This window comes from Delphinus delphis, chromosome 16 (genome assembly GCF_949987515.2).
Source record: "Delphinus delphis chromosome 16, mDelDel1.2, whole genome shotgun sequence".
Lineage (NCBI taxonomy): Eukaryota > Metazoa > Chordata > Mammalia > Artiodactyla > Delphinidae > Delphinus > Delphinus delphis.
The window spans coordinates 15,570,943-15,832,386 of record NC_082698.1 but is presented as its reverse complement, the minus strand read 5'-3'; the positions used below and the strand labels follow the sequence as shown (position 1 = coordinate 15,832,386).

The 261,444-nt window shown below is 43.4% G+C and overlaps 1 protein-coding gene across 3 annotated transcripts; it reads right to left on the bottom strand.

Annotated features, from left to right (window-relative positions):
* Window positions 1-19,743: 19,743 nt before the first annotated feature.
* ABLIM1 (actin binding LIM protein 1) lies at window positions 19,744-248,912 on the bottom strand. 3 transcript variants are annotated; one of them, XM_069541505.1, is made up of 23 exons: window positions 247,722-248,912; window positions 174,354-174,488; window positions 142,643-142,826; window positions 138,347-138,456; window positions 120,698-120,824; window positions 119,067-119,160; window positions 73,036-73,123; window positions 69,272-69,330; window positions 56,742-56,819; window positions 55,544-55,699; window positions 52,249-52,284; window positions 49,770-49,899; window positions 39,613-39,717; window positions 37,885-37,932; window positions 34,744-34,890; window positions 32,021-32,112; window positions 30,705-30,816; window positions 28,898-28,962; window positions 28,198-28,258; window positions 27,428-27,435; window positions 26,514-26,588; window positions 25,389-25,469; window positions 19,744-24,274 (listed from the first exon to the last, which is right to left on the bottom strand). In XM_069541505.1, the coding sequence occupies exons 1-23, from the start codon at window positions 247,777-247,779 to the stop codon at window positions 24,161-24,163; spliced, it is 2,163 nt and encodes a 720-aa protein (XP_069397606.1). In that variant the 5' UTR covers window positions 247,780-248,912; the 3' UTR covers window positions 19,744-24,160. The 3 variants fall into 3 exon arrangements, with proteins under 3 accessions (XP_069397606.1, XP_059890002.1, XP_059890003.1); XM_060034019.1 differs by lacking the exon at window positions 247,722-248,912 and adding an exon at window positions 223,858-224,603 and having other exon boundaries at window positions 34,744-34,884; XM_060034020.1 differs by lacking the exons at window positions 39,613-39,717; window positions 247,722-248,912 and adding an exon at window positions 223,858-224,603 and having other exon boundaries at window positions 34,744-34,884.
* Between the last annotated feature and the right edge of the window lie 12,532 nt (window positions 248,913-261,444).

Here is a 261,444-nt window from a genome sequence, read left to right as displayed (position 1 = left end):
GGCTCACGGGGGTTCAAAAAATAGGAAAAGTGAAGGTTGCAGCAAGAATGCAAGCATCTCAGGGGACCAGGGGACAGGAAAGAGTGTTCAGGGGGCCTTGGGAAGCTGGGACAGGGAACCGGGTCGGGACGGAGGGTGCTCTTGCTTTTTTGTGTTCTCCCTCGTCCTTCCCTTTCCCCATCTTGCAAATGGCCAGGCCTGGTGCCCACCCTCCCATGTACGATGTCCATCGCTGGGTCCCGGGTTTCCTTTCAAGTTCTCAAGAAGAATCTGATCGTGCAGCTCGTTGTTTTGAAACCAGCCTCAAGTCTGGTGGCTGGTCACTCTTGGGCAGATTTCAGCTCCAGCTGTCAGCTGGGGCCAGCGGGGAGAGGTTACATGGTCCAGCCCCACTCAGCAGGGCCTTTGTTCCAGCTGGCCCTCCCAGAGGAATAAGAGCAGGGTTGGCTCTGACTGAGGTCACTAAGTATAAAAGGTGGGGTTAAACTACCTCCATCCTGTGAATGAGAGGAGTTAGGGCCTCACCAAAGTCACCAAGTTAGGTAATCTCTCTTTCAGAACTCAAAACTCAGGTTTCCTGATTCCAAACCCTGTGCTGTGTCACACCCCTGAGTTCCGGCTTTCCTGGGGCTCTAACTGGACAGGGCTTTACCCCAGCCAGTCCTCTGGTAGCTGTCTCTGTAAGCACTTCCTGTAATGGCAACCCCTCTCTGCAGGCTGGGGAGGGGGAGGCTCGATATCCCTATCATGCCTACTCCCTCCCCACCCCACCCCTACCCACCCCCTGGCTCCAGCCCGTTAATTACCTCTTCCTAAATCCTCTCTAGTTTATCACGGAAACTTGGCAAATCCCAGAGCCCCTAGACAAACAGAAATCAATCGGAAATGTATGCAGAGTGAATTTAAAATGGGACTTCACTGCCCTTTGCAAGAATGAAACCGAAACACTACTTCAAACCATCAGTAGGAATCAGGCCTCTGGAAAGCTCAGTACTGTGTCCCCCTCTCTCCAAGTCCTGGGTGTGGTTTAACCCTGTGTCTTCAGTCACTTCGCAACTTCCACAAAGGAGCCACTCACATTCAAATTATAATTCATTGAGTTTCTGGCCTCTGGGATCAGACAAGCTGGTTTCCTTCTCAGCCTTCTGAGGGCTATGACCGACCCCACCCCATACCATAGGATCCCAAATGGGCTGTTCTGTTGCAGGCAGTCCTAAAACCAAACTGAGTACCCCCAGCCTGGAGTGTAGGTGGTGGGTGGGTGTGGGGTGGAGGTGCACCGGGCCGTCTGGGTGTGCAGGTGGAAGTGTCGGCGACACAGATGACTGAAGGGCTGCTTCTCCCTTAATTCCTAAACCAATTCTCGGCACCAGACAGCTTTCTTCAACCGCAGAGGGGTTGAGGCTGTTGCCAGCTGGGGCAATGAAGAGGGGAGCCCAGTTTTACAAGATTTTTCCTGTTTGATTCTCACAACCATCCAGGCAGCACATACTATTTCCCCTTATTTCACACATGGAGAACCTAAGTAACTTGCCCAAGGTCACCACTGGGCAGGACCCAAGCCAGTCCCATTTGAACAGCGTCTCTGACCCAACTACCGAGGAGTAGAAATGCTGCATCGTACGGTACTTCTGTGTTTAACTTTTTGAGGAACCCCCAAAATATTTCCCCCAGTGTCTCCACCATTTTACATTCCCACCAGCGATGCACACGTGCTGCAATTTCTTCACCTCCTCACCAACACTTATTTTCCATTTTTTAAAATTACTCCCATCCTAGTGGGTTTCTTTATTAAGTCTCTGAAGTCAACATGGCATGAAGTTAACATTTCTTAGATCTGAGTCGTTGCTACACGAGTGTATTTTATATTATACAGTGAGGACCGCTGGCTGGAGTTCAACCCTCTCGGAGTTTTACATTTGAGGAAACCAAGGCCTGGAATCTTGACGTAGGAAGTGTTCATTCAATATTCAGGTGATCGAGCCTCTCAGCCAGCATGTTTGAAATACTCCAGAATTTAAAAACAAAAAAAACCCAATAAATATTTGGCCTAAAGAAAGCAAGCAAATCTAGGCTGAGAGCGAGTAGACAGAGGCGAGGAGAGGGGGGCGGTCGGAGGAGGGGGATTCCTGGGTGCCCCTCTGGTTGGACTCTGTGCCAGAGCCCACAGTGCGTAGCTTGATAGGGAAAAGCAGGAAGTACCAGTGCCACTGCCTGGTCTCCTGGTGCCCTTACCTCCATAGCAGGGCTGGCACAGCAGAGGGATACAGGCCTACAGACTGGGGAGAATGTGAGCTTTTAGCTGCACCTCTAGGAAATCTTCAGCTTAGAAAAACCACTCCTAGTCTATTCTGGTCAATATTCCTATAATGATTTGATTTCTATAAAGGGGCTATTTATGTTTATAACTTTCCTTAAGATATTCCTGTCAGGTAGAGTAGACGAAAGGTGACTCTCCGAAGATCTACGTAACTGAAGATCAAAGAATCCAAGAATGTCCCTTTGGAAGTAGGTGGACACGGGACCCCTTATTTCATACCAGAGCGGCCTGTGATTCCAGGAGCAGGTCTGCTTGTCCAGGTCACGCTGGGGGTCAAGGGCTCATGGCCCAGGGCCCAGGGCTCCTCTGGGCCTCCCTTCTGTGGTCTGAGCGTCCTGGGCCCTCCTGGGTCCCTAGGACCGTGGATGGGCAGGGCTGCTGGGTTTCCTGACTCCGTGTACAAAGGTCACATTCTGTTCTCGCAGCTCTGCGGTGCCAGCTGGGCCGCACACTTCCTCTCAGCTCTGGAAAAGCACACTGGAGGTTTTCATAAACGACTCCCACACCATCCCCATTCTGATGTGCTGCCCCCCACTCTCCAGAGAGATCCAGGATTGACTCTCCTTCATCACCTTTCTCCCTTTCCTCCTGAAGTCACACATCCACTCCTAGCTAACAGGTAAGATTCTCAAACGCTCAGCTGTGTCTTCTCTCCAGTAAATTGGGGCTGTGGGAGTGAAAGGACACGTTCTCTGGTCATCTTCCCACCAAATCGGAGGCTCTGAAACTCGGTGGACACAGGCATCCTCGCTCTGTCTTTTCCTCTCTCCGTGTTGTCGCTCCTAACACTTGCCCCAGCCCATCTCTAGGCCCTTTGCCTCCCATTTCCTGCCTTGATTCCCAGTCCATCGATGCAGAACATTTCACAGCTGTCTGGAAACTTGGAATCAATAGCGAATCCAACCGTGTGACCTGACGCTCGGGATGCAGGAACCCAGAGAGGTGCCAGGACCAACCCAAGGGGGCCAGCAGCTGGCAGGTGGCACCAGAGCCCAGACACGGTATCCAGCAAGAGCTCTTCTCCCAGCTGCTTCTGCTCAGGGCTTGGCTGCCCTTTCTCCTGGGTAGTCCTAATCCTGTGTCATCCTGGATCATACAGTAGCCCTGACACTTGCCTGAAGTCTGGTGCCTGGGCAGTTGTCAGGGTCTTGATCTTGGATTCACTTGCTTGATTGTTTTTGCTGACTCTTCCTGTGGTTGCTAAGATCATCCTTTCTCAGATGAGGCTCAGAGAGAAATGCAGCTGGACCAGAACTGGCAGCCCCGCAGGTTCTTCAGAGTCCCCAGATAAGGCCACCTTGCAGAGGAATCATTCATTTGTGCCTGGAAGCAGAGTACTTCCTGCTTCCTTTCCTGAACTCCCTTCCCCTGCAGAGTCCCAGCTGTCCTTCCAGACCCAGCCCAGAGGCCTTTCTCCTCCATCCAGTCTTCCCAGAATGTTTCGAAAGGACTGAAGGATTGAAAAGATTCTTGAACTCCTGTAACACTTCCCCCCTCCCCCCCAGATCCATTTCTCATTTAATAACAGAAAAAAATGACTGTCTTTTTAGGTCTGAGTCTCTCCAAATAGCCTGTAGGATCCTGTGAGCAGGAGCTCAGTATAGGCCCCTAGATAGCCCACCAGTCAGGACTGGCAAGTCTTGGGTGCCTGGGATTTAGAGATTGGTTGTGGGCCCACAGACCCGGCCACAAGCCCACAGCCGCTCACGCAAAGGCAACCACCTCTCTGCAGTCGGTGCTTCCCCAGCACTGCGCTGCCAACAGGCTTAGCTCCCCAAGGCCTCTTGGGGCTGCCTGGGCCCCATACCCGGCCAGAACAGCTCAGCCTGTTAATCCTTCTCCATCTAGCAAGGCTGAGCTGCTTCAGACTCTCGTTGCTGGGTTTCGGAATCCACTCTCTCCCAGTTGACATGCCAGGTGACTCTTCTTCCCACTCCCTGGTGTACTCTTTGTGGATCCCTTTCCAATGGTTGGATGAATGGAGTGGAATTTTAAGCCTTTTCCCCCAAAGTCACTGATTGGGGTAAGGGATAGCCATGGGAAGTCATCACCTAGAGGTTGGCTCAATCTTGCGGAAACAAGATTCCATTAGTATTTAAGGCAAAGTGGGCCCGCACTGATGCAGCTTCTGCCAAGCAGTCCCAGGGCAGGCAGGAGTGGGGCGGAAGGCCGTCCGGAGGGCACGGGCGCATCTCTGTGACCCTGATCCAAGAGCCTTCCCCAGCAGGTCCTGTGTGCTGCTTCCAGCTCACCATTCTGCCTACCCTTAGACTTGGTTTTTCTTTAAAAGTACCAATTTCCTTAAAAGTACCCATTTTCAAGGTTAGTAACGGATGTGGTGAGAGAATGACTGACCCAGAGCCACAGAAGCAGGACTGGGGCTGGACTCTGGGTCTCCTGATCCGCAGGCAGGGCTCTTCCTGCTGCAGCCACTGTGCTGAGGGTGAAAGCAGGTCTGAACTGGTTCCTCCAGGATGGGAAATGTTGCCACATCGGCCAAGGCCCCTGGTCCTGTTCCGCTCAAAGGTGGCCTTTCTAGAGCCCCATACACCAGGCTCCTCGCTATGGGTACAGCCTAGCACGTAGAATTGTCCGCAAATCCTCCTGAAAGAGTGAAGTACTCTCCACGAGAGTGATTGTATCCCTGAGCGGACAAAAATCTGTTCTTGGGGTAGGGTGAAAAAAATCTTACAGTGTATAACTAAACACACACACACATAGTATATAAACAGATACACAGCCTATCTGTGGGATTAAAATTTCACGGGGGAGTAATATCCCAGCCGCCTATTACAGTGTGTGTGTGGGTTTCCCCACATCTCCAAGCAATGCTCTGACATCATCTGGGTATTCTACAATTCAACTCCATTCTGACACCATCTACCTGGAGATAGCATTAAATCCCACAGGTTAAGGGCTCGGTCCTACGAGACCGCGGGCCAAGCCCTCCCCTGGCCCCAATCCCCACAGCTTCAGATGCCAATCCCAAGCTCAGGTGATCACATGTACTTCTGATCAACTGCCTATGTACTGGTAGCTCCCACAACTTTCTCCTCAGGTTTGATTTATCTGCTAGAGTGGCTCGCAGAACTCAGGAATACATTTTACTTACTAGATTACCAGTTTATAATAAAAGGATATAACTCAAGAACGGCCAGGTGGAAGAGATGCATAGGGCAAGGGATGGGGGAAGGGCACAGAACTTGTATGCCTCTCCCAGCTCACCACTATCTCCGCATCTCCAGGGATTCATGAAGACAGAAGTGCTCTGAACCCTTTTCTTTTGGGTTTTTATGGAGTTTTCATTACATGGGTACCATTGATTAAATCATTGGCCACTGGTGAGTGATTCAACCTCAAGCCCTTCTCCCCTCCCCGGAAGTCAGGGGGTTGGGACTGAAAGTTCCAAACCTTCAGTCACATGGTTGGTTCCCCTGGCAACCAGCCCCCATCCTTAGGAACTTTCCAAAAGTCACCTCATTAACGGAAACTCAGGTGTGGTGAGAGGGGGTTGTTATGAGTATGGAGACACCTTTATCACTCTTATCACTTAGGAAATTCCAAGGGTTTTAGGAGCTCTGTGTCAGAGATATAAATTTCTTGTCATAAATCACAATATCACAAGGAGAAAATGTCTACAAAGGTTCCGGGATGGAGGCGACAATGAAAGAAAGGTGAGAAACACCGGAATATAGGCTCTGGAGTCAAGATTAGAATCTCCCCTCTACCTCTTTCTAGCCGGTGACCTTGGGCAACTTATTCAACCTTTCGGTACCCCAGTTTATCCCTTAGTCAAATAGGAATAAAAATTCTACTCATCTCATAGGTTGGCTGTGAGAACTACATGAGATAATACACATAAAGAACTTAGTTCCATGTCTGAGACGTTAGGTCACAACAGGTGTTAGACGCATCTTTCAGAGTAAGTGGCTGAACGTGCGGGCGTCCTCCTCCACGTGATAAGAATCACTCAGGCCTCCTGCGGCAGAGAAAACAGCTGTGGATTGTTTCAGCCATCACTCTACATGCAGAAGGGTCCTATTCGGTGCCAAGGATTAGAATTGGTGCTAGGATTTCAATCAACCACCCACCCACCCACTCAGGTCTCTGCCCTCCACCTCTCTGTATCTGACACTAAGCACGGCCACCTGGCGTTTTATTAGATGATAAATTGCATGAAATCCTCAAGGGATTCAGAGCCTAAAGGGGCGGCCAGAGACTCCATCAGCACTGGCAGAAAAGCCTTATCTACTAAGTCAGTGCTTCTTAGACATTAACAGGTATAGGAATCACCTGGGGACCTTAACGTTCCGCTTCTGATTTGGAAGGTCTGGAGTGGGACCGGAGAGTTTGCGTTTCTGACAAGCTCCCAGGCGATGTCGATGCCGCTGGTCCAGGACTACAAATTGAGGGGCCAGGTATTCAAGAAGCTGCCCTTTCCCACAGTTAGCCAAACCGAGGCAATGAGGTTCCCCTTTCTCTGCTGATGGCTGCCTGTTAGTCTGACATCTCTTGGGGCCCACAATAAAGTGTCTAGAAAATTTCACGTTGGTAAATTCTGGAACAAAATCTTCAAGGCGAGTTTATCCTGCACCTGGGGTCACGACCGGTCTCTGAGGATTTCGAACACTGAGTCACAATGAGCTCGCTTCAGTGCCCCTGCTGGATCACACAGTTGTATTTGATTTTCTTCCAGGATCAAAATACTTCAGGGGGAGGGAGAGGCAAAGACAGGAGAGGAGGAGAGAGGGGAGAGAGAGAGGAGGAAGCAGTAAAGCGGCTTCCCAACTTCCTTTTGGAAACAGCCTCAGGTAGCCACCATTTCTTCTGGCAGAAACAACTGAGAGAATGTAAATGGGAATCGTTTATAGAGGAGTCTCCACCAGGGCAGAGCATTTGAAACCAGGCCACTACAATTGGACAGTGTCTGGGGATCTCATTCTGTCACTCGATTAGAATTTTTAGTGTAATTCAAGTAATGTTTACGGAAGGCCCCCAAGCAGAAGGGCCTGGGGTGTGGGGTTTGGAGCCAAGAACAGGCAAACAGGCAGTTCCCCGATGGCAAGGAACAAATCTTTTTTTTTTTTTTTTTAATGCATTTGAGGAGCAGTTTCCTCAGCAAAGGAGTAAACTGTTAACACATAAAGATGAACTAACTTGGACGGTTCAGAGAATGAAGCTGCCAGTGGGTTTGACTTGCGGATTTGCTCTTGGATCTGCCCCATTGACCTGAGGGCTCTTGGTAGGATTCACATCCTACCTCACACAAATATTGTCACTTAATTCAGACAACACCTGGGAACATCGAAGGGGTGAGTGTCTTAGAATCTGTGGTCTGCCCAACAGATGGGCCACCTCCGGGGGGGTTGTAAAAGTGGAAGAGCTTGGGAGGCTGGGAGAAAGATTCTCCTGAGCTGGGTCACGTCTTGAGACTCAGTCCTTCCGACTGAAGGGCCGGCGTGTCCTAGTTATCCCACCTCCATCGTTTACGATCAGTGTGACACTGGGCACGGTTCTTTATCTGTAAAATGGGGATAATAATAATACCTACTTCACGAACATGTTGTAAGGATGCTACAGGATGAAGCACACAAAAAACTTAGCATAACATCGGCTATTGAGTGAATCCTCAAAAATGGGTAGTGGGTACATTTAGCAAGTGCTCAGGTCTCGGGGGGTGGTGGAGGAGTAAGGCAAAGGAAAGAACTAAGAGCTTAGAACGTTGTTTTTCAACAAACGCTTTCCTTCGTGTGCACAGAACCAAATTCAATGCCCTCAATCTAAGCCATAAATGTACATCCCACCTGCGCAAGCTTCTTGCCCACTTCCCACTGGGTTAAAAGCCAACACAGCCACTTCTGAGCTTCTCATGACAGAGCTATGGAAGCACACTGCCCTCGCTCTTGATTTCCACCATCTCCAATCTCCCATCCTTCTGCATCTCCAGCTGACACTTGGCTGGATCTCACTCTTCTCCAAAATCGACTGCATCTTTCTCCACTACATAGCTTTTGTTTTTTACAATAAAAATAAAACTCTGTTTACATCTTTTCAAATTAATTGCCCTTCTTTGTCATTGCATGTATTTTTAATTGTTGTTTTGAATTCCAACTTATTGATGTGTCATTATTTTTATAATCATTCTCCCACGGAGGTATCGGAGTGATTTCTAGATTTCAATATTCTAAATAGAACATCTAAAAACATCTTAATCCAGATTATCTTCTTCCTTTAAAAGAACATTTTTATTGAGATATAGTTGACATACCATGCAAATCACCCATTTAAAGTGTACAATTTAATGGTTTTTACTATGTTAACAGAGTCGTGCACCCATCACCACAATTAATTTTAGAACATCTATATCACCCTAAGAGGAAACCTTACACCCATTAGTAGTCATCCCATTCTCCCCACTGCCCCAGCCTTAGGCAACCACTAATCTATCTTCTGACTCTATAGATTTGCCTATTCTGGAAATGGCATATAAATGGAATTATGTAATATTTCCAAAGACCATTCCGTTCCATAGTCTTTTGGGCCTGGCTTCTCTCACTTAGCATAATATTTTCAACTTTCATCCATGTTGTAGCAGGTATCAGTATTTATTCCTTTGTATTGCCAAATAACATTCCATTGTATGGCTACGTCACATTTTATTCATTCATTCATCAGTTGTTGGACATTGGTCTATTATGAATAATGCTGCTATAAATATTCATGTACAAGGTTTTGCATGCACGCACATTTTCATTTCTGTTGGGTGCACTGCATAGTTATGCCCCCAATCAGGTGTTGCTCTCGTGGTTCAACCCTTGTTCATATGTTGAGCTCATGCTCTCCTCTCCGCCCCAAACCTGCTCCCCTTCCAAAGTCCACTGCAGGTTCCACCACCTCTCCTGCTGCACAATACAGAAGCTTAGCAGTCATCCTGTATGCACCCTCAGCTCCTCCATCCTCCACCCCACTGCAGCCCACATCCAGTCCAGTTGCAATTCAAATACAAGCATTCCTCAGAGCATGCTTTGCAGATGTTCTAGAATCAATCAGGCCATTAACTCCTTTTTTTTTTTTGGCTGCGTCGGGTCTTAGCTGTGGCATGCAGGCTCTTTGCTGCGGCGCCCGGGCTTCTCTCTAGTTGCAGTGTGCAGGCTTCAGGGCGCGTGGGCTCTGTAGTGTGTGGCACACGGGCTCTAGTTGAGGCGGACGAGCTCAGTAGTTGTGGTTTGCGGGCTCAGTGGCCCCATGGCATGTGGGATCTTAGTTTTCCGACCAAGGATCGAACCCACAGCCCCTGCATTGGGAGTGGGATTCTTAACCACTGGACCACCAGGGAAGTCTCAGGCCATTAGTTTTTTACACACTCATACCCCTCTGTTTATACTTGTAGGGTTCCTTGATTAATGTCTGTTTGCTCCCTGTTTTATCTCAAGTGCTTAACATAGTGCCTACTTTATAGCAAGACTGTAAGCTTCTCAAGATTGGATATATATCACGTTTCTTTTATAACATCTCACAGATCCCAGTACACTAGCATTGGCAATAAAAATGTGTTGACTTGAACTGCTTTTATTATTATAATTTTTTACAAATTTTTAATTAAGGTATAATTTACTTACAGAAAATTCAGCCTTTTTGGTGTGCAGTTCCATGGGTTTTGATAAATGTATACAGTCACATGATCACCACAATTAAGACACAGAATATTTCATCACCTCCCAGAATTTCCATGTGTTCCTTTGTAGTCAACCCTCTGCCTCCCCTATTCCCATGAAACCTCTGATTTGTGGTTTTCTATCCCTATAGTTTTGCCTTTTCCGGAATCTCATGTAAATCTAATCATATATCTGTAGCTTTTTGAGTCTGGCTTTTCTTCCACTTAGCTCATGCATTTGTGCTTCCCCTATGTCATCGTAAGAGCTTGTTCCTTTTTATTGCTCAGTACTATTCTGTTGTATGGAAGAACTACAGTTTGTTTATCCATTCCTCAGTTAAAGAACATTTGGGATGTTTCTAGCTTTAGGCAATGTGAACCATGGCAGTATAAACACTCATGTACAGGTTTTGTGTGAGCCAAGGTTTTGGTTTTACTTGGATAAAGACCTAGGAGCCGGACTGTGATATCGTAAGATCAATGTATGTTTAACTTTTAAGAAACTGTCCAACTGTTTTCCAAAGCAGTTGTGTCATTCTGCATCCCCGCCAGTGGTGTCCATCACTCTGCATCCCCGTCAGTGGTGTCCATCACTCTGCATCCCCGCCAGTGGTGTCCATCACTCTGCATCCCCGCCAGTGGTGTCCATCACTCTGCATCCCCGCCAGTGGTGTCCATCACTCTGCATCCCCGCCAGTGGTGTCCATCACTCTGCATCCCCGCCAGTGGTGTCCATCACTCTGCATCCCCGCCAGTGGTGTCCATCACTCTGCATCCCCGCCAGTGGTGTCCATCACTCTGCATCCCCGCCAGTGGTGTCCATCACTCTGCATCCCCGCCAGTGGTGTCCATCATTCTGCATCCCCGCCAGTGGTGTCCATCATTCTGCATCCCCGCCAGTGGTGTCCATCATTCTGCATCCCCGCCAGTGGTGTCCAAGAGCCCAGTTGCCCTGCATCCTCACCAGCACTTGATAGTAAGAATTCTTCACATAGTCTAGATTCCAGTACTTTATGAGATATGTGATTTGCAAATATTTTTCCCATCTGAGGCTTGTTTTTTCATTCTCTTTATATCTTTCAAAGAGCAGAAGTTCTTAATTTTGATGAAGACCAATTTATCACTTTTTAAATTTTACGAATCATGCTTTTGGTATCATTTATGAGAAGTCTTTGCCTAGCTCAAGGTCATGAAAATTTTCCCCTATGTTTTCTTCTAGAAAATTTGTAGGTTTAGGGTTTTTACATTTAGGCCCTTGGTCCATTTGATTTCTGTTTTATCTCATGAACTTTTTCATCTGCTTTAGGTCCCAAATCTAACCTACGATATGCCTGCCCACATTGCTCTCCAGCCTTTAAGCTCCTTGAGGGCAGGGATTGTGTTTTCTCAATGTCAATATTTGCATGACCCTGAGAATGAGCTCTCCTTAAATTGTGAGCCCTCGGCACCTCACCTGGCTCACCCTAGTCCCCACCCCTTATTTTATTCATGTTTTCCGTAACACCAAGCATCATGTCTTTCACTTTAGGTACTGAATACATGTTACTGACATTTTAAACATGAGATATTCGAAGGGCTTTAGGCTGCCTATCCCACTGAGAATGAAGGAGAATTAGCACAACTAGGAAAAATCATTTCTAGTCATTTAATCAGCACTGACTGTACGCTGTGCACCTACTGTGCGCCAGATGCTGGAATGCCTCCTGGTGGCCCAGACCTCCAGAAGGGTACTTCATCCTATGTGGCCTTCTTATAGCAGTGCTTATGACATCACCCAGTAAGCAGGAATACAGAGTTGTACAACCAAGCAAAGTGCTCTGATGGGATGTTTTCAAAATCTGAAACACATTCAGGTAGAAAGTATGATAGAGAAATAATGTGTCAGTCCCCCCACGTGGCAGACGTTCTACCTTGAGTTCAAGTGAGGCCAGATGTAAAAAGACAAGGGTCTTTTTACTTGCAGGGCTACTTGTCTCTCGTTTTCCCTCTATTTTTCCCTCTAGTTGCACTTTTCCCCCCAACAAGGAAGAGTTTTCAGGGAACACCCACTTTGTGGCTACCTGGACAGAGAGAAGGGAAGGCGACTTTCCCCATTCAAGGTTTGCAGACTCAAAGACTGAAGGAAACACCCAGTGTGTCTGGAAGGTGACTTTCTGACTGTCTCAGGCTGTTATAACAAAAATATCATGAACCGGGTGGCTTACAATCAACAGCAATTTATTTCGGACAGTTCTGGAGGCTGGTGATCTGACTGAGGTGCCAGCACGGTGGGATGAGGGCCTCACTCAGGTTGCAGACTTCTCCTTCTAGCCTCACAAGGTGTAAGGGGCTGAGGGATCTTGCTGGGGCCGCTTTTATTGGGCTGGCCAAAAAGCTCGTTCGGGTTTTTCCATAAGATGTTACGGAAGATCCGAACGCACTTTCTCGCCAACCCGATATGAGGACACTAATCCCATGAGGGCTCTGCCCTCATCACCCGCCAAAGGCCTCACCTTTTGTCAGGTGTGCTGGGGTGGCAGTTAGATTCCCCCTGTGCCTCTGCTCATGTGTTCCGGCAAAGGGGACACAGTAACTTAGGAAGGACAAATCCATTCTCATCTCTGGAAAGATCTTAAAGAACTTTGATGCTTTGACAGAATATTTCGTCCCAGGCTAGAAAAAAAAAATCTATTTAAATACTGTGTTGTTGTTCTTTTTAAATTACGTAGGTTGAGAAATCGTGAGTTTAAAGCTTAGTGATTTGAACTTAACCACGTTCTAGAGGCAGGAAAAGACTCATTAAAATAAATTTTATGACCTTGGCATTTTGTATTGTTTAAAAGTAACCAATTACAGAAAATGGAAATGAGATGTCAAGATTTCAATTTTAGTTTTAAAGCAAACCTAGTTCCCTCCTAGGGATTAATAATTAAAATAAACTTCATAGTTCTAGGGAACAACCTCATTTGGGCAGTGTTTTTAAAAAATTATAATTTGTGAACCACCAGTCCTAGAATCACTTGACAGGTTTGTTAATAATCTCCCCTCCCTCCCTCCCTCCCTCCCTCCCTCCCTTCCTTCCTTCCTTCTCTCCCTCCTTCCTTTCTTCTCTCTCTCTCTTACACACACACACACAGAGAAGTTACTCGGTCCCCCATTAAATCTATCTGGTGGTGAGGCCTGGGAATTTGCATTCTTAATAAACTCCTGGGATATAGACATTTTCATTCAAGTTTTAAATCACTAATGTATGGGCTCTTTCCCTGTCATGGTAATAACACCTAGTACTAAATACTAATAATACTAACAATAATAATATTTTGCTAACCTTTATTGGGTGTTAGTATGGGCCTGTTCTGAGTGTACCCCATGCATTAACTCACGTAATCCTCTCAGCAACCCCTGGAATAAGCAGCATCTTCCTCCTCATTATGGAGAGGCAGACACTGAGGCAGGAGTACCTTGTCCAGGTCGTGCTGCTGGGTAGCGGCTCTGGACTAAAGGAGTTCATGAGGCACAGGGGGCCCCTGATGACCCCAGGGGAGAGGTGAACTCACAGGTCCCTTTGCCCCTGCACACTGGCAGATGGACATTTACATCAATGTGTGCTCTGCTTCTAGCCTAGCCCAGGGCTCGGCTCATCTTAAAGAGCAAAGTCCCCTGAGGGAGGAGGAGACATGCTGCCACCTGACTGGCCAGCCCAGTTCTGCCCAGAGGGGCTCCATCCCCAAGGTGGACTCTGCCTGCTTCGGGCTTACCAGTTGAAAACATTCTAACTACGTTGGGCCATTGAGGCCTGCTAGGCGAGTCAACTGATAGCCAGGCAAACGTTGATCTTCTTTCTAGGAAGAGAAAAATCAGACCCTTATCTGCCTCGCTGGTGTTGGAGAAGTAGGCCTTGTCTCTCCATACCTGGTCAGTGGCATCAAAGTACCCTGGGGCCCTAGGGCATCTGGCTTAGACCCCTGCCTGTTCCACCTTGCTGAGGAGTCACGAGACCTTTTTTCACTGATAAAAATGCAGTATTCATTTCTTAGGGCTGCCATAACAAATAACCAGAAACTGGATGGCTTAAGACAACAGAAATTCATTCTCTCATCGTTGTAGAGTCCAGAAGTCTAAAATCAAGGTGCAGGCAGGGCCATGCTCCTGCTGAAGGTGCTAGAAGAGGACCCTTCCTTGCCTCTTCCAGATCCCGGTGGCTCCGTGGCTTATGGTAACACAACTCTGATCTTTGCCTTTGCCTTCATATGGCCTTCATTTTTGTGTCTATCTCTGCGTCTCTCCTTTTGAGTATCATATAAGGACATGCGTGGTGAGATTTAGGGCCCACCTGAATCTAGGATGGTCTTATCTCCAGATCCTTGCCTGAATTACATCTGCAAAGACCCTAATTCCAAATAAGGGCATATTCTGAGGTTCTGGGTGGACATATCTTTTGAGGGACATTATTTCAACTCACTGCAGATGCTTTCATATACAAGGGTTCAAAAATAAAAACAACCACGTTTATGTAAAAGAAGAGTTTGCAGACATAACTCCTGGCTTCCTCAGTCTTACTCTCTCCCCAGCCAGGCCCTGAAGACAGTTCCCAAATTTCCCTGGAGTAACTGTCTCAACAGAAAACTTAGGACTAGAGTTTTTTATACCCACCCTTCCAGCAAACAATAGACTGAAAAAACAGTGAGCACATTGGGGGAAAAAAATAAGTTGTCTGGTAGAATAACAGGATTTCTAGGCCATGTTTTCAACCTTCAGACGTTTCTCAAGGTTGTGAGAGGAGAAAGGGAGGTGGAGATGCCAGTGGATTGTTTTTCCTTTAAGCAACTAGGCACCTGACCCGTCCTCTCTCATCTCATGCTTCTTTCTGTAAATGGAGACAATCTCCTTCATCTCCTTGAGAATGAGGTGACATCTGAGCAGATTCTGATTCAGAGAGCTAGACACCCTGTTGTGTGAAGGACGGTGCCAGTGATTTCTTAGGGAGGCCTCTGGAGGCTGCAGGCCTATTTGCAAGGGCAGACTTCCAAGGCCTTGGTCTGACTCCTGGTCGCATGTGTTAGGGTGATGCAGTCTCGCAAGGTCTGGCAGTAGATGCTGGGTGAGTCACAGACCAGCTCCACTCTTGACCTGAGGCCATGCAGCGTGGGCCAGGGGTTCCTAAACTTGGATGATCATCAGAATTATCTGGAAGCTTTGACATTTTGTTTTAGGACACAGCTTCCTGGCTCCCTCCCCAGACCTACATAATCAGAATCTCCTTGTGGATGAAGCATAAGCTTTTCAGTTAGAGCTGGGGCCACATCCTAACGCTTCCCCATCTCCTCATGTGAGTTTGACAGGTCAGCCAAGCTCTGATCTGTGTACTGAGGGCAATGACACTTCCCCAAGTTGCCTGTGGTGGGGGGTAGGGGGAAGGTTCGGAGGCGATGCTTGTGAAAGTGCCACATCCAGTGGAAGCCATCTGATTCAAATAACGATTAATAAATACCAGCAATTTACCCCGAGTTGTCTGAAATACCTTGTTTTTACGTGCAAGAGGAAGAATTTGTTCTATATATTTAAAAAAGAAGAAAGAAAGAAAGAAAGAAAGAGAGAGAGAGAGAGAGAGAGAAAGGAAGGAAGAAAGGAAGGAAGAAAAAGAAAGACAGGGTAATCCAGTTGACTCTTACTCCTATCTGATGGGAATGTAACTGCCCACAACATTTTCTAACTTTCCATTAAGAAGCATAAGCTTTGGGACAATAGCAGGAATGAAAGAACTTATACTTTCTGTGCAGTTTCGAGCAAAATGTTGTTATTCATGGCCAGGCTCCACCTTGCAGAGAAAGGCTGGGATTAGTCTTTGCAAAGATGGTCCTTTTGGCAAATCTTAGAAATCACGTGCAAATGAGGAGACCCCAGAGAGCTGTGGCAGCCTCAGGAGGGATATGGCTGTTGGACGTGATGGGAAGGGGCTAGAATCCCATCCACTTTTTAGTGGGCCTCTCCCAGTCCTGGGTTTACCTTTCACCGATGAAATGAAATAATCTACACAAACTAATACTTAGCCCTGAGCCTGGCACTCCAGAGGCTCTCAAGGAATGTCAGCCGCTGCCATCAGACCAGCGTCGTCCATCTTCCTCTTAGACTATCTGGACTCAGGTACCCTCAAGTCTGATTCCCAAGCTCTGGTTCCGGAAGCCAGGTGGCTCTACCCTGCCTCTAGGCCTTCGGGAACATCCCAGGATGCTCTGGGAGGGCCCACAAGTAAAACATACTCAGGACAAAGCAGAAACAGCCTCTGCTTTGGAGGGAGGTTTTCCCAAACCAATTTTTCTTTTTATCTGATGGGAAGGGCCGAGTTAAGAGGCAGCAGCAGGGGGACAGCACAAATAAATACAGAGAAACCTCTCCAGGGCCTGCTATTGTGCTGAGCACAATGACAGGCTCTGGAGAGCATTTTTATCCAGTTGAGACTGGAAACTAAAATAAATGTGGTCATATTACACCCTCCTCCAGAGCCCTGACTTACCGCAGCACTTCCCTGAGTGCCGTAGGGTGGAAGGGGCATTTCTTTGTCAGAGTCCTGGCTGGTGTGGGGGGAGAAGGGAATTTAGGGTGTGAAGGCAGGTCCTCAAAATTGGGGCTGAGATCCCTGAAGCCTTGGGCACTAGTCCTTTGACCACCCTGAACTTTCTCAAAAGCTGCTAACACCAAGTCCCCACCCTTCCCAGGGCTTTCCGGCCAACAATGGGCCATGTCCAGCAGGGCGGGGCTGGTGACACACCCAGGCAAGGCTGTTTGACTCTGTGGGGTGGAGGAGGGAGCCCCCTTCCAGAAATGGGCGGGGGGGGGGGCTAAGCAGGACTGGTAGCTTTCTTGAGCCTCAGAAATGTCCCCCAATACTGTAAGGACTGGCAGGTCAGCCTCTGCGGCCTTGGGCTGCTTTGAAGTGAGTCATACATTGGAAAGATCTTTCTGAAACCAAAGCCATCTTTCATGGGAATGAGTCTCAACTCTTCTGCAGCTGGTGTTTCTAAACATCCCTCGAGCAGGCTGGGGAAATCCTCCCCACCCAGAAAACACCGAGGTCCAACGGCTCTAAAACTCCTTGGGAAAAGCTGAGCCCCCAAGCTGGCATATTTGGACGCTTCCATTGTAGGCGGCCTGGCACCCTGGCTCCTGCAGTACCCGTGGGGACAGCTGAGCCCTTCTCTGCATGATACTTGCTTACATTTTGAGCTTGGAACTGGGGAGATGGGGTCTGAATCCCAGGCCCACCACTCAATAGGCAGATCTTGTATAAGGCACTTGGTTTCTCTGGGTCTGTTTCCTCAGTCCTACAGTAGAAGTGATGTAAGGAACTCCATGAAATAAAGCGTGTAATATGCTAACCTCAGAACTGGGCAAATAGTTAAGTCCCCACTACACGGCAGCCGCGTTATTAATAAAAGCTAATGTGCGAGCGCCCATTTGTATCATGCCACGTCCTATTCTACCTGACTCTCACAATAACTCTTTGAGGTAGGTATTTTTATTACTATTCCTATTTTATAGAAATGGAAATTGAGGCTTAGAGAAGTTAGGCAAACTGTCACTAGTCACACAGCTAATTATTGGTGGAGCTCGAACTCAAACCCAGGGAGTTTGGGCTTCCCTGGTGGCGCAGTGGTTAAGAATCCGCCTGCCAATGCAGGGGACACAGGTTTGAGCCCTGGCCCGGGAAGATCCCACATGCCGCGGAGCAACTAAGCTCGTGTGCCACAACTACTGAGCCTGAGCTCTAGAGCCCGCGAGCCACAACTACTGAGTCCACGTGCCACAACTACTGAAGCCTGTGCGCCTAGAGCCCGTGCTCCGCGACAAGAGAAGCCACGGCAATGAGAAGCCCGCACACTGCAACGAAGAGTAGCCCCCGCTCACCGCAACCAGAGAAAGCCCGTGCACAGCAACGAAGACCCAACACAGCCAAAAATAAATAAATAAATAAATTTATAAAAACAAAACAAAAAAATCCCAGGGAGTTTGATGCTATAGCCCACACTCAACTGCTATGTAACACTGTTATTATTACTATTAATTAGCACATCTTGGGAATTCTGTGGTGGTACAGCGGTTAGGACTCCAAGCTTCCACTGCAGGGGGCCTGGCTTTGATCCCTAGTCAAGGAACTAAGATTCCATAAGCCATGTGGTGTGGCCAAAAAAAAAAAAAAAAAATCACATCTTCAGGGGATCTCAATCATAGATAATTATTGGACAAGAGAGTGTTGTTATTGAAGCATATAAAAGCTGTGGGCTTGTTTTAATGCTGGAGAATTCATAATAAAGACTAGAGGGGGAAAAAGCCCAGAAAAAAACTTAAATTCTTGAATGATTAAACTATCCAAAATAGTAGTAGACCGTTGGTGGGAATGTAAATTGGTGCAGCCACTATGGAGAACAGTATGGAAGTTCCTTGAGAAACTAAAAATAGGACTACCATATAATCCTGCAATACCACTACTGGGCATATATCCAGAGAAAACTATAATTCAAAAAGATACATGCACCCCAATGTTCATAGCAGTGCTATTCACAACAGCCAAGACATGGAAGCAACCTAAATGTCCATCGACAGATGAATGGATAAAGAAGATGTGGTACATTTATACAATGGAATATTACTCAGCCATAAAAAAGAATGAAATAATGCCATTTGCAGCAACATGGATGGACCTAGAGATTATCATACTAAGTGAAGTAAGCCAGACAGCGGAGGTCAAAGATGTTTTGAAAGATGTTTTCCTCCCACTGCATTTAGTTTCTTAGTAAAATGGCCCAACTCACGGCAGCGGTTCCGAAGCTCCTGTCCTCAAACCTCAAATCCCCAGCCTTGCCTAAGTGATGAGACCGTTGCTGCTCTGTGTCACACACAAAACTGAATACCAGCTAGATCAGCACAGTGCAACAGCTCTATTAAATTGTTTCTTTAGTTCACTTGGTCAATATGGTCTGGGTCACTGGGCAAACAGTTCTGGAATATACCGCTGCTACCTGATGCATTTTCCCCTCTAGCCTGCCTTCCTACGTGATAAAAGTGCATTCCCAGGACTTTGATTTTGTTTTTGTCTTTAGAAGTTGGGATGGCACTTTTTCAAATGGGACAGACCTTGAAAGGGAGCAGGGGAAACCAGAAAGGAAACCCGGTGTGGAGGCAGTTACGCATAAAGCACACACTTTATTCACTGAGTTGTGAGGACAACAGTGAGGCAGGACAGCGGCAGAGGGGCGGCAGGTGTTGATTTCAACAAGAGTGTGGAGCGCGTTGGGTGTCCCAAGCACAGTAACGCAGGCCCAGGGCCATCCCACCTCTGCACACTGGCACGTGGCATTCAGGATGCCGACCGATATCCACTCACTTTCACGGGGGACATGATACATCTTTTAAGCAGCATTTCTTCCAAATATTTGCTTTCTTGTTTCTGGAAGGGGAGGGGAGGCAGGAAGAACAGTATGCCTTCCAACACTTGAAAAAAAATTCCATTAAACCCAACTTAAAAAGGAAAGAACTGCAAAAGCTTCGATGCAGGACTGTCAGCAACTCACAGAAACCACACGTTTATCACGGGACAGGTCTGTACATAACACCCCAAAAGAACACCAATCCTGCAGACATTCGTCTTCTCTTCCGTAGGGTAAAGAAACATACACATATACAGTCACTAAGTGGCTCATTGCCTTTCTGAATGTTAGTGGATGCAGTCTTTTCCTCTACCTTTGGCAAACGGGCTCAGAAAGCGACTCATGGCATCGTCACTCTTGGGAGATACTCTTTTGGGAAGAATTTTATTTAGTGATAACAATCGCCACTCAATTACACTAAGCATCAGAAAAGATTGGGTTTAATTTTGCTGTGTACACATATATTGTTTAGCCACCATCTCCCCACTACTCCCTAGACAGCAAATAGAAAGACAGTGATTTTTTAAAACGCCGAAGTCAAAGTTTCTCCTTCTTTCATTACAACATAATTGGGTAGTTCCCTTAACACACATCGCCACTATAAGGTGTCATTACGAACCTCAAGCCTGAAATGATCTCTTTTTCTGGATAGAACGTTCTTCAAAAGGGAGTACTAATGAGTGAGTTTTAGGGCATCCTGACAAACACTTGTTTTATAAAAAGGAAAATGATTTTACAAGCCAGATAAAATCAAGGCTGGCCTCGGAAGTAGATTAAACAGTGACCGGAAATACAGATGAGGTGATTTGTAAAAACTGAGCCTGCTGCAGAGGATGCAGAAGGGCTGATGGCACAGAGTTCATCTTCCTTCCACCATCTTTCCTGACAGTCAGAAAGAGGGCTCTGGGAGCCCACAGCCTGGAGGGTCCCCTGCCCCTTCAACATGCAAGAGAACGCTAACATCAAGTTTGCTTTAGAGAGTTTTTTTAGAAAGACCTACCTAGTCAAAAGTGGTTCATTTGAATTTTTAAACTTGCAAAAGCATAGATATATATACTGTATAATCATCTAAGAAGCAATTCTTTAGAAAAAGGTGTTTGCTTTAAAGTGTAAAGAAATTAGAGGAAAGTTTTAGGAACATTTCTAGCAAGACTTTTCCAAGTGGAGTTGACTGACATCACCAGATGGAGGGGATAGGAGTTGAAAAGAGCATTGTTCCAGCCTCACCTCGGAAGAGGAAACTCAGCTTGGCAACAACAGAATGGGAAGTTGGGGAGAACTGGGGAGACTAGAGGACATGACAGATAGAAACTACTTTTTTTTTCCTTTGCACCTTATTCCCCATTGTCTCTAGCTTTTCTGTTCAAGGTTTCAGGGACCAGGCAGTTTATCTTTTGTTATTGAAGGAGTCACAGTAAGAACATTTCATAATGAACCCAAACCAAAATGTAGATACCTAGCGAGCTGGACAGGTTTCCCAACGCTCTTTATATCTCAACATAAATCACACCAGAAGACTAAATGGTATCCTGGCTGCTTTGGAAGCAACTTTAAAGGAAGCACTGACTTTCAGGTCATCATAGAGGCCTCTTCATGCAATCAGCCTATGCTTCAAGAATCACTAGTAAGCCCACTGATCAAAAATGTAGCCCTTTATGTATGCAGTAAGGAAGCTTACCATGTGTATACTTCCTGTCCTAGAGTAAGCAATCCTCCTTAATTTGACTGTGTTAACCACTGGAATTTTTTTATGCGGGGCAGGGTTCAAGCAGAGAACACTGATTTCCTGTGCAGTGACCTGGACATTTTCGGGACACGCATGCTGAGTCCAGTTCAACGAAACACATAGGGCGCTGTAGCCCCACTGATTCAGTTTGGCAGTTGGAAGAATCAGGTTGCCCTGTGACCCGCGCCCGTGGCTGGAGCCTTCTGCTGGGGAGTGGGGTTGGGAAGCCCACTCTGCGTTCCCAGTGCCCCCTTCCCTAGAGCACAGCACTGCTCTGCTTGCAGCCAGGAGGCTACTGGCATGTTCTGGCAAGGCATTTTTGCACGGTGTCGTTTAAATTAGCTCATACACTTGATATGGAAAGAAGCTATTTCCCACCCCCGACCCCGCCAAGATGGATGCAAAACTGAATTCAAAAGTTACAAGAAAAGTAGAGTTTCATTAGTGGCGGCAAATTTAGGGCTCAGTTCTTTAACTATCATCGCCATTTTTCTTACACTGACATTTAATCTGCAAGTACGTGGATTATAACTTATTAGCCAATGAAAAAAAAACCTCTCCTCCAGCCGAAACCTCGGCTACGTTTGGCCATCCTTGTTATTGGTCGTGGCAGGGGAACACTGGGACTACACCACGGTCCTCACCCCTCACACTTTGCCAGAGAGAAGCAAGGATTAGGACACACAGGCGTTGTGCCCAGGCTACCCATGCAGGAGAGGTCACAGAAGATGGGACAGCGGATGTACTGAATGAAGCAAGAGGCAACGGATAGATGAAGGGGCGAAACTGTGGGCTGCAGTCTGCCTTCAGTCCAAGGAGGAGCTGGTCTCCTCACATCTACCTCATCAGAGCCATTTGCTAAATATGTTAGTAGGTCCAACACACACACACACACACACACACACACACACACACACACACACACACACACGTATTTGTGAGAAGAGTCCTCAAACATTCAATGTCTAGCAAAGGTCAGGCAGGTTTAGATTCCCTTGGAAAGCACACAGCATACTATAAAGCAATTGCAGTATTCACTACAGCACCCGGTTGCTAGAGCGTGTCACAAGTTAGGTCTGCAGTACAAGATCAGAAAGAATATTCTACTTGCTTTTTACCACTGGTGTCAGCTACTAACTCATTCTAATACTCGGTGCCAGCAGGAAGAATTTCTGAGCTTTTATTATTAGTGGCATATGCAGGTGAATTCAGATGTTTTCTTCTTTGGCTTTAACATAGAGTTTAAATTCTTAAACAGAGCCCCAAAGCATGAGAATAGATGTGACAACCTCCTACATGTGAGTCACGTCCTGTCTGAGTCTCAGCCAGAGGCTTTCAGGAACCATGGTGGGGTCTTAAATGCAAGTTTTGGGGTAATCTTCGGCTCCAATGTGAATGTTGTGTTACTGAGTTTGAGGACTCCGGTGAGATGTTCTGCTGTCTACACACAGTCTGATCCTAGGTCTGCGGTCTTCGGTCTGATGCTGACTTGAGCTACATGGAATATGCTGGCTTCTAACCACCAACACCCTTCCACAGGGGACCTGGTGGCAGGGATGCAGTTAGCCTCACTCTTGACCTTTGAGTCATGTGCACCTGTGCAAATGTCCCTGAGGAGCTGCAGCACGGTGGGACAAACATTCGAGCAGGAATGAAATTTAAAAGCACATGCAGACTCACCAAACTGCCCTGGGTGAGTGAAAACACATAAACACACACATGCAAACCAGGAAGTCCACAGAGCTAGGCAAGAAAGCAAGCTCAAAAGACCAAATTAAATCATTCTGAGGCAATCTACCTTGGAGTTGCAGAGATTTCAAAGAGAAAAACATGCCTTTCCTTAGCCTACTACTGAAAAGACCTTAAAAAAACCAAAATCAGCCAGGGCTTGATGTGATTTAGAGAATGCCAGATAGAGAGCAGAGTTTGCTGGCTGGGAGAACTTGCATTGAGAGGAGACAGAACTTCTGTTTTTGATCAAGACTGCTGTGGCCTTTGGACAAAACTCACCTAACAGCATACAACTGGGCCAATCTGGAGACAATCCCCCTTTCCTTTCTTTGTAAGAGTGGAGGGCTGCGGGGCCGAGACATCTCCTGTCCTTGGTGCAGAGGAGCACGCTTTCTGAAGTAGAAAAGGGTTTAAGGAGAATTTTCATTCACTCCTTTTTCCTCTCTTTCTCTTAATTCTTTTTTCTTTTTAATAATAGGCTAAGTGGGCTTCCCTGGTGACGCAGTGGTTGAGAGTCCGCCTGCCGATGCAGGGGACACGGGTTCGTGCCCGGGTCCGGGAAGATCCCACATGCTGCGGAACGGCTGGGCCCGTGAGCCATGGCCGCTGAGCCTGCACGTCCGGAGCCTGTGCTCCGCAACGGAAGAGGCCACAACGGTGAGAGGCCCGCGTACCGCAAAAAAAATAATAATAGGCTAAGTAATTTGCCAATCAGGTCCTAGCAAACAGTAGGGGACAAGGAGCCATGTTAAAAATGACTTTGGTGGCTATTGAAACAGAGCTGCCGGGGGCCCCGATTCTGCTTTCCCTCCTGCTGAAGCCCAGGCAGGGCTGCAGGAGGCCAGTGAGGAAAGGGAGGGCAAAGGCTGCTGCCACGTGGATCTATCCCTCGGGCTCTTCCTTCTCAGCCGCGGCGCTACATAATAAATATACTCGTACTTTGGAATTATTACAACTGCTTTTGTCCATGCGGCATCCTAAGGGCACTTGCTGGCTCTTACCCATACAGTCACACTATTATTGAATAACAGTTGAAAGAAAACAAAAATAGCTCCTGCTGTGCACATAAGGTGATGGAAAAAGGTCACACGTGAACACTACTGTCGAGGGTGGGAACACAGACATTTCTACCCCACTGCTTCTGGGCGAATGTTGCCACGGGCTGGCCCATCATTTGGCTCATGGGTGTTTTAATCAGATTTTCCCTTTTGTTGCTGAGGGACAGTAGTTTGCAAAGTCTCCAATCAAGTTTGGGGCTCACTACAACATCCTATGTGTCACCGCCATGGTCAGTCCTTTTTCTAATTGCTGTCTATGTGTGGTACTCAGAAGAGTTTTGCTTTTTTCTTCATGTCGTTGCGTCTCCAAAGAGGTAACTTGTCAAAATCCTGGATGGACATTCCAAAGATTTCCCGAAACACTTCTGGGGCTAAGTGGCGCTGTGATGGGAGAAGAGAACAGTGGTCAGTCCTGATGGCCACATGGATGACCTTGAGAGTTGCTCTCCAGTTTATAAGTAATTGTTTTGAAGAGCAAAAGGCAGAATGATGGAAGAGGAGTTTATCTCTGAGGCTTCTTAGCAGGCACTGGACCCAGTGGTTCCTTACCTGGCCAGGCCAGGTGAGGCACCCTTCCTACCAAAGAAAAGAGCTGGTGGAGTATTAATGATGATTGTTGATAACATTGAATGGCGATGGGGCACGGTAAGATGAGTCATTATCCTGGAGGTGACTCCACTTCAGGTCCTTGGGACGCTGAGGAGATGCAGGGAAAATGGACCAGAGCAATAAGGAAGCCAGAGAGAGGCTTCCAGAGTGGTCCTTTGGCATCCCTGGGGCTTTTTCCTGGCTCAGCAGTGGGATGTTTGGTCTTCTGAGGAGACCAAGAACTTCAATCTTTTGTCCGCCTAGTAAGGTTCTCTTAGGATAGTGGAGCCTTTATTCTCTGTGCCAGCCTGACCTCACATACAGATGTACTGCTTTTTGTCAGAGAAAATTAATGATTCTTTATGAGATTAGCAGCCAGAGTTTTCCTTAATTAAAACCATTCAGATGGAAAAGTACAAAGATCAGTCTTCCACATCTAAGGAGGCCTTGGGTATGTGTACCCAGCGAACCCTTCGACAAGGAATGTGGAAACAGCCAAGGGAGAAACTTGCCCAGTACAAACCTCTTTAGTGAACACTCCCTCCCCAATCTCCACAAACTCAACCCAGGCTCAGAGAAAGATAAGGATTTGGGGGTATCTGAAGAGTGATGGAGACTCCATTCCACATCCCCAGCCATAAATTAGGGCAACGCCAAATCTCCAGAGAAAATGACTGAAATCATACTGCATCTCCTGGGTTGTTCTTCTGAACTTTACCATACATTTTTATGCTCATCTCTTAAATACAAATTTGGGTTTTCCTCCAAGTTAGCTTAGTTTAACCTAGGTTGATCCTTTTTATCTTTTTGCCTTAACTGGAACATTTCTTAGGGGGAAGTTGTGGAAAATGCACAGGAATATGCAGTTGGGACAAGTTTTTTTGTTTGTTTGTTGTTTTTTTTTTACCTCTAGCCTGGTTCTGTCCACGTCTCTTAGGATTTTGCTGCGCCCTCTGTTGGTCACCATCAGCATTTCATATGGAAATACCTGAGAAGCAAAGAAAAACACCTAGAATATTGCTGTCCATGTTTTTATTTTTATTTTTTTTGGCCATGTGGCATCTTAGATCAACTAGGGATCAAACCCGTGCCCCCTGCAGTGGAAGTGCGGAGCCCTAACCACTGGACTGCCAGGGAAATATTTCCACCGCTGTCCATTTTATCAACAAGCAGAAGCTACCTAAAATCTAAGACTCCCAAGATAGAGCTTCTAAGACACTATGGTTAGAGTATTAGAGTGATGGGTGTTCCTCACTCAAGTCTCCAGCAGACAGGGGCAGGTTCCTATACATTCCCAATACCCACAAGTGTCTCATGTGGCACTGTGCCTCTGGAGGGCGCTGCTGAGTAAAAGAATACAACTTACTATGTATTGGGGATGAAGGTAAAAATTGGAAGAGAATTGAAATTAGAGGTTTATGTTTTACAAGGCAGTACACATTTGTAGGGTTAAACAATCTCGTTCCATGTCCAGCTCATGAATCCAGTCCCAGAAGCAGTGTTTTGGTAGATGACGTATTGAAATAAGCCCCAGTTATAGTCACCAAGGAGCACAGCTCTTGGATACCCTTGGAGTCACAGGATGTTCTGGAGCTGGGGCAACCCATCATCCCAGTTTGCTTGGGACTAAGGAGGATCCCAGGATGCAAGACTTCCGGTGCTAAAACCAGGAAGGTCTTGGGTAAGCTAGGTCCCCCTATCCGGAGGGCGCTGCAGCTGCTCCACGTGGAGCAGGCTTTGCCATGCTCATGGCAGGGGCCAAGTACACACCGAGGTCACAGGAGAGAAGTGCTGGCACTTCACTGGGAACACACAGCACCAGACCCAGCGAGGGCTTAAACCTGCTGACTCGGCGTGACAAAACCCACAGAGTGGAAAGATGCTTTATGACACACCCTGCCTAATGCACTGGGCTAGAGCCAAGTGGGTCTCAACCCTGAAGATGGTGAAAAAGATAGAAAATCAAATCTTTTCAGGGTTATGTGTCAGTTGCATCCCACGTGAGAGGAAAGAGAAAAAGAGCCACACTTGCCTTTGGTTCCAACATGTTAGGCATGGAGACACCCCGGTCCATCCTCATTCCAGGCATGTGGCCATCTGGGAGGGTCTGCAGCAGAAATGCAGGTTTCAGGAGTGGCCCATGGCAGCATGCGGAGCTGAGGGAGAGCTCTGTGGGCTCCTAGACCTCCCTGTTTGGGTCTCAAATCTTCACGGCCATTTTAGAGATGTGTCACCTTAATTACCATGGATTTTTCAAAATGAGCTCCTTGTTAAATAAAAGCAGGGATAGTGGGAATGCTGCTTTTATACTCCAGCTGATGAAAGATTTTGGCTTAATAACTATTGACTAATCCCTGAATGTAGGCTGCACGTGTTAAAGTATATGGTACGTCAAAGAATCGCCAGGTCTATGCTTGTTTTTTTCTTTTTTTTTTTTTAATTCTAATCTTAGCTTTCTTTGCATTTTCCCCCTTTTCTCATTCTCCATTATCATTTTACAAGGTTTAGGTTATAGGAAAAAAGGAATGGTACCACAGCAGCTCTTTCCTATTGGCCAAGACAGGGGTTTCTTTTCATCTGTGACCACACAGAGGAGGGGAGGGCCTCAAGGAGTGAGTGGTTATAACTAAAAGAAAAAGCAACTGTATGTGTGTGGACCCTTGATGCAGGTCCACTTCCACCCCAGAGAGGACTCTCCAAAGGCAGAGCAAGAGGGTCCTCGGACACCTGGTGTGGCTCATGCAGGCCTGCAGGACCAGCTTGACCCGGGCACCAGGCATGCCTGCTGCTCATGGCTCCTCACATCTGTGGACTAAAGATTAGACGGATCAACTAAAGTCAGGGTCTTCTCAACAGAAACCCTTCCCTGGAGCAGCAGAACATGTCTGGATTGTGAAAAGGCTGTTTTGCTGGTGTGGCCAACTTGGGAAAGACAGTGTTCCATACCTGGTAGTCTGGAAAGGAAAGAAAAAGAAAATCTCAGAAGGGCAAGCCCATATTAAAACAAGGAAACATCAACAGAGATTATAACCTATTGCAATTCTCCAAACATCCCCCAACAAGCCACGCTCTCCTGGCTCCGGGTCTCTGCGCACACTGCCTGGCTGCTCCCTGAAGCTGGAAGATACCCGCTCTGGTTTTAGTTATCAGTTTAAACACCCTTTCTTGTGGAAGCTGACACCCTGAAGGTGTTTCTCCCTTCTCTCTGCATCTCCGATCGTAGCATTTATCTCACAGAGTTTCTCTCTCTCTGTCTCTGTCACATGCACTTTTTATTAGTTATCTATTTTATACATATTAGTGTATATATGTCAATCCCAATCTCCCAGTTCATCCCAGCCCTGCCCCCCGCATTCCCCCCTTGGTGTCCATACATTTGTTCTCTACATCTGTGTCTCTGTTTCTGCCTTGCACCCCAGTTCATCTGTAGCCACATGCATTTTGAAGGTAGGCCCCTGTCTTGCTTCACGGTACTTCCAGGGATCTAATTAGTGCTCAGCACATAGTAGGAGCAATGAATTCCCTCCTACAAACTCGCTTCTTGTGGTCTCACATCAGGAGAGACCCTCTGGGATTTTAATACATGCCCTGATGGCTCAGAGGACAGATGTGATCTGACCGTAGGATGTGACACAGCCTGAGCCCAGCTAACATGCCTGTGACAGCACAGCCCTTCTTCCCCTTGGTCAGCCAACACCCGGCCGCAGGGGCCTCACCTCGCACTCCCCCGCTGACATCCCCATAGCTGCTGTACTGAGCAAAGTCTGTAGAAACAGGCTGAAATGAAGAAAAACACACCATTAGCAAATCTGCCCCACGGCACTCATTCTGGAGTCAGGCGAAAAGGAAGATGGGATTTACAAAATCCTGAGAATTCCTCCCAAGCCGAATTCCTGGACCCCTATTATTTTTCCTACGTAGTTCTTCTTCTATGAAATACCTGTGTTTTGTGGTATATCCTATGCTACTGCTCAGCAGGTCCTTGGCAAGCAAGTATCTCTTGCTGATAAATAAAAACACATTTTTCCACATCACAGCTACACAGTTACACTTGTTCTATGCTTTGTGGGGAGGGAGGTTGTAACAAACTTTCCTGTATCTTTTTACAGCAGAGATAATGGCTCCGGTAATTACTTTTTGCTTGACTGTAGAAATATTGGGCACACAATTAATCTAGTCTTCCCATAAGTTTATACAGGCTATTCTTTTATCTAAAGTCAATTCCTCTTTCTCTCAATAGAAATATCTTATTTTGCCTGTAACTCAAAGTGATTTACCAGGAGAGCAGGGTGATTACAATTTTCATTATATCCAACACTGAGATCATATTGTCAGATGTATTCAGACAATACATCAGCACTTCCACCAGGACTCAAGAGGGAAGAGACTCAGAAACGAGTAATTGAGAAATCTCACCCGGTGAAGCCCGTTTTTCCCATAGCCTGGGAGAGATGAGGTTTTCGATGATAGAGCATGTGAAGCTGAATAAGAGAAAGATAAAAAAAGTAATTGTTAGGAACCCGAAGTCCAATTCTTTCATGAAGTCGGCAGTGTATCTTCTACCCTACAGAATAGAAGATTTAGGAAAAAACAATCCAAATATTGGGCTCAAATATTCATAAAATGCCACCATGTTTGGGTGATGCAGGGAATGGGTGGGCAGTGAAATTTTCGAGGAGGGATGCGGAAGGAAGAAGTGCTTGGCTTCTCTGAATCCTCAACACAATCCTAATGATGATGGTAGTATTTCCATTTTACAGGAGAAGAAATAGGGGCTAATAGAAATGTAAGTATCTTGCCCACGGTTGCTCAGCTTGTAAAGGTCTAAGCAATGATCTAAACCCAGGGCTATTGGGATACATAGGCCGAAGCCCCAGTTGGTATGGCAGCAATAACTGATCTGGAGGCCTACACTTAAGTTACCAAGATCTACTGGTCAACCACAGGTGGACTCCTGGGAGGCTTGGGATAGGGTATCCCATTGATCAACAGTGTGGACAACTCATAAACTGCTGGGCTTTGGAGGGAGTAGACCTGGGCTTGAGTTTTGGCTCTGCAACTTAACACCTCTGCATCTTCGGGCATCGTAGTCCATCTTGTTAAGTCTTCATTTCTTGACCCATGTAGATACAGTGCTATTTATTTTTATACAACAGAGTTGCAGAATTGGAAGGAACTCTAAAGATTACTAAACTACCTAATCCAAGATTAATGCCAGTGACACATCTATGAGAAGTAGCAGGGCATTCCGGTTAAGGGTGTAGGCTCTGGGGTTATAATACTTGGACTCCTAAACCTTAGTTTTGGTAGTTATCAGCAATGTGACATCGGGTAAGTTACTTAAACTTCCCTTTACTTGTCTCCTGATCTACAAAATGGGGAAGATGATCATACTCATAATACCATCTACTTCATTGGTATGTTGCGAAGATTAAATGAAATAATGTTTAGCAGAAGTGTTTCCATAGGAAGCACTAAACACATGTTTAAAGGAATCCTCAGGAGAGAAAATTATGCACTAGTTCACAACATGTGAGAACATATCTCGTGGGTTAAAAGAGAACAGGCTTATGACAAGTATAAGCAGGGGAAAATATACCGAAAGACTATTCAGCCCAGTATATAAGTAATCTCTTTCAAAAGTATCAACAACAGCACTGTTAGCCCTCAGCTCTTATATTGAATATACTAAAGTCATAATACTTTGAAAAAATTGTTCATGCTCTCTACAGTTAAAAAGCGTTCTGTTCTTGGACTTCCCTGGCGGTCCAGTGGTTAAGACTCTGTGCTTCCACCGCAGGGGGCACGCGTTCAGTCCCTGGTTAGGGAACTAATGGCCCACAGGGCGACCAAATCAAAAAAAAAGAACAAAGTTATAAAAAGCATTCTGTTCTCTATGAGGATTTTCTTTTTGCCGCTTCCCTCTGAGATGTATGTTCTAGAAGGTAGACCCGGCACAAGGGAACTGACCCCTCTTGGTTCCTGAGATCCTCCAAGGGCTCCCTCTATTTCCAACAGGAAGGAAACATACATTTAAGGAAGAGCCATGGCAGGCTCTTAAGTTAAGTTGACATGACATAGGATTCTTACACTTCCTTTCCTATAGAACACTCTGTAGATTCCACCAGAAACCACCCTGCCTCTCCTGGAACCGTCAAAATAGGCTCCTTGCAGGCAGGTGGCCAGCTCCTGGCTCAGGGAAGGCGGTGGGTCTGCTGCTCACCTGAGTTGATGGAAGAATCATAGCGCCCGGTGGCCAGGGAGGACCTCTCCCGGCTCTCCCTCTCCTTCTCCATCTCTTCTTTCAGTATCAACTGGCCCAGGCCCGAGTTGAGCTATTCACAGAGAAAAGAAAAATGAAAGCGAAGCCCGCAATTACTTTTAGGGAACTGCAGTTTCTTTTTAGGAGATCCTGTAAGAAGTTCCTGACTCTGGAGAGGGCTGAGGCATATTGTCCCAGAGCCTGGTGGCTCCCCAAAAGGTCAGCCAGGTCTTGGACCTTGAACCCACCATAGTCCCTTCAATGTCAAGGCTCTGTTGCCCTAAACCAGGCTCCACATCAGAAGAGTGTTCTCCCTCCTTTGCCCTCCCCCCAAAGCACCAGCAGGTAGACTCAGGAGGGCAATGTGTGAGTATGTACAGATTTTTGATGTGGGAAGGGAAGACTGGGGACAGTAGCCTTTAAAGATAAATTACACTGATTTGTTTAAAAACAGGGGAAAAAATAATGCATGCTCATTGTACAGATTCTAGAAAACCCAGAAGGAAAGAAGAACCCATAATCCACCACTCAGAGACAACCACCATTTACATGCTGATCTGCATCTATCCAGTAGTTTTCTACGCACATAATATACAAAACTGGGAACACATAATAAATGTAACTTTGTATCCTTATATAACTAGTATCACGTGCATTCCCCATATGATGAAGTATCTTTGGAAAATGACCCTTATTGGTAGGAGTTGATCATTTCTAGGCTCCCTCAACCCCAGGCCTTCTGGGATGCTGTGGGCCTAGCTAGAGACAGAGTGTATAATGAGGATGTCTTAGTGACAGTCCATTTTATCCCCTCTCTCTTGGCCCAGATATACACACACAAGGTCCTATGAGTCCTGAGGAAAGACTTGGAGAAAGGCTCTTTCCCAAGGGAATCCCTTCAGCAGAGCCTGCGTGAGGGAAGGAAGGTGTTGTACCACCTCGGAGTGCACTCTGGCTTTACCTGGCCTTTCAGCATCCTTTCAACACATGCACCGCACACCCACACACCCCACACAGAGTCTCGCTCTCCTCGAAAAGGCCCAAACATTCCGTGTCTCTCTGACCTCCAGGTCACCTCTTCCAGAACCCGCTAAGTATCTGCCTTATTACAGTCACTAGATGCCCATCTTGTCTCTCCTACTGGACCGTAAGCCCCTGAGGGCTGGGAGTACCCCCTGCTAATCTTGGTGGCTCGCCCATAGCAATCATCCAGTAACATGGATCGACAGAAGACAGAACCGAAGTGAAGGCTGCAGCAAAGTAGTTTAAGGACAAACCTTCATTAATTGCTCCTCTTGTAGCTGCCGGCGTCTCAGCAGTTCCTCGTCGTCTTCCTCTCTGCCACTAGATCTGCGTCTCATGTCAGCTCCTAAGTCCACAGCAAAGACAACCTCTCACGTTAGCCCCACAGCAAGGGGAGCTCAAGGGACTAGTCCACCTGTGCTCAACGTGTCAGGCGGGCAAAGTCAGCAGTGGTCTTCAACATTTGTGAACAACACATGGGAAAAAAGAGCCTGCCACCAGTTCAGCTGGTTTCTTGAGACAACGGGCCCCGTTCGACAAGCCAGTCCAAAAATGTGATTCAGTAAGGCATGCCTCCCAACAATCTGATCTGCTCAATTAGAACTCGGTTTGCCATTATGATTGGGTGTAAGTCATCCCACTGGCCACTGGTCAGAGCTTCCATAGTAGGTGGGAGGGGCATCTACGGTTATTATTTTCATGTCCCTGAGGTCATTGTTCAAATAGAGAGGAAGCCAGGTTCATCTAGATAACATCAAGTAGGTAAGACAGTCTCTTGTGACGAATTTAAAAATCTTGTTTTCTTTTTTCTGAATATTTAGGTTTGTCACCATACCATCACCCTGTCTTCTACCTCCAATAAATTCATTAAGAAGCATGCTTCAGTGGTTAAGACTCCACGCTCCCAATGCAGGGGGCCCAGGTTCGATCCCTGGTCGGGGAACTAGATCCCACATACATGCCACAACTAAGAGTTTGCATGCCACAACTAAGGAGCCCATGTGTCACAACTAAGGAGGCAGCAAGCCACAACTAAGAAGCTCTCAAGCCACAACTAAAGAGCCCACCTGCTGCAACTAAGGCCCAGTGCAACCAAATAAATAAATATTTTTTTAAAAAAAGAAAAAAGAAGCATGCTTTATTTTTCTTTGAAGGGATAGGTCTTTCAGAAAATGGTCACAAAAGGGTTTTATACTAATGGGCCAATAAAAAGGGTTAATGCAGCTAAAAAGTTACTTATTTCAGTATAATAGAGCAGATCACGTACAATTTTTAAGCTTCCTGGAAAAGGGGAGATGGAAGGGAAAGGAGGAATCTGTCTGAATGGCTGGAAAATTAAGATAATTATCGCTTTTCCTAAGTGGCTTGGACTAATTTAGCTGTGGGAAGAGATAGGAAAGCCTGCTAATCTAATCAAAATAAACTCTAACTAATACCTTCAGGGTTTGATCCGTTGGATTAATGGACCAGAAGCTTTCTTCATTTTGGAACCCCAAACTATTTAGTGATGACAGTTGGTAACAACAAAATGTTAATTCTCCCCCAAAGTTTAGCTGTTTAATGTCCCTGCTATGCAACACGACTGAACTAGGAACCTCAGCGGCCCCAAGAACTGCCTGAAGGACGTGGACCAGCAGAAGAAAAAAGCTGACGACTGAGTCTTAGTTTCTAAAATCATGAATATCAATGTGAATTTTCTCTCTTTAATCTACACGAACAAAAATGAATAGACATAAGTTTTCAAGAACTAGATACACCTTAAGTCAACATAACGTATAGAATACTTGCGAATAAGGAACCCAGGAGGTATAATAGATTTTTCCTTCAACTATTTCTATAGATATCAATTGCTTTAAAATCCACTTCTATTGCCAGTAAACGTTATTCCAAAAATAACTTGGCGAAAAATAGCAGGATGAAGAAAATTTGGGAATTTTGGCAAATTGAAGGCCTTTTAGGTTGTCAACAGAAATGTGATGAGATAGTCATATCTTTGTAAAGCTGACTCACTAAATTTTCAGTACTACCTTCTGAGTTTGCTAATACCATTTTTTAGGGCCAAGTGATTTCACTAATGACAAAGCAGTAAACACACAGACAGTTCTAAAGCATAAATGTGTGGTTCAAAGCAAAGAATGAAACAGCTCCAATGTGACATTTTAGCACAGAAGTCATGGAAATGACAGATGTGAAATCATGTAACTTTACGTGAGTAATATTCCAGAACACCTGCTACTCTGTAACAGCCCTTCTTAGTAATGCAGAACGTGATCAGGCAAGAAAAATGAAAGAGCTTCAGCGTTAAGATTGGTTGTTAAGAGAATCGTAATTACAACCCAGAAATCGTCTAAAACAAACTTAATTCAAAGAAGTCACACTTCTGTGGACACTCAGTAAATCCACCCACTATGCTCTAACTATGTAGAACGAAGTTCTTGGCAGGAGGCTTTGATTCAACTATGTTCAAAAGAGTTACTGGGGCTTCCCTGGTGGTGCAGTGGTTGGGAGTCCGCCTGCCGATGCGGGGGACATGGGTTCGTGCCCTGGTCTGGGAGGATCCCACGTGCCGCGGAGCGGCTGGGCCCGTGAGCCATGGCCGCTGGGCCTGCGCGTCCGGAGCCTGTGCTCTGCAACGGGAGAGGCTGCAACGGTGAGAGGCCCGCGTACCACAAAAAAAAAATAAAATAAAAAGTTACCGACTTTACAATAATAACTGAGAGTCCACGCAAAACACCCGTTTTAGACCAGTTCTGCACCTCACTGGGCTTGGTTAGCACAAGGCTCTGGTGGTTGGGTTTTTGAAGCATTCTGCACACACGTTAACACTACCTTAGTCCTTTTCACTGTTCTAACTCTTGGTCATACCTTTCTTAAAAAGTCTTTACACTAGGACACATGTCCTTGCATACTTTGAAGCACTGCATCTTGAGATCTCCTAGCAATCTGTCCATGTGGCTTAGCTGCTACCGTTGCATACCTATGGCGGCAAGTGAGGGGGGACCAGGCCAGTGGTCCGTCTCAATCTTTGGTATCTCGCTGGGGTCTGGAGCCTGGGCTGCTGGGAACTTGGAAAACTTGATGATGTCTTCTGAAGACTTGCTCTGGGCTGCCAAGGCAGCTGCATCTGGATGGGAATCAGGGGCAGCTTAGCTAGCGGTCTGTAAGGTCATGGCAGTACACAATCCTCTCACATAGTTTTCTCGTGCTCTGGCAAAAAGTGTGAACTCCAGAGAGCTGTTTATCACCGTTATCCATCGCCCCGTCACTAACAGTTCCTAGTGACAACTCGACTCATCCTCCTTACGTTCTGCCGGAAGCAAAGCTTCATTCTACATCTGTTCTACATCTGAAAAATCTTGTTCCAGAGCTGTGCTGTCCAATACTAGCTCGAGCCACACGTGGCTATTCACGTTTAAATGAACACAATTAAATAAAACAAACGATTAATAAAACTAAAATTCAGTTCCTCAGTGGCACTAGCCACATTTTATGTGATCCATACCTACACGTGATTAGCGGCTACTGTATTGGACAGTATAGTTATAGAACATTTCCATCATCCCGGAAAGTTCCACTGGACAATTCTAGAGCAATTAGAAATTTGAATCTAGTTAATTTGAAATTAAAGAGGTTAGTGAAAAGCATGACACTGTCACTTGACTGTAGGTGTTAATCGTAAGAGAGTTGGTTGGCTTTGAATTTTTGTGGCTTCTCAGCCACAAAAATATTGGTCCGGTTCATTTCAATCCTTGCCTATTGTATATGTGTCTTTGATTCCTAGGTGAAGTGGCAGCAGGAGAATCCACTGTCAGCTTGCAGGAGTTTAGCCTTGAGACTTGGGTTTGCCATACCCACTCGCTGTTTTGTTCAAGGGGCTGCATATACAAATGAGTCACCCAGCTTTAAAACCACAAAAGCCAGAATAGGAGCAGCATGAGTTCGCAGAGTTCTTAATGGCTGTGCTGATAGGTGGAGTCATTGGCTTAGAGCCCCAGATGGAATCACAGAAGTGGAGCAAAACAAACCAGGTTAAATGGTCAGTCCCTGATTCTGGCTAATTCTGCAAGCTGACCTGGGATGTTACTAAACATTCCACAATATATTTATAATGCTATAAATAAAATTTGCCCCCCTCCCTGGGCTCACAGATTTTTAAATCTGGAAGTAACTTTTTGAATTTTCATCTCCAATTCCACATTTTTTAAGTAACTTTCTGGGTCTCAATTTGCTTAAGTAACTTGACTGAGGTCGCCCTACATAATAATAAGGGGTAAATTCTCAGCCAGGCATGGAACAGTGTTTTTCTGAATTTCTAACCTCATGAGTATAAAAGATAAAATCAGCTTGGAAAACACTGCACACTATATCCTCTTCTTAAAGAAGGACTATATGTGTTAGCATATTAAAGACTAAGAAGTGTGACTTTATTTAAGTCTAGCATTTTCCAAATGCACAGGGCATAGACACCAGTTTTTGGTATGACATCTATTTCTATCACAGAGAATTGCTCTTTTGCAGAATGTCCTTTGGGATGTACCGCTCTGGTTGTGCTACTCTTAATTACAAGAGACTGAAAGAAAGTAAAGAGTAAAGTCAATTTCACAAAAAGAAGCAAACTAATCCCTTCCAAATAAATAACCTAACATTATCCTATCTTTTTAAATCTTAAGTATTTGATTATTTTTATTTGGAGAGGCAGGGTCTCAGAGATTTTAGTATTTTTAAAAAAAGTCTCTATAAACTGATAAATCAAACTGGGAATCTTATTCTTAAATTTAAAAAAATATATATTTTTAAAGCCAGACTTCAAACAGTACTTACGCATTAGAATTGGTGAAGTCAGTGAACATTCACATGTTAATGAGTGGGTGAGAAGACATTAAACCATAAAAAAAGCAAACAAAAACAAGGTTAAGAAACTTAAAAAAGCAAGCACATGGTGTAAACTCAAAAAAAAAAAAAAAAACACAGATAAAAAAAATCATAGTTCTAGAACCATTACAATACATACATTCTTTTTCCCCTAGAATGTTGGCCTGAAATTTTTTTCCTTTTTGCATTTTCAACTCTATTTGCTTTTCATGTCATCCTAAGCCTTTAGGACTCATTAATGTCATCTGGATTCTAAAGGCAGCCTTCGAATTTCCAGGCACAATTTGTGTATAATTTTCTGAAATCACCTGGAGACCAGTCTTGGCTTTCTACCCATTCACAAAGATTTACAGCAGCTGAATCTATAGAGACCTAATAATGTTGGAGGGAAATGTGATTTACAAAGAGTAATATGATTTCCTGGGTTTAAAAATTCTATATTCCCAGAAAAGGAAAACACAATTATAAATCCACATCAGTGGTTCTTAGCTTGCAGGAATTTCAGAGACAAGCTGGCCTAATGTACTGGTTTTTGCAGATGAGAAAACTGAGGGACAGAGGTTACGTTTCTGATATCACAGAACCGTTTAGGTGAAGAGCTGGGATCAAGGCTAGGGCCTCTGTCTCAGCGTGAGTCCCATCTCCTCTACCATAGGGTGCAGACATTTGCATGCTCCATCAGAGACTGGGGAACTGGACAGTCAGGCTGATGGAAGCTTGGTCAAGTTAATGTTTTCTTGGCCACACAGCTTGCGGTATCTTAGTTCCCTGACCAGAGATCAAACCTGTGCTCCCTGCAATGGAAGCACAGAGTCCTAACCACTGGAACGCCAGGGAATTCCCTTGGTCAAATTAATTTTTAGGTAGCTAGCCCTCACTAGTTTTAATTAGTTAAACTAATTGCAAGCTCATCAAAATTATCAGAGAGGTTGGTTAAATTATTTGATGGCCCCCCAAAAAAGTCTTGTTAGGGAGTTTGTGAATTACTTTGTGACCGTATCTTTCCTTCTCTATGAGTGTAATGATACATGGTTTGATGGCCAGGAGTTTCCTAATCAAGCTAAGTGTTCTCCATCTAGGAAAACCGACTTCACAATATTTGCATCATAGGAGACCACAAAGGCATAATACACTGGACGCCCCAGTTTGATTCTCAAAAGCAGCAGCAGGTAAGCCTTTCAGAGGACAGTGAAGAGTTCAGCTGACGTTGCTATTTAAAAGCTACGCGGAGGAAAGCGGGTTTTACCATGCTGTTTGTAGATGGGTGGTTTTCGGTAAATGTTGATCCCTTGATCTGTGGAAATGAAAAGCAAAGGTGTGTGATTACGGGGAGGCATCCACCGATGGGAAAAACAGATCAACCAAGAGGCAAACCAAACTGAAGATTCTCCAACAAAAATAACCCAGAAGGTTAACTTTTGTATTACAAAGATCGAGGTTACTGGAAGAAGAAATTACAGGAATGAGTGAATTACTATAGACATGTGACATGGAATCCTTTGTAATACATCTTAGGATATAGAGAGATGTCATTCACTCATGAGCCATTTATTTCAAATATACACTTCACTAAAAGTGGGGTTAAAACAGGAAGAAATGCAAGCAGTGCAGATACTGTGATGGTGAGGAAGACATAACCAGTTTGGGGAAGATCCCCAAATTGCTACTGTCTCGAAATTGAGCTCCCAGTAGAGACCAGTGGCTCAATTTACTTTTCAACTAATGAGTGGAACAGTGGAAAGCGATGTAGTGAAAATTAAGAGGATATTTTTGTAAAACATAGAAACAATTTTTAGGTGCGAGGCTAGTCTGATGTATCGACAGGATGTTTGACAAAATCCTAGTTTGTATAGGCCAAATTTTACAAAAGAAAGGAAGAGTAAGGAGATGCCAAATATTATTCATATATTTATATAGAACCCCATTTGATTATGCAACCATTAAACTTTGACTGCAAATACTCAGTAGGTTTCAAAAGGTTTCCCCAGAATCTTGGGCACTGGATCCTGGTTGGGCATTCTTTATGAGAAAAGTTGCAAACATACAACACTGATTTTCAAGGTTCGATGAAACTTCATTTATATGTATTTTTTAAAGGCAGTGCTATCTCAGTGGTATGAAGCCCATTGAACTTTCCTCTGTTCAAACTTCTAGGTAAGTTTGGAATGCAAAAGAGAAAAACTACTACAGATTCCAAATATGTATGCTAACATTAACATAATGGGTAATTTATTAAACCACTTTCAGTAGCTAAAAGAAGCAAAACAATGTACTTCTGACGGAAAAATAATATCATGACTTCTGACGGCCAATCTTGCCTTCACAAAGATTGTGAGCTGACCCTAAATCTTAAGATACTGATGGGTTCTGATTTTTCCAGTTCCTGATGGCAAATTACTATTTGTACCATGACAGCAAAGCTTATAGCACCAAGCCTAAATTGCAAGATGTCTCTGTGGGCTACGGAGGTGGTTAGTTAATTACACACTGCAGAAAGACCCTCCAAATGACCCAATTTTTCAGCTCCCTGAAAAGTCCATAGAAAGAATCTCCACACTGGAGACAAACAGATAAAATAAAAGTACTCTCAAGAACACTGTGGTTCAGTCTTTAGGCTGTGTTAGACAATGACACTAAACCACAGAGTGGTATCTCAGAAGGTACTAACATGAGGGTAAAATTAAAATTTTTGTCAAAACAAGACAAAACGAAGCAACTCAACCCTTATTCCTTCACCCTCTGCCTCCCATCCCCCTTCAAAAATTTTAGAGAAAATGTAAACCTTCAATACAATCCTGGCATCTCCCATACAAAGCTTTTGAAAGGCCCTCTAGGTCAGGTCCTGCAATTTAGGGTTTGTCGGCTGTGAGCATCTCAGTTAAAAGAGCATGAGAAATGGAGACGAGACAGAGGCGACAAGGCTACATTCTGCACGGTGACAGGACACCAAGACACAGACCATGTCAGCTCCTACCTGGAACATGGAAATGTTTAGGGGCCTGAGCGTAAGTTGGAGTGAGAGGGCGGCTGTCTGGCCGATAAGGGAGAGGGGAGTTCCGGCCGCTGGATGGCTCATTGCCTCCAATGAGAAGAATGGAGAAAACAAAATGAGAGAAGGGAGAGCAAGAAAGAAAACAAAGCTAGCATAATAAAAATTCAAAATGAACAAACCGGAAGGAGGTACATCAAAAAGGAGAAACCAAAGAAACAAACTCAGTTCATCAACTTGGCTCACAAAGGTGACTGGTATAAGGTTGAATTTTCCAAAAGAGAGATTTGAGTTCAAGTGGAACTAGGTTAAAAGCAGTGAGCGGTAAGATGCATCATTCCAATGGCATGCGGTTGAAGGCCGTGAGCTGGCAGCAAACTGATTAGATGGAAAGTACATTAAGAAGAATGGAAAGTCACTTGCTAATGATTCAGGGTCAGTCGTCAGATGGTTTACAACCCAAGCATGTAAAGGGGTGGGATATGCAAACCCAAAAACAATCACTTCCAGGCACAATGGCAGAGGCTGGCAATCAGAATCTATTTCTCTGAATGGGAGGCTGAGTCTGGGAACCTGTGTGGTCCTTCCTCTGAGCAACACAAAGTGCCTTCATTGCAGCCTATGTTTCTGTTGCTTCACTTTGAAATACACACAGTAGTCAGACCCCTTTCTTCCAGGTACTTTGGGACCACTTATACTTCTCTCTACCTTTCTCTTAAAAGAGGCTCTACCCAGTCTAAAAATTCCATCAGTGAGACATTTACTGAGCATCTACTATGGCTGGGCAGTGAGCTTCGATTGAAGCTAAGTAGGTGAATGAGATGTGGTGCCTGGCTGCAAGGGGCCTCATCAGGGTCTACCTAAGGAGACAGACTTATAAGCGACAAGTACACGTAATACCACATAAGTGCTTACTCGGGGGTATGCGAAAAATTCTATGGCACTCATATGAAGGTACCATTGATTTTTCATAAAGGCTACAGAAAGATGCTAGAATTGAGTTGGTCATTGAAGAGTAAGCTCACCAGGTGGATGGGTGGCTGCAGGGGTGAGAAGGTCCAGATTCTAGGGAGCTGGAACATCACGGGGAAGGAAGGGCCACGGTGTGTGGGAGCAACAGGACGGGCCTCTGTGGCTGGGCAGCATGGCGTTCTTGGAGGTGGGAGTGGGGAAGAGCCTGCAACGCACTGCTGGGCTTGGCTGCAAAAGCCTTGAGGACCGCCCCCCATAGCCACCATCATTCCCTCAGATAAGAACTGCAGGGTGAATTGAGACTTGTGCAAAATCGGAAAGAGATCAGCTCTTACCCTACTGTCCTCCTTCCCCACGACTGAGCGAACATCCGTGCAAGAATACACCAGAAGATATAGGACTATCAAAAGTTAATGAATTAGTAAGGTAATTACTTTTATGATTGAGTTGTAAGGGTTCTTTACATATTCTGGATAACAAGTTTCTTATCAGACATATGATTTGCAAATATTTTCTCCCACTTTGTGGTTGTCTTTTACTTTCTTGATAGTGTCCTTTGAAGCACAGAAGTTTTAAATTTTGATTAAGTCCAATATATCTATCAGTTAAGGCTAACAATTTTAAATAAATCACAGATCTTCAGAAAATAGAGGAGTCAATTTTTTTTTTTACTTTGTCGTAAATTTTTTTTTTAATTGAGATATAACTGACGTATAACATTATATTAGTTTTAGGTGTACAAGGGCCAATTTCTTCAAGTAAATCAAACTGTTCTAAATCTGGCCAGTAATGCATGAAAGATGTCAATTGCTGGAGTCTCAAAATAACACGTTCAATAGGGTTTTAATTTTTTGATATGTATAGTTTTAGATAACCAGAGCACAGATCTGTACCAAATGGGCAGTAAGATATTCTGAATATGAGATCTGAATTTGTTCCTGTCTCAGATTTCGAGTCCAGGTTTTTGGTTATCATGTTCTAAAACTTTTGTCCTTTTTTCTTTTTTTGTTTCAAGAGTCAGTTTAGCATCTGGCTCCCAATATATCATAATGCTGACTTTACTAGAGTGAGATATTAGCTCCTAAAAATTATGAAGCTTCACCTACAGCCACTGATCTATTAAAGAGCTCATTTAAAGAGAAAGTGACGTCATTTCCTATCACTCTCCTAAAGAGAAATAACCAGCTCATGTCTGAAAAAATTAATATAAAAAACGCAGGTAGAGGCAAGCAGGGGGAGGAAGAATACAGTTTACGTTTAGAAGAAAATCCTGCTTTAACCCTAAGGCTGAATCAGAACTAGATCTCATTTACCTCTGTGTGTTCAACACAGTGCCTGGCCACGACTAAGGGCTTAATAAATGTCTGTGAATGAATGACTGAAGTAGGCCAACTAATTAATTCTACAGCAATGAATGACCTAATTTAGTGAGCACCACTGCAGGATCAACCATCATCTTTCTCTTAATTATAGGCAGCCGGATGCTAGGACACAGCAATGGGATCACAATAGTACCTTTTTTCTTTTTTTTTAAAATAGCTTTCCCTAGAGTTGATCCTTAATAACCCCAATTTAATTGTTTCACTTCAGAAGAATTCTTTACTCCTACAAACATTAGAAATTATTCACAAGAGTAATCCATAATTAAAAAACAGAATAATTCTTGTGGGCTATTCTCAAAGGAAGTTCTAGAGAGACCCAACTTTCTTGCTTTATTTGAGGTTTTTTTCTGAAGACCTTGCCTATCTTGAACACTGGTGCTACTGCTTTGAAACCATACTGCCCCCTGCCCTTAATCCTGCACCTCTAACCTTCCTGTACTTGTAGAACATCAGATTTTCGGGGGAGAGAAATGTTCTCACAGGTTTTGTTTATAATATCCAATCAGATGAAACTCCATTAAATTTGTTCTGATAGTTACTAGCCAGGGTCACGCACACACAAAAATAGCTGCATATATGGGACATCAAGGTTTAAGGTCATTAGAATTAGCATTTGCCCAAGTATTCTATCATTAAGATGCTCTGCTGCCCAGTGGCAGTAGAAACCCATCACTTCCATGGTCGACGGCTCTCAAAGGCTATGGAATGACTGTCTGACTTCCCAAAGGGTGAATTCTGGCTGAATGCTGTCTCCAGTTGGGCAGAGTTTTTTACTTAGCAGCATATCTTCGGCAACCACTGACCTTTCTAGTGGCTAGAAAAAACGCTAGTATGTTCAAGTCTTTGTAAGTAGATTTAACTCTATAATCATTTAAAATCTCCCACGAGACATTTGAAAACACTAGGTAAACAGCTACTCAGCAACACACCCATCTAAGTGATCCTGCATAGTATGATTTCCACACATCACAACGGCTCGTTGGGGAAAAGGTCTCAGGGTACATAATGTTGCTAGGTACCAAATTCTTAGTCCTTGAAATGCGAAAGGCATCAAAAATTTTGGCATTAACAAAAAAATTCTCAAGATGAGGCCTTTTCTAAGTTAAACACCCCTTCTTTAAGTGATAAAACGTTTCACTCTATCCTGGATGGAAATGACTGAGGAAGGCCCTAAAAGGTTATTTTCGTGCTTAGTTCATTACTCAGGCAAAGTGATGTATAAGCCATCAGATGAAATATCATATACGGAAGGTACCATCGTCATCATCATCATCTATCAGCCTGGTGTTGACATTGCTTAAAAATAACATAATAGTGTATATATCATATGATAGTGTATATATCACACTCGTAGCCATTTTGTTCCTTTAAATAAGTCCTTGCATTGGTTCATCTAAGTTGTTAGTGATCTCAGCTCCTGGGGTGAGAAGCTACTGTGTATATAGATATACATTTCTTGGTCTTCATTTTCAGCTCCTTCCAAGTCAGCCCAATAGGCCAATTTTTCAGTCCTTGGGAGATCATTCACTGGAAGGATTCCCACTGTACTTAAATTCAAACGCTCTGTCCAACTTTTATTCTTCTTTTCGCCACCATGAGAGCCTCAGTGACAAATTCTAAGACAAGTCAATCTAAATGGCAATGCTAGTGTCTGCTGTGGGAAACGGCTGGCAACACTTAGCTTCTGGACTCTAAGTGCTTATGTTCCAAAATATAAATTCCGAGGGGACCTTAAAGTTGGCAGCAACTAGAATGTCATGACAGAGTTTCAAGATTACTGGTCCTTGTCTAAAGCTTCAATAAACGTTATGGTTTCCTTCAGCAAGTGTCAAATACATATTTGCATCATAGCAACTCATATCTATGGCAAAACAAGGAAGATTTCTTTCAAAGAGACTTAATATATGTAGCCCTCCTGTTTGCAAATCTGATTCATGGACACAGAAGGAAATATCTAACAGTATTTCAAAGGGAAAGGAAGAGAAACTGTGCAAACATGGCACAAAACCCAAAACAAGGTGAAAATAGTTTTTCCAAATAGGCATGCACTTGTCCAAATGGCCCAACAATGATATACTGATATAGAATGAAGCTGCAAGGAAGGTCAGAGAACAGAAATAAAAAACACAATGGAAAACGAGATGGGCATTACAGAAAATGGATGGGGAAGCCAACGAGATAGAGAGAAAGCTGGTGATGTGCATCTCAGCTCTATACCCACGCAGGTGTCCTCAGCTCTGTGGACCCTGAGGGCCTGGGCCACATGCATCTGAAATAAGGGCCAAGAATTGGACTTGGGAGGTGGGAGGTGGGCTTCTGGCTGCCAGAGGGGCAAGGGGACCCCTGCTTTCAGCTACACCTTCCTGAGATGGACATCCCACCCTGGGGTCCTCAAGCTCCTTGGCTTACGTTTGTTTTAAAAATAATTTCCCTGAGATTGCAAAACAAGCTCCAAGTTAAAGAGTGAATGTTCAAATGAAGAGCCATGGAAAACCCTGGGAGACTTTGCTCTTTAAAGATATCTTAGATGTGTTTCTCTAATGGTCATACGTTCCCCCTGGACTGGAGAGGAGTTTCATGTAAACGGATACATGTCTTTCAAAATAACTAAGACGTAATTCTTTGCAGAATCCATATTTAGCTATTCAACTAAACTAGGCTTTTAAAGCAATATCTTTAATATACAAATTCTGCATGATTGATTTTGTAGTTTAGCAAAAAGCTGATTTTAAAACTAAGCATATACTGTTATGCACATTATATTCTGTATCTGAAGTATATAAACTATTTCATCTGAACAAACTGTAGGCATATATCCAGTAAAAAGAAAATGGGAGAGAGACCATTAGATATTTTTTAAGCGTAAGCTCGAAGTAACAAACTATTGCTTTCTATAATTTAAACCTATACTATTTGACTGTGTACTTCGAATTCAGACTGAAAAAAGAAAAGATTGTGTATCTATACTTTTAATAAAGCATTATTTAGGCACACTGAAGTACTGTAATTTTCCTAACCACTTATTATTTCTATTGAAAAGTTAATTTTGTAGTTTAAATGCCTGAAAGTAGCTGTTTGTCTTGGCCTCCATAAGAATGCAATTTTCTAGTTAAAAAGAGATGGAAAATAAAAGTTTGCTTTAAAAATTATACTTCGTGTATAGCATTTAGGCCGAAACACACCCCCCTCATAGGAATGAGGGATGGGAAGGCTTGGGGTCTATCTAGTCCTGGTGCTGCCACTTCCTAGCTGTGAGTCCTTGGCCGGGTCACTTAACCAGGGCCTCAGCTCTTCATCCACCCCCATGCCTGCCCCCTGCTACTTTACTTCATAGGGCCGCTGTGAAGAGTGATGGACTGATGCAACCGGAAGTGCTCTAAGAACACCATGCCAAGGGGGAAGTCACAGAGGGACCAGAGTTGAGTGCTCACTACACATCAGGGCATTTCACCTTGCCAACTACTAATAGGCGCTTGCCATGTACCTCTATAAGGATGAGATCATGAGCCGCAGCAGCTGCTGACCTTCAACACCCCCTGAAAGGAGTTCAGGGTGGAGATCAGGAACGAGGCACTCTGTGCTCTGGGAAGAACTGACAGGACAGGTCTTCAGAGAGTTAGATACTTTCAGGAGAAGATTTTATGAGCCCAATTCTTGCATCTCCTCGTATCTAGAAAAGCACTAAAATCCTTCATGGTGACATCTGCTCCTCGAGACTAGCAGAATCCTTCTGCAAAAAATATGTCCCTGATTGCATGGACTCTCCCTTCACCAGAATCACCTATATACTGACCTTCCCCCTGCCTCTCTGGAGCAGTTTCTCAGAGCTATCTGCAGTGCTGTCTCCCGGGCTATAGCCCTCATTTTGCCCCAAATAAAATTTAATTCACACTCTCACGTTGTGATTTTTTTTTTTTTCACTTGACAACCTCACACACCCCAATACCCTAGAAGAAGTTTCATAGATGAGGCAAGTGGCACTCAAAAGGTTAAGTCTACAATCCAAGGTCCCATAGCTAGCATGTGACAGAGATTATATTCAAAGCCGGGACTCCAGTGTCCACATGGGTGCCCATCTCGCCATAAGGCTGTGCACAAGCACGAGGTATTGAGTCTTGATATTTTGTGATGTGTTATTTGTATAAACTCTGTATAACTTTATAGGGTACATGACATTTTTCATCCTACACAAAGTAGCTTTCTGAAAGATGAAATATATAATAACCAAATAAGGCAGTTTACATTTTAATGAATTAAAAAAATGTATTTTCCCTTGTATATTAGAAACAAAGAAACAAAAATCTTAATTTGGCCAAGGGCTTCTATATTAAAGTCTCTTTAAAATACATCTCTGAAGTTTTTTTCAATAATTTCTTATGGTTTTATAGACATTCTCTAAAGTATCATCTTGACATCTAAATAATAAAGGTCTTTCCTCCCCCAAATACTAATTAGCAGTAATAATTTTAAATAACCTGTCAAGAATTTTAGAAAGTGCTGCACCTGCTGAAAAATTTCTTTGCTAGTGGCAAACGGTATGTGTCTTCAAATAAGCTTGTCAGCAATGTTATTTTTACAGCACAGAAAATGCTAAAATCGCATGCTTGTAAAATGACTGCAAAGGAAATTCAGTCAAAGAGCGCAACATTTAGGCTGCTTGAGAAAGTGTTAGTGATGTGAGCTCTTGGAACTCGGGGTTAGAATCCCTTCGGTCTGTCTTAAGACCCATGACAACATCTGTGCTTGCCTGCTACTCCCTCCTTAAGGTATCTTCTTTGGTTAATTTGGTTCAAATCAAGACTACGGAAAAAGCATCCTCTGGGAGCTCCTACTTATTTTAAATTTGGGGCTCTTGGCTCGATTGAGAATGGCCACGGAAACATAACAGACAATGAGAACAATGGGAACGGCATAGAGGGAAGGGCAGAGATGGGCAGGAACAGAAAACAGAAGGCAAAGTCCCTGTTCTCCATCATGCAGACATCAGGACAGGTCGAAGGAAGATTACTCTAAGGGTTGTCTCAAGGAGATAAATTTAAGTTACGTTGCCATAGATCTTTCATACCGTCCAAACATTTTAATATTGTTACATGGTTAAGGGGCTTATCACCATTAAGACAACTTTGGAACCCTTGTTGCTGAATACTGTTTTTGCTGAGCCATAACACATATGAAAACCAGGAAGATTCCCCAGATATATATTATATTTTGCTTTTGACCAGAGAAAAACAAAATAATAATATATATTTTTCTTAAGCAGTAGCTAACAAATCTCAGGGTCTCAAACATATTTCCTGTTTCTTCATCTAGAGCCCTTTAGAAATGACATATTTCTCCTACCGAGAGATGCTATGCCAGTTCTAAGACACGGCTGGGTGTAGCCATGACACACGCAGGCATGCTGAGAAGTCCAAAGCTCGGAGCTGACTCTTGGAGATGCACCTTATTAGCCTTCCCCGGGTGCTAATAAATCTCGGCTATGCAGGGTGCTGCCTGGAGAAGCCTGCCTCCTTACCTTTGATATGGGGAAGGAAGTGGTGTCGGAAAGGGGAGTTGGGGCGGGAGTCGCTGTGGCCGGAGCTGAGGCTGCCGGTGTGCAGGAAGGACCTCTGCACACCAGGAGACAGCAGCTCTGTGCAGCAAGGATCAGGGGCAGGACACGGTGCAAACAGAAAAGAAGAGCACAAATTAACACACGAGCAGGGACAACGCCATCGTTCCAAGGGAGAAAAAAAAATCAAGAATGTTAATCAAGAGTCTGAAAAAGGAGGAAGGAAAAGGGGTTAAGAAGGCACCTATGAAGGGTTACACAAAGTGGGGAGAGTCTGCAAACAGGTTCAGGTCAGTACAGAGTTCACTCTCCGAGGATAAATGGTTTTAGTGGGAGGGAACGGCCACCAGAAGGTTCTGTCAGGATGACACCAGCTACCACGGAGCCAGGACTGGGCACGTCACTTAGACTCCACCATAGCTGTTTTTAAAAGGCACCTGACAAAACAGAACCCTCTGAAACACATGTACAAAACCGACAATCATTTCAAGAACCTTGCAAAGAAATACTTATACGTAAGGGTCAGATTCTTTGTTTTTTAAGCTGCAAACGTCTCCTACTGCCAGTTTAATTTTACTTTTCCTATGTAGAAGGGAAACCTGTCTGTATCCCCTGGGTAGCAAAGAGCTACCTGTGATCTTGAGAATTGGGTAGTGGTAACACCAGGGGAGCTGGAAACTCAGTTATGGACCGTTAACCTAAGCCCAGACCTAAGGACGTGCGTCATCCTCTGGTATCTAGAACGTGTGGAGTGGATACTCTGAGGTGCTCTGTGCTGACCATGACTATGCTAGCAGAGCCCCATCTCGAAAAATAATTATGAGCCCTAACAACTGACATCACGCATGTCCATAACGTATTGTGAAGGGGGAGGAGAAGTGCTAGAATGCGGAATGTTCTACAGGCTCTTGGCATCAGAACCATGACTAGAACAGAGGAAAACTTTCTACTGCCCAATGAGGACATGACCTTTTAGGGAAACCATGTCCCTGGCTGACCACTCCCTTGCTATCCAGGGATTCTCTCGAACAACAATTTCCCAGTGAACTTCGCATCATTCTGATAAGGGTACGGCTGCAGTATCAGGGTATACCCATACGTAGGGGTGGTGGCATAAAGGATTTCTCATCACCCAGACAGAAAATGGCATAAATCCAAACCCAGAAGTAAAATGAATATCATCGTACATGAAAAATAAAAGGAATTTCTTTCCTGAAAAATTTTCCTTTAACGTAACTCAACAGATACTGAGTAAATATTTGAGTCTAGAGAAAACTATACTTTATTGAAGGATCAAAAAGTAAAAATTTAATCCTCTATAAGCATTAAATCTATGGCTTTAAAGAGAAGATTGCAGCCTTTTTACATTCTGTTCATGTCCTTTGGTTTATATTTTATAAAACACGTTAGCATATGAATGGGCTTATTCTCATCAGCCTGCACAGAAGCAAGAGGCTTAAAATGAAGTCTTCATAGACATATATCAACACCAAGTTTGTTTAGAAGGACAAAATCTTCCTTGGTGAATCTGTTTCTCAGGAATCCTCGGTCTGTGCTGGGATCTCCGTGCTTTTTCTACTCTACATAGGAGATACCCACTAACAGTAAAAGGGACTACGTTCTGCCGAGATAAAGGTAAATGAGGTCCACTACTCTTAATATTCCCCATCATAGCACACCTCTAGTGTTTTTATATTTTCCAAGTCTGATTCAAAATCTTAGGTTGGAAGGCATCTTAAAAGTTACCAAATACAACCCCGAGGTTGTATATGAGATTTCTTCCTAGCAGGTTCTTAACCAAGCATGCTTAGTAATACCATGTGCCCGGATGGGGGAAACATAATAAACTCACGAGTAAATGACTGGATTTAGATTTTAGATAAGCCTAAAAGGCACATCACCGTATTTTCTTTTGGAGATCTCCATTTTAAGTCTCAAAGTGCTGAGATTTTCTTCAAGTCTGAAAAACCCAAAAAACCTCCTTTGCTTCTAGGTGTTCACTGTCAAAATGTAATTATTTAGTAAGTCATAATGAATACAACCATAAAATGACTCTTGTTTTGAGAAAAGAAATAACACAAACTACAATGGAATAGGAGTTTGCAAGTTTTTCTGGGAGAGGGGCAGATAGATTTGGCAGCCAGATTTTTAAATACGCTATCAGCGGTGGGGAAAACAATCACATAGAAACACGGATGACTCCATAGAGAGTGAATCCCGGGAACAGGTGCCCTTACCAGGTCTGTGAAAATGCTGGGGAGAGCGAGACGTGGTTGGAGTGTAGCTGTGACGGCTGTACACAGGGGAGTTGATGGAGCCCTGGCTGGTGGACCGGTGGATCATCCGGTCCCGCCCATCCTGGTACCCCTGGAAGCAAGTGCGAGAAAGTGGGAGCACAAGGCATACATGCAGGCTGTTGTCAGGTTCAAGTGAAATCAAGTTGCACCAAAGTCACCCAGGAACTATCCCGTCTACCTGTTCATGTATACACTTTAGGGCCATATTCCTTAAGTAGGTATGCAAACAAGCATTCCATGGTTAGTGCTTTTTGTTCAAAACCTGTAGTGCTTGCCTTTACCAAGATTTAAGATGTAAAAAGGATAAACTCCAGTGTTGATAGAGCTCTGGGAAAAGAGGGAATAATTCCAATGACCACGCTTATATTGTGCTTTTCAGTTTTACGAAGTCTGTTCACATAGGTTGTATCATCAGATCCGCATCCTAAAGAAGGTAGACACACGGTATCACCTCCCTTCTTCGCAAATGCAGAATGTTTCAGAAGGTTCCACGCAGGTAAGAGACCTGTGTGCAGGTGGAGCCTGCTTCAGAACCAGCCTCCTGACTCTCATCTCATCCCTGGATCCAACCACCAACCCACACCATCCATGCTGTTGATCTGGTGATGTTTTACGTCGATTTTCCTGGAGAACAAGCCTGTGGTGGCCCAGTAATTCTACTTCTACTTTAGGAAGCAAATTCCAAAAAGAAAAAAAAAATTGTTTCAACGATCTTTAAGTGGAAAAATTTCCTCAGACATTTATAATGCCACCATTTATAAAGACAAAACTTTGTATTATGTGCTCAACAAAACCGGGGAATAATTAGGTTATGGCATATCAATTTAATGGAATACAATAGCACCACCAGTCTGTCACCATGTCCAAGTCTAGAAAAGAATATTGTAGGTATAAAGTATAAAAAAAATCATACACACACAAACATAACATAAAACTTTAAAAGAATTAGAAGAGTACAAGGAACGTTTTACATTTTAGGAATTTGTGGCCCTATGAAGTTTCTACTAGCACAAGAAAAATAAAAGTTTGAAAGAATGCATGAAAAAGGACTAAATTAAAACCTCAAAAACTATGGACGTGCGCAATTTGAGAGCAAGAGGCAAAAAAACTTTGATTTTATCCTAGTTGTGGCTGTAACAATAAATTAAAACAGCAACAAAACAAAATTCCCCCAATAATGTGCCTCAACCTATTATTACTATTTCTATTATTGACAAGTCGTCAATAATAGAAATTAATTCTTCATAACTTCAGTTGAAAACGATCAGAATATTCATAGAAATTAGTTATTCATAGCACTCGGTCATAAACCACAATACTACAGAGATTATAGTGATTACCTAAGATCAGGCCAGTTTTATATAGACTATCCAGACAGTTACTTAGCTTTAAGACAAGACAACTGATTTTATTTATTAATTATTATTATTATTTTTAGAAGGGGGTAGACCTAACCCCTGAGGAGTTTGCTCACTGGATACATAAGGAAATACAAAATAATAAGAAGCACACTGAACAAACAGTCCCTTGATTATTACTACCTGTAATAGCTTAAATGAAAGTGCTGGGTTAGACCTGGACCATGCTCAGATTTGAGGTGGTCTGAGCTTAGGCCACCCTCCAAGGGCAAAATTATGCTGGGACAACAGAAAGTGTCTCTAAGACCTCTGGTCACCAAGCACCTCTGTCACTGTGGGTGACAGCAAAACCAAGACACTCCTGGGATCGGGGTATAGTGTGTATAGTATAGAACAGTATCATCAGCTTCCCGAAGAACGTTTAATAAAATGGGTTTTGGGGGCGTCACTAATTTGGGGGCTCTGTCTTTGGTGCTGGGTGCTGCAGAGGGGAAGAGCATGTTTGGGTTGATAGGGGACCCGTGGCTCACTATGGAACCATCACTGACAGCTCTACGTGATCCAGATACGCAGGAGGTTATTCCCGAGGGAACAGCCAGCCTGGTGGACTTGATAAAAGCCACTATAAGGTCCGTCTACTCTGAGAGGGGGGTCAAGACTCTTGATTTTAGACTAAGAGAAGTGGCCTCCCATGAAGATGGCTCTGCTGATAGAAACACCATGACCACTGCTGGCCATTTCAGATAATCAGTAGGTTAGGATTCAGATCGATCAATTACAGATGAGAGGAGAGAGACCAACATCGGGACAAGTGGTCCCCATTCTCCACTCTCTTTCCTACCACTCAGAGGTGCAGGGTAAGGCTGGTTGTATTCCCTAGTCTCCATTTAGAAAGAAATTTACTTCTGGGTCTTACAGCCATATCTTACATGTAAGGAATCCTACATTCATCATAATCTTGTACACGGGTTTTCTGTCCTTTTGCAAAAATGTGAGTCTAGGAATATGGTCCAAGTAACTCCCCAACTCCACCCATTACAACTTCCAAAAATGGTACTTACTTCTGCTGATGGAGTAGGAGACAAAGTCCTTGGAGACTAGAAGAATAAAAGAGAATTAAAGTCACAACGTTTATTGTTAGCTCATTTTCAGTTTTAATTAGAGTTGCTTATCAGAATCCCCTGGAAACATTATTCAAGCTGCACATGCCAGCACCTCTGCCCATTCCCCGTCTTCTGATTCAGCAAGTTGAGAGCGGGGCTCAGACAGGTACACAAGGACAAAGCTCCCACGAGACTAGGGCACATGTCTCTGCTTAAGACGCAGGGGTTTTGGAAATATGTTGTGATGCTTTAGGTGATTAACTTAGAGAAATTGGAACTACTTCCCCTATATGCTCAAACTATGCTGTTTACTACTATGAGTTACAGTGTCTACTGAAACACACAGTTTGGTAAACACAGTTGTGGACTAAATTATAACCATAGTAATCACCTGATATGTTATGATGACCAGGTCCGTGGCACCCTCCCCAGTGGCCTTGCCAACCTCAACACCATTCACCTTCTGGCTTTCATCTTTCCAGGCACACAGGCTTCCTCAGGGCAGTCAGCAGACCAACCCCCCTCTCACCTCAGGGCCTTTGCACTTGCTGCACCCGCTGCCAGCAGTGCTTTCCTCTCAGACACCTGCAGGGCTCACTCCCCATCCTCAGTGAGGTCTCTACTCAAATGCACTACCACACAGTAACTTCCGTGAGCCTCCTGCTTAGAGTAGCAACCCGGCCCCGGCATGCTTTCTCCTTACTCAGCTTCATTTTCCCTCACAGCTCCATCACCCTCTAAAATTATGTTATGTATCTGTCTGTTTATTATGTCTCCCACATTACACTGCAAGCTCCATGAGGGCAAGGACTCCATTCATTTACAACCAAGTATTCCCAGCGACTGGAGCAGCTCTTGGCACATATTAGGTGCTCAACAAATATTTCCTAAATGAATGACCGAAATGTTTATGATTAAAATGCAGAAAGCTTTCAAATAGAAATGAAATGCAAACAAAGCATTCTGAAGAACAGGCCAGTGGTGGATTTCTGTTTTGGAATTTGCCCTTTTGTTCCAAATTTACAAGAAGCTGCTGGCTCTCTTGCACTCCAGACTTCCTTGAGCCCCATGGTCTGGTTTGATCGGCTTTCTGGAGGCACAGATGGCTACACAGAACTTCAAGCTTACTCCTCCAGGTTTCTAAAATGGCAGTAGATGGATTCTCTGGAAGAAGTGTTAATAATTAAAGGAATAAATAACTAAATAGCTTGCAAACTTGTCTAAGTTGCAAGATCCATGCATTGGGGAAGAGCTCACGAATACGGCTGACCAGAGGGCCTCCTTGCATCCACACTTTACGCTCAGAGAAACCCACAGGCCTCATTCTAGGCTATGATGGTAACAGTGCTGATTATGATGGCAGCCAGCATTCTTGCTGAGTACTTATTACGTGCCAGGTATTGTTGTAATCTAAATATTTCATTTAATCCTTACAAAAAACGTCTAAGGTAGGTATTACCATTATCTTGAATTTACAGATAAGGAGACTGAAATATGTAATTTTCCCAAAGTCATAGGGAGAGGAAAAATCAGTCTGGTTCCAAACCCAGAAACTTTCCCTTCAAAGCTCAAACTTTTGGGCCCAGAACACCAAAAAGCAACTCACCTCCCCTTGCTTGTGTGACTCGAACCCTAGGAAATTCTCATACACTTGCTCAAGGACCAGCCCCTATGCACTCTGCTCAGGAACCTTCCTTTGCCCCTTATCCTCTCTGAAGCTCTGCCACCCAAATGCAATTGAACCCCCCAGACCAATCAGCCTGCTCTTGAGAGGGGCCGCAGATGCAGTTACAGGGGCATGACCACTAGGTGGCACTACATGAAAACAGACACCACTTCCTGCCCAAAGGACCATTTCAATGCAGAGCTATGCTCCAGAATTGTGTGTGTGTGTGTGTGTGTGTGTGTGTGTGTGTGTGTGTGTGTGTGTGTGTGTGTGTGTGTGTGTGTGTGTGTGTGTGTGTGTGTGTGTGTGTGTGTGTGTGTGTGTGTGTGTGTGTGTGTGTGTGTAATTAAAAATACAGACATGATTATAAAACAATAAATATTATACATACATTATTGAGAATAAACAGAATTGCCACGTTTTCACGAACTTTGTTCATCTAAGATCTTAAAGCACTGTGATGTTACAATTATTGGTTTTAGCCTTGGTTGAATGACTGATTTTGGTCCACTACTTGGGAAACACCTCTCTGAGTGGACTCAAATCATTCTGTAGAGGATTCCAATTTAAAAAACAAAAGGGGAAAAATTTAGAGTGAGTTGAATAGGCCAGGGGAAACAGACCAGAGCCCATGAGACCTAGGGGAAAGAGAGGGGAGGGTCACTAGGGGCTGAGGCTGAGCTCCAGCCTGTGGACCATTAATGTTGGGAGAGTATTAATAAGCCCCAAGAAGACAGGTAAAGACAACAGTGGTAGCTGCCATTTTCTGAACATTCACCACGAGTCTGGCTCTCTGCTAATTGCTTTAATAATTAGTTAATGTAGATTAGCTTTAATAGATGATAAATTATCTAGATATATAGATAATTAATCTTTAATAGACAGCTTGTTTTATCCTCACTAACGCCCCATGAGGCAGATTCTGTCATTATCTGTTTTACAGACAAAAAAACTAGGATCAGAATGGTTGTCTCATGGTCAAAGTCACACAACCAGCATGTGGACTTCCTGGGTTAAGCCCAGGTAACTTGATTCCAGAAGCCTAGCTCATACCACGGTCCTATACCGTGGCCCAATTCTCTCTACTTTGTCTTTTCTTGCATATTGTATCTTATGATGCTAAAAACTGCAGCTGTCAAAATTTAGGGGCTGTGATCTCTCTCATGATCCCCATGAATGTATTTCAGCTTGCCCCCAAACCAAGACCCCATTCCCCACCCCATCCCCCCCCTGCACCGAGCACTATCCCTCCCTTACTCCCTCTGCCCAGCTCACAGAGTCTCCCCTGACAACTTCGGCTTCCTTCCCAGCATGCTGGCTCTGCTATCCTACAACCTGGTACTGATGCTTACTCATCCTGCACTGCCGTTTTCTGTGGTTGGTCTGCTTCCCTACCTCTCCATACCTCTCCAAGGGCAGGGAAGGTGTGATAGGTTTTTGACTACCTCAGATCACTTGGTACAGAAGCCTGCAAACAGTGGGCAACCAAAAGGACCCTCTGATTTATTCTGATTCCAGTCAGTAGTTTTTATACATGTGCCAAAGAGAAATAAGTTGTACCACTCACAACTTCTGGGAATGTATTACCTCTCCCAGGCTCTGCCTCTCCTGTTTGTCATCATAGCCCGAAGAGTAGAAAGGCTCATAGGTAATAAGATCTGGACGTTCAATGTCATAAATTGCCTTGACCTTGGGAATGGCTGCTAAATCCTTGTAATCCAGGATTTCATTGTCCACTTTTGCCTGCCAAAGTTAAACAGAAAGAAAAAATCACTTTGCCGTCTCATCTTCGGGGAACTATGGTTAGCGCATCTCATGTCTTGTTTAAAAAGTGAAAACCTTAAAAATAAACAAAACCCAAAACACTTTGCTTAACACGGTCATACTCTTTATAAAGTTGCCTGTTTAATACTCGCAGACATAGAGAACACACCTGTGGTTGCCTAGGAGGAGGGCAGTTGGGGGCGGGAAGAATTGGGAGTTTGGGATTAGCAGATGCAAACTGTTATACATAGAATGAATAAACAACAAGGTCCTACTGTACAGCACAGGAAACTATATTCGATATCCTGTGATAAACCATAATGGCAAAGAATATGAAAAAGAATGTATATATATGTATAACTGAATTACTTTACTGTACAGTAGAAATGAACACAACACTGTAAATCAACTATACTTTGATTTATACCAATTTATACCAATATTAATCACATTTTCAAAACAGTCACCAAAAGCTTAGGAAGAAGTCTATGTAGAATTCATCAAGTAGAGAAGCCTGTAAACCTTCAGGATAATTTCCTAAATTTATTACAGAGAAGGAAAAGCTCAAACAGATGGCCAAAAAAATCCTCCCAGATGGCTAAAACAAGAACTGAATATTTAATAAACTAAATATTTAAAGACCTCTGTGGCAGAATTTAAAGACACTCAGTATCAGCGTTGTAAAATGTATAATCAATCCCCAAATATCTATATGCAAGTTAGGTACAACAATTTTTTAAGTCCTGCATCGTATCACTGCACTTTACAGATCAACTAATCGTCCACTCTGTACCAATGGTCATCTACTCGTTCACTCTGTACCGATGGTCACATTCACATGAACACTTGATCACGTGGAGGAAAATGGGATTGAGGTGGCTGATCTACAAGAATGAAAACTGGATCTCATAACAGACATAAAAATCATTTTGAATTATTCACTTTTGGATTATCCAGTCCATGCTTACCAGCTGCTACCACCCCTGGTCCGGAAGTGTCTCTTCCAGAAGTAGATACTTACATAGATAGTATGACCTGGGGACCCAGGGATACTGGAGCCTGGTCTAGAATAAATGCTCTCGGAAGAAGTCCTGGTAGGCTGTAAAATAAAGGGTGACTTGTAAGATTTCAGACCATGGCTTCAGAATCAAGACTGGCCTAAGTCCCTACACTTTCTAAAGACTAAGCTGGTTAAAATGAGAAAGAGGTGTAACTTTTCTGAATATGGGAAAATAGAACATAGAAAGAAAGGCAAAGGAGAACTAGTTGTACAATCAGCCTTGAAAATGCATTTCGGGGCTTTTCTTTTTCTCCTTGTCCCGTACAAGGGGACATGTTCAAGCACATTCCGTCTCCATGGCCACAATCCCGGCCCCAGTCACCACCTCTGCTGGTCTGGACTCCTGCAATGGCCTCTCCTCTGGGTTTCCTGCCTTCGTTCTCTCCCTCTTCAAATCCACTTGGCACCCAGTGGCCAGAGAGATCTTTGAAGAATACAATTGGGATTGTCACTATCCTGCTTTTGGCTTCAGGGTCCACAGAGAATGAAATCACAGCTCCCAGGGCCTCGGGATTTTGTCCCTGCCTTCCTTCCCATCACTCACTACCCACTGTCACTCATAGAACATGGTACATGTCACTGCCTCAGGGTCCTTATCCTTGCTGCTTCCTCTGCCCCAAATGCTCTGATCCCCAATTTTACTTGGTTTTTCTTCCTCCTTCAGTCCTGGCTTAAATATCACCTCCTCAAAGAAGCCTTCCCTGATCTTTCACTCCAGAGTTGGTGACCTTGTTATTTTCTCTCACAGTATCATTCTTGTTTTTTTTCTTCATGAATAAAATGTATAATTCTGTATTTGTTGGTTTCATCATCACGGTAATCTCCCTCACTACCTTTAGTTATGACCTCTGCTCTCAGAGGGTTTATTTTCTCTCCACTGTATGTACCCGATGTTTTACACAGGTACAGAGAAGGCATAAATATTTGTTGCGGGAATGAGCTAGAATTTATTATTTGTAAACAAATACTCAGTTTGTGGATACTTGACTCATGTCAGTTGCACGTTTTGAGCCTTACCATATGGAAGGTCACTGAGGTAAGGTTAGTGGTCGGCTGCTGGGGAAGGTATAAGAAAGTAGACTTTGTAATAGAGGCTGGAGAACCCTGAGAGTGAGATGGGAGCAGGGAGAAAAGGCATGAGTTGAGATTAACTGCCCCCCACCTCTGCTTGGTATGTTCTGGAAAGCTGTGCAAAGAAACCCAAAGGCCTGGTCTTGGAAGATTTGCTCCCCTCCGCGCAGCTATTTCTTGGAGAAGACAATTTATAGAGCTACGTTAGGAATAGGACTTTCCCTCTTTGGTACTGTTTCTACTGATATTTGGTACCTCAAATATGAGTCTAACTGAGTCAGAAAAACCCTCCTAAAAGCAAGGATGTTGCGTCACTATGGAACTCACATCTGAAACAAGGAAAGCAAACCCGCCTGGCCAACCAGAGGCAGGCAGTGATTAGACTTGCCCTGACAGTAAGAATTCACGAGGGGGCTGGGGTCCGTGGCTCTCGCCAGTGTCCCTGGTATCTCTGAGACAGGAGGGTGGAGGGGGTAGGAGAAAGCACACGGGGTACAGTGGAGGTGTGCCAGGCTCGACACTTCCATCCCTGCCCCACCCCCCCAGACCTGCCTCATACAAGCACTTTCCTCCTCAAGTGACAATTTTCCCATCACAGGCATATCTCAATATGAGAAAATCCTCAGATCTGAGTATAATGAAAAAGAAAGGATTCACATAATAACACGACTCAAAAAGCCCAACTCCCGGACCCATTTCCCAATCAAAATATAGAAGTGACACCACCAAAGTGCAGCCCTCCTTTAAAAAGAGACGCCAGCCCTTCAGAAAGCTGAGCTGATAACCATCTCTGCGGGATAATCATTAACTACAGGTCGTCCTTCAGCTTCAAGTGGCCAGGATCTAACATTTGCCAAACTCAATATAAAAATGAAACCTCTTATGTAACAACATAAGAATATTAATAGCAGTAAACATGTATTGCCCACTTACTATGTAGCAGGCCCTGTGCTAAGCGCTCCCCAGGCAGGCGCTCACTTAATCTTCTCAGTAACCCCAGGAAGTAGGTACCGCTGACATCATTATTTTATAGATGAGTGAAAAGTCACACACAGGTAGGCAAGTGTCAGGATTTGAAACCAGACACTTTAGAGGCAGAGCCCAAGCTCTTAATCCCTGCGCTAAATTTTCTGCCCATGTCGTAAGGCGTGTGTGGCCGTTTATTTCTCATCAACATGGCTTTGGGACGAAGGAGGTGAAAGTAAAAGAAAAATATTGAGATGAACTGGCAGAAAAGAGTGCCTGCTAACTGAAAATGTTTTTGCTGCCACTTACAAGCTTCTAAGAAGCCTGCAATAGCTCGGTGTTAGGGTGGGGTGGGAGAGGGTGCACCCTAGGACAGTCCAACATCTTCGGTTGCTGGTGTTGCTATGACAACAACAAGGTCTGTGTTCATTAAAAGCAGTGAGGACACTGCGTGAATAGCTAAAGTGCATACAGAGCTTTGGGGCCTCTCCCATGTTACTCATCCTAATTTTTGTCAAATGTGGGCCAGGGATCCTTTCTGTCTTTCCTGTAATGATGCACCTGGGGACGGCTCTGAAGTGTTTTGTTCTCTGGCGTACTGTGCGAGCTGATAGGAACGTAGCTGGGGACGAACGTGAGCACAGGTCAGAAAGGGGCCCTGGGTGCTCCCTTCCAGGGATGGAGAACTTCGTGGAAGGAAAAGGTCTCTTGGCTGAAGCAACCTGTCCCAGCTCAGTCTCTCTCCTTTCCTTCTTCACTGGATAGAGTATTCTGTGAGGGGCACAGGCTTTCTCTGAAGCATTTTACCCTGTTAATATTGTAGGGCTAAAGGTTTTAAGTTATCCGACAAACTGAATTCTTGTCAAGTCCCATCTGATTCTTCAGAGGTGTTCAGATCACAGTCACCTCCAATTTGCGCACAACTGTCCTGGATTCTCTGATTCCAAAATAAAGATTTTAGAGTTTCACAGTCAGTTTGCGAAGTCAAGCTGATGTTCACCGAATCCACTACTGCTCTGGCTCTCGTTAGATGCACTCTGCCCCGTGCATCTTCAGGCTACTTAGAGTATTGGAGAAACGCTTACAGTATCTCTCGGAGGTTCAGAATCTGCTTTCTTTCACTGCATTTGCCACCGTTTGCTTTTGCTTCCTCCTGACCTCCTAACCTTACTGTAAACTTTACTTCCGTAGGCATCTTGTTTGTGGGTTATTCTTGCTTGCCTATTTTCTTACAATGGTCTTTATTTTCCTGTTTAAAATGAAATAATGGGATAAAACACACTTCTGTAGAGTATAATCTAGTGGGGTTAAAAGGCTGGTTTTGGAGTCAAATACCTTGGCTCACACACTGGCTCTCCTAGTTGTGTGACATTACATGAGTGTCTCTTTCCTTTCTCTCATTTTTTTTTTTCTTTGAACTTCCTTGAGCTTCAACTTCTCTACTTATAGAATGGAGGAGAGGGTACTTACAACCCCTAGTTCCTAGGGATAAATGAGACAAGACATATAAAGCTTCAAGCACCTTGCCCAGCACATGGCAAAGACCCAGCATTTTCCAGACACTTGACATTAGACTGGAGTTCTCAGCCAGTTCATCTCAAATAGTGAAAGGCAGCACTGCCTCTGTTTTGCTCCTCATCATAGGACAGTCCTTTCAGATGTGAGCTCCACAGACCAGACTTTCCTACCACCTGTGGAGGCCTTCCCATACCCTGGAACTCACGTATGTTAACTATCTCAGCACATGGGGCGGGGCAGCAGCCCCACCTGGAGCTGACAAATGTCCTTCCCCTTCTTGAGAACTCCATGGAGTGAATCTATATCCTTCCAAGATGACTTCCTGCTTACGTCTTGGCTGTAGTTACTAGTGCCCTTCCATGACAGATGGCAACGAGTTGCACAGGCCTGTCTGACCTGCCAGTATAGTTCCTGGTTCGCTGCCTCTTGAACTGTGCTCCAAGCTTAAATGGTACACAGGGATGCCTGCTTTTTGCCACACTCCCTAATGGCTCCCAAAGTGTATTTGTTCAACCAGCAGAGGTTAGAGCTCTCCCTTATGAAGATCATAAAATTACTTTTAAAAGCTGGACTATTAATTTTGGAGTTTGAATCTTAAATATTTAGAATTTTACCTTTCAAGTCTAAACATCTAGACTTGTAAGCATGTTGCATTTTATTTTTTTATGTGTTTTAAAGTGTTAATTAAAAAAAGCCAAATCTTAATATTACCTCATATGACAAAAGAAATCCAAATGTTAAGACCTAAATGCCAGTGTAATTTGAGAGATGTATTTTAGAATAAGAAAGAAGAGAAACATGCTGAATTTTAAATGAACGTCTTGTTTATCAATAATGCACCCTTTTCTTCTTCTAGCTGTATTTTCCCTCTAATTAATACATAACTTGCTGAAGGTCTCTGATGGCCTTCATCTTCAAAAGGCACAGAGCTGTCTTCCAACACAGCTGCTCATATCCACACAGTCAAATTAAAACTCATCTTAACCTCGAAAGCAACAACTGACATGTTTTCCCTCTTTCAAATCCCACTGACAGTTTCTTCTTTATCATTAACTTAATTCTAGCGTCACCTCTTTGAACTGTAACAAAGTTACAGAAGATCCATATTTCCACATGATCCTTATGTGCAATTATTTAACCTAAATTACTATTTTAACCTATTCAGATATCCAAGTTAACAACAGTGATTCATCAAATTAAATCAAGAACCCAAATGGGCCAACAGCCTTTGTTTCTGGAATTCCCTATGAGAGCTATGATGGATACCCTCTTGCCAATATTATAAATGAAGATAATTTCAAATTTGTATCCCCAAAGGTATGCCCACTTCTGTTCTACAGAGAAAAAGCAACAAGGATCTGTGGTTAAGCTGTTAAAGCAGATGCAATTTACTTACTCTCCTTTAATCACTTTTTCCTTCATACCTTAACAGAAAAAAAGAACTTGAAAGCACAGTTGGAAAAGTTCAGTTCTTTCTTTTGATGCCATCTTTGGAGGAAAATAAAAAGGTAGAGGGAAGGGTGGAAAAAGCAAGGTAGATATAGGAAGGATTATAGACTGGCTGTGATCTTTCAGTGTATTTTGCCAACAAGATCAGGCAAATCATTTAATCCTTATTTTGGTAACAAGAGGCAAGGATCCTTCAGAAAGAACCTTGTAGTTGTATGTGGCTGTCCTCACTCAATCGCTCATGAGGAAGGGGTCTAAATCTACATTTCTCCAGCACACCTTCACATACTTACTTTTGATTTCAAAAGGTTTTTTATTTTCCTCAAAGGAAAAAAATAAATCAACAAAGAGAGGTCTCACCTGACTAGTAGTTCATTTCAACAGTAAAGAGAAAACAAATGGCATTTGATCACTAATAGCAGGTGCTTGAAAATGCAAGTCTTTTTGTTTTCTGTATGAAACTTTTAAAAAAACCCTCTAACTACCTTTCACTTGATATTTTCCCTTACGCCTTCACTTTGTCCACCTGTTCTACCCTGCAGGAGGCACAGTCACAGAATGAAAATTACATTGAAGAGACCATTTTATGCTTCCACCCCAGCTCTCAACCTTCTTCAAATGTTCACCATTAAAAAACACTTACCAGAGCTTTGCCGGGAGATTAACCAGAGAAGTGACATTTTCCAATTATTTCCAATCACGGGCCACCATGCACACTTGGTCCCTTCTTAGAAGGGGAGAGCTGGAGAGCCCTCTGCTGCCCCTGCCCTCCCCCCATTCAGCAGAAGCAGGGGTGCAACAACTACGTTCATCTAATCTGCATTCATCCAAAGCCATGCTCTAAGAAGGGAGAGAGCTACAGGCAACTGGCACCCAGGTCGGAGAGATCATACAAACACCTACGGGACAACTACCGATATAAGGTGACTAACACCTTATACAAAGTGCTGCTAAGGCTGACAGTACCTGCCTTGGGTTTTTGCTGAAGTTCACCAGACAAGGTGGTGATAACAGCTGCAGAAGAAGGAATATTTTCAAAAATCTGCATATACTGAATGTTCACTGCTAAGTCAAAAAAGGAACTCCTTTTGGTTCTTTTTCTGTTTTTGTTTGTTTGTTGTTTTATTTTTGGCTGTGCTGCATGGCTTGTGGGATCTTAGTTCCCCGACCAGGGACAGAACCCACACCCTAGGCAGTAAAAGCACAGAGTCCTAACCACTGGACCACCAGGGGATTCCCAGGAACTCCTTTTGGAAAAAGAAATTTGTTTGTGAGGAAGCAGGAGGGACTCACGGGCACACATCTCCTTCTCTAGAGCCAGGTGCACAACGGCCATCAGCCTTTACTATGGCCAAGAGTCCCCACTGTCTTTGCAGGATAAATCTTAACACCCATACATTCTGATGAATTGTAAAGACACACCAAAAAGAATAAAACTTTCAAACAGAGTGAAAGCTGGGAACAAAGTGGTATGTATGGTAGCAACATTAATAAAACAATAACAGCATTATTTCCTTGTTCTAGACATACTTAAAGCCTCTAATTAGTTCCTTTGTAGAAATATACACATGGTATTTGTTGGGTATATTATGGGTTTGCAAGTGCATACGTTATAATATAGTGAATGTTAGTTTCAGAAGAAAAACACTCGTGCCCCTTTTGGAAGGCAGCCATTCATACTTCAGCCTCCAAAGGCACAACACAGAAGCCCCTTTTTAGAATGTAAGCAAGTGATCCATTCCAGAATATTACAGACTTGGTCCTGGGAATCTCGTGTGCTTTGTTTATAATGCATTACAACAGGAATTATAAATGCTCAGTACCAACTTTTACCTACAGACAAAATCTGCTATTCCTATAAAACTCTTCCACGTAAGCAAAACCAGAATATGTTTTTCTTAGGGGATTCTATTTTCACCATTTTCTTTACCTATAATTCAGCAAGAGGAAAGAAGGGGAGATTTCAGGATATAAATAATAAAATGACTTTCCTCCACAATAAAACCAGGCTTATTTCAGGGGCATGGAATGTTGACTGTCCCTGCAAGGTGTACAGTTCACCTAACAACTAAAGCTGCTTGACATTATCTGGTGAAACGAGCGGCTGTGTAGGCCACAATATTTAAAAGATCAAAATAGCTGGGTGGCTTGAGAATTGCTTTGGCGTTTTCAGGCTTCTCGAACGTTCTCATGAGCTGTTCCTCAATGGCCAACGGGTGAAGCAAGACGTTGTCAAATAGCCTATTCTCTCTGCCGGGTCCCAAGCTGTTGGCACCTTTCTGTGATGGGGCTACAGTTGACCGCACTGATATTTAAGGCTGAATAATGGGAATCAGATGTCCCTTTTGAACAACAGGATAGGAAGAGAGAAGGCTTTTTCAAGACAGGCCCCCCCGCCCCAGTCTCTCTCTCTCTCTCTCCCCCCACCACTTCTCAAGATGCTCCATGTCTCTTAGACTTAACGGTCTGGAGAAGACCAAAAATGATCACAGTTGATGGTATTTTTCTTCAAGTTATGAAAATGAATCACTTGGCGATAGCCTTAGGCTACCAACATAAAACACTATTTGAGTTATAAAGTATACTTTCAGGGAAAACCCCAAAAGCTGTTGAAAAAGCAACTTCCTGCCAAGTAGGTACTAATTCTGAGCCCTCACTTCAGTGGGGACCATCTTTGGTTCTTCCTCTGGATTCATGACACTATAAGTCTGCTGTACGTGAAACCCTGCCACTGGAGCTAAAGCTTTAAGATAGATGAAGATCATATGACATATACATGTTGGATGTAACCCAGCATCACGGGCCAACACCATGCACTCGAGGCCTGGAGCCTTTGCTGTTTATGACCTGCGTAGCCTTGGGCTGACTTCATTCTATAGATGAAGAAACTTAGCAGGTTGATATCTAAAACGTTCCTTTCTACTCTGAAACTCTGTACTTCTAACTACTTTTCAAATCATTTAAAGAAAGAAGGTGAAGTTTTAATAAAAGTAGATCCAAACCAAAACTCTCCTGGGCTGTAGGACAGTTCTGGCAGGCAGAGAAAACAGGCGCAGGCACAAAGCCTGGACTAAAGAGCTGTGTTGCAACCCTGAGTTGTCAAATGGGTCTCCTCTGGACAAAGATAGGATTGTGGAAAGTCACTCGTAATTTACCAGGCCAAGATTTCAACTGATTCTAAGAGACCCCGAAAGAAGGTCAGGTGTGTGCAGGGAACATCCTCCCCTGCTTTGCTGCTCATCTGGAGAGCAAGCTGAGTACCTTCCCTGTTCCTGTAGGATGCTCTGGGCAGGTGGTGCTGCCTTGAAACACCATCTCCTCCTTCTACACTATCAAACTTCGCCAGTATTTCATGTTGTCCTCTTTTTGCCTTCCCAGGTTTCTCTCTTACTCTCCTTTTGTAGGACAGTTGAAAGAAGATGAGTTATAGGCTCAGAGAGACCTGGGTTCCAATCCCAGCTCTTCCACTTACCGCTGGGATAACTCTGGGCAAGTTCGTTAACTATGATGGGCCTCCGTCTCTCCATCTGTAAGATGGGAATCAGGATAGCTACTTCATGGGGATTCTTAGGGAGAGCCAATGAAAGTGTATGTCAATCCCCCAGCCTCTTGCAGAGCTGGTGCCTGGTTTTATTTGTTTCCTTTCCCACTTCGCTACTCCTTCCTGGAGCCAAACCTCTCCCTCCCGAAGCACTGCATTTCCCCAGCTCCCCGCTCCTGCCGTTCTCTTCACCAGGCCCACCCCTTTCTCATCATCTCTACATGTTCAAATCCCATTCAGCCTCCATAACTCAACTCAAAGACCACTTCTCCTAGGAAGTGCCCCTTGACCCCCTTCCCTCATCTGAACTTCTTTGATCTTTATGATCCACATCCTGTGATACATTTCTCTATCATTCTATAATTATTTACCTGTCTTTTCTTCCTTACTATACCTGGGTACTTAGCAAATATTTGATCAACAAACAAATGTGTGAGCATAGGACCAAAAGGGTAGCTTCCAATGTGCTCGCTGTACTGAAGACAATGCTTTAGTCACGGCTCTAAATGAAAACATTGTCCAGAGAAGAAAACAGCCCGAATCAGAATGTGAGATGCACTCCGTGGGGTGAGAAAAGCATCTGCCTCTGCAGGAGCCCAGAAGTTATGTGGGGAAAGCAGCAAGGGGAGGAAAAGCGACAGAAGCCTGGGGCCCAGGACAGTGGCTCCCAGCCTCAGCCCAGACACAGAGCCAACCTGCAGAGACGGGGACCATCCTGTGCGTCGAATCAGACTTTTGGGATAAAAGAAATCAGATGGAGAACGACGGATGTTTCGTGGCTGCCATGAAACATGAAAAAGGGAAGAATGAACAATGAAACAGCCTCGATTCAGAAACACTATCAAAACCAGAAAAAAACCTTCAGGAAAACTAATCTGATAAGTGACAAGTGACATCACTTTAGTTGTGTGTGTGTGTGTGTGTGTGTGTGTGTTTGGGGTCCATGTTTGAAAGCATAGTAACTGGTCTTTTTTTTTTTCTTTCTTTCTTTTTTTTTGGCTGCGCCGTGCCGCTTGCAGGATCCAGTTCTCCGACTAGGGATTGAACCTACACGCTTGGCAGTGAAAGCGCGGAGTCCTAACGACTGGATCTCCAGGGAATTCCCTAACTGGTCTTCAAGTTACAGTATGTTTACCTATGTTCCAACCCACCATCGTTCCTTTCCATTTATTCTGGCTTAAATATTCTGATATATGAAGAGTGAGGAGCCAATGAAGCCACTGAGAGATGTTCTTAAGAATCTGTTATTACAAAAGCCCCACAAATTCTTTAAGTACCAAGAACGTGGATTACTCAGTGGGGTTGACAAAAGATTCTTGAAAACATTTTCATTTTGCTATAGTAACTGCACTGATGTGACATCCAGTAAAAGGCCTGGAAATCCTGGCTCAAGACTGTCATCTGGAGACACACCCTTAAGAGAGCACAAGATTTATTCCTTCTTCAAAAATCTAGCCTCTTTTAAATCCCACCAGCGTCATCCAGTACCCCACTTGGGCCACATCAGAACCTCTTTCCTCGGAGGTGCATCATCCTCCTTCTTTCTGGGTGAGTGAGCTGAGGGCTGGGCTGACCTCCCAAGTGGTAAATGTTGGCTTTAGGAGAAGAGCTTTGGAATTCTCTAGAAAGTTTCACTAAAGGAAAAAAAATCAACAGGGCCTCTTGGCCAGAATGAGTGGAAGTATCTCACTAGCTGTTTTCATAATCTTATCCATAGAGTTCCATCAAGATGCGATCAAGAGTGTTGATTTTTAGGGCTTCCCTGGTGGCGCAGTGGTTGAGAGTCCGCCTGCCAATGCAGGGGACGCGGGTTTGTGCCCCGGTCCGGGAAGATCCCACATGCCACGGAGCGGCTGGGCCCGTGAGCCATGGCCGCTGAGCGTGCGCGTCCAGAGCCTGTGCTCCGCAACGGGAGAGGCCACAACAGTGAGAGGCCCGCATACCACAAAAAAAAAAAAGAGTGTTGATTTAAAAAAAAAAAAAAATCATTTTAGTAACACAATCTGCAAATTCAAGCAATCCTTATAGAGAAAAGACACATTCCATTCAGTCTGGCCATGTTAGTATTCCTCTCTTCATCTCCCAAAACACTTCATCAGGGATGAAGTGAAAATGATTATTCAAGAAACTGAAGCAACACTGTAAAGACAGCGCCAACCACTAGCTACTTGGGTGGTTTTGGGGCAGCATCCACAAGCTATGCTGTGAATTTTAACTTCTTATGATAAAAGTGACAGTAAGTCGCCTCTTACTGTTTTTAATGTTCTTTAACCTCTTCTTTAATGTTCTAGTATTTTATAATGACAACCTGCTTTCAAAGCATCCATGGGTCCTCAAAAATCCCAGAGTCTGGTGACTGTTCAGTGTGCACCTGACTGATGGATAGATGGGAGGGTTAGGTACACATGCTCAAGCGGAAACTCTGTTGAAACAGGGACCAAATCATCCTGATATTGGTGGGCAAATTCCTCTCCAGTTGGTCTGGTCTTTATTCAATTATTTTGAGAAAAAGTGATTTTTTCCCCCTACACTTAAAGTCTGATTACATTAACTGAATTCTAAGACAACTGCTTTTATTCAGGGTCACAGGCGAGGGACAAGTTACGCAAATGGAAAAATATCTCCATCTGATCTTACAGATGCCAGCTGAAGCAGAAAAAAAAGCAAAGGAAATAAAGCTGCTGGGCAGACCTGGGCTTTGCTGAGAATAAAGGAAAGATACTGGAAAATGAAAACAAGAGCTGTCATTCCCAGGGTGGCAGGCCCCAAAAAAATGGGTCTCACTGATAATCATTTCTCTGAAGTCAAGTCACCCCTTCACAAGTGACACATTAGTGATGGGGCCACATGGATGCAGCAGCTATGCAGCTGCTGGGGATTACGTACGTTGTTCCTTACGTCTGCTAATGGCAGGTCAAGAAGGAATGATACCACATTCTAGAGTCTTCTAGAGTCTGGCTTTCAAAACAAATTCAGACCATTCTTTTCCCTGAGGCACCAGGTGACCTAGTCAACCTCCAGTTTTTCCAAGGGTACCAGTAAGGTAGCTAAACTGAGGGAGTGTAGACTGGGGTCCAGTCTGATTATCGCTCTGAAAAATACTTCACAGCCCAAGTGAAAAACTGGGGGCATCTGAGTAAGATACAGATTATGATCATGGCCTTGCAACTGTGTACAGCTCTTTGCTTTTTAAACAGATGAAATATTGTCACCTGGAGGTGATCTGAGAATTGAGTAAGACCAGGGGAAGGCTTTAGAAGTGAGAGATTAAAAAAAAAAAAAAGGAAAGAAAGATAAAAGAAGTGAGAGATAAAGAGAATCTATCCTCTTGCCCGAGCGGTCCATGTTCTAGGGAGTTACAAAAACATTCTGATGCTACCTAAGGTTTAAGTTACAAAAACAATCAAGAATACCTGTTTACATTGACACGTCTGGGCTCATCATGATTTTCCCCAAAGGTTTTATCTGACAAGTCATCAGCTTCTGGAGATGGAGGCCACTCGGTGAATTTGGATTTGAGAGGCCAATCAAACGTAGAAAGAGCTGAGCAATGGCCTCAGAGTTTGGGCTGGAGTGATATTATGGACAAAGTACAAAAAAAGCCCGGTGATGAGGTCACCAGATGTTGGACCTAGAACTTGATGAAACATTTGTTCACATCTGTCAGGTCTGACTTTTCCCTTGAATGCTTTCCTAAGAACCTGACTTATGAGGCAAGGCTTATTTTGTCCAACACAAGCATTTGGAACAAAATCCACCATTGATTTAAGGTAGGAGGGAACCTGCTTTTTTGGCCAAATGGCCTTTCCACTTAGTCTGCTATAGAGAAAAAAAAAAAAAGTTATAACAAAGTACTTTCACCCAAACTCCAGTCCCCAAAATTAGTGACTATAAACACAGTGCCCAGCACGTACACCTGGCATCATGGCACTAGTGCCTTCCTTACCCGCAGTTTTTCCTCGGTCTTGGTGGATTGCTTACAGTCGGGATGCCAAACGGTAGAACCTGGAAAGACAATGCATGGCTAAGAATAAAGGAAATGGAAAGCAGCCAGAGTCCCGTTAGACAGAACTTCTGAGAGTGGCCCTGTGCCCAAGTGAATCATGACAGTTCAAACTCCAGGGGAGTTTTCCACATCTGGTCTGAACTTGTTCTGTAACAGTCATAATCCTAGACCACAGAGACCACTAATTGGGCACAAGAGTGTCTTGATGAAAGAGACTGTTCTTGACTGGGTGGTGGTTTTTGTTTTTGTTTTTAAACTGTATCATTATCCTTTAAAAGTAATGTCTGTGTGCTTAGCAACAGCTGCATTTAATTTCAGAAATATAAGCCATAAGCCATGCTTATATAACATCAAAACAACCAAGCAACTTAGATGAGGGCAATAAAGTCAAACCAGATCGCCTAGAACCAGAAGCAAAACTCACTGAATTTTTTGTTGATCCAACAGACACAGGAGACCAATCTAACTAGCAGAAAGATTGAAAGTTACATTACAAATCCACAAGGTTTCCTTTAACTTTTAACCTTTTAATTAACTGCAAAAAGTCTTCACTTTTAAACTAATGAAGGCACTAATTCAGTGTCATCTTCTGTTCCTGGGTTAATGCCTCACTTTACAGGAGTGTAAAGCACTTTCTTAGATGGTACCAGTACCAAAGAACTAAGCAAAACACTTATATCCAATCAAAAGCTCTTTTCTTATAAGAATCAAATGTCTGCCTATATGATTATTTTACGCCTAGATAGACAATCTATGTAATTTATGGCTAAGGCCTATATGTAAGTCTTATATATTCACATAAGGGTATGTTCAAATGTGGGAATGGGCAGAAGAACTTGAAGAGGGACTTAAAAAGACCTAAGCAAATAAAGTTACGAAGTTGAAGACTCATAGACTTAGAGAACGAACTTATGGTCACGAGGGGGAAGGGAGGTGGGGGAGGGATTGTTTGGGAGTTTAGGGTTGACGTGTCCAACACTGCTAGATTTAAAATGGACAGCCAACAAGGACCTACTGTATTGCACAGGGAACTCTGTGCAATACTCTGTAACAACCTAATTGGGAAAAGAATTTGAAAAAGAATAGATACATATATATGTATAACTGAATCACTTTGTTCTATACCTGAAACTAACACATTGTTAATCAACTACACTCCAACATAAAATAAAAAGGTAAAAAAATTTGAAAAAGTTACTAAGTGGAAAGCAGTAAGTAAAGGATATAAACTTAATAAGAATCTCAGTATGAATATTAGACTGTCTACATTTCATTGTTGAAATCTTTCTCCCTTCAAGCAGCAATCTGTGTGTGTACTTGAAAAGTATCAAATTAGAATAACTCTCGAATTATTTCACACCACTGAACTAAAATACTATTAAATTAATTAATACTATTAAATTAATGACTAAAATACTATTAAATTAAATTAATACTATTAAATTAATTTTATATCAGAATTATACTTTAATCCCTATTTAGCAGTAATTTCTATCTTGCTTAAGCCAGGACCAAAAAAAAAAAAAAAAATGAAACAAACCCAAACCAGGCAGACACACAGTCCATTCAGCACTAGCGTTTACTCTGAGGATGGCTACAAAGCACAGGAAATCGTCTTAACATGGAGAGCCAAGGGCCGGGGGTCAGGGCCGGGTCCAGGAGCTGCGTGCGCTGTGGAGATTCTACTGAGCGGGCGTCCTGGCCCAGAATCCCGGGTGTGCACATGGTGTCACGCTGTTCTCCAGAGGTCAGACACGTAGGGAATGGGAGCCAGAGAGAACATCTGATGCTGGGGAGGATGAAACTGCTCATTCTTCAAGGACGTGCCAAGAGGGCAGGCAAAGAACACAGAAGCCCAGCTCCAGGAGAGATTCACAACAATCCCCAAATCCTGAATGTAGCCCAAACTGAGTTGTTTATTTGTAGTATGAATGTGCTGCGCTCATGCACAGCCTGAAATCACCCTCTCTATTCAGCTTCCAGGACCATGTGAACGTGCAGAGCTGCACCCAGACAGAACCCTGAGTCTCGGTTCTCAGCAGACACAGGGGTGACATGTACTCTTGGGACTTTGATTGTGGGTGCTGTAATTGACACACTCAGATCTAAAACAGAGCCTGGAGACCAACTGAAGAATAGATCTGCTCTATGCTGAAAATGTAAACTGACACCTGCCTATTGCTCTCATGGATTCACAGCCTGTCCTCAGGGGAAATGCGTCATATAAAGCACACGTGAGACCACGGATTTGGTGCTTCTCACTTGCCCTTATTGGGCCCTTTAAAATTCAGTGAGATCTTTTTTTTTTTTTTTGCGGTACGTGGGCCTCTCACTGTTGTGGCCTCTCCCACTGCGGAACACAGGCTCTGGACGCGCAGGCTCAGCGGCCATGGCTCACGGGCCCAGCTGCTCTGCGGCATGTGGGATCTTCCCGGACCGGGGCACGAACCCCTGTCCCCTGCATCGGCAGGCAGACTCTCAACCACTGCGCCACCAGGGAAGCCCCAGTGAGATCTTTAATCAAAATTTTTCAGAGAGATCCTTCTAAAGCTGAAAGGATGTTTGGGTTGTCAGTTTCTCATATAGCTAGCATTTTTAAGGGGAGAGTAGCCAAAGCTTTGCTCTAATACTCAAGGATCGTTTCCAGAGACTTTTCTTAGTTGCATAAAAACAAAAATTGAGACCAAAGCAAACCATTCATTAAAACTACACATTTGTAAAAAAAAAACAAAAAACAAAAAACAAAAAAAACTACACATACTGTTACATGCAGAGAGAGATGAAGAAATGACATGTAAAGGCCGATGAGACCCAGTAATTAGCAAAACTGAATAAGCAACAGCTCTCGTGGTTCTTGCTAATTTTACTGATAAGCCCTTGTCTATTTAATGACTCTTTTTCCCGCTAAAATTAGTAAAATGCTTGCACAGATGGTGCTGTTTGACTGGAGGAGAATCCTCCCCTAAAGCTCTCTGAGAAGCTTCAGAATTTTAGAGGAGACAAAAGCTAATCACAGCTGTACACTGAGAAATTTTCTCAAAATTATTTTCATTAAAAAAAAATAATTGAATGGCCCTCTGGTAATGAGCCCTTCCTTGACACCAGAAACTTCTCAATTTCTCTGTCAGGGACTTTGGGTGTGTTCTCTCACTCTCTGTCCCTCTCTCTTACACTATGACAGCTATGTCATCTTAATGGGATGAAGTACATCTGTGATGCAATTCACCAAATATGAGATTTTCTTCTTCCTGAAAGCCTGGATAAGAGCAGCCTAGGAGGTCCCCCCAAATCCTTCCCCCAGGACAGTGAAGTGAGAAAAGACAAAGTAGCCATCCAACGTGTAACATTTCTAGAAATGCTTTCCCTCTTTTGATCTTTTGTTTCCCAAGCATATCCCTGGGGACTGCGTGGGAGGAGGGGGCACTGATTCTCACTCTTGCCTAACCTCCATAGCAGCAAACATCAAGTCCAATTCATTCACCCAGAAGCAACGCACTCCTCTATTAACAGTCTCAGGGGCTCACTGCCAGGATGTCAATTGCTTGGCTGATTAATACTAACAGATGAGGTAACATTTGGCTACATTCATTCTGGATCCACGTAGCCCTGCAGCTAAAAAAATGCCTCCTTCTCTGAAAACAAACATAGCGAGGTTTTCTTTCCCCAGGTGGGGAGAACTTACTGGATTCTTGAGTCCACCTTACCTTGAAGATACATTTCCTCTCCTTCTGTGAACATCTGGTTGCATCTGCTGCATCGTGCACAGCTAGGGTGGTAATGTTTGTCACCTGCCTGCAAGAGGAGAGGTAGGAAATATTTTAGTCTATATTTAGTCTATATTTTAGTCTATTACTTTAGTCTATTACAGCCTCTTTTCTGGATGTGGGAATTTGGAGGAAAAGAGAAGAAGCTAAGGCAGGAAAAATAACTGTCCAATTGACCAAACTTCCTATACCAACAGCCCTAGAAGCTGGAGCTGATCCCACTGGATCTGGGAGGGGTTCAAAGACCAGCTACTTGTGCCTGCTATGTGAGGCTGCCTTGCCTCTTGGGGTTTCTGGCATCCAGTTGTCTCTCAGCTTGGGCTCTCCTGGACGGTTGCCAGTTATACAGCATGTGCCTGAGATGAGTCCACGCCATCTCCCAAACAAGCCCACCTCAAAAACATTAACATCCAAACTGATGTTGGAGGCCAGTGTTGGTTTGTACTAGAGCAATAAAAAGAAAGGATACTATTTAGCAGGTTCTTGCTTTCCTAGCTAAACAGTCTGAAAATAATATAATCTACCCAGCTTACATCAAGATGAGAAAAACCATAGTAAAAGACATCATATGCTGCTTTTTATCTTGGAAGGAGCCCCAACTCTCTTCTCTGCTGCTTATAACAATCTTTTGCCAAAGTCTCATTTTAATTGTTTTCTGAAGAAGGCATTTTACTGAGGTGGCTCTGCATTATTCCTGGGCATTTCACATTCTTAAATATCACAGATGCCACCACAGTGGGTGTTGACTTCCCCAAAGCAAAGTGTCACTGGACACAGGGACAAATCTGTAGACAGGTGCCAAGTCCCTTTAGAGTCATGCTCCAAATGCATATGTCCAACATAGCAAAATCCTTTCGTCCACATCTTAGCAAAAAGTCTCGCCACCCAAAACTTATCATATGTACTCTGCAATTAAATCATTTCATCAATCGACCATAAAAACATTTCTTCTGCATTAACTGTGCACAAGGTACTGCTGAGAGCCCAGAGTTAGAAGTGACTTCACCCTGTGCCTGCGTGAAATCTCAACAGGAAATCAGAGGTCAGGTAGTGATTCCTTTCTCACACCCTCCTGTAGAAACTATGAAACCAATTAGCTACTAGAGTGTGAGATGGTGGTCAGCTACTCAAGATAACCCAGTGGAAAAAAAAATGGAAGTTATTTACAAGTAGAAGCCAGGAATGAAACGTTTTCAGTGGTGCCTGCCAGAAAATTCCAGAAGTGGAATTTTGCTCTTATCCACACAGCATTATTTATTTAATTTTTCGGCGGGGGGGGGTGGGAGGTGGAATGGGGGGGCATGTGAGGGGAGTATAGGAAATGTTCACACAAAGTAGCCCTTTCTCTTCGGCCATCCAGGGTCCAATGTGAGTGAAAGGAGGAAGAGAAAATATTACTCAGTTCTAAACTGTGTTGGGTCAGCTGGGATATCATTGCTGGGAGGTCCCAGGCATTTGGACAATCTCTGAATTCTCAAGGAAAATGTAGGGGACAGAATTAAGGCCCCTTGACGGGAATCTGGTGTAGTCTGCAGTGAAAAGCACACGCCCTCAGTAAGCTAGAAATAGAAAGAAATTTCTTCAAGCTGATAAAGTGTATCTACCATATTTAGTGGTGCAGTATTAGAAGCGTTCTAAAGATAAGAACAAGGCAGAGGTGTACACTTTCACCAGCGTTTTTCTTTAGTCCTAGCCTATGTGATAGATCAAGAAAAGAAATCAGTATAAAGGTCACTAATAAAAGAGTTCAGTCAAGTAGCTAGATAAAAAATTAATATATAAAAGCCAATAGTTTTCCTGTTCACTAGTAATACAAATTAAGTCCAGGTGATGGGAAAACAGGTCCCTATTTGTAATAGCAACAAATAAACCCTTCGATGAAAGATCTACATAAGGATCTTAACTGATGGGCATGAAAGAAATAGAGACATATGGTACTTGCGGATGGGAAAACTAAATATAGTAAAGATGCCAAATTATCCAAAATGAACCTATTAATGCAACATATTCTCAGTCAAAATACACACAGGAGTTTCTTTTATAGAACTGGACAAGCTGATTTTAAAAGTTCACATGGAAGAAAAAATGCACAAAAATATAAAAACTGCTTTGGAAAAGAGAGTGGCAGTGAAGGGGGTTTTTCCCTTCCCGAATAAAAAGTTATTCTAAGGCTAAAATAATTAAAGTGTTCTAATATTGGTGCAGGGATAGAAAATAAATCAGTGGGACAGAAGAGAGGAACCAGGTGCACAGCCATACATACAAGAGAATTATGATAAAGGTGGTGTTTCAAATGAGTTGAAAGAAATGGATTATTCAATTAACGGTGAGAACAATGAGTTTTTCACTTAGAGAAAGTTAAATCTAGAGTCCTAATTCACAACCTACACAAAAACAAATTCTAGAGAGGTACAAAGTTAAAAGTTGAAACAAAATCATAGAAATATTCAAAGAATATGTAGGACACTGTTTTAACAAACTTGGGAAGGCTTTCCTAAGCAAGGCAAAGCCTAGAAACAATAAAGATAAATATTGACTGTGGACGTGTGCCTGCACATACACACATGCACACACAATCTCTAGACATAAAACAAAGTTACAGACAGGGATAAAATATCTGTCATGCATTTCAGAGAAAAGATTATTATCCAGAACTTATAAAGAGCATCTACAATGAAAAATAAATGGCAATATGGGCAAAAGGCAATTTCCAGAGGAAAGGTCGATAACCCCCCAAATAATTAGCTCAACCCCACCGGGAATCAGGGAAACACAATTTAGAAAAAGGGTGTTTTAATTCAACAAATTGGCAAAGATAAGAAGAAGGCTAATGTGAGGAAACAGGCATTCTCACACTGTTGGTGAGCAAAAATTCTTTTTGGAAAGCAATACTTATTGAAATTTAATGTATACGTACATACTACTCCCTGATGAACGATTCCACCTGTAAAAGCCATTCTACAGAAATTCTCACACATGTGCCCAAAAGTGTATGTATTAAGGATATTCAGTTCTGAATTACTTACAACAGCAAAGAACAAGGAAACAGAAGCAACCTAAATAAGAAAGTAGTGAAATAAAATATCGACTCACGTAGCCATTAAAAGAAAGAAGTAAACGTATATGTATTTATATGGGAAGAGTTCAAACAAACACTATTAAGAGAAAAAAATCAAGTGGAAAAATAATGCCTGTGCTATGGCCACATATAGTAGTGGGTCAAAAGTCTGGAGATACTGGGGTAAGTGTGACTGGATTCAAATCCAGTTTCAGCACCATGTGGTCCCGTAAAGGTGACAATCTCCCTAACCTTCACTTCCACAGCTGTAAAATGGGTAGAATAATAGCACGTAACTCATGGAGCTGATGAGAGGGCTAGTATATTGCTTGCCCTCACCCTCTGCCCCCCAACATCCAGCCCTATAAGTCAGGCACTGTTACTATTATTTATGCCGGAGAGGACACACATATATATATATGTATATTGATTTTATGTGTGTGCCCTGCACGGAGAGAAGATAGGGAGAATGCACACCAGTTAGTTTTCTATGGTTCCTTGTGGGGAAAGAGGAAGGAGCAGGGTGGGAACCTAACAATTTCCTTTACATGTTTCTGTATTGCTTTGATCTTTTACAAGAATTCATTTTTATGTTACTGTGTAATAAGGAAATAAAAGACTAAGAGGAAGAAAGTCCACTGTCTCTTGGAGTCATAACACCCAACGTGATCTTGGGCAAATCACAAACTCTTGGAAACTCTATTGCAAAGTAGAGATGATGAAGTTGATGGTGACATTAACAATAAAAGTGAACATTTTTATGATTATTCTGTGTCAGTCACTGTTCTACATACTTCATAAACATTCAGTCATTTGTTTAACAATAACCTCCTAAGGTTATTATTCCCTACTTTATAGATGAGGAAGCTGAGGCTTGGGGAGATTTAGTAAACTTGTTCCTGGTCACACAGCTAGAAAGTTGTAGGGCCAGGCTGCAAACCCAGGTAGTCTGGCTCTGGAGCACATGTTCCTAACTAGTACCATAACTAATAACCATACAGTACCCCGCTGCTGTATCTACCTCACAGTGATGCTAGGGTGAACGATCAAATGACATTTTAAAAATGTTGTGATGTACTGCATACAATAATAATAGGAATAACAACCTAATAATCCTTTGCACAGAGATGGTTCCAGGGCCATCCACAGAAAGGCTTGTTAGCGCGGTTTGGGATGCTGACAAAAGGCTCTCTGGATGCTGCCGCCCTTTCCCAAGGACAGGCAAAGGAGAGTAACTGTGTTACATGAGCTGTCATACAAGATGGACGGAAGATTTGTCAAGCGCTCCTGTGGCAGGGCTCTGCTCTGTAAATCACGAGCAAAACCACTGCTGAGAAACTCCGCCAGCGTAACGCCAGGGGCATCGGTCTTGACCCGTGCACTTGCTTCATCCCATGATGCCGAACGTGTCAAGAGATACAGTGAGCCAGAACCGAAGGGCAGTGGCACAGCCGTTTAAAAGTCTTTCTGTTTGTGCAGCAGTGCAGGCCTGGGGGGCGGGGGGCACAGGGTCATGTGCTCAGGATAGGGGAGCCCCTCCTTTGCATGTGTGAGCCACCCCATCTCTGTTTCACTTCTTCTTAACACAGGAACCCATGATGGTTCACAGACAAGCCCTGTGCACAGGGCCAGGAAAGGTATCAGAGCCGAACACAGACGGGGTTATATGCAAACTAACCAAAAAAATTGGATGTAGCTGAATCCAAAGCATTTAAATTAGAGTCATTTTTAGAAGAAGGAAAAGTATTTCAGATCATGAGCAAAATGAGACTAAACAGCGTCCATCTACAAACAGATGAGGAACACACAATCCACTGTGGAGAGGAGGCTGTTGATTGCAAACTTATTTTTTTTTTTTTTAAGATTTAATTTTATTTATTTTTGGCTGCTTTGCGTCTTTGTTGCTGCGCGCGCGCTTTCTCTAGTACGGTGAGCGGGGGGCTGGCTACTCTGTTGCGGTGCGCGGGCTTCTCATTGTGGTGGCTTCTCTTTGTTGCAGAGCATGGGCTCTAGGCGCGAGGCCAACTAACTTCAGTAGTTGTGGCTCGCGGGCTCTAGAGCGCAGGCTCAGTAGTTGTGGTGCATGGGCTTAGTTGCTCTGCGGCATGTGGGATCTTCCCAGACCAGGGATCGAACCCTTGTCCCCTGCATTGGCAGGCAGATTCTTATCTACTGCGCCACCAAGGAAGTCCCCGAGTGCAAACTTTTGAAGCACTGTGGGCTCTGTTGTGACAGGTGACTTCATGAGCAGTGATTACCGGGTACCTGTCCCCAGGCCCACACCCTGGAACACCAGCTCTGCCTCAACCCGAGAGACCAGATGAACCTCTGGGGCTCACTACAGCCCTGTCATCACCATTTTCCGTCCATCTTTGTACCCTGCTGTTTAAAAAATTACAACCTTATTTTCACATATTCAAAATGCACACGTTAAAAAGTCCACATTCTGGCTGGCATTAAACTCTATGGACCATAAACGATTTGTTTATTTAGTTGAGTTTTATAAAAGCACCTGCATACACATTCAAAGTGCTAAAAAGCACTTGTCTTTAACGGTGCTGATTAAGTCACACTTGTGTGGTTATTATTCCTATTTAGTTAATCTCTAACTTGAAGTATAAACTTTATCATACAGGCGAGAATACCATCTGGGGAAATACCACCTGCTATAAAGCAAGAGAAAGGAGCCCTGAACTCCTTGTGGACACGGGGTGCAGGGAAAGGGTTACAAGATTCAGAATCAGGAGACTGGGGTATTATTTCTTTATTTCTTACTCATGGGACCTCAATTATGTCACTACTTACCCTCTCCAAGGCCCAGGACCCTCCTCTGTAAAAAGTCCCATCCTGCTGTAAAATTCTATGATTCTGTGTGAAATCCTGTCCCTCTACAAGCTCACAAGGCAGTGTTAACAGAAAAGTAATCTAGGTAGAGAAAGAACATTCTTGATGGCAGGGAATGGAATTTAACCGAAGACTCCATATTGTCTGACAGCCAGGAGGAGTTCTGACGCCCTAAGCCCTGTGCCAGCGTAACAGGCCACTGGGAGTAGAAAACAGAACTGTAATTATAGACCCCGTCCTTGGACAGATAATCTGCTTAGCTCCGGAATGGCCAACTGCCCTTTTCAGTTTCTCTTTACCCCTTTTCTCTTGGAGTGCTTTACTCCTGATACTGCCCAGGAGATATGAAACATGGCCGTTGAGGTCAGCCTTCAGCAATTTATAGCTTATGCCACGCCTCCTTCCAAAAAGGACTTCCAGATGCTTATCAGAGAGGGCTGTGACCTGAAAACAATGGAACAAAAACCTTAGAGGAAAAAAAAAAATCAAAAGGCTCCACACTCAGGCAAACATGTTTGTTGGGATCCGAGCTTCTCAGCAGATGAGGACAAAAGGGAAAATGGGCCACAAAAGTCTCACAGTGGGAAAAAAATGGTCACATACAATTGCCACTAGAGAGGCAAGGTTTCCTGATTCTAAATTAGTAACAGTCACTGCAGGCTGAGGTTCGGTAGGGTCTTGCTCTGTTCCAGGCATGGGACCAAGGGCTCTGAGTGACGGCCCTCAGACAGCCCTGTGGGGTAGGTGCTATTGTACAATCTTGTTCTGCAAGCAAAAAATGAAAGCTCACAGTGAACAATTTCTCCAAAGCTCCCAGTGCTTCCAAAAAGCAGAGCTGGGCTGTGAGTCCAGGTCGCCTGACTCCAGGCCTCCTCTTGCGTAAACTGCCTCGAAAAAGCACCAAAGGAATTCTCATAGGGGGACCTCAGTTCTGGAGCAGCAAAACAACTTCCACACTAATTTCGATGATGGCTAGAAACGTCCAACTAGTTGTTTCTTACACAGACCCTTGAGAAAAACTGAGGGTGTAGCACTGAAAGGTCGTTGAATGAAATCATTCTCACAGGGGAAGTTAAACTATCAAGGTCTAGGTTTGCAGTCCCTTTTTTTTTTTTCCCCCGGTACGCAGGCTTCTCACTGTTGTGGCCTCTCCCGTTGTGGAGCACGGGCTCCGGACTTGCAGGCTCAGCGGCCATGGCTCACGGGCCCAGCCGCTCTGCGGCACGTGGGATCTTCCCAGAGTGGGGCACGAACCCGTGTCCCCTGCATCGGCAGGCGGACTCTCAACCACTGCGCCACCAGGGAAGCCCCTGCAGTCTCATTTTAAAAATCTAACCTGATTCAGAGACGGTGCTCAGAATACCCAAAGGAGTAAACAAATTGCATTTCTGTCCCTGAGACTCTCGCAAACATGGGTCTGGTTGATGGTGCTTTCAGACTAAGGACATGCAAACACTTGGAGGTTAGTGTGTTGGTCTAGGTCAGGGGTTTTCTAACTTTTCTGCACATAAGTAACACCCAAGAGCCTTTTAAAAATGGGTTCAATGGCCCTGGGGTGGGGCCCAGAAATAAGCTGCTTTTGTTTTATTTTGTAAGCACTGACCTAAGTCCATGCAGATCATTGTGAACTGGGGAAACCTGACAGTAGATGAGGAAGCCAAAGGGAGTAACAAGGATGTTGCTTCCGTGGCAGGTGCTTGGGTGGGGAGGGAGAGGCAGAATCACACTAGTTCCCACTTTGCTCCTGTAGAAATGCGATGCGAGGGCTGACTCAGGCTTTTCTGCATTTGTTGTTTTTTTCCCTTGGAGTGGGAGAGGTTTCCAGTGCAACTGGACCAACTTGATCCTGAAGCTGCCACTCCCCTGTTCCGGACGCTTTTTTTTTTCCTGATGCAGCATCCTGTTTAGGCAGGATCGTGAGGGTGTGTCGTGGCCCAAAGTTTGGATCCTGGGCAAAGGTGAATAAATCAGTCTGCCCAGGCAGGTTACACAAAGTCCACAGGGCTCCCCACAAGTCTGTGCACAGCCAGTCTGCACAGAGAAGAGCATGCTGCAGCCCTGCCACCTCACCGACCATAGAGCCCCAACTGCGGCCCTTGCTCCAAACATCAGGGGGAGGGGCGGCGGCTGGTCTTCCCCAGAGAAGATGCACAAAACGGTACAGAGAGAAATACGCAATGGCATTCCAGCGCTCTGGTTCCCTCTGACCAGCTCAAAATATAAAGGAATAAAAGAGGCTGCAACATCCCGGTGTACCTGCATACTGGCTTTTGGCAGATGGTTACTGCTATCCCATCTCCTTCCAAGGAGTGAAGGGCAAAAACTTTTAAGCAGTCTTTGCAGTTTAACAGTGCTAGATAAACATTATCTGTAGATGTGTGCATTCCTGAAAGACCTAACTGGTCTCTTTAAATTGATCAGTAGCGTCAGTGTAATCTTTACCAAAAATCCCAGTCAGATTATTTGTACATTGACAAGCCAATCCTAAAGTTTATATGGCAATAGGAGAGTGGTACAGCTACTTTGGAAACCTCTTGAGCAGTATCTCAAAAAGTTGAACATAAATATACCATGCAACCCAGCACTTCCACTCCTAGGTTTCGAACTCAAAGAAATGGTAACTTCTGTCCATGCAAAGACTTATATGCAAAAGTTCACAGCAGTGTTCTCCAAAAATAGCCCCAAACTGGAAATAATCCAAATGACTCTCAACTAGTGAATAGATACACAAAATGTGAAGCGTTCAAATCGTGCAATACTGCAAAGTTACTGCTTTTAAATGAAAGGAACTGCTGATACATCCAACACAGACGACCCTCAACAACATGCTGTTAAGAAGCCAGACACGAAAGGCTACATGTTGATTCCACTGCTATGAAATTTCTAGAAAAGGCAACCGGAAAGAGATACAAAGTAGATTGGTGGCTGCTGGAAATGGGGATGGGAATAAGATTGGGCGCAGGGTTGACTGCAAAGTCAAAATGAGGTGATGGAAAAGTTGTAAAACTGCATTGTGGTGATGGCTACACAGCTGTTTAAATGTAATAAAAATAAACTGTATTTTATGGTACATAAACTATTCTTTAATAAAGAGACAGGACAATTAAAAAAAAGAAAGCAGTAGGGAGTGGGGGAAAGACCTGACCGGAAGACAAGAGGAACTTTCCTGTGCACTGTTCACAAGGACACATCAGGGCGTGCATGCATTCATTCCTTTTGGGGGGGGTCCAGATTCCTTTGGAAAGCTATTGAAAAATATAGACTTTTTTTTTTTTTTTGCAGAACAAAATATACCTGCATATAAAGAAAGCTAGATATATGTGTGCAATATTGTACTGTTAGCAGTTGTCTAAAGACTCGAACATTTTCAAAGGGATTAGAAAACAATTGCTTAATTTGCTAATCTAATCAGTATTTCTCTTTCTTCAGAGGAATCACTATTCTCTTGTACAACAAGAGAAATGGAGCTGCAGAGAGATTAAGTAACTTGCTGGGGACCACATGAGACATTGAAACGAAAACCGAGGCTACGCCATTAACCTTAGTGTCGCTACTGGGAATCTCTCAGGCTGGTTCTTTGGCTGTGTGCTTTCATGCACAATATTTAATTGGAGTTTTCTCTGAACTTTTGAAGCAGGTGACATCATCCTTCATGTTTTATGGTGATCAAACCGAGGCTCAGAGGCCAAATGACTTGCTGCACCAAAACCAAGGTCACACAGCTAAGTGTCAGAACTAGGAAACATCCCAGGTCTTCGGACACAAGTTCGATTCTCTTGTACTGATATCACCACATCATGGATACAATACTTCTCTTGTTTCAGAAATCTTAGGCAACTAGAAAAATAAATAGAAATATCTTGTATGATATAAAAAGATGGCCAAAATGATTGAGAAGTTTTGTTAACATGTATTTTGAATAGTTTGCCAAATTTCAAGGCAGTGCAAATAACTACACTGAAGGCAAAACATAAATCTGAAATGCACGGATATCTGCATTTGAAACTAACCTCTCCTCTCTGGTGCTCCCACAGCTCTGGGCTTGGGCTGTCCCACACATTTAACTTTGCCTCGAACGTTACTGAAATGGAGAAGGACGATATGGTCCTTGCCCCCCCCCATGTCCTCAGCCCGCCTTTCGTCCGTGGAAAAACTTTAGCCAAAGAATAAGTTTAATCAGAGAAGTGAGAAAATGCAGAAACAAAGGAAAACAGTCAAAGGAGACCAAATAATAATAGTTTAGTCATTAAACATAGTCAAGGATCTTTAGGTCCTCCTTAAGGGCCATAGACAATATTCTGAGCCGTATCCTGCAAGCTGTCTCATAGATACTGAAACCCTCGCCAGGTGGAAGAAGTGAACTACATGATGACCAGGCTGTAGCCATGGCATAAGCTGCCACAATTCCGAGAATTGGCCTCCAAGAAACGGAAACGAATGGAACCTGAAACTGAAGATTAACTGTACCTGAAACAATCAAGATGATGCTGGTTGACCACCGATGACCAATTTCAAGATGACTGTCAGAGCTTGACAGAGAGTTGGCCTTTGGACAGGCGTCCACCCTCCCCGGTTGCCAGCATCGAAAATAAAACAAACTTTCCTTTCCACCAACCTGGCCTCTTTATTGGCTTTTGAGAGGCGAGCAGCCAGACCCCACTTTCAGTTACATTATGGCTGGGCTGTCTGCCCCATCCCACTGTCCAACATGGAGTAGAAAGAGATGGGCTTTGGAATCAAGAGAACGCAGGGTCTGCATTCTGACCTTGCAAATGGTGTGGCCTTGGGCACTTTTCTGGACTTATTTCTTCAATTGTAAAAACTGGCATAAGAAACCCTGCCACATAGGATTGTTATGAAAATTAAGTAACCAAATGCAAGTTCAGTTCATACCAAAGTAAGTATCTGGGACCAGTAAGTGCAGGTGAGCTTGCTCCCTCTCAATCACGTTAGACTATACATCCCTTTAAAGACGCGGGCCACACATGTGTCATCATAGCTCTTGGATCTCTCTTGCTTTCCATAGAGCAAGTTCTCTAGAAATGTCGGGTAAATTAATGGCCAACAGAAGCCCTTATCCCCAAATCTCTAGATGCTGAGCAACCATTTCCTGCACAATTATGGCCAAAAGAGAACTAAAGGATGAACTTCAGAGCCCCAGCTGTCATTTCGGTATTTACCTGTTTCCAGATACTAACGCTAAGCACCTCAGAAACCATATTCTATCTGACTCTCCCTACAACCCTGTGATGGGGTTATTATGTCCATTTAACAGATGAGGAAATTAAAGCTTAGGGACATCAAGAAATCACCCAAGGTTACTCAGTTAGCAAGGAATGGAACTGTGGTCTAAACCCCAGTCTGTCCAACTCCAGACTGTACTCAGAAGCACCAGGTCCTCCAGCCTCCCTACCCTCAGCAGCTCCATTCACGAGGGGAGACCCTTGCTGGGATCTGCCCTAAAACGGCGTATTTCCTATGACTTTACAGTATCATCTTTCAACTTCCTTTTTTTTTTTAAAGAATACAAATAAAGGTTTATTGTACCAAATTAAGGTCTTCATATTTTACAGTTTGCTAAGGCTCAAGGAAGGCTAGATGATTTTTAAAGACCTTAACAAAAATTTTACTTTCACGATCCCTCCCACCCCCAACTATTCAAACGGTGTGATAAATGTTATAAAAACAAAACAAAAAACCAAAACCACTAGAAATAACACCAAGTCCTTTAAAAACAACTCTCCCAAATGTTATTTCTTGACGTAGGTGGTCTTCGTGGTTTGGGACAATGTGATCCTAAATCCTTGTAAAGCAGCCCTGGCAGCTCCAGCCTGCCTGTAATTTTCAAACGCAGTTAAGTCATGTCATGTCTCACAGATATTAAATGTACTTCCTTGAAACCAGGAACTGATTAAGTAGCATGGATAACATCATCTCATTAGTCTCTTCCGAAAAGTTATTAAGGAATACAACATAGTTTAGAGGGTAACCAGGGACCCAAGGATTTGGGGTTGAATTTCCTTGGCTGTTAGCTAGACTTGGTATTCCCTGACCAAGGTAATTGTTGTTACAGTCTGTTCTACAATTTGGCTTTCTTTCTTTTCTTTGTTACAAAAAATGCCATGCATTTTACATATTATATCACAATGTTCTCCCTTACCAGGTAGGCAGGAAGTCCTGAATGCACTTTTTTTTTCCTTTCTTTGGAGTAGGAAAGAGGTACACCTTATTTTTTTTTTCTTTTAAGTAAACTTCTTTACTGAAGTAGAACATACACTGGAAAAAATGCACAAATCATAAATTTCTAGTTCAATGAATTGTCATAAATGCAACACAACTTGTAACTAGCGCCCAAACCGAGTAAGAGAACATTATCTGTACCCAGAAGCCCCTTCATGTCCTCTTCCAGTCACTGACTGCTAATCACTATGCTGACTTCTAACTTTTACCTGTCTGAAGTTTACATAACAGGAAGCAGCTAAGTCTGGCCTCTCTTACTCAACACCGTGAGAATTATTCATGATTCTGTGTGTACTGGTACTTCACCATGTCTCATGATTCCATAGTATTCCTTTGTGTAATTATACTACATCTTATTTATCCATTCCACTCTTGATGGACATTTCGGTAGTTTTTTTTTGTTTTTTTTTTTGCGGGACGCGCAGGCTCAGCGGCACATGGCTCACGGACCCAGCCGCTCCGCGGCATGTGGGATCTTCCCGGACCGGGGCACGAACCCGCGTCCCCTGCATCGGCAAGCGGACTCTCAACCACTGCGCCACCAGGGAAGCCCTTGGTAGTTTTTAAATGTTGGCTGTTTTGAACTGTGTTGCTGTGAAATTTCCTGCCCATGTCTTTTGGTGAATTACATACACATTTCAGTGGTACATGTACATAAAAGTAGACAATGTATGTCAAGGTCACTGCATACGTTTACATTCAGATTGAGTGCTGCCAAACAGTCATCCAAAGTGGTTTTTGCCTTTTATTACAATTTTAATCCGAGAGGAATTAGAAGGAATTAAATAAGAAGAATCAAATTAAGAGCACTTTAGCAAATAGATTCCCAAAGTGTTTTCTAACCTCTGTGAAGTGAATGATTTTTTTGTTTAATAAAATGGCCTCTCTGTACTTTAATCCCATCAGGTATCCATTATTCCAGTATCTCCAGAGTGTCACTGAGCAATTTCCAATTCTCCTTTTATCCTCGTCTTTCTGTTCGAGAGACGTGGATGAAGTGATGGAGAGACGTGGATGAAATGCAAATAGCCCTCATATTTAATTCCAAAATCAGCAGGCAATGGCTGGCACGCCCTGGATCACTCTGCACAAGTCTTTGTCGTGAAGCTTCAAAAGTGGCTTCTTCCACTTAGGGCTAAGGCCCACTGGCAAGGATCAAAAAAGAACTGGAATTGGAAGGTTGAGGACTTCAGTGGCTACCAAAAGATTTCACTTTTCCTCTCATGATTGAGCTTAAACATTTCTTATCCATTATTTTTATGGTTAATAATATCTTTTGCATTTGTTTTGTAGTTGAACGTTCACGAAGCACCTTCCCGTTTAATCCACCCAATGCTTCGGGGGTACCCTATTACTCTTATGCCTATTTATGGACTAAGAAAAGCCTTCTAAGTTACAGAGCTAGCGTTCAGTCTAGGGTTTTTGACTAAGTCCATTCTCCCTTCCCCCTACATCCTGCTACATGTTAAGAGTCAGAAAGACTGGAAATTACTTTGGTAACTTGGACAGCTTAAAAATAATAAGCATTTTTTTTTTCTTCTTCCATGAATTCTCACGAGGGAGTACAGCAGCTAACTACCCAGGTAAGATCCAAGGGATCTCTGAAGACTATCCCTTGCACACAATAACTCACTTGGGCTGAGAGTTTGATATTGTGGACTAGAAAATGATCCTGGTTCCTGGGGTCTCATTAGGAGAGTGTCATTTGGCCCATTTTAGACATGTTATTAGGCTGCCCCAGTCTCGGTATGTGCAACATCAGGAATGTAAAAGGTGGATGTTTGAGAAATCTGTTAGGTCGAATACTGTACTGAACTTTCAGCCTGTTTGGATGTATTGGGACCCAACTGCTTATTTCCCCCAAACCTATGTACTGTCTGAGAAGACTTGTATGTTCTATAATGTTAAAAGGGTAGAAAAGTATTGCTTCTGCCTAGTTTGCAAGATTGCTATGTAGGTAAAATAAATGTTAATTACATGTAAATTTACCTTGAGTACTATGACACAGGGAGAGGATGAACTAGGTTGCAAAATACCAGCTGATTCTAGGCCATTTTCTTTCCAAATACTTACACTCTGAAAGAGATTTTTAAGGGGTCTCTTTAGGAAATTAGACCCCAGAGGGACAGACTCTCAGAATCCAGTGGGATATTACGGTGAACACTGAGTAGAACGCCAGGTCAGCTGCTGCTCTGCATGTGCTAAACACTATTTGCATAATTCCAGGGAGGGAACAATGAGAAACTCATCATGCTTCCAGTTTAATGCAACCCATTTTGCAAATGCAGACACCACCCTACAGTCAAGGTCAAAGGTTTTCCATCTTTTCCTTTCTTAACACCGGGAGATAAATATTTGCCTTCAAGTTCAACATTCTTGAAATCTAATCCCAACTGGATAATTTTTGTCTCTTGTTCAAGGGCAAACACTTAAGGTTTCTTATTACTCGTGATCTCATTCCTGGTCTCCTTTCCAACTCAAGAGCACGCTGGAGTCAGGAATGCACAATAACAGCAATCCTAAGCGGCTCGTCCCTGCCAGAAGCTCCAAGGGAATCAATGATCAATGCACATGTCCTGGCGGCCAAATGGCCCAAGTGTGTGCCTGGGAGAGGGGATGGGAAAGAGCACGCAGGTCCCCAGTATTTATCATCTCAGTAATGACTTTGTCACTTGTAGGAAACATACAGAAAGCAGGGCTTTTTTAAATTAAAAATATTTAAGCTTGTTATATAGTGTACAGGAAACATGTCATCCCAATTCAGGGAGATTCTAGTTTGTCATCTGCTTTTCTTCATCAAGTTGCTATCTCTAAAGTAAATTCCACTTCTATGATTTTTGTCTTCTCCAGGAATTGCAAACGTTTCTCTATCCCACCCATTCTTTTTCCTTCCTCGATATTTCTGTTCTAACGTAACTCTTAAAGGACTTCATGAGAGTTGGGTAAGACCCAGAGCCTTGGGCATAGCCCTTGCCTTGCTTTGGAGTCTTGGGTGATCCTTACAAGTTATTTCCACTAAAACCATGGCTCTGAGTTATCAACTCTTTTACAGATGGTTCAGCTCTGGGCTGCCTACAGCCCAGTATCAGACTAAAAATATTTTTTCTTCCCCAGGGTTAGAGGAGTCTTCAGGGTGGGAATACCAGAACAGTCAGAAAAACACAACTTGCTTTTAAAAACAACCTTGTATGATTTCCTCTCCCACTGTGGCTGGACTCTACCCCCTCAACAAACAACCAAGCCTTCCAGCCCAGCATCTGCAGAGCCCAGACTCTACCGTTTCACTAGGAGCAGCGGGGAGGGGTGCTCTGGCCATCACTGTCAGTGCTAATGGTCAGGAGCAAGAAGAAACAGAGTGCAAAGTAAATTCTAAGACGGAGAGGGAGATGTATGAAAGAATTCAGGACCCCATGTTTGGCAATACCCAAATCAGAACCCATTTAAAAGCAAAGCTCAGGTCTTTGGATGACGACCAAAGCATTTCCGTACCCTGCAAAGAAAGAGATACATGATTCACATTCCAGTCTTTACAGCCTGGGTGGGGGCTTGCTCTGCGACCAACCCTCTGGATTCCTCTGGAAGGGCAGGCCTGGGGCTGGAGCCAGGATAAGCAGAGAGTTCTGCCCAGGAGGGCAGGTACCCTGCCAGCCGCACCTGCGGCCCCCTCCCACCCGTTAGGTCAGGTGACAGAGGGTCCTGTCAGAGGGGAGCCAGTGACCTTGTCGTGGCTAGATGCTGGGACTCAGATGACAGCCTGAGTCACAGACATGGGCCGGTGATTCTGTGCAGTCACACAGCTCTGGAACCTTTGAAGTGTTAGACCCTGTGACCTGAGCCGATGTCAAGCCTGCACTTTGCCCCAGGGCAGCAGACTGGCCCGAGTTCTGAGGTCAAGGCATCCAAGTGCTCCTTAGCAAAGTCTACTGAACTTAGTCAAAGCCAGCCGGCTCCTCTGACGACAGACAGGCAGGCAGGCAGGCACACCGACAGGAAAAGCCCAGCTGCCCGGAAAAGCAGCCACTCTGCAAAGAAATGCTGGTCGTCCTCCCTCCTCACCACTCAGCAACTGGACCAGAGGCCCTTTACTGAGCTAAGGACATTTAAACGGCAGGTTAGTTTTTATTGAACACCACGTGGATCACAATCCTCTCTGGATAAAACGTCTTTAATGTCATCCCATTACCTACTGACAAAAGTTGAACTTCCTACCGCGGCATCCAACAGCCTCCACAATCTGGTCTCAATCTATCTGTCCAGCTTTAAAGAATTATAGGTTCCCCTCGAGAGAGGTGGAGTAGCTCTGGGGAAGGGCTTGGGCACCAGCAGCTTTAACGAGCTCCCCTAGTGATTCCCAGGTGCAGCCCAGGCTGAGAACTTCTAGAGTGAGCCTTCTCCAACTCCCCAGATTCGGGCATTCCCTTCGACTTGCATTTATTTCTGGTCTCGAAGATATACTTTTTAAACATTGATGGAAGCAGACACCCATTTATCTAATGCAATAAATTATAACTGCTGGTTACTTAACCGGTTTTCCCACTAGACTTTTCACTTCTCAGAAGAAAGGACACTGTCTTATTCATTTTCATATTTCCAGAGTCTTGTAGGTGTTGAGCACATAGTAGGTATGTTTTGCAAAAATAGTCTACTTTATATAATAAAATACCAATGCTGCAAACATTGGGTCAAAGGCTGCCTTCTCTAGGGACTTTTCTTATCAATTTCACCTGGATAGGACCCCCGCCTCATCTGCACTCTTAAATAAACAGCATTCATTTATTCCATTCATATAGTGCCTTGAGCTTCTAGATATTTCTGTGTTTTAGGACTGCCACTAACTTTTAAGTTCCATTAAGGCAGGGACCGTGTCCTTTATAATTGTATATTATAACAATAATTATGCAATCAGCTAGCAAGTACAAGCATTAAATGCTAAATGCTTGTTTAAAGAATGAATTATACCTCAAACTAGTAGACCCAAAATATGTTAGGTAAGTATAGCACTGAGAAGAATTACCATGCTGTAGAGCAATGACAGAATGAATTTTTGAAATCAAACTATATTGGTAAATTTACATTAGGATTTTATTCTATTCTAAGCTATGTTTTCCTTTTAAAAATTCTTTTTTATCCCCTCTCACCTCTTTCTAGAATAGTCCTACTTCCTGTAATTTGCTCCTAATACATCTCCTGGGAAAGAGTGATTCTAATTCTTTCAGTATGAAACAAACAGGTCACCTGCAAAAAACACTCCCAACTCTCAAGAGAAAAACCAACTGTCTATATTCTCCAATATCATCAAGTTTAAAGGCCTCCCTTTCTTATGGGACCAAACAGCTGTCCCTCTGCCACTCTCTCCAGCGTGAAAACGGTGGCATCACTTCCTTATCAACAAACTATCTCAGGTGCACAGATGCTCTCTTAGCATCTTCCTGGAAAGGTTGGTCCAGGCACTCCCCATTCAAGACAAGTCAACTGCCTTCTGTCCAATTAGGACAGGACAGCTGCTCCCGCTTCCTCGCTGCAGGCCAGCCGTGATGAGCACAAGATGACTGAGATTTGTAAACCTCGCTGAGAGGGATACTGATTCCAAAAATAATGAGTCTATTAAAGGCAGGAGGCTGAACAAACTGCTGTTTTCACCTGTGCATAAAGCAGGCCAGATTTAGTGATCTGGAGAAAGGAAATGTGTTCCAACCCAATGTAATGCACATATGGGAGCGCCTGGTATATAGTAATGTCCAGCTGTGTTTTCTAGGGACCAGAGGCCTGTGTGCATGAGGTCAGAGCCTTTAGGCAGAAGCCTTGTTCATTTCTGCATCCCCAGTTTGTGCAAACAGTAAGTGCTCAATAAGCATTCACTGAACGAAAGACTCTGCCCTGGGATCAAGAGGAGGGGACAGTGGGTGATGATGATTCAAGGGGTCAGAGAAGACGTCACAGAAAATGGCCCTGTAAATGGAGATTAGAAAGGTAAGCAGAATCTCCCTTTCATTACTATATGCACCAAAACTCAAGACTTTTTTTCCCTATCACTCACATCACAGCCAAGAACATATCCACCTGGACCCCTCCATCTACCCTCTCTTTCCCCAACACACAAAAGCAAACCCAGAAAACCAGACATTTCTTTACCTCGAGTTGCTTTTCTATATAATTTCCATATATAATGGTCAGCTAAAAGCTCATTTCTTACCCCTTATACATTTAACTGATAGATGGGATAAATTGAGAGAACAAAAATCACAGAGGGGATAGAAAGAGAAGAAAGAAGGATACTAGCTCTTCATTGCAGAAAAGCAGTGATCTTAGAAAACTGTGTTTCAAACATCCCAACCATGCGACATAACGGCTCAGAACAGGAAGAAATTAGCTTTATTTCAGTAACAGCCAGTATTCTACCACCCCTTAAATCAAGCAAAAATCATTATCATACACACACACACAAAGCCACTGGCAGGCAACATCCGACAGTAATGATTTCACACTCAATTTATCCCGAGCTAGCTCATACCACATCACAGCAATTTCGCCGGGTAGACTTGCTTCCGTTTACCTCTTCCTAACCTAGAGTAAACGACCACCAATAAAAGTCCAACTCAGCCTGCAGCACTAGTGGGCTTAGAGTCGACGTGAATTTAATGTCCCTCACTAATTCTGGTGGCTGGAGAGAGCAAAGGGCGTCCCTCATTAACCAGGAACAAAAGAACAGCTAAATGGTTCTTAGCATTCCTGTCTAGTCCAGAGTATGTAGACATAAGCGATTGATTTTTCTGAGAAAGGTGATGGATTCAATGCTACCAAGAAATATATCCTTTACCAAAGAGATGGCAAGGATTAGTGCTCTGGCAGAATCTAGTTGGCTACTGATATCTGCTAAGTTTGGGTCACGTTTCAAATTTCCAAGACAGAGAGATTCTTGAAAATGTCATCACAAGCCTGAAAAGTTTTCAAACGATGCTATCCCTCAAATGATGGTACCCAGGGAATCACTGTGTCTGGCCTCTAGGCTGTATGGGTATCTCTTCTTGGACTATCTGCAGATTAGTTACCTCAGGTGGCTTGCTCTATGCTGCTTGCAGTAGACTCAGAGAATAAGAAGTTATTTTTCAATATTAGATAGAAATAAACATAATTAAGACATGAAATGGGCTTTTTTTTTTTTTTTTTTTTGCGGTACACGGGCCTCTCACTGTTGTGGCCTCTCCCGTTGCGGAGCACAGGCTCCAGACGCGCAGGCTCAGCGGCCATGGCTCATGGGCCCAGCCGCTCCGCGGCATGTGGGATCTTCCCGGACCAGGGCACGAACCCGTGTCCCCTGCATCGGCAGGCGGACTCGCAACCACTGCGCCACCAGGGAAGCCCGAAATGGGCATTTTGAATTATGAGCTGTTTTGTTAATTTATGCAATCATTCCCCTGAATTAATTTTTATAGTTGAACTAGAACCGTACCTTTCCAGCAGTGAGTGCATAAAAACACAAAAAGGCATTCAAAGTACAGGAAACGGGCTTCCCACAGGCCACTTAGCAGAGTTTAAAACTGTGTCTACACTATTGCGATCCTGTTTAGAAATTTAAAAGCATTAGTTTGAAAACTAAGAGGCACAAAGCACCCGTCCTTGATAGCTACCACCATGGCACCCTTAGGGATTAAAGATTCAATTAAGAGTCTCCACGGGCTTTTTGCCTGAATGCAAATGCACCTTTCAGAGAAACAAAAAATCTAAAACACATCTGGGGACATCTCCCAGCGCCTGAACGCGGGTTAGTCCAGGTGAATGCGCAGTGGGTGTAAAAGAACAAATCCACGCCCAAGATCACATTAATAGCAAGTCAAGACCAGGGTCATTTAGAAGCAACGTGTGGCTGAGGCTACCCCACGCTCATGATCCTCCAGTGAGCGAGTTAAGGCCACCCTGCTTTGGGGAGAGCCTCATCCTCCCCACAACTCCAGTCACAGGAACTGCCATCGTCTCCACGACCCACCACGGGCCACAGAGAATGATCCAGGCTGGAAAGGTGACCACACCATGGCAATGGCACCTTCCCCAGGACTTCCTGAGGTGAGCAGGGGAGAGAACAGCCTTTTCCACTGAGGTTGAGCTGCTCGGAGCCCCTGTAGCTCCGTCCTTTCCAAGCAGAGAGAGTAGGTTTGTGAGCACGAACACACCTGCAGAGACAAGCCGACGCCCAGAGCACACACACAGCACCCGAGGCCCAGGCTTCAGCCCCTCCGGCCCTCTGTGGCGGCCTGGTCCTGTTGTGCTTTACTCGGTGTTAGGGGTTGACTTGTGCCCCCTAAGAAGATACGTTTGTTGCAATTCCAATTCCCAACACCTCAGAATGTGCTCCTCTTTGGAAACCGGGTTGTTGCAGATGTCATTAGTTAAGATGAGGTCAGACCAGAGTTAGGTTGGCTCTTAATCCAGGATGGCTGGTGTCCTCATACGAGGAGGAAAGGGTGACAGGCTTCCTTAGAATGCCAGGTCACAGGAGGCAGAGATTGGAGTTACGCTGCCACAAGCCAAGGAATGCCTGGGGCTACCAGAATCTGGACCAGGCAAAAGGAATGCCCCCTCCTGCCCTCACAGAGGCCTCGGAGAGAGCCTGGCCGTGCCAACACCTTGGCTGTAGACTTCTAGCCTCCAGAACTGTGAGAGAATAAATTTCTGCTGCTTTAAAGCCACCCGCTTTGTAGTACTTTGTTACGGCAGCCCTAGGACACTAAGACAGCTGGATTGAGGTGAGTTTCTGCCACTTTTGACCAAAGGTGCTGTCTCCCAGTGGAAAGTGGGCTGGTCTCACTTCTCAATTTTAGAAACTAAAACCTTTTTGCATCCAAATGCCTTGTGCAACACAAATAACAGCTGTTTTCTCAAACTGTTAAAAACAAGTGACGGGGCTTCCCTGGTGGCGCAGTGGTTGAGAGTCCGCCTGCCGATGCAGGGGACACGGGTTCTTGCCACGGTCTGGGAAGATCCCACGTGCTGCGGAGCGGCTGGGCCCGGGAGCCATGGCCGCTGAGCCTGCGCGTCCGGAGCCTGTGCTCCGCAACGGGAGAGGCCACAACATAAAAACAAGTAACGTACCCAGCCACAATCCTTTAGTTTTGCATGAATACAACTTTCTTCTGAAAAATTATACAAATAGATGGTGTTGGTAATCCAGGCCTCACGCTGGAGTCAAACCTCGAAACTCAACTACCAGTGCTGGTTAATTTCAGAGCAAGGCCACCATTCAGCTGGCTCCAACTGAACTAAAAACCCCTGCGGATTACAAAGGAAAGCTTTCCTTCTGCTTTCTTTTGTTTTTTTAAAATAAATTTATTTATTTATTTTATTTATTTTTGGCTGCATTGGGTCTTCGTTACTGCGTGTGGGCTTTTCTCTAGTTGCGGCGAGCGGGGGCTACTCTTCGTTGCGGTGCTCGGGCTTCTCATTGCGGTGGCTTCTCTTGTTGCGGAGCACCGGCTCTAGGCGCACGGGCTTCAGCAGTTGTGTCACGCGGGCTCATTAGTTGTGGCTCGCGGGCTCTAGAGCACAGGCTCAGTAGTTGTGGCACAGGCTTTGCCGCTCCGCGGCATGTGGGATCTTCCTGGACCACGGCTTGTACCCGTGTCCCCTGCATTAGCAGGCGGATTCTTAACCACTGTGCCACCAGGGAAGCCCTGCTTCCTTTTCAATTAAGGTGTCAGATATGCAAATACTTTTCTCATTAGCCTCTTATTTTGCTGAACTTGGCAAGAAAATTCCTCGAAGTCTTGCAGTTCTGGCCGGTGATTTCTGTGACTGATCTTAGACTTGCAAATAACTCTCAGCAGATGCCATTCCTGGGGCTGCCAGGGTTCTCCTCAAAAAGCAGGGCTGCTGATTATGACAAGAATGAGGCAGGGAGAAAAACTTGAACAGGAAGAACACTGATGTTTAGACAGAGGACATGGAGTGGGTTGAATTGTGGCTCCTTCAAGGTATGTTCACCTGGAACCTCAGAATGTAACCTTGCTAGGTATAGGGGTTTTGCAGATGGAATTAAGGGAAGGATCTTGAGATGAGGTCATCCTGGATTAGGGTGGGCCCTAAATCCAATGACAAGCCCTTACGAGAAAAGAGAAGGGGAAGCAGATCGAGAGACACAAAGAGGAAGGCCACGGGGAGACTGGCAAAGATTGGAGTGATATGTCCACAAGCCAAGGAACGTCAGGATTGCCAGCCGTCGTCAGAAGCCAGGAGAGAACATGGGACGGGTTCTCCGTCAGAGCCTCCAGAAGGAGCCCACAACCCTACTGACACCACCTCGATTTCAGTTGTCTGGCGCCCAGGACTGTGAGTGAATAGATTTCTGTGGTTCTAAGTCACCAAGTTTGTGGTCCTTTGTTACAGCAGCCCTAGGAAATGAACACAGGACACCTCCAAAAGCACAGACACTGAAGGGCAGGCACAGGGCGGGTCTAACCTCATTCACCACAAACCATATTCCACAGCACTACACAAAACTTGGCATCTTCAGGATTTCACAGAAGTCTCTTCATAATCAATCATGATGTTAATCCTAAAATTTGCTTGGAAACCTTCATCGTCACGCAAAGTCATGTATTAACTTGCCCCTTTGTACATGGTGCTGGGCTGGGAGCAAGGAGGCTGAAGCGATCCCCCCTCCAGAGCGGCTCACGTGGAGGGCCGCTCAGACACACGGGATGATGTGAAGCCAACGAGACATCATCTTTGACTGTCGGCCAGTAATTATTTACATCTATAGTTATTCTCTTGTATTTGTTATGGTTTCTTGGAGCAAGGTAAAGAATGAGGCCACTGTGTGGCCTTTAGGAATCAAGTCCTAAATCCATAAGCACTGGCCCTGAGTCACTGCCAAGCGAAGAAAAGGAAACTGTAAAACAACAGGCACAACGTGGTCCTATTTGTCTAAAACAAGGACATATACCCTCCCACGTTTATCTGTGTATTGGAAACAGGAGAAAAGCAAGATACAGAACTACATTCGGGATGACAGAAGCCATGTGCCTAAACTCCAGATATGTAAACACTTCCGTGGCTGCCAGGGACTCGGAACAACACCCACCACTGGGGAGCGGGGGTGGGGAGGGAGAAGGGGATGTCTACTGGGATGTCTACAGCTGGCAAACTGTAGCCCTGCTTTTGTAAATAAAGCTTTATTGGAACGCAGCCATGTCCATTCGTTTGCGTGGTGTCCATGGCTACTCTGGCCCTTCAACAGAAGAACTGAGTGGCTAAGACAGAGAGAGTAATGGTCCATGAAGCTGAAAATATTTACTATCTGGCCCCTTGCAGAAAGAGTCTGTACAGACAGAGTTACCATCTGCCCTCTGCCTTGTATGATTCTACACCATGTGCTTCTTTGTTTATTCATTTAAAATGAGCACACATTACTTTGTAAAGAAAACTTTTAGAAGTTCTCTACTTGGACAGGGCAGGGCATCCCAGGCAGTCATCAACGATCTTCCTGGAAGCAGGTGGAAACTCACATGTTTTCAGGATAAGAAGGGAAGGCCTTCTTCTGGCCTGGCCTGGAAAGGGAAGGTGTCTCAAAACAAAGAGAATATAAAATAAAGCTTTGAGCAAAAATTCTCAAATATCCACGGAATGACCAGCAGAGAAATTCACTCAACTCCCTAGCACCCTGCTTTCATGCAATAGCTTTAATATTCCGAAGGCCTTTTGGAGTACTTTTTTTTTTTTTTGTACAATAAGCAGAGAAGTAGTTGAATGGGGTGGCCTGGGGAGTGCTGGGGGTGGTGAAACACAGAACTGCTCTGAGGCTTGCTTTTCGCTCTCACCAATAGGTTGTACCTTCTTATGTTTTCTGGGTCTCAATATCCTTAACTTTAAGAAGGTCAGACCAGATTAAGTCTATGTAACGTTCCTGCCATGGTATCTCTAGGGGTCTTGAGCCGGAATTACCTTTAACACAGAAAAGCAGGTAGAGAAGAGATCTTTCAGGTTGGTGCCAGGCCAGGTCTGGGAACCAGCCAACTGAGTTGCAGCCCGTGTCAGTGTGAGCTCAGATTAGGCAAGGCCCCAGTTACCAAATGGCTCTGGGCTGGAAGTAATGCATGAATTCAGTCAGAAATTCCTTTCCAATACTCTCATTGCAAAACCAGTTAAATTCCAACCACGAGACACAGTTTTTAATGAGCACACCCAAGACCATTAAGGAGCTTGAGAGTTTTGTGTTAAAAAGTCACAGTCCCTCCAATTTTGCTCAGGGATGGTTAAAGGGCCAGTAGTGGCTGTGATGGACAGAGAAGCTGGGTCACATATTGGGGTTCGTGACAGATTCCACACACATGCTACCCACGACAGAGCGCCTCTTGGTGGTCCCACCCCCAGGGCTGGAGGGCCTTTTGATTTTATCACACATGAACTCCATCTTCCTGCTTATCCTCCCACCAAGGAAAATGGGAACCAGCTGGGTTGGCCCCAAACCTGGGTGAAACTTGGTTCTGTGCCAAGGAAAGCTTTGACGGACCAGCCTTGTCAGGACTCTGCCCTGTTAAAGTCGTCATCGGGACTTGTCGTGTGCTGGAAAATTCAAGCTGCCAGACGATGAGGGACCTGCTCGCAACACACCAGCACAGTCTGCCTCGTTCCTGCTCGAAGACTCACATTACTGGGCACACCAGATGCGGACACCTGGGGCATGAGCGCAGTTAACTCCTTCCACCACAACGCTATGAAAGTTCAGCAGCTTTTATCATCTTAGAACGGAATTAGAGAATTACATGCACGTGTCACCAGAGGCTTCTGATCTTGGCTTTCTACCTCAGCAATGGAACATCCTGGGGCCAACCAAACTCATAAAGACTGGTGTCAGCCCTTCTTCCATATTTTTAACGCAACCAAGTGGAGGGGCAGGCAATTGGAAGCACCTGGTTGTGTTAAAAATATGGGAAGAAACACTGACACAGTTTACATTTTTAGGCTTTTTCCTAGGTTTTTTTTTTTTTTTCACTTGAAATGTCCATCTATGGCTGCTAGGTTCTTTTCTTAGTGAGAAGCTTTATGTTCTAAGGGAAATCAATGTAATGCTGGGAGCTGAAAACAGGGAAAGTGGTCCCTAGGGCTGCCCAGGAACCAGCTCGGTTAAAGTTCGTATGCATGACTCAACAATAGCTGAACTTTTTAACTAATGGATTTGCTTACATGAGAAAAATGAGAGTTTAAATAATCAATTAAGCCCTGACAGTTTAAAAAAAGTGACTTAAGATACACCAGCTAGTTAGAGATGAGCTAATAAGCTCATCTTTACACTATTTATATAATATTGCAAATAATATTATAAATAATGTTTATATTATAAATAATGCTTATAAGCTCAAATAATAAGGAAGAGAGGGAGGAGGTGAGGTGAGTTCTTAGGTTTCATTCATTTGGCAAAAGCTGATGGCGGACCAATTCTCATCAACCTGATGAAGAGGAGACAAATGCTGTGGAATATGGGCTTTGGAGACAGACATCATGGATTCAAATCCAGGCCCTGCCAGTAATCATCTGGGCAGCTGCTCTGAGCCTCAGTTTCCTTATTTGCAAAACAAAGGTGAAAGTAATACAGAGTAATGCACATGGGTGAAAGGACATTAATGAGACAGGGTTATAAAGTGCAGTAAGAACTAATAATAACTACAGCCATAATCACCCTTTATTAGATATTCCTGTCCCGATGCTTACCCTGCAGAGGTGTGGCTGACTCCAAAACAAGGGACTACAACAGGTGGCACTGTTGGTGTGATGTGCCCAGTGAGGTGGGCATGGGGGAGAAAACCACCCAAGACCACTGTGGAGGGGGGCACCACAGAAGGGGAGCGCTTGGTTAGATTTAAAGGGGAGCAGGAGGTTACTAGGCAGATAGCACCCCCCGCCTCCTTCCCTCCCTCCCCATTCATTCCTCCATCTATCCATCCACCATCCATTTATTGAACACCTACCTACCTTCCATCAGACACTATTTTATTTTATTGTATTGAAGTACAGTGGATTTACAATGTTGTGTTAGTTTCTGGTGTACAGCAAAGTAATTCAGTTACATATATCTATTCTTTTTCAGATTCTTTTCCATTATAGGATTATAGGTTACTACAGGATATTGAATGTAGTTCGCTGTGCTATATAGTAGGACCTTGTTGTTTACCTGTTTTACATAAAGTAGTGTGTGTCTGTTAATCCCAAGCTCCTAATGTATCCCTCCCCCACCCTTTCCCTTTTGGTAACTATAAGTTTGTTTTCTACGTCTGTGAGTCTGTTTCTGTTTTGTAAATGCATTCATTTGCAGACCCTGCTTTAGGTGCTGGGAACATGGCAGCACCTGTCATGAAGTTTACATTCTAGCAACAGGTGACAGACAATGATGTGTATACAAACAAGGAAGAATTTCATACTGTGGAAAAAAAGTGCCAAGAAGAGAATAAAACAGGGCCAGGGGACAGAAGATGACCTGGGGGAAGAATGTTCCAGGCAGAGGGAACAGCGAGTACAAAGACCCCAAGACGGCGAGAGAGTGCTTGAGAGACAGAAAGAGGGCCAGTAGGCTGGAGTGAATCGAGGGGAGAGATGTAGGTGCCTTGGGGGGGCAGGGCAGGAGCTTAATTGCAGAGGGCTGGCTAAGCCAAGGTAAGGTTTTTCAATAGGTTTTTACAGTTCTGAGGTTAAAAGTCAAAACAAAAAAACCCACAGGGGTTTCCCTGGTGGCGCAGTGGTTAAGAATCCGCCTGCCAATGCAGGGGACATGGGTTCGAGCCCTGGTACGGGTCTGGGAAGATCCCACGTGCCGCGGAGCAACTAAGCCCGTGCGCCACAACTACCGAAGCCTGCGTGTCTAGAGCCCGTGCTTTGCAACAAGAGAAGCCACCGCAATGAGAAGCCCGCGCACTGTCACGAAGAGTAGCCCCCGTTCACTGCAACTAGAGGAAGCCCACGCGCAGCAATGAAGACCCAACGCAGCCAAAAATAAAATAAATAAATGTATATATATTAAAAAAAAAAGGTACATCATTTTTTCCTTATGCTTTAAAACTCTTTAAAAACCACAAAGGAGGGCTTCTCTGGTGGCGCAGTGGTTGGGAGTCCGCCTGCCGATGCAGGAGACAAGGGTTCGTGTCCCGGTCCAGGAAGATCCCACATGCCGTGGAGCAGCTGGGCCCGTGAGCCATGGCTGCTGAACCTGTGCGTCCAGAGCCTGTGCTCCACAACGGGAGAGGCCACAGCGGTGAGAGGCCCGCATACCACAAAAAAAACCCCACAAAGGAAGACTGGAAATCTGCACTCGCCAGCACCCCCCACCCCAGTCCTTAGGCCCTAAACTTTGTTATGTAAGAACCAACACCTTCTTTAATCTGTTGCCAGAACAAGATACACTTTGCATCCTAAACAAGCTGCCAAAACAAAGCAGAAAGCTGGGCTAAAACTCTGTTAGAGGATGTTCTGAACTGTTCAAAACACATTTCTCTATCTTTTCAAGTATGTTTATTTGGACAAGGTATACGGATATAAGCGCGGATGCAAGGAGCCAGCTGCAGAGCCCCAAGACAAACTAACACTATTATTATTTAGCAGGAGGGTAAGATAAAAGCCGCCTTAAGTGTAAGCAAGCATTCCTGCTTCATCTAATGTTTATGAGCAAAAAAACGCCCTCAATGTGAACCAGCAATGCTGAGGAGGACACAGACACGTATTTGCCAAAGACATTCCAGGCTTGGTGAACAGGAAAAGCAGTGGGGTTTGTTTCCTCTTTTATTAGGGCCCCCTCCCTGCAAGGTCACAGTTTAAGCCTGGGCAGCTTAAGGCACCAGTTAGACTCATTCTTGCCCATATAGACTCATACCAGGGACTCTGCTTTAGAAAACGGAGCAAGGGACAGTCTTTGAATCACAGCATTAAGGCCATCTTGGGCTCCTTTACATACCACTACTACATCTTTACATCCTGCATATTCCAGGGAAGTCCCCATTTCAAGTCATCTGCCTCATCTGGACACCCCATGTCCTGATATCTGATTCAAGAAATGTGGGCTCTTTTTTTTTTGTGGTACGCGGGCCTCTCACTGTTGTGGCCTCTCCCGTTGCGGAGCACAGGCTCCGGACGCGCAGGCTCAGCGGCCATGGCTCACGGCCCCAGCCATTCCGCGGCATGTGGTATCTTCCTGGACCGGGGCACGAACCCGTGTCCCCTGCATCGGCGGGTGGACTCTCAACCACTGCGCCACCAGGGAAGCCCGAAATGTAGGCTCTTTTAAGCAGCACTGTTCTGACTTCCCAGTAGACACTCCCAATTCTCGAAGACTTCATACCCTAATACATAAGAATATATAAGGCATATTTTTTCATTTGTGATCTACAAGTTCATTGGACTGGATAATTTTCTTAAAAACAAAGAGGATGGGAATACATTGCCTTTAGGTCAAGTCCTAGGCTTGGCATGTTCTTCTCACTGAAGCCACAAGGCAGCTTTAGCACGTGGGGCTTTAAATATAAGAGCATAAGTTTAATATCTGGACCTCAGGAAGAAAAATTTATAAAGCTCTCCCCTCCAAATTTTACAACCCACAGAACCACTATTCCTATATCCTTAAAAGATTTCCCTGGTAGTCTTTCAAACATTAAAGGCTGCTTGGATGGGGAATGGATTTGTCCTTTTGAAAAAAATACACAGAATAGACTATGTGGACAGGACACAGGTGGTAGACATGCGAACTTCTTGCAGACCAAGCTCCCGGGTGGTCTTTGTATGGGAATCACTGACATCCACTTGTTTATTCATCAACTACTGAGCAGCCAGCATCTGTAGTCACTGTGCTACATCCTGGTGATAAAATGGACCTAAAATACTTATGTTTTCTGCATTCATAGATCTTAGATCTAGTAAACGAGGGAGTGGGTTTTCAAATGAGGAAATGCTTCTAAGAGAGCACAAGGTGTCGGATACATAGGTACCTCCAAGTAGAGGTAAACGGAAGATGTGCTTTGTAATGAATCACAGAAGACACCACGGGCCATTCCAACCCATCACCAAGAATGACTCCAACAAGTAGAGGTGTTTCCTGATATGCTCAGCCAATGTCAGGCACCACCCCTACCCGAGCTGGGTCTGAGGAGGGTTTCCTCCCCAGAGCAGCCTGTGGCCACTCCTTGCAACATACCATGGTGTTCAGCACATATCATGTTCTTGGAGAAATGCCAAGAACATGTAATACATATAGTTTGTATATCAGATCGTTGTTTAATAAGATTATGAATGTATACTTATAAAATTTAAAGCTATAATTAGAACATAGGTCCACCAAGAAAAGTTAAGTAGAACTAAGCAAAATTGGCTATTTCCAATGTTTTTTTCCAGAATTTGTTACGATTTCATTTTGTAATCTGTTAACCTCTGAGAGCAAACACACAACAGCATATGCTAAAGGTGTAAGAAAACTTTTAAACGGAAAAAGTTCCAGCCATTGACTTTTTTGTTATCTGTGAATTGGAAAAAGGCTGTGACTATTTTATTTCATTGACAAAATGAGACCCAACTCTCAATCAGAAAGTCTGAGACTTACTGGTACAGAGGGGGAAAGGAAAAAAGAAATGGAAGCACTTAGCTACAGGTTCCAGAAGAAAAACCAAATAGGTGTGCCCAGATTTACACACAAGGCACACCTATTTTTTACACCTTATAAAACGTGCTATAATACGAGATGCTTTTTTAAAAAAAAAATAGTGCATTTCTGGGATGCACTTAAGATAGGATTCCTTTCAGAGAAGTTTGATTAGGCACTGCAACAAATAAGGCCCACAAAGGACCAGGAGGGGAGAGGCCAGGGGCAGAAGAATGTATATGGAGAAGAGTGCTTAACCCCTGCTCCACGACCCAGCCCAGGATGTGATTTCAAACAAAAAGAAAACAAAGCAAAGACCAAAATGCTCAGGGCAAAATATTTGTCCCGTTCCTGCTCTTTTGATAAACACTCTCCCTTGGGGTCTTGCCTCCCCGACCCAGCCCTCCCAGTAGGTCTCAAAAGTGGTTACTTAATAGGAGTGGTTCTGAACTGGGGACTGATTTTGCCCTGCAGGGAACATTTGGCAATGGCTGGAGATGTTTTTAGTTGTTGAGTTGGGGAGGGAATTGCTACTGTCATCTAGTGGGTGGGTACCAGGGATGCTGTTAAACACAGGACAGTTCCCCACAGCAAAGAATCACCCCATCCAAAATGCCAGTCGTGCTGAGGCTGAGAAACCTGGTCTACAGGAGGCAAAACCATGATCATCCCTCTACACACTTGGGGTGTTAAGTCCTGAGTATTTTGGACTTTCCCGTCCTTTTAAATTAGCTATTATTTAGTTGGAGGGAAAAACCTGCAGACCTCTGTTGTCATGATATGATAGCCCCTGACCCAGTTGGATAAGCCACAGGTGCAGGGGTTAAACTCACTGACACATGAAAATGCAGAAGGAACCCACTTGAAAACATGAGGTCGAAACGTGCATTGAAAGCTTATTTCAAAGAGGCTGAGCCAGGCCTCACATTTAGTCTTAAAAACCCTTCTCAAAAGTAATTTATATCGGGCTTCCCTGGTGGCGCAGTGGTTGAGAGTCCGCCTGCCGATGCAGGGGACGCGGGTTCGTGCCCCGGTCCGGGAAGATCCCATGTGCCGCGGAGCGGCTGGGCCCGTGAGCCATGGCCGCTGAGCCTGCGCGTCCGGAGCCTGTGCTCCGCAACGGGAGAGGCCACAACAGTGAGAGGCCCGCGTACCGCAAAAAAAAAAAAAAAGTAATTTATATCAAGGAGCTGTGGCAAATTCACCTTTTCTGTAAGTACATCATGACTCAACAAGCCTTTTGATCCATTATAGAATGGCAACAATATTTTAATTAGTTATTTTCACTTACTTGTCAGAACCTGTTTGGATAATCTAAATAACTTCACATCCTCTTAACATACCTCCTGAGACTGTCTCAGAGAAAACAGGCTCAATTTTCTTTTAAATCCCCAGTCCCAGTGAAGGGATAGATGGAGCTGCTATGGCAACCCCACACCTGCTGACTTTTAGGCTAGACTCACTTTTTTTTTTTTAACCTTTCCCAAATCATAAATCTATTTCTTTCATGGTTGAGATGCTTTTTCTTGTCTCATTCTTTCTTCAGTGCTAGCACAGCATGCTTTAAAATTTTTTCTCAAAAATAAACTTTGGAGCATGGTTTGATTAATAACTAGGTTTTCAGAAAACCTGTTTGCATTAGAAAGGCAAGAATCTCTAGATTTCTTACATTTCCTGCCCAAAGATGGTAAAGAGAGGGCACAGTCAGGCTCTTTCAACCTGTAGCTCTAAGACAATATGAATAATACACAAATGTTTTGCTTCCCCATATTCATTCATGGGAAACTTCTTAAAGGAAAAATCCTCACATCTATAGTAACAGATCAATTGAGTCAATTCCCCTCGCCCCTTTTACCACCAGACCCCCCAAATACGATTAAGTTCTTTCATCTCAAACATAAATTCCGCAGAGCTTTACAACCACACACAAAACAAAACAAAACAATCTGGAAACCACACTCTCCTTTCAATCTTGGGGGTAGCAGTCTGAAAAAACACACTCTTTAAAAGGTCAATAAACTATTACTCTCAGTCAAATAACTTGCCTTTCCTGCTCTTTGCTACTAGATGCATGGAAAAAAACCTCCGTAGTTCATTTGTATCATAAGAAAAGCAAAAAGTTTAAATGTCCTTCAGGCCAAAGCAAGTGGCTTCTGTCGCCAGGATCCAGCATACCACATCTGGAGGACCCTGGGGGTCTCCAATGTCGCCAAGGAAGCGGGGAATTTCACGTCTGCTCTGCAAAGCCAAGGACACCTCCAGCAACATCGCTTTACCTTAATCCAGGGCTCCTTTTCTTCTGCTTCGGTGCCTGGTTTTGCTGAGCAGGGAACTCTGGACTTCAAACACGGCAAAGAGGCTTGGAAACGCCAGACCTCAGCCCGACAGACCGGGGCTCCCCGCCCGCCTGGGGCACGCGAGCGGGCTCCTCTCTGAAGCAAGGCTAACGAAATGCACGTCTCTCCAGAGACACACACCGGAAAAAAGAACAGACTGGGGCAGGCGTTCCCACCCTCCCTCTCCCCACTGCATTTACTAGTTAAACACACCAGCAACCACTAACGGGCCAGTCCATGTTTCTGAAAAAGGAGGGGGGTATGTTTTCTTTTTTTTTTTTTAACTGCAGGTGGGGAAAGTACCATTTCTTCACATTCACCCACGCTTGTCTGAACCATTAATCTGACAGCGACTGTCCCCGGGGGCAGAGGCTTGCGTTGAAACCAGTGTCTTGTGCTTTTTAATTTCTTTCTTCGATTTGGGATGATGGAAAGGTACACGACTGAGCATAGAGATCAAATAGCCTCCTCTCCTAAGTCACTGCATTGGAGACACACTTTATGGCATCCTTTCTGTAGGTGTAATAAAACACAGTGCAACTTGATTTTGGTTTCCACTCGTTGTTCAGAATTTTCACATTTCAGAATGTTTGTATTGAGATAAATGGGATCCCCCCCAAACTTCACTTATGAAGCTTCCGTGTTTCACACTGTTGGTACATTTTGTATTGTGTCCTTTTACTGCAGTAAAAAAATTACTAGTTACCTACATTCCAGGCACTTTACACACCTTACCTCACTGTCCACTAAACTGTCCTGCAGAAATGCCAGATGAAGCCGCCACAGAAGGCAAAGCCACAGGCTCTGCGTATTTATGAACAGAGGGAGCCGGAAACCTTCTACCGCGGTGCTAGGACAGCCCCTTTTCTGTAGCCCTCCCTTAGAACTAGGGCAAGATTCTGTTGACTCCTGTCATTTTTAACAAGACTAAAGTGATTTAGGGAAATTTTTCATGGAGATTATTTGCTCGTAAAGATCAGCTAATACATAAAAAGACCTTTGTGTGTGTGTGTAATCTCTCTAGGTTGGTTTGGAAGCAATCCCAAACACTGCTGAAGAAATGTAAGGATTTTAGCAATAGAACAGTGCTTCTAAAATGAAGAGGAAGCTACTGGATTACACATTATAATAATTACAGGGGGTTAGCGAAACTTCTAGTGCATTTTCCTTCCAAGGAGTCGAAAGCCCCCATGAATGTGCTTTCACCACACCCTCTTAGGGACAGTTTCTCTAAGTGTGATCTGTAGCCCCCTGGCCCTACCAGAATCACCCAGAGCAGGGTGGCATGTTAACATGCAGATTCCTGGCCCCAGCCTGGACCCCTAGAATCTCTGGGTGAGGTCTGGTAATCTATACTTTAAATGAGATGTCCAGGTGATCCTAGAACTTTGCCTTTTGTTTGGGACATTAGTAGGCAGTCCACTGTTTGTCAGAGGAGTGCAAGTGTCCCTCCTTACAAAGGAAAAAGGGAAATGCAACCATGCTCCCAGGCACAGGGTTAGAAGCACAGGAGCATAAGATCTGGGATCACTGCCCGCCAGACTTAATCATCCTCTTCTACTCTCCCATATTTGGAGTCATCAGCTCCTCTTTCAGATTTTATTTCTATATTACCTCTATATCTTCTAGGATGGAGAGAAAGAGGATGGTTCATCTTTAAATTTGCCAAGCATATTTCCAAATGAAAAGAGCCCCAAATCACCACCAGACAGAGTCAAGAGTTTCAAGAAACCTGCCTAGTTGGGCAGCCCTTAGTGAGCAATAACGAGATGCCTTTCCTGTTGACCTGCCTTCTCTACATTCATGTGCATGTGATTATGGGAAAGAAAGTGAAGAATAAAGAATCAAAGGATGGGCTTAGGGATCTGTTTGAGGTGATGGAAATGTTCTAAAATTGGATTGGGATGATGGTTGCACAACTCTGTAAATTTACTAAGGATTCTTAAATCACACAGTTAACCAGGGTGAACTGTAAGGTATGTAAATAAAGATGTTACTAATCAAAGGGGCAGGTGGTTAACATCTGTTCCAGAGGGACTCAGTCTATATCAAGGAGCTGATATTGGAGCTCTCACAGTCCGTAGAAGCTAAGAGGCCTCTTCATCATCATCCTAGATACTGAGAAACGCCCCATCTGGGCAAATGTGCTGGGCATTATACAGAACAATGAAACAGAAAGCACAAATCCTCCAGGAGTTTATACTTAACAGACCACACTCAGGTGGATGTGATAACAGACAGGAAAAAGACACATGGGCATTTATTTCCCACGTGAGGGAAAGGAACCAGTAATTAGTAAGTAGGGTGGTGAGGAATTTATGCCCAAAGAGTATGTGAAGGCCATGACAAAAATTCATAATGGGAAAAACAATCATTCGTCAACAAATCTTTATTTAGCAGCTGCTAGATGCCTTGTAAAAAGTATTGTAAAAGAAAATACTTGCTGGAACAATGATAGATCGAATTTAGGCGCATGTGGATGTCTAAAGTTAAGCGATTTAAGAAAATTTCAAAAGAAAGCATCAACGTGCTTTGTACGTGTTGATGACTATTAACTTGTGCATCTGAAATAATCACATATTTAACTACATCAGAGAGTAAGTCGGTGGGGGTGAGCCTGCCTCCTTCATTCAGATAGGAAGTTATGAGCTCATTCAATGTACTGGGCTTTTACAAAATCTTTTTCTGCATTTATAAAGGAAGAAAATGGAAAAAACATTCTTGAAGCATCGTATGTCAGGCACTGTCCCAGATGACTCATTTATAATCCGATTTAAGCCTTTAAAAGGTAAAGATTATCCATATTTTACAAATGACGCTGCTGAGGCTTAGAGAGTTTAAGCAACTTGCTACCCATTGCTCAGCTCTAAGTGTAGGTACTATAATCAAATCCTGGTGTGTCTGGCTGTGTCAGTTCTTTCTACTAACCACTCTTGCCTCTCCCACCTTAACTAAGGCCACTTCAAGCTCCAAAATTCCTGATTCTGTCTATGTTTCCAAGATGCCTGCCTGCAGCTTGAGGTTTGCTGCAGAATGAAAATAGATGGTTTATAAACAGTTATCATTTGCAAGGCCACTCCAAAGTGTCCTTTAGGGAAAGGGATTACTGAAGCAGTTCATTTTCTCTGGGCTGGACGAGTACCAGCCCTGACCGTCACTCCTCCTGGCAAACTCTAGGCAGGTCCATCTGCTGGAATTGGCATTACATCCCTCACAAGGTGGGAAGCCATGAGGTGCAGGAAGCAAGCACGTTCAGGTGGAAAACAAAAGAGGAGGAAGCCTGTTCCTAGTAGGATAGGTAGCAGGGCAGCATTGCTGCCTGAGGCCAAGGGGACCAAATGCGCCCATCTCCCCTGGAGCAGTCATCATCTCCTGGGCCTCGTGGAAAATTTCACATCCTCACCTAGAGAAAGTTGTGCCCAGAATAGAAGTTGTCCTGGTGACCTGCGGATGGTGCCACGTTTCAACGTCTACCCCCAAGTTGAACACTTGCTACAAGGGGCTAAGTGGACAAAAACATAAGGCCAAACTACAGCCGAGGTAGCTCGGACACCATCTTTTGTCTCAGCTGTCAGGAACCCAGAAGCTAGAGAAGATTTCTTGAGACCAAAGGGCTGCCCTAATGCCCACTGGAGGTACAGCCCAGATTTAAGGAGAAAGGCTGGATCTGGGTGTAGAGAGCCTTTGCCTCTCTCACCATCCACCAGATGGGCAGATCCAAGAGGGTGGCGGGCGTTTTCTAATATGCATGAACTTTCAGATGGAGAAATGGATCCAGGTGAACCCACAAGAGCCAATTAACCTCATAATTAAATTAAAATTATGCTAGTCAGCAATGGAAAATATATTTTTCTTAATTTTTAAAGTTTACAACCTACTTACAAAAATGATTTAAAGTGGAAAACAGCACATTATAAGCACGCAATTAAACCAAACAGTCAAATGAAAACCAAAGAAACAGACAAAGTTGGAAAAAAGTGACCTAAGACATCAGTCACAAGGGCAAATGGAGACAAATTTCTCACTCTCACCTGCCTGTACCTACCCATTTCTCAAGATCCAAAGCTGACTTCTAAGAATTGACAAGAATTTTTTCAACCCCAGGGCATTTATTGTGTGTGCATCTCACTTGGCCCTCACACAACTGTGCAGCCCCAGTTATCTTTTGTGTACTGAGATAGTCAAAGATTGAACTCTTTTACTGCTCCACCAAGAAATGGTCACGACAATTACCTTGAACTTCAGTGAAGGTCACCTCTGCAGGGCAGGTGAGGCACCTTGGAATCGATCCCTTAGAATAAGGGGTATAATCGTCCCTTTTCGGGTTATAGTGGTGAAGGAGACATGAACAGAGCCAGGGATGGGAGCACGTGGGGAACAGGAGGAAGGGAAAGGATGGACGCTTTAGGTCCATGAGAATGCAGACACATGAGCCTTCTGAGGCTCACATAGTGTTGGGTCCAGGAGAGGAGAAAGGACAACTCTGAGGGGTCATCACTTCTGTGCTCAGAACAGTGGCCAGACCAGAGACCCATCCCTTCTCTGTACTTGTTGGTCACGTGTCTTCGCAGGCTGCCTCTCGGCTGTTGGGTCCTAGCTACTCCCAAAGTTCAATACCATCACTGAGAATCACCCTCGGACTGAAGATGCTGCAGCAGCTTCGGGTACTCAGGAGCTCTGGGCGTCCCTGGGACACTACAGGGGGTGTAATTTTGGACTCGGACACCCTATTACTTTTAGAAATGCACGCCTCATCTATCTGAGAAGAAGTCCTAAATCTCACACCTTCTTCTGTGGCCCCCAGTGCTGGGTCATAAGCACATGCTCAGTACTTCTTGCTAATTTCTCTGGAAGAGTCACATTACCCCACTTGGTTCAGCTGTCACCCCACTGCCACATTGCACCAGCAAGAAGCTAAGCTCTCTGAAGTAGAATAACACTGAAAAACAAAACATCTTTTTTAACTTAAAATACAAAGTCTTTTCAGAATGTCATTTCCAGAGAAGAAAGCCCTTCCGTCTGTGCTGGCAGAAATGGGTGCTTTTTAAAAATAAATATCGAATCTTTACTGCCTGTGAACAGTCTTCTGCTACCCTGGCAACACATTTCCTCTTATCATTAATGTAGGACAAAGTGGATAATTTTGGGTGAATCAGATAGATTTTCCTCCAATCATTTATCATGTCAATGTGCTTCTTATGCTCTACTGGGCCAATTCCTGATCTATTCATGATGGAGGGGACAAATATTAGCACTAAGTTATTCTTTGCAAATAAGACGTTGCAACCAACATCACTGAGATATAATCCACATGCCATAAAATTCACCCTTCTAAAAAAAGGGTACCATTCAGTAGTTTTTAGTATATTCACAGACTTGTGCAACCATCACCACTATCTAATTCAAGAACATTTCATCACCCCCAAAAGAAACTCCATACCCGTTAACAGTCATTTCCCTCACCCCCACAGACACTGGAAACCACCAATAGACCTTCTGTCTCTACAGATTTGCCTATTGTAGGAATCATATAATAGGTGGTCTTTTGTGACTAGCTTCTTTCACTTAGCATAACATATTCAAGGTTCATCCATGCTGTAGCAGGTATCAGGGACTTACTCCTTTTTACTCCTGAATAATATTCCATTGTATGGATAGCGCACATCTTGCTTAACTCATATTTAAGATGAGGCCATTTTTGCAGTTTATCGTTAAGCTGTATTTTAAATGAGGAAAGGTGACCGGTGTCCCTATATTGGAACTGCCTCCCAGGCTCTTCTTGACTCTCCACTGAGCTTTGGGGAGTCCTAGACCAGAGCTCGGTGAAGAAAGCATGCTCCCTCACTTGAGACGGCACCATCCATCCACAGTATTCTCCACGGGCCATGCCAGGTGCCCCTGTAGAGCCTCCAGCTGAGTAAAGGAGACAAGGGAGAATGAGGCATGACGGTGTGGAAATACAACAGACTCTAGGAGCAGGGTCCCTGACCTTCGGTGACATTTTACATGGGTAAAGAGGAAACCAAACAAGCAGCAAATGTTTACTGTCCTGAAAATAGATATAACAGGGCCACTAATGAGGTACTTTCCCCATTTCACCAGGAATGGTAAATTTTGGTCCTTCTGTAAGTTATTTTGGGAGGCAAATCAATTACTTGTTTTCTGCAATGATTATTGCCAGATAGATCATGAAGCAGCATGTGTGTACGTGTGTGTTCCTATCTTCTGAGGACTGAGAGACCTGGCTTCTAATTGGGTTCTGTTACCAATCAGCCCCCAGGTCTCTGGTGCTCACCTGTAGGTGGAGGTCAGTAGTAACTGCTTTCATCACTTTACAGGCCTGTTGTGAGGATCAAATATTTATGAGATCCTTTGTAAATGTTAAATATATCATACAAAAGCAGGCTATTGTGGTGGTTCACTGTCCACTGGGGCAGAGACCATCTCAACCAAGACTTCAAATATTACTTGATTCTTCTCCTTTCCCTCATCCTCAAATATATTTGGGTCCACAATTAAGTGGAAGGAGGCATGAATTCCTGGGAGTGCAGTGAGAATGAGAAGAATGAAATTATTTTTCTGCACGAACACAGCTTATTAGTCTTGCTTGCATTTATATGACATACACAGAACAAGAAAGGGGGGACTTCACCATTCAGTCTGTCTTTGCAAATTACATCTTCAATGGTGACAGAAAGATTATCTGCCATGCAAGTGCCCTGGGACAGCCTATGTTCCCTCTCACTAGGTAACAGTTTAGCCCAGAACAAGATCTACTCATTGCTTGTGGCTGTTACAGCAGAACACGCTTAAAATACCTACAGCAAAAGGAAGGAAGGGGACAAGGGCCTCTAATTTATAACATGAATTAGTTTCACAAGAACATCATAAACATTTGTCCTTGGGCTTTATGGAAAAGGAGTTGTAATCAGAAAGTAAAAACAAAACAAGGTAAAACAAAACAAAGCCATCGGTTTTAATCCCTCGGAGAATCAAGGGAAAGGATTTGCTGACTCATGTTGTGATTCCATTTCCTACACTGCAGGGGTAGAGCAGGAGGGGTCTAAAGCCAGTCTAAGTCCTGTTTTTTCATCCAAGGCTTCCAAGTTAATAGATAAAGACAGGACAGTGTTGCCATAGGTAATGAATGGAATGGCACTAAGGAGGCTGGAGGATTGGCCCTGGGCCACATTTGAGGGTCTCTCTCTTACATCGTGAGGCATTCAAATTATAACAGACCCTGTCATACATTCTTCCCAGGAGAGCACAAGTGGCACAGTAAACACCCCACCACAGAAAGACGTGGGCTACCAGCCCTTCTGGAAAGACAGGAGGATTGATTTCCTGGGTGTGGCGACCTGAGGAAGGCCAGGGAAAGACTAGCAGCCCCGCCCTCCGCTGGGAGGAATGCAGACACACCATGGGCCTTTGTCTCTGGGGCCAGAGCACACAGGAGGCTGGGCACACAGCCGGCCAGGTGACTGCTGAGGGCGGCACTGTCTGCAGAGCCAGCCAACCCTAAGAGCCCTGGTCTTTTTTGTTTGCTTGTTTCTTCAACTTTTATACTCATGTTATTATTTTTTTTACATCTTTATTGGAGTATAATTACTTTACAAATGGTGTGTTAGTTTCTGCTTTACAACAAAGTGAATCAGTTATACATATACATATGTTCCCACATCTCTTCCCTCTTGCGTCTCCCTCCCTCCCACCCTCCCTATCCCACCCCTCTAGGTGGTCACAAGGCACCGAGCTGATCTCCCTGTGCTATGCGGCTGCTTCCCACTAGCTCTCTATTTTACGTTTGGTAGAGAGCCCTGGTCTTGAAGGAATCCGGGAGTGCTCTGTGAACACTGAGCTCCCTGGGGAAAGGGAGTTGTGCAAGAGAACAGACTAAGAGAAGTCAAGTCCAGCCTCGGTCTGCAGATGGGACAGACCAGGACAGGGAAGGGGGCCGACATGGGACGGGCCCTTTTCCTTTACCCTCCAGACTTCTGTGTCTAGTTTGACATTGGCTTTTTTTTTTTTCTGTACTGCATTCATTTTGCAGCTATTTTATTGTTGCTCTTTCTTGGGAAAGTTGGAAGGTAACAACCTGAACCCAGGAAAGGAAGTTTGTTGGAGTCAGAGATCTCCTGGGACCATCCACCAAAGACGGAAGGAAATTCATACCAAAGGGATGTCCCCAGCATGTACTGACATCTGTGACCTAAGTCTGAAGTCTCACGTCATGTCCTGTTACCACTAAGCTGCTAAAGCAGAAGGGAGCAGGGTAGGGGGAGGGAAGGGAAGTAAGTACCAGGAGCAGGAAGGCTGCTTCCGAGAAGAGTTTAGAGGTGGAGATGGAGATAGAAGGCTACTGGCAAACTCCAGTATCTCACACGAATCTGCTTCTGGACTTCTTAGTTAGGAGGGAGGTTGTAAACATCTTCAGAATGCTCCTGAATTTCTAGGTTAATTAGCATAAGCTCTAAAATATGTGCCACTTATAGCAAGATCTCTCAAAAACAAAACTGGGGCTTCCCTGATGGCACAGTGGTTGAGAGTCTGCCTGCCAATGCAGGGGACATGGGTTCGTGCCCTGGTCTGGGAAGATCCCACATGCCGTGGAGCGGCTGGGCCCGTGAGCCGTGGCTGCTGGGCCTGCGCGTCTGGAGCCTGTGCTCCGCAACGGGAGAGGCCACAGCAGTGAGAGGCCCGCGTACCGCCAAAAAAACCCCCAAAAAACTGAAAGCAAGCTAATGACAAATAAAACTACAATCCGAGTGTAGGCCATATGCTGAGTGTTATAGGCCAGTTTCCAGAAAATCTCTCCAGAAAAAAAAGAACTGCTGGCTCTGACCCCTTAGGTCTAAGACATGAGAATTACAGAACTCAGATCCTTAGAACCAAAGTAACTTTAGGAGTCAAGTGGTCCAAGTCTTGGATTTACATATATATTTTTAATGCTTGTATTTAAAGAAAAAAACTGAGGCTCAAAGAAATTGAGTGAGTTGCCCAAGGTCACAAGCTGTGAGTTCCAGATCCAAGAGTAAATCCCCGATTTCCCATCCCCTGGAGCCCTTTTCATTAAAACACATGAAGCTCTCCTCCCCACTCCCTCAAGCCAATGTAATGGGTAGAGTTTATGATATTAAGGAATAACGGAGAGAGAAGTTTAGAACAGGGTAGAGTTTCAGAGGTTACATGCCACTCCTTTTTACCTGTGAAATGAAGATAGTCTCAAAGAGGCTAAATGATCTGTTCAAAATTACTCAGGAATCAGTGACGTAGCTGAGCCTGGAGCTTCTTGACCATTGTCCGGGACCTTTCTCCTTCTCAAAGCTCCGTCCAGTGTCTGGTGGTATCTCAGGTAAAACCACACCCAGAGAAGTGGCCTTAGGACACCTCCGATGCTCAGCAAGGGTTCAATTAAAACCACACCAGAGCTCCGGCCTTCACCAGGATGACACTTGCATAATTTCCCAGGTTTACTGGACTGGTGGCCCCCCCAAAGATATATCCACATCAAATCTCTGGAACCTGTGAATGTTTGGAAAAAGGGTCTTTACAGATGTAATTAAGCTAAGGATCTTGAGAGGAGGGAATCATCCTGAATGATCCAGGGGGACCTCAAATCCAATGACAAGTGACCTTCTAAAAGAAAGGCAGAGGGAGGTTTGACACAGAGAGGAGAGGACACAGAGGGGAAGGCTCTGTGGAGATGGAGACAGGGATGAGGGTTATGTAGCCACAGCCACTAGGAGCTGGAAGAGGCAGGGAAGGATCCTCCCCTAGCCTTTGGAGGGAGCACAGCCCCTGCCAGCACCTCAGTTTGGGACTTCTGGCCTCCAGAACTGTGAGACAATAAGTTTCTGCGGTTTTAAGCCACCACTGTTACAGAAGACACAGGGAACTAATAATACATTTATAATCTCTATGGATAAAATCAATCAGAAACATAACCAAAAAAAAATCAAAGATCACAGAATGGATAGGCAAACTGTGGTACATCCGTACAATGGAATATTATTCAGCCTGAAAAAGGAAAGAAATACTGTCACATGCTGCAACACGGATGAACCTCGAGGACATTATACTAAGTGAAATAAGCCCATCGGTGGAAAACACAAATACTGTATGATTCCACCTATATGAGATACTCAGAGTAGTCAAATTCATAGAGACAGAAAGTAGAGTGGTCACCACCAAGGACTGTGGGGAGAGGGGAACGGGGAGTCACTGTTTAATAAGAACAGATTTCAAAGTCATAAAGCGTTATGGAGATGGATGGTGGTGACTGTTGCACAACGTTAGGAATCTATGTAATACTCTGAACTATACACTTAAAAATGGTTAAGGTGGTACATTTTATGTTATGTGGATTTTACCATAATTTTAAAAACAGAAAAAAAAAAAAACCAAACCCCCCAAAGCAAGGATTACAGTATTTACAACAAGTCCAGAATCATCATGCTTTACCTACAGTGGGTCAGAGAATAAAAGGCAGAGGGAGGAGGGCAGAGTTTTGTGCTGGGAAACCAGCCAGGTTGACTCACGAGCTGTCACATGTCAGCTGCTCACTGTACAGGACATTTTTCTAGATCACACACCCATCTGAGGGGGAGGGCACACCCACTGGGTGGGTCTTGAATCTGCCCGGAACCCCACTGCAACCTGCTCCCAGAAGCCCTACCTCTGCGGGTCTGTGTGGAAAGCGTCCCAGGCTTCGTCCTCATCAATGGCCCTCATGGAGGCCTGAAGCCAATGGGGTGAGGGGCCCTCGCAGCCCCTGCAAACACTGGAATACTCGGGTCTCCAGGGAGAAACCAGAGTAAGCAGATGTGTCTTCAAAACAGCATGCTCTTGCATCTAGTTCTACTGTAGAGATTCCTTCCTACAGCTGTTGAACTAAATCTGAAGATGATCAACACCCTCACCAGCCCTTCTGCCTCCCCAACTCTTTTGGGGGATCACAGTCCCACATGTGGCCTGAGGAGACAGCTGCTTCCATCCACGCTGTCTACAAATGTGGTGCTCAAGTTGGGGGCTGCGTTCACTGTCTTCCCGCCTCTCCTGCTATAGCTAAACATCTTGGAAATAAGTTCTGGTGTTTTAGTTATTTGTTTATTATTGAATTAGAATCGACATACAATATTCTATTAGTTTTAGTACACATAGTGATTCGGTATTTTTACACATGGTTCGTCACAGTAAGTCTACATTCCATCTTGTTTTAAGATGAAATTTCCTAATTGTTCCCAACTCTATGGGTTTATTTCAGACCTGTGCAGCAGATCAAACTTGGGAAGCCAAGGAAATGCTGTAAGGCCCCACTCAGGGCTCCTCGCTCTGTGGAGGGACGGGGGGCACATTCAGAGGACAGGCGAGGACTACTGTACTTTGTGTCTTGGGATGAGACGGCTGGACTTTAAGCCACCCCCTGGATGGGTCACACGCATCTTCTCCAATAGCTTTCCTAGGGATGTGCATCACCCTGGGCCCCAAACCCAGCCTTGAAGTATCCTTGGGCTGCCAATAAAAGCCTTATTGGAAAGGCCATGAAAACTCCTCCTTGCCCCCCAGCTGTGTGTGTGTGGTGGTGGGCATCTACTTCTCAGGTGTCACTCCAGCTAGTGCCACCACTGTTTGGTGTCCAAAGCTCTCCAAACTGGCCTCCCTGTCTCCACCATTTCTTTTTTTTTTTTTTTGCAGTACGCAGGCCTCTCACTGCTGTGGCCTCTCCCGTTGCGGAGCACAGGCTCCCGACGCACAGGCTCAGCGGCCACGGCTCACGGGCACAGCCGCTCCGCGGCATGTGGGATCTTCCCGGACCGGGGCATGAAACGGTGTCCCCTGCATCGGCAGGCGGACTCCCAACCACTGCGCCACCAGGGAAGCCCTCCACCGTTTCTTTTTAAAATTGAGGTGAAATTCACATAACATAAAATTAACCATTTTAAAGGGAACAATTCCGTGACGTTTAGGACGTTCACAAGGTTGTGCAACCACCATCTCTATCTAGTCCCAAAACATTTTCATCGCCCCAAGGGGGTACCAATAAGCAGACACTCCCTGTCCCCCGTCCCTACCCCCAACTCCGGGCAACCACCAATCTGCTTCCTCTCCCTATGGATCGATCTCCTCTGGATAGTTCATCTAAATGGAAGCATACAGTGTGTGTGGTCGTTCATGACCGGCTTCTACCGCTTGGCATAATGTTTCCAAGGTTCATGCACGTTGTAGCCTGTGTCAGAACTCCTTCCTTTTAAAGGCTGAATGATATCCCATTGTCTATATATACTACATTGTGTTTATCCGTCCATTCATGGACTCGTGGGCTGTTTTCCCTTCTGCCTGGTGGGAGCAGAGCTGCCGTGAACATGGGGGCACACGCATGCATTTGAGGACACCCACCTATTCTTCACACAACAGTCTGATCCAGCCACATGACACTCTAGCCACAATCACTTCAACGCTTCGCACCACTCTTAGGATAAAGCCAAACTCCTGAATGTGACTTTCGAGGTCCTCATGCTCGGGCCCCTCCCATTCCTCCAGCATCATCTCTCTCAGCTGTGCTCCTGCCCAAATGACTTTGTTTCTTCGGTATGCTGTGCTTGTGCTTGCCTCTGAGCCCTGCCATTGCTGTTCCTTCTTCCTGAAACACCCTTCCCCTGAGTCAGAGGCAACCACTGTTCCTTCTTCCTGAAACACCCTTCCCCTGAGTCAGAGGCAACTGCATAGACAACACGCACTTCCTTATCTCCCAAATCCAATTAGCTGGACTAGATCTCAGCACAGAGCCAACGTCAGCCCACCTCTGCACTTCACGGACAGGAAGGCATTGCAGAGCTTGCTGTGGGATTAGGAAGGCTACCCTGAACTTGGTGAAATCCCACAGAAGCTGCCCAGTGACACCTTGGGGGACTCTCCGATTCAGTCCTGGGTCCCTGAAACATAGCCTGTTGGGAAGTTTGAATGAGGTGAAGTGGATTCAGTGCCCTGGTGTCTGCTGAAGCCATGTGACAAGTTGTTCAGCTACCTTCCAAGGACTCCACCAGGCATCCTGACTCAGTGCTCAGTGCACATTCTCCGCCCTGAGACGCGGGATGGGTGTGAGGCAATCTCTGCTTTTTCCATGGGAGTGTGTTAACACCCCACAGGCCTATGAGAAGCCAGGCAGTGACTCTCTGACCTCTGACCTCATGTCCACAGGTGGCCCCGGCCCAGGAGGAGCTCGGCTCAGCCCAGAGGCAGAAGCTGGTGGGGCCGCTGCTGAGAAAGCAGGAACCAAGCTCCCTGGTGCGAGGCAGTGCAGTCACACCTGAACTTGACAGGCTTCGGCTCAGCCTGGACCACAGGGCGTTCTGGGTCACACAGGATGTGGTTTTCTAAGGGTGGGGAAGTCTACGCCCTCACCTCTAATGACTCTTTCTTCTCTTAGCTTCAATTTGGAGCCTCTGCTCCGTGAGTCTGTACACTCCCACGTATACACACAAGAGCGCACACGTGTACACGCACACACGAACATGCGGGCACACATACGCACAGGTGTACCACCCACACACACGGCTCTAGCACGCTCTTCATTTCCTCTTTTCTAACTTCTAAACAAAAGAACAGTTTAATATAACCTTTCCTACTACATAATTCCTAACAGACTCTTTTTCATTCTTTTGCTCCCTCAAATTCCCCATCCTTCCAATTTCCACACGAGCACTCAGTAGGCACTGCCTGAGAAGACAGTACCACACAGTAGTTCTCTAAGCGACTCGTCATCTACAACTACTCTTTCCTCCACATGTGAGAAAAAGATGGAAAAAAATGGAAAAAGAGGCCCCCGTGTATTTTCCAGGGCCTCGCAGAAGATGACGGTAGCTTCGAGGGAAGCCCATCTGTCACTTACCTCCAGGACCTTGCCAGTGATAAACTGGTGGCAGGCTTCACATTTCACCCCGAAGAGACCCTGGTAGTCCTTTTCGCAATACGGAGCGCCATCCCTGCAGGACAGAGAGCGTCAGCTCCCGAGAAGGCCGAGGGCAGGAAAGACACCCAGACCCCATTTCTCTCCGCCCTCCTGCACAGAACGGTAGCAGAAGCTGTTTCTCTCCCACCCAGCACTCACATGTCTGGAGACCTGGTCAGACAGGGTCAAAGCCCACAAAACCAAACGATCCAGAGAGAACGCTGAGGTTCTCCAAGCCGCGTGGAAGTAACAGCCAAATGGTTACGGCTGCTGATTCCTGGACTGCCTCAGACCTAACTAGCGAAAACCTGGAGTCGCTCTCTCTCGCAGCACCAGGCCAGATGGGCTTCAGCTGTGGTCCCAGGGTCCCTCTTCCTCAACCCCCACCAGCTCACTGACTCATATGCGTCCCAACAGCATGGAGACGCCATCCCCTTAGCCCTCAGGGGCCCTAGGGGTCCAGGGCCTCTCACTCAGCCTCCTGCAACCTCCTTCATTTCCCTCGGGACACAGTGAAGAATACCATGTTCTATGTGCCATCACATGGAAGAGTTAAAACGTGCCACTTCAGACAGCCCAGTTACCTAGCGCCGCACAGCCGTCAGTGTCAAAGGCCGAGCATTTCTCTCTTCTTACTTGGGCTGTGCATCAGAATCACCTGTGCAGTTTCTCCCTTTCTAATACTGGTGTTTGCTTCACCCCAGACCTGCAGAATTGGATTTCTAGGGGGTGGGGCCTAAGCTACTTCTTTTGTTTGTTTCACTATATTCAGGAGTTAAATTCATTAAAATTGTTCTGAATAGGTGCTGGTTGGAGACCATTTTTTAAAGTGGATGGGGGAAAATTTTCCCTCACTGCCAGTAGACCCTCCCCCCGCTCCATGCTCATTCTTCCCTCCTTAATTTTTTTTTTTTTTTTGGCCTGGTTGCACGGCATGTGGAATCTTAATTCCCTGACCAGGGATCAAACCCCGCGCCCACTGCAGTAGAAGTGTGGAGTCTTAACCACTGGACCACCGAGGAAGTCCCTCCTCCTTAATTTGAAAGGTAACCACTGTAACTAGTTTTTGCAGGTTACATTAAACAAAAACAAAAACTTCACCTGCTCTATTACCTATACCAGCATCTGACTCTAATGAACCTATTCCCTGGTGGTCCTAATGGGCTCTGTGCCTAGACCCTGAGTGTTTTTTTTTTGGGGGGGGGTGTCTACAAATATGTCTGAGACCTGGAAGGAGGGTAAAGGTTTACTAGTTCCAAATAGGAAAAAAAATTAGCGAAATTACTAAATGCTTAATTGGTTACAACATACAGCCTATCCTTATGTCAGCTTCATTAATTGTTACATTAGGCAATGATGAATATTTCATTAAACTTATAGTAGGCAACAACAGAAGAATAAAATTCTCTTCAAAAGTTTTATGGCAAAAAGTTCATATTGATTTTGGGATGTGAATGTCTTTCATTATGTCTGATGGGATGGGGTGGAGTCCCGGAGAGCAGGGCCTACAGAGGGGCCCAACACGGCCCCATCCCCGCTGAAATGATCCACGCCCCAGGCCCCAGTCTTACTTGCTGATGTACTCCCCGGTGAGGACTTTGCCGCAGGACTTGCATTTAAAGCAACCCAAGTGCCACTGCTTTTCCAGGGCCAGGAGCGCCTGCCCGTTCTTGATATCTCGTCCACAGCCAGCACAATCTGGAAAAAAAGCAGCCACCAGTGGTTACTCCACGTTTGTTTTGCTAAATCCAAGCACGCAGGCCTGCTCTGAACCCCAGTGTGTACCCATCACACACTCAATAAATATTTACTCAAGCACAATTTCATTCCGCGTTCTCTCCCTGCACGAAACCTGCCCCGGCGGACTCGCAGGCCCCATCCTCACACAGGATGGGAACGTCATAAGCCTCCGTGGGTCCAAGGGCACGGATGTCCTTCATCAGTTTATTTCCTTGGGGGTGATGTAACTACCCTCTGAGCTCCAGCTGGCCCAGAGAATATTTAATTATAGTGTCTTGGCTGTGATTTTAAGAAAGCTCTCATCGGCCTTTATTAATTGAGGGCACATGTGAGTAGCTGAGCATACCATGCTGGATGCCTCTCTAACACTAGGTATGGGACTCTTGGAAGGCTGCCCGTTAAGTCTCATTTTTGTAAACAGGACTCTACTTCCTTATCAGCCTAAACCAGACTCTCAAACATTTGTGATCATCAATTCAATGGCTTTTAATTCCTTAGCCTTCAATTCTCCCTGACAGGCTCCTGTGAAGCAGATAGAGGAGAAAGTGTTTCTCCATGGTAGCGAGTGTGGACCCTGCAATGAGACGACCTGGTTCTGAACCCCAGCTCATGTTGGCTAGTCACGTGACCCAGGTTGGTTCTCGCCTTTTCTAAGTCTTGGTTTCCTCATATGAAAGCCAGGATGCTATTAGTGCCTGTCTCAAGTTCTCTGATGAGGAATCAATGAAATAAAGGACTTAGAGCTCTATAAACATTTGCTATTGTTACAATTGCCCTTATTCTGATTATTAAAAACATAGTCGTTAGGGAAATGGAATATTTAAGAGAACCCAGAAGAATGTACAGGCGTACCCCATTTTATCGTGTTTCACTTTATTGTGCTTCAAATATAATGCGAATTGAAGGTTTGTGGCAACCTTACCTCAATCAAGTCTACTGGCGCCATCTTTTCAAAAACATTTGCTCACTTTGTGTCTCTGTGTCATTTTCGTAATTCTCCCAATTTCCCAAATTTTTTCATTATTATTGTGTTTGTTATGGTGATCTGTGATCAATGATCTTTGATATTCCTGCTAAGTCTCGCTGAAGGCTCAGATGATGGTTAGCATTTTTCAGCAATAAGGTACTTTCTAATTCAGGTATGTACATTGCTTTTTTACACATCATGTTTTGCACACTTAACAGACTACAGAATGATGTAAATATAACTTCCATATGCACTGGGGAACCAAAAACAATTCATGTGACTCATTTTATTGCTGTATTTGCTTTATTGGGGTGGTCTAGAACTGATCCCGCCACATAGGCAGTATCTCCGAGGTCTGCCTGTAAATTGGTACAACCTTTCTGTAAAGCAATTTCTGTAAAATCAACGTACCTGAGAAAGTGAAAGAAAGCACTGTTGGCACATTGCTCATGATGTCCCCAACTGATCATAAAAAACACTCACGGAATAAAGAAATGTGCAGACAAGGCCTCTCGGTACACAAAATGATTACACACGCCCCTTTTGTGACCACATCTGTGACTGCTGTTCCTGTACTAAGAATGACATTTCTAGCCTAACTTGAATTCTCTCTCCTAGAAAAACTTCCCTAACAGTACCCAGCACAAGCCCAAATCCTATAAAAAGTTCCTCTAAATGTCATCCAGCCATAACTCACAATTTTTCTCCTTTTCTCCCTTGCTGTGGTTCGTTAAGTACACTTGACTTTTTTTTTTATTGGCTACAGGTGTGCTTCTGGTGACCTCTGGTCAGTGGGTATTTACATAACCTTTATATGCAGCAATTTCATGTCTAAGATTTTATTCTACAAATAAACTTGCAAAAGAATGTGCCTGTGAGTGTATGTCTATCCCCTGAAGAATATATATTCATCCTCTACCGCATTTTTGTAACAATAAAACTGAAAATAGCCTATGTGGACATTAATGAGAAACTGGTTACATTGATTACGGTATGGTCAATATGGAATAGTACATACCGTTGAAACGAAGGAGGTAGATTTGTGTGCTGACATGGAGAGATGTCCAAAGTAGATGGAGTTAAAAAAAAAGGAAGCTGTAAAACACTATGCATAACAGAAACTCTTTTTTTTTTTTTTTTTTTTTTTTTTTGCGGTACGCGGGCCTCTCACTGTTGTGGCCTCTCCCGTTGCGGAGCGCAGGCTCAGCGGTCATGGCTCATGGGCCCAGCCGCTCCGTGGCACGTGGGATCTTCCCGGACCGGGGCACGAACCCGTGTCCCCTGCATCGGCAGGCGGACTCTCAACCACTGCGCCACCAGGGAAGCCCCATAAGCTGATTTTTTTTTATCAGGAGAATGTAAAAAATTGCTGAGCAAAATATTTATAAAGTTAAAAGTATATCTGCAATACAAGTTATGAATATTGCAGATTAGAATTTCTTTAAGTATAGCCCATTATAAGCTGAGTGTGTATTATACGGTCCCAAAGCGTTACATAGTTTTTTAAGAGCTGGGGTTTATACGATTCCCAGCAATTCACCAAAAGTCTTTCAAAGGGGACCACTCATCTGGTAGTTTACTATAAAGATAAAAATGGAAGGCCATGATATTTGCTCATAAATACAATTTTTAAAGGTCAGGAGCACAGTATGGATTTAAGATGAATTGGCAGGTTTTAATCCAAGCGAACTGAATATTTTCTTCATTCTTCTGATTAGATTATGCCCACTAGGTGGCAATAAGGATTTAAAATAATACGGAAGATGCTGGTTGATAGAATTTTTAAAGCAGAAAATAAACCTTAGAGATGGGTTTTCAATTCTACAACTGAAGACAGTCAGGCTCAAGAAGGTCAGTGGAGCTGTTTGGTATCTCCCCTGCACTGGGGTTGAGGGAGATCAAAGGTGCGGGGACAGCGAGAGGGCTGGCTTTAGGATTAGGAAGACTTGGGCACTAACTCGGAAAAGTTATTCTCTCTGACCCCTCATTTCTTCATCTGGGAAATGCTGACCCACTTCTCAGGTTGCTGCGAGGAAGAAGAGAAACTCTGTGTCGTGAAGTGCTTTGTATAACACTTAGAATGCTTGGTATCTGTTGGGTGCTCCACATGGGGAGCGCCAAGGAAAGGGCGCTCCCCTTTCCTTGGTAGGGGCCGATGGGACTAGAAACCAGGTTTCTTGATTCTGTCTTGCTGTTTTTATAAGCACATTCATGCCCAGATACCTCAGAGCTCTGACAGCAGCTGAGACAATTTGAGTGCAATAATGACCTCTCTGATCATTCGGCACTGAGGGCTTTGGTGAACCAGGCATTGTGTGAGCGTTTTATAGACATGGCATATACTCTTCAGTAGTTGTTTTTCACAATCTTTATTATCCCTCACAGTCATGGAGTCAAAGTGCCTTGCAGTCTGGAAGCCTCTGACCTCACAGGGGGTGTCCTGAACCTCTCAGATCCTCCATGCCCTGTACTATTCCACGGACGGCACACATTCTACAACTGATCTTGGTTATGTTTCATGAAGAAGCATTCACTGAGTGTGACCACCTAGAGCCAGCCAGCTGGTGAAACTGGGCTGGAAGTAGAGGCTGGGGATGAGGCTCCTTCATCCCAAACCTTAAGACATAAATCAAGCAAATCTGCAAAGATGGCCTCCTGGAAAGTAGGATACTGGCCCAGCTGATTCAAAGTATTCCAGTGTATTCCACAGAGGTTACCCATTCGTTTCTCTCTGGACAAAACTTTATACTCTCCTTAAGCCTGATGTCATGCTGGGGAAAGTAGAAAAGATGCTGAGATAAAAAGATTTGTGCTGATGGTTTGTGTCTCCTATGCTCATTCCAACTAAGCTCTTTTATAAAGAACAAAATGTCCTCGTCTCTATCTTCATGTTTTTCAGCTGTTGAGAAAATTGTTTCCACATCACTGAAGCAGCTGCTGGTAAATATAGAAAGCTGGTGATTGGCACTGGAATTACTGCCAAAGTCAGAAATAGGTGAATATGGAGCAGCACCAAGGAAATCAAACCCTCTAGCAACTCGCTGGTCTTCTTTCGGGGATACACAACGACCAAATGTGAAAACAAAAGCAAACTACAACAGCCTTAAACACTCTGCCCCCAAGCCTTTCATTCTTGGCACCAGGAGCCAAGAGAAAAGCAGGGATTTGGCTACTTATGTCCAAGTTAAACTAATATCCATGTACACACCTGGTTCCATGTTTATATCATTTTGTTCAAAGTTAATGAATATCCTTGAGAATAGGGATCCTGTCTGTCTCCTTTAACCTCTCTCTTTTTGTTTTCTTTTTTGGCATAGGGCCATGGACACCTGGGCTTCTAAAGTACTTAAGTTGAAGAAGGTGACAAATGGCTCTCTGAAAGGAAACCTGTGTTCTCATGATGCTAAGAAAGATGTCATCACTTGGGCTGCCTTTAAGGTCCTGTCAGCCTGGAGCCTGGATACCTATGTTCTTTTTTTTTTTTTTTTTTGCGGTACGCGGGCCTCTAGCTGTTGTGGCCTCTCTCGTTGCGGAGCCATGTGGGATCTTCCCGGACTGGGGCACGAACCCGCGTCCCCTGTATTGGCAGGCAGACTCCCAACCACTGCGCCACCAGGGAAGCCCCCTATGTTCCTTTTAAGAACGATTTCTGCCTTCCTAGAATTTCCCATTTGGTAAGGGTAAGAGCCAAAAAGATGTCTTACTCTGTGAAGATGATTTTCTGGAACAGAAGGCTGCGGAACGGAGCTACAGAAGAGGGAACTTCGTGGTAACTGAATTCCCAATCACCCCTGCCTTCTCAGGCTTCTGTCATGCCTAGAACCATCAGTGGAGGTGGAAGCTGCCATTCACAGTAGCCACCCATCTGCGACCAAAGCTTCTAGAATATGGAATGGGACTTTTCCTAGTGTCCTGAAATTTTGGGTTATGTATCATCTTAGAGCTGAAAACAATGATGATAAATTTTCCGTCTTCCAGAGAAGGTTGCTAGGAATATCCTTGCCGGATTTACCAAAAGATAGTAGAATCTACCTGATGACTCTCAACGCTTACTGCCTCCCTACCTCTGAAATCAGAAATTCACAGAGGCATAGAGGAGAGTGGGCAGGGAGCTGTCCACACAGCAGGAATGGGGTGTTCCCTCCCCTCTGCTGTGAGAGGGATTAGAGGACCCTGGGAGAGCGGGGGGACCAGCCCCCCACTCCCCACCTACATGTTTACTGAGTGGGGACGCTCAGGCCCTGGTGCTCCTGTGGATCCATGAGAAACTTGATGTTAAGAGTTCTTGGGACAAATTGACTGGACTGTCCTGGAGCTTGGTAGCGTTCATGAACAAAAAGTCTGGAGCCTGCTAAGTCTGGAAGATTTGGAAGGCAGGAAGCCGGCTGGAGCCCCTCCTCTTGATGGCAGGCTAAGGAGAAGGCAGAAGTAGGAGAGGTGTGCATGGCCACCATTTGGCTCACCGGGGATGCACTTGTGTCCTGTGGCTGGTACCCACGCCCAAGCATCTTGAATGAACCCACCTGAGAAAGCTGCCTGCCAGGCATTAGTAAGAGCTTATGAGGAGCAGACCTGAGGCTGGGGAGGATGGAGGGGGTTTGTTGAAACAGGTTAGCCAGAAATTGCACACTTTTGTCAAGGAACTCAAAATGGGTCCTATTAAAAATTCTCCCTAGGGCTTCCCTGTTGGTGCAGTGGTTGGGGGTCCGCCTGCCGATGCATGGGACGCGGGTTCATGCCCCGGTCCAGGAAGATCCCATGTGCCGCGGAGCGGCTGGGCCCGTGAGCCATGGCCGCTGAGCCTGCGCGTCTGGAGCCTGTGCTCCACAACGGGAGAGGCCACAACAGTGAGAGGCCCGCGTACCGCAAAAAAAAAAAAAAAAAAAAAAAAAGAGAGAATAAAAAAAGAAACTCTAGTTGTCATCAACCGAGATTAGCACGTAAGTTCATGGCTATACATGTGGATGAAAAATAGACACGAAATCATTTCAGATACAGGGTTTTTGTTTGTTTGTTTCTGTTTCAAGACACTTCACTTACTATATACTGTTGAGTCTTTCACACTGAACTCATAACCAACAGCACTATAACTCATACCTGAAGGAAGCTTTTGCCGCACACATATTTTCTCCATAAGACACCTCACTGCCTTCTGGGAACGAACAGTAGCGAGCCGGGTGTTTTGTTGTTGTTAATTTAAATCTATTATGGATGCATGTTATATATACCTTTTGCATGTTGAATGTACACATTCTTAGAAAGGAACAATGTGTCTGAGACACCACTCCATGTCAAAAGCTGCACATCATTAGTCATCAACTTTGAGTTTTCCTCATTCTAGCCTAGGAGATGTGGCAGAAGGAAAGAAAAAATTTTAAAAAAGCCTACAAGATCTGTCCCAGACACATCTATTTCAGCAGAAAGAAGACACACCAGGCAAACAAAGCAACAAATACTGAAAACAGACATAGGTTGTTATTAATAGAAAGTAGAATAAGATTTTGGAGACCCTATAAAATATTCAAGTGGTGTCCTTTTAATAGACTGTTCACTAGAGGCACTTCATCCCTAGCCAGGTGTCAATACAAGGAGCTTTAAGGAAAACAAACAAACAAAACCCCCCAATTTAAGTTCCAGGGTTTGGCTAACTTGAATCCTGAATTTAATGACATCATATCTTGTCATTCAACGTCTCCCACAGGATGTGGATTTCCCATGACCTTGTGTAATAAAATGGTGAATGCAGAATACCGGAGAACAGCTGTTCTACCCAAAAAGAGAGAAAGTGGAGACAAGAGAAGTGTGACCTGAACATGGGTCAGATTCTGTGAGGTCACAAGCTGCCTTCGACACAAGCTTTCAACACATCTGATCAGCCTCTGGCACGTGGATTCCTCTGTGTGAATAACTGTGGGAGGCACGTAGTGGCTGCCCACCCTAGACAGGACAGATGTTTTCAGTTTGCTAAGGTTCGCATCCCTCCCTAGGGTCTAAATGTCCACTGCCACCTGTTTTCACGCTTGAACTGAGCATATGCACCTATGTTACCAGCCTGGCCCTTTTTTGTAGGCCCTTGAATCTGTAACCCATCAATTTAAAAAAATCCAGACATTCCCTATGCTATTTTTTTTTTTGCTGTACGCGGGCCTCTCACTGCTATGGCCTCTCCCATTGCGGAGCACAGGCTCTGGACGCGCAGGCTCAGCGGCCATGGCTCACGGGCCCAGCCGCTCCGCGGCACATGGGATCTTCCCGGACCGGGGCATCGGCAGGCAGACTCTCAACCACTGCGCCACCAGGGAAGCCCTATTTTTTTTTTTTAATAAGACTTGGCTTACAGTTTTAACATCATTAAGGTATAAGGGGTTTGGGGTTTGGGTATTTGAAAACCCTTCCTTGACTAAAAAGGCCACATCATTTAGTAGTGATAAGAGCGTCCATCTAGCAAGTGTACACCGTTGAACGTCTGATCTTCAGCTGTGCTGCTCAGTGTTGTCAAGTTCCAACCAGACATCTGAGTTGACAACTACTGACTGGCCACAATCCGTGTCGAGTTACTGACATGAGTCTGCAATTTTCTTTTCTAGCATGTCATGGCAAATTCCATGGGTATGAGGTCACCAAAAGAAAAGACAGATAGAGGGCAAAATGCAAATGTGTTAGGCTAAGCACTTTTCAAGAATTAGTTTTTTAAGTACTTTTTAACTTCTGAAATTCTACGCTGCCATTTGCCAGAAAGCAATACATGGGGTCACGAGACAAATACTAGCTGGGGCTGAGGGGAATTGGAACATTTATATTTATTTATATTCAAATAGGTGCAGTGTATTTGCCATCTTATGGCTCTCAATAATTTATATCTAAATTCACTAAAAATGATGCAGAATTATTTTAAAAGGTTATGGGCTGCCTGAATATGTAATCTTGAACCAGACTTTGCACAATCACCATGGCCTTGCCTAGGTTAGCTGCTCCCTTTGCTATCTTGACGGCCATGATGGAAACATCACAAGCCAGAGCAGCCTCTGACCTGCTATTTTAGGTGACGGTTCTTGTTGTCTTGGGAAAACAATACTGCACAACAAACAAGTTTTCATGGGCCATAGCAGCAGCAGATTATCAGCCTCACCAGGAAAGCTGTAGGCAGGACCAGGAACAGTCATCTTTGGAGCCCTCTATTATCTAATATTTGGCAGTCAATCCCATCTTTCCTTCTTTTAAAGTGTATATCATATACACTTATAGCTTTGGTCATAATTTTTATAAATACAGACCATTTGCACATCTGAAACTTCCAATTCTAACCCCTGAGCCAGTGCTCACAGAATTCCGATAGGAGTATTACGAATTCTCAAGGTCAAGAAGCCCCCTCCTTTAATTAGCACTGGGTGTGTTTTTACTCATATTCATGATCAGGATCTGAACAGGAAATTTTATTAAAAGGAGCCAGATTGTTTGCCTTTCCTCTCCATTAATTGGTTATGAATCTATTAAGCAGGAGTTGAATGGAAGGAATTCTGACACATGCTATGACATGGATGAGCCTTGAAAACAAGGTGGAAGAAGTCAGAAACAAAAGGCCACACTTGTATGATGTCATTTATGTGAAATGTCCACAGTAGGTGAATACACAGAAACAGAAAGCAGATTGGTAGCTCCTAGGGGCTGGGAGAAGCGGTGAACTGGGAGTAACTGCTTAATGGGTACAGAGTTTTCTTTTGGGGTGAGGAAAATGTTTTGGAAATAGAAGTGGTGGTTGGACAATGTTGTGATCTACTTAAACATTCACTTTAAAATAGTTAATTTTATGTTATGTGAATTTCAGTTAAAAAAATCTGTACCAAGAAGGTTTGCCCTTATACTGATTTCCTTAATTAAGTTGTAAATTTTAACCTGGTGACGAGTTTCATGATAAATCTTTAACTGGCTATGGTCACCCAGCAAACAGGGCTCTTGCCAAAGAGGAAATCATACTTGAGTTTTACGTCAGTTTCTCAGATCCAGTACTCATTAGCCAATATCAGCTCATTGACTCTATTCCAAAGATAGAAAGAAGAAAAGAAAGGGTAGAATGTCAGTTTCAGTACTTTCCTCATGTGACCAGTCACTTAATACATACACAACTGAAGGTCACAGCAAGGGCAAACTGCAGTGAGACTTCAGTCTGGAATGGGCCTTTTATTTATTTACTTATTTTTTTTATAAATTTATTTTTATTTATATTATTTATTTTTGGCTGCACTGGGTCTTCGTTGCTACTCATGGGCTTTCTCTAGTTGCAGCGAGCAGGGGCTACTCTTCTTGCGCTACGTGGGCATCTCATTGTGGTGGCTTCTCTTGTTGCAGAGCACGGGCTCTAGGCGTGTGGGCTTCAGTAGTTGTGGCACATGGGCTCAGTAGCTGTGGCTCACAGGCTGTAGAGCGCAGGCTCAATAGTTGTGGCGTACGGGCTTAGCTGCTCCACAGCATGTGGGATCCTCCTGGACCAGGACTCGAGCCCATGTCCTCTGCATTGGCAGGTGGATTCTTAACCACTGCACCACCAGGGAAGTCCCTTTTTTTAAATTTAACATTATTTTTATTTTTGATGTGCTTTGGTTTTAAGTAGGTAATACATACACATAGTTAAACTTTTTTTTTCATGTAGTAAAAATAATTCCTTTCCTTCCCTATCTCCCTGCTACTGCTCCCTTTCTTCTGGAGATAAGCAGTAAGAGTAATTTCTCAGTATCCCTCTGAGGACAGTCTATAGGAATATACAACTATAGATATACACAGCAGTCCTTTGAACAGCTAAGTCTTTACTGCTGCTGAAAAATTAAACTGGGGAATAACCACGCTTCCAATCATTAAAATTCTAGTTTTACTGATAAGTTGTCAGAAGGTGCGGGTCTTATTACATAAAAGACGTATCTAGTGAAATGAAAACAGCAAATAACAAAATACCATTAACTTGCCAACCACTGAAACATTTTTTTGTACCCATTTTCCCTTTTTGCTCCTTAGTTGGACCCATTCCCTATAAGGCGGGAACTTTTCTTCCTTTCTTGCAACCGAGATAATCCAGGTTCTGGTTAAGTGAAAAGATATGTCACTCTGGGATCTTTAATGTCTGACTCATAATTGTAACAGGTTTCAGTCTGAAAAATCTAAATTCCTTTTTGCGACATACCTTGTCCTCCTGCAATGAATCTTTGGCTACTATGTCAATTCCAAACTCTCTCAACACTCTAATCTGTACCCAGTAGAGCAATATTGGAACTGCCATGTCAGGTTAGACCCTGTCCTTCCAGGCCAGGGGCTGGCACCCTAAGTGCCCAGACAGGTGAGGCCTCTCTAACCTCACACTCAAAGTTGGGAAATACATTCCCTGACACTTCTACTGAAAAAAAAAAACCCAAAATCAAAAAAACCTTGTGATGCTGTCATCAGCTGAATTCTCTAAAGCAATAGCTCCTTCCCCTTTTATTAAATAAGAGGAAAGACTTGTAAATAAGATGAGAAAATGAACATTTAAACATGCCGATACACCTTGCCCTCATGCACCCAAGCTGTACTACGTAATTTTACAAAACCACAAAAGCCATTGTCACCATCGTCATTCAAGTAGTATTCAGAACTCAACATTCCAGACCTGGGAGCTGAGATTTATTACCTGAAAGGCTCTCCTGGGATGGCATCAATTTACCCACTAAATGAACATTCATGTACTTGCTGTGTGCACAGTGCTATTCTTAGGGAAAAAATAAATAAAAGAGCTTGTCATTAGGTAGCTCATAGTCTGGTTGGAGAGAAAAAGATGCAAAGAGCTAGGGGAGCTATGTGGTAATAACTGTCACAATAGAAATGCAAAGCACAGCTTTGGCCGGGACACCTGTGAGCTGGCCCTGTAGCCAGGGAGCCTAAGCAAATTCAAAGCTTTCAATCTTTTGTGTGACACTCAAAAGAACAAATGATGTTTGATGAGAAGACACATGACCAAAATGCTATGGGAAGAATTTATGCGAAGTTGTACATGTGTCTATAGCACTTAGAGCAAAATCCAGAAGCATACCCACCAACATGTTAACAGAGGTAATCTCATTGTGATGGGATTTCGGGTGATTTTCATCTCCTTCTTTGTACTTTTCTGTAAAATTTGTATTGTTTTACAATGAACACTTAAACCCATTTAAAAAGAGAAGATTGTTATTAGCTCTGTTTAGAGATAAAGATGGCTTTGATTCAATTTCTGGAGTGTTTATCTAGGGCTTTATGTGCTAGACCTTGTATAAGAGAGAAGGACAGCAGGGTCTTTATCTTTAATGAGTTCATGAACTTGGTGGTGGAGGCGGGCACACATTTAAACAATTAAAATGCAACAGGTTGGGCTTCCCTGGTGGCGCGGTGGTTGAGAGTCCACCTGCCGATGCAGGGGACACGGGTTCGTGCCCCGGTCCGGGAAGATCCCACATGCCGCGGAGCAGCTGGGCCCGTGAGCCATGGCTGCTGGGCCTGTGCGTCCGGAGCCTGTGCTCCGCAACGGGAGAGGCCACGGCAGTGAGAGGCCCACGTGGCACAAAAAAAAAAAAAAAAAAATGCAACAGGTTATGTACCAATGTTGGCTTTTTAATTGTGACAAATGTATCACCATAATACATGATGATAACTGTGCAGTAAAGAATTTGGCTGGTGCCAGGAACACAGTAGGTGCTCAAAGAAATGCTCATTGAATGAATGAATGACATCCATATCTTTCTTTGACTTAGTCCTTTCATTCATCTTCCTCACCTTTTCTCACGGCCATTACCTGTACCCACAACCAATGGTATCCCCAGCTCTGATCACTGATGTCAAATCACTGATTTTGCACACCACCATTGCCATTACCACCTTAATCTTTCTAGAACATTGTTTTCATCTGGTTGTCCTCCAGGTTAAGCCAAGCGCCACATTGCCAAACCCCTCAAAGCCTCCAGAGACCTGGCGCCCTTGCTCTAACTTTCCAGATTTTCTTCTCAGGACGTGGAAGAACAAAGCCTTTGCTCTGTTTGGGTTCCCCCTGTGCTGTTTTTACAAGTACCCTCCCCACATTTAGACTGTCCTCCCACGTAGTAGTATCTTATTTAATTCCCGTAACAACCCTTAGGAGTAGCTATCTTCCGATTTTCAGATGAGAGCATGAAGGTTGTGAGACATCCAATAGCTTGTCCATGACTTCATGGCTAGGAAGAAGCAGGACCAGGAGTGAAACCCAAGCCCTCTGAAAGGTAGAGCCCACATTTGAAACCAGCATGCTACGCTCTCTTCTTCTGTTCCTTTCTGATTCTAAATTATCTCTAAGCTCAAGTTCTAGTCTTGTAACTTCCTTAAAGAACAATGGTTAACATTTGGATGAGCTTATTAGGTATCATGAATCTTTTAAGTACTTTACTTATATGATCCCCAGAACAACCCAATGAGAAAGGAACTATTATTATTTGTTTCAATTTCATTTATTTATTTTTGGCTGCCTTGGGTCCCCATTGCTGTGTGTGGGCTCCTCATTGTGGTGGCTTCTCTTGTCGCGGAGCATGGGTTTCAGTAGTTGTGGCATGAGGGCTCAGTAGTTATGGCACACGGGCCCAGCCGCTCCGCCGCATGTGGGATACTCCCGGACCAGGGCTCGAACCCATGTCCCCTGCACTGGCAGGCGGATTCCCAACCACTGCACCACGAGGGAAGCCCAAGAAAGGAACTATTATTGTTTCCTATTTTATAGGCAAAGAAACGCTGGCAGAGATTGAGTTCTCAAGGCCACACAGCCTGTATGTGGTAGAACTGGGATAAAAACCAGCCATCAACCTGCCCAGAACCCATATTCTTTAGCAGAAGCCTGCCAAGCCTCCTCTGCCATCCTATCCTACTGGAAGAAAGTGTCTCAAGAAGGTGGGGCTGGTCTGTTTTGAAGACCTTCCGCAAAACCCATCACCATGAGTCAAAACCCAACAGTCCATGGGTTGTATGTGTGCACGTGTTCCTGCCTTCAAGGGTTTTACATATTGGTGGAAATATCAAATGAACAGAAAAGACAGCCACCGTGAACGGTAGAGTGAAAAACGCACAGTCACAAAAAGCAAAGATTGTCCTACACAAAAATTCAGAAGTCAATGCGTGAACAGTAAGTTTTTGTTTTATAAGTAGTCAGTACTTTTATCTATTTACTTATTTAATCCTACGAGGTAGGTACCTATTGCCATCCCATTTTACGGAAGAGGACCTGGAGGATGGAGAGGTCAGGAGATGGCTAGAGCCAGAGCCTGCCCCAGGCAGTCAGATGCCAGCGTCAGATCGTCACCACTCCACCTATTGTAGGGGCCTCAGCAGACAATCCCACTCAACCTGCAAATGTTTTTTTGAGAGAGAACATAGATAAAAAAAAAAAAAATCATCTTGCAACTATTAAAAGCTATTGCACCAAATAGAAAAGTAAAATAATTGAAAAATTCTTCCTCCCCTTTGAAAACATGCACAGGACTGTTTATCTGAAATGATTTAAATTCAGTCCAAGCAGAGCATTTGCCCCAATACGTTAGGAGTTCCAATTGCAGTTGGAACAATGGCAATGCTGTACAGAGGGGGTAAAGGAGAGGAAGATGGGTTTGGATGTATGTGTGTGTGGGGGGTGTTCATCGCATCAATCTGCCAAACCCACACACAATCAGACACTAGTCAGACACCCTTTGAAATGGAAAGGGTGATCGTAGACAGCAACCCACTTCTGTTCAGATGCCTGAAATAGACCAGAGCCGTGCAGGAAGCAACATCCAAAGCCGATTCCCTGCCCTCTAGGTTGTCACACACAGACTCCCCCTCACGTGGCTCCTTACGCCACAAGAACCAGTCCCTCAATTACTGACAGATACATGGAATGGAGTGAAGTTAGGCCTTAAAGGAGTGTCAATAAACTTCTGGGAGAGCATCATGTTTTCTGGACATACATTTTTATTTCTAAAGAATGAATCAGCTAGACATGGGCAATCGATTTTTTTTTATCAATTATAAAAGCAGTTTAATTGATGTTCATTGTAACCCTGTGAGGCAATGTTTACTATTATCTCCATGCTATATAATGTTTGTTGCTTATTGAATTCAAATTGCATTAGACTGGGTGCAGCAACAGTTTTTACTAATTCAAGGGCAATAATCTTTAATTGAAGTAGTTTGTTTCTATGAATAACTTCCTGATGGTTTCTATTCACCAAACCTTGCTACACCAGGGAGGCAACTGTGGCACACAGAAAGCACACAGCCCTTGCAGGCAGACACTCGAGTAAATCCGCAGACAAGTCAGGTCACTGCTCCAAGGCTCAGCACTCCGCATCTTTGGAAATCAGAGAGTGATACCTACATTATGCAATAAATATCCGGGACAGTAACATGGCATCTGGAGCCTGGGTTTGTATCCCGACTCTACCACTGTGTAACCTTGGGCAAATTATTTAACATCTATGGCCCTTTGTTTCTTCATCTGTGAAAAGGGGATAGTTTTAGTACCAACCTATAGGGTGGTTTTGAGGATTAAATGAGTTAAAATTTGTACACCAGCTACACAGTGCCTGATCACAGTGAGTACTGTGCAAATGTTTTAAGAAGAAAATAAAATAAAGGTGAGAAGAGTTACTGTAATGTGGAAGAAAGCGCCAAGCAGAGTACCCAAGACATCACAGGCACTCCACTGGGACGTCTCCCTAAATTAGAGCAACACAGACATGGTGGCCCCTGAGTAGCTGAAATTGCACCTCTACTGAGTAAGCTCTAACAGAGCCTATTTTGTGTTAATTCTCATCACATCATTGACTTGCTTCCATTGGCCACTCTTCACTTCTTCTCTCCCTCTCACACTGTCTTCACCTCCTATTCAGTGATTATGGAAAACCAGCCACAGAATGTGAAATAAAATTTTGGTTCAGAAGAGCAAACTCATTTGTGAAAGAACATTTCAAAGGAAAGAGAGGACCTTGGCTCTCTGATCTATGTCACCAACACTGTGAACATTAGCAAAGAAAAGTTTCATGATTTGCCTTTCTTTAGGAAGCTTTGCCAAGTTACATTATTTTTTAAAAAATAAGAATCAAAGTAACATAAGTATAGTTTTAAAATATAGGGCATTTCTTAAAGAATTACAAAGAATAACCAAGTGTTTTCTAATTATGCGCCAACGAATTTCAGAAACTTGCTGAAAATTCACTTGCTCTTGTACTTGTGTGCCTGCCTCCTTTGGGTACTTTGCATGTGTGTATCCATATATAAGAGCTCTCTTTTTGACAGACACCCACACCCACGCGCCCCAGAAATGCTATTTGAGTACTTATCTAAACAGACAAGTACTTGTTGAAAATAAAAATGTTCTGACCAAAGCAATTGCACAGAGAAAAGGGATTTCATCCATTGGGAGCAAAGGAGAAAATACGATTTGGTCCAACAATTTGCACACACGCAATAACTGTTAAATCTAGCATTAGAAATGTAATGAATTTGAGTCTGATACATTTTTATACTTAGAATTTTAATTTCTTTTTTATGTGCATAACAACTATGTCATATAGAAAAAGAAAATATAGATAAAGCAAAACAATGTTTAATAAAAATTGGAATAACCATTTTGGTGGAGCTATGATTAGGAAATATGCTTCCAAATTACATGGAGGAAGAGGACTGGAAACCTTTAAAAATATCCTCCTTCTGTTTCTTAAACCAACCAATGAGGAGTATTAGATGAAACAAAAAGACAGCCCCAAACTCGCAGTCAGAAGCCCTGCCTCTAACCCTACCTTATTATTGGATAGCTTGTGTGACCTTGAATATGCTCATGGGCTGCAATATCCTCACCTATCAAGAAAGATAGTTGGACTAAAGGACTCCACTGAATTTGAGGATGCAGCCAGTCCTATAATAGGCCTATGGACATGATCTTCTGTTATAGATTGTCATCCTATCCTGGGACTCATAACATCCTCTTTTTCTTAACTAGACTGAAGAATTCCTGCAAAGTTCTTTGGTAACATACTTTCAAAGCAAGCCCTCTCAAGCAAGGGGTACCTATTCTCAACCTAGGTCACCTTCCCAATGACCTGCAGGGGGCAGAGTAGGTAAGCACAGTGAGGGACTTGAAACCGTATTAGGGGTCTTGGATAGTGTCCTGTTTTGTAGCCCTTATCCTACCCAGGCTGCTGTTATTTATTAGTAGGGCATATAAATCCACATGCTAAGGATCTGATCATGTGTGTTGAATAAGATGCACTAACACATTTATTTTCTTCTTTTCTCCCAATGGTCAAAATCCAATTTCTATGTAAATACGTTTGGTCATAACATTCTTATTTTTAACAGGTATAACTCTTCTACTTTAACAGGAGGATTTGGAAGTGCTGTTAAAAATTACAAGAAATTCCTCCGGAGCAGAAGGGGCTTATCTCATTCTTATGTGCTGAGGCTGGCAGGGTTTAAAGGCATTTGTTCTCTGAGGATGGGCACAATACACAGAAACCGAGGCAAACCTCTATCTAGTCCATGTCCTAAAGCCCCAGGAAACAGAGGGAAGGAGAGCTTCCTTGCTTGCTGTCCTGAGTTCAGAATCCCTCTCACTTCAGAGTGAACTGACCTAACCAATGTTATTTACTACAAGAAATACTGCAATTTGCCACTATTTTTATTTGGAAGGAAGTTGGTTTTCTTTGGATTCATACAGGTCAGACAAGCCTTGTCATCAAGAATTACCAATCCCATGATGTATGGATAGCTTGTCCCATACTTTCTTCCGATCTCGCCTTGGGTGACACTTTTTAAGAGTGGTCTCCCTGATTGCCCCATACAAACACAGACCCACTGACCTGCTTTTTCTTCCTACTTTAATTTTCTTCACGTATTAGATATTTTTGTACATGCATTCATTGTCTACCTGCTCCTACTAAAAAATGAGCTTCCTGAGGATTCTGAGTATGTTCTGTCCACGCCTGTATCTCTAGTGTGAATGACACACACATTGTACGTGCTCAGCAAATTATCTGTTGAGTGAATAAATGTCAGAAACCCTCCAGGTGAATAAAGAATACTTAAGGGTGATAAAGAATAAAGAATTATTTAAGAGTAAATAATAACCACCACATTTGCCCAAGGCACTGCGGGGATAGCTTTTCTAATACACAGAGACATCAATCACATCACCACCAAACGCTCTCACAGCTTAACCTCCATGACCAGAGAGGGGCGTTTCTGATGTAATAGTTTATAATTCTTTTTCCTTCATTTACTATCAAAATACACAGTGTGATGTCCAATTCTACTTCTGTCCTTTTGAAATAAGGGAGATGCTTCTCACTGCATGGGTTTTAGTGAAGGTTTCTCCACGCGTCACGTTTTACAATTGAAAACGCCTTAGATATAGGCCTACTCTTGGCTCCGGCTACCAGAGTTTCTCAAAAAGGAAGGTATCTGCCTAAGCTACCTTTGAGGAATGAAGGAATTCATGTCAACAGGTGGCTGGGGCACTTACTGCCAGAGCAGGAGGCTTCTTTAGGGCTGGAAGACATCGGCTGTGCACACAGTTGGCAAAGGCAGTCTCTCCCATTGAACGTGACTCGGTCACCGGGTGGAAACGGGCGCCTGGAGACAGAAAGACATTGCCCTCAAGGTTACTGCAGCAATTTCATTCCTCTTCCTCACCCCTGCTTGGCTGGCCTCCGGTGCCAATTCACTGCTTCGAAGAGGAGCCAAACCATTTGAAATGTAGCCTGAAGCCAGCCAGCCAGCTGGATCCAGTCCAAACAAACACACAAACGTGCCTCATTTTGAGAGGAAAGGAGAATGTGCAGCTTCTGCGGGCAACCAGATAGTAAAATGATACCGTTCACCTCCGCTCATTAGCGGAGGGATGTTCCAACAAGTCACCTAGCAGGGCACACACAGTACAATTTTCCTTTTCCAAATGGAAACACCTCCAGGAAGAAATATTTTAAATGCCATGGATTCCTATTCAAGCTTAAGGCCCTTCCCCAAGAGAACTGGTTACAGGTCAAGCATTAACTCTTTAAGTTCCCTGGACCAACGTGATAATTATGCTGAATTAGACTTGGTCCTGGACGTCTGAATGGGCGAACTAAATATCTCACAGTGCTAGGGGCCCAGTCCCTCATAAACTTGGAGAAATATGAAGATGCGATAAATATCTGTTTAAAAATTAGTATTAGCTTCTTTTCAGAAAGATATTTTCCTTTCACATTAGATATTCATCAATAACAGCACACGTTGCAAAAATATTGCCTTCTTCAGGTACGTTATCAGTTTCTTCTGCTCCCACTTCAGCAGGCAGATAGCTTTAAAAAAAGTCATTAATTAATAGCCATATGACAGTTTCCACGCCTACTTTCTTGCAACTGACCAATTTGCCAATGATCTTCATCATGAGTTTTCAAATGTGTGATTCTGTCAATCAGGAAATTTGAAACTCATAAGCCAAACATCCCCACACATCTGAGTCAGAAGCAATTTCTTAAGAACAAATTCAAGCTTCTGGACATGTTTTACGTTCACAGCTGCCTTAAGTTGCCCTTTGGCCGCCTAACAGTTGTTGATTAACCATAATGCACGCACAGATAGTAAATTTGGACTTAACTCCACAAACGTGCTTGTTGCCAGTCATCAAGGAGAGTTTTAAACTCTCACACCGCCAAATTTTAGAAGCGCTGAGTTGAGGTGGTCTCTCCTCTCCTCTTCTCTCCTGGTGCCATGTTACTTTCCGTTGCTCAGCTAAGGCCAGAGAGGTTAAGCAACTTGCGTGGATTGACCAGCTAGGGAGACCAAGCCACAGGCAGGTGCAGGTGGTATCCACCAACTCAGAACTTGCTCTGTCTTTAATAATCAAAGTCACACTCTGGTGGATACCAACAGGCCTATCGCTTCACACTTATTAGGTAAAACCAAGCTAGCCTCCAATCTGCTCTGTAAGGAGGCCCTCAGGCGGTGAAGAGTCCACAGACACAATAAGCTCAGGTTCTTTGCCTCTGATCAGGGCCAGGACCAGGGTGAGGGCAGCGAGGCACCCGAGGCAAAGCATCTAAGGAGGCCCCCGCTGTCAGAAGTGCTGCATGACCCGGGAGTAAGCACCCCTTTAAACTGTGCGCCCAGGAGCCTCCCTGGCTTCACCCTAGTCCAGGCCCTGCATCTGATCTAAGCTTCTATTTTTAAACTTGAACCCCACACAGATCCACCATGGGACAAACCAGAGTCCAGTTCTCAACAATGCGACCAGGTCTTCTGAATTTTGTTATTTCATGAATGAACCCCCCTTCATTTCCCTACGTCCTCTGCCCATATGGGTTCACTTCCTCCTGACATTTGCCTGAATGTTTGTAATAGAAGGAGAACTGGATTTACAGTCAGAACACCTGAGTTCAAATCTTGGCCTTGCGATGTGAGGATCTGGGAAAATCCCTTACACTCTGAGTCTCAAAGTCACTCATAAGTAGGGACACGAATTCCTGATTGACTCCACAGAATTGCTCAGAGGGTTAAATTAATTTCTACATGAACGCAATTTGTAAACTGTAAAGGTGGCCTCCTCAGAGGAAACTGGTGTCATTCAGCAGCAGCAACAGTGGGCACCTCTCTGCTGGCTCAAACATGCAGGGACAGGGCTACAGCTTATAAATGTTTGTCCGTTACCAACTTGAAGCAATGGTCTCTCAAGGCCAAGATCAGGAAGCCTCTTGGAGTTTACCTGGGCCAGCGCCCTCCAACCTGACTGAGTCTCCTCCTCCTTGGTGGCCCTTCAGAAACCACTAAATCATCATGAGAGTTAGGAAGGAGAAAGGCTAGAAATGGATATTTTAAAGAGACCCTCCCTAGGGGATTCCAGTGACCATCCAGGTTTGGGGAATCACTTGTATGCAGTTCACAGCCTCTCACCTTACGGATGAGACAATTGCTGTGGAAAAGTTAGCTCACATAGGTCTCAAATCAGCCCAGGAAGCACGACCAGGACTCGGGTGTCCCGAATGCCAGTCCAGGCTCTTAACCAGGCTGTGAGCTACAGCCTGAAAAAGGAGAGGTCAAGAGGAAGCTTTGCTTTTGATTAAATACAGAAAAAATTTCAGCTCATTAACCCAGAATTTTTAAATTATGATTTAAAAATATATATAATTTTAAAATGGGCTAATAGTTATATAAAGTTATTAAAATAATTTGATTATGAATATTTCATCTAAATCTTATTACAATTTATCCATGTGTATTATCTTGTTAATTAATTATACAAAATCATATTTACCCTTCTAGAGTTTACATTTCTCTGGCCTAGAAACATGAAATGCTGAAAAACAAAACAAACTGAACTGAACTGTAGTTTTTACAAAGGCATAGCAAAATGGAGCGCACAGAATCAACACCATTCCAAAAGGCATGGGATTGCCTGATTAGTATGGGTCCATTAAGTAGCTGATCCTTTATTGGTGAGTCTCCTCATTATAGGAATCGAACCCATTGTAAATTCTGTAATGTGTAGCGCTCAAAACACAACAATGAACCACATTTTCCACTCACACTTCACACAGTTTCCTTCTTCTCTCTGACTGATCATTTTAATCAAGCTGCTTTGTGCAGTAAAGATCTAACCTTGGTGGATGATAGAGAGGAGGGGTTGGCAACTTTTCCCCTGAAAGATCAAATTGTAAATATATTTTTAGACTGTGCAGATCATAAGGTTTCTGTCACAACTGCTCAACTCTGCCACTGTCACTTGGAACCAGCCATAGACAATACATAAACAAACGGGCATGGCTGTGTTCCAATAAAGCTTTATTTACAAAACAGGTATTGGGTCTAATTTGGCCCATGGGGCAGTTTGCTCTCCCTGGTTATAGAGCAAATGCAACTATTTTACACACCCACTCCCACACACTGATACTTCCAAATAAGCTTCATCTTTCCAAGTATTTATGCCATTTCCTCCCATGTTTCCATTGCTCAAAATGTCTCAAGATCTAGAGCTGCTTTCAGATTTGGTTTCAAGGCACTTAAAATCAGTCACATTATTTAGTGGAGGATATCACATATAAAGTTTCCTAAGTAAATTACTTTTTGACTAAGCCTGATAACACACTAGGAAAATAAAAACATCTAAAGGTGCATCAGAAAAAAATATTTTAAGACAAATGTGTGATATCACTTTTATGTGGAATCTAAAAAAAATGATACAAATGAATTTATTTACAAAACAGAAATAGACTCACAGACATAGAAAACAATTTTATGGTTACCGAGGGGGAGGGATAAATTAGGAATTAACAGATACAAACTACTATATATAAAATAGATAAACAACAAGGTCCTACTGTATAGCACAGGGAACTATATTCAATATCGTGTAATAATCTATAATGGAAAAGAATATGAAAAAGATATATGTGTATATTTGTATAACTGAATCACCTTGCTGTACACCTGGAACTAACACAACACTGTAAATCAAACTGTACTTCAATAAAAAAATTTTTTTTTAAAGAAAAGATATTTTAAGACTAAGTACAACTCAAGGGACTTCCCTGGTGGTCCAGTAGTTAAGACTCAACACTCCCAATGCAGGGGGCCCGGGTTCAATCCCTGGTCAGGGAACTAGATCCCACATGCGGCAACTAAAAGATCCTATATGCCACAGCTAAGACCAGGCACAGCCAAAATAAATACTAAAAAAAAAAAAAAAAAAAGAGACTAAGTACAACTCAAGACCAAAGCGCACATTCCAAGCTTTGACAGCAGAACCCAGCGCTTCTCTGTTGGGGAAAGCCACACTTACTTGCAGATCGTACAAGCAAAGCAGTTGGGATGGTAGGTCTTGCCCAGGGCGGTCACCACCTCTCCTTCCACAAACTCCCCGCAGCCATGGCAGCGCGTGCCATACATCCTCTGGTAGTCCAGGGTGCAGAGATACTCTCCGTTCTTTATGAAGAAGCCCCCTTGGGCCAGGTCACAGCCACACACTGTGGACAGACAAGTTCACATCTGGTCATCATGTGCCAAGCTGCTGGGCAGCAGTGCCTTCTACTGCATGCTGCTAACTTACTCTATGATCTCAGCAGTATGGGGTTTGGGAGGGGGGGACTGGTACAAAGAGCTATTTATTGTTGGGCTCTGATTCTCTCTTGCCTCCCTCCCCTTTTGCTTCCCTCCCCTTTGGGAGCTATGCAATGTCTCATGCAAGTAAAATCCATTGGCTAGGGCTCCACAGCTTCTGTGATATGTCTAAGATTCAGAGATAATCAGTCTTTGATGGAAAGATACCTTTGGTTCACGCGGTCTCAAATATGAACAAAACTGTCTCTTGCAGTGCTATTCAGGAAAGCACGGCTTGCCCACACAACTGCTTGGTTTGGACCAAAAACTGTTACTGAGCTGAGTAATAAATTCCCACTACACCAAAAGCTGAAATGTCCAGTGTCTATTTTTTCACACTCTGGAAATACTTTCCCATAGTTCTAAACAATTCAGACGTTTAATTTTCTCTTTGTGCAGTAAATAGGATAAGTCCATTATTTATATATTACAGAAAGAGATAAAAATGAACAAGCAGAAGAGGAAAGAAAAGGGAACATGTCCAAGATAAAACTGTCATTCAGGACCTCAGCACACGCAAAAGAGGCTGCTTTGTTGTGTCTGGATTTTGGCGTCTCTTTCAAAACTGTGCAGCTGTGAATTACGGAGATGGTGCAAAAAAGAGCAGGTCCTGGGATTCCAGGTGTGCATGTTCAGGCAAGACCAGAGCAGGACTCAGCAACTGGTCCAAAAATAAAGCCAAAGGCAGCCTCTGCGAGTAAAGATTTTCCACTGCCAAGTGACTGGGAAGCAACACTAAAGCTGGAAATCTCCATTCTTAACCTCTCTATCCCCAAGTTTGGATGACACTTCAGGGCCTTGGGCAAAGAATCCAGGATTTGTCCTGATTATTCCTGCAAGCAGTTGGTATGGGCACTCAGCTGGGGTAGGGACGAGGTGAGTTCAGTCACTAAATTGCTTTCCTAAGGACCTACTGGAACACATGGTAAGTTCCCATGACACATGAACACATCTAGATGAACTAGTGTTGAGCACAGTAAGATTCTGACGGAATCTTACCGCCCCACCCTCAGTTAGCGGTCTCTACTAACGGCAAACTACTAAAGATACTCAGGGTGACGCAGAACCTACAACAAGCTTTCCACTGTGGGTTCATCTGTCTTTGTTTAGATCAACACTCCACAGCTATGACCTCCTTCTTTGCAATTTATAATCAAGTAACCCAAGATGATGGCCTGAGTCCGTCATGCCTGAAAATGACCACCATATAACCCTACTGTGACCACATTACCTGGAAACCAGCTTGTTCATCACCTGCCGCCTCCCTAACCTGCCAGTCCCCCACTGCTCCCACACCTGCCTTTTCCTTACCAAATGGTCCTGTGGGTCGAGGGAACTCAAGTATGGACTAAGCCTACTCCACCTGCAAATTCCTTCAACAACAATAAACACAATCCTGAGGCCACAGGACACCTTAGAGTTCTTTCTTCAATATTTTCCTATGTATTCTTTTTTATTTTCCCACAAGATGACAAAGCACTTCATGGGTAAGAGTCCTCAGCTTCACTTCTTTTGATTTGTCTTTAGGGACCTCCAACCACGGTATCTGATATAACACCAGGAACCAATTTTTGAATTATTATAAATTGAATCCACCCTCAAACTTGGCAAATTCCCACTGGTTTCACTCCTCAGTGGCATCAATCAGTTCCAACGACTCAGTTGCTCTTCCAAACTTGGGTATTTCTCAAAACCACGAAAGGTAACAAAATAAGGCATTTGGACTGCTAGTAATTCCCTTCAGTCTCTCTTCCAATCACCTAAGGTAGACAGAATGTAAAAATTCACAGATCCTTTATAAAAAGATCTGGTAGCAATAGGGTAATTATGGTAATACAGATTGTTGAGACAGCTTCAAAGCTAATTCTAAATATTTTAGAAATCCCTGTGTTCACCGCTTCCTTAGGGAACCTCTGCAGCCTCTCTAGTTCACAGGGTTTTGTGAAGTCGACACATCCTGTCCTTTAATAATAAAATCTTAGTTTATATGAACCTAATATAGCCTTAAAAAATGACTTTTTAATGACTGTTGAGAGATGCCAAACTAAAAGCAAACTGTGCCTCTTCGCAGTTTGATTATTTGATTTGGCTTAGTCCTTTTTTTTTTTTTGCGGTACACGGGCCTCTCACTGCTGTGGCCTCTCCCGTTGCGGAGCACAGGCTCCGGACGCGCAGGCTCAGCGGCCATGGCTCACGGGCCCAGCCGCTCCGCGGCATGTGGGATCTTCCCGGACCGGGGCACGAACCCATGTCCCCTGCATCGGCAGGCGGACTCTCAACCACTGCGCCACCAGGGAAGCCCCTCTCTAGCTCATTTTATCCTTGAAATATTCTGGTGAATGGGAACTATTTTTTTTTTTTTCTTTTTTTTTGCGGTACGCGGGCCTCTCACTGTTGGCGGCCTCTCCCATTGCGGAGCACAGGCTCCGGACGCACAGGCTCAGTGGCCATGGCTCAAGGGCCCAGCCGCTCGGCGGCATGTGGGATCCTCCCGGACCGGGGCATGAACCCGCGTCCCCTGCATCGGCAGGCGGACTCTCAACCACTGCGCCACCAGGGAAGCCTTGGCTTAGTCCTTAAATTCAAAGCAGTGGCCCACATTGGCTTACCAAACTGAACCACTGTTTCCGGTGGTTTATACACAAGGAAACCAGTGTTTGAAAACGGACTCACAGAGGCAGGGGCCATGAAAGGCACACACAGCAAGCAGTGAGAAGGAACGTCTGTACTGCTCAGACCTAAGAGTACTTAACGTTATTACATTTCCTAAGACTGGACTAGTTGGGACGTAATCTCAGACTCTTCCCTCTCCAGGCTTTACTTGCCTGTTCCTCCTCTGACCACAACTTCTCAGTCTCCTTGGCCAGACCCCTAAATGCAAGTAACTCCCATGGATGTCACCTCCTTCCTCTAGAATACAAGGCCTCCCTGGGAACAGGTCTCATCCACTCTCAGAGCTTCAACTATGACTTTATGTGAAGGATTCTCAAATCTATGTCTTTATCTGTGATGCCTTCCCCAAGCTGGGCAGAGACGGCACACCTAACTCAAACACAGCATCGTCAAAACAAACTCTACCCTCTCAGCTTCTCTGCCATCTCTTCTGAAACATTCTGCTATTCCCACTTTTAATAAAATGGCAGCGCTATGCATTCTCCCACTCTTACACCAAAATTTTCAACTGTCCACTAAATCCAATCCATTTTCCCAAGAAAACATTTCTTTGATCCATTTCCCTCCTCTGCCTTCTTGCCATCTTTACTCAGGTCCTGGCCTTCAGCATCACTTTCTTGTATTAAAACAGCCTTATTATAACAGTTTGTGTACTGGCAAAAAAAAAAACCCAAACCTGGGAACAACTCAAATTTCCATCAGCAGAGCAATAGTTGGATAAGTTACGCTATATCCAGTCTATGGAGTTTGTATTAAAAAGAATGGGTTAGATCAATATCTGTAACCTAGAGGCCCGTCCGGGACATATTATTAAAAGAGAAAATTTCACAAAGAATTTTAATAATCCCTTTTTTAAAAAGTCTACTTATGTTTTTATGAACGAGGAAAAGTGAGTTAAGACAAACCTAGGGTTATTAAATGGGTTATCTCAGTAGGATGAAGAATTGTTAACTTTTTCTTCACATAACTATGTGTCAGCTCACTTTTTAAAATTATTTAATTTTGCTCATACACACATAACATAAAATGGACCATCTTAACCATTTTTAAGTGTATAGTTCAGTGACATTCAGCACATTCACACAGTTGTGCAGTCACCACCCCCATGCATCCACAGGACATCTTTCATCTTGCAAAACTGAAACTCTGGACCCATAAAACAATAACTCCTCATTCTCCCTCCCTCCCCCCAGCCCCTGGCAACCGCCACTCTACTTGCTGTCTCTAAGAATCTGACTATTCTTGGTGCCTATACAGGTAGAAGCTCACTTTAATAATAAGATGTTAAGGAAAATTATCCAAACCTTGTAAACAAGGTGAGGGAGAGAAGCGTGTTCCTCCAGTGTCATGCCGGAGTATTAACAGCTCACACAGAATTATTTCATGACCCAGGGCACTGGATCTGTGTTTGACAAGCTCTTTACTACTAATTAAAAGCCTGGACTTTGAAAGTTAACCATAACTTGTAGATTCTTGTTCGGTAGACGTGCAGATGATTTCTGTCCAGATTTACTCTCCTGTTAGACTGCTAACCAGTTTTATATCTAACCCTGGCATCTTATCCCAACATCTTTTCTTGAATGCCTTTAAACCCATTCCTTTGGTTCTCCTTTGAACCAGCTTTACATTCTGCTAGTTCCTTCATTAATGAATTGACTAAATCTCTGGTACATGTTCATTCCATATTTGTATGAGAGTCATGTATTTAACTTTTTGAAAACTACACTTTGACAAAGGAGTTACTCTTTTTAACCAAAAATATCTAAAGGTGAACATTTTAAAAATTAAAAAAAAAACTTTTGGTCTATTTTATATTAACAGCTTTGCTGAAAATCCTTTTCACTGGTGGCGCAAAGTAAAACTTTCCCATCCAAATGATCACACAATCCCAATTTAAGGTCGAAATTCAGTAGAGGCTCTACTTAGGTTTTTAACTCTGGATGCTCCATTTGTCTTTGCTTTGGTTGAAAGTTAACATATGCCCAGGGAAAAGCATAGATTCCTTTCATAAAAAAATAGAGCTGCTACTTGAGGACACAGGGAGGGGGAAGGGTAAGCTGGGACGAAGTGAGAGAGTGGCATGGACATATATAAACTAACAAATGTAAAATAGATAGCTGGTGGGAAGCAGCCGCATAGCACAGGGAGATCAGCTCAGTGCTTTGTGACCACCTAGAGGGGTGGGATAGGGAGGGTGGGAGGGAGACGCAAGAGGGAGGAGATATGGGGATATATGTATATGTATAGCTGATTCACTTCGTTAGAAAGCAGAAACGAACACACCATTGTAAAGCAATTATACTCCAATAAAGACGTTAAAAAAAAATAGAGCTGCCAGTGAAAGAGATTAATCAATTGCTTTGTTCTCATGATCAATTATTTAAAACATGTCCCACTCAAGGCCCCCCTGAATCTTGCCTGCTTTGCTATCACTAAAGCATGGCCACAAACAGTCATATGTCTTGTAGATGTTACACCCTTGAATTAATTCTCTGCAAACCAAGGAATTCCATTAACTAGTTAAGAAGGAATATGTACATTGAAGCAATTTTATATAAAAGTTGTGAAAATAGTAACAGCACATTTAAAAATCTTACATCTTTTAAAAAAAGTTAACAGGAGCTGCTTGTGTTGTAAAAATACCACAGAACAGGAGGGGAACAAAGTATGGAGGTGTCAAATAAGGGTGAAAACAGCATAGTATTCTAGCGGCATGAACAGGGTTGTAGTAGCAACTATTTCTTCAACTTTCTAAAAACAGCAGTTACTTTTTATGTTGCAACAAATTCATTTCAGAGACATTCCATCTGTCAACTAGTTCATACCGCCAGAAACTTAGGAGAATAGGTAATATTTAAAACTCTGCCCAAAGGTTGCTTGGAGGTAAAATGCAAGAGACATTTTCTTCATCTAGATCAAGAGATTGAACATCTCTGCCGGTCTCACTGGTGTTTTAATCATTTCATCCTAGTGAGAGAGGGAGGGATGTCAAGCAAACATGATCAGTTTAGTTTTGAGCAACATAAGAATTCTAATTGGGGGCCTGGAGCCTTAGGTGGGTTCTTTCTTCTCTTTTCTAGGGCAGGTGCTGGTTTTGTGGTCTGGCACTCTGCCAGCTGGTCAGCCCATCACAGGGCATGAAGAGCCCTTCTGAACTTGCCCCAGGGAAATGAAGGCTTTTCATGGCAGGATCTGGGTTACACCCGCTCATTTCTGGCGATAAGGGCCATGTGCTTGCTTTCCTTCTTTCTTTCTTTCTTTTCCTTTCTTCCTTTCTTTCCTTCTTTCTTTCTTATTTTTTACATTATTTTTATTTTTTCTTCCAGTTTTATTGAGATATAATTGACATACGGCACTGTACAAATTTAAGGTGTATAGCATAGTGATCTGATTTGCATACATCATGAAATTATTATCACAATAAGTTTAGTGAACATCCATTACCTCATATAGATACAAAATGAAAGAAATAGAATTTTTTTTTCTTGTGATGAGAACTCTTAGGATTCACTCTTTTAACAACTTTCATATACAACACACAGCAGTGTTAACTATATTTATCATGTTGTACGTTACATCACTAGCACTTATTTATCCTATAACTGGGAGTTTGTACCCTTTTATTGCCTTCATCCAACTCCCCCTCACCCCACCCCCACCTCTGGTAACCACAAATCTGATCTCTTTCTCTATGAATATGTGTGTTTGTTTTAGAAGTACAATTGACCTACAACACTATTCTAGTCATTTATTTTTTTAAATAAATTTATTTTATTTATTTTATTTTTGGCTGCACTGGGTCTTCGCTGCTGCACGCAGGCTTCTCATTGCCGTGGCTTCTCTTCTTGCAGAGCACGGGCTCTAGGCACGCAGGCTTCAGTAGTTGTGGCACATGGGCTCAGCAGTTGTGGCTTGCATGCTCTAGAGCACAGGCTCAATAGCTGTGGCCCACGGGCTTAGTTGCTCCAGAATGTGGGATCTTCCCAGACCAGGGATCAAACCCGTGTCCCCTGCATCGGCAGGTGGATTCTTAACCACTGCACCACCAGGGAAGCCCACTATGCTAGTTCTTGTAACTCAACTTAGTGATTTGATATTTCTATACATTTCAAAATGACCACCACAATAAGTCCAGTTACAATCTGTCACCACAGGAAGATATTACATAATTATTGACTATATTCCCCACACTGTACATTTCATACTGGTGACTCATTTATTTTGCAGCTGGAAGTTTGCACCTCTTAATCTCCATCACCTATTTATCTTCTCCCCCTTCAACCCTCCCCCAAGCATCCACCTGTTTGTTCTCTGTATCTATGACTCTGTTTCTGTTTTGTTATTTGCTATTTGTTCATTTGTTTTGTTTTTAGATTCCACACAAAAGTGAAATCATACAGTATTTGTCTTTCTCTGTCTGACTTATTTCACTTAGCATAACGTCCTCCAGTCCCATCCATGTTGTCGCAAATGGCAAGATTTCGTTCTCTTTTATGGCTGAGTAACATTCCATTGTGTATGTACATCACATCTTTTTTATCCATTCACCCATTGATGGGCATTTCGGTTGCGCCTATACTTTGGCTACTGTAAATAATGCTGCAATGAGCATAGGGGTGCATGTGTCCTTTCTTTTTTTAAATTGAAGTATAGTTGATTTACAGTGTTGTGTTAATCGTTGCTGTACAGCAAAGTGATTCAGTTATGGGTGCAGGTATCTTTTCTAATTAGTGTTTGTTTCCTTCAGATAAATATCCAGGAGTGGGATTGCTGGATCATATGGTAGATCTGTTTTTAGTTTTCTGAGGAACCTCCATATTGTTTTCCATAGTGGCCACACCAATTTACATTCCCGTCAACAGCATATGAGGGTTCCCTTTTTTCCACACCCTAAAAGGGCTATGTGCTATAGAAGTTCTGCTTTACAGGTGAAACCCTGTTCTACCCGGCCTGGGCCAGCACTAGCCCCGCCTCCTCTTAGGCTGTCATGTGCAGAAGCAGGGCTGGGACGGACGCAGGGTACGCAACTCTCAAACACTTCATGGGTGGATCTGCCCTGTGAATATCACATACTTCCCATCCTCTTCATCCATCCTCTACTCCAACTAAATTTTAAAAGAATTTTATTTCATCCAAGATGTTATTCTATTCATTTCCTCAAACCCTTTTTTCACAGAAAATACAAAGGTAGACTTTGACATAGCATCTTCCCAAACCACTCCCAATTCTATTACAGGGTGGGGTCTCACTGAATCAGATTCTGCTCTGAAATCCAGAGCAGTGTGTTTGAAATTACCACACACTGTAGCTCCAAAGTACTACATGCTGTCGCCCAGAGTTCAAAATAGCTGAACAGAGACTCATAAACAATAATAAGAGGGGGCAGCTTCCACTAAAAATAACCATTAGCTGATGCATCACCCTGGAAGCAAACACTAAGCCTCAAAAACATATTTAAATAGTTTGCACCTTAACTTCTAAATGCTCATCGAAATCAATGATCATTTCTGGGAAAGAAGGTAGTTAGAAGTCCAACCAGATGGCAAAATGAGACCCCAAAGCCAGGCATTTGAGGGGCTGTATTAATTCCAAGTTTGAATTTACAATAATAACTAAAGAGACTTGGCTGAAAAGGAAACATTTAGGAACCTCTTTTATTAATAAAATCTTCAACTACAAAGTAAGTTTGTTTTTAATGCTTGTTGTGGATTAATTATGTTAATCCACATTAATTATAACCAGCTCAAATAACAAAGATATCATCCAGAATAATATCTCTCACTCAGTGTACTGTTTTGTTTTGGTTTTGGCCCATAACCCAAAACAAGTATTAAAGTCTTCTCTGATAGCATAGATTACTTAATAATTAGGAAAGATCATGCATAAATGCTGCAAATGTGCACAAGGAAGAAATGAGAGGCTGGTCAGACTTAATAGGACCTTGCTTATCCCAGGTAAGCCTACCTCAGACTAGGCCACCCACTGGAATTTTGGGCCCACAGGTAAATTTTAAGATCTATATTCTCTCCTCTCCCTTTCCCTTTTTCAGTCCCCAGAAAGAGCTCAGTCATGTATCTTTGCCTTTTATGAACTCCCAGACACTAAGGACAGAGCCTCCATGAGAATCATATGTGTATCTATAAGCTGACCCTGCAGAAGACAGATAAAGGCACAGATGCATAGCCATTTTTACCAGCAACCACAAAAAAGCAGTTAGCATGGGGTCTGTTAACCCTCTTAATGGGCTCTTTTTCTCTGGTTTCTCCCGCCCAATCTACCCTGCACACCTTCTCCCAAGTATTATGGTAAAAGATCTCCTGCTTCACTCTGCAAACATGCTGACCTTGCATCTAAGGCCCTGGCATCTACCAAACATTCATCTGACTCTTCTTGATCATCAGGGCTTTATTCCAGTCAAACTGACCCTCCCATCCCCCTGCCGGATAGACACCTCCTCCACCTCCTGCCAACACCCATACCAAGCCCAGCCAGCCTCCCAGGCCCCACTCAAGTTTGACCTTGTGATGAAGCTGATGGCTTCTTCCAGTCCCCTCTGGCTCTGCTTTCTCTGGGCTCAGAACAATTATTAACGTTTGACTCTTAATATATGTTATCTTGTACCTTATACTGCCATTGAGATTTTCTCCTTATCTCAGTTGCAAGCTTACTGAAGGCAAATACCACTTCTTATGCTGTTTTATATCTTCCATGATACTTAGAGAGATGGAAACTTATTGTCCCTTTCCTCCTATTTCATATTGCTTTAAACCAGGACAGTGTGGGCAGAACCAAGTTGCCCTGGCACAGCATAAAGAAAGAGCCAGTAATCCTGCCTTTGCTTCTGCAAGTACCAAATTGGCATCAAAATAGTGGCGCCAAGGTAGTAATTCCACCCTCTCTCAAATTCTTGAGTCTTTTAAGACTCTGAACTTCCTTCACAACTGAAATTGACTGTAACTCAACAACTCAAGAGACCATTTCAATTCACATGTGCTATGTGTAGGGTCACACTACAGCTCTGCTTTGTGCTCACAATACCAAGAAGGTCCTGATTACAGAGAATAAGACTGTGACTGGTTATGTGCTCCATAATTTAAGGTGCATGAAAAGAAACGAGAATGGGATCACAGAGTAGCAACAGGAGTAATTAAAGGGCTGGGAGAGAACAGCTAAGGAAAAAAAAAAGGTAAATGGAATTGGGATTAGACCAAAGAAAAGAGGTCAGGGTAATTATGGTCTTTAAGTGTATGGTGGGTTATTTTAAGGAAATCAATAATCAGCTCTTTTCCATCTAAAGGACAAACTGGGGAAACATTTGCTTTACATGTACCAAGAGATCTAGGTTAGATAAGCTTATAGCTATAACCATAGAGGTGATTACAAATGAGAACAGGCTCTTGAAAGAGGCTATACTATATCTATGGTTAGAAAATATTTATGACAGAATAAATGGCCTTTCCATTCAGGATAGAAGAGCACTTACACTTTTCGGTATGGACAATGTGATAATGTTACTTTCTTGACCCATACAGCTAGATCAAGTCACAGAGATACATTACAATGAAAAAAGCATCAAATTTATCATTTTATCAGCACCTAAAGTACCATTTTGGAAATGAGATATAAACATGAAGAGTTAGTTCTTATAGCATATAAATTAGATAATATAATTTTACTTAAAAAAAAACTAAACACAGAAAACTCTTCATCTGTGTATTCAACCCACACACCCCTCGGTTTTCATCCACTTTACTCCATGAAATCCTTGCACTTATAAATACACATACTCTACATGGAATGATCCTTGTCTGGTAAACATCTTATAAACCTGAAGATGGCAAAAATGGAAAGTGCTATTGGAGATGGGATGCTTTTCCCAAGCCCTTTCACAGAACCCTGTCTTTAAAGACTAATTCTTGAAAATTATATTGCAATTCATTGACATAAGTAGAAGTTGTTACCCAGATTTTCTAATAGTTTTAGATAAACACTTTAAAAATAATTTTGATGTTCATGGGCTATGAACATCAAAAGGTAGCATTTCCCACACCCTCTAACACACAGTTAAGACTCTCATTGCGAAGTGGCAACAGTCTCTATTAAGACATATTCTGTATGCAGACTTCTGCCAATGCTATCTTGAGAGATGAGCTCATGTGATCTGATTTTTAAAAATTTCCACAGACGTCCAATGTTCAGAAGTCTTTTTAAAACTATGTGGCTATAAATAACATACAACACTAGTTCCATTTTTGAAATGGAATAAAGTGACTCTAATTAATGTTTAAAATGCCATCTTTCAAATGACAGTAGGAGGGTTATGGCTCCATTCATTTCCGGCAGGAAGCTTGCTTCCCCAAATGAAGGCCAGCGTCAACTCCAGACACACCCCTGTCTCCACCACCTTGAACAAAGCAGTCCCTACCCCTGACCACAACTAGCATGCTCCCCCTTTCCAGTCCTGGGAAGGTTATTATGTTTTCTGGAGCATCCGTGTTTTATCATATCTTGTCCCCTTCTTGGCAACATCCCTGGACCATTCAGCTCTAGGTGGTCTCTGCAGTCTTGGGACTCATTGCACCTGTGCTCTGGACCACTCACCTGCACCTGTCCTGCTACCAGCCATGGTTCCTCTAGTAAGCACACCACTTGCCACCAGATCACATGCTCTTTAGGGGTAGGCATCATGTTATAAATACGTTTCAGACCTCCATAGCCTAGGATGGTGAATGGACAGATGATAGATGCTCTATAAACATTTTACATGGTAAATATTTGAAGGCCATCAAGTGTCGATATTCCCAGATTGATTTACGCTACAAATTAAGTGACTTTTAGTAAGAAAAGAATGCAAATCTGCTCTTTGGAATAATGAAGTCCATTTAGTGGACTTTTATTACAAGGAAAAATTAAGTGGCTACTGTAGTTTCATCCTTCACACGGCAGCTCAAATTTCTCTTCCAGAAGAGGTGGGAGTGGGGTAGGAAAGCCTTTCCTGACCACCTGCCCATCCCCCCACCACAAACACACTGAGATCCTCCTGTTACAAGCTCACATTTTTGCCCAGGCAGATCTTTTCATTTTCCCTTTATTGCACCAATGACAGTTATTAAGTCATAGTTTTATGATTATTTCAATATCTGATTAATATCTTGTCTTAGTCCATTCAGGCTGCTCTAACGAAATACCACAGACTGGGTGGTTAATAAACAATTGAAATTTATTTTTCACAGTTCTGGAGACTGTGAAGTCCAAGATCAAGTTGACAGCTGATTCAGTGTCTGGTGAGAGCCCACTTCTTGGTTCAGAGAGCAGTCTTCTCATTAGGTCCTCATGTGGCAGAAGGGATGAGGGAGCTCTTTGGGGTCTCTTTTATAAGGGCACTAATCCCATTCATGAGGGCTCATCCTCATGACCTAATCACCTCCCAGAGGCCATACTTCCTAACACCATTGGGGACTGGATTTCAACATATGAGTTTGGGAGGAACACAAACATTCAGTTTACGGAATACCATTATGAAGGCAGAGGTCATGTCTAACTTATATGTATAACTGATTGTGTATGACTTATTCTTGAGTGCCTCGGCGCTTGAAAAAAAGAATATTTGTTGAGGGACTTCCCTGGTGGTGCAGTGGTTAAGAATCCACCTGTCAATGCTGGGGACACGGGTTCAAGCCCTGGTCTGGCAAGATCCCACATGCTGCGGAGCAACTAAGTCTGTGTGCCACAACAACCAAGCCTGCACTCTAGAGCCTGTGAGCTGTAACTATTGAGCCCACGTGCCACAACTACTGAAACCTGCGTGCCTAGAGCCTATGCTCTGCAACAAGAGAAGCCACTGCAATGAGAAGCCTGCGCACTGCAACAAAGAGTAGCCTCCGCTCACCACAACTAGAGAAAGCCTGCACGCAGCAACGAAGACCCAACACAGCCAAAAATAAAATAAATAAATTAAAAAATACATATTTGTTCAATAAACAAATGTTACTGTTTATCCTCAGAATTTATTGTAAACCCTATAGGTTAGCCATGGTTTTCACCATTGATAGTCATTTGACTGCAGTCTTCAGCTTTGAACTTATGGGTGCAGATAAATTATATATCAGGGAGTTCTATACCCTTGCTTCTTTTGCCCCATTCAGAATTTCATAGGACATATCTTGATGCTGTGACTTTTTCCATCTCCATATTACTAGTTGGTATGTTTAGAGCATAAATTTTTAAAAATATTTATTTTATTTTATTTATTTATTTGGCTGTGTTGGATCTTCATTGAGGTATGGGGGATCTTAGTTTCCCCACCAAGGATTGAACCCTCGTCCCCTGCATTGGAAGGCGGATTCTTTACCACTAGACTGCCAGGGAAGTCCCTAGAGCATAAATTTTCATATCTACTTTTTAGCTGAACATTTCCTGAATTCTATATTTAATGATGCTGTTCTAAAGAAAAGCCCAATTCCTGTGAATTTCATAGGCCATGAAGGGCCATGACCAGGGAATCCTTATCTGGATGTTTCTGAACAGGTTACTTACATACTCTCCCTCATGCCAATATCCCACTACCAATTCAAAGCCCATGTCCTACAAAGCAGCGGTCCTCTAATTTGGTGAACTGGTTGGAAACGCTAGACCCTGACCACTGCGATGCTGATCAGGGAGACTGGGGTGAGACCAGGAATCTGAATCGTTAACCAGCATCAGGATTACTCTGGGGTAGGTGCTTCTTGGATCACACTTTATCATCTCTGCACTAAATGGTTTTATAAGTTTAAGCTTCTCCAGGTAGCTTTCACACCATATACATATCTCCTGATACATCACATCTATTGAGGTTCTCCCACTTCTCATGAAATGTTCAATGAATAAAGAGAAGCTCAGAGTTTTAGAAGTTTTGAGACACAGCAGAAAGGTGATCACTGGCTCTTAGGTACGCTGTAAACACTCTTTCCTGGCGGGAAAGTAGGACTGACTCAGTGGCACTGCACAGCCCACTGGAGGCAGATGATGGGACCCTGGGGGGACCTAGAGCGAAAGGCTAAGGGGAATTTGTTTGAGTCACAGAAGGACCCTTGAAGTTACCTCACAAATGCCTTTCAATCATGGAGAAAGGTGACTCAAGTCTCTCCTCTTGGGTTTAATGTGGATAAGAGGGTTTTAGGGTGCTTACCTCATTTGGGAATTGGTTGATCTTATCAACCAAGGAAGAATTCCAAAAGAAATCCTACTTTTGCCCTGTAGCTGTCACTCAGTAGATAATACCACTCTAGAGGCTATCAAATCCCTTCTCAGATTAAATCAAAGAAAAAGAAATGAGGGACTTTCCTGGTGGCACAGTGCTTGAGAATCTGCCTGCCAATGCAGGGGACACGGGTTTGAGCCCTGTCCAGGAGGATCGCACATGCCGTGGAGCAATTAAGCCCATGCACCACAACTACTGAGTCTGTGTTCCAGAGCCCGTGAGCCACAACTACTGAGCCCATGTGCCACAACTACTGAGGCCTGTGTGCCTAGAGTCCATGCTCCGCAACAAGAGAGGCCACTGCAATGAGAGGCCCGTGCACCGCAGCGAAGACTAGTCCCAACTTGCCGCAACTAGAGAAAGCCTGCGCGCAGCGACGAAGACCCAACACAGCCAAAAATAAATAAAATAATAAATTTATTTTAAAAAATAAATAAAGAAAGAAAGAAAAAAAGAAAGAAAGAAAGAAATGACCATGGTAGCGTCAATTCTTACAGGATACTTTTCAAATTGCAATCAAAATTCACTAATTCAATCTCATTAGTGGCAGGCAAACCTCACCATAGCAGTTTAAAAGTTGGACTACATTTACATAAGTGCAGTTTTTCTTCTTTTCAGTAGATGTCATGATTATAATATGATAAAACATTTGAGTCCCAAGACCACACTAAAAACAGCCTCATCATTTCAGATGCAAATCCAAGTCTACTATCAGAATCACTGCTTCCCATACTTTCCCAATTTCACTCACGTACCACCTTCACTATTTTTTACCATAGTTTTTGTTTCCTAAATGCCTTTTAAAAAATCAGCTCACTTTTTTTTAGGTAAAGCAGACATTTTTATTCATTAGATTTAACGAATTGATATTATAGTCTTTTTTTTAACATCTTTATTGGAGTATAATTGCTTTACAATGGTGTGTTAGTTTCTGCTTTAGAACAAAGTGAATCAGCTACATGTATACATATATCCCCATATCCCCTCACACCTGTGTCTCCCTCCCAACCTCTCTATCGCAGCCCTCTAGGTGGTCACAAAGCACCGAGCTGATCTCCCTGTGCTATGCAGCTGCTTCCTACTAGCTATCTATTTTACATAAGTCCATGCCACTCTCTCACTTCGTCCCAGCTTACCCTTCCCCATCCCGTGTCCTCAAGTCCATTCTCTACGTCTGTATTTTTATTCCTGTCCTGCTCCTAGGTTCTTCAGAACTTTTTTTTTTTTTAGATTCCATATATATGTGTTAGAATACGGTATTTGTTTTTCTCTTTCTGACTTACTTCACTCTATATAACAGACTCTAGGTCCATCCAACTCACTACAAATAACTCAATTTCGTTTCTTTTTATGGCTGAGTAACATTCCATTGTATATATGTGCCACATCTCCTTTATCCATTCATCTCTCGACGGACACTTAGGTTGTTTCCATGTCCTGGCTATTGTAAATAGAGCTGCAATGAACATTGTGGTACATGACTCTTTTTGAATTATGGTTTTCTCAGGGTGTATGCCCATAGTGGGGTTGCTGCACCATATGGTACTTCTATTTTTAGTTTTTTAAGGAATCTCCGTACTGTTCTCCATAGTGGTTGTATCAATTTACATTCCCACCAACAGTGCAGGAGGATTCCCTTTTCTCCACACCCTCTCCAGCATTTACTGTTTCTAGATTTTTTGATGATGGTCATTCTGACCAGTGTGAGATGATACCTTGGTGTAGTTTTTTTTTTTTTTTTGCGGTATGCGGGCCACTCATTTTTGTGGCCTCTCCCATTGCGGACCACAGGCTCCGGATGTGCAGGCTCAGCGGCCATGGCTCACGGGCACAGCCGCTCCACGGCATGTGGGATCTTTGCAGACCGGGGCACGAACCCGTGTCCCCTGCATTGGCAGGTGGACTCTCAACCACTGCGCCACCAGGGAAGCCCCCTTGTTGTAGTTTTGATTTGCATTTCTCTAATGATTAGTGATGTTGAGCATCCTTTCATGTGTTTGTTGGCAATCAGTATATCTTCTTTGGAGAAATGTCTATTTAGGTCTTCTGCCCATTTTTGGATTGGATTGTTTGTTTTTTTGATATTGAGCTGCATGGGCTGCTTATATATTTTGGAGATGAATCCTTTGTCAGTTGCTTCATTTGCAAATATTTTCTCCCATTCTGAGGGTTGTTATTTCATCGTTTATGGTTTCCTTTGCTGTGCAAAAGCTTTTAAGTTTCATTAGGTCCCATTTGTTTATTTTTGTTTTTACTTCCATTACTCTAGGAGGTGGGTCAAAAAGGATCTTGCTGTGATTTATGTCAAAGAGTGTTCTGCCTATGTTTTCCTCTAAGAGTTTTAAAGTGTCTGACCTTACATTTAGGTCTTTAATCCATTTTGAGTTTATTTTTGTGTATGGTGTTAGGGAGTGTTCTAATTTCATTCTTTTACATGTATCTGTCCAGTTTTCCCAGCACCACTTATTGAAGAGGCTGTCTTTTCTCCATTGTATATTCTTGCCTCCTTTGTCAAAGATAAGGTGACCATATGTGTGTGGATTTATCTCTGGGCTTTCTATCCTGTTCCATTGATCTATATTTCTGTTTTTGTGCCAGTACCATATTGTCTTGATTACTGTAGCTTTGTAGTATAGTCGGAAGTCAGGTAGCCTGGTTCCTCCAGCTCCATTTTTCTTTCTCAATATTGCTTTGGTTATTCGGGGTCTTTTGTGTTTCCATACAAATTGTGAAATTTTTTGTTCTAGTTCTGTGAAAAATGCCATTGGTAATTTGATAGGGATTGCATTGAATCTGTAGATTGCTTTGAGTAGCATAGTCATTTTCACAATGTTGATTCTTCCAGTCCAAGAACATGGTATATCTCTCCATCTGTTTATATCATCTTTAATTTCTTTCATCAGTGTCTTATAGTTTTCTAGGTCTTTTGTCTCCTTAGGTAGTTTTATTCCTAGGTATTTTATTCTTTTTGTTGCAATGGTAAATGGGAGTTTTTCCTAATTTCTCTTTCAGATTTTTCATCATTAGTATATAGGAATGCAAGAGAATTCTGTGTATTAATTTTGTATCCTGCCACTTTACCAAACTCATTGATTAGTCCTAGTAGTTTCTGGTAGCATCTTTAGGATTCTCTATGTATAGTATCATGTCCTCTGCAAACAGTGACAGTTTTACTTCTTTTCTGATTTGGATTCTTTTTATTTCTTTTTCTTCTCTGATTGCTGTGGCTAAAACTTCCAAAACTATGTTGAATAATGGTGGTGAGAGTGGGCAACCCTGTCTTGTTCCTGATCTTAGTGGAAATGGTTTCAGTTTTTCACCATTGAGAATGATGTTGGTTGTGGGTTTTTCATATATGGCCTTTATTATATTGTGGTAAGTTCCCTCTATGCCTACTTTCTGGAGGGTTTTTATCATAAATTGGTGTTGAATTTGTTTGAAAGTTTTTCTGCAACTATTGAGATGATCATAAGGTTTTTCTCCTTCCATTTGTTAATATGGTGTATCACATTGATTGATTTCTGTATATTGAAGAATCCTTGCATTCCTGGGATAAATCCCACTTGATCATGGTATATGATCCTTTTAATATGCTGTTGGATTCTGTTTGCTAGTATTTTGTTGAGGATTTTTGCATCTATATTCATCAGTGATATTGGCCTGTAGTTTTCTTTTTTTTGTGACACCTTTGTCTGGTTTTGGTATCAGGGTGATGATGGTCTCGTAGAATGAGTTTGGGAGTGTTCCTCCCTCTGCTATATTTTGGAAGAGTTTGAGAAGGACAGGTGGTAGCTCTTCTCTAATCGTTTGACAGAATTCGCCTGTGAAGCCATCTGGTCCTGGGCTTTTGTTTGTTAGAAGGTTTTAAATCACAGTTTCAATTTCAGTGCTTGTGACTGGTCTGTTAACATTTTCTATTTCTTCCTGGTTCAGTGTTGGAAGGTTGTGCTTTTCTAAGTATTTGTCTGTTTCTTCCAAGTTGTCCATTTTATTGGCATATAGTTGCTTGTAGTAATCTCTCATGATCCTTTGTATTTCTGCACTGTCAGTTGTTACTTCTCCTTTTTCATTTCTAATTCTTTTGATTTGAGTCTTTTCCCTTTTTTTCGTGATACGTCTGGCTACTGGTTTATCACTTTTGTTTACCTTCTCAAAGAACCATCTTTTAGTTTTATTGATCTATGCTATCATTTCGTTCATTTCTTTTTCATTTATTTCTGATCTGATCTTTATGATTTCTTTCCTTCTGCTAACTTTGGGGTTTTTTTGTTCTTCTTTCTCTACTTGCTTTAGGTGTAAGGTTAGGTTGTTTATTTGAGATGTTTCTTGTTTCTTGAGGTAGGATTGTATTGCTATAAACTTCCCTCTTAGAAACGCTTTTGCTGCATCCGATAGGTTTTAGGTCGTGGTGTTTTCATTTTCATTTGTTTCTAGGTATTTTTTGATTTCTTCAGTGATCTCTTGGTTATTTAGTAGTATATTGTTTAGCCTCCATGTGTTTGTATTTTTTACAGTCTGTTTCCTGTAATTGATATCTAGTCTCATAGCGTTGTGGTCAGAAAATATACCTGATACGACTTCAATTTTCTTAAATTTACCAAGGCTTGATTTGTGACCCAAGATATGATCTATCCTGGAGCATGTTCTATGAGCACTTGAGAAGGAAGTGTATTCTGTTGTTTTTGGATGGAATGTCCTATAAATATCAATTAAGTCCATCTTGTTTAATGTATCATTTAAAGCTTGTGTTTCCTTATTTATTTTCATTTTGGATGATCTGTCCATTGGTGAAAGTGGGGTGTTAAAGTCCCCTACTATGATTGTGTTACTTTCGACTTCTCCTTTTATGGTTGTTGGCATTTGCCTTATGTAGAGAGGTGCTCCCATGTTGGGTGCATAACTATTTACAATTTTTATAGCTTCTTCTTGGATTGATCCCTTGATCATTATGTAGTGTCCTTCTTTGTCTCCTGTAATAGTCTTTATTTTAAAGTTTATTTTGTCTGATATGAGAATTGCTACTCCAGCTTTCTTTTGATTTCCATTTGCATGGAATATCTTTTTCCATCCTCTCACTTTTAGTCTGTTTGTGTCCCTAGGTCTGAAGTAGGTCTCTTGTAGACAGCATATATACAGGTCTCATTTTTGTATCCGTTCATCAGCCAGTCTATGTCTTTTGGTTGAAGCATTTAATCCATTTACATTTACGGTAATTACCGATATGTATGTTCCTATTACCATTCTCTTAATTGTTTTGGGTTTGTTATTGTAGGTCTATTCCTTGTCTTGTGTTTCCTGCCTAGAGAAGTTGCTTTAGTATTTGTTGTAAAGCTGGTCTGGTGGTGCTGAATTCCCTTAGCTTTTGCTTGTCTGTTAAGGTTTTAATTTCTCTGTCAAATCTGAATGAGATCCTTGCTGGATAGAGTAATCTTGGTTGTAGGTTTTTCCCTTTCATCACTTTAAATATGTCCTGCCACAGCCTTCTGGTTTGCAGAGTTTCTGCTGAAAGATCAGCTGTTAACCTTATGGGGATTCCCTTGTATGTTATTTGTTGCTTTTCCCTTGCTGCTTTTAATATTTTTCCTTTGTATTGAATTTTTGATAATTTGATTAATATGCGTCTTGGCATGTTTCTCCTTGGATTTATCCTGTATGGGACTTTCTGCACTTCCTGGACCTGATTGACTATTTCCTTTCCCATATTAGGGAAGTTTTCAACTATAATTTCTTCAAATATTTTCTCAGTCCCTTTCTTTTTCTCTTCTTCTGGGACCCCTATAATTCGAATGCTGGTGTGTTTAATGTTGTCTCAGAGATCTCTGAGACTGTCCTCCATTCTTTTCATTCTTTTTTCTTTATTCTGCTCTGTGGGAGTTATTTCCACTATTTTATCTTCCAGGTCACTTATCCATTCTTCTGCCTCAGTTATTCTGCTATTGATTCCTTCTAGAGAATTTTAAATTTCATTTATTGTGCTGTTCATCATAGTGTGTTTGCTCTCTAGTTCTTCTAGGTCCTTGTTAAACGTTTCTTGTATTTTCTCCATTCTGTTTCCAAGATTTTGGATCATCTTTACTATCATTACTCTGAATTCTTTTTCAGGTAGACTGCCTATTTCCTCTTCATTTGTTTGATCTGGTGGGTTTTTACCTTGCTCCTTCATCTGCTGCGTATTTCTCTGTCTTCTCATTTTGCTTAACTTACTGTGTTTGGGGTCTCTTTTTTGCAGGCTGCAGGTTCGTAGTTCCTGCTGTTTTTGGTGTCTGCCTCCAGTGGGTAAGGTTGGTTCAGTGGGTTGTGTAGGCTTCCTGGTGGAGGGGACTGGTGCCTGTGTTCTGGTGGATGAGGCTGGATCTTGTCTTTCTGTGCGCAGGACTGCGTCCAGTGGTGTGTTTTGGGGTGTGTGTGAACTTGTTATGATTTTAGGTAGCCTCTCTGCTAATTGGTAAGGTTGTGTTCTTGTCTTGGTAGTTGCCTGGCATGGGGTGTTCAGCAGCGGAGCTTGCTCTTGTTGAATGGAGTTGTGTCTTAGCATTGAGACAGAGGTCTCTGGGACAGCTCTCACCAGTTGATATTATGTGGGGCTGGGAGGTCTCTAGTGGACCAATGTCCTGAACTCAGCTCTCCCACCTCAGAGGCTCAGGCCTGACACCCGGCTGGAGTACCAAGACCCTGTAAGCCACACGGCTTTGTTGTTCATTACATGGTCTGTAATCATGGAAGTGCATCTGAAAAAGGCAGCTGAAGAGCCTGCTTTGGTATTCTGAGTCCCACCCAAGCCTTCAGCTGGCCCTGGCCTCGGTCTCTGCTCTCAGTCAGGCCTGCACTCTCCTTAGGCAGGATAGAGACAAATAAATCTCATTTTTATGAAGTACAATTATTTTAAAAGGCAAATGTATACCATTACTGTAAATCAAAACTTCCAGGGCCACTTGCCCTCTATATAAAGTATCTGTAGAAATAAATAATTAAATAATGTGATTCAGTTTGAGCTTTGATATCATTGCCTGATTAAGGCCCTGTGCCTGACAGCTATTCTCTCTTTGTTATAAAGATCTTCTGCTTCATGAAATTAGAAGGGTTGAAAAAAATATTGAAGAGAGAATATTTTTTCCCTGTGTGAGAAATGTTGTATCTGGGAACTACAAAAATAATTTTCTCCTTCCCACACTTAAGAAGACATTGATTGAAATCAAGCCTGGGTGACCTGGATTTAATAATTTGGAAATAATAATCTATAATTAGTATCAATCAATGATAAACATTTCTTTCATTCATTCAGCCATTATTATTGAGTGCCTAATGTAAGCTAGGTTTTTTCCTAAGGACTGCTGTACAAACCCGTTGGTGCCTACATTCTAGCAGGGGGAGACAGGCAACCAACAAACCACACATAACTTAAATCGTATATAAATACATATATATGTAAACACACGCAGATACACATATACACGTGTATCCATATCAGTTGGTGTCAAAGATGATCTCATTGATAAATGTCATTTGAGAAGGGACCCAAAGGAAGTGACGGAGGGCGCCAGGCACATATCTGGATAAACAGTTTGTCAAGCAAAAGGAACTGTAAGTGCAAAGGTCCTGAGGCTCTTCAAAGCTTGGTTTGTTTAAGAGCAATCAAACAGGTCAGTGTAGCTTGGCAGAGGGAGCCAGAAAGTGCTGGGACATGACGACTGGGAGTAACAGTGAGGAGGGGCCCTGAAGGTCAAATTAAGGTCTTTGGCTTTCATTCTGAAAGATGCGGGAATGCTTTGGAAAGGTGACAGCATCTGGCTTTATTTTTAAGGATCCCCTTGGCTACTGCATTACGAGTAATCTGGGGAAGGGGGGCAACGGCAGATGCAGGGAGACCCAATACCATTATTAATCCAGGCAAAACATGATGGCAGCTTGGAGTAGGATCATTATCTTTGGGATAGTGTGAACAGTCAGATTTTTGTATATACTATGAAGATAGGGCCAAAGGGATTTTTTGGTGGAATACTTGCTTCATGTGAAAGAAAAAGAGGAGTGAAAATGACTCCAACGTTTCTAGCCTGAGCAACTGGGAGGAAGGTCTTGACAACTGCTGAAATTAAAAGACTGGAGAAGAAGGTTAGGGGGTAGGGATGGTGCCAGTAACCAGGAATTAGGTTTGAGAGGCCTACCGGAGATGCTGAGAAGGCCTTTGAAGATACCAGGCTGGATTGCAGGGTAGAGTAATCGAGTTGGTATTTGTCAGGGTACAGATGGTACTTGTAAACCATGAGACTAGATGAGCTCACTAGAAAGTGGACATAGAGATGAGGTCTGACCCCGGGGTACTCCAAGGGTTCAGGGTCAGGACGTGAAAAGAAACAGCAACAGGATGAGTTCAGTGCTTGCTTTAAAAATGCTTGAGGAACATTTCCGTTTTCCTCCCTCCTCTATGATATAAACACTCCCATAACCTTTGTTGTACAAATCATCTTCTTAGAAAATGTGTTCTTCTTTGATCAAGCTGGGTGAACTTCAGCGTTCCCTTTCTCAAAAAGTAAGCTTCCATGGACACAAAACAGAGCTCTCAGGAACTATAAAGAACCTGAGATTTTTACCTGCAAGCTAACAAGTTAGCCTGCCCTGATTTCACGGATGCTGGCAGAAGACATGACACTCCTGGGTCAGAAGCAAAAGACTTTTTTTTTTTTTTTTTTTTAAAGAAGATAGGACTTCCCTGGTGGCGCAGTGGTTGAGAGTCCGCCTGCCGATGCAGGGGACACGGGTTCGCGCCCCGGTCCGGGAGGATCCCACATGCCGTGGAGCGGCTGGGCCTGTGAGCCATGGCCGCTGAGCCTACGCGTCTGGAGCCTGTGCTCCACAACGGGAGAGGCCTCAACAGTGAGAGGCCCGTGTACCGCAAAAAAAAAGAAGCGAAAGACTTTATGACTCAGGGCGAGTAACATGAGCTTCATATTTGTTACCCATTCCCCATGACCCCCCAGATCCCTCAGAGGCAAGAGAAGCAGGTTACCAGGATGCTGCTCGTGCAGGGCGTTTGTGTCACTGAGGAACCCCGAGCTTAGGAAGCCCCAATCTTTCATAATAAGCTGCAAGCAAATCTTCTAGAGGCAGACATTATCTTTATTATACTAGACAGCAAACAAATCCATCCCCTACTCCAGAGGGAAACACTATCTCTATCTTCCAAGAATGTTCACTATACAAACATCCTTGGAAAAATAATTCAGAACAACAAGCTACCGGCGCCTATGCTCACAAGAGACCCATGGATAATTAACTCCCAGCAAGAGTCAAAATTGTTAAGCAGCGTATTCTGGAGAAGTTCTGAGCCTTTATCCTATTTCACTTTGGAATTCAAAACCTTATAACCTAAATTATATTTATTTGACTAGGTAACACTTTAATATGGTGCAAAATTCAAAAGATAAGCTACACAGGATTATTCTTTTATCGACAAAAGATGGCATGAAAGTGGTTTCTGATTTGCTGTGCGAAGGGAGCACATTTGCATCAGACTTATTTTTCTTGCATCTGGATTAATTCTTCCATTTAATCAATTTCCAAATGAGTCAGATTCTCTAAATAGGTATTAAAAGCCCGAGCTCAGCACTTAGGGAATATAAGAAATTGCTTCCATTTTACTAGAGCTATATCAATGTCCACTTGAGTCGGAAAATAACCCACATGCAGTGGGTTACATCCAGTGGGTTAAGTGAAAGCTAAGGGTCTAAACCAGCATAAAGAACTAAACAGCAGCAACATCTCACCCAAGCGCTGCCTGACAGTAGCCTTCAGCACAAGTTCTCTTATCTGTTCCATCTGCCAGGCAGACGTGTAGCTCTGTAATCGATGACAGATAGCTTTACTTACACTCGTTCTTTTCAAAAGATAATGTTGCTGTCTAGTAAGCATTTGAGGGCATATATCATAGTAAGCACTCAATAAATCTTGTTGACTAGCTATGCCATTAGAAACACTTACAAATATTCAAGTGACAAAGAAATACACGGTTACTGGTCATTCAGTCAGCTTTCCCCTTATTGGGCACCTAATACATCGGGCATTGTTTTAGGTACCAGGTACACAGTAGTAAACAAAACAGGCAAAAGGGCTTCCCTGGTGGCACAGTGGTTGGGGGTCCGCCTGCCGATTCAGGGGACACGGGTTCGTGCCCCTGTCCGGGAGGATCCCACGTGCCGCGGAGCGGCTGGGCCCGTGAGCCGTGGCCGCTGAGCCTGCGCATCGGGAGCCTGCGCTCCGCAAATGGAGAGGCCACGGCAGTGAGAGGCCCGCGTACCGCAAAAAAAAAAAAAAAAAACAGACAAAAATCTCTGCCCTCGAGGGGAGCTTACTCTTTAGTAGGAGGTAAAGATACATGAATAAAATATACTAAATAATGATAAATGTTAAGGAAAAAAGATACATTAGAAAGAGATATGGTATAGGGAGCAGCTGAAATCTTATACAGTATAGTCCAGGAAAGGCTCACTGAAAACAGAACATTTAGCTAGATAGCCCTTCTCAATCCTCTGGTCCCTGATCGTTTCTAAATGCTCTAGAACTTTCTGGAAGAAAACTGGATCTAAGGCATTATCCTGAAAAAAAATGCTCAAGATAGACAACAATAATTATAATGAACAATATAATGTATCAACAATGTATATGATGAACTGTGTGTATAATTAACTTAAATTTAATCAAATATTAAATATGTAATTATTAAATATTAAATTTATACTATTTAAACAGGTTTCTTATTCTCTTATAGAGCATGTATTACAATCATGATGCAGACAAGGTGCTACATTAAAAAATGATCATTGGGGCTTCCCTGGTGGCGCAGTGGTTGAGAGTCCGCCTGCCGATGCAGGGGACATGGGTTCGCGCCCCGGCCCCGGAAGATCCCACATGCCGCGGAGCGGCTGGGCCCGTGAGCCATGGCTGCTGAGCCTGCGCGTCCGGAGCCTGTGCCCCGCGACGGGAGAGGCCACAACATGAGAGGCCCGTGTACCGCAAAAAAAAAAAAAAAAAAAGATCATTGGGGCTTCCCTGGTGGTTCAGTGGTTGAGAGTCCGCCTACCGATGCAGGGACACGGGTTCGCGCCCTGGTCCGGGAAGATCGCACATGCCGGGGAGTGGCTGGGCCCGTGAGCCATGGCCGCTGAGCCTGCGCGTTCGGAGCCTGTGCTCCGCAAGGGGAGAGGCCACAGCAGTGAGAGGCCCGCGTACAGGAAAAAAAAAAAAAAAAAAAAAAGATCATATCACTGGAACAGTATCAGAATGATTGGATAGCATTAAAAAAAAAAAACACCTCTTTTAAGTTAGTGGGATGGCTGCTGCTAATGGGCAAGCATGAAAAACAAAGCCACTGAGTACTTAAGATATAGAATAGCTCCATCCAGAAGCCTGCAGCCATATTTTATTTCCATTGGGTTATTATAGAGAATAACAGAAGCTTTGGGGATCTCCTTTTCTTTTAATTATAGAATCCATCCATTAATTAAATCACTTTCCCCATCTCATTACCAGATGGGCACATTTTCCAAGGTTACAAATGGAAATTAGGTTCTACTTCCTTGAGACGCTGGCATCGTTATTATTCAGTTCCTGCCTTTTGCCCTTTCCCAGGGGAATTCCACACACAATTACAGAGCTTCAGCCATTACCTGGATGCCAAACACTTTCGAATCCTTCTTCCCAACACAGACCAGTACCTCTCGAGTGCTAAGCCTATGAGACTCTGTATGGACCATGTGGGCTCAGCCACAATGTATCCCAAACTGAACTCTCTCCCCGCACTAGCCTATCCAGTGCTGCTGTATATCCTTAGTTGGTGGCAACCATCTGTCCACCCAGGCAGTCCAACTGGAAACCTGGATCCTTCTTCATTCCTCATATTCCATCAGTCATAAAATCCTAGCAACCTTAACTTTAAATGTCTTTTAAATCTGTCCCTGAGTCCCTATCACACCTGGTGCCACCTTGCATTATTTCCGCCTGACTACCATTCTATCCCCCTTCTGCATCTATCTCCCTGCCCCCAGTCCACATGCTATATTTCTCTCCATCACAGCACTTATTACTCAATATAATACATGTTGCTTATGTAGATACCTCTTCAAATACCCCATGAGTTCTCTGACACACAAACACGTATGTGTGTCAGCACACAAACAGGCTGTGCTCTTTCTTTTCTCAGCATTTAGCATAATATCTTGCATGGAGTATGTGTTCCATTAACATGTACTAATTGGATACATAACTCTTGGACCATCAGATCCCAAGATATGAGACGTTTCAGGAAGTGATATAGGTTCACCAACAAAATTCGTGCTCACCAACCCTGACCCTGTTCCAGCTAAACCTATGAAGTCGTGGACTGCTTATGGGTTTAAGTTTGTGTTATGAAGTCTAATTCCTCCACTGCAACCCTGTCCCACCTTCGTACTTGTCTAGCTCTCATGTAAGACGTTCAGTGTGCTCTTTGTCCCTCCTCCTTCAAAATCCATTCTTAGTAAGAGTTCATCTCTGCTTTTTATTTCCACGGGTATTTGCATCTTAGGGTTTTCTTTCTAATTGTGGAAAGCCCCCTCAGGTCCCACTCAAGAACTACGAGGCTTTGGCACCATGGTATATGTATGAAGGAGAGCTGGTAGGAGGGAGGAGAGAGAATCACCCAGAGATCCTGACTCACCTCGTGGTCAGAACCTGAATGTTCCTCCTCCCGCACTCAGCCAGGTCTTGACCAAAAGCCCAGGCTTGTTTTAGCAGATGCCCTCCACCCAAAATCCTCCATCCTGGGACATTAGCTCACAATCGGAACATGACATCTCTATTTTGTTTTTCCTTCCAGTTTTATTGAGACATAACTGACATACAGCTCTGTATAAGTTGAAGATGCACAGCATAAAGATTTGACTCACATACACCATGAAATTATGACCTCAGTAAGTTTAGTGAACATCCATCATCTCATACAGATGCAGAATTAAAGAAATAGAAAAAAAGATTTCTTTTTCCTTGTGAAGAAAACTTAAGCTTTACTCTCTTAACTTTCACATGTAACATACAACAGTGTTGATTATATTTATCACTTCGTACATTACATCTCTGGTACTTATTTATCATATAACTGGGAGTTTGTACCTTTTGACCACCTTCATCCAATTCCCACCTCCGCCTCTGGGGACCGCAGTTCTGATCTGTTTCTCTGTGAGTTTGTTTTTGAAGTATAATTGACCTGCAACACTATGTTAGTTCCTGGTACACAACACAGTGATTTAACATTTCTATACATTTCAAAACGATCACCACGACAAGTCTGGTTACAATCTGCCACCACACAAAGGTATTACATAAATATTGACTGTAGTCCCCATGCTGTACATTTCACACCAGTGGTTCATTTATTTTGCAGCTGGAAGTTTGCGCTTCTTAATCTCCCTCACCTATTTCTCTCCCACACCTTCCTCCTCCCCTCTGGCATCCACCTGTTTGTTCTCTATATCTATGACTCTTGTTTCTGCTTTGTTATGGTTATTCATTTGTTCTGTTTTTTAGATTACACATATAAGTGAAATCATACAGTATTTGTTGCTGTCTGACTTATTTCACTTAGCATAATACCCTCTGGATCCATTCATCTATTCTTTTGCAGATGGCAAGATTTTATTCTTTTTCTCTGACTGGGTAATATCCATTGTATATCACATCTTCTTTATCCAGTCATCTATTGATGGGCACTTAGGTTGCTTCCATATCTTGGTTATTGTAAATAACACTGCAATGAACATAGGGGTGCATATATCATTTTGAATTAGTGTCTTCATTTTTTTTGGATAAATACCCAGAAATGGAATAGTTTAATCATATGGTAGTTCTATATTTTATTTTCTGAGGAACCTCCATACTGTTCTCCATAGTGGCTACACCAATTAACATTCCCACCAACAGTGCATGAGGGTTCCCTTTTCTCCACATCCTCGCCAACACTTGTTATTTGTGTAAAAATGACACCTCTGCTTTATATGTAACAGAAAGAAAACAAAACGGTTGTTTTAAGACTTAGCTGCAGTCTGGGCCACTTAGGTTAGGACGAAGACAGCATTCTTCAAGGGGATTTTTGTTTCCTCTGGGAAACCCTCCTAATGAGCTTATAAAACGTAGAGACCCTAAGGTAATTTAGACTCCTGATCTGACAATGAGGGAGAAGGAAGTTGGGGTCCCTGAGATGGAGGGGAGAAGGGCCTTTGTAGAGAGAAGAAGCCCTACCAAGATGGTAGCAGATGAGGTTCTGAATAAGTATGAGAAATGGCCCTCATCTGTACTTTCTGCTCAATTTTTCTGTAAATGTAAAATTGCTCTAAAAATTAAAGTCTATTAATAGACTTTTCCAGTTAATAGAAAGAAGGAAGGAAGGAAAGAAAGAAAGAACGGAGGGAGGGAGGGAGGGAGGGAGGGAAGAAGGAAGGATGGAAGGAAAGAGAAAGCCTGAGAATACTAGGCAGTTGTATATTCTGTGCTATAACTCCCTCCATTATCCCAGACATTCAGTAAACTCTGCTGAAAACAGCTGCTTTGGGAAAAGGAGGAAGAGAAATGGTGTCCAGTATGGGGTGAAGCCATGCGAAAGGCACAGCACTCATAAAGGGGAGACCAAGAAGTTGGGAGTGGCAAGAATTTAGAGCAAAAGGGGACCACAAGAATGTAAACCTCGAGGAATCTCTAGAACTGTGTTGTCCAATACTATAGCTACTAACTACCTGTGGCTATCGAACGGTTGAAATGTGACTGACTAGTCCAAATTGAGATGCACTGTAAGCTAGTATGAAAAAAAAAGAATGTCAAATATCTCAATAATTTTTATTTTAATTACTTGTTGAAATGATACTATTTGGGGTCTGTAAGGACAAATAAAAAATATATTATGAAAGTTAACTGCACCTGTCCCGTTATACCTTTTTAATATAGCTATTAGAAAATTCAGAATCATGTATGTGGCTTGCATCATGTTTCTACTAGACAACACTACTCTAGAATCTTGGGGAAAAGCCATAAACTTGCTAGAGTATAAGACATGGGGAGCTTAAACACTTTCTTTGGATAGTAAAAAAAGGGATGATCCCAGTAAGTTGGAGACATAAGACAGCAGACTTGACAGATAAAGTATGGGAAAATACAAATTTACAAGAACCGATGACAATTTTTTTAGTAAAATTTTGTTTAAACTAAAAATAATTCCTATGAATGACGTGTTCTCAAAATATGATGTAATTTATAAAAAAATTCAACTTTTCAGGAACATATTGATAGCATGAAACAAAGTATATATGGTACAACTTTCCAACATAAATAACTTACATTCAGTCCTTCGATTTAAACTAGAAGAAAAGCATGGAAACTTCTACCTCCCGGGGGATAAACGAATGTGTCTTCTAATATCTTGATGTGTTGAACAGTGACCACCCGGAGACTAACACTTTGTACTTTCAACTAGAAATATAAACTACATACAGGGCTGCCCTTGTTTACTTTTTTCTGTTTATTTCATATCAAACCTACTCCTTAAGCCATGTCTCAGGAAATCTATGAGCACAAAATAAAACAAAATATAATGCCTGACCCCAAGTTAGCCAATCTGGATGTAAGCAGAAGTTATATTTTTTTCTGACATGCTACCTAAAAGGCTCTAATTCAGTACCTCTGGGTTCTGTATTATGTAGAGATATGGTTATGCGTATATAGAATTGGCAAACTTCAGACCTGGGGTGATTTAAATATCACGTGGTCTAGTCTCTTTCTTTTACAGATAAGGACACAGAGCCACAGAGCGGTCACTTGCCTGAGACCATAGAGCTGCTTTAGTGGCAATGGCAGGACTTAAGGCACACAGAGTGCGGACACAGTCAGTACCCTGGGTGTGACCTGATGCTTCCTGATAACCAACTTGGGTCGTCTGAAAACTGGGGATTTATCGTACTTGCTCATAGGGATTTCCAGGAGGATCAAAGACTCTCTCACTATATGATGCGCGTTATAGCCTTTGTCATCTCTGTCACGCTCAATGGGAGTCAAACTCATGCCCTTCCTTCCCCTCCACCTTTTTACCTGAGCTATATGCCAGCGCTCTTTTTCCTGAAAAGGTTACACTCAGTGAAAGAAACAGCTGTGGACTCCAGAAAAGCTTTTGCCCGCCGCCTTTGATCATGTATTTGAGGGTCTCTAGGCAGCCTGGAGCTTACTTGAGAGACCCCGGGGACAGCTGGTTAAAATGGCAATGCTGACCGTTTGTAGCCTAAGGGGCTCAAAATGAAACACGGTTTCCAGGAATGAGAGTGGGTACCACGTGCAGAGCCCAGAGGAAAGCTACAGAGCAGGCTCATAGCCTTGCCCCTCTTCCGCCTCTTCCAACATCACTGAACCCCAGCCTGAGCTATCCAGACACGCCCTTAGCTCAAGTAACATATTTCTCACATAAACACACAGAAACTACTCGCTTCTTCCTTGGCCACTTGGCCATGCCCTGGCTCCAGGATAACAGGACAGCACATTTCATATGTAGATGCCAAGAGCTGCACCCCCAGAAAGGGGGGCTTGTTAACAGAAATCAACCACAGACGGGTCACTTCTTAAGTGGAAAGTGTTTTCCTGCTTGGAGGCCTTCCAAGTGTTCTTGCTTAATTCTTACTTCTCAACACACACACACACACACACACACACACACAAGCACGCACAGAAGCCAGTGTCCTAGCACCCCAATCTTAAAGTTTTCCAGTCCTCCTTTAAAAAATGGCTTTGGGACATGGTTACTTTGAAGTAGGAGTCCCTCATCTCAGTGAAAAAGAAATATAAAGTACAGATAAACAGCAAGGTCCTACAGTGTAGCACAGGGAACCACATTCAATAGCCTGTGACAAACCAGAATGGAAAAGAATATGAAAAAGAATACGTAAATATATGTATAACTGAATCACTTTGCTGTACACTAGAAACTAACACAACATTGTAAATCAACTATACTTCAACAAAATAAAAAAATTTTTTAAATATTTTTAAAAAGAAATATAAACTTGGGACTTCTCTGGCAGTCCAGTGGTTAAGACTCCATGCTTCCATAGCAGGGGTCACGGGTTTGATCCCTGGTTGGGGAAGTAAGACCCCATATGCCGCGTGGCACAGCCAAAAAGAAAAACAAAACAAAACAAAACACAAAACTCCATTTTCATTGCTCTTCCACAATTAGTCTCCCCTCCTAGGATCAGGAACCTCAGTGAACACCCAAAGACAGTGCACTGCTGGTCTTGGGGGTGGGGGGAGCTCAGTCTCCCCCTTAAGTTTAATCCATTCCCAAATTAGAGAAGGTGAGCAATTCCAGGGTCTGGGAGCACATTCATTTACCATCTGGTGAGCTGGTGTGGAGTTAAGGGGATGGGGCAGCCTCCAAGGCAAGGACATGCACACAGCCAGGAAGCTGGAGGCTCCATACCTTTGCAGGTGAAACATCTGATGTGGAAATGTTTGGTCTGGACCCGAAGCACTTCACCCTTGCACGGCTCCCCACATTTATGGCAGTGAATGACAGGTTTCTCTGACGGGTGGTGAGGGTCCTGAGGGTGGGCCACTGAAAGAAAAACAAAAAAAGATCCATGTGAGTAGAAAGCATTCCTACAAAAGCAGTCATGGTGGGCACGCATAAACATACCCAGAATTTTAGTATCACATGAGCCACATATTGATTCAATAAGCACCGGTGGAGCCTCTGCCCCCATGTCATAATCACGGGGACACACAGATCAATAAGAGAGCTGTGGCTTTAACAGTCCAGTGGGGAAAACACTGGGCTTGCTCCTCTGGCAGCCAGAAGTCTTGTCTCTTCCTCCCAGACTTCTCCAGGACTAGGTAATTGGGTCATTAAGTATATGATCTTATTTGGTTCAATAGTGTACGGTACGTCCCTATCTTGATTTAGAAAGTGCCTTCCAGCCAGGAGTTCACTGCAGACTGTAAGTTCCTTGACAATGAGGACCGTTTGTTAAAGTTCGTATTTTTGTGTTTCTCCCCGTTTTTACTTCTCCTTCTTTCCCCAGCTCCTCTGAACACAGCAGAACACTCGTGCACCAAAGGGGCTCAGTTAGCATTTATTTCCTTCTTAGTTAGCAGGCACTGGCTAGTTCCTCGTCTCCAAAGAGTCGTTCCTGATCCTCATTTGGCAACTCAACCCGTTGGATGTCTATTACGAGCCTCCTATTGTGTGCACAGTTCCTGAGTGGTTGAGAGTCCGCCTGCCGATGCAGGGGACACGGGTTCGTGCCCCAGTCCGGGAAGATCCTACATGCCGCGGAGCGGTTGGGCCCGTGAGCCATGGCCGCTGAGCCTGCGTGTCCGGAGCCTGTGCTCCACAACAGGAGAGGCCGCAACAGTGAGGCCAGCGTACCGCAAAAAAAAAATAAATAATAATAAATAAATAAATAAATAAATTAGTAACTACGTGGATTTCTCTGAACCTCTCCTGTAAAACAAAGGGAATTGGATCAGCGGATTTCGAAGATCTTTCCAGGCTCTAAAATCATATGATGGGGCTTACAGGGATTATTCTCCCAGTTTCCAGAGTGTGGCCTTCAGAGAACAGAAGTTATTGTGACTGCCGTGCCCCAGGAATAGGATTACAGGCTCCTCTTACAAAGGACCAGGAGAGTAGAGGCAGCAAGGGGACACCTGCTTGACGCTACCCAAGGATCTTCACTGAACCTGCCATTTGTCCAGCCAGAGAATGCAGCGAGGCGTTCGGTGCTTTAAATTCCTTTTCTGATTTGGGTCCTCAGGAGGAACCGTGTGATATACAGAAATGTATTACATAAGTACCTACATGAGCGTGATATGGGATAAGAACAGTGAACCTAAAATTAATCAACCAACACAAAGAACAAAGATGATTTCTTTTTTCAAACGGTAAAACCAGGTTGGACCGGGGGAGGGGGGTGTGGGCAGGTATTGCTGAAATTGAATTTAGAAAGCACCTCACAGCAAGGAGCTCTCTGTATACCACGAGTATAATAGTGCATTGTTTCCCTCAGACCACTGTAATGTTCTCATTTCGCCTGGAAAGAGTTTGAATAAGACAGTCCAATTAATCCATTACTAGTTAAATTCTCAGAAACAAGGTTCTCCTTGTGAGATTTAGACCAGGAGCAGGTGTAGTTTCGGGTTAAACTCCTGACCTGAAATCCCTGCACTGGACCCCAAAGTGTTCGGCAAAGGTATGAACATCGTGATACCCCTGCATTTCCTTATCTGCCTGCTGGGATCTCTCTTGGAAACCCGTATTCACAACAGAAGTCAGTACTATCTAAAGGAATTAAGAAGGGGCTTCCTTCCAAGATCTCTAAACAACCACTGACTTTTAAAATGATGTGTAACAAGGCCAAAAATCTATTCACCTGGGCATTAAAAAAAAAGTCTCCCTTAACAGTATCTGCTTTATGTAAGGTCTTTCGTTTGTTTGTTTCAACCTCCTGCTTCCTATAAGAATGGAGGAAAATAGCATTTACGGAGCATCTGTCTGCTAAGTGCCAGGCACGGTGCTAGGTGCTCCCATATAAGTCATTTTATTTCGTCCTCACCACCCCTCCCTCAGTGACTTGGGGAATACTGTTCCGCCTTGACAGGTGAGCAAATCAAGCCTCAGAGAAGCTGAGCAGCCTTCTCAGGTAACGGTAAGTGGAGGCTCAAAGATCTACACCCAGGGCTTTCTGACTCCCAAGCTCATGATCCTCTTGTCTAAATCAGAAATTTAGAAATCAGAAATTAGTATAAGTCCAGCGATGATTGTTGTTAAGTCAGGCAATAATTTATTTAGCCAGGCTCAAGTGCTGCTCTAAAAGCAGCAACTAGGACTTGGTTTATAAAGGCTTATGCACTGTGTACGGTAATATATTGCTAGCTGAGCGTGGCACCCAGGTGGTAATCCTCAAGGTGGCTCTGCTGATCCCCTATATCAGAACTCCCTGTGCCATGTACTGAATACGCAGATTCCTCAGCCCACTGAACCAGGGGTGTGTGTCGGGGACCTGTTATTTTCGTAAGCTCCTCAGGTGATTCTTATGCATACTACAGTTTAAGAACTACTGTCCCCTTAGAATTCAGACAATACTGTTAAGCAAGTTACAGAGAAGAGTTAGAGTGAAGAAAAGTAACCCACGAGACCATCCACCTCAGAAACAATATTAGAACACAGTGGATCTCTTGACTGTGAGGGAGAAGGCATTTTTGGATGAGAAATTGCACTGCGGTTTCTCTGGACACTTGCATTTTTTATAGCTAAGCAAGCCAGCTATGCTGAGTAATGATGAGGGAAGGAAGATATCCTTTCACTTCTTGGCTCTTCCCTTTGCCCTCAACGCAGGTGCCAATGCCCATGCTGGCACCAGTCACAGACGTCAGAACTGGGCTCAGCATCTGCATTTTGCAGGCATTTCCCTTTGGAAATATATATTACACTGCGCAATCCTCCATGCCCAGAGATGACCTTTATTTTCACCCAGAGATGAGCAGAGACTACATCACGTTTCCTTGCCTTTCCATCATACATCAGCCCAGGCAGACGCTTATCAGAACCACCTACTTGTGAAGAAATGGGCTCTGCTTGTTGGAGGACAGGATCCAAAGACCAAAAGAGACTCAGTATTTATTTCATCCCAACTCAAATCAGTAGAGACAGAAGAATCTCTCCGCTTTTTAAAGATCAATAAAGAGGTTTCCTTTACATAACTTCCTTTGGCAGTTTGGTTAATACCAAATGTATATTCTTTGGCTCAAGCCTACGTTTTTGAAATGTGCTGAGCCCCTTGCAACATAAAAAATGACATTAATTCTGTACTCCTCTCATTTGCCAACTAGCTCTGCTGCTAATTTTTACTCGATTGCTCCATCCTTCAGAGCCTGGGTAGTCCCTCCGTATTCTACCGATAGGGAAAATGAGGAGCAGAGAGCTTACACTCCTTGTGCCCAAAGTCAGCAGCAAATTATTGACAGCGGTACACTCAGCACTCGGGCTTCCCAAGTTTCTTCTGCTGTACCAAGTCGTCAGTGATTTACCCCGGAATTTGGGCAGACATGGTTAAACTCTTCCATGGCTCATCCGTTTGTCGCTAAAATAAGAATAATACGATGAGAAACCAAAAGCATGGTTGCGTATCTCCTGAATGGCGAGGAAATGTATATGAAGAGCCAAGAATTTACTTGCCTGAAAAGGTAAAGGGATTCGTCCACTGCACAATATCCAGTTGGGAGGGATTCTGGAGACTCAGTTAAAACAGGCTATTGCAAGGCTAACTGAGGAGTTTCACAGTCAAGTAAAGCAGGTTAGCCTCATCCCTGGGACTCCAGCATAGAACAGAACCAAAGTTCCATTTTGGATGTGTTACTTTGGAAATGCGTATTAGAGATCGCAGGTGATGAGACTGTGTGTGGGGGTGGGTGGGAGGGGTTGAGATCATTAAGGAAACCTGTTACCTTCAGTGCCCCCAAGCAGAGGACATTAAAGGCTGTAAGAGGAAAGCTGAAAAGATTAGGTGGAGCCCCTCCTAATATTCCAGAACCAGCCTCGTCTTACCCAAGTTCTTTCCTTCTGAGGGACAGACCATGCAACTAGACCAGCAGAATCAGAATATCTGAGAAAACATATTTGAAGTAAAAATCTCCTTAGCAGGTGACTATCACAGCCTATGACAGCATCCTCAGGATGAGTTATACCTTGCCCCGGGTTATCTGAGTTATTCAGAATCTCTCAGGTAATAAATCCCCCTCCCAAGTACGCGTCCCTGTCATTAGTACCGTCACTCCCTTCGCCAGCCTTTGAAACCACACAGGCTTAATGGCTTTCAAAGCCCTTCCATCTGCATTATCTCATGAGAGATATCTCATTACTCTCATGAGAGCCCAACAAGGTAGGAAGAGCAGAAACTGTCAAGAACGTTTTACAAATGGGCAAACTGAGACTTGGAGGAACAGAGTGACTCACCCAAGGTGACACAACCACGAAACAGAGTTGCCAATAAACCAATGCAGTGCTCTTTACACCCAAACGATCCCCTGATCACTGACGCTTGGGGACGTGCAGCCATCCTGATCCCACCCTCTCTTTCATCTCCCACGAAATTCTGTCCAATCTCACATCCCTTAGTCATCCCTTCTCTCACCACATGAATCCAGTCTTCAACCCCTTTTTCTCAGATTGCTGAGAGTTCCCTGCTCCCTGGCTCCTTCTTCTTCAATGTGACCTGCGAAGAGTAGGCAACTCAAAGGAGTGGGGCATCACTCCCCACTCCTTAAGTTTGGGCTGTGCTTGGTGACCTCCTTCCAGAGGGGACAGTATGGAAGGGGGAGTGGGAGAGAAACTTTACAGTGGACAACTCTGACAAGCACTACCTCACCCAGGTGGTCAAGGTCAACATCAACAAGTCGTGTTGATAGCATGTACCTTTGATATGATGTGATGAAAACTAGTACTTTGCCCCTGTGACCTTCCTTCCTCCTCAAACCTCACAATCCGAATCTAATCATGAGAAAATCCCCAAAGTACCACACCAGTACTCGTCAAAATCGTCAAGATCATCAAAAACAAGGAGGAAAGTCATATCGTCACAGCCAAGAGGAGCCTTGATGACTAAATGTAGTGTGGTATCCTGGATGGGATCCCAGAACAGAAAAAAGACATCATATAAAACCAAGAAAATACAAACAAAGTCTAGTCTTAAGTTAACAGTGTGTCAGTTTTGTCATTAACTATAACAAAAGAATTATATTAATGTAAGATGCTACTCATATGGAAAACTAGTATACGGAAACTCTCTGTACTATCTTGCTGAATTTTCTTTAAATCTAAGACTGCTCTAAAAAATAAAGTCTATTAAAATAAAACCAAATAACTTCCATTATCTCTCTCAGTCCCAATCCATCAAGTCTAAAGTTCTTGGTCTCATTTCAGAGATCTTCAATAACATGACCCACAACAGCTATTTAGATATTTAAGAAGAAACTACATTGCTGAGTACTTCTCACTGTGCTGAGTGGTTTTGAACTCTGGGAGGCCAACCCCAAAGATAGACACTAAAATCCTCTGCGGTCCATTCATATAAATATACAAGTGAGGCCTCCTGACCACTTCCTGGTCAGTCATCTGAAGCTTCTCTGAAGCTCTCACTGTAGCTTATGGTAATAAAGTATTTCATTCTCCTCCAAGTCCTAAAGCACTAAATACCTGCACTGTCACCCAGCACTTAATTTTCTCTTGTTTTGTGTTTATTTTGCTTCTGTTTCACAGTGCATCAATCCTGACCCTACAAAATTGCAAGCTCAATGGTCAATTCCTCCAGGTTTCTGGGATACTTCTGATTTCAAATAATCTGAGTTGTTCTCTCTGTACTTCTCAGTTCAATTATTGGATCAGGGAAAATACAGTTACCATCCAATACCACTATTGGAGCATCTCCCATATGAAGCTACAGATTCTTGAACTTATGACATCTCAGTATGTAACTCTGTAACACCATTCTATTATTGTAACAAGTACAATTTATTGAATACTTACTATGTTCTAGGCCCTGTGTTAACTAATTTACACTCGCAATCACAGATAATCATCACAACTGCCTTTCGGGGGTGCTGTTTTATTATTCCTGTTGTGCAGAGGAAGACACCAAGGCTAGGAGTCAAATACCTTGTTCAAGACTTATTTATGAAACAGAAACAGACTCACAGACTTAGAGAATGAACTTATGGCTATCAGGTGGGAAGGGTGGGGGGAAGGGATAGTTAGAGAGTCTGGGATTGACAGGTACACACTGCTGTATTTAAAATGGATAAGGGCTTCCCTGGTGGCGCAGTGGTTGAGAGTCCGCCTGCCGATGCAGGGGACATGGGTTCGTGCCCCGGTCCGGGGAGATCCCACGTGCCGCGGAGCGGCTGGGCCTGTGGGCCATGGCCACTGAGCCTGTGCGTCCGGAGCCTGTGCTCTGCAACGGGAGAGGCCACAGCAGTGAGAGGCCCGCGTACCGCAAAAAAAAAAAAAATTGTATAAAATGGATAACCAACAAGGACCTACTATATAACACAGGGAACTCTGCTCAATATTATGTAACAAATGGGAAAAGAATTTGAAAAAGAACAGATACATGTATATATATCACTGAATCACTTTGCTGTACATCCGAAACTATCACAACATTGCTAATCAACTATACTCCAATATAAAATAAAAAGTTAAAAAAAAAAGATTACACAACTAGCAAGTCGTCTGACTACAAAGCCCACACTCAGAAGCACTGGGTAGGGGATTTCCACAGGAAAGTATTATACAGCATAGAACGAAACCAAGCTAGTACAATGTACTAAATTCTGATTACACAGCTCAGAAGCAGTAAACACCCAGCTGCATCGTAATCCCAAAGGTAACACCTGCTAGTAAACAAGCAGATGGGAAATAACACTTCAAATATAAAAGAAGTTATTCCAGGCTGCGGCAATTTATGGGGAAAGAACACTTACAGGGGAAGGGTAATAGAGCAAGGGGATGCATCCAGCCTCCACCCTGAGCAGAGGGGCCTGGGTTGGAAAACTGTCTGGTTAGGACTGGTCTGGAGTTGCAATCACAAAATGATTTTCTGCTGGTAAGTTTGGTTTCTGTCTAAAGATAGGAATCCTATTATCCTGGGAGTCTACATTTCAGAGGAACTGCTTCACTACTGAGAAAGCTTTCTATGCTTCTACCCCATTAGCTCCCATTTAATTGTAAACACACATCACAGAGATGTGTTCTCCCGCCCTTCCACCGCTTCTCTCCACCTCCTCCCTTTCTTTACGCTCAAACGGTACTAGTATTGAGCCTAGGAATCGAGCAACTCAGGAGTTTAAATAAATGCACAGAGGGCTTAATTTGCAGTTTACCCAGAAGTCCATTTCCTGCTGTGGCAAGTGGTAGTTACGGGAAGCTACCCACTGTTACCATGTCAGTAGTTGTCCAAAATGACCCTTCTCTTAAATTGGCTTCCATGACCTAATTTCCTTATACCATGTTAGTCTGGTGGTCGGGATTACTGCTTAGCACAAAGCACACGGCCGCCTTGGCACAAACACTCCCGGCGGGCAGTAGGACGGCTGTGTTCTAGCATCCTGCCACTGGTGGCTTTCCGCTTGTAACAGATCCCAATATCTGATTTGCCTTTTCTGAGGCAACGCAGTTTGTCTCTGCTATTCCTCCAAACATAAAAGACACCGTCACCAATGGGTCAGCTGGGATCCTGATTATAGCAACAGCCCAGGCTTTAATCCAGTTAATCTGATTCCCCCAAGGCAAAGAGGTACTAGGATTATAATAATTCAGCCAGGAAATTTCCTCCGTGTAAATCATGACGCTTTTGCCCTGCTTTGTGTGCTACACCTGCCTTCTGGGTGGGAAGGTTAATCTTAGAAAGGGATGTACCATCAGTTCGGTGTCTTCTCCTCCTGCTTCTAAAAGAGTGTCTCCCTTGACACACCGTTTGGTTGAGATGACTCACTGAGGCCACTCCCTTCTTTGGCCTCCCCTAGCCCTTCTCTGACAGCACTTAGTCATTTAACTTTGGAGCACAGTCACCGGTAGAAAGCCACACCGCTCTCCCCGAACAGTAACTCAAAAGGACCCTGCAGGAGACCTGACTCCTAGCCCTGCCTCTCCTGACACGAGCCTCCGCTTCCCCGAGACCATACAGAAGGGCTAAGAGGGGCTTCCCTGGCGGCGCGGTGGTTAAGAATCTGCCTGCCGATGCAGGGGACACGGGTTCGAGCCCTGGTCCGGGAAGATCCCACATGCCACGGAGCAACTAAGCCCGTGAGCCACAGCTACTGAGACCGTGTGCAGCAACTGCTGAAGCCCGCGTGCCTAAAGCCTGTGCTCCACAACGAGAGAAGCCACCACAATGAGAAGCTCGTGCACCGCAACTGGAGAAAAGCCCGTGCGCAGCAACGAAGACCAAACACAGCCAAAAATAAATAATAAATAAATTTATTTAAAAAAAGAAGGGCTAAGAATGCCTCACAGGTTGAAGTGGGGACAACACGAGGTCATCTCCTCGTGGGCCAGCGCCCACAGCACCGGCCTGGCACACAGATGCCCGAGTCATCTGAATGTTGGGAAAGACCGTCACTAACCCTGATGAGCAGGAATTTCTAAAGTTTAACAACAATACCTTCTGAAATGTGATACAGCCTTTGAAAGTCACCCAGGGATCTCAAATTGTCCCTGCCCCAGCAATTCTACTTAGAATTGGATCAAGTCAAACACTTGGGCTGTGGCCACAGCCTGGACCCTGCTGGCAGACCACCGAGGGACAGGGTCGCAGTCTAACAGCATTTAGGCCTAGGGTCCTGGGATGGGGTTTCACTTAGGCCTGGTAGCACCACCACTGCCTTCTCCCCCGCTAATTCCAAACCCAGACACATGAGAGGGGTTTAAAAAAAACAGAAAACCAAGATGTTAACTGTAGTGTCCCTGTGAGGTACACACTGAAGTCTGATATCAGCACAGGAAGCTTCCCAGCTGTCTTCGCCTTTTTTTTTTTTTTTTTCTGCTTCTACTTACTGCCCAGGACACACTGGGAATTACTAACTAGTTAAAAATAGCACTTAAGACAAACGAATGAAAATTGTTAATATGCGTATGGTACTTCACAATTTACAAAAGGTGTTCAAATATAATATCTCCCTCGATCCTATCGACCTCAGATTGACCTCACTGAGCATTAGCAATGTTAAGGACCTTCCCTCCAAGAGTGGTGAGCTGGTAGGGCTCTTGCCTGCTGCAGAGAGCTGGCCTTGCACAGCTCTGCCCAACTGTGCGCTCAGTGACTTCACCTTAGTAGCCTGAAATCAGCCACGGGGCGGGTATTTACACCACGGAAATCAGCAAACTTTACAAATCAGGGCTTTGCCTTGTGCCCGCTCCCAGAGACGGTTGTGACACGTTTACTGGCACACCACCGTGCCCGAGGTCACCTGCTAGTAAAAAGCAACATGAGGATTTTAATTCAGGTGGTAGTAAATTTCAAAAACAAGACTTTGAACCCTTTCTGAAGTGGCCCTCCCACTCGCACTCTGAATAAACACGCACAGTCACCTTCCCCTGGGTCTCTCCAGCGTCCGCAGGCCTATGGGGAAGATGAAAGCAAAGGACTTGAGTTCACAGTATCCAACGTGCAGAATCAGACATGATCTTACAAACGCTGGAACTACACTTTAGGTATTTAGTCTCCTTTCAGAACTTCAGTCTGGCTTGTTCAAGCTTTCTGTATGACATAACTCTGCCCCGTGTTACCTTTGCAAGAAAAGGCAAGCACACATCATCTATACTTGTCACCTTGCCAGGTATTTTCCTCATCATCCGGGCGACAGAGAGCCTGACCCTGGGTGGTTCGATCATTCTCTCATTTAACTTCAGGGATTCATCTGCTGGAGTGGGGGAAAAGAGATTATTTCCTAAAGTTTAGCAAAGTTCAGACTTAGTGAAGTCTATCACTGGAAAAGAAAAAATACGTTTGAAGTTCAACACGCGACCGGTGGGGGAAGAGGACAGAGACATTACATAAATGTCTCCATTAAAACTCCTAAATGCAACCTTCCAACGCTTGAGAAATAACTTCTTAGCAACAAGAGTCAACAAATACTGACCACATTAAGAGCTGCTGTGTGTCCTGTGTTGTTCCAGGCCCTATGGGGAACTCTGGAGACAGACCTCCCGTGCCCTACCCAGTTCTGTGCACAGCACACAGGAGTGTCTCCCTGGGGAGCTGGTCAGTGCTGAGAGAAAACCACTTGGGAGCTGTCCTGGGAGGTTTAAGACTGTAGGAGAGGCACAGACGATATGCTAGGACTTCTGCAGGGAGAAGCATGCAGTAGGTTGGGATGAATAGCTGGAGAAAGTTCCAGGGAGGAAGGACTGGGATTTGAGACCGTGGTATAGGCAGAATGTAAATGGTGACAAGGGGAGGATAGTTCAGGGAGCAGGGACAGCGTGAGCCAGGGTCTGAAGGTGGGAGAGCTATGGTTAGTCGGGCAGCCCTCTGACCCAGAGGCTTCGTGGGCAAGAGCAACAGAAGGCGAAAGCGGCAGAGTTTCTCCCGTGACATTTGTGTAAGTCCCAGATCCTGCCCTCAAAGAGTTTACACTTTTATGGCGTAGGTTAGATGGAAGGAGGTGGAGGAAAGGATAAACAGACAGATAAGGAGATAAAGAGAGACGGAGAGAGAAAGAAAGAGAAGGAATATGAATGGGAATAAAAGGTAGAGAGTAAATCGTGTGCTGAAGTAAAAGTGTAAACTGAGGAGAGAGAAACCAAAAAAATTTTCAAGAAGGAAGCATCCTTCCAGCTGGGTCTTTAAGGCAGGGTAGGAGGGCAGGATTTAAATGAGTAGGAAGGAAGAGGAAGGCATCTTAGATGATGGAGGGGTGGGACGGGGTATATCTGGGGACCGTCAGGACACCTGGTTTGGCGGAAGCACGCAGTGCGCAAAGGGCAACATGGAATAGAAGACAGTGAACAAAGTTTGACCTGCGCATCCTTGAAGGACAAGCTAAGGAACAGACTCTAAAGGTTCCTTCTCTCTCCCAGGTGGAGGTCTTGAGATGAGTGATATAATCAGAGTATAATTGGCCTATTTCTTAGGAGCTGAGTTAGGACTGGTTTTCAGCTCACAGTGCAGGCAAATTGGGAGCCACGCACTATGACATGATGGCTTTCAGCGAGGGGTCCCCTCCAGCGGTGACGTGGTCACAGTCCTGATTCTGGTCAGCCAGGCCTGGTGCGAATCCAGGCTCCACTCCTCTTAGCTCTGTGATCATGGAACAAGTTACTTTTCTTCCCAGGCCTCAATTTCCTCTTCTGAAAAATGGGTACGAAACCTATTCTGACACTTACAAGGATAAATGTATGTAAGGTGCTCAGCACTTTTCCTGACAGATAATGAGTGTCCATCAAATGGAAGCCATGATGGTTCCCATGCTGTTTCAGTGTGGGGATACGGTGAACTGTAGTTTAAGGTCCTTGATCATAAATAAATGACCATGTGCTCCGCCTGAAACACAAATACGTTGAATTTCCAGCTCTGCTGTCTTCTGTGGCTTTTAGCAATGGACACCTACTCTTCTGCTGGGTAACACCCAGTGAATGTTCAGTGCACCCAATGAATCTTACAGTTTTCGGTGTCACCATTTCAGTCTAACCCGTAAGACTCTAAAGGGCAGATCTTGTTTTATCAGCATATAGTTCACACATCCTAAATTTTACCCATTTAAAGTGTACAATTCAATGTTTTTAGGTATATTCACAGAATTGTGTGACCATCACCACAAGTAGTAATTCTGGTATTTTTTACGTTTTTATCACCCCCAGAAGAGACCCCATACCCATTAGCAGGCACGCCCCCATCCCTCCCCTGCTCAGCCCTGGGCAACCACTAATCTATTTTCTGTCTCTATTGATTTTAAGTAGCAGGTTTGACTAGTGTCCATTAGTCTCCTCTGAGTAATTGGTTCCTCAACAAGTAGGGTGCTAGGAGGGGTTTAGGGGACAGTTGGGAAGAATGCACAGGGTCTGTCTTCAAATAGTGTGGGCTTTTGACTCATGTTCAATCCCTTTGCTACAGAGCAACCGGAATGATCTTTTAAGGGCATTATTTGAGCAGATCATACCACCAGCTAAGGCCTCTAAGTAGCTTCTGCCGCATTATCCAAGGCACCCTATGGTAGCCCACGGAGCCTGCCCACCTCCCTGGTCTGTTCTCATGTCCTCTCCACATCGCTCCCAAGCTCCTGTTCCTGACGCTTCAAGATCTCCACATGCGGGCTTCCCTGGTGGCGCAGTGGTTGAGAATCTGCCTGCTAATGCAGGGGACACGGGTTCGGGCCCTGGTCTGGGAGGATCCCACATGCCTCGGAGCAACTAGGCCTGTGAGCCACAACTACTGAGCCTGTGCATCTGGAGCCTGTGCTCCACCACAAGAGAGGCTGCGATAGTGAGAGGCCCACGCACCGCGATGAAGAGCGGCCCCCGCTCGCCACAGCTAGAGAAAGCCCTCGCACAGAAACGAAGACCCAACACAGCAAAAATAAATAAATTAATTAATAAACTCCTACCCCCGACATCTCCTTTAAAAAAAAAAAAAAATCTCCACATGCCCCTTCCCTTCCAGAAGGCTGGTCCCTCTGGTATTTGCAAGGCTGGCTCCTCCTCTTCTGGTCTCATCCTGAAGCACCTCTCACATCAACCCTCTGAGAGCTCCCTCGGGACCACCCAAGTCAACTCGGTTTCCCTGCTTCCCTGCTGCCCCCATCTCTGTTTACTTGCTTTATACTTACCACAGACTAAACATTCTGTTTCCTTCTTTTCTGTCTTCTTACTACAAGGTTACTGCCACTGTATTCCCAGGGTCTAGCACGGTTTCTGGCACCAGGTCTATGCTCTGTAGATGTATGTTCAGCGTGTTCATTCACTTAACACTAGCCTGATTTTCTGTCTCTCTTCCATAGTAACAGCCTTTGGGTGAAATCGAAAGTTGGTTAAATGCCTTGGCGTCACCAATCGGATGTATCAGTTAGGTAATTTCGATGATGTCAATAAACTCAACTAATGACATAATGACTAAGACTTGCTTAAATTTCTGACTCAGACAAAAAACCAAAAGCTGAAGGGATGAGCTTACTGGTGGACCAGTTTCAAATCAACTCTGGCTAAGCTTCTCTCTGAATGAGAACTGCACAAAGGAGTACCACTTCCAGTCGAACTGACCTAGGGCCAGGAGCAGAGGTGGCACCAGAGCCTCGGAAAATGGAAACGCAGTGTTCCCAGAGCAGGACATCACATGATGATGGGGAGGAAGCCAGCAGGGGCTGCTGCACCGTGGGTGGACAGTTTCCTCGGCAAGAATCCTGGGCACACCTGGCTTCCGGCCTCAAACATTTTAAAACAACTGTTCTTATAAGGTCCACAGGTTCCTGCACCAAATCATTATCAGCCGTCTCATTTCATTCCACAGCAGAAAGATGAACTACTGTCATCAGCTTGCTTGCCCAGGGGACGTGGGCTTCAAGAACCCAGCCAGTAGAGCTCCTTGATGACGTTCTATCACAGGACAGTAGGAACGACTGGCCACAGGAAGCCACTCGCGTGGTCCCGGAGCAGGGTGGCACGACAAAAGTTTCCAAGGTCTTGCTCTGCTTGCGGTGAACTGGGAAGACACTGGCCAGCAGAAATGCGTGGCTCCTTAACTCACCTGTCTAGCTCTGTTTACCTGCCCGGGTGCTGAAACTAATCTGATTACTGAACTCCATCCCAATGAAAACATTGTCCCACCAATTTTACTCAGTCCAGAGGTACAGTGATAACAATAGCTGCAAAAGCAAACAATTACTGAGCTCTTGCTAGGTTATTTTAAATGCCTTATAGTATCGATTCAACCCTCACGACAACCCTATGAAGTTGGTACAACTGATATCCTTATTTTCTGATGAGGAAACCGAGGCACAGGCGGGGTTAAGTGACTTGCCTGAGGTCACACAATTAGTAACAGTGGAGCTGGGATTTTAACCCAGGCAGTCTGGCTGCAGAGCTCCCGCTCATAAATGCTACTCGTTTCCAGGCAAACCTATAACATCCCGAAGGCTTCGGGGATAATCATACAAAGTTACCAAGGTAAATGGAACAATTGCACCACGAGGGACAAATGAGAAAGAGATGAACACATACAGGGAAGCGTTTCACACGTTCAGGCTCTGGACCTGTCTCTCCTGAAAATCCCAGCTGAAGGCAGTTTGACTGCCTCTCCATCCAGCTACAAATTTAATTATTCTCACCGCCTATATTTTCATTTTATTTTCTCTGCAAGGGATCTTGGGTCATTCCCTCTGGCTCCGGGCTGTGCACCTACCCTGCTATTTAAATAAACTTTAGAGATCAACGGACGTTTGGGCAACGTTTCTGAGCTTTTTATACAAGTTCTGTCATTGAAATGAATCCTGACAATAAAGATATGAAGAGGGTAGTATGGGTTTTCTCCCGTATGTTTTAATTTTTATCAAAGTTTAAGAAACTAAAAAGGCTTATATGCATAAAAACCACATACACTGGGCTTCCCTGGTGGCGCAGTGGTTGAGAGTCCACCTGCCGATGCAGGGGACGCGGGTTCGTGCCCCGGTCCGGGAAGATCCCACATGCCGCGGAGCGGCTGGGCCCGTGAGCCATGGCCGCTGAGCCTGCGCGTCCGGAGCCTGTGCTCTGCAAAGGGAGAGGCCACAACCGTGAGAGGCCCACATACCGCCAAAAAAAAAAAAAACCAAAACCACGCATACTTATAAGGCACGATGGCAACTGCCTGCCTCCCCACCCTCACTGCTCTGTGCTCACCATAAGCAGATGCGTTCGACTTTTGGTGTTTTTCCTGGTCTTCATCGCTCTGTTTCTTAGTCTTAAGAAATTCTTACTGCTACTCTTATTGCTACATTCTCATACCAACTCAGTCACTACTTATTAACATCTTGTTCTTACTAATATGGCTAAACCACATTTTCAATTAACGGTGGTCAGCGCTTACACTTTGAGAATGTAATTATCGTTCGACTAGAACCTGCAGCGCAATCTGTGAATACAGCCCCTTTCTTGTACAACTTTCTTTTTTTCTCCTAGATGTCATCATTTCCTTTTCTCCCACTAGCCTGGTTTCCGATGAACAATCCATCATGTTTATTTTTTTTTAACGGTTTTTGTTGTAGATCTAACCAGTAATTCTTTCCAGCGCTCAAACTTATCAGATAACTTACCAAACCTCCACACCCGGAGAGAAAAGTGGGTGTTTTCAGTGCTATTTTCACTGAAGAAAAAATCAAATCTCACACAGGTGAAGAGCTTGGCTCTACGTCCTCTAGAGACATGATTCATCTGATAGCAACCCCAGCATTCACTCCCTGGCAGCACTGCCTCTGGGGAAAGAAGATGTGCGGGCTGTGGCTGCACAACTCCAGAGGGGGCCGCTCCCCCGCACGAGGATGAGAATGGGGCCCTGGAGGGAGGTGACACACAGATCCTGTAAAGAAAGGGAGGCTTCCCACCTCATCTTCAAATACTGTTCCTCATGGTCTTGCCCTGCACTGGTTCCCCACCCCCGGTAGTATCGTATGGGACACTCTCTGTCCTTGTAGGTTGCCACTCTCTGTCTGGCCTTGTTTGTTTGATTCACGTTTAGCACCTGGCTTCTCTGCCTACCTATTAAGCAAAGCCACCATATCAGTGCCACCTCACCGTGGTCCCTGGGCTCTCATGTTAAGCACGGCCTTTCCCTAGGGGGGTCTCTCCATCACTGCCGCACCTGCCAATGGCAAGAAGCCACTCTGGTGCTCTTGTTTCCTAGTCCAAGCTCTTTTTGAGTCCTGTTGCATCTTGCAGGAGTGCCTCCAACTAAAGATAGGAGTGACGGCAGACACACCCAGGACCCAAAGAAAGGTTATGCTTTTCCTGCTGCACGGGAGGCTTGCTATGACAACTCACCTCTCAGACATTCCAAGGAGGGGTGAACTCTCTCCAAAGCCCCTACGTTACAATATTTCTTGAAATACTCTGATATGTGAAAACTGAATGCTATATAGCACATGGTGCCCAACCAATGGAGGTGAAGAGCTGTTGCACTGATGATGGGTGACGTGGTACCTGACAGACTGCCCAAGCCCTGAACTTGTTCTACTCTCCCAGGTTGTGATGCAAAAACAAGGGGACCAGGCGAGCAGAGAGGTGATGTGGAATCATATGGGGAAATTCTTCTAAATGAAAAAGTCGTTCCAGAAATATCAGGCTTAGATGCTAATGAGGCCTGAATGGGGGTTTCCTTTGGACTTTCTGCTGAAATTCAACCACGTAGCATTTTACTCTGAATTGAACAGCTGGGTCAGTCCTTAATTGACCCAAAAGATGACAAGCACCCCAAAAGAGGACACCAAATTCTGGCCAACTTCTGTTTAGGATAAAATGATCACGAAAAGATTCCAAAATTATTCTGTCAAAACTTTTCCAGTTGCAAGTGAATAAATCCAACTTAACCAAAATGACCAAAATGTACATATTAAGCACTATTGTAAGTGTCCAGGATAGAAACATGGTTGCCCAAGAAAGTACCTTGCTCTGTTTCCATCCAATAAAACTTTAGTTAGTGTAGATGTTCTAAACCAATGGTTTTCAAACTTCAGGTCTTGACCCATGAAACAGGATATCAGTTCAATGGATCATGACCAGCTTAGTTAAAAAAATAGGAGAGGCTAGAAAAGAGTGGAGAGTAAAGGTTAAGGATTGCTTCATGTGACTTCTTCTGTAGCTATTTATATGCAGAAGTGCACAAGTCTTGAGTCTTGATGTGTCCAAATGGATTTCTCACTGTGGGTAGGTTTGGCGAGCGCTGTGTTAAGCCCCAGACCACAACTGGAAGGCCCTTTGGCCGAGTCCTGCCCACAGACATGTTTTGTTTGGCCTACACAAAGATTTTTTTGAAGAGAAAGTTGAATCATTTGCCAACATTTAAGCATCTGGAGATTTTACATAAAAACCCCTATTTCTAGTCACTCTTGGAAATTGGAAGGCCTGGCCATGTGGCCTACATGCCTCCATTCCTAGTTTCGTGGGAACCAGGATAGAGCAACAGAGTGGCTTTTTGCTGTAGGGGGGTCCCTGCTGTCCAGTTTGTCCTAATCTCCATTCATTTGGGTCACCTGCCTGATTCTTGGAGGCATCTGTATGTACAGCCTTTGCTTCTAACCATCCTCAACTCAACCTGACCTGCAAAGCCCTCCATTTACCCTTTCTCACGTTCACTGCAGTCACGTGACCAATAGTAGTTCCTGCCAAACTCAGCTGGCTGCGTTTCCTGCATTGCTTCTGTTTTGCCAGTTGGAAACCTTTCTCCCATTTCCCCTTTATCCACTTGTTGCACTCCTGTTCAACCTTCAAAGGCTTGCTTGCCATGACCTCCCAGGAGAGTTAGTCACTCCCTGCACTGCAGCCCCGTATTACTTTGAGTTCTCTGCTGCATACATTTCACATTATATCATAATCATTTCTGTGTTTATGTTCCTTGCTAGAATGTGAGTGCTTTCAGGTCAAGAACTACATTGTATTTGTTTCTATACCTAGACTGCTCATCTCTTATTAGGTTCTGAATAAACATTTAAACAAGGATAACCACCTCCTGCACCCATACGCATCCTTCAACCACTTGTTAGTTCGTTCAACATTCACTGAGCACTTACTATGGAGCAGACACTGTACACTGAGTACGAATTGAATTAAACACCATCCCTAACAGGAAGAAATTAACAGAACCCTTCAAGGTCAATCTTAAATGCTTCCTTTTCTGTAAAGCCTTTTGTGATTCATTTGAAACACTAACTCTTCCTTCCTTTGAACCCCAAGAGAATACCATTTATATACCCCTTCTGATCACCTTATGTTGCCTCTCTTTTCAATCAGCACCCCTCCCCACACTGGCTAATTCATTAACCTACTGAAGGTAGGACCTTTTCAGTGTATCAGGTTACCCCCGATATGCCTTGTGGAGAGTAGACCTCAATAAATTTGTGATGCGCTCAAGAAGCCCGTTGCTATGGTTCATTGCTTCAGGCTGGGCTCTTCACACATGGCAGGACTGGCAGTGTCTTCCAGTTGAGCAGGTACAGCACCACTGAACCCAGTCCAGCAGCTACCATTCCCACTGAGATGGGTGGTCCTCGACGGCTGTCCAGACAGGGCTCCCACGAGTGGCACACAGCAATCCAGCAGACACTCATCTAGCTCCACGTGTCACTTAGGGGACCCTCCACGGACCTGGGAACCCGCAGCTCCTGCCATTTTTCTGAGGGGTACTCAGCCCTCTCTCTCATTTCCCATCAGATACTCCACAGTGAAATAACCGTGCTACCTTTTTCTACCATTCTCTATTTGTCTTAATTTTTCTTGTTTCTCCCTGCACAATGTTTCAAATAGCATTGTGAATACAGACTGCTGAACAATCAATGTTGTTGAATGACAAGACAGAATCCAGACATCTAGAATACAGACCGATATAGCGGAGGTGGGTGAAATGCTCCAGGTTTTAATACTATGTTTTAGCTCCTCAGAGACTATCCTGGCTCCTTTGAAACTATCTTTTACAAAGGATTCCAAAAAGGTGTATGAACCCCAGTAAAAATGTTCACCTAACCCTTCTAGATTAGGAATGATGGTTACAGAACGGCACTCCTGTGCCATGACTCCCTGCCTTCCCCAAGTCAAGCTGAACGCCAACTCACTCCCAGGGAAAGGCACCTTGTAACTTCCTCCCATGCCCACCCTCTGCCCATCCAGTGTCATATACTGACAGCAGTCTCCTGGCCACTCAGATCTCCCAGAAGGTCTTTTTTTTAATGAACTATAGCTTTATTCTGCGACGCAGGAGAGTCAGAGTGAGAACAATGCTCTCGGCCTTCTCTTTGCTGTCTGCGTTGTAAGCAAGATAAATTAGCAAAAGAGAATGGAGAGGCTACTTAAATAAAAGTTCTGACTTCTCTGCCTGGAAGGCTGATCATTTTACCCACAGAAACCATGGATTACCTAGACAGTGTCAGAGTATGATCCCCGGACCACAGGCGTCAACATCACCTGGGAATTGCTAGAAATGCAAAACCCCAGGCCCTTCCTCAGACTTACTGAATCAGAACTCTGGGAAGAGGACCTAGAAACCCCTGTTCTTACAAGCCTTCCAGGTGGTTCTGATGCCTGCTAACAGTTGAGAACCACTGCCCCAGATAGTAATTTCCCTGGAAGTCTTAAGAAAACCAGCATCTTCACAGTTAAGTCCAAGTATTCAAAGAAGTCAGCCTATTGGATTGCAGTGGGACACAGAAACTCAACCCTGGGGCCCCTCAGGGCACACTGGACCATAATAGCATTAATCATGTCAGTGTGAACACAAATACAACGTTTCAGAGAAAAGAGGTCATGCATACAAATATTCACCCTCCCCACTGTTAACGAAATTTGCCCTTGAATACACAGCTCCTGCCAGTTTGGGATAAACATACCTCTCCGTATGAGTCACCATCACACCAACACACAATGGAATAGGAAGCTGGGCTGGATTCTACTGTGGTGTGCCCAGATCAGGCTCAACCACAATGGGAAGAAATCCTGCACCGCTCACCCATCACTGAACCTTCTGAAAGGTCCTCTGACTCTAATGCTGGCCCAGGAAAATACTCAGCATTTCGGCTTTGGCATACGAGATGCAAACACTATGAGGGCCCTCCTGCCTGCCTCCCAGGAGCTGTGAATATGATGATGACGCAGAGAAGCCCCCTCCTCACAGAGAATCGGTGCACAAGATTTTGCTCTTGGTAGGGTGAGTCTCACTGAGGATGTCTTTTCTGCAGGACTTTGGAAAGTCAAGTTCTTGTTCTTTAAAAAAGGGTTTCTCCTAAATGTCCATCGACAGATGAATGGATAAAGAAGACCACCCATCTCAGTGGCCCAACCAGCTGAGATGTTCTCAAGAGAGGGTACATTTAAGTCAATGTGTTCCTTCTCTCAGATTTCTTTCCACATTCAGCCTTAAGTCGAATTGTGGAAACAAAGTCTTTTTTTTTCTCTCTCTGGATAAACATTTTTAGACGTCAGTGAGTAGGTGGCAGAGGGCAGGGATCTGTTGTGATTTTTTTTGTTTTTTAATGTGAAGTTCTTTCCCTTAGCGTTAGAAATCCCATCACCCAGACAGCCCTTCAGTTGTGAAGAAAACCAGAGCAGAGCCGTACTTCCTAGTGAGAGTAGTACTATTTCGTTTATAAAACAGTAAGAGAAATTCACGCTTGGTTTTTTTTTCCTTTCGAGTGGAATATGATGACAAAACTGGATCTCCTCTCCCTCCAAAGATTCAAAGTTCACAACTGAGCTGTGTGCATAAGTCACAGATCAAGACAATGTGTTCTGAAGCTTATAGCATCGTGGTGTCTCCCTAAATCAATAGCTTCCCTTTAGACCTTACTTAGGAAATATCCCTGTCATTGGTGTCCCTTGAAAAACTTGGGGCTTTTCGAGTTAAGGAAAAATGAAGAACCTACACAATTCCAGGCACAGGTAGGGGTGGGGTAGGAAGCCTCAACCTGGTAAGCAGGGTTGGAAAACTGAATCTAGGAGAAGCTATTTTACACCAACAGGGGGCCTGGAAGGCAACTTGGATGGATAATGAATTATTATACTGCAGAGAACGATCTGTTCTCAGACTTCCCCAAGGATGCAACAGAAATGGATTTTGATTACATTAGGCAGCGTGCACGCGCCTGAGTGGGCAGTGTCTGTGTGGGTGTGGGTTTTGGAAAGAGTGGGTTTTGGAAGGAGTGCGATGGGGGGGAAGAACAGATACCATTAGAGGCAACAACACGTGGCAACTCTAAATGTTGTTTGTTAAGACAATATATGAAGTCAACAACTCCTTAGGGAGAGACAGACACTCTTCCTTAAGTCATACAGGTGATGATTAAATTGTTGTATAATTTCTCTGGTGTTTACTTCAGTGTTCAGAGTAACTCTAGAAGAACATACAGAAGGGGTGGGCCTTTGTAAAGCACTGTTAGGAAGCAGAACTTGAGTTAGGTCTTGGGCGGATACAGAAAAGGAGACTATATATATTTCTTACCAGGACAGGAGGGGCAGAATGACCCAGGATGGAGAAGGAAGATACCGCCATGATTATTCAAATAGGAAAAGTGTGGGGGGAGGTACCATAAGTACAATTAGCACAGATTCTGGAGGCAGATAGGCCTGGGTAGAAAATCAGCTCTTCTACTTTCTCGCTAAGTGACCTCTGGCAAGTTTCTAAACTCCTGTGAACCCCCTCTTCCTCATCTATTCAAGGGGAGGAGTACCACTGACCTTGATGGTTTCAAAGATTAGAGACAATGTACGTAAGGCTTTCAACACAAAGCCTGCCAGTTAGTATATTTTCAATAACTGGCAGATTTAATAGTAACATTAAAAACAAAAACAGAACCTAGTGGCAGGGCAGGAATAAAGATGCAGACGTTGAGAACCGACTTGAGGACACAGGGAGGGTAGGGGAGGCTGGGACGAAGTGAGAGAGTGGCATGGACATATATACACTAACAAATGTAAAATAGATAGCTAGCGGGAAGCAGCCGCATAGCACAGGGAGATCAGCTCGGTGCTCTGTGACCACCTAGAGGGATGGGATAGGGAGGGTGGGAGGGAGACGCAAGAGGGAAGAGATATGGGAACATATGTTTATGTATAGCTGATTCACTTTGTTATAAAGCAGAAACTAACACACCATTGTAAAGCACTTATACTCCAATAAAGACGTAAATAAATAAAGAAAGAAATAAAAGCACACACAAAAAAAACAAGATTGTCTTAGATAGCGGTGGGGAGGAGGTAATTTCAGGACTTGAGGAGAACCCTCAATGATTAGCAGGAAGCCTTGAACTTTACCTTGTCACTCATTTAGTTTTCTGAGCTGGAAATATGATGACATCAGCGTCCCAAGGGGATTACGTTGGTGCCAGTCTGTAGAACACATCTGAGACTCAGTACACTGCTGTTCTCAGAAGTTGCTAAGAAACAAGACTGCTCCGTGTGTGTGTGTGTTTGTGTGTGTGTGTCTCATATACCTGAATGTCAGGTGGAGGGTGAACGTCTCTCCACTGAGGGTGAACTACAATGAGTTTCACTGGGTCCTGCTCGACCTTAAAAGCAAGTTGGGGGACTTCCCTGGTGGTGCAGTGGTTAAGAATCTGCCTGCCAACACAGGGGACACGGGTTCGATCCCTGGTCCGGGAAGATCCCACATGCCATGGAGCAACTAAGCCCGTGCGCCACAACTACTGAGCCCACGTGCCACAACTACTGAAGCCCGTGTGCCTAGAGCCCGTGCTCCACAACAAGAGAAGACACCACAACGAGAAGCCCGCGCACCGCAACGAAGAGAAAGTAGCCCCCGCTCGCCGCAACTAGAGAAAGCCCACGTGCAGCAATGAAGACCCAATGCAGCCAAAATAAATAAATAAATTTATTTAAAAAATAAATAAAAGCAAGTTGGGTCATCTAACGGTGACAGAAAACTTCTGAGAAACAAAATAAACAAAAAATGATTTGCTCAAATGTAGAGCTCTGTCCTTGATGTGACTCCCTTGCTGCTAAATTTTTATCCTCTTACATGATTTCCAAACCCCATAAGGCCCCCCTTATTGTTTAAATAAATGAGTGTTTACACAACGTAATCTCTAGTATTTGCTTATTCTTGTTTTCTCTAACAAAAAGGAATAATAAATCCCTTTTGTGTTCATTTTTAAAACTTGTACTAGAACACACGTAAGCTAGGCAATGACAGTTTTTAAATGAGTAGAGTGGGCTCTGGAGTTGAGGCTGATGAAAGTGTATTCAGGAAGACAGATACTGACTGATAAACCCACAAAATCTCTCCTGCTTCTTTGTTATAGGACACAGCAAGGGTAAGACGCCGTTGAACGCGTCAGAGAAATAACCACTTCATCAAGATTCCCAGATCAATAAGTCTCTGCAACTGGAAATGCGTGGGCACCTGGTTAGGAGAAGAGAAGAGAAGGAGGGTCAAAGCATGTTGGTAAATGTCAGTCCACACCTGTAGAGGTGTGATCTGCCAGCATGCTTTCTTTCCAGTCAGTGTCAACCCCAAGCCGAGAGATACTTGGAAACTTTACCTAGGAGAGAGAATGGTGGTGCAAACCGGTGGGAGCTAAACCATCTCTAAGTGGTGAGCAACAGGCAATCTACGTCACTCCTTCAGAGGGCTTCCCACGTTCCTCAGGATGGACGCTGCCGTGATCCAAGCTCGCTCAAGGCTGATTCATGTCAGCTCCAGGAGAAAGGAAGAAGCTAGGCTTCTCTGGCAGCAAGAGAAAATGGAGAGGACTAGAAAGGTCTCAGAATCAGGAAGACACAGGTTCTGGATCCAGCTCTGACAACAGGCCAACCTGTTTCAACTGTAAGAATCTACGATGGGCAGGCACCAAGCTATGAACTGGAAGATTAAAGAGAGAGACACAGGGCTGCTGCTGAGACGCTCGCTGTCTAGTGACGGAGCCAATGGGTGTCCACACGCTGTAGTAAATGCAGACACTGAGCCATGTTCTGCTTTGATGGAACACAGAGGATGGGCGCTTGGTCCAATTACCCGCTGTGTGATTTTGAGCAATTTACCTACCCTTTCTGAAGCCCCATTTTCTCACTCTAGGATGAATGTCTGGACTGCATGCTTTCCTGTGCCCTTCTCGCTTTAAAAGCTATAATGAAATTCCTTTCTTCCCACGGAAGAAAGCTTGTGTACCCACCAAAAACCCTGCCTTCCCCTGCTGTTGGCTGAGGTCAATGCAATCAGGAAGCTGGGAGACAGAAGTGGAGACGGACACAGACCTCAAAATAAAAAAGGAACAGCCTTTAATCAGTGGCTAAGGGCTAAGATAATACTAATATGTGACCTCTCGGTGCCCTGTCCAAAGTGTTCCAGTCAGAAAGTGGCTACTGACTTGTAAAGCAAATGTGAACCCAGGCAATCCGAGCTTTGGGAAGTCTGCAATGACTTAAAAAGAGCTGCTATTCGGAGACCACTGATCTATAATACATTCACCACATACAGCAAGTCTGGAGCTTCCACGGACCCCTGGGGGATGGAATCGGGAAGTGGCTTTTACAATCCCCTTTCCCATCACTCATAAATTACTCCTGTTGGGGAAACAAACTCAAATCCATTAGCAATAGAGATTAGAGCCAGGTTGTTTCTCTCCTCTGTGGGAGAGGTAAAAATGAAGGGACCTGACCTTGATTAAATGTCAACATATTTATCTGTTACTCTGAGGGTTCCTGGTATCACCCCAAAAAGAGAGGAAACATTATTAGAGGCACCTATATTCACACCAAATCATTTCACTCAATTACCCCTTAGTCCATGAAAAACCAAAGCAAAACAACGTGATTTATGAAAGATACACAGGAGCAGAATGGATGGAGCAGAAGCTGTTTCTCTTTGTCCTAAGGTGTGGTCTTAATACAGTTAGCTGTCATGATCCTATTTCTCCATCCATCCATTAGCATAATAAACCTGAACTGAGTTTCCAGCAATAGGGATCAATTTGAGTTCAGCACATTCACCTAATATTTATTCCCTGTAGGGGCTTTACGAGAAAGTACATAAAGATAAATCACTGAAATGTTCAAGACAGCCCCCGAAGAGCAGACATCTGTGTTTATGGAGAAAAGTACGTCCACAGTCAGAAAATGTGGTAGAATAAATCCAAGCTTACCAAAAAAGCAAAATTAAACGGTGGTTACTCACACTATCAAATCATGTTGTAAAGGTCCCGAAGACACATTAAGGGAAAAAATCAAATAACAGAAAATGATCAAAGAATGATTCTTTTAAAATACTATCTACCTATCTATCTATCTCTCTCTCATCTATCTATCTTATTCCTGTCTAGGTCTAAAAGGAGGCACAGTAACTATTAACAATTTTGCCTCAAGAGAGAAAGGGGAGTTGAGGTGTACAGGGTAGGGGCAAGGAGATTTCATCTTTCATTCTCTAGTCTCCTGTGACATTTCACTTTTCTTAACGTAAGACATATTTATATATTACATGGATAATTAAAATCAAACACTGTTGTGCTCTTTTATATTTCCCAGATAAACAAATAATTTAAACTACAAGTCAATTCTGAAAGATTTAACTTCCATTTCAGGACCACACCCAGTGCATAAATACTGCACACCTGTGCAGAGCCTGATTGCCCTCTCCCTTTTTACTTTCTTCTTAAGACATAATCTGTCACCTTTGACATGTTAAGCATCCTTTAAGGTGTTTGGAGGAGTGATTAGGGATGCCGCTGAAATGACAGGTTATTAGAGTGGCACACCTGGAACCTTTAAGACAGCCCGCTTCGAACTTCCAGCCAGTCCAGCTAGGCTTGGGCAGATGCCCAAACAGCACAGACGTGGTATAAGGGTCCTTTCATTACACATCTTCATTAATTTATTGATTTGGGTGGGGGTAAGTGAGGAAGAATGGAGGCTAGGATGAGGGCAGGAAGGCAAGGCACAAACACAACCAAAAATTCAAAATGCAATGTCAGGCAAAAGAGACGCACGCCCGGGAGCTCGGCTGTGCAAACACTCCAGAAATAGGATGTGCTTCTGACGACGCCGTGGCTAAATGAAAGGTTCTTGATGAAGTAAGTCTCCCTTCTGTGGAAACCCAGACATCACAATACAGATTCTTAAACCAGGAACATGTCTGCCCGGCTTTCCATTGATCATCCCCCATTAGGTGGCCGAGCCCTGAAGCACCTGTCCAACTTCTGCAACCATGCACAGTGATCGATATTTATAATTACCTTTCTCCTTCACCATGGCAACCAGGGCCTTTGGAGAGCACCGCCGAAGGAAACAGGAACAAAGTCTAGGAGTGGGAGCGCCCCTAGGCAGGCAGCTCGGCTGCGGCAGAGGCAGCGAGGAAGAGCCGGGGCATCCACTTGCCAAGTCCGGGGCTTCTTTCTAAAATCCCGCCCCCCGTCTGGAAGGCCGAGCTCCGGTGCCCGCCCCAGCGATCGCAGCCGAGTGGTGGCCGCGCCCTGCTGCGGGGGGGGCCTGGGGGGGGGGACGCTGCCCTTCGGCCTCAGCCACTCACTACAGCTGCTGCTGTAACAAATGCAAAATTCCAGTGTCCTAATCTCTGGTCACTGACACCACGTAGCATTCCTCGTGCCGTGCCGGGAAAACGGGCACCAAAATGCGCTGGAGCCCTGGCCCCCTCCTGGGGTCTGATAAATGATTGCCAGAAGAGGGGGGCCGAGGGGCAAGCCAGGGACTGTTCCAATAAGGAAAACTAGTCAGTTGTTAGCTTATTAGTCTCCTATTACTGCTGCTGTCAATTCAGCTTCTTTCAGACCAACTGAATAGATAAAATTAGCCTTGGCAGCTCACGCAGCTCAATATCAAAAAAACAAACAACCCAATCCCAAAATGGGCAGAAGACCTAAGTAGACATTTCTCCAAAGAAGATATACAGACTGCCAACAAACACATGAAAGAATGCTCAACATCACTAATCATTAGAGAAATGCAAATCAAAACCACAATGAGGTATCACCTCACACCAGTCAGAATGGCCATCATCAAAAAATCTACAAACAATAAATGCTGGAGAGGGTGTGGAAAAAAGGAAACCCTCTTGCACTGTTGGTGGGAATGTAAATTGATACAACCACTATGGAGAACAGTACGGAGATTCCTTAAAAAACTAAAAATAGAACTACCATATGACCCAGTAATCCCACTACTGGGCATATACCCTGAGAAAACCATAATTCAAAGAGTCATGTACCAAAATGTTCATTGCAGCTCTACTTACAATAGTCCGGAGATGGAAACAACCTAAGTGTCCATCATCGGATGAATGGATAAAGAAGATGTGGCACATACATACAATGGAATATTACTCAGCCATAAAAAGAAAAGAAATTGAGTTATTTGTAGTGAGGTGGATGGACCTAGAGTCTGTCATACAGAGTGAAGTAAGTCAGAAAGGGAAAAACAAATACCGTATGCTAACACATATATATGGAATCTAAAAAAAAAAAGGTTCTGAAGAACCTAGGGGCAGGACAGGAATAAAGACGCAGACGTAGAGAAGGGACTTGAGGACACGGGGAGGGGGAAGGGTAAGCTGGGATCAAGTGAGAGAGAGGCATGGACATATATACACTACCAAATGTAAAACAGATAGCTAGTGGGAAGCAGCTGCATAGCACAGGGAGATCAGCTCGGTGCTTTGTGACCACCTACAGGGGTGGGATAGGGACAGTAGGAAGGAGATGCAAGAGGGAGGAGATATGGGGATATATGTATATGTATAGCTGATTCACTTTGTTATACAGCAGAAACTAACACACCATTGTAAAGCAATTATACTCCAGTAAAGATGTTAAAAAAAAAAAGTGAAAGGGTAACCTTTCTATTTTTATTGTAGAAACTGCGATTTAAATCTATGCAAGTAAATATGTGTTCAATTCCTACCCCCCAAAATAAATAAATAAATAAAATTAGGCTTGGTAGAAAAATAATGCTAGGGTGCCTTCAAGCTCATTTTCTTCAACTTTTAAGGTCCTGGAGGCTGAGTTATAACGAAAAATGAATAATGACATTGGATTTGTGATTTGCCCTGCTGCTCCCCGACCCCTTTCCTGAAATGGGAGGAGCGGGGGACCGACCGGACAATGAGAGGGAGTCTGGGAAGAGGCTCTTTCAGGATTCCATTCCTCATCCAGGATCAAAGTAAAAATCTGAGTTATCCAGGTAGGATTCTGACTTCCCCCTTCTTTAGAGTTTTCTAGACAAGCCCCTCTTGGGCTGTGTCTATGTGAGAGAGGAACCCTCCCAGCCACAAAGTGCAGGGCAGTCACCCCTGCACCGCTCACCAGCCTAAGTCTGCTCCAGCAGTGGCAGTGAAACCTGACAAGTGACAAGGCTTTCGATTTCTGACCCGCAGGAGCACACGCTGGTCTCACGGGAGCAGGTGACTTCCGGGGGGGGGGGGTGGAGGCTGGGGTCACTAAGCCGACGCCCACCCCATTCCAGCACCTGTCTCCGAAATCCAGATTGTTTGCTTGCTCTCCCCACCACGTGGGAGAGATGTGATGAGCAAGAGACACAAAGGCAGATGCCGTGGCTCGGAGAGAGCAGCAGATGGACAAGCCGCCCTGCAAAACCCGAACGCACAGCCAGGATTCGACTGTTTTACTGCAAATATTGTACCGTGTTGGGTCTAAGAGAGCTGGGGTGACAGAAAGGAATGAAGTCAATCAACGTGCCTCATCTTTGCCTCCGAGGTTGTTTATAGCTGAAATGACGTTGGGTGGGGCTGGTTTTCTGCCGGGTAACAGTGGCAGAGCTCAAGCAGCTGTGACATTCCTACATCTGTGATTCAGGGCTTTACTATTAATAGCCTGGGCATCTCTGCCTGTAAGAAAGGGCTAATAAGGCCCCTCCAACCCATGGGTCGTCATTTCTATGACACAATCTTCTCCCACGGTCCTCCCTGACCCCACTGCAGCCCCATAGGGTCATGTTTTTCCTAAGTCAGCAGCCAGCTGGAGTGTGAGCTCTATAGAGCCTTTAAGCGGCTTCTCTAACCTCCATTCATAAATAAGAGCCAAGCATGAGAGCAGCACGACCTCAGGTCGAGAGGGATGGGCAGGGCTCAAGAGCAGGAGGGACAAGCCCTTTCTATCCCCGAAAGTTCACGGCTAGCACTGCACGGTCTACTTCTCTCATCCCTAACACCCTCAGAGCCTGCAAGGAGATGCGGACAAGCAAAATTAAACTCGGAGAACTGGAATTAGTTTGGTGCTGTGAGCCTAGCAGGTGAATTTATTTTATTATATTTTTGCTGCATCAATAGATTAGCCCCTCACGGAGGCACTCCCTCTCTCACCCTCTCTCTCTCTCTTCCCGCCCCACACCCCATGGAATGTGACGCTAAAACACCACTGTGTTTCTAGTCCAAACCAAATCATACATAAATATTCTGGATACTGTAAATGCAATTAGTTCAATGTCTCTTTTATTCAGGGTGACCATTTTTAATCCTGAGATTTCAGTTTATTAACCAAACTGATTTATTACAGCTCTGAACCTACCTGTATACCTTTGTGGATAAACTGCGCAGAAACCCTGGTGAGGAAGGCTCACTGGCCGCTTTGGAGACTACGCCAGCAGAGTAACAGCTGGTGCCTATTCATTTCCAGAGAAGCCTTTTCCAAAGGAAAATACTACATAGTGGTTCAGAGAGATTGCCCCCCTCCTGTGTTTTCCATGGAAAGAATTTTCCTGTACCACAGTCAGAGGGAATGAGTCACCAGCATTTAGTTGCTAAACAACAGTCATATAGCTAAAGTCCCCCCAACAGTCAGACACTGCTACTTTAGGATAAAAGCATCCACCCTACACTTTTAAGATAACCAAAGAGGGTATTACTAAAGTTATTTTTGGAATGTGGCAGAGTAAGACCAAATTGTTTTTGTCTCCAGCCTCAGGGCCAAATAATTAAGAGCTTTGAGAACAGAAGCAAAGCATAGATATTTTCTACTTTACAGTTAGTTAAAGCTACGAGAAGTGCAGCAACATAAATGAAGGAAAAAATAAAAAATGTACAGTTCATAAGACAGCAGGACTTTTTATTGTTATTTCTAGAGAAGATTTCCAAAGAACTTATCTCAATCTCATTCCACTCAGATGAGATAAGGCTTCATAATACAGACACCAACCCGTGGGTTCACTTGTTGTTTTATTCCTCCAAACTGACTCACTGCTGCCTTGTCATTCACTCACAAAATGAAGCCAGGGTTGTCCACAAGTGACCAAAGGACAGAAACCATTTTGTTGCAGAGAAAAGCTTTGTGAGCACACAGCCACTCTTGGCAAAAAATCAAGAGTACATCACTTCCAAAGAAGCCATGCCAATTAAGAGGGAAATGTGAAAACCAGAAAACAAGCAACCTGATGGAGTCCACATCTTCACTGCTCTCTCCTACAGAGCCGCGGATTGCCTATGGCCTGTGCATCCACAGGGCAGGAATTTCAGGACCCCTCCATGGCCACCCATCCTTCAACACCTTTGGACTCATTGGCAGAAGAGTGCTCAAAATCCTCTCTAGCAGAATCCAGCTGAAGGAAAACTTGAGAATGAGTTTGTTATTTGCTTTCCATTTAATGTTTACATCTACCAACCTCACTGCAGATATTTATGGGGCATCTACGGTACGTCAAGTACTGGGCTGGCAATACCAAAACAGGAAGAGAGAAATCACTGCTCTGGAGTTGCTTACCATCTAGTGGAGGAGATGCTCACACACAAAAACTCTCAACCCAGTCAGGAAGGTGGTAAGACAGAAGTGGGGGGACTTCCCTGGTGGTGCAGTGGTTAAGAATCCACCTGCCAATGCAGGGGACACGGGTTCGATCCCTGGTCCGGGAAGATCCCACATGCCATGGAGCAACTAAACCCATGCACCACAACTACTGAGCCTGCGCTCTAGAGCCCACGAGCCACAACTACTGAGCCCACGTGCTGCAACTACTGAAGCCCGGGCGCCTAGAGCCCATGCTCCACAACGAGAGAAGCCACCACAATGAGAAGCCCGCACACTGCAACAAAGAGTAGCCCCAGCTCGCCGCAACTAGAGAAAGCCCGCGCACAGCAATGAAGACCCGATGCAGCCAAAAAAAAAAAAGACAGAAGTGGGTGCACAGGGTGCAGAGCAGTACTGAGCCCAATCTGGGGAGTCAGGAGAGGCTTCTAGGAGGAGTAAAGAAGTAAGAGAGGGGTGACAAATGAAGAAAGGGGGAAAGATCATTCCATGGCCTCCCCTTGGGACGAGGTATCAAGCTCACTGTTCAAGAGGAATGGGGAGAGGTTCAAACTAAGGCCAGGGTGGCAGATCATGGAGGGCTCTGAATGCCACACTAAGGACGATGGACATTAGAAGTGATGTGATGAGAGTCTCAAACCTGAGCTACCTATTTCTTTACCAATTAAGTTCAAAATACTTTGGGTGCATTTCAAAGTCTGCCATGATGTGTTTCCAACCATACTGCCTCCTTCCTCCAAATTGGATTGTGTTGGTGTGTGCATGTCCCGTGTTTAGCAGACATGCCCAGAAAGTGTCTATGTTTATTAGTGTACTTAAATATTTCCCTGAGAAATAGAATAAAATGACAGCCAGGCACATCCCACACATAGCACTTTAAGTAGCACAGAGCATTTGGGATTGGCTTATCCTCCTGTAGTAATGGCTTCATGTCCACAGTGAGGCTGTGAGCTCCATGAAGGGAAGGAGGTTTTCATGCTTTGCTAGACTCCCAAGAGTGCAGCCTGCAGACCTCCAGGGATAAAAAAAATACGAGGGATGCTTTAAATGCATACACCTGGTCCCATCCAAGGTCTGATGATTCAGATTTTCGGGGATGGGGCTTGAGCTGCACCAGCTCCTTAAGTGTTGAAGGACCACTGACTGGCCTAGCACATGGGCCTGCATCACAGGAAGTAAATGAACATGAAATTTACAAACATAGCTATAGCCCATGCTGCCACATCTAAAAAACAACCTCCATCTTCTCAGTTGGCTGAAATAACAATCATCCTGACATTCACGGCAATCTTCATGAAAATTTATTAGTAGTGATGATTCCAAAGTTTCCTACAGTCTGACACAAACTCCTAAATGTCTGATCTCTCTTGATCCCACTCTCATGTTTTCAACGGGAATTCTTAGGATTTTTTCCATGCGAATCTCACAGAATCAATGCCCAGCAAACTTCTTTTCCATGAGTTCTTCAAGTAGAATTATTTTACATTTGTATCCAAAACTTCCCTATGGTCCTTCTCAGAAGCGAGTTCTGAGTTTGGACCTAAACAACAGGTTGCAGCTTGGGAAAAATTACTAAGGTATATTTAAAGCTCTCTATAAATAATCCACTAAAGATATAAACTGCAGAGGGAGCACAAAACAAGCCTTTTTCCTGAAAGTGTACTGGAATCTATTACTGGAATTCAAAGGATCTTTTGATAGTACAGAGAGTTTCATGAATTTTAGCCTAATTTCAGGCACACGAGAAGTTCACACAAGAAGTACAGAAATACCTTTGAATTACTTGGGAAAAAAGGCTTTTTTTCCCCCTAACAATTTACTCTTGGCTTTATCTTTTCCCCTAATATTTTCTAGGTAGAAATACAGCTATTGGGAAAGAAAAACGGTCATTTCCTATCATCTGGAGCTGTGATGCCTTTCCTAGCAACACCCCCTTCTTTCTGGTACTTAATGTCACCAGTGCTCTGAATTTTACTACACTGCAATGAAGGACTTATATGTCTATTTTTGCAAAAGATTGTGGGCTCTCTGAGGGAAGGGATCACACGTGAATATCTGTATTCACATAGTGATAGGCACAAAGTAGGAATGTGACATTTGATGAATTCTAAGGAATAAATGTCACTGGCTTACCATAGTAAGTCAAAATGCTAAGTATTCATTTTTATATCAAAAAGGCTGATTTAAAAATCTTACTCAAGTAAATTAAAAGTAAATTCAGTGTCTTATATATAAATCAATTTAGTGGTTGCTTGAAAGTATTTGCCAAGATGCAAACCAATAATTCACCGTGGGGAGAAATGAGTTGAAAGGAACTTAACTAGGTAGCATCTTACAAAGTCTCCTTAATAACTAATCCTAAGTACCACTTTTGTTGCCATTTACAGAGGGCTTATTATGTGTCAGCTACCATTCTACTCTCTTTACATTCATTTATCACCTCATTTAATCCTCCTAACAACTGGATAAGATAATGTTATTATCTTTACACTTGAGGGAAGAGGCTTGTCAGAATCCAAAGCCATGGGCCCTCCCTTTGCTTTGTTGGGTCTCTTGCTTTGTTGGGTCTTTTGCTTTGCTGGGTCTTCATTCCACAGAGGTCATGAAAGAGTCGCCATTCCCCTGTTCCCAACTACACACACACACACACACACACACACAGAGACATTTTTTCAGTCAAGATGCACTCAATGTACATCAACTTCTTTGGCGTTTCCAGAAGACCTGACACAATGGAAACGATGTTCCATTTTGCCTTGTCTGTATAAAATGATCTTCTCTCCTGATACCTTATCCTTCATTGGCTCTTGAACGTCTTATGATAGGACCTGCCAGGTGAATCGCATCCCCTTGGCCTGTTGGGCTTATCCTTGGCTGGACAGGGGAAGATGGTTTGCCCAGATCCACATTCTCGAGTCTTTGAAGTTGCAATTCAATCATCTACCCTGTCTAATCATCCTCAAGGAACAGCATTCCTGTGGTCTACATAGAGAGAAAACTAAAAACATGTTATGGGGGGTGCTCACAGAATTTTTGCAAAGTTGACAAAGCCTCCATTTGCCCCCTTCCCTCTAATTAGGCCCTGGCACACTCCCAGAAAATAACCTCTCTCACATTCTCCTGGGACATTTCAGCCATCGTCTGAGGGACAGGCCGAATAAAGCGTGCAAAGTGCATGGCCACTAGTGCATGTGCTGCCACAGGAAAACCAGCACTGTCACCCAACACACACCTCTGTGAGCTCCTCCAGCTCTCAGGACCGAGAGAGAAGGGACCATGCAACCGACCCTCTGGCTTGTGAAAAACTATAACTTGTATGAAAAAAAAATAGGCATTAGCTTCACATTGAGATGAAAACTAAAGTCCTAAGGCAGACTTGTCCAAGGTTACACAATTACTTGGAAATGGCCAAAACCCCTGGGGTCTTACCTCCTACCTGTGGTTATTTTGTCATGCTAACTGGCCACACAGGCAACCTGATCAAACAGCCAGGATTTGAGCTCCAGCTCTGCCACAGGCTCAGGGGCCTCGGGCATGTTATTTTCTCTCTGGGTTTCAGCAGTCTCATCTGTGGACGGTAGTAACATGCTCCACTTGTGAGGCTGTGGTGAGGACAGGGCTGGCTTCCTGGGCGAGCGACCTGGGAAGCTGTGTAGGAACCTGTGCTCAGATGGGCCCTCCATTTGGTTTAATGCTCTGCTCTTGTTATATTGAGATTTGTAAGAATTTTACCTTGAGCTTGTGTTTTATAAGTGAGGTTGGATGGGACAATGGAGCATGCGTGTGCGCAGACGAGAGAGGTACAGGATGTGTGTCTGCATTCCTGCTGCCCCCTTCACAGGTGGTATTTGCGATGCCCCCTGAGCTCCCAATTCCAGTGGACTCGTGATGCGTGGGAATTCAGGGAGTGCAAGGGAAGTGTGTCACATCTACGACTGAACAAACAGCAGCACTGAGAGGTCACTTTCCATCCAAACCACAATGCAAAAAAGAAGGCAAGGGGTTCAAGGAAACACAAACGACCAAGGGACCCTATCATATCCTTTCTGACTCATGTAACTTCCCTATTGAGCCAACCACTTACACTGAAAATGATGACATAGAAGCAAAAGGAAAGATAGGACAACCTACTGCCCCCTTTCCCTTCCGTCCTTCCTTACCCATCAGTAAGCCAAAGGTAGAGAGTGTCGCAAGAACGCACACGCATCCAAGAAGTGAAATAAAAACAGTTGAGCTATTTGGGTTCAGAATTCCCACGCTTCTGGAAAGAATGAAATACATATGCATCTACGATCTATGAAATATAAATTGCGCAATTTCACAAACGAGGTCAGTGCTCTTATATTTGAGTTTAAAATGAGCGGTGCACAGCGTAAACATGAAAGGTCAAACTTCATGTCAACAATGTAAAATTTTACTTTATTTAGGACAACATTAAATAGCAAATAAAAACATTATGACAAGGTGAGAAAGAGTCTGTGGAATAAAGAAAAAAAGCTTTATATTGTAGTACCTTTAAAGGCACTTTACTCCTGCACTTTGAACCAGGGGTCTCACATTTTCCTTTTGCACTGGACCCTGCAAATTATGTACCTGGTACTGGGTGAGGCTGAAAGAGGCTCTCTATGAAATGAAAGGGCCTGGCATCCAGAAGGAGCTCAAGGAAGGTAATAACGATTGTTATTTCTTAGTTTCTCACTGCTTCATCAATTTACAACAAAAAGAGGATAATGAAAAACTGTAAAGCTCAAGTTTTCAAAACCATTCTGGGCTACAGGGAGCCTTTTCTTATCAAATGTGGGGAATCTTACTTACAATGCCTTAAAGAATTTAGACCCCCTCCTGATACCTTGACACATGACCTTTGCTGCCATATGAAAAAGGCAGTGTGATGCCAACCACCCAAGAAACACTGGACTCCAAGGTTAGGAAACCTCCCCAGGAAGACAGTTAACCTCAGCCCACTCACTCATTCAGGAAATACTTACTGAGTGCTTACTAAGTGTCAGGAACTGTTCTAGGTGCTGCAAGAAACACTGGACTCCAAGGTTAGGAAACCTCCCCAGGAAGACAGTTAACCTCAGCCCACTCACTCATTCAGGAAATACTTACTGAGTGCTTACTAAGTGTCAGGAACTGTTCTAGGTGCTGCAAGAAACACTGGACTCCAAGGTTAGGAAACCTCCCCAGGAAGACAGTTAACCTCAGCCCACTCACTCATTCAGGAAATACTTACTGAGTGCTTACTAAGTGTCAGGAACTGTTCTAGGTGCTGGGATACGGCTGTAAGGGCAACAGACAAAAATCCTTGCTGTGATGGAGCTTACATTCTAGTTGTGTGTGTGTGGTTGATATAATAAAATATACATATATATATATATCATATGATATAGATGATAGAAGTGATAAGTATTATGGAGAAAAATCAAGGCTGGAGAAAAATCAAGGCTGGAGAAAGAGAGTTGGGGGAAGGAGCTGTGGTTTGAAGTGAGTGGCCGAGGAAGGCCTCTTTGAGAAAGTGTCATTTGCACAAACGTGAAGGAGGTGGGGGAGTAGCCATATGGATATTTGAGGAAAGAGCATCTCAGACAAGTGAACAATAAGAGCAAAGGTCTGAAAGAGGGAGGTGACCTGGTGTGTTCAAGGAGTGAGAGCCGGAGTGAGGTTAGAGAAGAGGAAGAGTTAGGCCCCTCCCTATCAGTCATGTGAGGACCTTGGCTTTACAGTGAGTGAGGTGGGAAGCCATTGGAGGCTCTGAGCAGAGACAGTTGCATGATCTGATTGTCATTTCCACAGGATCCTTCTGGCTTCTGCGTGAGACAAGAGTGAAGGGGAACGGGCACAAAATGTTGAATTAGTGCATGAAATTTAAAAAGAGCTCATGTTGTGTGATGATGACACAACAGAAGGAGATGAAGAAAAAGATTACACAAATAAGAAGTGGAAACTGAGGACCAAGACAGGATCAACAGGAATGAATGAGACATCAAAGAAGAGAGCAGACACTGATAAATATCTAATTCCTAGGATAGAAAAAAGTTTGAGATGATCTCAATGAATGCAGAAGAAAGACCCTAAAACAATGAGAGACAATCAATAGATGTGCAAAATAAAGGAAAATGAAAAAACTTACGTCCCAGAAGTAGAGAATTTAAGAAGCAGAAGATATATTCAGAGATCTAATACACAAGAATTTCCCTGAAATAGAGATAGATCTGAACTTGCAGATTTAAAGAGTGTAGAGATACTATTTTAACAAAGTTTGATACAGAATGCTCACTCCAGGTCTTAACCTAAGCTTTTGAACTTCAAAGGATATCATTCTCCATATATCCAGACAGAAAAAGCCCATCACTCATCAAAAGAGAAAAACTCAGGCTAATCTCAGACTTCTCAGTGGCAATGCTAATGCACAGAAGACAGCGGAGCAATACCTGAAAATCTCGAGGGAAAGAAAGTGTGTGTCGCAAGAACCTTTCACTCAGCCCAAATGTTGTTCAGACATAAAGGCAATGGACAAACCAACCACAACCACAGAGGTTGTTTTTACAAACCACCAGGAATTACAACACCACGAACACTTCTTTGGAAAATAGCTTCACATCAACATCTAGTCAATGAAGACATGAGTGAGATGAGTCAAAATAAACTCAGGAATGCAAATATTGTAGTAAAAGGACTAGCAGTGAGCAGTGAATTCTATTAAATATGAAACTGATACCCCAATTACTGGATTATGGTTATGAAAGAGAATGGGAATGCTCTTGTGAGCAAAGAAAGCCAAGAACAACATGAAAACAATATTATAACTAACAAATACCAGGAGGTGGGTAGGAGAGACGTATGAGAGAGATACTGTCCTTGTCTTCACAGCAGGAAGAGATGACTTGCACTAGACAGTCCAAGATTCTTGATCTAGGCATCTCACAGAAGCACCTGATTGCTTCATCTTTGCTTAGAGATTATGCAAAACCTAACCCCTATTTGTCTACTTCATCTCCCATCACTTGGACTTGGTAAGGCAAAGGGTATCACAAGGCAAATGTATCTTCACGGTTCTAAAAGGGAGTTAATACACCTTTACCGTTTTACTGATTCATTTTTTTCTTTTTTTTTCAGATTCTTGGTTCAAGATCCAAAATTGTTTCTCATTTATTTCTATCTAGGATTTCCATAGTATCTTTCCTCCAGAGAGGTTGATGAATGAAAAAGAGATGACACACTGCTTCCAAGGATACCCACATAGAGTTTTAGTTTTCTTTCCAGTTATTGAGCCTGCATATTTATGAAAATGTCATGGAATTTCTCATGACAAGACTTTCATTATCAACATAGAGTCACTGCCCAGAGGTAATGATATGCCTTGGGGGACGCTTGCCCTAATCATTCCTCTTCTGCCCCCATTCAACGCCTCTTCTGAGCGGGCACTGAACAACATGACTTCACGCTTTGGCTGTGACTGACTGGATCCTAAGTAGATACTGGATGGGGACGGGGGACCCACATCTCAGCTGGCCAAGCACCTACGATGTATATCCTGCCTTGAGAAAGAGGAGCTGGGTCAATTAGGTTTTCACTTCTGGGACGCTGAACTAAGAGTCATATAGAAAAGTCCTAGTCAGGGGCTGGTACATGTATTAAAAGATCAAGTAAGGCCAGGCCAGGGGCAGGCTTCATAGAGACATGTGGATACCACAATTCCAAGGGGTAAAGTGTCAGAGGAAGCCAGTTGGGAGGGAAGAGAATAGGACATTCCCCAAAACTGAACAGATGGTCCTGGAGCAGCCTGGAATTCTATGCTTCCTGAAGCCTGACTGCTCAGCATTTCCTGGGTTCCTACGAGACCTCTCTATGTTCTCACACATATATATTCCTCCTTCTTTTGAATGCTCGTATCTCCTTGGCATTCACCTCTAAAAGTCAAACCTGGTTCCTAGAAACATCAAATGAGTGAGTTAACGCCCCTGAAAGCTGCTAAGTGCTTCTTCCTTTAAAATATGTCAATAAGGCTACTTGGTTTAACTCTGGTCACAGGGGTCAGCACAAACAACTGCCTCATAAACCAATATGCCCCCAAAAGCCTTTTAAGACTGTAGTTGTGTTTTGGGGGGAAGAATGTGATTTATGACATTGATCAAGCTCTGTAGAAATGAATCCTTTTATAATAATATTCCATTTACATATATACATGGGCTTTCATTTTAAAAATTTAAACAGTTTCACATTGCTACAATTGCACCAAAGATTGTGCTAGTACTATACGCCATATGGCTGTATTTTTGAAAGAGGAATAAAAGGTAGTTTTACTCCTTTCTTCCCTTCTCACCATTCCCCAGCAAGACAGAAAACATTCTGCATATGTATTGGATTTGTTGAGGTTTGGGGAGATTGGAGGGAGGACAGGAAGGGAAATATTTAGAACTTAAATTCTTCTTGGTTTTGGATCTGAATTATACACTATATTTTTCCCTTCCTGAATAAAATATACTAAGAGTGCTGGGCATTTATCAATATGCTTCATTGGCCATTAAATTTACACACAGAAAAAAGCAACAAAGCCATCAAAACAGCTTTAAGCCATAGCATCACACAATTGAAAGCAAAGTGGGCAAAATTCAGGGAAGAATGAAAAGAAATCACCACTGATTCATTAATTATGCATTTACTGAACATCTATAATACATAAAACTTCATAAAGCTGACTGATATATAGATCGAAGATGCCTAGATTAAGCCCTCAGTGAGCTTACATTCTAGTAGGGCAAGTAGCACAAGTACTTAAATAACTTTAAGGGGAAGTAGAAAGGGATTGGAATCAGAAGTACTGAGAAAATGCTATAAAGCTTTGAAGAAAGGAATGCTTGCCGTTTAGCAAAAGAGATAGAGGAAAGCTTCAAGTAGAATATGGTCCTCCCCAAATGCAGGAAGAGTTACAGAAAGTTGGTTGGGCTCAGCATCTTTTCACCAGTTGCTACAGACAGGAAATGAACTAGACCACTCCTGGTATCCAGATAAAAGAGCTAACCAAGAAACGTGTTGAAAGTAGCTTCTCGTGTCCTCTTCAAAATCTTAAAATAGACCAACTGAACCATGATCTATGCAAGATCAAGTTCAGTTGAAGTTATTACTAAACAAAGTAACATCACATAGTATTTCCATCAATGATAATATTGTAGCAATTGATGACTTCAGTGATGGAGCAGTTAATTATTAAGTAGCCAGTACCCCTGCAACAGGGCTGGCTACCAACTGGTTACAGAGTTTGAGTGTCAGTTCAAGGACAAGTCTGGCCTGAGGAAAAGATAACAGATGAACGTATCCAGCTACATATTAGAACCACATGATAGCCCTTCAGGGAAAAGAGTGATAGGAAGCAGAACTGGGAATTGTCCCACACAAAGAGCAAATGTTAAACACCCTAGAATATTCTAGTGATGTCAAAAATGATATTACAACATGATCCGGGGCGTGACAGACATAAAGAGAGAAAGCTGGGTGCTGGCAGTGGCTCCAACTATGTGACTTTTCTTCCCAAGCCCACCTTTATCCACTGGGGACCTATTTTATGTCATGAGAATGTTCCCTCTCCACTGGCCCACATGCAAACCTCTGTGAGCTGGATTTTCCTGGGCACTGTGAGTCAGAACATCTCTGACATCCTCTGATTCATTTCAGTTGCTATCTATGGCTACAGAACTTGGATGAGGAAAAATCTTTAAACAGCAACCGAACAAAGCTTGGGGGCTGTCCTCAGGCACCTGTAGCAGAACAACAAAACCAGCTGACTAAAGTAAAGAGCCTACCTTCCTTTGTGCAATATGTTTGCAAACCTTTAAGTTGTAGGGATATACGAGGTTTTGAAGATTAAGATACAGGGTATAAACAGGCATGAATGTACACATGGGATTTTTCACTTTAATGAAAACCTGTTATTTCATATTAGGGGAATAGTTTTGACTTAATCTAAAATTGTATTAAGGGCAATTTTAATGCAAAATTGTGTAGTCCCTGGGGAAAACAGTTTGACAGTTCCTCAAAAAGTTAAACATAGGGTTAACATATGACCCAGCAATCCCACTCGTAGGTATATTCCCAAGAGAATTGAAAACATATGTCTTCTGTCCACACAAAAATTTGTATACAGGTGTTCCTACCAGCATTATTCATAATACCCTAGAACAGAAACAACCCAAATGTCCATCAGCTGATGAATAGATAAACAAAATGTGGCATATCCACATAGCCATATAAAGGAACGAAATACTGATAACATGCTGCAACATCAATGAACCATGAAAACATTATGCTAAGTGAAAGAAGCCAGACACTAAAGGTCATGTGTTGTGTAATTCCAATTATAGGAAATGTCCAGAACAGGTACATTCATAGAGACAGAAAGTATCAATAGATCAGGAGTTCCCAGGGGCTGGGGAGCGGTGGTAACAGGGAGTGACTGCTAACAGATACAGGGTCGCTTTTAGTGGTGATAAAAATGCTCTGGAATTAGATAGTGGTGATGTTTGCACAACTTTATGAATACACTAAAACCCACAAAACTGTACATGTTAAAATGGCATATTTTTATGGCATGTGAATTATAATCTTAATTTTTTTTTTTTTTTTTTTGCGTTACGCGGGCCTCTCACTGCTGTGACCTCTCCCGTTGCGGAGCACAGGCTCCAGACGCGCAGGCTCAGCGGCCATGGCTCACGGGCCCAGCCACTCCGCGGCATGTGGGATCCTCCCAGATCGGGGCACGAACCCACGTCCCCTGCATCGGCAGGCGGACTCTCAACCACTGCGCCACCAGGGAAGCCCTAATCTTAATTTTTTAAATGTGTGAAATATGTTTATTTACCAAGCACAGCATTTATTATACACTGGAGAAACAAAGCCCGCTAAAACCACTTTGCTGCAAATAAGAACCTTACTACCTGGCAAAGAGAGACATGCAGACAAATAGATATAACCAAGCATAAAAGTGCACAAAGGTGGAAATACTTATCCATAAATGGGCATTTGTGTGGTATTCCCCAAAGAGGGGACATCTGGAGAAGATTCAAAGGAAAGTTTCACCTGAGCTGAATCTCAAACTAAATTAAAACAATTTTTGGTAGTCCTTTGGTCTTCTCTTCTACAATGTTAAGCAGGGAGAAAGGAGACCAGTTCTTCATCTAATTTCACCTCTAATTTATCCAACAGATCTGGGGAAAGTCACTTCACTTCTCTGGGCCTCAGTCTCCCACTCCCTGGAGAAAGGTGTTGATATCAAAGTTTTATTTCCATCCTTAAGAAACATCTAGAATTCTAAGGCATACCTTAGTTCTTCTAGAGTTCTGGCCTATTTAGATTTGAAGGTCCCGTGAATTCTGATTTTGCATTCTGAGTGTGGTGTCTTCTGGAGGTTGAGAAAGGAATCACCCGCTCTCCTGGCTACATCACAAATAGTGTCACAAATAGACTATGCTGCTCTCCTGTGCAGCCTTCATCTTGCGTCCCAGAGCCATTCCAGACTCATGGCTGATTTACTAAGTTAACAGGCATCTATGATGATAAGCACTGGGTCATACCCCAGATTCATTAGGATCACATGATGCTAAATCAGGGGTTTCTGTGAAGGTAGTCCACTCTTAGTAAGAATAAAAATATTTTTAAAGCCAGGGAAAAATACCAACACCAAACAATAAACGTAAACAGATTGCCTTACCTTCTGACTTTAAATAAGATTCGTTTTTAAGTATTAATACATATAATTAAAACTAATGGGGCATTTCAGCATATTCAGTTACTTAAGGAAGTAAATTAGATGGGAACATTTCCTGTGAATATAAGTTACTTGTCCACATTCCTAGGCCTAAAAAATAAATAAATAAAAACAAAGAAACACATCAAAGCAATAAGGCAGGACCAAGAAGAGAGAGGCAGTGGAACTAAGTGAAAAATGTCTTCTATTTTTTTCTTTCTAATCTCATTTCACTGAGATATTTTCTTTCTACTCCTATTCTGGGTATGTCTCCTCTATTTTCCAGCTCAAATCCTACTTTCTATTTCCCTGGCCATCCCAGGTCCAAGTTATCTTTCCTTGCTTGGAAAACTAATTGTATTTATTACCTAAGAATTTATTTCACTCCTCCCACATTTGGGGTGGAGAGAAGAGGACAGGGGGAAATAGTTATTGAAAAGCTACTAAGGCTAGTTTATTTTCTTCTTTTATATTTATATTTTATTTTAGTCCTCATATTATTACTGCAGTGTAGGTAGTATTATCCACATTTGATAAGTGATAAAACTGAGGCTCAAAGATATTAAGTATGGGGACTTCCCTGGTGGCGCAGTGGTTGAGAGTCCGCCTGCCAATACAGGGGACAGGGGTTCGAGCCCTGGTCCGGGAAGATCCCATATGCTGTGGAGCAGCTAAGCCTGTGAGCCACAACTACTGAGCCTGTGCTCTAGAGCCTGAGAGCTGCAACTACTGAGCCCACGTGCTGCAACTACTGAAGCCCGCACGCCTAGAGCCTGTGCTCTGCAACAAGAGAAGCCACCACAATGAGAGGCCTGTGCACCACAACAAAGAGTAGCCCCCGCTCTCAGCAACTAGAGAAAACCTGCGTGCAGCAGTGAAGACCCAATGCAGCCAAAAAATTAACTAAATGAATAAATAAATAAATTTAAAAAAAAAAGATATTAAGTATGGTGTCCAAGTCACAACATCTAAAATGAGTAGTGCTGCCTGACCCCACAGCCCAGAACTTGCGGCCACTGCACCAAACTGCTTCTTCCGGCCTCAGCTACTTGAAAGCAGGGGGATAATTTTACACCCACTGTATTCTAACATAGCGATTTGATTTCTACAAACATCTGTTCATTCATCTACTCATACACTTACAGCCTCTTTCCATACTAGGTACTATAATACAGTGAAAATAGAAATGTGGCTCCCTCCACACCCTCAGAAAGGACCTTGCAGTGTGCTAAGCGAGAGACGCTTACAAACAGGTACTTCTAACAGAGATGCATGGGATGCTGTAGAGCAACAGGAGGATGAGGGAAGAGGTAAGACAAGCCTGCCCAGAGGAGGAAAAGCTTAAAGCAAATCCTGCCTGAGAGTGAGAGCAACCGGGAAGGCTATGGCAGGAAGCAGAACAGCACGGAGAAAGAAGGTGAAAGGGCCCTTCAAACATCTGTGACAAAGACCTCTGGTGTGAGTGTTGGGGCAGAGGGGGATTAATGATTGAAAATGTGATAGAAAGGCAGGGTCAGAGGTCGTTTACCGCCGATCATTTCCCACCTCAACAGAATAAAAGTCAAAGTAAGACTACTGTTTTGAGGGAACCACATCCCATCAACAAACTGGACGTGGCCCTGGTGGCCTGGTGTGGTGGAGGAACTGAGGCCACGACTGAGCACATCTCCTTGCCAACACCAGATTCCTGTCACCGCTTTGTGTCCAGACAGCCACTTGTGTAGCCATCGGCGAGGACAGCAGGGCTGAGGGGAGGAACCAGATATTCCTTCTTGTCACATCTTCTGGGAAACATTTTTTCATGGCTAGAAGTCAAACACCCCTCTCAAATTTAAGGTGGGGTGGGTAGGGGTCTTCACCATTGAGTCTGAGATTTGCAAAGTATTTAAAACATTTTTCCAACACAGCATCTCAACACTACCAGGAAGATGCGATAGAAAAGCTCCACAGAGTCTTGGAAGGTGTGCTCTTCAAACTGTGGACAACAAAAAGTCCCTTCTAGCCTTTGGGCCACAATGTCCAAGACCTCCCTCTAGCCCTTTGACAGAAATGTCTGATCTATGGGGTTGGGATTAGTAACAGCAAACGAGATGAAAAGGGACACAGAAAGTTAGAGAACCACAGTGTTACATGCCATGAACAATATAACAAAACAGGTTGCTACCACTTGAAGAAGCAACAATGTATTAATCACCAGGGAGGGGACTGCCAACTCTCCTTTGGTCCCTGGTCTCCAGTCCAGAACATTTTGCTTTGGGATTTGGACTCAGCTGACAACATAATCATTGAACCCTTTCAGATGACCTTAGGGCTTCTGATAGCAGCACCAGTCTCTTCTTGCTTGTTAGTTGAGAAGGTAATTGCCCTAAATATGCCTCTTTCATTTGTACTAGACCCAAAAGCTCAGAAGGTCAGAGAACAACACAGGTTCACAAACTTACTCTAAGTTCCAACAGTAAGGTGAGCAGAAAACCCCATGCAGATAGCTTGTAATTATGAACTAGGAAAAAGAAATATTTGCTAAGTTTCCTGGCAAAACCAATTTATTTTATAAGAGAATCTTCAAATTTGAGTTCTTAAAGTACTTCTTTAGAACTACTAGTTACAAATTTTAAGTTTGCCAATGCTCAGCAGATCTCATGGATGACCTGTCCTTAAGCTCCTAGGGCTAAGGCCTTACCACATCATGGTTAAGACCATGAACTTGGGTGTCAGGCCAACCTGGGTCCAAATCCAGCTCTTCCACTTTCTACCTATATAACTTCTGGCAGGTTTCTTAACTGCATATGCCTCAGACGCCTCATCTGTAAAACAAAGATTAAAGTAGTGCTGGCTTTGTTGAGTTATTAGGAATATTAAATGCGGAAAAATTATAAAGCACTTGGCACAATGTTGGAGACATAGCAGTCCCTCAATGAATGGCAGTGGGTCTAGAGTGGTATTGCATCCACAATCAGAGATACAATCAGATCCACATGTAGAAGCTATTTTTTACGTTCACTGATATATCTTTGCTGTGTCTACACGTCCCAGCTTCTTGCCAATTCCTTTCCTGTTCTTTTTTTAAATTTTTTTAATTTTTTTATTGCGGCACGCGGGCCTCTCACTGTTGTGGCCTCTCCCGTTGCGGAGCACAGGCTCCGGACGCACAGGCTCAGCGGCCATGGCTCACGGGCCCAGCCACTCCACGGCATGTGGGATCTTCCCGGACCGGGGCACGAACCCGTGTCCCCTGCATCGGCAGGCGGACTCTCAACCACTGCGCCACCAGGGAAGCCCATCCTTTCCTGTTCTTAAATGGGGAAAACAGTTCCTTCTCTAGTGACTTCTGGGGGTTGTTTTGAGCATGACAAAAGAGAAAGACACATAGGGGCACTTTGACAAGCGTGGAGCTCTGCACAGCTCAAAGCAGGAGCGAGCACCAGACAAAAACAGGAAGCTGCAACATCTTGAGGTCTTTCTGGCAGCTGCAGGAGGCCTTTGCCAAATATCCCTGAGCATCCTGCCAGGAGCTGCTCCTGAGCACTGGGAGGCTTTGCTAGCGCAGGAACACACACGACTGCAGGAGGGTGAGCTTCCTTCACGCACCTGTCCTAAACGGGATACTTCAAGCACACTTAGTAGCTTCCTGGGAACCCCACTTCCTGTGCTGTGTTTATACTCCTGGGCCCCAGCAGCACAAAAACTGGACCTCTATTGCTTCACAGCAGTGGAAGACAAAATCATTATTTTTTAAATTTAGCAGATGCTTGTGTGTGCCACCATATCAAACACCTCTGACGTGCATGTTCTCATTTAATCCTTATAATCAATGCTGTCCTTAGACGCAGGCAAACAGGGACCCTACCCCTAAGCCAAACCTTCCTCAAAAATGTCTAAGTCCCTTCCTGTTGCCTGAGACCAGCTGGGGCCAGCAGTGCTATCTAGGCAGGGCAGTCCGGCCTCCTCTTTGGAGCACTCTCTAATGATCCTCTATGTCTTTCCCTTGCTGTGCAGGGGGTTGACCAGATGCCTGGAGGAGCTCTAGCCAACCAAGGCCCTGGAACTAGCTCGATTCCTGGAGGGGAGTTTGGTGAATAATCACTCCCTGAGGCTGGCATGGTATTTCTTTACCATGATTGAGCAGGATTGGACTGTTGACACACTGATTTGGGGTGACTCAAATTGTTTATGTAAACAGGGGCCCCACAAAAAATATTTGCCCAGGAAACCATATGCCCTAGGGGCAGACCTGCTCATAGCAATCACGTAAGGTGTGCGTTCTTCAGCATACCTTACAGATTGGGAAACTCTCACTTGGAGACACTAATTTCCCAAAATAACACATTTAGTAAGTAGAAGAGCTGGGACTCAAATTCTGAAATGTCCAACCCCAAAGCCACACACTGAACTAATCCCCCAGGTTTCCTTATCTGCCTCCACTAAGATACTGATACCCCAGTGATGGTTACGCTTTCCTTTACCCAAGCTCTCTTTGATACTGTTTATTCTCTTAGTCTCTTGTGATTGAAACTACTGACAAGCCATTGTCCAGCACACGCTCCATCAACCACAGTTTACCTGGTCTCCCCTTGACTTCCTGCCTTCTCTACTGGCAGACCTTACCTCTTTCCTGAGCATCAACAGCTCATTCCAAAAACATGTACCTTGAATCACTTTTATTTATTTTATTTATTTTTATTTAACATCTTTATTGGAATATAATTGCTTTACAATGTTGTATTAGTTTCTGCTGTATAACAAAGTGAATCAGCTATATGTATACATATATCCCCTCCCTCTTGCATCTCCCTCCCATCCTCCCTATCCCACCCCTCTAGGTGGTCACAAAGCACCGAGCTGATCTCCCTGTGCTATGCAGCTTCTTCCCACTAGCTATCTATTTTACATTTGGTAGTGTATATATGTCAATGCTACTCTCAGCTTACCCTTCCCCCTCCCCGTGTCCTCAAGTCCATTCTCTACGTCTGCGTCTTTACTCCTGTTCTGCCCCTAGGTTCATCAGAACCTTTTTTTTTTTTAGATTCATATATATGTGTTAGCATACAGTATTTGTTTTTCTCTTTCTGACTTACTTCACTCTGTATGACAGACTCTAGGTCCATCCACCTCACTACAAATAACTCAATTTCGTTTCTTTTTATGGCTGAGTAAAACCGTATATGTAGAAGCACTGAACTCATTCATAATTAACTGTTGGCTCCAGCAGAAAGCTACCTGTTTGGTTTTTATCCCTAATTGATGAATTAACTTTTTTTCCTCAATAAAGGGATGTTAGGTATCTGCCAGCATGTGAATCCGACGGTTGAGAGAGGTGCCCTAAACTATAATAGGCATGGTCAGCTGGCTCTGAACCAAGTTTTTCTAGGGTGGCTTATAGGAGGCCTGGGGGCAGCGGTCACGGTTTCTCTATCCCCACTCCTTGCTCCCCTGAAAAGGATGAGGCTGGAGTAGTGAAGTGGAGACTGTTGAGGAGTAAGAGAACCAAGGAAGTGTGAGCATCAGGAACCGTCAGCACCTGTCGGATCAGTATCCTGTCCTGCCTTGACACTGACCTGCTAGCCAGTCTCCCTCTGTCCCAGTCAAAGCTCAGTATGACCATAATGATATACTACCTTATACCTACTAGGAAAGCTAGAAGCAAAATGTCAGATAATAACAAGTGTTGCCAAGGATGTGGTGAAATTGGAATCTTCACGTGCTGCTGGTGGGAATGTAAAATGGTGCAGCCACTTTGGATAAGAGTCTGGGAATTCCTCAGAAGGTTAAACATGCAACTACCGTATGACCCAGCAATGTCACTCCTAGGTATATACCCAAGAGAAATGAAAACATATGGCCACACAAAAACTTGTACATGAATGTTCACAGCAGCATTATTCATAATAGCCAAAGGTGGAAACAACCCAAATGTCCATTAACTGATGAATGGATAAACAAAATGTGGTCTCTCTCTCTATATATATCCATACAATGGAATATTATTTAACCATAACAAGGAATGACGTACTGATACGTTCATATCATAATATGAATGAACCTAGAAAATATGCTAAGTAAAGAAGCCAGACACAAAAGACCATATAGTATGATTCCACTCATATGAAATGTCCAATATAGGGAAATCTATGAAGACAGAAAGTAGATTCGAGGCTTCTTACAGCTGGAGGGTGGGTATGGAGAGGTTGGGGTGAGGGCAGGGTAACGGTAAAAGGGCGCAGGGCTTCTTTTTGAGACAATAAAATATTTCCAAAATTCACTGTGATGATGGTTGCACATAACAGCAAATATACTAAAAACTATTGAGCTGTATACTTTGAATGTGTGAATTGTATGATATATGAATTATATCTCAACAAAGCTATTTAAAACTTAATTGAAAACAAAACACCCCAGTATAGGTTAACTCCCTTACCTTACCTGGCTTTAATTCAACCCTGCCGTCCTCTCTAGCAAAGAATTATCAGGTATATATTCTGTTTTCTGGCTCTTTCGGTTCATCTTCACATGTTTATAGGGACCATGTCTAATAGCCCTCTGCCTCCTGTACAAATCCTAGCACTGGTTTTGACAAAGGAGTAAGCAGCTGGGTGGATGTCATCTTCATTAATAAAGAAATCCCTGTAATTTCCAAGTCTGAGAACTCTTAAGTGCAATGACTCTTGTCCTCATCTGGGCTTTCTCAACTTCTTTCCCAGGCAGATGGATGAGTGACCACATTCTAATAAATTTCACTGAAAAGAAGCCTCAACAAGTTCTCTAAATATTATAAATCCTTTCTTTTTCATTTCTTTTAAAATATTTCACAAGATCAGCACACCTGAGGCAGTGACAATTTAGACCTCAACTTCACTTAGGTCTCGTTTTACTAGTGGCAGTCTGCTGCCTTGAATATTTCTTTTCCATTCACCTTATATCATATGAAAGAAAAACATCTATCGACAGAGATCTTTCTTTTCCATCATACTTCCTATTACAGACCATTATTAGTACTAAGTATGGAAAGAGACGTATTTGTTACTGAGATCATAAAATCATGGACAAAATTACCATCAGAATATAGCTCCATAGCTGTACTTATGTTACATTCTCCATTGCTCCCACCCTCACCCCATTAATTATATATCAAGGATAGTGTTTCCTTTGAAGAATACATAATGGAAGAATGGTTCTAGATAACACTTTATTACTTATGCCAATCACGAAACACAAAGCCATGTCCAGAGTGGGCTCTTTTACTTACCAAGAAGATCAAGGTTGTTCAACAAGTGCTCAAACATGCAATAGACCTCAGGATGTAGACACAACAAATGAGTGATGGTGGCCCGCCTGTGAGCAGGGTAGGGGCTCCCAGGGGCATACACATCCTCGACAACCAGTATCCTTCTATATGAGCCCCTGGTGCTGGTTTTTTCAGATGAGGTGACTTTGCTTTTCACCGAGTTGAACAATTTCCCCAGAGACTTTAAACCAAGGAAGCAAGGCATCTTGGCACTGATTACAAAGAAGTTAGAAATAGATACCAGGCTCCCAAGAAGCTGTGCTTCTCCGCAACTCTCCTGACTCCTTATTGTTTTTTTCTCACTGCCCAGAAAAGAAGATTAAGGAAGATGTATTTAAGTGATTACCCTCAAGAGCTTAGGTAGGGCTCCATATACACAGATGATCAGGTATAAAAACAACCGCTACCAGGAACTCAAGACTATGTCAGTCAGAGACATGAATGCATATTTAAAAATCAGATTAATATCCAGAGCAAGAGGAAGGACAGAGCTGCAACAGCTGAAAGAATTCACCCGCGGCTATTCCTAGGATATTCAATATCATCTGGTAAGAGTACTGTGAATAGCCATATCTATCGAATAGAATCTAAAAATGCATAACAGAAACAACTCAGGATAATAATTCCAAGTTCTCTAGTATTTCAGATCTCATGGAAGGGAGAGCTCAATTAAAGTTCTTCAGCTTCAACTAGCGACATATCTAGCTCCAGGCCACAGTAAATAATCCTTTTCATTTTCTAGAGGGAAAACCCCTCCCCCTAGTGTCATGAAAATCTTTCTGCCTCATTCCATTAATCCGAAAGCTAATAATATTCTTAATGTTGTTTCATGTGTTTTCTGTTATTGCAGAATCCCTAGAAGAATCACACAATGGAGACAATTATCATGAAGGTAGCTGCGTGTATTAATAAAGTTATAAGCTAGCAGGACCGTCACACAGTTAGGGCTGCTGATGTACAAAGGACAACCCTGGTAATGAGTATTTACCCTCTGATATCCACTCAGTAAGGTTAAGCACAATATGTGACCATCTATAAACACACAATAGTCACAAGTCAGAGTGAATAAAACCATGCTTCTTCTCCTGTCATTGGGCTATTATATTCTAATAGCCTTTTCTTTTCAATAAAGCCCTTACACACTTTAAACAGAATTGAATTATAGAGCTAGAAACGTCTTCAGAGATAGTCTAGTCCAGTGGTTCCCAAATATCACTGTGCAGAAGAATCTTGTGTAGAGTTTTTGAGAAATACAAAATCTGGGGCACTAGCCCAGACCACTGAATGGGATTCTTTGGAGGTGAGTCCCAGGAACTTATATTTTTCAAAGTTCCCCATACCAGGACCAACATCCAGGAAGCATTGATCTACTCCAGCCCTTTAATTTTAAGATGAGGAAGTAAGCCTTAGAGATGCTAAGTGACTTTCCCAGGACAACACAGCAAGCCCAGGGTGAAGCCAGGTCTCCTGACTCCTAAACCATGACTGTTTCTACCACAGTCGACAGGTCCTTCCACAAAAGCTATAGAGAGATGAAGCAGAGAAAGCAAATCTTTGCTTCTTTTATTATTAGCTCCTAATCTTTAATGCAGGATTTAGTAACAGAGTTCAAGAACCAGAGAATTCAAATTTGCTAGAATGATTCTAGGCCAATGGGAAGCACAGTGGGAATGGAGATCGACTCTGCCCCAAAGGCCATCCAGATTGGGCTGGAGCTGCAGAGGGTGCAAGTATGGAAGCTTCTGCACACCACAGTCACACGGTGAAATTTTTGTCATCAAAGTTTGGAAATTAAGCCCTATACCAGCATTGCCTCCAGAAAAGATCCTTCCAAGGTCTTCCTCTGAAAACAGTTTTCAAAGCGAGTGAAACAAGCTGTATGTGTTCTATTTCTTACTTGTCTATTTTGAAGAGCCTTAGGATGTACAATGTGAGATATTTTATCAAGTGTTTCCCAAGGTATGGTTCCTGGACCAGTCTGTTTAAAACACAGATGCCAGAGGCCCATTGTAGACCTACTGGTTCTTCTAGAGTGTTTTTCTAATAAACATTGTAATATGGGAACCTCCTCCCTAAACCGTGAATTCCTTCTTCCTGTGGTTAGTTTCCTATAGACCTGTCCTTTGCAAACTGAGAAAGTGAAAAGGTCTATCTGCTTATGTGTGTGTCCACATGGCCTGTTTGTGAAACATATATATGTTTCTATGTAGAGAAGCTGGACGCAGCCGCTTTAAACATAGGCTCTAGTATATACTAACGATACACAAACATAGACTTTGGACAGATAAGATGACTTTTTTTCAAATCCAGCATCTTCCTGACCAAGCAAAAGTATAACTATTCCATGACAAAGTTATCCTGCCTTCTCGGTCCCTAAACTTGTCAAGCATTGCCCACTAAAACGAATTCTACAGCACTGACTCAGCTGTTGTTTCAGCAGAACATATTCAGGCCACACCTAAATTTCTGGACAAGTTTATAGATCCATATATGTAGTTAAAAAGCAGTTATATACTGATAGACTGTAAAAGGAAAAAAAATTAAATTCTTCAATAAAAGGATTATATATAAGAAGTTCTATCTATTTTATGAATTTTAGGTCAGGATGGAAAGTAAATATGAACCATAAAGAAGGCTGATGAGAGGTTGGTTTTCTTTTAAAGACAATCTCATTGCATATAAGTGAGAGGTACTGAGGTACTGAGTTCTTTCTCAGGTGGTGGAGAGAGTTAAGAATTCAGATGCTGGCTGCTTGGGAGCTGGAGTCAGCAGTGACATTGGGCACCCTTGAGCTACATTCCACTTTCCAGAGTGCCCAGAGTTCTTAGCTTAACCTCTTCCACATAGCTCATTGTAAACACCCAGCAGAGGCCACACCTCCAGTCTTAAAAATAAACTTTCAGTGGTATCTGCCTGACAGCAACCTCTTCAGCCATGAAAGCACCGTATGGAGGAGATCCTTAAAGAAGCACCAGTGCACCCATTTCTTCCACTGCTGCACCAACATCAGCCTCTTGCCGCAGCTCATGTAAAATTACAGTCACAGCATTTACAAAGCAGTAAAGTGGTTTCTGTGACAGTTCACGTGGTTATAAAACAAGGTATCACAATGCATTACACTACAAAGCTAATGCTAATTACGAATGTGTAATTTGTTTGTGTGGCCTGCATATCTTATCTAATAGGACTTTCCTAATGCTGCTAGCAACAGTTCCACGGCACCTGAACAAGCTTTTCTTCTATGATAAAAGATGAAAAGAAACTGTCAGTGGAAAAATGAACCAAGAGCTTCAACCAGCACTGAGAGGCCCTGAGCACTCTGCCTGTGCATACTGTAGGAGCTCAATAATGAGATGAACCCCAACCTCAGAACCAAGGATTTGGGGGTTGCACAGTGCTCAGGGGACAGATGCCTTAAGTACTGCTCTTAGTGTGCCAGTCACAGGTCAATCCCTGCAGCAATTCTCCGCAAGTGAATTCTGACTTTAATTTATCCCATGTAACTATTTTTTTTTTTTTTTTTGCGGTACGCGGGCCTCTCACTGTTGTGGCCTCTCCCGTTGCGGAGCACAGGCTCCGGATGCGCAGGCTCAGTGGCCATGGCTCATGGGCCCAGCCGCTCCGCGGCATATAGGATCCTCCCGGACCGGAGCACGAACCCGTGTCCCCTGCATCGGCAGGCGGACTCTCAACCACTGCGCCACCAGGGAAGCCCCCATGTAACTATTTAGGTCTTTTTTTTTTCAGACAAATGTCCCTCCTCCCCCTTTAAATCACCTGCTAAGATTTACCTGCTTTTTGCTAAGAAAAAAATTTTTAAGAGAGAATATTACCACCTTTAAGATGCCAATTTTTATGGGATTTAGTTTTATAAGGAAATAGTTTGAATTTACAGCCTGTGGCTTCATCAGTGACAAATAGCACTACTTGTTTTTCAGTTTTGGATTTTGTTTTAATCAGAAGTGAGCAAACAGAAGAGCTTAGCAAGTCCATTGAAAACACCTGCAGTAGTTCACAATAATCAGGATGATCTTTGCTGCTGAGCAGGGCAGAGTAAGCAGAGAAACAGCAGTTTTTTAAGTGGGAGGGTTCAGAGGAAGGGGCACCATCGACCGGACTTCCAGACGATTACGCCTCAGCTCGCTGGAGGTTCTCCCACTCCAGCAGCTACACCTGCTCCCTGCCACCAGCAAGTCTTAAGTTTAGTCCTTCTGTTCGCCTGCAACATTAACCTGGGCATCTCCTCCACGAAGCCCAATGTTTAAGGGGTCTTACCCATCCCTCCAAGGCAGGCTGTGATTTTCTGAGCATACTGGCACAGGCTCCTGTCTGGGTAGGGCTCCTCTGGAAGGCCTGCTTCGTCCATCACTCTGCAAGCAGCTGCCTCTCTTCCCGTAATGCCACCCGTCCAAGACCTGCTCAACACGGGACCAGCAGCCAAGCCCCCTCTTCCATATCATCTCCATTAATAATTCAGACGCTACATTAAATCTGCTAAGCATTTAGGATTGAGGGCACCAAGGCACTCGGAGGACTGAAGCGTAATTAGTTTAACAGACAGCAAGTGTCTCAGATTACCCTCTAACGATAACTCTCCGCAGGCAAGATTTCCAAATAGCAATGAAAGGCAGGCTTGGAATGCCTTCAAGGAAGCAGCCGCAGACAGGGATCAGCTCGGGGATGGTCACAGGCATCCCTGGAGCTCGAACCCCGTGCGTTAGACAAGGCTGCCTCACGAATCTGTTCCACGGAGTCAGAGCACTAACGTCACTTACCACAGATCACAACCCACAAGGCTGGGGTCTCCTTCCGTTGCCGAAACTTCTCCTGCCCTGAACACACCCCATGTTCCCCAACCCTTAATTCTTTCTGTGCTTCTTTCTCTTTTCCTGAAATACCTCAACCTTCTCCCACCTGATCTTTCTGAAATTCCATCTGTGCTTAAAAATGCAGCTCAACTGCTACCTTCTCCATCAAGACTTCCAGAATCCCTCCAGCTAGAATTAATTTCTTCCTGTCTTGTCTTCAAAAGCAGCTCTGCCGTGGGATTTATTATACCCTGCCTTGTAACACGGTTACCTGTAGACGGCCTTATTTTCCCCACTGGTGCTAAGTTTCTAGAAGTCAGGAGTCTTGCCTCTGTCATCCTGTCTCCTTCACGTAGGACTCTACACACACTAGCTGCTCAGGGCCTTGTAAACAGAATTTGACAACTCTTGATAAGTCACTGTAAAATACGAGGACACAGTACTTGGATAAAAGGCAGATATCAGGGGCTTCCCTGGTGGCGCAGTGGTTGAGAGTCTGCCTGCCGATGCAGAAGACACGGGTTCGTGCCCCAGTCTGGGAAGATCCCACATGCCGTGGAGCGGCTGGGCCCCTGAGCCATGGCCGCTGAGCCTGCGCATCCGGAGCCTGTGCTCCGCAACGGGAGAGGCCACAACAGTGAGAGGCCCGCGTACCGCTAAAGAAAAAAAACAAAAAACAACAACAACAACAAAAAAAAGGCAAAGACAAAACACGCTTTGGTCATTAAAAACTGCTTTAAGGGTCTGAGAACTCCTGTTCCCACATATGCAGCTTCAGGATGTGGTTATCCTCCTGCTGGTCAGAGCTCATCTAAGTGCCACTGGACTGGAAGGCACTCGGTGACACGCACATGCCTGAGTGGCCCAGGCCAGCTGTGGCCACAGAAAGCTGTCCCAGTGGTTGGTCATTAGGAGACAGGTTGTTCTTGCTGGTGGGATAAAAAGCTGAGCATAGGAAAGAGAAAGCCCGGCGTCAGCACTTTTCTGCACCACCACTGATGGAGGCGCTGGACCCGGAGCAGGTGCGTGGTGCCTGCCTGCTCCGGCCTCCCCTCCAGGGCCCTCCCAGGAGGGAGACTGCAGAGGGCAGCGTTTCCAGTGGCATGGTTTGAGGTATTCATAATTTATCTATCTCGACACAGAATAGCTCCGACTCACTCTGGCAAATCTCATGTTCACTGTCAATTTATTAGAAAATGTCAAATAATCTATTCCACCCCGAACAGCCTACTTCCTGACTGTGCCATAACCAGGGCCTTTTGCTCACCGCATCTTTTCTGCAGATCACTCACCTCTGCACTTAAACTTTGACTTCAAAGAGGAACTCCCTGGAGTCTGTGGTCACAAGACATATGTAAGGTAGACAAGGAATATAACAGGAGATCTGCTGATGGAAATCAGCATCAGGCTTTTCTGCATCCTTTGCTTAAGGGAGCTCTCTTCATTCCACAAAGATATACTGAGTGTCACAATAGGACAGTCCAGGCGTTAGCTGCTTTAATGATGAATAAGACAAGGGCCTTCAGCGAGCACGGAAATTAGCCGGAGACATGGGCATGTATATGCCTAACTATAGTGCAACTTGGTGAATCCACCCCAGTGTATAGTTAGTGCAATAAAAGATGGGAGAGGGGTTTGGTTTAGATATTTGAAATATCTAGTGGTACCTTTTAAATTTGTCTTAAAAAATGTGTTTCAGAAAGAGATGTGGTTTATGTTTCAGATTTTACGTGGACAATTTTATGCATTTCTGTTACATTTCCAACAATAGCACACAAAAGAAGGCTTTCCCTCGAGGGAGTCCATGGGGCGTGTGTGTCAAGTGTGTTCCCTTGCCATGCTCTCAGTGCCATGCTCTGACGTTATGAAAGTGCCTGAGAGAGAAAGGATGGGTCAGCCTGGGGCTGGTGGGATTCTGGAGAATAGGGTGTTGGATCTGGATCTTGAAGAAAAAACTTATTAAGAAAAGAAGGGGACTAGGGTAAGACAGAAAAGAACAATCCAAACAGAATGCTCCAGAAGAAAGCTTTATTCAGATCACACAAGATGACGGGAAGGAAGATCAGGGAAAGCTCAGGTCTTAGAAGGCAGAACCTATCCATCCACATATAAGCAACTCTAATCAGAGAATAACACACGCACAAGACACGCCCCCCTAAAGGCTGCTCACAACCATTCTTTTTTTTTTTGCGGTACGCGGGCCTCTCACTGCCATGAGAGGAGCACAGGCTCCAGCGGCCATGGCTCACGGGCCCAGCCGCTCCGCGACATGTGGGATCCTCCCGGACCAGGGCACGAACCCGTGTCCCCTGTATCGGCAGGCGGACTCTCAACCACTGCGCCACCAGGGAAGCCGTCACAGCCATTCTTTACAGTGTCAGAACTCCGGGAAAACTCTTGGCACGTGCCCACAGATGCCTTTCACAGTGATTCATTATTAACAGCCTCTCTCAGCACTTGTTTTTGTCCAGTTTTGTTAATCATGGCAGCAGCCCTGTGAGGTGAGAGGGTACAACCTCTACACGGATCCCCTGCAGCTCCAACTGAGAAACTGAGACCGGGAGGATACTCCATCCCTTGAAACTAAACTCACAGTCAGAATTAGAGGTTTGAAGAGAACCTACACTACCCAAAGGCAAATATGAGACCTTAATATCAATAAAAGATGCTCTTAGCCATTTTGAAGTTCAGGGCTGTAAAAGGTTAGAGCACAGTGTTGTCAATGTGGTTACAGATGAACAACTATTTTTCTAACGAAGGAGAATTTTGTTCTTTCCATAATCTGGGCTGATCTGGTGACTTTCTACTGCACCCTTTATCTGGAAGGGACAATTTATTGGATACAAAATTGGGAGTCTCTGACATGAAAGATGCTTACAGGCAGAATCATCGTCCAGGCATTGTTTCATGTACTGGTTGTCAAAATAGGGTATGCAATACGTAAAAGATAATTAATTGCAGTGTAGAAAGAAAATTTTATATATATATATATATATATATGAGATATTATGTATATAAATATATACATAATATCTTATTCTTTAACATTTTAGAATATATGTATGCTTTAGAATGTATATAATATTAATATATAAGAGTATTATTTATTAGTAAATAATAAACATAAATAGGCATGGTTTTTTTTACTGCTAAGGATGCAAAATCAAGAGCGTTTGGAGACCAGGGGTTATTCTATCAAAATAAATCATAAGGAAACCAACAAGAACTCAACCAGAGGTTAGTACTAAATAATGGATGAAACCAAAGCTAAAAATAAACAAAGGAGAACAACAATGTGGTGGGTAAATGCATGGGCTCTGGAGTAAGAAAACGTCCTTCAGATTCTGGCTTTGCTACTTACTGCTGGCAACCTCAGGGAAGCTCTTCACTTATTTAAACCTTGGTTGCCTTGTCTGTAAAATGGATATAGTAATAGTATCTACCGTATGTACCTGCTAAAGCCCCTAATAATTCCTAGAACATACGAGGTGCTCTATAAATGTTAATTCAAAGGCTGCATATTCAAATACTTACGGGACTGAAAATAGAAATGAAAACAATTGAGGCAGTAGTTTGGTCCTAAGATACCTGTGATACTTGTAGTAAGATGGGTGTAAAGTACGTTCCCCACCTAAAGAAGGAGCCACTATTCAGATCCAGCCAGTTATTGCTGTTTTGGAACGCCAGCCAAGGGTTACCAGGTGTTCAGATTTTTATGTGAAATATCCCAAGTTTCAAACATTTGCAAGTAATTCAAAACAAAACAAAACAAACAAACAAACAAAAAACACGATCCACATCCTCCCCTCCCCCGCAAAAAAGAGAAAGAAAGCAACACATGTTCACAGGCCTATCATGGCCTGTGGGTTACCAGCCTAAGTAAGATCTATGTGTCTGTTATTGCAAACCTATCATGTAAACTCTCCTACTCACCATGCTTGAACCAAACAGTTGTGGTTTATTTCAGGTACTGGAGGAAGGCAAAGGGGTGGAAGAATTTTAGAAGCATTGTAAGGTTTCACATACAAGATATTTTCTTACTTGCAGAATTGGATTTTAATTATGACATATCTGCTATGAACCACCACAAAAGTGGCCATTATTCCCAAACAGCTGAGTGTATGATACCAGCAGCACTTACTTCCAGAGCAAATTTTATCACCTTTTTTCCTTGCCACGAATGCAAAAGCATGTCCTTTCTCCATTACATTATTTTCTTTATACCTACATTATATAATCCTTTATCTCTAATCACGAGGATACTATTATGAATTCTACTCTGTATGTTTCCCCTTAATTTTTTGTTTCTTTTATACAATTTTTACCTACGGTGAAAAGCATAGATCTTAGGCGTACACTTCAATGAGTTTAGACAAATTCATTCGCCCACGTAACCCACACCGCTCTCAAGGTATAGAACACATCCGTCACCTCAGAAAGTTCCCTTGTGATCTTTCCCAGTCGCTCTCCACCTCCACATCAGAGGCAACCACTATTCTGATTCCTCCCACCATTTTTCTCATTCTAGAACTTCACATAAATAGAACTATCTAGTATGTACCCTTTCGCCCCCAGCTTCTTTTGTTCAGCATGTTTTCGAGATTGATCCATGTTTCCCCATTAAGTTTTGCCTCTCACGTTTCCCCCAATGCAAAAATCATAGCTTCTCTCCAATATGCTATAAATCATAAACTGTATGTTCTTATCCCATGGTAAACACCATATCATGAACTTTGGGAATGGGAACAAACGCATAACCTACTTTTGGAGTCTCAAAGCGTACCACTTTTGACACCATGTCATTGGTTGGGGCAGGCCACGATTTGGGAGCTGCCTAGGCAGGCAGTATTGGGGGTTGGGAGAACTTCAGGCTGTGTCATATTGGAAGGCGCAAGTGCTTGAGGGAGATAATCCAATGGAAGAGTTGCCTGTCTGCAAATACTGAGTCAGAAAGAGAAGTGGAAATGGGGAAGCAACCAATTATGCGTGATCATTTAGGAGGAAGAAGGGAAGGGAAAGCACCCAGCCTAGGTTGAGATGGGAAGAGAGGTGGGTAAGTTTGACAACCAAGGGGCAAGTGGAGTGAGACAGGGTTATTAGTAGATAAGGAACACAAGATCGTTCTAAGATCTTCCCACAAATATAGGGTATCCTGCTGAGCCACCGCTTTCTTGCATGGACTCATACACCCAGCCGCTCTGAGGATGGGCAGTGTTTATAGGAGGTGACCCCACTAGACAAGTGGCCAGAATAAAAGGAGGCGGATGCTTAGCAAGGGGGAAATAAATTTGTAATGTAAGGGGTTTTGTTAGAACTCCCAAAGGTTAGAGCTTGAGTGACTGGAAAAAAGTAGAGCCATTGAGAAAAGAGACGTAGGAAAGAGAATGAGTTAGGGTGGAGAAGGTGATCATTTCAGATGTAATATGAGTTTAAGATGTCATCAGAACATCCATGGCGTGGTAACCAGCAGGAAATGCGGCATGCTGCTCTAGCTCCCAGGGGAGAAGTCAAAGCTGGAGGTGTCAATTTGGCAGCACCCACCAAAGTGAGGGTTGGGGCCGTGGGAATGGATGAAGGAGAAAGAACTCACTGGACCAGGAACTCCTTGAAAGCAAAGGTGGTCTCTCTCATTTCTGTGTCTGTTTCTGGGGAGATGCTTCACAAATATTTATGAACATTGGACCTTAAAACGAATACTAGATGTAAGTTATCTGGGAAAATATATTAAAATTGCCCATATATACTCAATTTACTGAAATTGACCCTCTGCACACAAATGCTCAAACCTCTCAGCTCATTGCACTAACTAAATGATCCAACTCAGCAGGACTTCCTAGCATTCTAATTAAAGAAGCATACATCTTATTGACTAAAATTTCCAGTAACAGCATAACGCTATTGCTTACCCTGCCAAAAAAAGAAGAAAAGCAGTTAAAAAAAAAACCACTTTCAAAAGACTTCAATTCATCCTTCAATTCAATTCATCCTTTAAATGTAGTAATTAAACTTACCTAAGAGGATACAGGTTTGCAGAGAACAGATTCAGAAAAATACTGGATTCTAAAGAATATGCCCCCTTCCACAATCCGCTTCATAATTATAAATGTGCACGCATCAGTAAAAACGTGCACAGAAAAATCTGAATGCGGCAGAGACCGTGATCTGTAGAAGGGAAATTCAATCAGCATTTATTGAGCATTTCTTTGTGCACAGTTCTGTAATAGGTATAAAATGGAAAAACAAAGTGATTTGCTTTTCATTTTCTGATGAAAACCTAAGTACTCTTTAAAGGCTTTCAATATAGGAGCTCTCAAGACAAAGCAAACAAAAATAGCCTGAACCAGGATGAAGTGAATGGTGGATGTCTTCAACAGATGGATCATTTGGAGCTCTGTGTGTGTGTGTGTTTCTGGTATTGTTTTATTTATTTATTTCTCAGGAGGAGAGAATGCCTTGGGACTATTCATTTTTAAACTCACATTGGCATATGGAGAAGCAGGGTGGTAGGGGAAGGATGCCGCAAAATAGAGAACAGAGCAAACGGTAATGCCTGAAGATGTAAAAGGATAGGAAAAGAGTTTTTTAGGAATAAGAATTACAAATGGCTTAAAAGATCAACCTGTTAAGTGAAAAAGCAATTATACATTTGAAGGACCACAGAATCCATGAAGTGGATAGAAACACAGTCAACGAACATAGATTGAGGATCACAGGTCAAAGACAACATCACACAAGGTTAGCTGTCCAGCCCCGCTCCTGCTTCTAACCACATCTTCCCTACATGCTGTCTCAGTTCCCCTGAGGTTTTCCCCATGAAGCTTTCGCTAACCCTACGGCTCTATGAATCTGCCTGTCCTAAACTGCTCCTTCCCACCCCCAAAGTATCAAAATGGATTTACAATTGAGGATCAAGTTACGTCAAATACCTTCTTAGTTACAGTTGTTCCCATTTCAGCTTTTCTGTTATAGAAGTAATATACTTCATTAGAGAAAAGTTAGGAGATGCTGAAAACTATTAACAAATGGAAACAACACAGTCCTACCATCCAGAAATCACTGTTAATTCTTCAGTATATTTTCTTTCAGTGATTTTCTATGAAAATCTTTATTTCACATCACATTACATATGCAATTTATAACTTTGGCTCACTGAAACTTTTCCCCGTGTCATTCGAATCTATCGTTATGACTTTAATGTTAAAATTTTAATGGAACTATATCTTACATGCAGTAGTTCACAAATCTCAAGTACACAGCTCAGTGAGTTTTTTCATGTGTACAACATGTAACCACCTCTCAGATCAAGATCTAAAACGTTCCTGACATCCCAGAAGGTTTCTTAATACCCGGTCAATGCTACATCTCCTCTCCCTCTAGGAAACCACTATTCTGACTTATAATAGATTAGCTTTGCTTGAATTTGAACTTCAAGATGTATGTATAGCATGTACTTATCCATGTTTGGCTCCTTTTACTCAGCATAATGCTTGATCAATTCATCCATGATGTTGTGTGTATCAGTAGTTTTTGTTTTATTGTTGGGTAATATTCCGTTGGAAAAATACACCTCAACTACACAACTAATTTATCCATTCTCCTGTTTTGGGACATTTGGCTTTTGGGTGGGGGGCTATTATAAATAAAACTGCTATGAACATTATTATAGATGTCCATTAGTGGACATACATGCTGATTTCTCTTGATTATGTACCTAGGATAGAGTGGATGTATGTTAATTTTTGAAGGTACTCTCAAACACTTTTCCAAAATGACTGGTTCAGTTTATATTCCCACCAGCAATGCAGGATAATTTTAGTTGTTCCACATTCTTGCTAACGTTTAGTATTATCAGCCCTTTTAATTTTAGCCATTCTGCCAGATGAATAATGGTGTCTCACTGGGGTGATGACTAATGATGGTGAGACTTTTTTCATATGTTTATCAGCCATTTTGGACATCTTCTTTTGTGAAGTAGATGTTTTTGTGAAATATGGATTCTCTGCCTTTTCCTTATTGATTTGTAGGAGTTCTTTATATACCTTGGATATGAGTACTTTTTCAAACACAATGCAACTACCTTCTCCTAGATGGTAGCTTGCCCATTCATTTTCTTAATGATATCCTTTGATGAACCATTCCTAATTTTAATAAAATTTTAATTTAGCGACTTTTTCTTTTTTGGCTAGTGCTTGCTTTTGGTGTTTTTTTAAAGAAATCTTTGTTTAATGCACGCTTATGAACATTTTCTTGTCTGTTTTATCCCAGAAATTGGTTTTAGCTTTTATGTTCCATCTCAAATTAATTTTTTAACATCTTTGTTGGAGTATAATTGCTTTACAATGGTGTGTTAGTTTTCATATATATTTCATACATATATAGGGATATATGTATAGCTGATTCACATTGTTATAAAACAGAAACTAACACACCATTGTAAAGCAATTATACTCCAATAAAGATGTTAAAAAAAAAAGAAGACAACAGTTTAGAAGCTGTAGAAGATGAAAATGGAGAAAGTTATTATTTTAATGTATTTATTAAAATAAAACTGCACCGTGAAAGAACTTAGAATTTGCCATTCCTAGTCATCATACCTGAGGTTAGCAATAAAATTAAAAGAAATTCCTGGTAGGTTTTAAGAACATCATTTGAAATCCCCTGAGTTTCTTGGAAAAATACCATTTTTCCCAGGTAAAATAATCGTATAAATCCACTCTCACTGTTACTGATTATTACCTTACATTTTCTTTTAATTTGTTACACACATTATGTTTTCTTGAGACATTCTCTTTTCTCTCAATAATTTCCTTTCTTACTGTGTGTTCACAGAGAGAGAGAGAGCCACAGACAAGCTATGAGAAAAAGGATTAGGTAAAGGATCTGCTGGGAAACTTCCTAAGATCCAGCCTTCCAATAAACTTACAGATATTCTATCTCGTTATGAAGAAGAAAATTTATTTTTAGTCTCTTTGTGAAACTCTCAGAGCATTTATATAAATGTCTGATTTTGAAGATTTTAACAGCGTGTTGCCTCCACAGTAACATTAAGAATAACAATAATTAAGATGGCTAAAAGAATTTTTAGTGCTTGTCATGTGACACGCACTGTACTTTAGCAGTTTTATTTTAATCATATGTATGTAAAATCAGGAGGGAGTTCATTTACCTTGGGAAAAATCCTCCTTACTTTTGAGACTGGTTCCCTCCCTCTGGGATCCCCCGATACATTGATGCACTGTGGTCACCTGTCCATGGCCATTGCTGGCCCCTGAGCACCCCAAGGGAAGAATCAGAGCTGATCTTCCTCATTGTTGCATCCCCAGGTCCTAAGGCAGCGATTGGCACAAAGCAGGAGCTCAATAAATAATAAATCAAATGAGTGAAATAAAATAATACCTTTCAGACCCCTTCTTCTGTGTACATTTTGACATTTCCACCAGGAGGGAAAAACTAAGATATCTGAGAAAAACATGAAGCTTTAGAAAACTCTTTTTTTTTTAGATCAACTATTTTACTACACAGATATGAAGTAGTAATAAATAAAAATGACAAAGTGAACAGTGTGATAATTATAAGAATATTAGAATGGGTTTGCTTTTTTAAAATATGAGGATTTTCAATACTAAATTAAAGCACACTGACCTAAACTTTCTCCATTTTCATCTTCTACAGCCTCTAAACTATTGTCTTCTTTTTTTTTAACAATTTTATTGGAGTATAATTGCTTTACAATGGTGTGTTAGTTTTGCTGTATAACAAAGTGAATCATCTATACATATACATATATCCCCAAATCTCCTCCCTCTCGTGTCTCCCTCCTACCCTCCCTATCCTACCCCTCTAGGTGGTCACAAAGAACCAAGCTGATCTCCCTGTGCTATGCGGCTGCTTCCCACTAGCTATCTAGTTTACATTTGGTAGTGTATATAAAATTAAGAATCTTATCCAAGGGGGCATCCCTCCTTCCCGCCTTTCCTAGAGCTACGGTCCAAACTCTTCTTTATCTGGATTTAATCAGCAGAAATCTGTCAAGATACAGGCTATTGACGACAAGCTGACTACAAATGAGTAAACAGGTATTAAAGATTTTGAACCAAAAACTTTACTTTCTAACAGTATTCTGGGCTTTTTTTTCTTCAAATATAGGGGGAGCATGAAGATTACTAAGGAAAATCTAAGTGAAATACAATTTAGGTGGAAAAATACCCACTTAAATTCTGCATATTGTTTCTTAATAGTTAAAAATAAATCATTCCTATTAATCCCTCTGGTTCCTTTATACAAATCTAGGTCACATCAGTCAAACACAAATTTTAAAGTGGCATAAAATCAAATCTCTTTAATTAGGTATTTCTTTTCTTTTCTTTTCAAATCTTTCCTTCCTCATCCTCCAACTAAGCAAAAATATTAACATTCTTAAACATGTTTTCAAACAGGCAATCAGAAGCAGAAATCATTTGCAGCAAGTAATACTCCTGAAGAGAAATGAGTTTTTATTCTGACTGAACCACACTAACCTGTTGGAAAATTTACCTATTGAATGACCATAAGTTTTTTCTGACTTCATATCTAAAACATATCTTGTTGAGCTAAATTAATCTTTATTGCCTTGGAAACCATTGCTCCTTTTTCAGCAAGTCTTCCATAACTGACCCTGTTTTATTTCTTTCAATATTCTAGGCCAGTGGTCTATAAACTAATGCTTGCTGTCCTGTTTTACAAATAAAGATTTATCAGAACACAGTCATGGCCATCCATTTGTGTACTATCCATGGCTACTTCTGTGTTGAAACCACAGCTGAATAATTGCAACAGAGACCACTCAGCTCACAAAGGTTAAAATATTTACTATTTTGTCCTTTACAGCAAAAGTTTGCTTTAGGCTAGTCACATACAAAGTGTTCAAATCTTCTATTTCTTAGCTTTTTGCTCTATAATCATCTTATTCACTAGTTTCATCTGTACATCATTTCCTCAAGTATGATTAGTAAAGTCCTTGAGGGTTAGAATTGTCTCTCTATTTTATTCTATTTTTTAAAATTTATTTTATTTTATTTTTATTTATTTTTGGTTGCACTGGGTCTTCGTTGCTGCACGCAGGCTTTCTCTAGTTGCGGCGAGCGGGGTCTTCTCTTTGTTGTGGTGCACGGGTTTTCTCATTGCAGTGGCTTCTCTTGTTGCAGAGCGTGGGCTCTAGGCGTGCGGGCTTCAGTAGTTGTGGCACGTGGGCTCAGTAGTTGTGGCTCGCAGGCTCTAGAGTGCAGGCTCAGTAGTTGTGGTGCACAGGCTTAGTTGCTCCGCAGCATGTGGGATCTTCCCGGACCAGGGCTCGAACCCGTGTCCCCTGCATTGGCAGGCGGATTCTTAACCACTGCGCCACCAGGGAAGTCCCCTTGTTTTTTAAATAAAAAATGAAAGTCTGGCAAGGTTAGCTGGACATAAGACTTTTACTTAAGTGAGTCTCAATAAGTGTCCGTTCATGCCAGGGCTCCTGTTACTGCACAGAAGGCAAGATAGGTTGCCTTCGTGGCCCTACTTCATCTTCCCTCCTTGTACCCAAGCCCTTTGCCACGTAACTTTACAATGCCCACCACTTTGACCATGTAACTTGCTCTGGCCTGTAGAATAAGGAGGAAGAAAGTAACTGTGCGGTTCTGAGCTAGGCCTCAAAGAGGTCGTGCATATCTCTGTTTGCTCTTTGCCCTCCTGCTTCACTGTGATGGGGACATGGCTGGGATAACCTGCTGGTCCCAAGAGGAGGATGAGAGATGCGTGGAGCAGAGTTACCTCCAAACATGTGGTGAGCCTGCCAAACTGCCCACTGATGCAGCAGAAAGCAGCTGACCCCCGGCCAACCCTGCAGACTCATGAAAAATGGTAGATGATTGTTGCTTTAAGCTTCCAAATTTTGGAATGGCTTATGGAGCAGGAATAACTAATTGATATAAGAGTACCTTGTCTGATAATAATTACTGCTAATACTTATATTCCTTTGGAATCTTAAAGGCAAAAATGAAAAAGGTGCAATTTTTTTTTTTGGCCACACCACATGGCTTTTGGGATCTTAGTTCCCCGACCAGGGATAGAACCCATGCCCCTGCAGTGGACTCGCGGAGTCTTAAACAATGGACCGCCGGGGAAGTCCCGGTGTAATATTTTTTAGTGACATGGTTTTTATGGGATCAAACTCTTAAAGGTAATATATATGATGTCCCTTTTCACCCAAATATGAAAAGCAATCAACTAATCAATAAGAATTTAGTGACTAAAGAACTCAACAACAAAAAAACAAACAACCCGATTAAAAAATAAACAGAGGATCTGGGGCTTCCCTGGTGGCACAGTGGTTGAGAGTCCGCCTGCCGATGCAGGGGACACGGGTTTGTGCCCCAGTCCGGGAAGATCCCACTTGCCACGGAGCGGCTGGGCCCGTGAGCCATGGCCGCTGAGCCTGCGTGTCCGGAGCCTGTGCTCCGCAACGGGAGAGGCCACAACAGTGAGAGGTCCGCGTACCGCAAAAAAAAACCCAAAAACCAGAGGATCTGAAAGGCATTTTTCCAAAGAAGACATACAAATGGCCAACAGGCAAATGAAAAGATGTTCAACATTGCTAATCATCAGAGAAATCAAATACAAATATCAACTCACATTCATTAGAATGGCTATTATCAAAAGACAAAAAATAACAAGTGCTGGAGAGGGTGTGGAGAAAAGGGAACCCTCCTGCACTGTTGGTGGGAGTGTAAATTAGTGTAGCCACTATGGAGAACAGTATGGAGATCCCTCAAAAAATTTAAAATAGAACTATCATAGGACCCAACTGTTCCACTTCTGGGTGTTTGTCCAAAAAATATGAAAACACTAATTCAAAATGCTATAGGCACCCCTATGTTCATCACAGCATTATTTTTAATAGCCAAGATAAGAAAACAACTTAAGTGCCCGTCAGTAGATGAATGGATAAAGAAGATGTGGTATATATACCATGCTGTAGTGTATTTGAAAGTCGAATTATAATAGCGTATATGTGAAACTTATACAATGTTATGAATCAATGTTAGCTCAATTGTAAAAAAGAATTTAGTGCACATCCACCATGTGCTCATTACTGAAAGATACGAGATTTCTGAAAGATATAAAAATCACAGTTTTAATATTAATGAACTTATAATTCTGTTGGAGGAGATTAAATAAAATGTGAGTATAAGACTGTAATTAAGTGGGAAAATCTACAGAAACTTTGAGCTTCTGGTTAAACATGGTGCTGTGAACACTGTTTATCTCTGTGTCTTCACAAAATCCCAAAAAGATCATGAAAGGAACAACAGCGGTAGACATGTCGACACGATTTTGGAAGCTGGGAAGTGAGTGGATGACATAAGCAGAAAGGGAGAAGCTGAAACTTAACCTGGAGGGGAAACAACCGCGGGGGCAAAAGCCAGGGAAGGCCCGTTATTGGAGGCACAAAGTACCACTGAAGGCAGGGATGAAGGATAAACAGGAGGATGGGAGGACGTCTTTACGGGAAAGCATCAAACCTCCATTTCCCCTCCCTTTCTTCTCTCTGCCAGGAGACTGACCCTCACTGATACCAGCCAAAGATGAAAAATAAAAACGTAAAAAGTCCCACCTAGAAAGGCCACACTGTGTAACAGAAATGCCATGGTTTTGATGATCTTAGGAAGTCAGGCCAGAAAAACTCCAGAATCCTTGGGTCTTACTCCCTTGTCTCCTGTTCATGGAAGAAGACACTATTTGGCTTCTAAAACTAGGAACATGCATTACTTTGATGAAAATAAAATGAATAAATAACACTGATAATAGTAGTTACCACCTAGGTTTGGATGGTGGTCAAGAGAAGCTTTTGCCTTTCATATAGTATTTGAAAGTTTTACAGTGAGAGCTTACTCTTGTATGATTTGTATAATTTAAAATAAATAAACACACACCTAAAAATAAAATAACCAAACTAGAATCAAAGCCTATGGATTCCAAGTCACTATTTAACAATATAAATAATTTGGAAGCAGCTGAATTTCTCAGGTGGAACTATAATTGCCAATGCTAGAACCCATTCATTATTACACGTGAGGCACCATGCCATGGGTTTTATAGACATCCTCATTTAATCCTCACAGTCTTATAAAGCAGGTAGCCCTACTATTAGCTCCATTTTATAGAAGCAGAAACTGAGGCTTAGAGAAATTCAGACACTTGCCCAAGGTTACCTGGCTAGTAGGTATCAAAGCCATGATGTGAACCAAATCTCTTGTCTCTAGAGCTCAAGAACTTAACGTTGTGACCAGAGGAACATCCTTTTCCTTCTACAAGTCCAAAATCATATACTTCCATTAGAAAAAAATAACTCTGAAATTCACCAAAGAATAGGCATTTTAGCAAGAGGAAAATAAATCCCAAATCCTTGTGGTCCCGGCAATAAGCAGTGGAAGAAATGGTTCCTGAGGACCAGAGGCACCCTGATCCCATGCTGCAGCCACGGTGAGAAGTGACCTGTGGTCAGATTGTGCCCCACTGAAATCAGTGGGGTCATTTATATCCCAAGGAGCCCTCAGGGCTTCCCTAGCTAGCATCCTAACCTCTTCAGGTGACCACATCTTTTTTAAAATTGAAGTATAGTTGATTTATAATGATGTGTTGGTTTCAGGTGTACAGCAAAGTGATTCAGTTATAAATATTTTTTTTTCAGATTCTTTTCTATTATAGGTTAAAATATTGAATATAGTTCCCTGTGCTATACAGTAAATCCTTGTCATTTATCTATTTTATATATAGTACTGTGTATCTGTTAATCCCATACTCCTAATTTATCCCTCCCTACCCTTTCTCCTTTGGTAACCATAAGTTTGTTTTCAATGTCTGTGAGTCTGTTTCTGTTTTGTATACAAATTCATCTCTATTAGTCTTTAGATTCCACATATAACTGATATCATATGGTATTTGTCTTCCTCTTTCTGACTTCACTTAGTATGATCTTTAGGGCAATCCATGTTGCCACAAATGGCAAAATTTCATTCTTTTTTATGGCTGAGTAATATTCCATTGTGTATATATACCACATCTTCTTTATCCATTCATCTGTTGGACACTTAGGTTGCTTCCATGTCTTGGCTATTGTAAATAGTGGTGCTATGAACATAGGGGTGCATGTATCTTTTCAAATTAGAGTTTTCATCTTTTCCGGATATCCCAGGAATGGGATTGCTGGATCATATGGTAGCTGTATTTTTAGCTTTTAAGGAACCTCCATACTGTTTTTCATACTGGCTGCACCAATTTACATTCCTTAGGTGACTACATGTTCTTACATCTTATGTTCCAATACTGGCATTCTTCACCCAGCTCAGGTGCTTACTAATTTCTCATGTTGGTTAGCTGCCCGGCACATCTTTGGCACACACATGCCAGCAGTCCTTCCAAGACTATAGACTCTAAGTGACAGAGATTTATTCTGAACAATACATAGCACAGTACCTGCCACCTGCTGAAAGATGCTTAGTAAATTAACGAGAACAAACAGAACGTTAATGAGCCGCTCTAACGCCAAGTCGGGGGAGGGCTCTATGACACATCCGCAGATCCTCCCCAATGAAGCTACCAATTAGAGACAGACTATTACCGTGAGAGTGCCTCTAAAGTTAAAAAAGTAAGGAAAGACATGGCAGGAGCCTCAAAAGTGAAGTGGCTACTTAAATCCACGAATCTGCATGTGCATTTGAGTGTTCACATAGCCAGCAACACACTGTATGTGAAAAATAAACAGAACGGACCATTTAAATCATTTAAAAATAGACCATAGAGATGGACTTGCCATAAAATAATACCACTCCACTAACACGCAGACCTTTCCCCAAGAGCACTGTGTACCCCACTTCACCTTCTAAGTCTCTACCACTTCATTCACGCGTCACATGAGGTACGGTTTCCATGCAAAGCGTTATAAAGAAGAGTAATACCAGGCTCAGGGAGTTTCTATTGCGCTAGGATCTTCGAGGCACGTGGTAGGTCACAAGCCCGGGGAGCCTGCGAACAGCGTCTGCGGGGGAGACAGGACTCAGACAGGAGCTCCCAAGGCCCCTTCGATGCTTGACTGCTTTGCACAAACCTGCTTCTGGGTGGGCTCCCACCGTTCACACATGTCTCTAGCAGGGTCGTGTTCTAATTGACCCACTGGCCACCGGCCTTGACGGAGCGCATTTTCCATGGCAGCTGTGACTGCCTCTTAAAGCAGAAAAACCTGCCCGACACTCCATTCTCTCACGTGGAACCTAGACGGGGTGCCAATGAGCACACGGCATTTTTGCCCCTTTTTGGAAATGGATGGCGTTTAGAGATGTCTCGTTAAATCTCGATAGTCTGAATTAATATCCTGTCTATGACCCCAACCTTTAAAGTATGTTAGTGATGGAGAAGTACGTGTCAGCAGTCAGGTTTTAGTGTAAAATAGAAGGTTGGGTAGCTCATATGCCTAAATAACTAATGTTAATTGTATGCAAACACTAGCTCTAAGCAGATCCTTTAGAGAAGAAGATAATAAATTGCTGCATCAAAGTCTTACATCACCCATCCTCTAAGCAGTTAATGCTTTCAAGCTGTGCCGGGAGAAGAAGACAGGGTGATGCACTCATTAAAGACGGGTGGGTGGGCAGGCGAAAACCTGGTTGTTTTAAAGTATCTGGGACCCAATTACCAGTTAAGACACCAAATTCAAGCATGGTCAAACATGTTGATTAGACATCCTTTCAAAACATCCTTCTATTTAAAAAAAAAAAAGGTCATTAAAAAATATGGTCAATATTCCCGATGGAGAGTACTTTTAAAACAATGCAGAGTAGTGAAACTCCTTATGTTACAGACATAAGGTGTGCCTCTTTTTAAGTCTCAGAATAATTTGCCAACTTCCAATTTAATTATGACTGAGATTCAAGTCAACTGTTTAGTGTTCTAGGGATACACTTTCTGTAGATTCCAGCTGGCAGCAAGTGGAAAGATTCCAAATACATTAAAAATACGCCATGGAGTGGAAAGGAGGGGAGTAGGAAAAAAACGGAGAAAAGAAATGAAATTCTTTTGAAAGAATTTTTCTTTCCAGTGACCACTAAAAATATAATCAGATATGACTTACTCTGTTAATTTATGATCTCCCTTTCATGTAAGATTTTCCAAAACCTGCCCTATCTTTCCTGGAAATTGAAATGAAAACTTACTCTTTTGGGGACTTCCCTGGTGGCACAGTGGTTAAGAATCTGCCTGTCAATGCAGGGGACACAGGTTTGATCCCTGGTCCGGGAAGATCCCACATGCCACGGAGCAACTAAGCCCGTGAGCCACAACTACTGAGCCTGCACTCTAGAGCCCGCGAGCCACAACTACTGAGCCCACGTGCCACAACTGCTGAAGCCCACGCCTAGAGCCCGTGCTCCGCAACAAAAGAAGCCACCACAATGAGAAGCCTGTGCACCGCAACGAAGAGTAGCCCCCACTCGTCGCAACTAGAGAAAGCCCGCGCGCAGCAATGAAGACCCAACGCGGCCAAAAAAAAAAAAAAAAAAAAAATTTTACTCTTTTTACAGTGCAAGGAATCAGAGGACTTCAAAGTTATTCAAATAGTGACACTTAGACATCTTGAAATATTCTAGTTTTATCTCTAAGACCCCTTTCAGTTAGGAAAAGCCATAGAATCATAGTTTCCAACTATAAATATCAGTAGTGTGTTGATACTAATTAATATGTACAGTGTTATCATTCACATTCAGATTCTATCTTCAAAGAAAGCCCAGAGAGTGTCAAAGAATCCAGAGGCCTTTTGTAAACATCAGGTGGTTACACTTTAGAAAGAACCTGGTAAGAAAAAGTTGCAGCTGAGGTTTTGGCTTACTGCCCACCTGAGGCTACTGTCAGCTTTAAATTTAATTATTCTGATGTTTGTCAACTTTTGCCTTCCCGGCAAATGTTGAAGGCAGATCAATAAAGAATATGACACCACATTTCCAGAGTTTTCAGTCAGCATTGTCTTTCAGAGTAATGTTCATTTATAGAAGAAAATTTTATGGCACAGAAAGCCTCCATGAATTATTCATCAGTTACAGAGTATGCCAACATTCAGTTCCTTTGTACCTCTCAACAGTGTGTACATGTGAAGTGTAGCATGCCAAGGCTCCCCAGTCCTACAGGAAGGCAAACCAGAGCTCCCCGGAGGTCCTGGTAAACCGAGAAGAGCAGGGCGTTCAAAAGTGATGGTGGGAGGTACAAAGCGTATCTGCCTGACATGAGACTACCGGAGAGTCTACTCTCCAGAAGCCAAAACGTTACAGTCACTTACCCTAAGCGGTCTAGGATCAAAAGAATCAGCATGAATCGACAAGGTCTGCTGGTTTCAATGGAGCAGCCGGCAAAATCACCTTGGGACGCCTCTGAGGCTGTGGCATCGGCTGTCGGTGCCTGGAGTGCTGAGCAGGGTGGGCTCCCTCTTGAAGCCAGTCTCACCTGGGTACGAACTGTCTGACGAAGCACAACTGTAGGGGGAGCACCCTAGGGACGGCATCCCTAACTCAAAACACCCAGAGCGCCTGATCCAAGGAGAGAAAAACTACATTGTAACGTAAGGGGCTGAAAGAATTCATCTCGAAGCTATGTTAGCACAGAGGTACTGGCATGGAGAGGGCGGGTGCAAGGAAAAGAGCATGTGAGCAGAAATGGGGTCACAGATGTTCACCTACAGTCACTGAGGACTCCTTCTAAAGTGCTCCAACAGACCAACCTATCTAAATTTAGACAGGTTGTCCATTTTAAAATCCCATTATATTAATGATATCTATAAATATGTTAATATATAACATATGCATTTTATACAAACATGTTATGCACATAGAGAGTTAAGATAATAAGCGTACAACTATTTCAACCAGTAGAAAAGTCACTGCATCTCTCCTCATCTCTAAACACACAGTCTACCCCAGACAGCACATATGTCGAGTTTACAAAAATGGACAGTCAAACCTTGGTTGTCTTCGAGGATGTGATGAGGGTCCATGAGCTCAACGGGTTCCCACGTCATTAACGCGCACACAGCTCTAAGGTTTCAGCTTTTCTTCCCGAGGTGGCTGACACACAGAAGGACTGCATCCACTCCTCAGGAAGGCCCTGGCTTTCCTCCCACGAATCTGTGGGCTGAGTTGGACCCGAGGGAGGGGCGTGCCACCCAGAGGGTGTGTCACAGCCAGCTCTGGAAGAATGAGCAGTTTCCGGCAGGATTCTAGCTCTTTCCTCAAGCACGGAGTCCTCATCTCCCGGCCCTCTGTGCTCTGTCTCCCACCAATTCTAAAGACTACTCTGAACAACACATCAGTTCACTGACACCACAGCTGCAGAACACTGCCCTTTCTGGGAAGATACTATTAAAACACGCCCAGAACGTTCCGCCGGTTTTCCTCCAATCTGCGCAATTCAGAATCCAGATTTTGATCACTGTGACTACACAATAACTCAAACACATGAGACAAAGAAAGAAACGGATCGATTTCCCTAAGGCCGCTGCATCCTCTCTTCACTTAATGAGTGATCATCTCGCCAGATGGGCTTTTAGCTCTTTTCTCGTGTGTGCGAGGATTTAACAAAAATACTCCAACTTGGGGAGACTCCTTTCACTATCAGCCTGGCTGTTCATCATGGCTTTGGATGTTGTTTCCTGACAAAACGCTGGTCTGAGGCCAGTCATGGACTTGGAGCCCTTTTGTATTAGGTACAGGCTGTCTGAAAACAATGGCCTCCTCCGGTAAGGCTCAGGAAGAGGCATTTTTTCCTTTAGTCAGTAATGCCCTGATGCTGGGTTGGATTACCTACCACCCACAGTCCAACTTTTCCCCCAGTTATTTTTGGACACCAGGGCTTTTGCAAACTGGAAACATTATGAAGGCAGTTTTAATGGGAGAAGACACTTAGGACAAATATCTCCAGCGTCAGACACATTTAGAGGCTAAGAGGTAGAAGGAAACTGGCATAATTGTTTTCAGCGTGAGGGCAGTTCATCTAATTCCTGCAATAAAGACTTAAGCCCCAGCACCCAATTCTGAGATAGTTAATTCAATATAAGGCCCATAATCTACCCATTGAAAGGAAAGACTACATGATCACATTGTTTAAACATTAAGCTTATGTCGTTGAACATTCTCAGCTTACTCTCTTCTCCGTCCAGGTGGCTTTTTTGATTTGTTTTGAAATGGCTCTGGGTCATACTCCTGGGTCGCCCCACCCTCCCTTCCTTGAGTCCAGGCCACCATCTGGAACTCTGTGCCTCCGATAACGTCCTCCTGACTTGGCCGAAGCACCAGGCGCCAGACAAAGGATCACAACTGGACCACTCGTTGATAAAATGCTTGGCATTTGCAGAGCTGTCATATGTTAGCTGCTGCTAAAAGGCCAGTCGCATTTATTGAAATCTTCTGATTACGCCCAATGCCTAGCATTCTCATGACAGTGATTTCATAGTTTAGCCCTAATGTTTTTTTATTAGTGTCTCAGGATTCTTACCTTAAGGATGGAACAGAAGTCTTTTATCATTGCATTTTTTTTTCTCATTAGTCCTCATTTTGATTGTGATGGAAGCTAGTTTTTCCCACTCCCTTGAAATCACAGAATATGATCCCTAACTGATTTTAAATGAAAGGGGGAAGAAGAAACCACATGTAGTGCTGTAGCTCTTTTCTGGGACCAAAACAGGATTCTAGTTTCAAAGCAACCTGCATGGATGGGTTCCTTGCCTGTTATGAGGCAGGACAGCACGGCGAGCGAGTAGGGGCACGATCCAACATGGAAACTCTGACTTTTTGAAGTGTTAGCCAATAAAGTAGTTCCTTCCTGACCATGTTCCTCCAAATCTTACTTCCGTTAGTTGAGCCAGAGATACGTTGGCAATTTATGAGAATCCAAAAGCCAGTTGCTTAAAAACTGTTTATATAACCGTTTTCCAATTAAATGGCAATGGTACTCCCTACGATGTCATTCTAAAATCAGAGGTACTGCTATGTGTTCTTTACCTTACATAACTCAGTCACCTGAGGAAGCTGGAGCAGAAATCTTTCCCAAATGATGCTCCTCAGAAGTCTTCCCAGGAGAGCAACTGTCAGTCAGTAAAATTAATAAATAAAACATGCCTTAAATTGCATATTCACCTATACTTGAGAAATGCTTCATTCAGCATTGTTAAACAGGTTCATTAATCATGGACTTCTCAGAGACATGTGTGCCTTGTAACTCTTTAAGACAAAAATAAGGTAAGAGGCATTTCCTAAATTTATTGGACCAGAGAACGCCCAACCCCAGCACAAATATTAACTGACCCCAAAACAGAATTTGGAAATACTTCTCTAAGGAAGCAGAGGGCAAGAAGGGAATTTAGAGATAATTTACTTCATAGTGTCAAAGAGAAATCTTAGAGCCAGAGGAACTCAGGAACTTGCCAAGGCCACACACCATGTATAAGGAGGAGACTTCTGACCAGCAACATTCCATCCTGCTATTCAGATGGCTACAATAGGCCTCAGCGCCTGGGTCTGTTTGCAAGTCCGGTCTGGTCCCCAGTGAGGCTAACCTGGAAACGTAGATGCTGCGTGTTCCTAGGCAAACAGCACATCTTACAGCAGATTGTATTAAAAGACTGGGCTTAGGAGATGAAGCCTACCATAATATAATTTATGACAGAGCTAAGAGTGAAAAATAGCGTGTATCAATAACAAAACACGCACAGGGCCCTGGTCTCATCTTTTAAACTAAGCAGAAGAGACAGAAACTTGAAGCAAATTTAATCCCATAAGAAGAATGATTCTATTGGGAAAGATGGAAACTAAATTTCTTAAAAGGTCATATTCAGTAAGAAAGAAGACCCCTCTAGACCCTAACTAGAAAGGCACAGGAAAAAAAAAAGTTAAGTACTGATTTGTCATTTCCCTTGAACTTGTGTTCTGATGATGTCCAATTATAAGCCCAGGTGATTGGCCTCAATCCAAGCTCAGCTATGTGACTCCATGGGAAAGATCAGTTTCAGGAACTAAAAGAACTAGTAGTTCACCACCCACTTAAACACAAAGCACTCTGAGGTGGCTTCATCTCGATATGGTCTTTTTGGCACACAACGATCTCTGTGCTGCTAGACCCAGTTTCTGCTAATGATTTCCACGTGGATCCCACGTCATTATTTTTGTGACTGGAGAGGAAATTTTATGGACTTTACTAAGATAATATCAACGCCTATTACGTATGGTCATTGTGTATCTCAGATTCATAAACTGCAAATAGAATAGCATTATTATTATTCATAGCTCACATTTACTGAGGGCTCACTCTCTCCAGGTTTTGAACAGATTCTCTCATTGATTTCTTATAACCCTCTGAGGCAGGTACCATTATCATCTCCATCAGAAAGATGAGGCAACTGAACAGAGAGAAAGTTGAAGAAATTGCCCAAGGCCACTCCACTAACAAGAGATACAGCTGGGACTTGGGGACTTGGACACAAACGGTCTGAGTCAGAGACCCATGCCCAGGATGCTAAAACTCTCTCCAGAATAAACAGCTCAAGGCAAATCATTACATCAGAGAAGATGCCAAAGCTATCTCCATGCCTGAGATAATGGTGGGGTGATCCAAAATATGAATTTAGCAGTACAAAAAGTAAGAGTATATGGAAGGCTGCTAATGCTTTTTGAAAAGGTCTAAATACTAAAGACTCCATGGGAGAAGGAAGGAGTTCTTTCTGTTGACGTCAAAAGAATCATTTTTCTGAGTCACATACTGTTTTCATGAGATTCTCCTGAATTAATCTCCTTCACAAAGAGACCTAGTTGATGGGTAGTACCTGTCTCTGCAAAGGCTGCAGTGAGGGGACCACCGTCATGGCAGACTGTTCCCCAAACCTCATGCCCACTGATTGGAGTTGCCATCTGACACTTACTAGATCCAACTTCTTGACCTGGTCCTATTGCTAACTCACCAGTGATCCTAGGTCAGTCACAAAACTGACTTCTAAATCTGTTAAATGGTCCAATAATACCTGCTCTATCTGTATCAGAAAAGGTTAGAGATAACAGTGCCACCCAAAATTTCTATCAACTCTTTTTCTTTTACTTTCTCTTCTTTTTTCCTTCCTTCCTTCCTTCCTTTCTTTCCTCCTTCCTTCCCTCCCTTTCTTTTCCTTTCTTCTTTTTTTGGCCACTATTTGTCAAAAAGGACTTGAGATGAAATCTCAAGAAACTAGACTCCCCACATCAAACAATTAGCTGCATGGAAACAGTATAGCTAGTACGTTGGAATCCATCACCTGAATTTATGCTTATCCTAATCACTACTTGATGCTGCCCCCTAATACTTGCCGCCAGCACCCCAAAATGGGGCTAATATTTTTCAAGCAGTTATTCTGTCCCAGGAACTAAGATAAGCATTTCTCACCTGCATCTCTCAATTTTTCCTCATAACAATCTTAGAAGGTAAGTACTTGGAAGAAGGGTATTATTAATCCTTATTTAACAGATGAGAAGACTAAGCCTAGAAAGAAAGTACTTTTTCTTAAAGTCAGAGCTTGTGGTCAGGGGAGCAGGAACTTGAACTCAGGTCTGTACATGTTCATCACTGTGCTAGAGTGAGATGTGATCAAATGGCTCAACCACAACATCCTCGAGCCTTCTTCACATTGCTCTGCGTGCAATCAACCAACATCAAGGCTGTTATTTGTGTGAACATTTTCTAATAAAGAGGGACTAATTCGAAGCAGAACGTACTTAGTGGTTGCCATCAGACGGCTTCTACATCGCCCATCCACAGCTAAGAAGTGGACAGTCATGGATTTGCTATTTCCCTCCTCTCCCACTTTCACCTATTTCATCTGCCCTGACCCTTCTCTCCTACCCAACCTGCTGGGCTAGGCTAGTGGGGATTAAAATATTTTCTATACTCCCTGCAAAAAAAACCAGGCCATTTCTCTTTCATGCTCATTTGACACAAATAAACTTTAGGAACTGGGGGATTCCAATCTTTCTGTGCCTTTGAAAATTTGCGACGATGAAGTCTTAAAACAAAAAAAAATTACTGCAGAATGAGAAGAGTCTACCTTTCTCTCATTGTATGAGGATCAAACATTAAGTTAAATCATGATTGACTATAGTCTGGATTTTTATAATTTCCACATTAATTACCATTTTGCTCACAAGTGACGTATGATCATAGCGACTGCAAAATATTCCACACGTAGCTTCACCCCTAGAGAAGGAAGGAGGATATTTATTGACGGCGCTATACACAGCGGCTACATTTTATATGGAATTTTTTTGTTGTTGGGGGGTAGGAAATAGAATAAACATCTAGAAAATACCTCCCCTGGAAATGTTACTACATCATTCTGTCTCACCTATATCTTTCACTCAGTGTGTACCACTAGCAACCAGTTTGGAAGCTGTATTCTCTTTGGAAGCTTTACTCAAAGTTAGTGGGAAGAGAAAATATGTCACATTTTAACGAGAATGAGAATGCTACTTCAAACCACTGACTCTGATTCAACCCAGTGTAATTTGGGAAACTTTAAATTTAATTTAACATTCTGTATTACCCTGCCTAGTTAACAATTTACGGACAGCAAAACATTCATATCTAGTCTTTAATGAAAGCAATCCTTTATTTGTGGTCTCATGCAAACTAATTATTCCAAAGACTTTCCTACTGACTTCTGAAAATCTTAATGGTTTAACTTTCATCTCTTCCAAGATCATTTGTTTACTTTAGCAAAGGGAGTTGGGCTAGCCTGTAACTATATACATCACACCTTTATAAACCTAGTCAAAAATCAAAAAAACAAAACAAAACAAAAATCTTTCTATTCTGTCCCAAATTCAAGAGGATAAGTCTAGTTTAAGGTATGTTTAATGATAGAGGAAGAAAAAAAATCCCCAACATGCATTTAAATCTTTCAAAACAAGTCAACACTGAGGATGCCTTGCTAAACCTTTTTAGGGTTCCTAATAACCAACTACTGGGGTCAAGGACAAAATTGCCTTTAGCGGTCAAATACTTCTCCCCAGCGGTAGCCTTCTGATACTCCAATCTCTGTCCCTCTCACACAGGCACAGACAGACTGTACAGAAGCTAGAGGGAGCCTTTGGATCAACTAGTCCAGTTGTTTTCAAGCTCATACACAGAATAATGAGGCTTCTCGTGGACTGGAGAGGGATGAGAAGGGCTGACTCTGGCTCCACCCCAACTTCCACCAGAGAAATTTCAGCTCATCTATCTGATTTTCTGGGCTTCCGGATGAGCCTTTACTTGAAAACAGGGTTCCATAGCTAAAAACAAACACACACTTTGAAAAATTCCCATCCTGTCCAATCCTTTCACTTTAGGAAGGAGGAAAATGAAGACCATGAGAGTCAGTGACTGGTCCCAGGTCCCAGAATAAGTGAGTGGCCAAGGCAGGGTTATGGCCAACCATGGGCTCTGAGCAATGTGCTCCAGTGTAAGCACTTTCCCCAAGTTGCAGTGCTCAGGTCTGTCTACTACAGCTCTTCCTGGAACTGCCCACAACCCTACAGGGCAGGCTTGCAGGTACAGCAGTGGTCTCATTCCTATTCTTATTTTTATTCTTATTCTTATTCTCAACATTTTTAAAGTACTAGATTGAGAGGCCAGGGACAGGAAAGTAGCAAGAGCCCTGCCAATTTAAGATGAAAAATAAAAACTTTCTGAGGTTGAATGTAAACCAATAGAAAATAATATTTGCTTGATAAAGTTGAATTTACATTCAAATTAGGATGGAAGCAGGATCTGTCCTGCTTGCTGTGATCTTCATTCTTTTTTTTTTTTTACATCTTTATTGGAGTATAATTGCTTTACAATGGTGTGTTAGTTTCTGCTTTATAACAAAGTGAATCAGTTATATATATACATATGTTCCCACATCTCTTCCCTCTCGCGTCTCCGTCCCTCCAACTCTCTCTATCCCACCCCTCTAGGTGGTCACAAAGCACCGAGCTAATCTCCCTGTGCTATGCGGCTACTTCCCACTAGCTATCTATTTTACATTTGTTCATTCTTAAAGTCTTGTTACTTAGCAAACCACAGCTGAGCTCACTGCATGGGGTCTAGTCCCAGGGTCACTCTAGTACTCATCAGGATACCTAGCCTCTGCAGTTAGTCTGGGAGTGCATTCTGGATAAATACCACTGTCGCTGGCTCCAGGAAGGTGGGCTCCACGTTTTGTAAAACGTGATGAAATCAAACTGTGAGCAACAAAAACTGATAAATTAAACTGGACTACTCCAGCTATCCCTAGGGTCTCTGATTTACAACAGGCTCCTTTAAACAGACTCCTAAAATAATCTTAGTTGCCATGCACTAGATGAGTATCTAAGCAAGTTCTCTTACCTATATGGGCCTCAGTTTTCTCATCTATAAGATGGGGATGATTAAAGTACCTACCTTACGGGGTATCATAACAATTTAAGTAAACAGCTCCTGGTACATAGTAATCTCTATATAAATATTAGTCATTGTCATTGTTGTTATCCTTATTTTGTTAAAAAAATAAAATAAAGTGTTAGAGAGGCTAAGGATGGGAAAGAAGAGCCCTGCCAATTTAAGATGAAAAATGAAAATGAAATTGTTATGAATTTGAATGTAAAGCAATAGAAAATAATAATCGATGGGTAAAAGTGGAATTGACAGACAAGCTGGGGCCACAGCTCCACCACCTTGCTGCTCACAGCTAACCTGGAGCAGCAGCTTTGCCATCGCCTGGGAACTCGTTAGAAATGCAGAATCTCAGCACCCAACCCCACTCCCACCTACCGGATCAGAACCTGCCTTTTAACAATATCTCCAGGGAATTCATGTGCATATTAAAGTTAGAGAGAGGCTGCTTTATGGCATATACTGAGGTTTTAGCGCTTGTAGGTTAAAGGAATAAGACCTCGCTCTGTAGTTATACCTCCACACATTCTCCTAAATCCTACACCCCTCATATTAGATGGTTTCAACCAACCTGAGTCTTAAAGCAGATGTTCCTTGCATGAGACAGAACAATATGTTAGGAGGGCATCAAGAGCAGTGAAATCACCTCTTGTTAGTAATGTTATCATCACAGTCATCATCAATGACTAACATTTATTGAGCTCTTAAAATATGCAAGGATTAATGCAAGGTGCTTTCCATATGTTCTCAATGAATACGCACAATACCCTTTCAAGGAGGTAATACTGTGCCCATTTTATAGATGAGGGAACTGAGGCTCAAAGAGGCTACATCACTTTCTCACACCCAAGTTGAATGGGAAAAAAGGCCTTTCTGAAGTCCACTCTCTTTCTCAAAATTGATGCCTACGACATCAAAATCATATCTTTGTGAAGTAGGGAGCAGGAATTATCTCTTTTTAGGTAAAGAAAACTGAGACACAGAGTGGGTGAATGCATGATGTAGAGTCCACAACCTGAGACTGAAGTCAGGTCTAAGTCCATCAGGATTCGAGTTTTTTTTTTTTTTTTTGCGGTACGCGGGCCTCTCACTGTTGTGGCCTCTCCCGTTGCGGAGCATAGGCTCTGGACGCCCAGGCTCAGCGGCCATGGCTCACGGGCCCAGCCGCTCCGCGGCATGTGGGATCTTCCCGGACTGGGGCACGAATCCGTGTTCCCTGCATTGGCAGGTGGACTCTCAACCACTGCGCCACCAGGGAAGCCCAGGATTCAAGTTTTTCAGATTGAATAATCCTGCTGCTAGAAACACCAATGATAATATAATGGCATTGAAAGATGGAGGGAAAATAAATCAAATGAAAAGAAAGGTTTCCATTCATGAAGCTCTGGACAACTAAACCAAGGGACTTCCAATTTTAATCTCTGAAGTCAGGGTCTTATTGGGGTGTCAGCCTCTTTGGCAAACCAGAACTTCCAGATTTTTATTGCCATCGCCTGTGGCAACTGGCCCTTATCAGCATATCTCAGCTAACATCCTACACAACGTTATGCTTGCACACCTGCGAAATTCTCCTAATTACAGCCTTTCTGATTTCCCTCACTAGCTCTCCATCCAAGTTTGATATCCAAAGAGTTTAGAACTCAGCAAGGCTTGTCAAAATCATTCCTTGATAGCACCAATGTCGTCAATCAAAGACTCAAGTGATCAGACTACTTACCCAGGCCCCAGTGAATGCCTTCTTCCTCTGTCCTTGAGGGCAGCAGGGAAAGAAACAGGATTTGTTGACTAAAAATTCTGAATCAGTTTGTGCGGGCTGTCACTGCAAAATACCACAGACTGGGGTGGCTTCAACAACAGAAATTTATTTTCTCACAGTTCCAGAGGCTGGAAGTCCAAGGTCAAGGTGTTGGCAGGTTTGGCTTCTGAGGCCTCTCACTTTGGCTTGCAGATGGCCACTTTCTTGCTGTGACCTCACAGGGTCAGCCTTCTGCGTGTGCATATGTCTCATGTCTCTTTCTCTCTTCCTCTGTGTCCAAATGTCCTCTTCTTATAAGGATACCAGTCGTATTAGATGAGGGCCCACCTTAATGACCTCATTTTAATTTAATGACATCTTTCAAGGTCCTATCTCCAAATACACTTGAGGTAGGGCTTCAACAGAGGAATTTGGGGAGGACACAACTCAACTCACAGCGGATGCTGAACGGATCTTTTCCTCCATTGTCACTAAGTCCTAGGGCTATGCTGAGGCCTTCTCATGCAGCGTGGGTTCGGTAAGAACAAGAATTTGCAATAATCTGAATCTCTCAGACTCATGACTCAAAGCACTCTGGGGGGAGAAGGAAGAGGAGGGATTTCCAGATCAGAACTTTTCTTTTCTGTTTACCGGGCCGAGCTTCTTCCCTGCCCCTATGCATCACGAGTGCAGGGGAGGTCACCCTACAGGGGGTTTTTAACAAAATGTAAACAGCACTTCTAGAACAGTCTGAGTCAGAGACACGAACAACTACTTCTAAAAAGTACAAACTGGAAAGAACTGGCATCCGGCAGCCTGGAAGGCCTCTCGTGCCCTGAGGCACATGCTCCTGAGTGGTGAGGGGCTCAGTCCTGGGAGCTGGCGCTGGGCTTCGCAGACAGCTGTCCTGTGCAGCAGGACAGCCAGCCCCGGGCCAGCCCTCGCAGCTCCCCAGGCAGCACCAGCAAATGTCAGCAAGTAGGAGCGAGGAAAACCAGCACGGAGCGAACATGTCAGGAGGTGCCGGCTTCACACAGGATGTGTGCAAACGGCTTCTAACGATGAACTAGACGTTAGGTTCCTGGGTATCTAAACCATGATACCATAGGAACAGAACAAGACTAAAGTGAGAGTGAGAATTTGCTATTAAAATGAAAACCCATACATCATTTAGTCTAATAAAGTTCATTAATTTAGACTGCCCTAATTTTCAGTTTTAGTAATTCAGCTAATTCTTTACATCATTAATTTTTAAACTTCGATCTCCAAACCTTTCCATATTGATATAAAATTCCATAATCTTCCTTGGGGTTTTAAAAGATTATTTTGCCATTTCATTTGGTGTATGATACGGACTTTAAAGTAAAGCTTATTTTAGATCAATATATTACTAAATGTATTGATTATATTTTAGAGATCTCTTGTACAGAGACAATGCAGAACACTGCAGCTATAGAGGAAAATTACACGAGCAAGGAAACAGAAGGAAAAATTAATTCCCCCACTAGAAATTTCCTTATTAATTTCCCTATTAATTTATTAATACATGTGAAGAAACAAGTTAAGAATCACTAGACATTTGAGGAAAACAAACAACACAAAATGGGATCAAGATGAAAATATAACCACATGATTCTAGAGAATACAAATAATTCATACAACAGAAGAGGACCTAAATAAAAATTCAAATTCAATTCACATCCTCTAAGGTGTTTGAGAACACACTGTATCCATGAAATAAAAATGTTAAAAGATTAAAGGAGCAAGCAGAGAAAAAGAGGGTTTGGGGAAATTAAAAATGATTGTGAAAATAAAAAGAAATTCCATTGGTAAGCTAGAAGAAAATGTCAAGGAGGTTGCCAAGAACATAGAACAAAATAAAAAAGAGATGGAAAATATGAAAGAAGAATTAAGAGAGATGGAGGACACCCAGCACCCATTTGGTAGGAATCTCAGAAAGAGAATACAGAGAAGAGGGGAGAAAATAATAAGAGAAAACTCCCCAGACCCAATGAAAGAAACAGGTCTTCATATGCCTTCATTAAAGGGCAAACCAGGTGCTGAATAGGATGAAGAAAACAAACAAACAAACAAAAACAACCAGCAAGACATATCCTGGTGGAATTTCAGACCTCTGAAGATACAGAGAAGATCTTTAAAGCTATCAGAGACCCAATCAGGTTACCAAGAAAGGAAAAGGACTCAAGCTGCCCTCAGACTTGGCAGACATTCTGAATTTCAGAAAACAGTAGAACAAAGCCTTTCAAGTTTTAGGGAAAACATACCATTGAATCTGGATATCTATACCAGGTCAATCAAGCATGTGGGCAAAATAAGACATTTTCAGACTTGCAAGGATTCCATTGACCTCCCATGCATCCTTACTGAAAAAAGTTTGACTCAAACAGAAGGAAAAATTAATCCTCAAACATAAAACTATAGATTCCAAGAAAATGTAGAATTAGTTTAAGAATAAAACAGTAGTGGTGTTTGTCCCACAGTGACAGCTATGCAACAGATCTAGAAATATGGTTAGAACATGGTCAGAGGGTTCCAAGAACGCATCTTCAAGAAAGAGTTCATTCAGCAAGTTAGCATGATTAAGAGGACAGAAGATCTTAGTGATGTCATTAATATATTCATTTTGCTTAGCAAAAAAAAAGAATTGGGATTAAAAGCTTTGTGTAAACTAAAACTCTGTATGAGAAAATCATGGTGCAACTATGATGCAAACTAAAAAGTAACATAATTTTAAGCAAAAAAAAGTAAGGATTTTGGAAAAGGGCCCTTTGATGATGATGCTTTGATAATGCTTGAACATTCTCTTAGAGCAAAACAGCATCAATGCTCAAAATAATTCCTTTTCTCTACAGGTCCAATCACATACCTGCTTTGCAGTTAAGAACGTTTATATAACTTTAATGTTATAAATACATTCTATTGGTTTTCAGATCTCAAAATCAACCTATAATAAACAAGAAAGCCTGAAAGTTAGAAGATGTACAATATTGTAAACCTTGACAATGTAAAAGTAGGGTATAGAGGAGAACAGTAAGAAGGCAGAAAACGTGGGTAGGAGAAGAAAAGTGAGGTGAAGGAGTGGTAATTTCCTCCTCTCACATTATAGGGAGTCAGGAGGTATTATCTAAAATCAGATAAAGTATAGCAGTATATTATTTCGAGTTATAAAGACTACCAACAGTAGATGTAAAACTAATAAAACTCTGGAAGTGACTATTAAAGTTCCTAGTTTAAGAGCAATTGTTGACAGAAATGCAAGTACAAACATATTATTTAGAATTTATAGTAGTACCTACCAGAAGTAAAAAATAAACTTTTAAAACAGTTATATCTGCTATAAAAGGGCAACACAAGGTATCCCTGTGGTGACGCAGCTGCTTTATGTCTTGGTTGAATCAATGTCAATACACTGCTTGTGATACTGTACTGCAGGATTGCAAGGCGTTGCCCAGTTATATTAATTCTACCAAAGATTCTACCAAGCTAATATATTTATTTTCTTTTTCCACCTTTCCTGAGGTATAATTGACAAATAAAATTGTAAGATGTTTAAAGTGTACAACGTGATGATTTGATATACATGCACATTGTGAAAGGATTCCCACCCTAAAGTTAATTAATACATCCATCACCTCACATAGTTACCTTTGTGTGAGCGTGTGTGTTTTTGTGTGTGTGAGAGAGAGACAGACAGAGACAGAGACAGAGAGAGGGAGACAGAGAGAAAGAGAGAGGGAGTGAGCTTAAGATTTACTCTCTTAGCAAATTTCACTTACACAATACAGTATTGCCAACTATATTCACCATGTTATACATTAGATACTTAGAACCTATCCATCTTGTAACTGGGAACTTATACCTTTTTACCAACCTCTCCCTATTTCCCCCACCCCTGGCAACTACTATTCTACTCACTGTTTCTATGAATTTCACTTTTTTTAGATTCCACATGTAAGTAATACCCTAATGCATCTCTAGATGGATACACAGTAAGTTAATTCATTATATATGAAGAGTGCATTAGGGCATTAGGGCTAATTCTCTAGTGAAATCTCGTTGAAAAAGGCTGCTCTACACAAAACACTGCAAATAATTGCTGAGATAAATTAAAGAAAACCTAAATAAATGGAGATATATATCCTGTCTATGGATTTTAAGATACAATATTAAGATGTTCATTTCCCTGAAATTAATTTATGGATTCAATGCAACCCCAATAATATTCTCAGCAGGTGTATAGAAATTGGTAAACTGATGTTCCAATAGACATGGGAACATAAGAGCCTAGGAATACCAAAACAATCTTGAAAAAGAACAAAGATGGAAGACTTATATGACTAAAAAGACTTTCTATAAAGCTACAGTAATCAAGACAGTGTGGTACTGGCATAGTGAAAGACAAGTTGATCAATAAATGGATTAGAAATTCCAGAAAGAGAGCCACACTTTCATGATCAATAGATTTTCTACAAAGGTCCCAATGCAATTCAACCAGGAAAGGAGTATTTTCAACAACCG

Excerpts from the sequence above, each read along its gene's own strand:
- ABLIM1 (XM_060034019.1), bottom strand. The coding sequence starts at position 224,101 with ATGCCTTGCTTCCTTGGTTTAAAGTCTCTGGGGAAATTGTTCAACTCG. Across the intron at positions 119,161-120,697 it reads ACCGGGGAGTACATCAGCAA|GGATGGCGCTCCGTATTGCG; the intron begins GTAAGACTGGGG and ends TCTGTCCTGCAG. Across the intron at positions 34,885-37,884 it reads ACCCATCTACAAACAGCATG|CTGCCTTGGCAGCCCAGAGC; the intron begins GTAAAACCCGCT and ends ATCCAGATGCAG.